Consider the following 288358-nt stretch of genomic DNA (forward strand, 5'->3'; position numbering starts at 1 on the left):
TATTAGGGGGATGTGTGGTATTGCAATATCTGGTACGATCACATCCAGTGTACTGAGTAGTCATTGACTTATGTGTTCTATCTGTGTAGTTAGGCTATTGCAGTCAATTTATTTTGGGAAACACATATGTTGTGGGCTGTCATTTTCCCCACTTTGGGATATGACATATACTTATACATGGGCATGTTGTTTGCATATCTGTATTTTAAGTGTTTTTAACTGTTTTCTTTTGTGTTGTTGTTCTTTGTGTGCACATGTGTGCAGATCTTGGGGTTTTTTGCCGATTTAATAATAAAAATGATTTCTCATATTACATAATGCATTGAGGTGTTCCTACTTATGTGGGCATGATCTTTTTTCTCTACTGGTTCATGGCCAAAAAAGTTTGGCAAAACCAAAACCATTTTTCGGACAGCGTGGCCATCCGGTTAAAGTAGCACAGTGTGCAATGCCTGAAAAGGTATTCAATAGTAGGAAGAGTGCAGTCTGGCAATTTTTTAACCAAGATCCAAATGATCAGTGCAAAGTGATCTGTAAGAAATGATCAAGGACATTTAGCAGAGGTCAGAATGTCAAAAGTTTAAATACAACTTGCATGCGTCGACATTTAACCACCATGCACTTGCAAGCCTGGACTAGCTACCAAACGTCCCGTAACGTTGTTGCACCCGCTCACAATGAAGCTAGTCAGCAATGCTACATTCCTTCCCTCACTGTAAGCCCACCGGTTAGAACAACAATAGCAGCAAATGTGGAGGTGTCGTCACTAGGGCAAAGCAGTCAGGGAATCACAAGTTTATTGGTAGGAAACACAGCATGTAGGCCTACATCGAGAATACCATCACCAACCCTCTCTCAATCCGCCATGTCCACCACCACCACCGCAAGTCCCACCATATGCACCTCGCCAGTCCAGCTCACCCTCCAAGAGACTCTCATTAGGAAAAGAAAGTACTCACCCTCTCATCCGCGTACACAGGGTTTGAACGCCCACATTGCTAGACTTACATAGTTAGAGATGATGCCCTACCGCTTGGTTGAAAGCGAAGCTTTCAAAGCCTTGATGGCCTACGCAGTACCACGCTATGAGCTACCCAGTCGACACTTCTTTTCGAGAAAAGCCATCCCAGCCCTCCACCAGCATGTCAAAGACCGCATTCTCCATGCACTGAGGCAATCAGTCAGTAGAAAGGTGCACCTCACAACTGATGCATGGACCAGTAGGCATGGTCAGGGACATTACGTGTCCATCACGGCACACTGGGTTAATGTGGTGGATGCAGGGTCCACAGGGGACAGCCGCAGTGGGACAGTTGTGCCTAGCCCACGGTCTAGGAAACAGTTGGCTGTAGGCATTTGCCACCCCTCCTCCTCCTCCTCCTCTTCCAGCCAAAGCGAAAGCTCATCCACAGAGCACAGTCGCACGACCACTCCATCCGCAGCTGCCTGTGTTGCACACGAGGTGTCCCATTATGGAACAGCTAGTGGTAAGCATCAGCAGGCTGTGTTGGAAATGAAGTGCTTGGGCAACAACAGACACACCGCGGAAGTTCTGGCCGAGTTCTTGCAGCAAGAAACTCAGTCATGGCTGGGCAGTGTACATCTTGAGGCAGGCAAGGTAGTCAGTGATAACGGGAGGAATTTATGGCTGCCATAGCCCTTTCAGAACTGAAACACATACCTTGCCTGGCTCACACCTTGAACCTGGTGGAGCAGTGCTTCCTGAAAAGTTATCCGGGGTTACCAGCCCTGCTCCTCAAGGTGCGACGACTTTGCTCTCACATCCGCCGTTCGCCCGTACACTCCAGCCATATGCAGAACCATCAGCGAACGTTGAAGCCTCCCCAGCACCGCCTAATAATCGACGTTGCAACAAGGTGGAACTCTACACTGCACATGCTTCAGAGGCTGTGCGAACAGAGGCGTGCTGTCAAGTATTTGTGGGAGGATACACATACACGGGCAGGCAGTTGGATGGCAGACATGGAGCTGTCTGCTGTGCAGTGGTCGAAGCTCCAAGACCTCTGTCAAGTCCTTCAGTGTTTTGAGGAATGCACACGGCTGGTCAGTGCGGACGACTCCATCATAAGCATGAGCATTCCACTAATGCGTCTGCTGATGCAATGTTTGACGCACATTAAGGAGCAGGCGTCTGCAGCCGAGGACGAGGGAAGCCTTGATGACAGTCAGCCATTGTGCGCTCAGGGAAGTCTCGGGGTCGAGGTTGCGGACGAAGAGGAGGAGGAGGAGGAGGAAGATGGGGATGATTATTTATGGGAGGAGGAAGCATCTCAGGGGGGAATAGAAAGTGTTGGTGGTGCAAGGTCAGGTACAGGTTTTTTGCGGGAGACAAGTGATGTGGATTTGCCAGAAAGTGCTCCTCAACCCAGCACAAGCATTGATTTGACACCTGGAACATTGGCCCACATGGCTGATTATGCCTTGCGTATCCTAAAAAGGGACCCCCGCATTCTCAAAATGATGACCGATGACAATTACTGGTTGGCCTGCCTCCTGGATCCACGCTATAAAGGGAAATTGCAAAATATCATGCCACATGAGAACCTTGAGCAAATATTGGCTACCAAACAAGCAACTCTTGTAGATCGTTTGGTTCAGGCATTCCCAGCACACAGCGGCGGTGATGGTTCTCACACGAGCTGCAGGGGGCAACATGCAAGAGGTGTTAGAGGGGCACAAATCAGAAGTGGCGTTGGACAGAGGGGTTTTATGACCAGGTTGTGGAGTGATTTCGCAATGACCGCAGACACGACAGGTACTGCAGCATTGATTCAAAGTGACAGGAGACAACATTTGTCCAGTATGGTTACTATTTTTCCTCCCTTATCGATGTTCTCCCTCACACGTCATTCCCCTTTGATTACTGGGCATCTAAAATAGACACCTGGCCTTAATTGGCAGAATATGCATTACAGGAGCTCGCTTGCCCAGCTGCTAGTGTGCTATCAGAAAGAGTATTCAGTGCTGCTGGTTCAATACTGACCGAAAAAAGGACTCGTCTGGCTACCCAAAATGTTGATGATCTAACCTTCATTAAAATGAACCAATCATGGATTTCTAATTATTTTGCCCCACCTTTCCCTGCTGACACCTAGCTTTCCTGTAAAAAGGTCTTGCTTTTGGACTCGTCTTACTGACTGCTCCAATTTCTCCATTTGCAACTGCTGTATGTCCACCATAGGCCTTTTTTACACCTCCCTAAATGGGCTGACTTCATCCACGGGGCCGTGGTCACCACTTGGCGCAAGCACCCGTGCGAGTGCTGTTTGGCTAAACAGGTGGGTGTGCCCACTTTTGGGCGACGGCACTGGCACAGGGTCCCTCATAGTACAATGAAGTGTCTCTGGCGGTGGTGGTGCACACCCAACGTCAGACACACTGTCGTAACATGAGGGGCCCTGGGCCAGTACCGCCACCCACGAGAGAGTGTTCCCCCACCCCAGCTCAAACAGTGCTCTACCACTTGCAAAATTACCTCTCACTGCTCCACCACTGTTTAGTCTGTGCTGTTAAATCCTTCAATGGCACTGCCAATACCAATTTGTTGACATGATTGTTGATAGTAAAAATATTCAGGGGCCCTGCCCTACATTTACACCAGTTAATACTTTGCGCCAACTACCACTGTCTGCAAGTCAGCAGAGGAGCCCACCCCTGTACCTAGGTATGCCACCTGTTTATTTGTGAATTTTTTGGGGGGCCAGACATTAACCTCACTTTATTATTTTGGCCTACTAACTGTGTCAGACACTCCTTACAGTTGTCCTCCACTGAACAAAGCTAGGCCGCCTGCGTACTCCTGTAACCTATTTTTAACTGCATTTTGCCTATTACTTTTTTGGCCCTACTAACTGTGTCTGCCCCTCGGTGCAATCGTCCTCCGCTGACCACACCAATGCTGCCTGTGTACCCCTGTAACCTATTTAAACCTGCATAGAGCCTGCTTTTTTATTTTAGGCCTAGTAAGTCTGTCTGCTGTCCCCCCTTGCAATCGTCCTATGCTGACCACACCAATGCTGCCTGTGTACCCCTGTAGCCTAATGTAAACTGCATAGAGCCTGCTTTTTTATTTTAGGCCTAGGAAGTCTGTCTGCGGTCCGTCCTTGCAATCGTCCTCCGCTGACCACACCAATGCTGGCTGTGTACCCCTGTAGCCTAATTTAAACTGCATAGAGCCTGCTTTTTTATTTTAGGCCTAGGAAGTCTGTCTGCGGTCCGTCCTTGCAATCGTCCTCCGCTGACCACACCAATGCTGCCTGTGTACCCCTGTAGCCTAATTTAAACTGCATAGAGCCTGCTTTTTTATTTTAGGCCTAGGAAGTCTGTCTGCGGTCCGTCCTTGCAATCGTCCTCCGCTGACCACACCAATGCTGCCTGTGTAACCCTGTAACCTATTTAAACCTGCATAGAGCCTACTTTTTTATTTTAGGCCTAGTAAGTCTGTCTGCGGTCCCTCCTTGCAAACGTCCTCCGCTGACCACACCAATGCTGCCTGTGTAAGGCCGGGGTCACACATGCGTGTTTTACGTACGTAAGAGCGCAAAAACTACGTACGTAAAACTCGCATTACATACGGCACAATGCTTCTCAATGGGGCTGCTCCTATTAGCCGTATAATACGGTTCAGTATTATACGGCTTTCTACGGCCGTACAAAATCGCAGCATGCTGCGTTTGTCAGCGTATTGCGCAAAAAAATCGCTAATGAAAGTCTATGGGGGCGAGAAAAATACGGATTCCACACGGACCTGCAGTGTGACTTGCGAGAAATACGCAGCGCTGTTAGTGAAAAGTCGGTAATTCAATTGCCGGCTTTTCATTTCTCCTGCACAAACCCGACAGGATATGAGACATGGTTTACATACAATAAACCATCTCATATCCCCTTTTTTTTTGCATATTCCACACTACTAATGTTAGTAGTGTGTATGTGCAAAATTTCAGCGCTGTAGCTGCTGAAATAAAGGGTTAAATGGCGGAAAAAATTGGCGTGGGCTCCCGCGCAATTTTCTCCGCCAGAATGGTAAAGCCAGTGACTGAGGGCAGATATTAATAGCCAGGAGAGGGTCCATGGTTATTGGCCCCCCCGTGGCTACAAACATCTGCCCCCAGCCACTCCAGAAAAGGCACATCTGGAAGATGCGCCTATTCTGGCACTTGGCCACTCTCTTCCCACTCCCGTGTAGCGGTGGGATATGGGGTAATGAAGGGTTAATGCCACCTTGCTATTGTAAGGTGACATTAAGCCAGATTAATAATGAAGAAGCGTCAATTATGACACCTATCCATTATTAATCCAATTGTTGGAAAGGGTTAAAAAACACACACACACATGATTTAAAAGTAGTTTAATGAAATAAACACAGCGGTTGTTGTAATAATTTATTGTTCTCTCAATCCATCAGGAACACCCTCGCTTGGAAAAATAATAAACGCACAAGATACATACCTTCTGGTGAACCGTCTCGTCCCACGAAGTAATCCATCTGAAGGGGTTAACTAATATTACAGGCACGAGCTGCGATAAACCACTCGCTCCTACCTGTAATCCCGGGGTGCTGAAAGGAAAGCAGGATCTGTACTTACATTCAGTCGCGGTGAGGCGCCCTCTGGTGGATGTTCTCATGAACTGCAGCCTGGGAACTTTTTCCCACGCTCCAGGTCATATGAGGACATCCACCAGGGGGCGCATCACCGCGACTGAAGGAAATGTAGGTCAATGACCTACATTTCATTCATTCGCCGGGGAATTACAAGCACGAGCACCGCTGCATTTAGCAGGGCTCGTGCATGTAATATTAGTTAACCCCTTCAGATGGATTACTTCGTGGGACGAGACGGTTCACCAGAAGGTATGTATCTTGTGCGTTTATTATTTTTCCAATCTAGGGTGTTCCTGATGGATTGAGAGAACAATAAATTATTACAACAACCGCTGTGTTTATTTCATTAAACTACTTTTAAATCATGTGTGTGTGTGTGTTTTTTAACCCTTTCCAACAATTGGATTAATAATGGATAGGTGTCATAATTGACGCTTCTCCATTATTAATCTGGCTTAATGTCACCTTACAATAGCAAGGTGGCATTAACCGTTCATTACCCCATATCCCACCGCTACAGGGAGTGGGAAGAGAGTGGCCAAGTGCCAGAATAGGCGCATCTTCCAGATGTGCCTTTTCTGGGGTGGCTGGGGGCAGATGTTTTTAGCCACGGGGGGGCCAATAACCATGGACCCTCTCCTGGCTATTAATATCTGCCCTCAGTCACTGGCTTTACCACTCTGGCGGAGAAAATTGCGCAGGAGCCCACGCCAATTTTTTCCGCCATTTAACCCTTTATTTTAGCAGCTACAGCGCTGAAATTTTGCACATACACACTACTAACATTAGTAGTGTGGAATATGCAAAAAAAAAGGGGATATGAGATGGTTTACTGTATGTAAACCATGTCTCATATCCTGTCGGGTTTGTGCAGGAGAAATGAAAAGCCGGCAATTGAATTACCGGCTGTTCACAGATATCGCGCTGAATGAAATCTAAATACAGAATATATATATATGTGTCTCAATGACATATATATATATATATACTGTATATATGTTTTCCCGAACATTTGAGCACATAAATCCATTAGATGTCGGTTTTGCAAGCCTGCGCGAAAATCTCGCAGTACGGATGCCATACGGATTACATACGGAGGATGCCATGCGCAAAATACGCTGACACACCCTGACTACGGAGCAATATTTTGGGAACATTTCTCCGTATTACGGCCGTAGTACGGACGTATAATACGTGGCGTATTGTCTTACGCCAAGTGTGACTCCAGCCTAACCCTGTAACCTATTTAAACTTGCATTGAGCCAACTTTCTGTTTAGGCCTAGTAAGTCTGTCTGCGGTCCCTCCTTGCAATCGTCCTCCGCTGACCACACCAATGCTGCCTGTGTAACCCTGTAACCTATTTAAACTTGCATAGAGCCTACTTTTTTATTTTAGGCCTACTAAGTCTGTCTGCGGTCCCTCCTTGCAATCGTCCTCCGCTGACCACACCAATGCTGCCTGTGTAACCCTGTAACCTATTTAAACCTGCATAGAGCCTACTTTTTATTTTAGGCCTAGTAAGTCTGTCTGCGGTCCCTCCTTGCAATCGTCCTCCGCTGACCACACCAATGCTGCCTGTGTAACCCTGTAACCTATTTAAACCTGAATAGAGCCTACTTTTTAATTTTAGGCCTAGTAAGTCTGTCTGCGGTCCCTCCTTGCAATCGTCCTCCACTGACCACACCAATGCTGCCTGTGTAACCCTGTAACCTATTTAAACCTGCATAGAGCCTACTTTTTTATTTTAGGCCTAGTAAGTCTGTCTGCAGTCCTCCTTGCAATCGTCCTCCGCTGACCACACCAATGCTGCCTGTGTAACCCTGTAAACTATTTAAACCTGCATAGAGCCTACTTTTTTATTTTAGGCCTAGTAAGTCTGTCTGCAGTCCCTCCTTGCAATCGTCCTCCGCTGACCACACCAATGCTGCCTGTGTAACCCTGTAACCTATTTAACCTGCATAGAGCCTACTTTTTTATTTTAGGCCTAGTAAGTCTGTCTGCGGTCCCTCCTTGCAATCGTCCTCCGCTGACCACACCAATGCTGCCTGTGTAACCATGTAACCTATTTAAACCTGCATTGAGCCAACTTTTTTGTTTTAGGCCTAGTAAGTCTGTCTGCGGTCCCTCCTTGCAATCGTCCTCCGCTGACCACACCAATGCTGCCTGTGTAACCCTGTAACCTATTTAAACCTGCATAGAGCCTACTTTTTTATTTTAGGCCTAGTAAGTCTGTCTGCGGTCCCTCCTTGCAATCGTCCTCCACTGACCACACCAATGCTGCCTGTGTAAACCTGTAACCTATTTAAACCTGCATAGAGCCTACTTTTTTATTTTAGGCCTAGTAAGTCTGCGCCACTCCTTGCAATCGTCCTCCGCTGACCACACCAATGCTGCCTGTGTAACCCTGTAACCTATTTAAACCTGCATAGAGCCTACTTTTTTATTTTAGGCCTAGTAAGTCTGTCTGCGGTCCCTCCTTGCAATCGTCCTCTGCTGACCACACCAATGCTGCCTGTGTAACCCTGTAACCTATTTAAACCTGCATTGAGCCAACTTTTTTGTTTTAGGCCTAGTAAGTCTGTCTGCGGTCCCTCCTTGCAATCGTCCTCCACTGACCACACCAATGCTGCCTGTGTAACCCTGTAACCTATTTAAACCTGCATAGAGCCTACTTTTTTATTTTAGGCCTAGTAATTCTGTCTGTGGTCCCTCCTTGCAATCGTCCTCCGCTGACCACACCAATGCTGCCTGTGTAGCCCTGTAACCTATTTAAACCTGCATAGAGCCTACTTTTTTATTTTAGGCCTAGTAAGTCTGCGCCACTCCTTCCAATTGTCCTCCGCTGACCACACCAATGCTGCCTGTGTACGCCTGTAACCTTTTTTAAACTGCATTGAGCCAACTTTTTTGTTTAAGGCCTACTACCTGTGTCTGTCTGTGCCACTCAATACAGCTGTCCTCCTCTGAAAAAATCTGAGCTTCAATTGTCAGGTTTTCAACCTATAGGAATTTGAAAACTGCATTGGGCCTACTAGTTTGGTTGGGGTCTACTAACGGTGTCTGCCGCTCCTTGGTGTTCTCCTGGTTTTTTTTCCTGAGCTTCAATCTTCAGGCTTTCGGCCTATATTTGAAATATGAAACTGCATTTGGGATACTAGTTGGGTTGGGCCTACTAACGGTGTCTGCCGCTCCCTGGTGTTGTCCTCCACTGAACAAAGCTGAGCTTCAATCTTCAGGCTCTCATTAAGTTGTAAATATACCACGGCATTAGGCCTACTAGTTTGGTTGGGGCCTACTAATGGTGTCTGCCGCTCCAAGGTGTTCTCCAGGTTTACTTGCCTGAGCTTCAATCTTCAGGCTCTCATTAAGTAGTTGTTAATATAACACGGCATTAGGCCTACTAGTTTGGTTGGGGCCTACTAACGGTGTCTGCCGCTCCAAGGTGTTCTCCAGGTTTACTTGCCTGAGCTTCAATCTTCAGGCTCTCATTAAGTAGTTGTTAACATAACACTGCAGTTGGCCTGCTAGTTTGGTTGGGGCCTACTAACGGTGTCTGCCGCTCCAAGGTGTTATCCAGGTTTACTTGCCTGAGCTTGAATCTTCAGGCTTTCATTAAGTAGTTGTTAATATAACACTGCAGTTGGCCTACTAGTTTGGTTGGGGCCTACTAACGGTGTCTGCCGCTCCAAGGTGTTCTCCAGGTTTACTTGCCTGAGCTTCAATCTTCAGGCTCTTATTAAGTTGTTGTTAATATAACACGGCATTAGGCCTACTAGTTTGGTTGGGGCCTACTGACGGTGTCTGCCGCTCCAAGGTGTTCTCCAGGTTTACTTGCCTGAGCTTCAATCTTCAGGCTCTCATTAAGCTGTTGTAAATATAACACGGCATTAGGCCTACTAGTTTGGTTGGGGCCTACTAATGGTGTCTGTCGCTCCAAGGTGTTCTCCAGGTTTACTTGCCTGAGCTTCAATCTTCAGGCTCTTATTAAGTTGTTGTTAATATAACACGGCATTAGGCCTACTAGTTTGGTTGGGGCCTACTGACGGTGTCTGCCGCTCCAAGGTGTTCTCCAGGTTTACTTGCCTGAGCTTCAATCTTCAGGCTCTCATTAAGCTGTTGTAAATATAACACGGCATTAGGCCTACTAGTTTGGTTGGGGCCTACTAATGGTGTCTGTCGCTCCAAGGTGTTCTCCAGGTTTACTTGCCTGAGCTTCAATCTTCAGGCTCTCATTAAGTAGTTGTTAATATAACACGGCATTAGGCCTACTAGTTTGGTTGGGGCCTACTAACGGTGTCTACCGCTCCAAGGTGTTCTCCAGGTTTACTTGCTTGAGCTTCAATCTTCAGGCTCTCATTAAGTTGTTGTAAATATAACACGGCATTAGGCCTACTAGTTTGGTTGGGGCCTACTAACGGTGTCTGCCACTCCAAGGTGTTCTCCAGGTTTACTTGCCTGAGCTTCAATCTTCAGGCTCTCATTAAGTAGTTGTTAATATAACACTGCAGTTGGCCTACTAGTTTGGTTGGGGCCTACTAACGGTGTCTGCCGCTCCAAGGTGTTATCCAGGTTTACTTGCCTGAGCTTAAATCTTCAGGATTTCATTAAGTAGTTGTTAATATAACACTGCAGTTGGCCTACTAGTTTGGTTGGGGCCTACCAATGGTGTCTGCCGCTCCAAGGTGTTCTCCAGGTTTACTTGCCTGAGCTTCAATTGTCAGGCTCTCATTAAGTTGTTGTAAATATAACACGGCATTAGGCCTACTAGTTTGGTTGGGGCCTACTAACGGTGTCTGCCACTCCAAGGTGTTCTCCAGGTTTACTTGCCTGAGCTTCAATCTTCAGGCTCTCATTAAGTAGTTGTTAATATAACACTGCAGTTGGCCTACTAGTTTGGTTGGGGCCTACTAACGGTGTCTGCCGCTCCAAGGTGTTCTCCACTAAACAAAGCAGTGCCGCCTGTTTACTCCTGTTACCAATTTTGAACTTTATTTTGCCCACTTTATTATTTGTGCCTACTGACTGTGTCTGCCTCTCATTACAGTTGTCCTCCACTGAACTAAGCAATGCCGCCTGGTTAGTCCTGTTACCAATTTTGAACTGCATTTAGCCCACTTTATTATTTGGGCCTATATCTGTGTTTCCTCCGCATCCTGCCCATTGCCCAGCCAGTGCTAGATGACTCTTGTGGTACATTGACCCAGACCACTACATTCCCCTTGCACGCTACACAGCCACAATCTGACCCTGCTGAAAGTCAGGTTCCCCTTCCCGCATACTATACCACCTTACACAACGACAAAGAGGAAGGTGCAGATGAAAGTGCAGGTTCCTTCATCAGGTGGGGGGCATACTCATTGGCGACGTCACTGGCACAGGGCCCCTCATAGTACGCAAAAGTGTCGCTGCCGGTGGGAGGCGCCCCCGCCGTGCAAACACACCGCCGTACTTTGAGGGGCCCTGTGCCAGTGCCAATGCGAACGAGTGGGCCCCCCCTGCTTGCTCAGGATCACAGCACTTGCAAAGTTGAAATACTTACCTCTCACTGCTCCACCGCCGTGACGTAGTCCACGTTTCCTGGGCCCACTAAAAACTTGAACCAGCCCTACCCCCCACAACTTTAGCCAAATGACCCCCAATATCCAAAGCCTAACTATTATTATAAAGTAAATTAAGATTGACAAGCTTCAGTAACAAGAATGGATGTTTTTGCCATTAAAATGGGCACTGTAGGTGTTTTCCTGGCCTCCACTCACTGCCGACTATGCTTCCCCATTTGACTTGCATTGGGTTTCGTGTTTCGGTCGATCCCCGACTTTTGGCGATAATCGGACGATTTCACTCGACTCGACTTTTGACAAAGTCGGGTTTCGCGAAACCAGACTCGATCCTAAAAAAGTGAAAGTCGCTCAACCCTACTCAAAACTTCTGAGACAAGGTAATTTGGAGTGATGAGACTACAATTTAACTTTTTGGCCTCAACCATAAACGTTACATTTGGAGAGAGGTCAAGAAGGCCTATGATGAAAGGAACACCATTCCTACTGTAAAGCATGGAGGTGGATCCGATGTTTTGGGAATGTGTGCACTGGGAAGGCACAGGGAACTTGGTCAAAGTTTAAGGAAAGATGAATGCATCACATTATCAGCAAATACTGGGGGCAAATTTGCACTCAATAGACTGGAAGCTGCGCATGGGATGTGCTTGGACATTCCAAGATGACAATGATCCAAAACACAAGGCCAAGTCGACCTGTCATTGGCTACAGCAAAACAAAGTGAAGGTTCTGGAGTGGTCATCTTAGTCTCATTACCTCTATAACATTGAGCCACTCTGGGGAGATCTCAAGCGCGCAGTTCATGCTAGACAGCCCAGGAATTTACAGGAACTGTAGGGCAGCTTTACCATATGACAAAATAAAGAACCTCATCCACAACCACCACAAAAGACTTCAAGCTGTCATTGATGTTAGAGGGGGAAATACACGGTATTAAGAAATAGGGTATGTAAACTTTTGATCAGGGTCATTTGGATGTTTTGGGTTCTCATTATGATTTAAAAAGAGAAAACACAGTAGTTTGACAAAAAATGACTTCATCCAACCACTAACCATGAGTGGAGAAAAAGTTGTGGTGTTATCATTCATATTCTCTATAAAAAGGCCAAGAAAGCAAAAATTCTGCTGGGGCATGTAAACTTTTGAGCACAGCTGTAGTTGACCATATATGTTCGATAGCTGTTGGCTGAATTAAAGCTGCCCAATCTTTCTCTCCTCCAGCATTAAAGTCTAGTTTAGCTTTACTGGGTAACAGTAACCCTAAGTTTTTACTTCTTTTTTGGCTTATTATATTCTTTAAAATGTTGTATTGTACATTTCACAATACTTACAAATTAAAATTCTGCACATTTTTTTTTAGAAAAAATTAAAGAAAGCTTGTTGGAGTAAGGTCCACCTTGATGCTCCTCCAGCTATGGGCTGGAGTAGATTTCTGCTATAAATTACACAACTTTCTATTGTATTGTAAATTATCGTGAATTTGTTGGGCAGTTACTGACCATGTCTCCTTTCTCTAAGCCTCACCCACTTTTCGATAAAGTGATGGCGCTGGTGCAAACACAAAAAAATTACAGTTTTATCTAAGCATTTCATGGAATTTAGAGACTTTTATACACCAGATGACTGGCGTAAATTTTTTGAGAAAATAATCCCAGTACTTTCCAACATATGACTACCTAGCTTAAAGAAGTCAAGAAGGGACACAAGGCATATGCTGGTAATTAGGATACTGGTAAAAAAAAAATCGATGGTCCTGCAAAAAGAAAAGACATGTCTGAGTTAGGGCTTATTTGTGGACCAAACTCAACAACTACTTGTTGCATTCGTCTGCTGTCTGTTTAAAACACAGATATGTGCATGAGGCCTTTGATCTTTTTCATTAGCCTAGAAAACATTTTTCACACTTGACTGTTCGTTACTGAGTCCTATTATTGACTTAGGGTATGTTCATATTCTTAACTGATACCACTGTATAACATTTCCCAACAGTGGCTAACAGTTATATTTTTTAACCTATAATGTGGTCCATCAAGTATGAGTGGTTACCTTCATCCAGACTTCCACGATCGCACTGCATGCCATTCTTACTGTGCCTATACATGTCAGACTAATGTCATCCAAACCCACTGCTTTTAATGGTACTAGTTAACTATAAAATATATGAGTGCGTCTTATGAGATCCCAGGGGAAACAAGGATTGAGGGTGTCCTGACAATTTCCCAATAGCAGATGTCAGGGAAAAGTTACATAGTTACATAGTTATTAGTTATTAAGGTTGAAGGAAGACTGTAAGTCCATCTAGTTCAACCCATAGCCTAACCTAACATGCCCTAAAAGAAGTATTGTGTCTATAGACAAGCCATTATCAGTGATCTCAGGCAGCGAATTGACTTATTTCCTTCTTCTTATTGATAACGCATGCTCTGCCTAGCAGACTTATTGTATTTTTTAGAGTTTGGGATGAATTGCTCTACTGTGAATTGAGGCTCTTATCCTCTAAATGCAATGTGAAAAAAGGTGAATTGAGCTGAATTAGAAGAGGATATCAAAGAACAAAAAAAACTCATCCTTTTCAAAAACATATAGTGCATGGTCATGGGAATTGAATGGAGTGAGGGATCATGAAAAACTAGAAAAAAAATAAAAAAATAAAAACAGGTTGCATAATGGATTGCTAGTGATGCTGACAAACAGCTAAAGGAAACAAGCAAATGAGAAGCAGATAATAAAAGCGCTATATTTTTTTCTATCTATCTAGTTGTTTCAATACCTGAAAAATGTGCTGTCTAACCAGAGTGAGGCCGGGTGCCCACAATTCAGAGCTAGCAGCACTTTGGATGCAGTGCTTGTTCGCTGCGTCCAAAGCGCTGTCGTTTATTGAACGCAGGTGAATCAGCAGGTGTGCATTGAATCGTCAAGATTCACCGCATCCAATACATTCTATTGATTAAATTTATCTTGCGGAGACTAGCGTCTGTGCTAGAGAATTTGTCATGCTGCAGTCTGGAAAGATGCGCCCCATGTCCGTCTCCACGGGTGATCCACGGGTGTGTCTGGGCGCATAGTGAACATGGGATTTTTTTAAATACCATCCACTATGCTGAAACATCTGGCCGCTGCTGGTTTGACATTGCACAAGTACACAGCATCCAACCCGCAGCAACTCTGGATCGCAGGCACATACCCTGAATGGCCATTTACCTTTTTTGCAAATCATTTAATAATACTGTTGGATTTTCCACCAGTCACAACTCCCCTGGGTGTAAGAATTGAGTGCTGGGGGGGTTGGCAATCTCCAGGCCAGCTTCTATTTAAAATGAACTTACAAGGAATTCAATATTCTGGATATAATTTCCTCTTGATAGTATAATAAAAGTTTACCCACTCTGTTTTCATGAATTACCAAAGGCCACTACTTTTTTCAGTGTATGTAGAAATCGCCTACATTTTGTTTATCTATGAACATGGATAAGTGTGTGTGAATGTACAATGCAAGATAAAGGATAAAAACATTTTAATGAAGTGCTTCGTGGATTCTCATACACCAAAGAAATGTGCAAATAAACAATAACATTTTTCACAAAGAAAAGCAAATACAACTACAATGATGGAAAGCACAGAAACTAAGGCAAAGTGACTTTTTTGTGCACTCTATGGTTAATCAGAGGCAAGGGATTGTGACGCAGAATTTTACAGCCATGACATTTAACCGAAGTTTGGTCACAAATTAAGTGCATGACCACCCTCTGTAAAACATGCATCTCCAATGTTTGACATATTGAAAATTACTTAGAAATATAATGGAATATTTTAAATTACCAACACATTGAAGGAATCACTAAAAGGAGATTTGTTATACATGAACAGTATGTGCCATGATTTACATAAGTTGGTAGTATTTCTGAAGTCACTTTGCCTTCACAGCACCACCAGGTTGCCAACCGTCATAAATTGTAGAACAGTCTATAGGGGATTTTTTTTCCAATGGTGCAAAAAAAAAGTAGAAGAGTTCGTAATTTTCATAGGAGCTATAAAATGTTGTACATAATTATAATTATCATCATTTTTCAATTAATGATTCTAACATATTCGTATCAGTATTCTGGGCTGTAGATATATATCACTTACAGAAATGAACAGATATTTTGAAATTCATATTTGCCGACTTTGCTGAAGTTTCCCACAAAATTTGAGTCATGGCAAATAATGTGCTCAAATCTCAATACTTGAATCACAAAGTCACACTGGTGCTTAAACTAAATGCAGTGCTGTTGGAAAGCCGCTGGTACCTTGGCAAGTGGTGTCAAGTAATTGATATTTTTCAAATCTCAATACTTGAAAGATTGTAATTGCTCGGAAAATACATGTTGGGAGGGAGGAGAAAACACCGCTGTCCACAAAGCTTACACTTTACAGGCAAGAAAGAGGACTCAACTGACTACACTCTACAGGACAGAGAAAGTAAAGACCCTGCTGACCATAGGAGTTTACACTCTACAGGAGAAAGAAAGTGAAGACCCACCATTAACCATAAGAGCTTAAACTCTAAAAGAGAGACAAAGGACCCTGTTGAGCATAAGAGCTTAGACTCTACAGGAAAAAGAAAGAGAGGACCCTGTTAACTATCAGCGCTTACACTCTATAAAAGAGAGACTTATCTAGTAACTCTGGAGATGGAAGACGACTCTGCCATATAATCTGCGCTCCAATGGAACCTGGTGATCTGTGATGGCCCAGGTACTAACCCCCTCCATACAAAGTAAGATGTCATAGCTTCAAAGCATTATGGGAAGGGGCATGTGGCAATGCAAATTTACGTTAGCCTCCTCTCTGATGCTCCAACAGTGTAGGAAATGGCATCCCGCAAGTCTTTCCTTTGAAAAGCGTGAATTGAGTCTCAAAATGTTAGAATTTGCGTGAAACTGCGAATTTCAGGAAATTCTACTTAAACTCAGTCCTCTGCAGATCAATCGGCAGTCATCTCTAATAATATAATTTATAATCTATTATCATTTTCCAGTTTCATCATAACATTTTTTGCTACCTATGATTTTTTGATTAGTTGCCCAGAAAAAGATAATAATCAGGTTGGCAACCCTGAGCACCACTCAAAATGTTGTAGCAAAATGGGCTTATTTAGAACACTTTGTGTAGCTATGGTGAGGCACCAATGAAAAATACTTCAAACCCTGAAATAAAATGTTTTCTATATCATTCCAAAATCTCTGACAAGCAAAAATTAGGTTCTAAAATACAAGTTATAATTTGTCAATAATTCTTGCAGACCACATTTTATGATTCTAACAGACAATCATGCCCCAAAATGGAGCCTAAATGAGAAGACATTACTTTGTGGCTCTGTTGGGTAGGTAAAAAATGTTTTACCTTTTAGACTTGAACAAATGTCACATTTGTAACTTTATTCTTAATCTATCCAATTTAAAAAAAAACTTTTCCAAAGACAAATAACACATGACAAAAAAACCAAACATTTTCCTTAGAGAGTAAAATACAATGAACTTGAAAGTTTTGTGGCTCCAATGCAACATAAGTTACAGGACCCTCCACCTACCGTGAGCCACTTTATTTCAGTTGTCCTCATATTACAGAGAGGCATTTGACCTGAGGGTTACTGCTACCTCTGAATAAAATACTTTTTGGTTTACTCTTTAATCGATTATATAGACCTTAGTTCATCTTCTAGGAGATTTTCAGTTGAAATATATGTCCTACAAGGCTGGTACTATTAGGTGTTGGTACATATGGTGTTGAGCCAAAAATGGGAATTTAAGGGGAAAACATCTTTTAAAGATCTAACATAGTTAACTTAGCATTAACAGATAATTAGCTTTGACCTTTTTGTCAAGTTTATTTAACATTATGACACTCCTGGCACTATTAGGCCATAAGAGTTGAGTATTTAGAGGTACCACCATTTTGGGAGGTACAATGTGGCTCACAACTTAGGCTGGAGGGCACTGCTTTGATGTAATGAAAAGTCCTGTAGAGGAGGCTATTCTAGAACTCCCTCTAGAACTCCATTAAAGCCAAATACCTCATATTCAATGAAATAGAGAGCAGGTTGGCACTTCGGAACCATGAAACAGAAGACCCAACATGTGCAGTGGTTGCTTAGCCTATATATACGGAGTGTAACCTGTAGCTATCTAACTTCTCTTATATACAGATTGTACTGTACATCAATACTAAACGCAACTTTTGTTCTAATGACATGCTTGCACTTGTATTTCATCAAAACTTTCTGCTCTCTATTTTCGGTGTCTTTTTTCCCAGTGTATGAAGTGATCAGGAGCCATTTAGCTACTTGCTATCTGTTATAATTGGTGGTAGTAGCTGTTACTGCCACATACACTGCATTCCTATATCTATGGCTGTCATGGGCACTGATGACAGAAGTTATTGACTTCCAGGGAGAATGAAGCATCCAAACTTACAGAAGGGACAATCCGAATGTAGAATGCCACCTCTGGCACAATATCTTATGTTATTAGAAACTTAGTTTTGCTAGTGCAGTTAGGCTTCCGTTACACCAAATGCTCAGTTTCGTGCAAAGTGAGTAGCAAGTGAGTAGTTGGTGTGTTTGCCATCTCCCGACTTCTTTTGGGCTCAGTTGTCACAGAATTGTCATAACGAATATACTTAACTCATTTTCTGAATTTCTGAAATACATTCATTAGCTAGAAAGTGCTGTGATCACTCTGGAGACACCAAAAATAACCAAAACTAGTCCAACGGTTCAGGATTTAGTCAAGCATCCTATGATGTTACTGCTACCAGAATATGATGCTTTTTAGGTCCATAAGGAATTCTCTTGTGCAGTACTCTAAATTTCAAGAATAACCACATAATTTTGAATCCCAATTAAATAGAGCCTAAAAGACTTGTCCAATAATTGACATTGGAAGAAACACCCTGAGATTTAACAAACTATATGCCAGTGCAAAAAAATGACCACACTATCTCCTGAGAATATCGTTATCGTGCAGTGAGGCACAAGGAGCAACAGTTCAGGATACATTGGTTGTAATAATTAGATGGCTTCCCCGATCTAGTACCATTGTGGCAGCTTGGAAATTTCCACTTGAGACACTGAAATTTGCTGGGTAAACTTCAGTACATGTCCTACTGCCTGGACTAAAAATCACTTTTGCGTCATTCCTGATGTGCTATGAAACAGAACAAGAAGATGATATAGTCAATCTGAGTCATGAAGTAATAAGAAAATACTCTGGATTTCGTACAATTGTGCTCTTTATCCATTAGTCGCACATGATGGTTGCAGAGGAGGTGCATTTAAACTTGTGATTACAGATCAAATCTTTGGAGAGATTTGTAGTCCACATTCATTTTTTACACTGTATGTTACAATTGTAGTTTTGACTTGAAACACCATGCTCTCTTAGCAGTAGTGTAGCAAATATAGCTAACCTCTTTATAGCACATAGTCTTTGTTTCAAGAGTAAATGCACCTTTATTGCTCACCTTCCATTTCAGATTCACCCCACACAGGTTAGGCTGTCCACAGCCACTCTGTTATGGTATGTAAAACAGAGAAGAACGTTAGTGCATCCCATACGTCTGCTTAGTCTAGTCATTAAAATAGCAGTTGCCGTCAAGTCCAGGAATAGCATGTCGCAAAATGGGATATTTTCAGAGTTTATTGTGATTTTGGAACTGTTAACCCCTCACTTCCTTTGTTTTTGGGAACTAATTGTGGGTCACCTGCATCTATGGCTTTTCGGGTGGCTTTAGGGCTGACACCACCTTTTCTTGCAGTTTGCGGACTTGACATAGCTTTCTTTTGTATCTGGGGGCTTGACTGAGCAGAACCAGTTTTCCTTCCCATCTGTGGACTCCTTGAGCCCTTTGGCTTGGGGGGAGGTTGCAGACCTTCGGTTGCTTTTAAGGACTTGAGATCTAGCATTTCACAATAACTATTGCATTGGTGAAGTGTAGAAAATTCCTCCAGGGCTTCAGGATAGCAGCTCTCTTTTACTCCTTGATATCTGCAAAAGATACAAACACTTAATAGTGTGAAAATAAAGTTTTTGTGTTATCCAGATCAAAAGTTATTAAGAAAAATAACTACTGTAGTTATGACATATGAAAATATAAAATAAATCAGAACTTCACCAAAATAAAAAAATCTATCAAAAAGTTAAAAAAGTATATATTACAGTTCCTGTCTCATTTACTTATACAGTATATTATTTACATATATAATGATTATATAAACACGTGGTCAAAAGTTCATATTTAATAGATGGTATTCAGTAAATTTATAGGTTCCCAGTCGCAAGCATAGTGGTATACATGCCAATTCCTGGACTAGCGGTGGATACTGCGTCCGTCACCCACAAACTCTTACGACGTTGCGTCACCCCCGGCATATCCGGAGACATTTTTCTCGTTTACCATGGGGAATCGTATTCCTTATAATATGACCCCTATACTCAGAAGTATTTAAGTGAGGTACATTGATAAAGGTCTAAACAGACCGAAACGTCTACTGTATGTACTTTACCTCATTAAACCTTCACTGCATTTACGTTTTGTGTGTGCCAAGTGTATCGTTAACGTTGGGCGCCTACTTGAGCACCACATATTTAGTAGTGCCTACGATATTTGATTCTTGAGCAAAATATAACACCTGAGCATGCTCTGATAAGGCGTTATCGTTATCCAAGCACGTTTGCTCATCACTAATTGTATCCTTACATTAGCACTTCAAACACCTTATTAGAGTACAGGAATTGGCATTTATATCTCTATACTAGTGGCTGGGAACAGTCAGTGAACCTGAAAGGTTCCTTTTAAGGTCTGAGGCTGCAATATTGAGTCTGATGACATTTCCTGTTCTGATTACTATAGGTTGCAGCCGCATCATCATGAAGTTTTTGTGTGCCTTCAAATCACCATTCTCATTTATTGTGTTTTGTTATTTAAAATTGTTATTAAAAAAAGTACAGGATGGCTGGTAGTTTGGTTGATTTCTTGAAAATTAAGCAACATCAATTTTTATGAAAAAACAGTGCCCAGGAGCTCCAATGATCTTAGAGGTCATCTGATGTCTTCTCTTCCTCTATTTAATGTATATGTTCAACAGACAAGAAGGTGCCATCAAAGCTCATTAAAGTAATATGAAAGTAACCCACTTACCAGCTATTCTTCATTTGGCACAAAACGCTTATGTAAAGAATACAGGAAAATACAGGAAAAATATATCAATATATTTTTGTACTGTATGAGCCATATTGATAATTCTGCTTTGTGCCACTTGTTTTACTTAGTTCACTATTCCTGTGTCCTGTTGTGTATAACTATATGACTCTTTAGATTTTGTGTTATACTGAGCCTGATGGAGAGACCTGAAGAGTCTCGATAGATCTTTGTTACCATCTTTTGCCCCTGAGGACTCTCAAATTGTAATGCTTTTCTATATAAAGAATGTATTTTACATCATTTTAAAACATATATGATGAGAAGCCTATTACATTCTCTTTACTCACCCTTTGGATTTTGTGGCAATTCCTATATTGGTTAGTTTCCACCCCACACCTGGAAAAGCAAATATTCATATAAATGCATGCATTCATAAAAAATGTAAAAAAAACCCCAAAAACTTGTTTTGCCTCAGCTCTTCCTTTTCACCTTCTAAAGTGGTAGCAAGGAAATTCCCATTTGTCCACTGATACACCCAGTGCTGAAAAGTGCAGCATTTCTGCTCAATTTCTGTGCTGTTTTTCATGTGTAATTTTCCTGAAAGATCTCGGATGCAGTACTTCTCAAATCTGCCTTCCAGGTCCTCTTCTATGGTAGCATAGGGGACATTGTTGGCAGGTCGATAAATCAAGTTCAGAGGTAAGATCCTGGAAGAAATGCAAACCAGTACGGTAAGTGACACATAACTGGAGTCAGGATCTATTCACCTACATCATGCTGCTCCAATGGGGTACCAAAAAATCTGGTGACAGATTCCTTTTAGCAATAGAAATTAGCTTAAATCTGTTCAATTTGAGTTGCATATGTAATAAACAGCACAAATGCCTATGCAGTTTGTTCCTGGCACCCTGTGACCTATTGACAGGGTTCTGTCACCAAGTAATATGAGACACCTTTGAACTGGTAAAAATAGGTAAGTGATATACGATCCCTATAAAAATAAGTCTAAATTTTAAAACGGTTTATTGCTTAATAGTTTATTATTAGCAAATCTGCTCCCACCAAATAGATATCAAATAAGGAGAATAATGATCAATGAGCATGTTTATATTATACCATACTTACTCTGGAAACTTTCCAAAGTTGGGGACCCCTCTGCATTCAGCAGCAAATATCTTGCAATATTCCCTGGTTGTGTTCTGAATTTTACATTCCTGGAAGATAAACATGAAATGTAATGGTACAATTGTGTAGAGGAAAGACTATTTATGATAAAGGAACACATATATTCTAGTGGCAGTGTGTAGAACCAACAAAGCAGGAGCTATCTTTATCTCTGAAATGATTATTCTAATTATTACTATTTATCTGAGTTAATTTAAAAAATCCAGTTATCAGAATATCATATTTGGCTGGACTAATAAAATACAAGGAGAACCTCTAGAGGACCCAGGCTCTGATAAAGTAATAAGATCAAGTAGAAGGCTGCCCTATTCAAAGCTAACTTTCTATCCAAGAAGGTTATGTTTCCTATGAATTGATACACAAATTACCTATTAAAGGGAATCTATCAGCAGGTTTTGCTATGTTTTCTGAGGTCAGCATGGGTAGGGTTAAAAGACTGAATTCAAGGATGTGCCACTTAGTAGGCTGTGTGGTGCTGTTTACTTACAATGAAGATTTTATCACTATGTGCCAAATTATCAGACTGCACCCCCTCCTGTGATAAGCAGCGAACTGTCAATAAAAAATGTACATAGAGTGCCAGGTGTACAGGGCCAACATCAGGGCATTACTGACATTACTGTTGTATGGGGCCCGGTGAGCAGAACCAAAGAGGTTTGGAAGAATTTACTTTATAGTTTGTGTCTTCCCTTATATCCTAACATAATAAATAAACAGAAACTGTTTTTCTAATAGTCTGACACGTCCAGAAGAGATCACTATTCAGCAGTCACCTCATTATTGTAACAAGCTGGATTACAATGAGAGATAACAGAGTCCACCATTCGCAGCAGGTGGTATCACAGCTCACCTCTTCCCCCTTCCTGAGCAGTGACAACTGCATGTCAATAAACATGAGAATATGTATAGAAAACTCTCCCAAGGAAGAGAATCCCCTATAATGTCTTATGATTTATATACATGCATATGCCCAATGTCCATATCTCCAAACAGGCAAGAGAGCAGCTTCCATAAATGTGCAGAAAATAGAATACAATAATCTGCAATCAGAAATACAGATTATAAAAATATTATAACAATCTGGTTGTAATTAGTTTAAAAAAAATGTTTGCAACAGATTCACAAATAAAGAAAAATATACCTAAAAAAAGTATTGGATATCTTAAGAAATCTTTAATAGGTTAAAAGCTTTAAAAGTTGCTGGCTATGTATGTTCAATGGGATTTTTTCATGTGTGGTGAGGATGTGGTGCAGAAGTGGATTTTTTCCAAGAATGAACAGTGAGACTGCGGAAGGTGCTGGGGTGCAGCCTGGATGGAGTCTTGATAATTTTGCCAGTACGGCCCCGAAATTCCTGGTTGCAAACCTGCTGGTGTGGGCGTGGTTAGCTTTCTCAGCTCTGCTGCATTCTACATCTACAACCGCTGCACCCCGTAAACTAAGTGATACATTGCATGAATCAGAGTCTCTTTTCCTACATTATGCTGCTCTTAGATGAGGTAGCAAAACCCTGGTGACAGATTCCCTTTAATTTAGACGAGTGTATATAAAAAATCAAAAGATATTCATCCCGAAATCTAGGACTATTTTCACCCGTTTTGTCATTCAAACATGTGCCATCTGTTTGTCTGTAGTTTGTGTCCATGTAACATCCATATTTATAAGTCAACATTTTAAAGTGTAAATGATCAAATACAGTTTCTTAATATAATAATGGCAATTTATCCACAAAAATCAAATGCAATACTGATGTTCCATAAAGGATCCATTTTTTTTGCGCAGCCATAGATGTGAATGAGCGACTCTCGTCCAAGGCGCGGATGAGAAAAGTGCATGTTGCGATTTTTTTCATGCGGACATTCGGTCTGGGTGAAAAACCCTTCATAACAGCCCTATTGATTTACTTTGGTAAGCGGGCGGTCCGATTTCATCTCAGACAGCACACGTCCATATTATACACTTGTCTGAATGAGCCCTAAAGGTAAAAGTGGATGCTCAAAATCTTTTCCTTTGACTGGCTTTAGAGTCTCAAGTGCACATTGGAAATGGCAAAACATTACTAAAACAAACAATTGACGACCATTTGAAATACAAGCTCTTTTCATGTAATTTTATAAAAAGTCTTCTTTTTATGTCTATTTTTGAGAAAGTTTTGTCTCTCCACAGTTTTTCTCTCGTTTTCTGACACTTACCTGAATTGTGATGTCATAATTCTTCTCCACTAAGGTGCTTTCATTTTTGGTCCCAAAAGTGATAAGGTTTTGGATTTTGATAATGCAGGTTTTTCCTGACTCAAAGATTGGTTCCAACCCATAAATCACCTTCACCCTGCAGGACTTCCTCAGAAATCCCTTTCCAGCATGCGGATCTTCCATAACTATCCTTCCAAAAAACTTGTCTCCCCAGTAGCCTGAGTCAGCTAGACCTTTTGCAAAAACCATTGGTGTCATCTCAATTTCTTCTCCAACTGAGAAAATAAATGAAAGTGAAATTCATTGAAGCAGTGAAGAAAGTATATAACTATATAGCTTGTCCTGCTGTATCTACAGAAAACACACATTTTGGGGGCTTTCTTCACAATTGGGTTAGGATCACTAAAATGAGCCTATGTTACATATTCCATCTTTTTGTATAATCAAAATGATTAACACCAGGTGAAAACGAACTGACCTCCATTACAAGTCAGTAGGGTCCGTCATATTCTGCTGGTAGCCATGGAACGACAAATTATTCACGTAGCAATGAGCAAAGCCCAAAATGTTTGTACAACAGTGTAAAAAAAGATATTTCTAAAAGTCAACTGAAATAATACTGAAAGCACGCAAACGAATGCGAGTAGTATCCAGCAAATAACATCAAATGGTGGCAGTATACTATATATCACATAAATAAAAAACAAAAATCCTCATATTTATTTACTTTCTCCAGACATAGTTTTGCTTCCTTTGGTTAAATACTGCAGCTCTCATATATTACCTTCAACTTCCTCTTTAGAAATGAATCCAGCCAAAACTGTAATATAAGCAAAAACACTAATTAACATATTAATAAATGAATGAAAGGCTTTGAATCAAAGTTACCATTGCAAATAAACCATTCTGAAAATAGTTGCACTGAATGAATATACAAGCCACAGCTTTACATGTACAGCTATATTTTAAGACCTTTCATATTTTTTTATTAATCTATATATCAGCATCTAGATTTGCCTTTTGCTTATGCGGAAAATAGAAAGATGCCGGAGTGATTTTTATTTGATTCAAAGCTGTTTCCACAATTCTCCAAGCCACGGCCATAGGAAGAATACCTAATACTTAATTTTCTATAAAAACGGAAGACAAAATTTCCGTCATATTCACATTTTAGGAAACACTTGCCGTTATTTTCTGGACTGCCTTTCCATTGCTGCTGATCGACCAGAAATATCCAATGCAAAAAAGAAGTGGACAGACACATCCAATAATAAAAAAATCTTCAAGCTTTATTCCAAATACATATCTTTAAAAATCCATACAAGGATGATGTGGTACAGGAACTGCTCTGACGCGTTTCTGGCACCTGCTGCTCTATAACTAAGGGCACAGAAGGCGCCAGAAACTAGTCGGAGCGGTTCCTGTGTCACATCATCGTTATATGGATTTTTAAAGATATGTATTTACAATAAAGCTTCAAGATATTTTTATTTGTGGATGTGCCTGTCCACCTCTTTTTTTACATTTAATACTTAATTTTATATATTTGAATGATATTATATATGCAAGAAACAAATGGGAAATTAATGTGTTTTACATATATAAATGCAATGTAAAATAAGTGGTAAGTAGTTGGATGCTTTAAATTATTCCTTGTTATATTTTCTACCTTATATATGTCTCTAAAATGTTTGTCTTCTTTTAACATCTTACACCATCTTACATTACTGATTAAATTTGCTGATGACACAAAGCTAGGAGGGATAGCAAATACTACAGAAGAGAGAGAGGATTCAAAAAGATATAAATAAACTGGAGCAGTGGGCAGCAACTAACAAAATGGTTTTTAACAGGGAAAAATGCAAAGTGCTACATCTGGGCAATAAAAATGAAAAAATCATATACAGAATGGGAGGAATAGGGCTAAGCAACAACACATGTGAAAAAGACTGGGGTATAATAATAGATCACAGACTGAACATGAGTCAACAGTGTGATGCAGCAGCAAAAAAGGTAACTACAATTCTGGGATGTATTAACATAAGCATACAGTCTAGATCACATGAAGTCATTATCCCTCTCTACTCCTCTTTGGTCAGTCCTTATCTGGAATACTGTGTCCAGTTTTGGGCACCACATTTTAAAAAAGACATCAACAAACTGGAGCAAGTTCAGAGAAGAGCGACCAGAATTGTGACTGGTCTGCAAACCATCAAATGTAAAGAAAAGCGAGCAGCATCCAGTCCAGGTGAAAAAATGTATAGCTTCTTTATTTTGCCATCAAAATCATACAAGGTTTCGACCAAACATGGTCTTTGTCAAGCATATACTTGACAAAGACCATGTTTGGTCGAAACGTTGTATGATTTTGATGGCAAAATAAAGAAGCTATACTTTTTTCACCTGGACTGGATGCTGCTTGCTTTGTTTTACTTGTGAGCACTTATCCAATTGGGTCAATGGATCTTTGAGCGTGCATCCTGATCATCTGATGTGCTGTCAGTTGCGGTTTTCTATACATTACCCGGTCTGCAAACCATGTCTTATGAGGAACGTTTACAGGATTTGGGAATGTTTAGCTTACAAAAAAGAAGACTTAATAGCTGTCTGCAAATATCTCAATGTAAAAGAAGTTTACATTTTAAATTGAGTTTTGGAAGTGATGGACTCCCTTTAAGGGCTCATTCAGATGTCAGTTTTTTTACATACAAGTTCAAATTTGCATATTCAAGTCTATAGGTCCATGAAGAAATCAGACAGCATTCGTATGCCATCTGTGTGTTGTCTGTTTTTCACGGACTGTTTGATATGAGAAGCTTGAGAAACATTGAGCATTTTTATTTTTACATCTGAAAAAAAAACTCTGATCAAACTCTGATAGTAAAAACTAACATAGTGACTAAACTCTGCTGAAACTCAAATAAGAAAGTCACTGACATCTGAATGAGTCCTGAGGCCTGTGGTTTATTGATTCTTTTCCTGGCACCCTTCATTTAGGGTATATGGCCATCTCTAGAGAGTCCCCTCCCCAATAAAGCCACACTATTGAACTGCAAAGTGAAGAAATGTCTCTAAAGGTGTGTGTTAATCAGAGCAACAGCACATTCCTAGGACATAATATGGTAGTGTTACTAAAATGGTCTTAGATTTAGACAATGTGAACGTAGACTTCACAGTCCGAAAATGAACCAAATTTATCACAATGGTTCATACTGTTTGATAAATTTGTGCATCTTTAGTCCATTCTACATTTACAAGTCCTATTATTTGGGTTACTTTGTGCCAAAAATTTGTGATAAAATTTTGTGCTCCTTTTGCCTATGCAGCACCCCCACTGCCGCAGGGCCGAGGGGTACCCGGTACCGGGCCTCTGAGTCTCTGCTCTGGGGTTGTCACGGTGGCTAGACCCGGTCCGTGACCCTGCTGAGGGGCGCCCAATAATAGGTGTGCGTGATGGTGATGATGTTGTGGTGGTGCGATGCAGGTTGCAGTAAATAACGAGGACACTAGGTTGCAGTCTCTTTACCTCTTTACTGAAGGCTTCAGGATCCTCAATCCGGAATACGGTTAACCGGGCTGCGCAAGCCTGGCCGGTTCGATGGCACATCCGGAGCTCCCTTTTGCAGGTGGAAATCTGTGCCTACCTTCTAGCGCTTGTGTGTTGTGGTCCTCCCCTGCTGTGCTCACGGGGTAGTCCCCACAACTGTTGTGTCTGTTTCTCGTGTTCCCTCACAACTCGATTCTGATGTTCTTCAACGTCCCCCAGATCTTATGGTTAGGACGCACCCGTATGACGGGGAGGCTCAGAACTCTTCCGGGACTCTAGCGTCGCCCCACTCCTGTTGTTACCCCCCCTGTGTCTTCCTAGGTCAATTGGGTGAGACAGGCCGCCTATAACTGACTGTCCTGCCGTAGGTTTGAAGTTTGGCCTGGAGCTCTATACTTCCTCGGCGTTCCGGCCACCGGTTACGCGCCTCAGTAGGATGTTGCCTCGTCTTACAGAACGACTCCTACTGGTATTCTCCTTGTTGCGTTGATCTCGTTTCTCACTCAGCACAATATACCTTGCTTCTTGTCCTTTCTTGGGGTACCGCCGCTATATCGTGCAGGCGCGGTCCCGTAACGTTCTCTCTGGTTGCTAGGCCTCTGTCAGGATCCCACCCCTGACAGGGACCCCTCTGAATCTTCCCCTACAACACCCTCTGCCACAAGGTGTTGCCTGGTTCCAACCCAGTCAGCTTTCTGTCTAACTTTCTGCCTAACCCCCAGTTTTACCAGATTGTGAGGAGTGGCCTAATACATAGTACCCTTATCTCCCCCTGGAGGCCAGACTGTGAAGTGTATTGGTGTCTGTGATACCTGGTCAGATGAACTCCTTCAGTGCCATCAGACGTACCATAGCCCCCCTTAGCGGCGGAGCACCAGTACTGCAACGACCAGGACTCTGGGGCGCTGCACTCCCCCCCGGTTAAATCCAGTACTCCTGGACTGGGAAGAAAACAACAATACATGTCAGCAAAAAGACATACAATTTTGAAAATGCAAGTACAAGTAAACTTTTTAACAGAGCTTCCCTTTATGGGAGGTGAGGACACTTGAACGTTACAAACATGGTTAAATACTTTAAATAACATACTATAAATAACTTTTCTTACCCAACCGGGTATTCTACTAAGTGCAAAATTTTTGAACAATAATTTAACATTGCCTTTAAGGACGTACTCGCTGAATCCACTAAAGACCTTCTTATAAAACATTATAAGGCTAATCAACTTTTCTGCATTCTCCTTCTTTACATCTGCAGGACCGCCTGTCCTATCTGCTCCAGGCCTACTGCCTCTCCTTTCTGTTACAGGACCGCCCCTTTCTGCCCGGGCCTACTGCCTTTCCACTACTATACACAGTATAGAACTTATCATCCATCTTTCAGTTCAGGATTACTGAGCCATCTCTGTATGGCTCCTAGGAGGACTCACTAACTAACCCCGTACGGGTTCACTTTCTGTCCTCATTCTTTTATCAACATCATTAAACATTTCTCACAATCAACTAGTTAGCTACATTTAACTTCTTCTTTCAAGACATTATTTCCATTTAACCATCTTAAGGCAACACTGTTCATAAGTGCAATATGTGAACATTCCCTTTAAGAGGGGACCAAGTCCCCTATGAGGTAGTGCAACTTCTCAAGCTACAAGTCTGTTCGCAGCAAGGACTCCGGTGCTGGTTCCAAGACCAGTGTCTTCGCAAAGAGTCCTTTCCTTGTGTAAAACCAGTAGAGAGCACCTTTAAGAAGGTGCAAACTATGTACAAAAAGTTTGTAATCATGCATTGTTCATGATTCAGCAGTTCTTTCAATGATGAATAAACAGGAAACAAAAACAAAAAGCAAAAGAAGGGATCCCGGGTAAACAAAGGGATCCCTTTAAGAGTTAACCCTGATCGGGTTGTAGCAGCAAAACATCAGAAGGACAAACAGTCATTTATTTACATTTGCAGAGTGTTAGGATGTTTACTTGAACCACTCAGGAGGCAGCACCGGTGGAGGCAACCCCCTAGGATATTGCGTGCCGCCTGGTACTGCGTAAGGGGGAGTGTTGTCCCATCTGGGGGTCTGCGTACCCATTGTCTTCAGTTCTGGAGCAGCAGGGACACTGCCCACCTGAGGAGGCGCCTCCTTGGCCACGAGGGTGGTTGAGGTGACGATGCTGCAGGTCGTGGTCTTGACCATAGTGCACGTTGGAGTGGCCACGGTGGTCTTAATGATGACCGTGGGCTGATCACAAGGGAGCACCTTGGCTATGGGGGACAGCTTCTCCGACACCTTAGTCGAGGGTGTCACGGGGCTGCGCTTCTTGTGGACATTCAGGGCGAACCACCCTTTTTCCCCAAAATGCCGGGTGTAAGTGACTTCATCCCCCGGGTAGAGATCCCGGTCTGGGTGGCCCTCTCTGAGATGCGACTCCACATCCCGCCGGTTGACAAAGACTTCAGCGTATAGGCCCAGCTCTTTTATAAAGCCCCAGCCTCCGCGGAGCTTGAAGGCGACAATGGTGCCCTGCTTGCGCGGGGCCTGGTGAGCGGTGGGGTCCTTGCGGGCCCGGTCCTTGATCGCCAGGTCTTTTTGATGGTGGGTCTCCAGCCCGGCCTGGTGCGCCTTTTCCTTCTCCTCCCACTGCTGTTCCAGCTGGGTCTGGTATTCCTCCCAGCTCAGGGCCTGCACCATCTGCCCTTCCCGTGTCTTCACCCCGGGGAACCCCATGAGGTCGGATCCTGGGTTCACCCAGCGGCATACCGTGCGCTCCGCATGGGCCTCACACAGCAGGGTAGTTGGTGGAATCGGGGCTTTCAGGAAGTGTTCCATGCCCGTTGTCTCCTCCCATGGTAACAGGCGCTGGAGTCTATGGGTCCCAGGGAGAGGGGGTGCCGCAACGGGGCCTACTAACAAGCCCTCTGCCAGCGGGACGGGGTCGGCGGACTCACCAGCCGATGCAGGCTCCTCCTCCGCGGCGGGTTCCGCTGGCTGTGTCGGCGAGGGTCTCAGCAGCAACTCTGGTAGCGGTACAGGATCCGATGCCAGAGGACTTCCTTCCGGCGCCACCTGGTGCGGAGCCTGGGCCTTCACGTTCAGCCGAAGGAGCTGGTGGATCAAGGCCCCCATCTCAACCTGCAAGAGATCAGCGCTGTCCGTGGAGAATTGGCTGCGGTGCTCATCCGGGTAGTTGGGGGAGACTTCTGCTTCAACCCCACATTCGGGTCCCGAGCTGCTGGCCATGGCGTCCTCCACGTGGGTCGCTTCCTGATCCTTTTCCCGCTCTCTCCTTCGTGGGCGGTTCCATTTTCTCTGTCTCCGCCCACCATTGAGAATCAGAAGGCGGATCTCGGCTGCTGACGGACACGTCCTCACGGTGCAGAAATATTTAGACTGGGTGGCCATTGTCTTTCGCGCTCTTCAGCTGGTCCATGCCTACTCCACGCCCGTCTTCTTCTCCTGCGCTCTCTTCTGGGCGTTGTAATGGCAGATTTTGGCGGTAAATGGCAATACACAGTCCTTGCAATAAAACTCAGTCCAAGCACAGTAAATCACAGTTCCAAGGCACACATGACCTAATTCTTCAGGCTTAAGTAGATCCTGTTCGTGACGCCAAGTTTGCAGCGCCCCCACTGCCGCAGGGCCGAGGGGTACCCGGTACCGGGCCTCTGAGTCTCTGCTCTGGGGTTGTCACGGTGGCTAGACCCGGTCCGTGACCCTGCTGAGGGGCGCCCAATAATAGGTGTGCATGATGGTGATGATGTTGTGGTGGTGCGATGCAGGTTGCAGTAAATAACGAGGACACTAGGTTGCAGTCTCTTTACCTCTTTACTGAAGGCTTCAGGATCCTCAATCCAGAATACGGTTAACCGGGCTGCGCAAGCCTGGCCGGTCCGATGGCACATCCGGAGCTCCCTTTTGCAGGTGGAAATCTGTGCCTACCTTCTAGCACTTGTGTGTTGTGGTCCTCCCCTGCTGTGCTCACGGGGTAGTCCCCACAACTGTTGTGTCTGTTTCTCGTGTTCCCTCACAACTCGATTCTGATGTTCTTCCACGTCCCCCAGATCTTATGGTTAGGATGCACCCGTATGACGGGGAGGCTCGGAGCTCTTCCGGGACTCTAGCGTCGCCCCACTCCTGTTGTTACCCCCCCTGTGTCTTCCTAGGTCAGTTGGGTGAGACAGCCCGCCTATAACTGACTGTCCTGCCGTAGGTTTGAAGCTTGGCCTGGAGCTCTATACTTCCTCGGCGTTCCGGCCACCGGTTACGCGCCTCAGTAGGATGTTGCCTCGTCTTACAGCACAACTCCTACTGGTATTCTCCTTGTTGCGTTGATCTCATTTCTCACTCAGCACAATATACCTCGCTTCTTGTCCTTTCTTGGGGTACCGCCGCTATATCGTGCAGGCGCGGTCCCGTAACGTTCTCTCTGGTTGCTAGGCCTCTGTCAGGATCCCACCCCTGACAGGGACCCCTCTGAATCTTCCCCTACAACACCCTCTGCCACAAGGTGTTGCCTGGTTCCAACCCAGTCAGCTTTCTGTCTAACTTTCTGCCTAACCCCCAGTTTTACCAGATTGTGAGGAGTGGCCTAATACATAGTACCCTTATCTCCCCCTGGAGGCCAGACTGTGAAGTGTATTGGTGTCTGTGATACCTGGTCAGATGAACTCCTTCAGTGCCATCAGACGTACCATAGCCCCCCTTAGCGGCGGAGCACCAGTACTGCAACGACCAGGACTCTGGAGCGCTGCACCTACAGCCTCACATAATGTGGAAAGTCTTGCCCTTTTTCACAAAGTCATGTCCCACTCACTGTTGAGCAACACACTGTCTAACACAGTGTTCCCCAACTCCGGTCCTCAAGAGCCACCAACAGGTCATGTTTTCAGGATTTCCTTAGTATTGCACAGGTGATTGAATTGTTGCCTGTCCAGGTGATGCAATTATCACCTGTGCAATACTAAGGAAATCCTGAAAACATGACCTGTTGGTGGCTCTTGAGGACCGGAGTGGGGGAACACTGGTCTAACACATAATAAATGTGGCGCAAGGTTTGTAAGACAGAATCCTGTCATATTTAGAATATTCTCCTGGTTTCACTTGTTTACCAGTCGGAATCCAACTACAGTACAGTCGTCCTGATTTTACCTCCTGGACAGGTGGGGCGCTGTTCGTAGAAAGGTTCTAAAGGAGCCTTGGTGTCTCATTTCATTCTAGAATCAATGTATATAATGGCAACTGTCGTATGTACCTCGAAAAGATAGCGAGTAGGGTGGTGAAACTTGAGTTCTGTGTAGAAGAAGAATCTATGTTTTTTTATGTGATGTGTACATTTTAAAGATACTTTGTAAGTATAATAAATAGTATATTTTCTGCACATAATAGAAATGCTCCATAATTAGTAATAAGTTGTTTTCTATTTTAAATATACTGTGTGCTTATAGAATCCAATAGAGAATTTTATTTGTTATGTTTTTTTCTGGATCAGAATAGCAATAAAATTCAATTTGATGAGTTGGACATAGCAATGATTGTTTTCAGCCTGCTGAGTAAAACACATATTGGAAATCCATCAAAATGGTTTGTGCCCAGTAGATGTCACTTCTGCTTCATATTTCTTTCCAATGTGATAATTTATCTACAAGACACACATTTGTAACTATATGGATGACTCTTATACTATATATGTTTTTTCTTTTCCATTTTTTAGTAAAGCAAGTCGCTCTAATATCTGGAACAGATGGGTTACACTGGTTAATGTACTTAACGTTTATATGAGATGATAGAAATCATTTTTACCAGTTTCTACCTGAAATTGGGACCATCTTATTGTTTATAGGGGTGACTTTACATAATTTTGAATGATGAGATTATTATATATTCCCCTGTATTATTGATTTATGCAATGTATGTTGAAAGACATTTGCCATTTAACAGTGAATCTGTCAGTGACCTTGTCTAAAAAATAGGTTTCAAGCCCTTATTACCCTTTTTAGAACCAGGGGCGTATCTGAGGCATGGGGCGGGGTATGCCAGACATTTGCCGTCCAAGGTGTCTTTCTCTGGGAGTCAAGTGGGAGTCAGACATTTTCTGAGCCGGCTATTAAGCTGACAGCCAGCTTAGAAAAAATGTAACACACCATCTCCCAGCTTTCAATTATACTCGCTTATTAGGGTATGTGCACACATATAATTATGGTCCACTGCAAATTTTTCCGCAGTGGATTTGATAATCTGCAGGGCAAAAACACTGCGTTTTTGCTGCAGATTTATCGCGGATTTACCGCCATTTTTCTGCGGATTTCACTGCGGTTTTACAACTGCGGTTTTCTATAGGAGCAGCTGTAAAACCGCTGCGGAATCCGCAGAAAGAAGTGACATGCTGCGCAATGTAAACCGCTGCATTTCCGCGCGTTTTTTTCAGCAGCATGTGCACAGCGTTTTTTGTTTCCCATAGGTTTACATTGGAATGTAAACTCATGGGAAACTGCTGCGGATCCGCAGTGTTTTCCGCATCGTGTGCACATACCTTTAAAGCACAAGTATAATCGAGGCCCAGACCTCCGGCACTTCAAGGTTGGGGAGATATCAGCAGCATGATCATGCCAACTGATCAAGCTGCTGACGTCGCAGCTCTGCTGTGTAACAGGCAGACAACTGCAAGGAAAGAATTCAAATGGAGCAAAAGACAGGAGTTCTATTGGAGGGAATGTGAGGAGACAACAGTATAAGTAGGAGAGGGGGTAGATGTGTGAGGAGACAACACTAGTGGGTATATGTGTGAGTAGACAACAGTATGGAAGGGAGTGGGTTAATCTGTCAGGAAATGACAATATGTGGGGGAGTGGGTAAATGTGAGAGGAGACAACAGTATGGGTGGAAGTGGGTAAATGTTAGGAGACAACAGTATCAGGAGAATGTGTAAATGTGAGGGGAGATGACGGCATGGGGGATGAGTAAATGTGTAAGGAGATGACAATGTGGAGGGAATGGGTAAACATGTGAGGAGACAACAGTATGGGGAGTAGTAGGTAAATGTGTGATGAGAGTGGGTAAATGTGTAAGGAGACAGTCAATATCCTTTGCCGCATAGCTGACAAAAGTTGGTATGGTAAGCACTCCAATGGAGGTGAAGAAAAAAAAGTTTTAATGGGGAATCTTGAGAGGGAAAGTACATAGGGGAGGAGTTTGAGAAGGTAGTATGAAGAGGGTAAAATGCATGAGGAGACTGTATGGTGGGAGGGGAGAATGTGTGAAGAAACTGTAGCTGGAGCAGAGGGGAATGTGTACAAAGACTGTATGGGGACAGGGGAAAATGTGAGGAGACAGTATGGACAGTAGAGAGAATGGGCACTTTGGGGGGCAGTATAGATAGGTGGACGCATAGGTGGACAATGTGTGAGGGGACAGTGTGAAGAAGGGACCCAGTATGGAAAGAAAAGTGTGGACCATAAGAGGGGGTCATATTTTATGCAGGGAGCACAGCAAGTGGCTATTATTTATGGGAATAGTGTATGGCAGAAATGTCTATTCAGGCGCATTGCAATACAATACAGTTGTTTATGAGGCTGAGCTGAAATTATAATTGATCACTGAACAAAGCTAGGTAATGTATTCATGTACTGATGGTGGTTCTGGTGCTGCATTCTTGTACTGATGGTAGTTCTGGTGATGTATTGGTGGTGTATTGATGATGTATTCATGTACTGATAGTGATTCTGGTGATATATTTCTGTACTAATGGTGGTTCTGCTGTATTCATACACTGATGTAGCTCTGGTGATACAGTATATTCCTGTACTGATGGGGGTTGTGATGCTGTATTCCTATACTGATGGTGGCTTTGGTGATGTATTTCTGTACTGATGGTGGTTCTTGTGATTAATTCCTGTACAGTTGGTGGCTCTGGTTCTGTATTTTTGTACTGCTGGTGGTCTTGGCTATGTATTTGTGCACTTATGGTGGTTCTGGTGCTGTTTTCCTGTGCTGTTATAAGTTTTGGTTCTATACACATGTAACAATCCATAAATTGTAAGATTACATGATACATGGCCAAGTTAATAAAGTATTGTGCTATTTGACAAGTTAAGAGTTACAACATTTGTATTTATGTTATGAGCATTAAAGTGGATGTCCAGGTTTGTGATCAAAGTCTGCAGTCACTCTATGTGACTGCAGACTTCTTAATCCTCTCAGAGTGCGCACTGCACGCTCTTAAGATTCTCTGGTTCCTGCAGTGAGAGCAAGAATCATTTAGATCAGGTATTCAATTTACAGATATGTGGTTGGAAGTATGCAAATCGTAAATTAACGGTGATATAACAACTGCTCAAACTGCTTAAGCTGTGTATAGGTAGGTCGGCAAACTGAACTTTTGCCCTGGGTTCCTGGAAAACCTACATCTACCGCTGCTTAGAAGCGTATTATGAGATTCAGCATCAGTTTAATTGGGCATTTTGTAACAGTAGCACAATATGCTAAGTTTACATGAGCAAAATAAAAAAAAACAATTTTCATCCACAAAAAAATCTATATTGTCAACCGTTTGCAATCGTTATGGTATCCATATGGCACCTGTGTTTATACATCAGCAGTTATTAAAATTGACAAGACTAAATACAGTTTCCTATGTTAAAGAATTGCAATGTGTAAGTAAAATTCAGATACTATATGGGTGATCTTTAAGGAATCTGTTTGTTTTTATGCCATCCATAGATTTGAATAGGCAAGTCTCATCTGAAATGTGAAAAGGACTAGTAAATGCTGTGCTTTTTTTTTTTATAAACAAACATTTGATTCAAGTGAAAAATTGGTCATTTAAACAGACCTATTGAATTATGCTGGGCCAAGTACTGTAAGTTTTTTTAGCCAAATATATATTACTATGAACAATCATAGCCTTCAATTGAGAAGAGTTAGGGTATGTGCACACGTTGCGGATTTGTCTGCGAATCCTCAGCGGATTGGACGCTGCGGATTCGCAGCAGTTTTCCATACGTTGTACAGTACCATGTAAACCTATGGAAAACAAAATCCGCAGTGCACATGCTGCAAAAAATACCGCATGTAAATGCTGTGGTTTATTTTCCGCAGCATGTCAATTCTTTGGGCGGATTCCAGCTCCTCAATAGGAATCCGCAGGGGTTAAAACATAGGTGAAATCCGCACAAAAAATGCTGGAAATCTGTGGTATATCTGCGAGATTTTTCAAAATCTGTGTGGGAAAAATCCGCACACGAATCTGCAACGTGGGCACATAGACTCAGGTTATGTGCACACTTTACGGATTTTGATGCGTTTCTGCATTTTGGACGTGCAGAATCGCATCAAATCCGCAGTGTAGTGCACAGCCAATGTTAGTCAATGTGAAATTGACATTTGTTGTGCACATGCTGCGGAAAAAAACGCGCTGACTTCCATTGAGTCAGGCACATCTGCAGCAAACCCGCAGATGTAAAAAAGATCTGCGGTTTTGCTGCAGATGAAACGCTGCAGATCAGGAGGAGGGAGTATGTGAGCGGAGTGTGAGCGGTGACTATGTGTGTGTATATAGTGTGCGCGGTGGTCTGCGTGTATGTGTGTGTGCGTGTGTCCCTGTGTGTGTGCGTGTCTGTGTAGGCATCCATTGTCTGATGGGACTCCTGCTTCCATCTGGCAATGAATGCTCACAATGACAGCATTGCCGAAGATCGGAAAGTAGTCCCATCAGACAATGGCTGTGTTCAGTAGTAAAAAAACAAAACATACAGAACATACAACATATAACACACAGAACATACAGCATATAACATACAGTGCATACACATAACATACAACACATAACATACAGTACATACTTACCAAACACCTAGTCCCTGAAGCCCTCGATGAACTGTAATAAAAATAACATAATAAACCAACTTATACTTACCTTTCCACCGTAGTCCAGTTAATAACGAGTGTCCCACGACGATCTCCCATGTAGAACAGTGACATCGGGCGATGTCAGCGCTCTACAGGGGTGCCGCAATGAACTGACAGCGGGGGTAATCCTCCATGATGTAAATCTGTCTGCCGTTGCCAGGAGAGAGGTCACTTAATTCTCTCATCAGCAACGCTGTGTGAGAAAATTCCCACGCAACATTGCCGTAAAGCGAGAGAATGAACTCAGGTAACCTCTTCAATGATGCACTGCAGGAGCCATTGTCTCATGTCAGTGTGTCACTGGAGGCCCTATGGAGCAGTGACATCTTCTGATGTCACTGTTCTATAGGGGAAATCGTCGTGGGACACTGGTTATTAATTAGACTGCATCGGACAGGGAGCTTACGGTTGGTTTATTATTTTTTTATTTTTTGCAGGAGATCGAAGGCTTCGGGGAATTAGGTGTGGTTGTAAGTATGGTGAAATTAAAAATATTAAAACACTTTTTAATAGCTGTGTCTTTTTTTAACTCTTTCACTACTATAGGATTAGTAATGGATAGGTGTCTTCATTGCTAACCGGGCTTGATGTCACCTTACAATACAAAAGTGACATTAACCCCTTATTACCTCATATGCCACTGCTACAGGGCAGTGGGAAGAGAGAGGCTAAGTGCCAGAATTGGCGCATCTTAGAGATGCACCATTTCTGGGGCGGCTGTGTGCTAGTGTTTGTAGCCGGGGGAGTCAATATCCATAGCCCCTTCATAGGCTGTGAATATCAGTCCGCAGCTGTCTGCATAGCCTTTCTGGCTATTAATTATAGGGGGACCCACATCATTTTTTTTGGGCCCCCCCCCTATTTTAATAGCCAGTAAAGGCTATGCAGACAGCTGCAGGCTGATATTCATAGCCTGGGAAGATCCATGGGTATTAACCCCTTCCTAGGCTATAAACATCAGCCCCCGGTCACTGGCTTTCCCACTCTGGACTTGAAAATTGCGCTGGAGCCCACGCAATTTTTTTTTCCATTTTTTTAAAAATGAAACAGATATTGCATTTAAGACCGGGGATCTCACTTGCGAGAAACTCGCATGAGTCTCGCACCCAGTGGCGTAACTACAAAGTTATGGGCCCCGGTGCGAACTTCCAAATGGGGCCCCCCCCTACCCCCCCCCCCCTACCCCCCCCCACCTTCCCCCGCCCCCACAACCCCCCCACCTTCCCCCGCCCCGCTTCCCCTAGATACGCCTCGGACTGTTGCAGGAATCTCCTGCACTGCAACATGGTGTTGGGTGCCAGCACAGCCCACACAGTGGTATATCCAGCACAGCCCGCACAGTGGTATATCCAGCACAGCCCGCACAGTGGTATATCCAGCACAGACCGCACAGTGGTATATCCAGCACAGACCGCACAGTGGTATATCCAGCACAGCCCGCACAGTGGTATATCCAGCACAGCCCGCACAGTGGTATATACAGCACAGCCCGCACAGTGGTATATACAGCAGAGCCCGCACAGTGGTATATACAGCACAGCCCGCACAGTGGTATATAGAGCACAGCCCGCAGTGGTATATAGAGCACAGCCCGCACAGTGGTATATAGAGCACAGCCTGCACAGTGGTATATAGAGCACAGCCCGCACAGTGGTATATACAGCAGAGCCCGCACAGGGATATATACAGCAGAGCCTGCACAGTGGTATATAGAGCACAGCCCGCACAGTGGTATATACAGCAGAGCCCGCACAGGGATATATAGAGCACAGCCCGCACAGTGGTATATCCAGCAGAGCCCGCACAGTGGTATATACAGCACAGCCCGCACAGTGGTATATACAGCACAGCCCGCACAGTGGTATATACAGCACAGCCCGCACAGTGGTATATACAGCAGAGCCCGCACAGTGGTATATACAGCACAGACCGCACAGTGGTATATAGAGCACAGCCCGCAGTGGTATATAGAGCACAGCCCGCACAGTGGTATATAGAGCACAGCCCGCACAGTGGTATATACAGCAGAGCCCGCACAGGGATATATACAGCAGAGCCTGCACAGTGGTATATAGAGCACAGCCCGCACAGTGGTATATACAGCAGAGCCCGCACAGGGATATATAGAGCACAGCCCGCACAGTGGTATATCCAGCAGAGCCCGCACAGTGGTATATACAGCACAGCCCGCACAGTGGTATATACAGCACAGCCCGCACAGTGGTATATACAGCACAGCCCGCACAGTGGTATATACAGCAGAGCCCGCACAGTGGTATATACAGCACAGACCGCACAGTGGTATATAGAGCACAGCCCGCAGTGGTATATAGAGCACAGCCCGCACAGTGGTATATAGAGCACAGCCCGCACAGTGGTATATAGAGCACAGCCCGCACAGTGGTATATAGAGCACAGCCCGCACAGTGTTATATACAGCAGAGCCTGCACAGTGGTATATAGAGCACAGCCCGCACAGTGGTATATACAGCACAGCCCGCACAGTGTTATATACAGCAGAGCCCGCACAGTGGTATATAGAGCACAGCCCGCACAGTGTTATATACAGCAGAGCCCGCACAGTGGTATATACAGCACAGCCCGCACAGTGTTATATACAGCAGAGCCCGCACAGTGGTATATACAGCACAGCCCGCACAGTGGTATATACAGCTCAGCCCGCACAGTGGTATATAGAGCACAGCCCGCACAGTGTTATATACAGCAGAGCCCGCACAGTGGTATATACAGCAGAGCCCGCACAGTGGTATATACAGCAGAGCCCGCACAGTGGTATATACAGCAGAGCCCGCACAGGGATATATACAGCAGAGCCCGCACAGGGATATATAGAGCACAGCCCACATCTCATCTCATCCCCCCCCCCCCCCGATAATGGCCCCACAGTCCGGTTAAAAAGAAAAAAAAAAAAAAAACTCTCCTCACCTTTCCTTTTGCCCGCGCTGCTCCTGGCGGCTGAAGTCTGCCCAGGACACTGCAGGTGCGCGATGATATGACGTCATCGCGCACCCGCAGTGTACTGTCAGAGGCAGAGCGGGGAATGATGGGAGAGGAAGCGTCAGGTGACGCTCTCTCCTCCCATCATTGCATTGAACTATACCGGTGTCATAGACGCCGGTATAGTTAAATGCGGCGGCGGCGGCGGCACTGGGGGGGGTTCCGGGGGAGGAACAGTGCAGCGGCCCACTACTGGCATCGGCTCTTCTGGCATTTGCCAGAAGTGCCCGATGGCCAGCCTGGCCCTGCTCAGACCTGCCGGCCCGGGGCCCCTGACCTGCGGGGCCCGGTCGCAATGGCGACCGCTGCGACCGCGGTAGTTACGCCCCTGCTCGCACCTCAATACCAGCTACTGCCACCGGCACTTGGGACCGGAGTGTGCAGCTGCATGTATTTCTATGCAGCCGCACGCTCTGGTCCCGAGTGCTGGCGGCAGTGCCGGGTATGAGGTGCGATACTCATGCGAGTTTCTCGCGAGTGTGACCCCAGCCAACGCAGATTTTGTGTTTGTCTTTATTTAACTCTTTATGTACCATTTTATTATGTTTATTACTAAACATCGGGTTTGGTATTATCTATCTATCTATAGATCTATCTATCTATAAATAGATATATCTATAGATAGATAGAGCTATAGATAGATGGATAGTTATATCTATAGATAGAAAGATAGATAGATCTATAGATAGATAATAGATAGATCTATCTATAGATCTATATATCAATCTATCTGTTATTTATCTATAGATCCATCTATCTTTCTATCTATCTATCTTTCTATAGAGTAAAAAAAAGGAAAACAGCACAAAAGAAGTATGAAAAAAAGTGGACTTTATTGTCCAAATGGCGTTGCAACGTTTTGGATGTGATATCTTTTCTCAAGCTATCTATCTATCTATCTATCTATCTATCTATCTATCTATCTATCTATCTATCTATCTATCTATCTATCTATCTATCTATCTCTGTGGGTGTAAACATTCTTCAATGGAGTATGTAAATGAAGCGGTTGGACAAAAATTGACATCACAATTCTTTTTTTTTGTTCAATAATAGATCTTTATTTAGCTTTCAAAAACGCATACCATTCTGCATGAAAAAAACGCATGAAAATCTGCACCAAAAACGCACGGATTTTTACCTGCGTTTTCTGCCAAGAGATGCAGAATCTGCACAGAAAATTCTACAGGCAAATCCGCAATGTGTGCACATACCCTAAGGGTATGTCTCCACGGTACGGATGGGCGGCGGTATCGCCGCAGCGGCGAAGCCGCTCGGCGCTAAGCCCCGCCCCCTTAATGGGACGCGATCATGCCGGATGTGTTAACTCTTCACATCCGGGATCATCGCTCTCTCCCATAGCGCCCTGTGATATGCCTTGCGGGGACGCTGCGTCCCCGCAAGGTGTACGGGCATGCTGCGATCTGAAAAGACGCGCAGCATGTCCGTAGTCGCAGGGCCGCCGCATGCGGGTTTCCACGCATAGTGGAGACAGGATTTCATCAAATCCCCTCCACTATGCTGGAACATCTGGACGCTGCTTGTTTGACGCTGCAGCGCTGCGCAGCGTCAAACAAGCAGCGTTTCCTGAACGTGGAAACATACCCTTACAATCCCCACTTAAAAGAAGCTTCCATTTTTGTTGAGTCGCAGTTGTCAATAAAAGGCTATGTTCACATGTAGCCTTTTTGTAGCATTTTTTATGCAAATTAAAAGCTTTTTAAAGTACTAGCAAGAGGTATGAGATTTCAGAAATCTTATACACACCCTTGTTTTTTTTCCCGATTGAATTTGAGAACTGTAGTGTTTGTGGAATTTACAGCATGTCAATTCTTTCAACATTATTGCACTGTTTTTTCACCCATAGAAAGCAATGAGAAAGCGAGAAGAAGATGTAACAAATTCAACAAATATTTTTGCAGTGTTCTTGCAGTGGTTTTGGTGTATTAAATTAACTTTATTATATGTGCTGTAAATAAATCACACATGTAATCCACACCCAAAAATGCTGCAAAGCAATGTGACAAAAATGATGTGAAAAACACTACAAAAACACCACAAAATGGGCACTTTCTACACAGCATATTTACTGCCAATAGAACAGGATTTGGCTACAAAATAAAATGCAGAAAAAACTCTGCATGTGAACGTAGCCTAACAATTATATTTTCAGTAACTTTTCCCTGCATTCTTTACACTTGTTCTACTTGTTCACTGCTTGAAGAAATAATTGCTAACACAACCAGCATAGACTGATGATCATAGAATCATAGAATGTAGAGTTGGAAGGGACCTCATGGGTTATCTGGTCCATCCCCCTGCTCAATGCAGGATTTACTAAACCATCCCAGACAGATGTCTATCCAGCCTCTGTTTGAAGACTTCCATTGAAGGAGAACTCACCACCTCTCGTGGCAGCCTGTTCCACTCATTGATCACCCCAACTGTCAAAAAGTTTTTTCTAATATCTCGTGATGAGGCATTAAATAAATGCAGAAAATTAAATAAATTCTGTAAAAAGCAAATCAAGGCAGCAAAGATTGAGACAGAGAGACTCATTGCCAGAGAAAGTAAAAATAATCCCAAAATATTCTTTAACTACATAAATAGTAAGAAACTAAAAAATGATAGTGTTGCTCCCCTTAAAATAGTCTGGGTCAAATGGTGGATGAGGATGAGGAAAAAGCCAATATGCTAAATGACTTTTTTCAACAGTATTTACACAAGAAAATCCCATGGCAGACAATATGATCAATGATAACAAAAATTCCCCATTAAATGTCACCTGCTTAACCCAGCAGAAAGTACGTTGGCGTCTAAAATTCACTAAAGTTGACAAATCTCCGGGCCCAGATGGGATACACCCCCGAGTACTGCAGGAATTAAGTACAGTCATTGATAGACCATTATTTTTAATCTTTAAAGATTCCATAATAACAGGGTCTGTACCACAGGACTGGCGTATAGCAAATGTGGTGCCAATATTCAAAAAGGGGACAAAAACTGAACTCGGAAATTATAGGCCAGTAAGCTTAACCTCTACTGTGGGTAAAATCCTGGAGGGTTTTCTAAGGGATACTATGCTGGAGTATCTGAAGAGGAATAACCTCATGACCCAGTATCAGCACAGGTTTACTAGGGACCGTTCATGTCAGACTAATCTGATCAGCTTCTATGAAGAGGTTAGTTCTGGACTGGACCAAGGACACGCAGTGGATGTGGTGTATATGGACTTTTCACAAAAGGTTGATACATAAAATGAGAACAATGGGAATAGGGGAAAATATGTGTAAGTGGGTTAAGAGCTGGCTCAGGGATAGGAAACAAAGGGTGGTAATTAATGGAGCACACTCGGACTGGGTCGCAGTTAGCAGTGGGGTACCACAGGGGTCAGTATTAGGCCCGCTTCTTTTGAACGTTTTTAGTAATGACCTTGTAGGGGGCATACAGAGTAGAATTTCAGTTTTTGCAGATGACACTAAACTCTGCAGGGTAATCAATACAGGGGAGGACAATTTTATATTACAGGAGGATTTATGTAAACTAGAAGCTTGGGCTGATAAATGGCAAATGAGCTTTAATGGGGATAAATGTAAGGTCATGCACTTGGTCAACAGAAATAAGATATATAATTATGTGCTTAATTGTAAAACACTGGGCAAAACTGTCACTGAAAAAGACCTGGTGGTATGAGTGGATGACAAACTCACATTTAGTGGACAGTGTCAGGCAGCAGCTGCAAAGGCAAATAAAATAATGGGATGCATTAAACATAATTTTACCTTTATACAAGTCACTAGTTCGACCACACTTAGAATACTGTGCACAGTTCTGGTCTCCGGTGTATAAGAAAGACATAGCTGAATTAGAGAAGGTGCAGAGAAGAGCGACCAAGGTTATTGGAGTACTGGGGGGTCTGCAATACCAAGACAGGTTATTACACTTGGGGTTATTTAGTTTGGAAAAATGAAGGCTAAGGGGTGAGGTTATTTACACTATATACCTTGATAGGGCATTGATCCAGGGAACTACTGTATTTTCCGGTGTATAAGATGACTTTTTAACCTCTGAAAATCTTCTCAAAAGTCGGGGGTCGTCTTATACGTCGGGTACAGCATGTGTGGAGCTCTGAGGTCACCGAATATGGTGCAGGGAGCGGTCCCGGATGGTTCCCAGGGTCTAGAGGAGACTCTCCTTCAGGCCCTGGGATCCATATTCGTGTAAAAAAAGAATAAAAATAAAAAATATGGATATACTTACCTTCCGCAGGCCGCCGGCGTTCTACCGGTTCTCAGCGGTGCATGCGGCGGCTTCCGTTCCAAGGGATGCATTGTGCACCGCGAAGGACCTTTGTGACATCGCGGTCACGCAACACCCGGTGATGACACCCGGTGTATAAGATGACCCCCGAAAAGTTGGGGGTCGTCTTATATGCCCAGTCGTCTTATACGCCGAAAAATACGGTAGTCTGATTGCCGAATGTGGAGTCGGGAAGGAATTTTTTTCCCCAATGTGGAGCTTACTGTTTGCCACATGGGTTTTTTTGCCTTCCTCTAGATCAACATGTTAGGGCAAGCTGGTAAGGATATGGGTTGAACTAGAGGAATTTAAAGTCTTCCTTCAACCTTAAAAGCTATGTTACTATGTAATCTGTGTTCTTATTCAGTTTAATTCCATTGCTTCTTATCTTTCCTTGTGAAAATGAGAATAAGGCTGATCCCTCTACAGTGTGACAGCCCTTGAGATATTTGTAGCTATTAAGTCTCTTCTTAGTCTTCTCTTTTGCAAGCTAAAAATTCCCAAATCCTCTAACCGTTCCTCATAGGACATTGATTGCAGGCCGGTCACCACCATTCTAGTCACTCTTCTCTGAACTTACTCCAGTTTGTTCATGTCTTTTTTTAAATGTGGTGCTCAGAATTGGACACAATATTCCAGATTAGGCCTGACCAGTAAGGAGAATAGGGGGCTAATTACTTAACCTTACGTTATCTAGACTGTATGCTTCTGTTAATGCAACTCAGAATTGTGTTTGCTTTTTTTGCTGCTGCATCACACTGTTGACTCATTTTAAGTCTGTGATCTAATAGTATACCCAAGTCTTTTTCACATGTGCTGTTGCTTAGTTTACCTATACCTCCCATTCTGTATATGTTTTTTATTTTTCTTGCAGATATGTAGGATTTTGCATTTCTCCCTGTTAAAAACCATTCTGTTAGTTGCTGCCCACAGTTCCAGTTTGTAGATCTTTTTGAATCCTCTCTTTCTTCTCTAGCATTAGCTATCCTAATGTTTAATATTAAAAAAATTAATATTTTAATTGGGTAGACAAAGTATCTTCAAGAAATTTATTTAGAATTTCAAAACACTCAAATAATATAAAAAGTACAATGTACTTACTTTCTGCACTTAGCAGGCAGTCTGTTGAATCAGATCCATATTCATTCTCTATAGTGCACTGATAGACACCACAATCCTTCACCGATGCTTGTACAATGGCAAGTGCTACCTGTCCTTCATCTCCAGAACTACAGAATAAAAAGTTAAATTTAACCAAAAAAAGTAAAATTAGACAAAAAAATCTACTATCAATATTTATAACCATGTTTATAGCTTTATTTAAGTAATTTTCCCTATTTCTCATGATGAATGGTTTCTTTCCTCTTTAAACTCATAATGATCAAGCGCTAAAAAATTAACAGCGCTTGGTCATGGGCTGTAATCTCGTGCCATAGTATAGTTAGGGCACTGGAGTAAAGCTCTTCCTCCTGCAATCTAGCAGGAGCAGGTTGGTGTTCCAGCTGGCAGACACATCTGGGGAGCAAGAGGAAAAGACAAAAGTGGTTTATTACTGCTTTTGTTTTCTCTTTTGCTGTTTACTTGTTTCTAAATGAGCGATATTTGTCAAAAAGAAACAGAAGCAGTGCCAATGCTTCTATTGGACCCAGTGATTGTCTGCCCTTCATAGCAGAGCAGATTGCCAGTTTTCAGCTATGCCAGGGAATTGTGTCATGGCAATAGTTTGTTTTCCCCTGTAAATGGGAGTCATATATGGATACCTTAGTTACAGTGCTAAAAAATACACAGTAAGTTGATAAAAATTTATCCCCTGGGACAAATAAAAATATGTGATAAAAAAAATGAAAAAAAACCATCAACGATAATTTTTTTGTATGTTAAATATAATTTATTATATGGTAGTATAAACAAATCGTACATGAGTTAGGCTACTTTCACACTTGCGTCGGTACCGGTCCGTCACTATGCGTCGGGCCGACGTACCGATGCACGTTGTGAAATTTGTGCACGATGTGGGCAGCAGATGTAGTTTTTCAACGCATCCGCTGCCCATTCTAAAGTCCAGGGAGGAGGGGGTGGAGTTTCGGCCGCACATGCGCATGCGCGGTAGAAAATGGCAGACGCGATGGACAAAGAAACATTACACGACAGATCTGTCGCACGATGGACGCGACGTGTGGCCATCCGTCGCGATCCGTCGCTAATACAAGTATGTGGGCAAAATGCATCCTGCGAGCACATTTGCAGGATCCGTTTTTTGCCCAAAACGACGGATTGCAACGGATTGCTAAAAACGCAAGTGTGAAAGTAGCTTTAGTCAGCCATACATTTGTAATAACATGAAAAATTCTTCCATTCTTCATTTAGTGTGAAACCTCATCTTGAAAACAAATTCAAAAAATTACTTTTTACTCTATAGTTAAGTACCAAAAAATGTATATAAATTAAAGATGAATTTACAGACTGCACTGAAAAAAATATCACAATTTTTCCACATAAAACAAGGATTCATATACCGTAGTTACATCGGTGAAAAAAAAAAAGAAAAACAGCTATCGCTGCTGAAATGTAGAGAGGCAAAAAGTAAACAAAAATTTAAATAAATGGCTGACCATTATGACCCTTTCAAGCTTAGTCATTTAAAGGTAACCCCTCTACCCCCAAAGGTGGTTTGCACGCTAATGACCAGGCCAATTTTTACAATTCTGACCACAGTCTCTTTATGAGGTTATAACTCTGGAATGCTTCAACAGATCCCGGTGATTCTGACAATGTTTTCTCGTGACATATTGTACTTCATGATAGTGGTAAAATTTCTTTGATATTACCTGCGTTTATTTATGAAAAAAATGGAAATTTGAAGAAAATTTTGAAAATTTCACAATTTTCCAAATTTTAATTTTAATTCCCTTAAATCATAGAGATACAGTACAGACCAAAGGTCTGGACACACCTTCTCATTTAAAGATTTTTCTGTACTTTCATGACTATGAAAATTGTACATTCACATTGAAGGCATCAAAACTATGAATTAACACATGTGGAATTATATACTTAACAAAAAAGTGTGAAACAACTGAAATTATGTCTTATATTCTAGGTTCTTCAAAGTAGCCACTTTTTGCTTTGATGACTGCTTTGCACACTCTTGGCATTCTCTTGATGAGCTTCAAGAGGTAGTCCCGGGAATGGTTTTCACTTCACAGGTATGCCCTGTCAGGTTTAATAAGTGGGATTTCTTGCCTTACAAATGGTGTTGGGACCATCAGTTGTGTTGTGCAGAAGTCTGGTGGATACACAGCTGATAGTCCTACTGAATAGACTGTTAGAATTTGTATTATGGCAAGAAAAAACTATTCATTGTGTCCATTCCTTGTGTTCTTTAGCCCAAATAAGTATCTTCTGCTTGTTGCCTGTCCTTAGCAGTGGTTTCCTAGCAGCTATTTTACCATGAAGGCCTGCTGCACAAAGTCTCCTCTTAACAGTTGTTGTAGAGATGTGTCGGCTGCTAGAACTCTGTGTGGCATTGACTTGGTCTCTAATCTGAGCTGCTGTTAACCTGCGATTTTTGAGGCTGGTGACTCGGATAAACTTATCCTCAGAAGCAGAGGTGACTCTTGGTCTTCCTTTCCTTGGGCAGTCCTCATGTGAGCCAGTTTCTTTGTAGCGCTTGATGGTTTTTGCCACTGCACTTGGGGACACTTTCAAAGTTTTCCCAATTTTTTGGACTGACTGACCTTCATTTCTTAAAGTAATGATGGCCACTCGTTTTTCATTACTTAGCTGCTTTTTTTCTTGCCATAATACAAATTCTAGCAGCCTATTAAGTAGGACTATCAGCTGTGTATCCACCAGACTTCTGCACAACACAACTGATGGTCCCAACACCATTCATAAGGCAAGAAATCCCACTTATTAAACCTGACAGGGCACACCTGTGAAGTGAAAACCATTCCCGGTGACTACCTCTTGAAGCTCATCAAGAGATTGCCAAGAGTGTGCAAAGCAGTCATCAAAGCAAAAGGTGGCTACTTTGAAGAACCTAGAATATAAGACATAATTTCAGTTGTTTCACACTTTTTTGTTAAGTATTTAATTCCACATGTGTTAATTCATAGTTGTGATGTCTTCAGTGTGAATATACAATTTTCATAGTCATGAAAATACAGAAAAATCTTTAAATGAGAAGGTGTGTCCAAACTTTTGGTCTGTACTGTATGTTACACAAAATACTTAATAATAGTGTTGAGCATTCCGATACCGCAAGTATCGGGTATCGGCCGATACTTGTGGTATCGGAATTCCGATACCGAGTTCCGATACTTTTGTGGTATCGGGAATCGGTATCGGAACCATATTGATGTGTAAAATAAAGAATTAAAATAAAAAATATGGATATACTCACCTCTCCGGTGGCCCCTGGATCTTACCGCTGTAACCGGGAGCCTTTGTTCCTAAGAATGAGCGCGTGAAGGGCCTTCGATGAAGTCACGGCTTCTGATTGGTCGCGTGACCGCTCATGTGACCGCTCACGCGACCAATCAGAAGCCGCGATGTCAGCCGCGACGTCATCGAAGGTCCTTCATGGGCTCATTCTTAGGAACGGAGGCTCCCGGTTACAGCGGTAAGGTCCAGGGGCCGCCGGAGAGGTGAGTATATGGGTATATATGGATATACACACCTCTTCGGTGGCCCCTGGATCTTACCGCTGTAACCAGGAGCCTCCGTTCCTAAGAATGAGCCCGTGAAGGACCTTCGATGATGTCGCGGCTAACGTCGCGGCTTCTGATTGGTCGCGTGAGCAGTCACATGAGTGGTCACGCGACCAATCAGAAGCCGCGACGTCATCGAAGGCCCTTCTGTTATGATCCGGTGACCTTGGAGCCGCATGAGACTTTCTCAGGAGTACGTGGAACCTGTACTGCCGGCAAACCCTAAACTGTCACCGCAACTAGAAGTAGCCATGGGGTGTACCTAACACATCCTAGACACCTCGACACAGCCAGAGGACTAAATACCCCTATAGATGGAAATGGGAATTCTATCTTGCCTCAGAGCAGAACCCCAAAGGATAGGAAGCCCCCCACAAATATTGACTGTGAGTATTAGAGGAAAGACACACGCAGGCAGAAATCAGGATTTAGCAAAAGAGGCCACGCTAGCTAAATAGGAAAGGATAGGACAGAATACTAAGCGGTCAGTATTAAAACCCTAAAAATATCCACAGCAGATAATACAAAAATTCCACCATCTAACTAAAGACATGGAATGTATATCTGCATCTCCTGAGAATCCAACTTGACTGAAATATCCAAACACAGTCTAAGCTGGACAAGAAAAAACATTGAATAGTACTGAATTGTAAAGCACACAGAATGTGTGCTGCAGAAACAAAACCAGGCACTTATCTTAGCTGATTTGGCAGCAGGGCAGGAGGAACCAGACAGAGATGCAAAACCTCCAAGAACAATGGAAAACTGGCAAGGGCTAATGAATCCTGCACACCTAAATATCCAAGTCAGAGCTGCAATCAGCAGGGACACCTGCCCAGGATTGCAACCCAGGGACAACTGCATTACTACCAACAACCACCGGAGGGAACCCAAGAGCAGAACTCACAACAGTACCCCCCCTTGAGGAGGGGTCACCGAACTCTCACCAGAGCCCCCAGGCCGATCAGGACGAGCCAGATGAAAGGCACGGACCAAATCAGCAGCATGGACATCAGAGGCAAAAACCCAAGAATTATCCTCCTGGCCATAACCCTTCAATTTGACAAGGTACTGAAGCCTCCGCCTCAAAAAGCGAGAATCCAAAATCTTCTCAACCACATACTCCAACTCCCCATCAACCAACACAGGGGCCGGAGGATCAACAGAGGGAACAACGGGCACCACATATTTCCGCAATAAAGATCTATGTAAGACACTATGGATAGCAAAAGAAGCCGGAAGGGCCAATCGAAAAGACACCAGATTAATAATCTCAGAAATCCTATAAGGACCAATAAAGCGAGGCTTAAACTTAGGGGAAGAAACCTTCATAGGAACATGACGGGAAGACAACCAGACCAGATCCCCAACCCGAAGCCGGGAACCAACACACCGACGACGGTTAGCAAAACGTTGAGCCTCCTCCTGAGACAATACCAAATTGTCCACCACATGAGCCCAAATCTGCTGCAACCTGTCAACCACAGAATCCACACCAGGACAGTCAGAAGGCTCAACCTGCCCCGAAGAAAAATGAGGATGAAAACCAAAATTACAAAAGAAGGGCGAAACCAAGGTAGCCGAACTAGCCCGATTATTAAGGGCAAACTCGGCCAATGGCAAGAAAGCCACCCAATCATCCTGATCAGCAGACACAAAGCATCTCAGATAAGTTTCTAAAGTCTGATTAGTTCGCTCGGTCTGGCCATTTGTCTGAGGATGAAATGCGGAAGAAAAAGACAAATCAATGCCCAGCTTAGCACAAAAGGCCCGCCAAAACCGAGAAACAAACTGGGAACCTCTGTCGGACACAATATTCTCCGGAATACCATGCAAACGAACCACATGCTGAAAAAACAACGGAACCAAATCAGAAGAGGAAGGCAATTTAGGCAAAGGCACCAAATGGACCATCTTAGAGAACCGGTCACAAACAACCCAGATGACAGACATCTTATGGGAAACCAGAAGATCAGAAATAAAATCCATAGAAATATGCGTCCAGGGCCTCTCAGGGACCGGCAAAGGCAAAAGCAACCCACTAGCATGGGAACAACAAGGCTTGGCCCGCGCACAAGTCCCACAGGACTGCACAAAAGAACGCACATCATGTGACAAAGAAGGCCACCAAAAGGACCTACCAACCAAATCTCTGGTACCAAAAATACCAGGATGGCCAGCCAACACAGAACAATGAACCTCAGAAATCACTCTACTAGTCCATCTATCAGGAACAAACAGTTTCCCCACTGGACAGCGGTCAGGTTTGTCAGCCTGAAATTCCTGAAGAACCCGTCGTAAATCAGGAAAGATGGCGGAAAGGACCACCCCTTCTTTCAGAATGCCGACCGGTTCAAGGACCTCAGGAGAATCAGGCAAAAAACTCCTAGAGAGGGCATCAGCCTTAATGTTCTTAGAACCCGGAAGATACGAGACCACGAAATCAAAACGGGAAAAAAACAAGGACCATCGAGCCTGTCTAGGATTCAGCCGCCTGGCAGACTCGAGGTAAATCAGATTTTTATGATTGGTCAAGACCACAATACGGTGCTTAGCTCCCTCGAGCCAATGTCGCCACTCCTCAAACGCCCACTTCATAGCCAACAACTCCTGATTGCCGACATCATAATTGCGTTCAGCGGGCGAAAACTTACGGGAAAAGAAGGCACACGGTTTCATCAAGGAACCAACAGGATCCCTCTGAGACAAAACGGCCCCTGCCCCAATGTCAGAAGCGTCAACCTCAACCTGAAACGGAAGAGAAACATCCGGTTGACGCAACACCGGGGCAGAAATAAATCGGCGTTTAAGCTCCTGAAAGGCAGAGACAGCCGCAGAGGACCAATTCGTCACATCAGCGCCTTTCTTCGTCAAATTGGTCAGGGGTTTAACCACACTGGAGAAGTTAGCAATGAAACGGCGATAAAAATTAGCAAAGCCCAAAAATTTCTGAAGGCTCTTCACAGATGTGGGTTGAATCCAATCATGAATGGCCTGAACCTTAACCGGATCCATCTCTATAGATGAGGGAGAAAAAATGAAGCCCAAAAAAGAAACCTTCTGCACTCCAAAGAGACACTTAGACCCTTTCACAAACAAAGCATTATCACGAAGGATCTGAAATACCATCCTGACCTGTTTTACATGAGACTCCCAATCATCGGAAAAAATTAAAATGTCATCCAAATATACAATCATGAATTTATCAAGATAAGTCCGGAAGATATCGGGCATGAAGGACTGAAAAACAGATGGAGCATTAGAGAGCCCGAATGGCATCACAAGGTATTCAAAATGGCCTTCGGGCGTATTAAACGCAGTTTTCCATTCATCACCCTGCTTAATACGAACAAGATTATATGCCCCCCGAAGGTCAATCTTCGTAAACCAACTAGCCCCCTTAATCCTAGCAAACAAATTGGAAAGCAGAGGTAAAGGGTATTGAAACTTGACCGTGATCTTATTCAAGAGGCAATAATCAATACAGGGTCTCAAGGAGCCATCCTTCTTAGCAACAAAAAAAATCCCGCTCCCAACGGTGAAGAAGATGGCCGAATATGTCCTTTCTCCAAAGACTCCTTAACATAACTCCGCATGGCGGTATGTTCAGGCACAGACAGGTTGAAAAGTCGGCCCTTAGGAAACTTACAGCCTGGAATCAAGTCAATCGCACAATCACAGTCCCTATGCGGTGGAAGGGAACTGGACTTGGGCTCATCGAATACATCCTGAAAATCAGACAAAAACTCTGGAATTTCAGAAGTGGAAGAAGAGGAGATTGACATCAAAGGAACGTCATTATGAACCCCCTGACATCCCCAACTAGTCACAGACATAGACTTCCAATCCAACACAGGATTATGTGCCTGCAACCACGGAAAACCCAGTACGATAGCATCATATAAATTATGCAACACCAGAAATCGACAATCTTCCTGATGGGCTGGCACCATGCACATGGTCACCTGTGTCCAGAACTGGGGCTTATTTTTAGCCAAAGGTGTAGCATCAATGCCCCTTAAAGGAATAGGGTTCTGCAAAGACTGCAAGGGAAAACCACAATGCCTGGCAAACTCAAAGTCCATTAAGTTCAAGGCGGCGCCTGAATCCACAAACGCCATGACAGAAAATGATGACAATGAGCAGATCAAGGACACAGATAATAAAAATTTAGGTTGTACAGTACTGATGGTAAATGAACTAGCGATCCTCTTTGTACGCTTAGGGCAGACTGAAATGACATGAGAAGCATCGCCACAATAAAAACACAACCTATTCTGACGTCTGAATCCCTGTTGTTCCATTCTAGACAGAATCCTATCACACTGCATTGACTCAGGCATCTGCTCTGAGGACAACGCCACAGCGCGCACAGTTCTGCGCTCCCGCAAACGCCGATCAATCTGAATGGCCAGAGACATAGAATCACTCAAACCGAAAGGCGTGGGAAACCCCACCATAACATCTTTAATGGATTCAGAAAGACCCTTTCTGAAAATTGCCGCCAAAGCATCATCATTCCATTTAGTCAACACAGACCATTTTCTAAATTTCTGACAATACAATTCTGCCGCTTCTTGACCCTGAGACAGGACCAACAAGGTCTACTCCGCTTGATCCACAGAATTTGGTTCATCATATAATAATCCTAAAGCCTGAAAAAAGGCGTCTACATTAAGCAAGGCCGGGTTCCCCGATTCCAGGGAAAATGCCCAATCCTGAGGATCACCACGCAGCAGGGAGATGACAATTTTAACCTGCTGAATGGAATCACCAGAGGATCGAGGTCTCAGAGCAAAAAACAGTTTACAGTTGTTTTTAAAACTCAAAAATGTGGACCTGTCCCCAAAAAACAAATCAGGAGTAGGAATCTTAGGCTCTAAAACTGGAGTCTGAACAATATAATCAGAAATACCCTGTACCCTAGCAGCAAGCTGGTCTACACGAGAAGCTAATCCCTGAACATCCATGCTAGCACAAGACTCCTCAGCCACCCAGAGAAAAAGAGGGAAGAAAAGACAAAGCAGGCTACAGAAAAAAAAAGGCTCTTTCTTCCCTTGTTCGGAGATGCATTTAACTCATTGTTGGCCAGTTGTACTGTTATGATCCGGTGACCTTGGAGCCGCATGAGACTTTCTCAGGAGTAGGTGGAACCTGTACTGACCGCAAACCCTAATCTGTCACCGCAACTAGAAGTAGCCGTGGGGTGTACCTAACACATCCTAGACACCTCGACACAGCCGGAGGACTAAATACCCCTATAGATGGAAATGGGAATTCTATCTTGCCTCAGAGCAGAACCCCAAAGGATAGGAAGCCCCCCACAAATATTGACTGTGAGTATTAGAGGAAAGACACATGCAGGCAGAAATCAGGATTTAGCAAAAGAGGCCACGCTAGCTAAATAGGAAAGGATAGGACAGAATAATAAGCGGTCAGTATTAAAACCCTAAAAATATCCACAGCAGATAATACAAAAATTCCACCATCTAACTAAAGACATGGAATGTATATCTGCATCTCCTGAGAATCCAACTTGACTGAAATATCCAAACACAGTCTAAGCTGGACAAGAAAAAACATTGAATAGTACTGAATTGTAAAGCACACAGAATGTGTGCTGCAGAAACAAAACCAGACACTTATCTTAGCTGATTTGGCAGCAGGGCAGGAGGAACCAGACAGAGATGCAAAACCCCAAGAACAATGGACAACTGGCAAGGGCTAATGAATCCTGCACACCTAAATATCCCAGTCAGAGCTGCAATCAGCAGGGACACCTGCCCAGGATTGCAACCCAGGGACAACTGCATTACTACCAACAACCACCGGGGAACCCAAGAGCAGAACTCACAACACCCTTCACGCGCTCATTCTTAGGAACAAAGGCTCCCGGTTACAGCGGTAAGATCCAGGGGCCACCGGAGAGGTGAGTATATCCATATTTTTTATTTTAATTCTTTATTTTACACATGAATGTGGATCCCAGGGCCTGAAGGAGAGTTTCCTCTCCTTCAGACCCTGGGAACCATTCCGATACTTTGCGTCCCATTGAAATGCATTGGTATCGGGTATCGGTATCGGCGATATCCGATATTTTTCGGGTATCGGCCGATACTATCCGATACCGATCCTTTCAAGTATCGGACGGTATCGCTCAACACTACTTAATAAGTAACATTTCCCACATGTCTACTTTGCAGCAGCACAATTTTTTTAAAAATTTTTTTTTGTTAGGGAGTTATAAGGGTTAAAAGTTGACCAGCGATTTCTCATTTCTACAACACCGGTTTTTTTTAGGGACCACATCACATTTGAAGTCACTTTGAGGGGTCTATATGATATAAAATACCCAAGTGGGACAGCATTCTAAAAACTGCACCCCTCAAGGTGCTCAAAACCACATTAAGAAGTTTATTAAACCTTCAGGTGCTTCACAGGAATTTTTGGAATGTTTTAAAAAAACCTAACTTTTTTTCACAAAAAATGACTTCAGATTCAATTTGTTTTATTTTCCCAAGGGTAACAGGAGAAATTGGACCCCAAAAGTTGTTGTGCAATTTGTGCTGAGTACGCTGATACCCCATATGTGGAAGCAGGGGCGGACATACCGCATGTGCAGCCGGTGCGGCTGCACAGGGGCCCGGAGGTGGAGGGGGGCCCCGGCAGGATGGCTAATAATGATGGCAATCTGGCCAGTTTATCTGGCTCCGAGGCTCCGGAGGGCCCCTGGCCAGATTGCCCTCATGTGCTGCGGGCAGGGAGCCATCCATTCCTGCGCGTCCTGTCTCTCACACTGCAGCGTGTCCAGGCGCTGCTGGGCCAGAGAGGAAGCTGCCGGTGACTGTGATCCAAGGAGAGATAGGCGTGTGTGTGTCATTGTATCCGCGGAGTGCAGGGGGGCTTGACTTCATGATTCTGCAGACTTCTTCCTGTACAACTTCACTTCAACTCAGACAATACTCCTGCTCTGCAATGCATGTGCTGAAGCCAATCAAAGGACGGTGAAGTCCCATTAGTCCCAGGAGAATGTGCTGGGGGAGGTCAGGAGAAAAGGGGGCTCCTCCCTCTGCATTCACTTACTGAGCGTGCCATAAAAAAGAACGGCAAAATTGCTGCCATACAAAAACTTTACATCCAAAGCTTTGTAGCAGTCATATCCAGCACGGCCAGGCTTTTTTTAGGAGGCGCAGCAGCTGTGGAGGAGGCTGGCAGCAGGTCCTCAAGGAGAGCTGTGTGCAGGGTCTCCAGTGCTATAGGTGCAGGGGGTCGTCCACTGTAGAGCGTCCCCCTCTGCGACCTGCTGCACTCATGGCAGCAAAGGACCCAGAGAATAAGATGCAAAATAAATGGGATTTTACTATCTGTTCATATATCTGTCTGTCTGTATCTATCTATAATCTATATATTATCTATTATATATCATCTATCTATCTATCTATCTATCTATCTATCTATCTATCTATCTATCTATCTATCTATCATCTGTTATCTACTTATTATCTGTCTATATATTATCTACTTATTATTTATCTATTATCTATATATTTATCTATTATCTACCTATTATCTATCTACTAGCTATTATCTATCATCTATCTATCTATTATCTATCTAAATATTATCTATCTATCCATCTATCTACCCCCAACAATGACAGCTCCTGGTGTATTTGGGATTTTGGACAATGGAGACTCACTGGACCAGCTATGAGACTCACACTAAGGCCGGGGTCACACATGCGAGAAACACGTCCGTGTCTCGCATGTGAAACCAAGCTCTGGTGCCGGCACTTTGGAGCGGAGCTGTGCAGCTCCATGTGTTCCTATGCGGCCGCATGCTCCGCTCCACAGTGCCGGCGCCACAGCTTGGGTTTCACATGCGAGACACGGACGAGTTTCTCACATGTGTGACCCCGGCCTTAGGGCTCATTTCCACATGCGAGTCACACGTCCGTATCCCGCATGTGGAAACCAAGCTCTGGTGCCGGCACTTTGGAGCGGAGCTGTGCAGCTCCATGTGTTCCTATGCGGCCGCACACTCCGCTCTGGAGTGCCGGCTCCACAGCTTGGTTTCCACATGCGAGATACGGACGTGTGACTCGCATGTGGAAATGAGCCCTAAAGGCCTCTGTGCACATTAGAGAGAAGTCAACACAATTTGATCATTTTTGCAGGTCTAAGAGAGCAATAAATGTATAACCGGACCTCCCGAATCTCCCCAGAGGTGGAGAAAAGGATCAGGCTCTTTGAACGTCAACTACTGATCCTCTTTCTCTCCTGTGAGATAATCCACTATCAGTGTTGGTAATGACTAAAGGTACCTTCACACTAAACAACTTGACAACGATATCGCTAGCGATCCGTGACGTTGCAGCGTCCTGGATAGCGATATCGTTGTGTTTGACACGCAGCAGCGATCAGGATCCTGCTGTGATATCGCTGGTCGGAGCTAGAAGGCCAGCACCTTATTTCGTCGCTGGATCTCCCGCAGACATCGCTGAGTCGGTGTGTGTGACACCGATCCAGCGATGTGTTCACTTGTAACCAGGGTAAACATCAGGTTACTAAGCGCAGGGCCGCGCTTAGTAACCCGATGTTTACCCTGGTTACCATTGTAAATGTAAAAAAAAACAAACAGTACATACTTACATTCCGGTGTCTGTCCCCTCGCTGTCAGCTTCCCGCACTGACTGTGAGCGCCGGCCGGCCGTAAAGCACAGCAGTGACGTCACCGCTCTGCTTTACGGCTGGCCGGCGCTGAGACAGTGCAGGGAAGCTGAGGCCGGGGGACAGACACCGGAATGTAAGTATGTACTGGTTTACATTTACATGGTTTACATGGTAACCAGGGTAAACATCGGGTTACTAAGCGCGGCCCTGCCGATGTTTACCCTGGTTACCCGGGGACCTCGGCATCGTTGGTCGCTGGAGAGCCGTTCGTGTGACAGCTCTCCAGCGACCACACAGCGACGAAACAGCGACGCTGCAGCGATCGGCATCGTTGCCTATATCGCTGCAGCGTTGCTTAATGTGACGGTACCTTAACTCCCCACTCCTATTGGAAGCCCGTACGTTCCTAGGCCAGCTGAGTGTTCGTATATATTAGAGAAACAAATGTTTGACTGATGGTAACTTAAAGGGGTATTCCAATCTCCAACATCCTATCCTAATATGTATTCCGTATAATATCAGTAGAATATAATATATTTTTTCTGATTCTCTATGTAGCTTACCCCATGTGCAGGGCATTGCAGTAGATTAGGTATCCATGGTTATGCCCACTAAACACTAACTAACTGGTATTATATGAGTAATTGTAACCATAGATATCTAAGCTACTGCAATGCCCTGCACATGGGGTAAACAACGTAGCAAAACAGAAGAACTATATTTCTAATTGGAGGTATTTGCTAATATTATTATATTACACCTACTTCTTATTGGGATAGAATCTTGGAGATTTATTCACATTTTATTAGATATAACCTGACACCTCACTTTATTTAAAAACTGAAATGAAGTCGATGCATCATCTTATCCCATGTACTAGTGGACATACCTATATCATTAATAAAACATATGATAAAGAAATCTTGTCGTCAGATTCATCCTGTACAAACCATGAACGGCAGGAATCAAACACTGGCTGAGCGATTGCAGCCAAGTATTTATTACTCTGGAATGCTGCAGCTTTTAAGAGCAAACATAGTCCAAAAAGCCAGCTGGGAACTATGCGAATAGTCCGAGGAAGTCACTGGCCGGCCTCTCTGCTAGCCCCCCTCCCGTGCCAGTTAAAAGCCAAATCTCTACCTATGGAGAAATCATAGCGAAAGAACTGTCAGTTAAAGTGATCAGCGCTGGGAATAGCCGGCAAGGGAGCACATCAGACCAATCAGCCAAGAAAGTAGTTTCTGGCTGGCTTTTTAAAGCAGTTTTACTCTCAAATATCGCAGCATTTCAAGGTATAGCTTCCAGGTTGCAATCATACAGTGTCTGACTCATGCTGCCCCTGGGCCGCATGCATTTAACATCTGGATCCCTTTAACAGAATGTCCTTTCTGCATATACAGTATTTCACAGATGGTGGGGAAAAGGCAATGATAGTGGTGGTGGAAAGGACAATGATGGTCGTGGTGGAAAGGGCAATAATGGGGGTGGTGGAGGAGGAAATGATGGACGTGGTGGAAAGAGCAATGATGAGGGTGGTAGTGGAAAGGACAATCATGGTGGAAAGAGCAATAATGGGGGTGGTGGGGAGGAGGAAATGGTTGAGGTGGTAGAATGGGCAATGATTGGGGTGGTGGAATGGGCAATGATGGGGTGGTGGGGGAGAAAGCAATGATGGGGGTGGTGGGGAAGAGGACAATAATGGGATGTGGGGGGAGCAGGACAATGAGGGGTGACTGGGATTGAGATGGGAGGAAAGGGGATTTATAATGAATTTAGGAACAGGGGGAAGTGGAGGAAGATGTTATTATCGCTTATTATGTACCCAGCCCATTAGTATATAGTGTACTCACTTATATATAGCACAGTCCCTTAGTATAGTGTACTTGCTTATTATGTATAGTGCCATCCCCCAGTATATAGTGTAGTCACTTTTTATGATGCTGTCCCTGATTATATAGCTTTTTCTGCTGTTATGTACAGTGCTGTCTCTTACATAGTGTATTCTTGTTATTCACAGTTCCCTCTTTTATTACATAGTCCCCTCTTTTTGGATATAAAATGACTGCTGATGGAGGAGCCGGTGACCAGACGATCACTCCATCAGCTCCTCCATTAGAAAGGTAGCTTTCCCATGCTCTATCAGCCATCATTGCATTATAGAGCTAGCAAGACAGGACGGTATGTAATAAAAAACAGGGCTCTATATAATCCTATATGTAAGGGACGGTGCTGTACATAACAAGAGAGGGCACTGTATAATAAGGGACGGCAATAAACAATCAAGAAGACTGTAATATATGTTTGCGTGTGGCTATCTATATATATATATATATATATATATATATACTGTGTATATGTATATATATATATATACACTCACTGGCCACTTTATTAGGTACACCTGTCCAACTTCTTGTTAACACTTAATTTCTAATCAGCCAATCACATGGCGGCAACTCAGTGCATTTAGGCATGTAGACATGGTCAAGACAATCTCCTGCAGTTCAAACCGAGCATCAGTATGGGGAAGAAAGGTGATTTAAGTGCCTTTGAACGTGGCATGGTTGTTGGTGCCAGAAGGGCTGGTCTGAGTATTTCAGAAACTGCTGATCTACTGGGATTTTCACGCACAACCATCTCTAGGGTTTACAGAGAATGGTCCGAAAAAGAAAAAAAATCCAGTGAGCGGCAGTTCTGTGGGCGGAAATGCCTTGTTGATGCCAGAGGTCAGAGGAGAATGGGCAGACTGGTTCGAGCTAATAGAAAGGCAACAGTGACTCAAATCGCCACCCGTTACAACCAAGGTAGGCCTAAGAGCATCTCTGAACGCACAGTGCGTCGAACTTTGAGGCAGATGGGCTACAGCAGCAGAAGACCACACCGGGTACCACTCCTTTCAGCTAAGAACAGGAAACTGAGGCTACAATTTGTACAAGCTCATCGAAATTGGACAGTAGAAGATTGGAAAAACGTTGCTTGGTCTGATGAGTCTCGATTTCTGCTGCGACATTCGGATGGTAGGGTCAGAATTTGGCGTAAACAACATGAAAGCATGGATCCATCCTGCCTTGTATCAACGGTTCAGGCTGGTGGTGGTGGTGTCATGGTGTGGGGAATATTTTCTTGGCACTCTTTGGGCCCCTTGGTACCAATTGAGCATCGTTGCAACGCCACAGCCTACCTGAGTATTGTTGCTGACCATGTCCATCCCTTTATGACCACAATGTACCCAACATCTGATGGCTACTTTCAGCAGGATAATGCGCCATGTCATAAAGCTAAAATCATCTCAGATTGGTTTCTTGAACATGACAATGAGTTCACTGTACTCAAATGGCCTCCTCAGTCACCAGATCTCAATCCAGTGGAGCATCTTTGGGATGTGGTGGAACGGGAGATTCGCATCAGGGATGTGCAGCCGACAAATCTGCGGCAACTGTGTGATGCCATCATGTCAATATGGACCAAAATCTCTGAGGAATGCTTCCAGCACCTTGTTGAATCTATGCCACGAAGAATTGAGGCAGTTCTGAAGGCAAAAGGGGGTCCAACCCGTTACTAGCATGGTGTACCTAATAAAGTGGCCAGTGAGTGTATATATATATATATATATATATATATATATATATATATATATATATATATATATATATATATATATATATATATATATATATATATATATATATATATATATATATATATATACGATGTAGCTTTGTCGCCATAGAAGTTGAGGGGCCCAGACACATTTCTTGCACAGGGGCCCCAAGCTGTCCGTGTCCGCCCCTGTGTGGAAGTAAACCACTGTTTGGGCGCAGGGCAGAGCTTGGAAGGAAAGGAGCGTCGTTTGACTTGTTCAACGCAGAATTGGCTGGAATTGAGATCAGACGCCATGTCGCGTTTGGAGAGCCCCTGATGTGCCTAAACAGTGGAAACCCCCCACAAGTGACCCATTTTGGAAACTAGACCACCTAAGGAACTTATCTAGATGTGTGGTGTGCACTTTGAACCCCCAATTGTTTCACTAAAGTTTATAATGTAGAGCCGTGAAAACTAAAAACTCTTTTAAAAAAAAAAAATAAAAAAATAAAAAAATGATCTTTTAGCCCCCAATTTCATATTTTCCAAAGGGTATTTGGAGAATTTGGACCCCCAAAGTTGTTATGCAATCTGTCCTGAGTACAGTGATGCCCCATATATGGGAGAAAACTACTGTTTGGGCTCAGAAGGGAAGAAGTGGCGTTTTGGAATGCAGACTTTGCTGGAATGGTCTGTGGGCGTCACATTGCATTTGTAGAGCCCCTGATGTACCTAAACAGCAGAAACCCCCCTCAGGTGACCCCATATTGGAAACGACCCCACAAGGAACTTATCTAGATGTGTTATGAGAACTTTGAACCCCCAAGTGTTTTACTAAAGTTTATAACGCTGAGCCGTGAAAGCAAAAAAATCATTTTTTTCCCATAAAAATGATTTTTTAGCCCCAAAATTTTTATTTTCCCAAGGGTAACAGGAGAAATTGGACCACAAAAGCTGTTGTCCAATTTGTCCTGAGTACGCTGATACCCCAAATGTGGGGGTAAACCAATGTTTGGGCACACAGCAGAGCTCGGAAGGCAAGGAGCACTGTTTTACTTTTTCAATGCAGAATTGGATGGAATTGATGTCGGACGTCATGTTGCGTTTTTTCAGAGCCCCTGATGTGCCTAAACAGTGGAAACCGCCAATTCTAACTCCAACCCTAACCTCAACACACCCTAACCCTAATCCCAACCCTAACCGCAACCCTAACCACACCCCTAACCCAAACACACCCCTAAGCCTAATCCCAACCATAGCCCTAACCACACCCCTACCCCAAACACACCCCTAACCCTAATCCCAACCCTAACCATAACCCTAACCCCACCTCTAACCCGAACACACCCCAAACCCTAATCCCAACCCTAACCATAACCCTAACCACACCCCTAACCTGGACACACCCCTAACCCTAATCCCAAACCTAACCATAACCATAACCACACCCCTAACCCCAACACACTGATAACCCTAATCCCAAACCCAAAACATGCAGCTCCCCATAGTCCTGCTCATTGCAGTAATCTTGTTCTTCCACCAGGGGGAGTGATATTATGTCTGAAGGTAATAAAGGATATCTCTTCGCCAGGTAAATACAATGCATGCAACATGTTCACACTCCAGACCAGCAGGGGGAGCTCTAAGCCTGTTTAAGGTGAACTCCCCTATATAACATCCTGATCTGGAGGGAAAAGGGTTGAGAGTTCAGGTCCTGTCAGGAAGACAGAGGGAGAGGAGCTCTGCTGGCATGAAGTGCTGCAACTCCTGGAAAAAGACACTAAAAAGTGAGCCTGTTGCAGAAAGTGTGCAGGAAAGCAGAGCACAGGAGAGGAATATCAGAGAGAGATCAGCCAGGAACAAGCTGCTCCTTTCGGAGGCGCAGAAGCTGGTAGCCAGGATACCGAGGGAGCAAAAACACCTAATGGAAACTATGCCAGTCAATAGTATCATATCACAAACCCAATCCTAGATTAATAATCAATTATTAAGGAGACTGGATAGGACCAGGATACCGAGGGAGTAATAGTCTCTACGCTTTACTTCAGAGACTGGCAGGACAGTTAATTCCACGTTGGCTGCCCGACCATATACCCAGGAGGCATGGTGGCAACTTGTGGGGGCTGGGGCGTCTCTAGGGTCCCTATAAAAAGCCTCAGGCCATCAGTCATACGGATTTGTCCTATCCATACCATCTGGGGGACAGAGAGGAAGACATAACATCTAGAACATCTACAACAGTTGTGAGGACCTTACCGAGAAGCTCAGCAGGAAGGTACTACAACACACAGGCGCTAGAGGAAGGCTACTGATTTCCACCTGGATAAGGAGACTCTGGATTTGCCTTTAAACCGGCTGGACTCTATCTGCCCTGTGATCTGGTGCCCTGGACTGTGGACACTGAAGTCTTCAGTAAAAGGTAAAGAGACTGCAACCTTGTGTCCTCGTTATTCACTGCGCCTTACATCAACCACCATCACCATCTACACTCTGGGAAGCCCTGGGGATACACTTCACCTGTGGGAAGGTATACCATCTAGCTGCCATCACATCACACCAGCGGACCCCTAAGCAGTGTCGTTCACCCTGACCGAATACCACAGGTGGCGTCACGAACACTATTTCAAACTACTCCTTTTATTGGACGTCCCTCAAGGGGCCACGGACTGGGTCGGGCCACCGTGACATCCCCTGAACCTAAGGACCCGGTACCGAGTACCCCATTGCCCTTACGTGGGGGCAATCCACACACCCCTAACCTTTATCCCAACCCTAACCATAACCGTGACCACACCCTTAACCCTGACACACCCCTAATCCAACCGTAAACGTAATCCAAACCCTAACCCCTAACCCCAACTCTAGCCCCAATCATAACCCTAACTTTAGCCCCAAACCCACACCCTAACTTTAGCCCCAACCCTAACCCTAACCCTAATGGGAAAATGGAAATAAATACTTTTTAAATTTTATTATTTTTCCCTAACTAAGGCGGTGATAAAGGGGGGTTTGATTTACTATTTATAGCGCGGTTTTTATGTTTGGCAGCTGTCACACACTAAAAGACACTTTTCATTGCAAAAAATAGTTTTTGCATCACCACATTTTGAGAGCTATAATTTTTCCATATTTTTGTCCACAGTCATGTGAGGTCTTGTTTTTTACGGGACAAGTTGATGTTTTTTATTGGTACCATTTTCGGGCTCATGACGTTTTTTGATCGCTTTTAATTCAGATTTTTGTTAGGTAGAATGAACAAAAACCAGCAATTCATGAATTTCTTTTGGGGGGCGTTTATACCGTTCCGCGTGTGGTAAAATTGATAAAGCAGTTTTATTCTTCAGGTTAGTACAATTACAGCAATACCTCATTTATATTTTTTTATGTTTTGGCGCTTTTATACAATAAAATGTATTTTAGTTTTTTGCGGGACAAGATGACATTTTCAGCGGTACCATGTTTATTTATATCCGTCTTTTTGATCACGTGTTATTCCACTTTTTGTTTGGCGGTATGAAAATAAAACATTGTTTTTTGATCCTTTTTTTTTTTTTTTACGGTGTTCACTGAAGGGGTTATCTAGTGGGACAGTTTAATAGGTCGGGTTGTTACGGACGCGGCGATACTAAAAATGTGTACTTTTTTTTTTTTATTTACATAAAGAAATGTATTTATTGGAACAATATTTATTTATTTATTTTTCTTTATTTAGTAATTTTTAAAAAATATTTTTATACAGTGTAACTTTTTTACATTGTCCCAGGGTGGGACATCACTATATAAAGTCAGATCGCTGATCTGACACTTTGCAGAGCACTGTGTCAGATCAGTGATCTGACAGGCAGTGCTGGAGGCTTGCCAGCGCCTACTCTCAGCAGGCATTGACAAGTCGCCTCCCTGCAGAACCCGGAAGGACCCTGTGGCCATCTTGGATCCGGGGGCCTGCAGGAAGGAGACGCTTGGAACATCGCGTTGTTCTGAGGGTCTCAGGGAAGCACTCAGGGAGCCCCCTCCCTGAGCGAAGCTGACACCCAGCCGCGATCACATATGACGTACTATACCGTTGATGGTCATACGGGCCCAGGTCTCCTCGATGGGATAGTACATCTAATGTCAGAAAGGGGTTAATAAAACATAAAAAGTTACCAGGACATGAGGCACATTGATGATAATCCATCAATGTGTGACATTAACCTGTATTTCAGCCTATATTATTGTGTGTGCATCTGTACTGGGAAATTCCTCTTGTGTACATCAAATTAACCTATGTTGCTTTTCGTTACTAAAGAACAGCACTTCTCTTCACCTTCTGAAGGGTTTCACTTACATGAAGTTGTCTGTGGCTGGATTCAAGTAAACTATGCCATAGACAATGGAATACAGGAAAAACATAAGTATCAATACATAATTTGGTGTATGCAACCAGAAACCGTATACCATACATTGATATCTCTGAGATTAAAAAGTAATCTCTGAGATTAAAAAGTACAACATAAAAGATGTATACATAAAAAAGTATAAAAGTTCAATATGTAGTTAAATCGCATTTCAACTTCTAGCCTTTTCCCAGCAAACTAAGGATGGATTCAAACTTTAGTATTTCGCAGATCAAATACAAGTGCTTCTCACAAAAGTAGAATATCATTAAATAGATAATTTATTTCAGTTCTTCAATACAAAAAGTGAAACTCATATTATAGAGTCTAGTGATGAGCAAGTATACTCGTTGCTAGGGTTTTCCCGAGCATGCTCGGGTGGTCCCCGAGTATTTCGGCGTGCTCAGGGATTTAGTTTATGTCGACGCAGCTGCGTGATTTGTGCCTGCTAGACAGTTTGAATACATGTGGGGATTGCCTAACAAACAGGCAATCCCCACATGTATTCAACCTGTGTAGCAGCCGCAAATCATGCAGCTGCGTCGACATAAACTAAATCCCCGAGCACACCGAAATACTCAGAGACCACCCCAGCATGCTCGGGAAAACCCTAGCAACGAGTATACTCGCTCATCACTAATAGAGTCATTACATCAGAGTGATCTATTTTAAGTGTTTATTTCTGTTAATGTTGTCGATTATGGCTTACAGTCAATGAAAACCCAAAACTCATTATCTCAGTAAATTATAATACTTTACAACATCAGCTTGAAAAATAATTTTAAAATCCGAAATGTTGGCCTACTGAAATGTATGTTCAGTAAATGCACTCAGTACTTGGTCAGGGTTCCTTTTGCATCAATTACTGCATCAATGAGGTGTGGCATGGAGGTGATCAGTCTGTGGCACTGCTGAAGTGTTATGGAAGCCCAGGTTGCTTTGATAGCATCCTTCAGCTCGTCTGCATTGTTGGGTCTGGTGTCTCTAGTCTTCCTCTTGACAATACCCCATAGATTCTGTATGGGGTTAAGGTCAGGTGAGTTTGCTGGCCAATCAAGCACAGTGATACTGTTGTTTTAAACCAGGTATTGGTACTTTTGGCAGTGTGGACAAGTGCCAAGTCCTGCTGGAGAAATTTCCATCTCCAAAAAGCTTGTTGGCAGAGGGAAACATGAAGTGCTCTTAAATTACCTGCGCTGACTTTGGTCTTGATAAAGCACAGTGGACCTACACCTGCAGATGACATGGCTCCCCAAACCATCACTGATTGTGGAAACTTCACACTAGACCTCAAGCAGCTTGGATTGTGTGCCTCTCCACTCTTCCTCCAGACATTATGAGATTCCCTTTTTGTCATGAAGAACTGAAATAAATTAACTTTGATGATATTCTAATTTAGTGAAAAGCACTTGTAAGCACCATGATGCGTTGATCATCTGATCCAAGCTCAATAGTGTCATAGGTATATATAATGATACCAGTCTTTCATATAGGCATATACGTGGCAGTAAAACTTGGGTCAGGAGACCTGCAATTGTTCTGCACATTGTCTCATCTTATGCATTGCTTATATAGCGCTAACATATTCCACAGCACTTTACATACATTATCTTCACTGTCACCAATGGGGTTAAAAATCTAAAATTCCATATTCATTTTTCTCACTTATATGTTACCATTAATTCCATAGCACTCTAGATTCCCAATTAGTATGTCTTTGGAGTGTGGAAGGACACAGAATACCCAGAAGAAATCCGCATATAACATACAAGGCTCTTTGCAGATGTTGTCCTTGGTGGGATTTGAACCAATGACCCTAGTGCTACAAAGCAGCATTGCTAACCACTGAGCCACCCTGCTGCCAATTGAGGTTTGTACTCAAACTGTGAAACATGGATGTATGAATCAACCTAAACATTATTCTGGCGGTAATTCCCGACAGAGTTATTCACATGAATAAAGCTGACTAAGTTACTATGGTCACCTTCCTGGAAGTATTGGTTTTGAGCAGCAAAATTCACTTCCCATATTTGCAAAAAATAAAAGCAACTATTGACTTCTTTTACATAATTTATAAAGCATATCATATAACTACAGTTGCAGCAGAGGGAGGATATATCCCGGGGGGGTGGTGGGATTAGGAAGAGAGGGAATATTTCTCTTATATCAGTAACCACCTCATAGATAAGCTTACATGAGCACAACTTTATTTTTTATATCTATTTACAATTTTATCTATGTTTTGCTTGTTACATAGTATATGATTTGTAGTGTTGAGCATTCCGATACTGCAAGTATCGGGTATCGGCCGATATTTGCGGTATCGGAATTCCGATACCGAGATCCGATACTTTTGTTGTATCGGGAATCGGTATCAGGATCGATATAATGTGTAAAATAAAGAATTAAAATAAAAAATATTGATATACTCACCTCTCCGACGCAGCCTGCACCTTACTGAGGGAACCGGCAGCCTTCTTTGCTTAAAATGCGCGCGTTTACTGCCTTCCGTGACGTCACGGCTTCTGATTGGTCGCGTGCCGCCCATGTGACCGCGACGCGACCAATCACAAGCCGTGACGTAATTTTCAGGTCCTGAATGCCTAATTCTAGGCATTCAGGACCTGAAAATTACGTCACGGCTTGTGATTGGTCGCGTGCCGCCCATGTGACCGCGACGCGACCAATCACAAGCCGTGACGTAATTTTCAGGTCCTGAATGCCTAATTCTAGGCATTCAGGACCTGAAAATTACGTCACGGCTTGTGATTGGTCGCGTCGAGGTCACATGGGCGGCACGCGACCAATCAGAAACCGTGACGTCACGGAAGGCAGTAAACGCACGCATTTTAAGCAAAGAAGGCTGCCGGTTCCCTCGGTTAGGTGCAGGCTGCGTCGGAAAGGTGAGTATATCAATATTTTTTATTTTAATTCTTTATTTTACACATTAATATGGATCCCAGGGCCTGAAGGAGAGTTTCCTCTCCTTCAGACCCTGGGAACCATCAGGGATACCGTCCGATACTTGAGTCCCATTGACTTGTATTGGTATCGGGTATCGGTATCGGATTAGATCCGATACTTTGCCGGTATCGGCCGATACTTTCCGATACCGATACTTTCAAGTATCGGACGGCATCGCTCAACACTAATGATTTGTAGTTGCTCAGTTCGTGAATGGAAGATCATGATGCCATAGAGATAACCAAATGATAAATATTACCTTCTCTTTATTTTTGTCATCTGAATTTCATCTTTGTACCAGGTTATGTTTGAATCACTTAAAATATTGAAGAACTGACACCAGAGTTTTAAATTCCCAGAGGCATCAGAAAATTGCTCTGCCCGGATCTTCCGAATCACCTGTGGAGCTAAAGAAGAATATTGAGAAGATTATATAATACTTTTGAAATATATTCATCTGAACATTTAAGCTGGCCATACACAAATTAATAAAGTCTGCTTAACCTTCTGAATTTGCGCATCAGCTGACGTTCTGTAAGGGCCTACTAACTCTACCCTGGATTTCAATTACAATATATGCAGTGAGTATGGAAACTATTCAGACCCCTTTAAATTTTTCACTCTTTGTTTCATTGCAGCCATTTGGTAAATTCTAAAAGTTCATTTTTTTCACATTAATGTATACTCTGCACCCCATCTTGACTGAAAAAACCCCCAGAAATGTAGAAATTTTTGCAAATTTAATAAAAAAGAAAAACTGAAATATCACATGGTCATAAGTATTCAGACCCTTTGCTCAGACACTCATAATTAAGTCACATGCTGTCCATTTCCTTGTGATCCTCCTTGAGATGGTTCCACTCCTTCATTGGAATTCAGCTGTGTTTAATTAAACTGATAGGACTTGATTTGGAAAGGCACACTGCTGTCTATGTAAGACCTCACAGCTCACAGTGCATATCAGACCAAATTAGAATCATGAGGTCAAAGGAACTGGCCAAGGAGCTCAGAGACAGAATTGTGGCAAGGCACAGATCTGGCCAAGGTTACAACAGAATTTCTGCAATACTGAAGGTTCCTAAAAGCGCAGTAGACTACATAATCTTTAAATGGAAGAAGTTTGGGTCCACCAGAAGTCTTCCTAGACCTGGCCGTCAAGCCAAACTGAGCAATCATGGGGGAAGAGCCTTGGTGAGAAAGGTAAAGAAGAACCCCAAGATCACTGTGGCTGAGCTCCAGAGATGCAGTAGGGAGATGGGAGAAAGTTCTACAAAGTAAACGATCACTGCTAAAAAACACATGAAGGACTCCCAGACTATGAGAAATAAGATTCTCTGGTCTGATGAGACAAAGATAGACCTTTTTGGTGATAATTCTAAGCGGTATGTGTGGAGAAAACCAGACACTGCTCATCAAGTGCCCAATACAATCCCAACAGTGAAACATGGTGGTGGCAGCATAATGCTTTGGGGGTGTTTTTTTGCAATCAAACAAAGAGTGAAAAATTTAAAGGGGTCGAAATACTTCCCATACCTACTGTATACTGTACGTGATTTTATTCAGTTACATAACTATGCAATGAATTACATTCTTTTGAAATCAATGTCAGAAGATATTGGTCTTTATAATTAAAGGGTTGGTCCGGTAACTAAAATGTCCTTTCAAAATAATTATCTTTACACCCTAACCACCTTGGTAATTATCTTTATTACACAACCATATTACCATACACTTCTCCTTATCTATCTAATCCATAAATGTTTTTTTTTACTTCACTTCGTTTCCCATCAATGTGAATATTGTGAAACCTATAAGGTTAAATTCCCTTCTTTTTGATCCCCAAATCAGTAGCTCTATCAGAGCTTACTTCTGAAGATCTGTAAAATGAGATTCATTCGGGAGTATGTGCTGACGGGGCCATTGACTGAAATTATGCAGATGAAGTTACAGTGTGCACTGTCGGACAGAATTTTCAGCCACATCCATTTATTTGAAGCAGGCATCAAAACACAATCGACCACGCCTTGGTGCCTACTTAATTTAGGCAGATACAGCTGATAATGATATCCGATAGAGCACACCAGTGTCAGACTGAAGAACATTGGGTCCACCAGATGACTTGATTCTGAGGGCCCACCTTTCATGTATACAAAACCAATGCATTATCATTAAAGTGGCTTTTCGGACCTAGACTGCTTTCTATCAGGCACTGTATCAAGTGGTATAGCCATAAGATACAGAATGCTAGGATTCGGCACTACTTGCTGATTCGATTGGTTATCACGTGATTGCTCAGATACTGCTGAAAACCAGATGGTGGAGCTTGGTTGTCCCCCACTCCAGAGCCCCATAGCAGCTGCAAGGTTTGCACTATAAACTCTCCTGAAGTAGAAGCCATGGCCCTCCGGAGGATTCTCAGGTTCTCTGGTGGGCCAGTCCAATCCTGGAGCAAAGACAGACTCTGAATGCATTTTGACAGTTAATGGCACCTGTTAGCACATGCGCGCCAATCCCATTTTCCAGGGTTTTAACATAACCCTTGACAGAGTCACAAACATGGGGATCAAGTGCAATGTGAACGAGGCCTTAGACTTACACACTTTTGCACCTATATTGTGCTTGGCCACAAACAAATACTTATCCCAAAAGGAGATTTCAATACCCTGTGTGACAAGTTTCTACATGATTTGAAATTTAATTCAGTTCCTGAAAATTCTGAACATGTCTATTTATAATGGTCAGATAGTACACTACACCCTGAGAACATACTTTATTAAGCAGTATGACAAAAAAAAGCACGAGGCCAGTAAATTAACTGAAAGGTATGTGTATTTACGTCATATGGTTAGTACTCCAACTTCTCTTATTTCATCAGGTGACCACTTCCCTTATTCTTATGGGATTGTATGTGTTCCATTTGTGAACATAGCATTATACAGTTCCTATATGGACTATGCTTAGAGGGTGTTACATTACTGTTATGGATTCATGCAATTGTTTTTAAATGTTTTTAACGTTTGTAGTGTGCTTTTTGGTGTTCTAATAAACTGTTAGGGCTAGCGGAACGCACCGAGTAAATATAGATGTTATTATTGGTGCGTTCGCAGCCCGGGGTCCACTGTGCAGGAGGAACCTGCTGCTAGCAAATGACGGCACTATATGGCGGTTTAAGCGACCTGTGTTACTTCACAGAGTCGCATGGAAACAAGACCCTGTGCCCTGTTAACCCCACAGGAGTTCACAGCTAACTGCCGAGCTGAAGGCAGTCTGTGGTCACACACACATACAATCTCCTCACCGGAGAAGCCGGTTGTCTAGGGGCTTATTTCAGCTGGGGCCCTAGATCCACACACACAATCTCCTCGCCGGAGGTGCCGACATTCTAGGGGCTTATTTCAGCCGAGTCCCTGAACACACACATAAATGTGACCACACTGGCGCATGCACAAAACTGATTCAATACTAGCGCATGGCCGTGCAGCCATGAGAACCTTAAATAGCTGCAGCAAGAACAGGACATTCCTAGAAGTACCAATGAGAGGCTGCTACAGAGCCTGAGCACCTTCAGGACCTTCCTGGAGGACCAATGGCCTTAGCTGCAGTATCTGAACATGTGACCCTCGATCTCCACTGAGAGATCTTACTCTGGGCATGCTCAGAATGAGAAAAGCAGGACTTAGTCCCAGAAGCGTCTGCTCGCCGCTGCCCAGTACTGGCTTTAATGGCAGAAGCTGGAAAAGCAGCAGTAACCCTTTGGACAGAGTAAGACTGAGCAAGACGCTGGGACTGACGTCTCTGCTGAGCAGGCTCCACTGCGGCTGGAGAAGGATGGGAGACCGCAGCGGAGATGGCTCGAGATTCCCCCTGTGCAGAGGCGGGATCTCGACCCCTAACATTACCCCCCTCCTAGGACCCCCCCCCCTTGGACCTCACTACGTTCAAAGGCAGCAATGAGCTGCAGAGCTCGAATATGCTCAGCAGGCTCCCAGGACCTGTCCTCTGGGCCATAACCCCTCCAATCCACCAAATAACATTTTTTGCCACGTACCACCTTGCACCCCAAGATAGCGTTCACCTCGTAATCATCCGAAGACGAACCCGATGTCCCAGCAGATGACTCGGAAAACCGGGACATGAATACGGGCTTCAAGAGGGACACATGAAAGGTGTCGGTGATACCCAGGCGTGGCGGAAGGGCCAAACGGTAGACCACAGGGTTAACCTGTTCGAGGACCTTGAAAGGACCCAAGTAGCGAGGTGCAAACTTAGTGGACTCAACTCGCAGCCTGATGTTACGGGCGGAGAGCCACACTAAATCGCCAGGAGCAAAGGTCGGAGCGGGGCGCCGATGTGTATCGGCGGAGGACCTCATTCTCTCCTTGGAGGCCCGAATGGCATCCTGAGTGCGGTCCCAAATGTCCCGTGCCTCCGCAGCCCAGTCTGCCACCCTGGAGTTGGCGGAAGACACGGGCATGGGCACAGGTACCCGCGGATGCTGACCATAGTTAAGGAGGAATGGAGTCTGTCCAGTGGAGTCAGCTACAGCATTGTTCAGTGCAAACTCTGCCCATGATAGCAAATATGCCCAGTCATCCTGCCTGGCTGAGACAAAATGTCGCAGATATGTGACCAAGGTCTGGTTGGCCCTCTCTACCAACCCATTCGTCTCGGGATGATACGCAGAAGAGAGATTCAACTCAATACTGAGAAGATGACAAAGCTCTCTCCAGAACCGAGACGCAAACTGGGGACTCCGGTCACTGACAATTTTGTCCGGCATACCGTGTAGACGGAAGATGTGCTTTATAAACAACGCTGCCAAGGCCCGTGCAGAAGGTAGCCGGGGAAGCGGCACCAAGTGCACCATCTTAGAAAAATGATCGGTGATAACCCAAATGATGGTACAGCCACGAGACTTGGGCAAACCCACCACAAAGTCCATCCCGACCATCTCCTAGGGCCTGTCTGCAGGGGATATAATAACCCAGCTGGCCGTTGTCGAGAAGACTTATTTTTGGCGCAGGAGACACACGTCCGAATATAGTCTCCGACGGCACGGACCATATGTGGCCACCAGTACGTTCTCGCCAGCAGCTTAGATAGATGTCCTTTTAGTCCCAAAGTGCCCAGCCACTCTGGACGAATGATCCCAAGAGAAAACCTCCAGTCGCAAATTTGCTGGCTCAAAAGTCCTACCCGGGGGCACAGACTCAAGCGAAACCGGAGCCACGGTCCTCAGACTCTCAGAAGGGAAAATAAGCCGAGGTTCCTCCTCCTCCGCTGATGACACTACGGAGCGGGAGAGAGCATCGACACGAATGTTCTTCTCCCCGGAGAGAAAATGGAGGGTGAAATGGAACCGGGAGAAGAACAGGGACCATCTGGCCTGGCGAGAATTTAACCGCTGGGCAGTCTGAATATAGACCAAATTCTTGTGGTCGGTGAAAACTTGGAAAGGAAAACGAGCCCCCTCCAAGAGATGTCTCCACTCCGAGAAGGCCAACTTCATAGCTAGCAACTCCCTGTCCCTGATGGAATAATTCCTCTCTGCCGATGTGAAGGTCTTAGAGAAAAAGAAGCAGGGATGCTTCTGACCTTGAGCATCCTTTTGGAATAGGACTGCTCCAGCACCGACAGATGAGGCATCCACCTCCATTATGAAAGGTTTATCTACATCGGGGCGATGTAGAATGGGAGCGCTAGCAAAGTGGGACTTAATAGAGAGGAAGGCCTTGGAGACCTCTTCTGACCACAATTTGGGATTTGCTCCCTTTTTGGTGAGGGCAACCAAAGGAGCTACCAAAGTTGAGAAGTGGGGAATGAACTGGCGATAGTAGTTTTAATGAACCCCATAAAGCGCTGCACCGCTTTGAGAGAATGGGGTTCCTGCCAGTCCATCACAGCCTGTAGCTTGGCAGGATCCATAGCCAATCCTTGGGCCGAGATGATATAGCCCAGGAAAGGCAAAGACTCCTGCTCAAACACACTTCTCCAACTTGGCATAGAGGGAATTTGCCTGTAGGAGGTTGAAGACTTTGCACACATCTCTCCGGTGGGAGTCTATATCTGGAGAGTAGATGAGAATATCATCCAGGTAGACTACCACCGAGGTGGAGAGCATATCCCAGAAGATATCGTTTACAAAGTCTTGGAAAACGGCTGGGGCATTACAGAGCCCAAAGGGCATCACCAGATACTCATAGTGCCCATCCCTGGTGTTAAAAGCCGTCTTCCATTCGTCCCCCTCACGGATGCGAATCAGGTTGTAAGCACCCCGTAGATCTAGTTTAGTAAACACTCTTGCTCCCCGAAGCCTGACAAAAAGCTCAGATATCAGGGGCAGAGGGTACTTGTTCTTAACGGTGATGGCGTTAAGACCCCTGAAATCAATGCATGGACGTAAAACCAAGATAGTCAGGAGTAATCAGAATAGCACTGAATACATCGACAGCCGGCAACAAGTGGAGGTAAAGCAGAGCTAAATAGGAACCTCCCTAGAGAATAACGAGGCAGCTGATCCTACCACAGCCTCGCAAGATAACAAACAAAGCCACCAGGGGGAGCCCAAAAATAAAACTCACGCAATACCACCTGTGACCACAAGAGAGAGCCCGAAAACAGAGTTCACAACAGTACCCCCCCCTTGAGGAGGGGTCACCGAACCCTCATCAAAACCCCCAGGGCGATCAGGGTGAGCCCCATGGAAGGCACGAACCAAATCGGCCGCATGAACATCAGAGGCGACAACCCAGGAATTATCCTCCTGACCATAGCCCTTCCACTTAACCAAATACTGAAGCCTCCGTCTAGAAACACGAGAATCCAAGATCTTCTCCACCACGTATTCCAATTCACCCTCAACCAGCACAGGGGCAGGAGGCTCAATCGAAGGAACCACAGGCACCACATACCTCCGCAACAATGACCGATGGAACACATTATGAATAGCAAACGATGCTGGGAGGTCCAGGCGAAATGACACAGGGTTAAGGACTTCCAAAATCTTATAAGGACCGATAAACCGAGGCTTGAACTTAGGAGAGGAGACCTTCATAGGAACAAAGCGAGAAGACAACCACACCAAGTCCCCAACGCGAAGTCGGGGACCCACACAGCGACGGCGGTTGGCAAAGCGCTGAGCCTTCTCTTGTGACAGCTTCAAATTGTCCACCACATGATCCCAAATCTGATGCAACCTATCCACCACAATATCCACTCCAGGACAGTCAGAAGGCTCCACCTGACCCGAGGAAAAACGAGGATGAAACCCCGAATTACAAAAAAAAGGAGAAACCAAAGTAGCAGAACTAGCCCGATTATTAAGGGCAAACTCGGCCAATGGCAAAAAAGTGACCCAGTCGTCCTGATCAGCAGAAACAAAACATCTTATATAAGTTTCCAAGGTCTGATTAGTTCGCTCGGTTTGGCCATTCGTCTGAGGATGGAAGGCCGACGAAAAAGACAAATCAATGCCCATCTTAGCACAAAAGGTCCGCCAAAATCTAGACACAAACTGGGATCCTCTGTCGGAAACAATATTTTCAGGGATCCCGTGCAAACGAACCACATTTTGAAAAAACAGTGGAACCAACTCGGAGGAGGAAGGCAATTTAGGCAAGGGCACCAAATGGACCATCTTAGAAAAATGATCACACACCACCCAGATGACAGACATTCTCTGAGAGACAGGGAGATCTGAAATAAAATCCATGGAAATGTGCGTCCAAGGCCTCTTCGGGACAGGCAAAGGTAACAACAAACCACTGGCACGAGAACAGCAAGGCTTAGCCCGAGCACAAATTCCACAAGACTGCACAAAGGAACGCACATCCCGCGACAAGGAAGGCCACCAAAAGGACCTGGCCACCAAATCTCTGGTACCAAATATTCCAGGATGGCCCGCCAACACCGAAGAATGAACCTCGGAAATTACTCTACTGGTCCATCTATCTGGGACAAACAGTCTATCCGGTGGACAACGATCAGGTCTATCCGCCTGAAACTTCTGCAACACTCGTCGCAAATCTGGGGAGATGGCGGACAAAATCACCCCTTCTCTGAGGATACAAACCGGCTCTGAATCTCCAGGAGAGTCAGGCACAAAACTCCTAGACAGAGCATCAGCCTTCACATTCTTCGAACCAGGCAGGTACGAGACCATAAAATCAAAACGAGAGAAAAACAACGACCAACGAGCCTGTCTAGGATTCAGCCGCTTGGCCGACTCGAGATAAATCAGATTTTTGTGATCAGTCAAGACCACCACACGATGCTTAGCTCCCTCGAGCCAATGTCGCCACTCCTCAAATGCCCACTTCATAGCCAACAACTCCCGATTACCGACATCATAATTCCGCTCGGCAGGCGAAAACTTTCTTGAAAAGAAAGCACATGGCTTCATCACAGAGCCATCAGAGCTTCTCTGCGACAAAACAGCCCCCGCTCCAATCTCAGAAGCATCAACCTCGACCTGGAAAGGAAGAGAGACATCTGGCTGACATAAGACCGGAGCAGAAGAAAACCAGTGCTTCAGCTCCCGAAAGGCCTCCACAGCCGCAGGAGACCAATTAGTAACATCAGAACCCTTCTTGGTCAAATCCGTCAAAGGCTTAACAACACCAGAAAAATTAGCGATGAAGCGACGGTAAAAATTAGCAAAACCCAAGAACTTCTGAAGACTCTTAACAGATGTAGGCTGAGTCCAGTCATGAATAGCCTGAACCTTGACTGGGTCCATCTCAATAGTAGAAGGAGAAAAAATGAAACCCAAAAAAGAAACCTTCTGGACTCCAAAAAGACATTTTGAGCCCTTCACAAATAAAGCATTGGCACGCAGGACCTGAAACACCATCCTGACCTGCTTAACATGGGACTCCCAATCATCAGAAAAAAACAGAATATCATCCAGATACACAATCATAAATTTATCCAGATACTCGCGGAAGATGTCGTGCATGAAGGACTGAAAGACAGAAGGAGCGTTAGAAAGTCCAAAAGGCATCACCAAGTACTCAAAGTGGCCTTCAGGCGTATTAAATGCAGTTTTCCATTCATCCCCTGCTTAATACGCACAAGGTTATAAGCACCACGAAGATCTATCTTGGTGAACCAACTAGACCACCTAATGCGAGCAAACAGATCAGATAACAATGGCAAAGGATACTGAAATTTGACCGTGATCTTATTTAGAAGGCGATAATCAATACAAGGTCTCAGGGAACAATCCTTCTTAGCCACAAAAAAGAACACCGCACCAAGAGGGGAGGAGGAGGGGCAAATAAGTCCTTTCTCCAAAGACTCCTTTATATAACTCCGCATAGCAGCATGCTCCGGCACTGACAAATTGAAGAGTCGTCCCTTAGGAAACTTACTACCAGGAATCAAATTTATAGCACAATCACAATCCCTATGAGGAGGTAGAGAACTGAGTTTGGGCTCATCAAATACATCCTGGTAGTCCGACAAAAACGCAGGGACTTCAGAAGGAGTGGATGAAGCAATTGACACCACAGGAGCGTCGCCATGAATTCCCTGGCAACCCCAACTTGACACAGACATTGCTTTCCAATCCAGGACTGGATTATGAGTCTGCAACCATGGCAGACCCAACACGACGACATCATGCAAATTATGCAGTGCAAGAAAGCGAATCACCTCCTGATGAACAGGAGTCATGCACATGGTCACTTGCGTCCAGTACTGAGGTTTATTCATAGCCAATGGTGTAGCATCAATTCCCCTTAGTGGAATAGGGAATTTTACAGGCTCCAAAACAAAACCACAGCACCTGGCAAATGACAAATCCATCAGACTCAGGGCAGCACCTGAATCCACAAAAGCCATAACCGGGTAAGATGACAGGGAACAAATCAGGGTAACGGACAAAATGAACTTAGGCTGTAAAGTACCGATGGTGACAGACTTATCAATCTTTTTTGTGCGCTTAGAGCATGCTGAGATAACATGAGCTGAGTCACCACAGTAAAAGCACAACCCATTTTGCCGTCTATAATTTTGCCGTTCACTTCTGGTCAGAATTCTATCACATTGCATAGACTCAGGTGTCTGTTCAGAAGACACTGCCAAATGGTGCGCAGGTTTGCGCTCCCGCAAACGCCGATCAATCTGAATGGCCAGAGTCATTGACTCATTCAGACCTGCAGGCGTAGGGAACCCCACCATGACATTCTTAATGGCTTCAGAAAGACCTTTTCTGAAATTTGCAGCCAGGGCACACTCATTCCATTGAGAAAGCACCGACCATTTCCGAAATTTCTGGCAATACACCTCTGCTTCATCTTGCCCCTGAGAGAGGGCCAACAAAGCTTTTTCAGCCTGGTTCTCAAGATTAGGTTCCTCATAGAGCAATCCAAGGGCCAGAAAAAAGGCATCCACACTGAGCAATGCAGGATCCCTTGGCGCCAATGCGAAGGCCCAATCTTGAGGGTCGCCGCGCAAGAAAGAAATAATAATCTTAACTTGCTGAACGGAATCACCAGAGGAACGAGGTTTCAAAAAAAGAAACAACTTGCAATTGTTCTTAAAATTCAGGAACCTAGATCTATCTCCAAAAAACAACTCCGGAATAGGTATTCTAGGCTCTGACATAGGACTGTGAACAACAAAATCCTGAATACTTTGTACCCTTGCAGCAAGATGATCTACACTGGAGGCCAAACTCTGGATATCCATGTCAGCAGCTGAACTCAGAGCCACACCAAGATTAAGAGGAGGAGAGAGGCTAGACACACAGCAGCTAGACACACAGAAACAAAAAAAAAAACAACTCAAGGCTTCTCTTCTCCTGCTTCTGCCATGCAACTAACACTTTATAGGCCGGCTGTACTGTTATGATCCTAGTGGCAAGGATCGCAAATCTGACTAGCTAAGAAACTGAACCGACGACTAGCTCTGGGGAAGTGGTAACTGAATTGACCGCAACCTGATCCTATCCGCAAACAACTATAAGTAGCCGTGGAACGTTACCTGGAAATCCTAGACGTCTCGTCACGGCCTGAGAAACTGACTATTCCTAGAGAGAAAGTAAGTCCTCACTTGCCTCAGAGAAATGACCCCCAAAGATATAGAAAAGCCCCCCACAAATATTAACGGTGAGTTAAGGGGAAAGCACATACGCAGAGATGAAATAGATTTAGCAAATGAGGCCCACTAACACTAGATAGCAGAAAATAGGAAGAGAACTGTGCGGTCAATGAAAAACCCTATTCAAAATATCCACGCAGAGATTGCTCGAGACCCCGCACCAACTAACAGTGCGGGGGAAGCAACTCCGTACCCCAGAGCTTACCAGCAGCAAGAAATCACATATTAGCAAGCTGGACTAAACTCATCATAAACAGAAATCATATTGCAGACAGATGAGCAAAAAATAATCAAACAGAACTTAGCTTCTCATGAAGAGACAGAAAACCAAGATAGTCAGGAGTAATCAGAATAGCACTGAATACATCGACAGCCGGCAACAAGTGGAGGTAAAGCAGAGCTAAATAGGAACCTCCCTAGAGAATAACGAGGCAGCTGATCCTACCACAGACCCGCAAGATAACAAACAAAGCCACCAGGGGGAGCCAAAAAATAAAACTCACGCAATACCACCTGTGACCACAAGAGGGAGCCCGAAAACAGAGTTCACAACAGATGAGGGCTTTATCCGACCACTCCAGCTCAGATGCTAAGGTGCGGAAGTGGACGGCAAAAGGACGAGCCCTGAGTCAATGCCAACAGTTGGAGCGCTGTATCATGGGTGACTCGAGGTCCTAAAAAGACCTGTTTCAGAGTGCTCAGAAACAGCGGAGCACTCTGCACCACATGATCACCACGCTCCCACAGCGGCGTAGCCCACTCCAACGCCCTGTCCGACAGGAGGGACATAATGAATCCCACCTTTGCCCGCTCTGTAGGGAAACGTGCAGCCAGAAGCTCGAGGTGTATTGAGCACTGACTCACGAAACCCCTACAAGATTTGCCATCACCAGAGAATTTTTCTGGCAGCGGGAGGCGAGATAGGGTCGGAACAGGAGTGGCAGTGGACAAAGTTGCTGCAGCCACGCTAGCAGCCTGAACAGCTACTGCAGTAACATCCACAGCTGAGGTTGTGCGCTCGAGAGCTGCCAACCTACCCTCCAGCTGCTGGATGTACCGCAAAGATTGCTGTTTGTCCGCCATTGCTAGCCAGACCCTGGCGCTAGTATTATGTTAGGGCTAGCGGAACGCACCGAGTAAATATAGATGTTATTATTGGTGCGTTCACAGCCCGGGGTCCACCGTGCAGGAGGAACCTGCTGCTAGCAAATGACGGCACTATATGGCGGTTTAAGCGACCTCTGTTACTTCACAGAGTCGCACGGAAACAAGACGCTGTGCCCTGTTAACCCCACAGGAGTTCACAGCTAACTGCCGAGCTGAAGGCAGTGTGTGGTCACACACACATACAATCTCCTCACCGGAGAAGCCAGTTGTCTAGGGGCTTATTTCAGCCAGGGCCCTAGATCCACACACACAATCTCCTCGCCGGAGGTGCCAGCATTCTAGGGGCTTATTTCAGCTGAGTCCCTGAACACACACATAAATGTGACCACACTGGCGCATGCACAAAACTGATTCAATACTAGCGCATGGCCGTGCGGTAATGAGAACCGTAAAAAGCTGCAGCAAGAACAGGACCTTCCTAGAAGGACCAATGAGAGGCTGCTGCAGAACCTGAGAACCTTCAGGACCTTCCTGGAGGACCAATGGATTTAGCTGCAGTATCTGAACATGTGACCCTCAATCTCCACTGAGAGATCTTACTCTGGGCATGCTCAGAACGAGAAAAGCAGGACTTAGTCCCAGAAGCGTCTGCTCGCCACTGCCCAGTACTGGCTTTAATGGCAGAAGCTGGAAAAGCAGCAGTAACCCTTTGGACAGAGTAAGACTGAGCAAGACGCTGGGACCAACGTCTCCGCTGAGCAGGCTCCACTGCAGCTGGAGAAGGATGGGAGACCGCAGCAGAGATGGCTTGAGATTCCCCTTGTGCAGAGGCGGGATCTCGACCCCTAACATAAACTTTTTCTATATTTTGACTATTTGTCAGGTGTAGTGTTGAGCGATACCGTCCGATACTTGAAAGTATCGGTATCGGAAAGTATCGGCCGATACCGGCAAAGTATCGGATCTAATCCGATACCGATACCCGATACCAATACAAATCAATGGGACTCAAGTATCGGACGGTATTCCTGATGGTTCCCAGGGTCTGAAGGAGAGGAAACTCTCCTTCAGGCCCTGGGATCCATATTAATGTGTAAAATAAAGAATTAAAATAAAAAATATTGCTATACTCACCTCTCCGACGCAGCCTGGACCTCACCGAGGGAACCGGCAGCGTTCTTTGCTTAAAATGCGTGCTTTTACTTCCTTCCGTGACGTCACGGCTTGTGATTGGTCGCGTGCCGCCCATGTGGCCGCGACGCGACCAACCACAGCAAGCCGTGACGTAATTTTCAGGTCCTCAATGCCTAATTCTAGGCATTCAGGAATTTAAAATTACGTTCCGGCTTGTGATTGGTCGCGTCGCGGTCACATGGGCGACGCGACCAATCACAAGCCGTGACGTCACGGGAGGCAGGAGACGCGCGCATTTTTTAAATTACGTCACGGCTTGTGATTGGTTGCGTGCCACCCATGTGACCGCGACGCGACCAATCACAGCAAGCTGTGACGTAATTTCAGGTCCTGATGCCTATTTCTGCATTGAGGACCTGAAATTACGTCACGGCTTGCTGTGATTGGTCGCGTCGCGGTCACATGGGCGGCACGCAACCAATCACAAGCCGTGACGTAATTTTAAAAATGCGCGCATCTCCTGCCTCCCGTGACGTCACGGCTTGTGATTGGTCGCGTCGCCCATGTGACCGCGACGCGACCAATCACAAGCCGGAACGTAATTTTAAATTCCTGAATGCCTAGAATTAGGCATTGAGGACCTGAAAATTACGTCACGGCTTGCTGTGATTGGTCGCGTCGCGGCCACATGGGCGGCACGCGACCAATCACAAGCCGTGACGTCACGGAAGGAAGTAAAAGCGCGCATTTTAAGCAAAGAACGCTGCCGGTTCCCTCGGTGAGGTCCAGGCTGCGTCGGAGAGGTGAGTATAGCAATATTTTTTATTTTAATTCTTAATTTTACACATTAATGTTGTTTCGATACCGATACCCGATACCACAAAAGTATCGGATCTCGGTATCGGAATTCCGATACCCCCAAGTATCGTCCGATACCCGATACTTGCGGTATCGGAATGCTCAACACTAGTCAGGTGTGCACACCATCATTTGTTTGGTCTTATCTCGTCTTTACATTGTTCCAGTTATCCAAACAAGGTTTTGCACCCTATCAACAACATTTTTTTATTACATGTTCCCTTGAGAGATTAAGGTGAAGGTGCGCCCTATTTCTTTCTAGTTATTATATACATGAAGTAAGTGACATAGTGAATCTGAAGAACTATACTACATTTGTAATTTGTAGGTATTTACTAACATTATAAATATTATACCTACTACATATTGGGATAAGATCTTGGAGATGGGAATACCCCTTTGATCATAACTCCTTAAAGGGAAGCTGTTAACACCAACAGGTTTCATTTGATATATAATGTATATATATTTGTATTGCACATAAATCTGGTTCCTGAAACATCAAATAGTCAATAACATTTTTTGTATAAGTTTCCTATTTTGTCCAAAAAGTCAATGGAACCGTCAATATAGAAGAAGTGGAGCAAGGTGCATGTGATGCACAATCCCTCACAATTAATCATCAATTAAGAATGTGTTACCACCATTTTTGCTAACATGCCACACAAAAATGTGCATTTTTATCTTATTTAAAAAAGTTTTAAATTTCTCTAGATACAAAATTACAGTTTTTATATAAGATGTGCTGTGAAATTCATGGTTTAAAATACACTCACCGGCCACTTTATTAGGTACACCTGTCCAACTTCTTGTTAACACTTAATTTCTAATCAGCCAATCACATGGCGGCAACTCAGTGCATTTAGGCATGTAGACATGGTCAAGACAATCTCCTGCAGTTCAAACCGAGCATCAGTATGGGGAAGAAAGGTGATTTGAGTGCCTTTGAACGTGGCATGGTTGTTGGTGCCAGAAGGGCTGGTCTGAGTATTTCAGAAACTGCTGATCTACTGGGATTTTCACGCACAACCATCTCTAGGGTTTACAGAGAATGGTCCGAAAAAGAAAAAAAATCCAGTGAGCGGCAGTTCTGTGGGCGGAAATGCCTTGTTGATGCCAGAGGTCAGAGGAGAATGGGCAGACTGGTTCGAGCTGATAGAAAGGCAACAGTGACTCAAATCGCCACCCGTTACAACCAAGGTAGGCCTAAGAGCATCTCTGAACGCACAGTGCGTCGAACTTTGAGGCAGATGGGCTACAGCAGCAGAAGACCACACCGGGTACCACTCCTTTCAGCTAAGAACAGGAAACTGAGGCTACAATTTGTACAAGCTCATCGAAATTGGACAGTAGAAGATTGGAAAAACGTTGCTTGGTCTGATGAGTCTCGATTTCTGCTGCGACATTCGTATGGTAGGGTCAGAATTTGGCGTAAACAACATGAAAGCATGGATCCATCCTGCCTTGTATGGAGCATCTTTGGGATGTGCAGCTGACAAATCTGCGGCAACTGTGTGATGCCATCATGTCAATATGGACCAAAATCTCTGAGGAATGCGTCCAGCACCTTGTTGAATCTATGCCACGAAGAATTGAGGCAGTTCTGAAGGCAAAAGGGGGTCCAACCCGTTACTAGCATGGTGTACCTAATAAAGTGGCCGGTGAGTGTATATCCCTTAAAATAGTAAATTCTCTAACCTACATTGTTAATGCCATTGAAAAACAAATAGGAAACGAGTTTCAATGAACTCACCTTTATAGGGATCATTGACCTTTTTGGTTTCCATAGGCTGTGTCTCATCTTTGGATGTATGACTCATAACTTTTGATTCCTGAGAAGTAGAATTTGTCTTTTCTTTATCTATATCTTCTTCGTATATCTTGGGAACTTCCAACATTGCCATTCTTCTTATTGTCCCAGGGGAACGTTTTTCAACAGGGGGAGACTGAGTGCTCAAGAGAGAACTGTTCCTTCTAGATAGTCCAGGAGACACATTGGGGCTCTCTTTTCTAGAAGGAGGTGTAAGGGAACTTGTATTTCCAGTCTCTTCGTTATCCAGTTGTCTAGCCTTGTTGAGATATATTTTACGACGTGCACCAGAAGCCAGTTCCTCTGGTGTAGCCGAGGGAATCAGACATAAATTTTCAGTAGACCTCCATTTGCGGCTACTATCTCTCTGAGGCTCAGAAAGCATACTTCCTAGGGTTTTTTCTGCTGGTAGACTTCCAACAACAATGGAAGGAACAGTTAATGCAACTGTAGGATCTGTACCTGAAGCTATTTTAGCTGCTATTCTCCTTGATGTTGCTGGACTAAAACTTAGATCTTCTTTGCTTAAAATAGTCTTCTCTGGCAAGCCTTTTGAACTCCGTCTAGGGGCTATTGGACTTTGTGGTGCACTCTCAACTTGGTGTATAATGTCTTCTCTTTTTGATAGTTCACTAATTCGTCTAGGAATGGTTGGACTGGTTTGCAAGGAATCCACATTCTGTACCATATCTTCTTCTGAGGCTGGAGTCATTTTACCTGATGTGGAATTGGAATGCATACTCTCAGTACTTTTTGGTGAGTCACTATCTTTGCCATATTCATACATCTTTCTGGGGCTTGGTGGACTTAAGCTCATCTGGGGTGAATGCATTTCTACGGGTGAACCTGGCTGAATATCACCCACATTTCTTTGACTTTTTTCATCTATCTTATCTACTTCTGCAGTTTTTAAATGTAATAACATTAGCAGTGAGTTCTTAAGTGTTGTAACCAAACCATGATCTTGCTTTTCTTTCTGTTTAGACACATTATCATGTTCAACTTTCTGACTGTCTTGATGGGAAGTAGTGATAAGTGGACTGATAGGTATATGTACCTCAGGTCCTGCCTCTTTTTGGGATGAGGTTGTGGTTTCTGGTACCTCTGGCACCACTAAATCTTGGATGATTTTGTGTTCTTTTTGTGGTATAATTTGGATTCTTTCTACTTCATACTCTCCCTCTGCCTGGGGTGAAGTCATTGGAGACTTCTCAGAATTAGGGTCTACAGAACTACCAACATTACTTGCTACTCCAACCTCCAGAGCTTTTTTCACATCACGAAGAAGTGTTACTACAGACTGATCAGCTTGCTCTTTTGGTTGCAACTGTGAACTTGGTAGCAACTGTGAACTTTCACCAGAAATATCAATATGTAGGCTCTTATTAGGGATTTGTGAAATATTTACTTCTTTTTGAATCTCTCCCATTACTGTATTAGTTAAAGTTGTATTGTTTTCCGTTTTAACAGAGTTTAGATTTTCTGACTCCTTTGCTGCTTCACTGAAAGAGCCAACAGGTTGTCCAACTACAATTGATTCAGCCACTCCTTCTGTGGTTCTCTTTGTAACCTCTACCTTCACATCCTCCAACATTTCCACTTCACTGGTATGTGCAATATGTTCTGTCAACCGGTCATCAGAGATTTCCTTGCCCACACATGAAACGTTTTCACTTACAACATCTCTAATCTCCCTTAAAACTTCTACAGATTCAGTCACTGGTTTCATAACATCCATTTGTTGGATGTCAGCTAAACGTCCATCTTTAACATTTGATCTTTCCTCTAAACTACATTCCATGAAAGAGTCTAAGGACTTATCCTCAATTGTTTGTGACTGTCCATTATGTTCAGTATTATTTAAATCTGGTGTTACTTCTAATTCTGTAGACAGGTCTGTCTCCATATACACTGGAACTGGTGAACTTGAACTTTTCAATACACTGATCTCTTTCTCAGATTTTTCTTGTATTTCTACATTCTTCACGTCATCGGTGTCTCCATCTGAGAGTTTACTTATCTAAAAGTAATACATTTATATATCAATATCACATGAAAGTTATATGAAACTTCCACATTTATATATGGATACTAAAACAACAACAATAAAAAAATAAATGTTATCCTACACAAGTGGTCAAAATTGTTGGTGCCCCTCATTTAATGACAGAAAAACCCACAATGGTCACAGAAATAACTTGAATCTGACAAAAGTAATAATAAATTAAAAATCTGTGAAAATGAACAAATGAAAGTCAAAAATTGCTTTTCAACCATGCTTGCACAGATTTAAAAAAAAAATAAAACTCATGAAATAGGCCTGGACAGCAATGATAGTACCCTTAACTTAATATTTCGTTGCACAACCTTTTGAGGCAATCACTGCAATCAAACGATTCCTGTAACTGTCAATGAGACTTCTGCACCTCTCGACAGGTATTTTGTCCCACTCCTCAAGAGCAAACTGCTCCAGTTGTCTCGTGTTTGAAGGTTGCCTTTTCCAGACGGCATGTTTCAGCTCTTTCTAAAGATGCTCAATAGGATTTAGGTCAGGGCTCAAAGAAGGTACTTCAGAATAGTCCAGTGTTTTCCTCTTAGCCATTCTTGGGTGTTTTTAGCTGTGTGTTTTGGGTCATTATTAGTGTTGAGCATTCCGATACCGCAAGTATCGGGTATCGGCCGATACTTGCGGTATCGGAATTCCGATACCGAGATCCGATACTTTTGTGGTATCGGGAATCGGTATCGGATCCATATTACTGTGTAAAATAAAGAATTAAAATAAAAAATATTGATAAACTCACCTCTCCGGAGGCCCCTGGACATCACCGCTGGTAACCGGCAGCCTTCTTTGCTTAAAATGAGCGCATTTAGGGCCTTCCATGATGTCACGGCTTCTGATTGGTCGCGTGCCGCTCATGTGACCGCCACGCGACCAATCACAAGCCGTGACGTCATTCTCAGGCCCTAAACTCCTCATTCTAGGAATTTAGGACCTGAGAATGATGTCGCGGCTTGTGATTGGTCGCGTGGCGGTCACATGAGCGTCATGGAAGGCCCTAAACGCGCTCATTTTAAGCAAAGAAGGCTGCCGTTACCAGCGGTGATGTCCAGGGGCCTCCGGAGAGGTGAGTATATCAATATTTTTTATTTTAATTCTTTATTTTACACAGTAATATGGATCCCAGGGCCTGAAGGAGAGTTTCCTCTCCTTCAGACCCTGGGAACCATCAGGATACCTTCCGATACTTGGTGTCCCATTGACTTGTATTGGTATCGGGTATCGGTATCGGCGATATCCGATACTTTTCTGGTATCGGCCGATACTATCTGATACCGATACTTTCAAGTATCGGACGGTATCGATCAACACTAGTCATTATCCTGTTACAAGACCCATGACCTGCAACTGAAACCAAGCTTTCTGACACTGGGCAGCACATTTCTCTCTAGAATCCCTTGATTGTGCTGAGATTTCATTGTACCTTGCACAGATTCTAGACACCCTGTGTCAGAAGCAACAAAGCAGCCCCAGAACATAACAGAGCCTCCTCCATGTTTCACAGTAGGGACAGTGTTCTTTTCTTGATATGCTTAATTTTTCCATCTGTGAACATAGAGCTGATGTGCCTTGCCAAAAAGTCCCACTTTTGTTTCATCTGTCCATAGGCTATTCTCCCAGAAGCTTTGTGGCTTGTCAACATGAAGTTTGGCAAGTTCCTGTATGGCTCTTTTATGATTTTTTTCAACAATAATGTCCTCCTTGGTAGTCTTCCATGAAGTCTATTTTGGCTCCGACAACTACAGATGGTGCAATCTGACACTGATGTTCCTTGAGCTTGAAGTTCACCTTTAAACTGTTTAGATTTTTTTCTGGGGTCTTTTGTTACCATTCGTATTATCTCTCTCTTTGATTTGTCATCAATTTTCCTCCTGCGTCCACGTCCAAGGCTACAGTCCCATGGATCTTAAATTTCTGAATAATATGTGCAACTGTAGTCACAGGAACATCAAGCTGCTTGGAGATGGTCTTATAACTAGTGTTGAGCGATACCGTCCGATACTTGAAAGTATCGGTATCGGAAACTATCGGCCGATACCGGCAAAGTATCGGATCCAATCCGATACCGATACCCGATACCAATACAAGTCAATGGGACTCAGGTATCGGACGGTATTCCTGATGGTTCCCAGGGTCTGAAGGAGAGGAAACTCTCCTTCAGGCCCTGGGAACCATATTAATGTGTAAAAGAAAGAATTAAAATAAAAAATATCGCTATACTCACCTGTCCGACGCAGCCTGAACCTCAGCGAGGGAACCGGCAGCGTTGTTTGTTTAAAATTCGCGCTTTTACTTGGTTACGTGAGGTCCCGGCTTGTGATTGGTCAGGGCGGCCATGTTGCCGGGACGCGGACCAATCACAGCAAGCCGTGACGAAATTACGTCACGGCTTGCTGTGATTGGTCCGCGTCCCGGCAACATGGCCGCCATTAACCAATCACAAGCCGTGACGTCACGGGAGGCTGGACATGCGTGTATTTTGAAAAGCGCGCGTGTCCAGCCTCCAGTGACGTCCCGGCTTGTGATTGGTTAATGGCGGCCATGTTGCCGGGACGTCACTGGAGGCTGGACACGCACGCTTTTCAAAATACGCGCATGTCCAGCCTCCCGTGACGTCACGGCTTGTGATTGGTTAATGGCGGCCATGTTGCCGGGACGCGGACCAATCACAGCAAGCCGTGACGTAATTTCGTCACGGCTTGCTGTGATTGGTCCGCGTCCCGGCAACATGGCCGCCCTGACCAATCACAAGCCGGGACTTCACGTAACCAAGTAAAAGCGCGAAATTTAAACAAACAACGCTGCCGGTTCCCTCGCTGAGGTCCAGGCTGCGTCGGACAGGTGAGTATAGCGATATTTTTTATTTTAATTCTCTTTTTTACACATTATTACATTAATGTTGTTGCGATACCCGATACCCGATACCACAAAAGTATCGGATCTCGGTATCGGAAATTCCGATACAGCAAGTATCGGCCGATACCCGATACTTGCAGTATCGGAATGCTCAACACTACTTATAACCCTTAGGGTACCGTCACACATTGAAATTTTCATCGCTGCGACGGCACGATTCGTGACGTCGCAGCGTCGTATAATCATCGCTCCAGCGTCGTAGACTGTGGTCACACGTTGCAATCACGGCGCTGGAGCGATGCCGAAGTCCCCGGGTAACCAGGGTAAACATCGGGTAACTAAGCGCAGGGCCGCGCTTAGTAACCCGATGTTTACCCTGGTTACCAGCGTAAACGTAAAAAAACAAACAGTACATACTCACCCGTCGGTGTCCTTCAGGTCCCTTGCCGTCTGCTTCCTGCTCTGAGTGCAGCCGTACAGTGAGAGCAGAGCGCAGCACCGCTGTGATCTGCTCTCACTTTCCGGCCGGCACTCAGAGCAGGAAGCAGACGGCAAGGGACCTGAAGGACACCGATGGGTGAGTATGTACTGTTTGTTTTTTTACGTTTACGCTTGTAACCAGGGTAAACATCGGGTTACTAAGCGCGGCCCTGCGCTTAGTTACCCGATGTTTACCCTGGTTACAAGCGAAGACATCGCTGGATCGCTGTCACACACAACGATCCAGCAATGTCAGCGGGTGATCAAGCGACGAAAGAAAGTTCCAAACGATCTGCTACGACGTACGATTCTCAGCAGGGTGTCTGATCGCAGTAGCGTGTCAGACACAGCGATATCGTAACGATATCGCTAGAACGTCACGAATCGTAACGTCGTAGCGATGGAAATTTCAATGTGTGACGGTACCCTTACCTTTAACATGTACAGGAACAACCAGCTGCTTGGAGATGGTCTTATAACATTTACCTTTAACATGTTTATCTATAATTTTCTTTCTAATCTCCCGAGACAACTTTTCCTTCGCTTTCTCTGGTCCATGTTGGGTGTGATATACACCATGTCCCGAAACAGCACAATGAGTATCGTTAGCCCTATATACAGGCCCACTCACTGATTCCAAGATTGTAGACACCTGTGATGCTAGTTAGTGGACACACTGTGATTTAACAAGTCCCTTTTGTCACATTATTTTCAGAGTTACCATCATTACTGTCCAGGCCTATTTCATGAGTTTTATTTTTTTTTTTTTAAATTCTGTGGAAGCATGGTTGAAAAGCAATATCTGACTTTCATTTGTTCATTTTCATAGATTTTTAATTTATTATTACTTTTGTCAGATTCAAGTTATTTCTCTGACCATTGTGGGCTTTTCTGTCATTAAATGAGGGGCACCAACAATTTTGACCAACTTAAATATATAACAAGCACACTGATGGATTTTCAGTTAGAGGCTTGCCACTTTCTCTTGTTAGATCAGCTTTCCTCACATACTGCCCAGCACTTTTGTCCATACAATGGCTACTGATGGAGTAGCATGTCAGCAGACCAGTTCATTAACCTTCTCCAATTGTAAAATACCTTACAGGGAAATCTGCTTTTTTATTCCACCAGCAGAGATTTTTATGGACAGAAGTGCTGGTTAGTGTGTGATGACAGCTGCACTAACAACCAGGACCTACCTCTATCATTCTATGATGCCATCAGCACCGCCATGACACGATAGCATAGCACCGATGGGTTGCTGTTATAGCCAGTAGTATGTTGAATATCGTAATTTTTGTTATATGCAACAATACTGTGGTATTGCTGTATGTAACACAAGCAGTCGGACAATCACAGTTTCAAGTCCCCTACAGGAAACAATGCATACAGTGAAAATAAAAAAAAAGTTTTACAAGCATGAAAAAAAATCTTAAAATCACCCTTTTTTCCAGCAAAATTAAAACCGCCAAAATTGCATATTTTTTTTTTGGTCACCAGAAAATGCTAGTAAAAGCTATCAAAATATCATATCTATCTCAAACTGGTATGAATAAAAGTGTTGTCTCACCATGCAAAAAACAAGCCATCACACAGTTGAAAAATGAAAATCTTATGAGTCTCAGAAAATGGCAAAACAATCAAAACCATTTTTTTTTTTTACAAATTTCAGTTTTTTATTTCACCACTAAAATAATTAAAAAAACTGGACAAGTTTAGTATCGCCAAAGTGATGAAGATAACCATATTACCAGGTTATTTTTTACCACACAAGGTACACTGTAAAAACAATTCCCAAAAACCAGAGTCAGAATTGTGGGTCGCAATTTCACCGCACTTAGAATTTCTTTCCTGCTTTCCAGTGCACTAAGTGGTAAAATGAATGCTGTTATTCAAAAGTACAACCCATCCCACAAAAAAATAGCCCTAGCCCTCATATGTCTATGTGGAAAGGAAAATAAAAAAGGTTATGGGTCTTGAAATAAGGGAGGAAAAAAACAAAAACACAAAATTGGAAATTGGCCATATCAGGAAGGATTTAACCCCTTCACGTCGCATCCCATTTTCATTTTTGCTTTTCTGTTTTTTGCTCCCCTTCTTCCAGGAGCCATTACTTTTTTATCTTTGTGGGACGAGTTGTACCTTTGAACGATACCACTGCTTTTAACATATATTGTACAGGATAACGGGAAAAAAATTGCAAGTGCCTTGAAATTGCAAAAAAAAGTGTAATTCCACAATAGTTTTTTGGATTTTTTTTTAACCATATTCACCAAAAGCTAAAACTGACCTGCCATTATGATTTTCCAGGTCACCAATCGGATTCCTTATTTTTATATATTAATAGATCAGGTTATTCTGAAATGTGTTGTTGTATTGTTTAATTGTTTTATTTTGAATGTTGCGAATGGGGGTGATTTATTTTTATTTTTTTATATTTTTAAAAACATTTTTATTTTACTTTTCACTTGCTTCAATAGTATCCATGGGAGACTAGAAGGTGCAATCATCCGATCATCTGTTCCACACACAGCAGGGCTTCAGCCCTGCTCTGTGCAGCAGAAATGCTCACTTGCTATGAGCGCCCACTGCTACGTGACACAGGGGCCGATAGGTGGGATTAGTGACATGCTTCCGATGCGATCATGTTAAATGCCACTGTCAGAGATTGACAGCAGTGTTAAGCAGGTTAACATCCGCGATTCCACCAGCGGCTATTATGAGCACATGTCAAGTGTTCAAATCAGCTGACATGTGCCAGAAATGATGTGGGCTCAGCGCCGGAGCCCATATCAAAGGGGGAAACCAGACATGCGCCGTACATGTACGGCGCATGTCGCTAAAGGGTTAAAGAGTAACTGTTGTTTTAATTATTATTTAAGAAATCAATAGTATACATGAAATAAGCAACTCTGTAGTATATATTATCAGAAAAATCAACTTTTTTTCCTTAAGGTACCGTCACACTCAGCGACGCTGCAGCGATATAGACATCGAGCCGATCGCTGCAGCATCGCTGTTTAGGTCGCTGGGGAGCTGTCACACAGACAGCTCTCTCCAGCGACCAATGATCAGGGGAACGACTTCGGCATCGTTGAAACTGTCTTCAACGATGCCGAAGTCCCCCTGCAGCACCCGGGTAACCAGGGTAAACATCGGGTTAGTAAGCGCAGGGCCGCGCTTAGTAACCCGATATTTACCCTGGTTACCATTGTAAAAGTAAAAAAAAAACACTGCATACTCACCTTCTGATGTCTGTCACGTCCCCCGCCGGCAGCTTCCCTGCACTGAATGTGTCAGCGCCGGCCGGCCGTAAAGCAGAGCACAGCGGTGACGTCCGGCCGGCCGGCGCTGACACATTCAGTGCAGGGAAGCCGCCGGCGGGGGACGTGACAGACATCAGAAGGTGACTATGTAGTGTTTTTTTTTACTTTTACAATGGTAACTAGGGTAAATATCGGGTTACTAAGCGCAGCCCTGCGCTTAGTAACCCGATATTTACCCTGGTTACAAGTGAACACATCGCTGGATCGGTGTCACACACACCGATCCAGCGATGACAGCGGGTGATCAGCGACGAAATAAAGTTCTGGACTTCTAGCTCCGACCAGCAATATCACAGCGGGATCCAGATCGCTGCTGCGTGTCAAACACAACGAGATCGCTATCCAGGACGCTGCAATGTCACGGATCGTCGTTGTTCTCACTGCAAAGTCGCTTAGTGTGAAGGTACCTTTAGACTGATGATTCATTGTCAATTCTTAGGTAAAATCTACATTCAGTGAAGACACTCTCCCTTTACTGAGATAGAAGATGGTGGTTACTACTGATAAGATTCTATGAGAAGGGAAGAGGAAGAGGAAGGAGCTCTGCCTCTAGCTCCTCCTCCCCTCTCCACAGAATCTCATCAGTAGCAGCCATCATCTCTTATCTTAGTAATGTGAAAATGTCTTCCCTGAGTACAGATTTTACCTCAGGATGAAGAATTTTAACGATATCAATAAGATCAGGAGGAGAAATATGCAGATTTCTCTGATAAGATATATTACAAATACAGTTTCTTATTTTCACGTGTACTATTGATTTATGAAATACAAATAAAAACGATGGTTCCTTTAAAACGAATGTAAAAAGTATGTAATTTCTAATAGTGTATTGATTGAAATTGTTATACATCACCTTTTGTTCTTGTTCTGCCTTCTGGCTGAGCTCAAGTTGTTTCTGCAGAAGGGCATAAGCTTTCTGTAGTGCCATGTATTCAATTTCTAAATTCTCCAACTTCTTTAGTGTTTCTGTTCTTGTTTTTTCCTGTAAAATTTTAAGTTAAAATGTCAGATGACAATCAGTTCGGATGGTGTATATAGTACAAATCTATGGTGGACATTAGGGTAAACAATTCTGTAGTTTTTGCTTTACATTAATCTTTAGCAGTGGCAGTGGTTTTTCTATACCTTCACCAAGTCGTCTAGAACCATTCTGCACCTTTCTGTATGACAGCAATCAAGCAAAAGTTCAACTCAGTAATTACCAGATCAGAGAAGCAATATCCTCTAGGACAAGGGTCTCAAACTAAAATGAGGTTCAGGGATGCTAAAAAAATCCTGCTAGGGAACGGGCCACATTGTTATATTTAGGCTGCGTCTACATTGTGACGTTGGCAGCAACAGAGACAAAGTCCCCGACATTTCGCCCTTAAATAAAGAATTACTCAATGCCCGGAGGTGCACTGCCATAGTGCCAAAAAAACTAACAGGAGTCCAAAGCCTATGGCCCCTTCTTATAATCTGTCCCTGGTTATGAGCCATAAAAAAATGGCTTTAAGGGCTGAGTTTTTGAGACCCCCCACTCTAACAGGATATTAGGTATAAAATCTGCATGTTACATGTTAAGAGCTAAACAAAAGATAGGGTCAGTAAAACACAAGAAAAAGTAGACTGTAAAGTCATATTTTAATATTGCATTTATGCTATTTAGTAATTTGGACATGCCTGTAACTTTGCAGTGCATTTTTTCCTGTGTTGTATTGGTATGGACGTTTTGCACTTTGTATTTAGCATTATACAATAATTATGTCATGCCCACCTTATTTTGATATTAGTGGACACAACAGATGGGGAAGGCTGTGGATTTTAAAATCTGCTGCATAAACACAAATACATGCTGGTTTTCGCTCTTATATACAAATCATGATTTCTAAAACCCAATTCACATAATTGAACCTTACTTTGTAAAGATTTCAGTGAGGGATCTGTTATGATCTGGTGGCCTAGGAGCGGCATGAGACATACTCTGGAGAATGTGGTAACTGTAGTGACCGCAGACCCTGGACTTAACACCGCAACTAGAAGTAGCCGTGGGATGTACCTACCAATCCTAGACACCTCGACACAGCCGGAGGACTAATTAACCTTATAGATAGAAAAGGGAAAACTATCTTGCCTCAGAGAAAATTCCCAAAGGATAGGCAGCCCCCCACAAATATTGACTGTGAGAGGCAAGGAAAAAACATACACAGGCTGAAAACAGAATTTAGCAAAGGAGGCCAATCTAGCTAGATAGAAAAGATAGGACAGAGAACTATGCGGTCAGTATTAAAATACTATGAAATGTCCACCACAGATAATACAAAAACTCCACATCTAACTAAAGACACGGAGGGTAAATCTGCCTCTCCAGAGATTCCAGCTTGGCTGCATAAATTCTTACACAGATAAAGCTGGACAAGAAAAAACATGCAATGCACTGAACAATGAGGCCCACAACATGTGGGCAGAAAAACAAGCAGAACTTATCTTGTAGAAATGAACTGCAAGCAGGAGCGACCAGGAAGGGATGTGAATCCTCCAGAAACAATGAACAACTGGCACTCACTAAAGGGTGAAGCCAGACTAAATAGCCCCGTCCGAAGTGGACGCACTTGATGACTGCTGTGAAGGACAAACAGCAGCACTACCACTTATAACCACTGGAGGGAGCCCAAGAGCAGAACCCACAACAGAATTCACAACAGGGATCCTTGCTTTAATCTGCGATATGTGTGAGTGACCTGTTTACTTTTTGCAAATTTTTAATACGTGAAGGTTTTGCAGAGGGATATTCATTTCTGCAAATGAATTTTTTGTCTACACATGGTAATGGCTTAAATGAATTGTCCAGTGAAGACAAGTTAACACCACCATTCCACAAAATAGGTAATAACTTTTAGAATGATGGGGTCTGAGCACTGGGAACATCAGAATGGGGGACTCCCCATTAAAATGGAGTGGCAGTGCACATGCTTGACTGCTGTTGTATTCATTCTCTATGGGGCTAGAGAAAAAGCCAAGCTAACTGTTTGGCAGCCCCATTGGGAATAAACCGGCTTGTGCATTGCTACTCCATATTAACGGGAATAAAATTGCCAATTGAGGATAATCATTTCCTGTTCTGCCAATTGGTGCATTCCCAGCTGTCAGACATATGTTATCACTTATCCTGTGGATAAAAGATAACATCTTTACTGGAGAATCCCTTTAAACATTTAGTTGACAAGAAGATGTCTATTAAGTAGTGATGAGCAAATACATTTGGCACTATTCGTTACTCGCACGGATAGTACTATATTTGGGCTATTCGTTACTCAGTGCGTAACTTGCTATTTGCCTCAGTATATTCGAGTGACCCACCCAGCATGTTTGGGTCTTTATTTTCAGCCAATGAACATGCTGAAATTGCTTGACAATCACAGTAACGCTGGTGCTATAATGCTGGCATCACAATTTACCAGTGTCAATGATTTTCCTTACTCTGATGTTGACGTGTAATAAAGTCGATATAAAAAAAAACCTTTTCTAGTGGTTAAATAAATAGCGTATATTTATCTAGCAGTTGTGCGACTTCTACAAAGCCTGCAGAGATACGCAAATGTCACAATTTAGCAGTGGCAACAATTTTCCTTACTCTGCTGTTGCCTTGTTTCAGAAAGGCGATATAAAAAGTACAAATTTTCTATTGGTTAAATCAATAGCGTATTTTTATCTAGCAGTTGGGCGACTTACGCAAAGTCTGCAGAGATAAGCAAACATCACTGTTTACCCATAATTTTCCTGAGTCTGCTGTTGGCGTGTGTCATAAAGGTGCTAAAAAGAAATAACATTTGACTCTTTGTAGTCTGCCACACATGGCACAGCTCATGTCCACATGCCTTTCCCAAGACCCTCGTGTGAAACACATTTTGTCCACCATGAAATACTGGCTGTGCACCTTTCTTGACCCATGGTACAAGGAGAAATTTCCTTCTCTCATGTCGGAGGCAGAAGTGCCATTTTCATTGCATGCATGCCAGAAGGCTTTTGTGAAAGACTTGCTGAAAAGATTACCCTCAGACAATGCTGCTGGCAGAGGGACCAGCTTTTTACACCCAAAAGGATTACAGGGGAAGGACATGCATGCCAGGTTCAACTCAGGGGGCGGAAGGTCCACCAACTGGACTATTTTCATTAAACTGTCAAGTCAGCAAGGGCTATCTGTGGGTGTAAATATGACAAGGAGGGAAATGTTGATTAAGATGGTGAAGGAGTACTTAAGTGATCATACCAATGTCGTTCCTGATTCATCATTGCCCTTTAACTGTTGGTTGTCCAATCTGCACACTTGGCCCAACCTCTCCTTGTATGCCTTGGAGGTGCTGCCATGCCCTGCCGCAAGTGTGTTGTCTGAGCTGGTGCAATCATAAAGGATAGGTGCACATGCCTGTCAATGGAAAATTCAGACAGGCTGACTCTTCTAAAATTGAGCAAGTGTTGGATTTCCTCTGACTTTGTAAGCCCTACGGATGACAGTAACCCAAAGTAAATGCAGCCCAAATGTTCTGTGTTGGAAGTTGTCTTAACGTCTACGCCATACCATCCAAACCCATTTTGTTCAGGAAATCACATCCTACTCCTCTTGCTGCAACAAGTACTTATTGGTCACATAAGTTAGCCCGTGGGTAATGTTTTTAATTTTTTTTAACTTTTGCAAACATACAGCAGTCCCTAACCACGTCCAGTTTGTTGTCCTAGCGCAGTGCTCAGTTGTCCCGTGTCAGCATATATGTCTCTTCCCAAGTTATTAGTTAGATAGGACATACATATTCGTTAGCACTTTACATTGTCCGGTGCTGGTCTAAGACCATTCCTGGCTTTTCCAGGCTCCTAAATGAGATTTGTGTCTCTTTATTAAATTGTCGCTTCCCTTAAGTTCTCTAAATTTTGGTAAAAAAAACTCAAAACGGTGGTGGGGTATTGTAGGCAGATATGCAACGGATACAGACTTATTTGTGTGCAGGAGGAGTTTACACTTTTCTGACAGTAGATGGCAATGTTTGGTACTGTTATATGCTTAGTTGAGTGTAATGCATAAGTGCAGCGCCCCAGAGTCCTGGTCGTTGCAGTACTGTGGCTCCGCCACTATGGGGAGCTACGGTGCGTCCGATGGCACTGAAGGAGTTCATCTGATCAGGTATCACAGACACCAATACATTTCACAGCCGGGCCTCCGGGGGGAGCTAAGGGTGCTATTCATTAGGCCACTCCCCACCATAGTGGGTAAACTGGGGGTCAGGCAGGAAGTTAGATCAGAAAGCTGACTGGATTGGACGAAGCAACACCTAGTGGCAGAGGGTGTTGTGGAGGAAGAGACAGTAGGGTCTCTGTCAGGGGTGGGATCCTGACAGAGGCTTGGCATTGAAAAGAACGTAACGGGTCCGCGCCAGCTCCGGGAAGCGGCGGGACCCAAGAAAGGACTAGAAGCGAGATAGATTGTGCTGAGTGAGAAACGAGATCAAGCAATAGGAGAATACCAGTAGGGGTCGTGCTGTAAGACCGGAGCAACATCCTACTGAGGCGCACTACCGGTGGCCGGAACGCCGAGGGAGTATTACAATAACCAGCTTCAAGCAATACTCTAAACAGCGGCAGGACAGTCAGTTTAAGGCGGGCTGTCTAACACATATCACCTATGAAGTCTTGGGAGGCAATTGCGGGAGAGGGGCGTCTCTAGGGTCCCGGAAGAACTCCAGGCCTATCCGACAAACGGGTGCCGTTCTAACTGTAACATCAGGAAGGGACGGAAGATTAGAAGAACATCATTTAATCGAGTTGTGAGGGAACTTAAGAAACAGACACAACGGTTGTGGGGTACTTTCCGTAAGCATAGCAGGGAAGGACTACAACACATAGCGCTAAGAAGGAAGGCACCGATTCCCACCTGTGAAGTGAACTCTGAAGGTGCCATTGGACCGGCCGGACTTGCGCAGCCTGGTGAACCATATTCCGGACTGAGGACTCAGAGATCTCCAGTAAAGAGGTAAAGAGACTGCAACCTGGTGTCCTCGTTATTTACCGTGACCTGCACCCCACAACTGCACCACCAACATCCACACCTATTATTCACTGTGCGCCCCACGGCAGGGTCACGGACCGGGGCCTAGCCGCCGTGACAACCCCCAGAAGCAGAGACTCGTAGGCCCGGTACCGGGTACCCCTCGGCCCTGCGGCGGTGGGGTCGCTACAACTTGGCGTCACGAACAGGATCTACTAAAGCCTGAAGAATCAGGTCATGTGTGCCTAGGAACTGTGATTTGTTGTGCTTGGACTGTACTTTATTGCGAAGACTGTGTTGCGCCATTTACTGCCAAAAGTTCCCGCCAAAAATCCGCCGCCATTACAGCGCTGAAGAGAGTGTAAGAAGAGAAGAGGGGCGTGAAGTGGGCGTAGACGAGCTGGAGAGCGCGAACAGCGATGGCCGCCCAGTCTAAGTATTTCTGTGTCCTGAGGACGTGCCGGTCAACAGCCGAGGTCCGCCTCCTGATCTTGGTTGGAGGGTGGAGACCATGGGGACGGGGCCGCCCACGAAAGAGACCGCGGGAAGAAGACATTGGAAGAAAGGCAAAGATGGCGACACCAGGAGCACCATGTGGGGCCGACCCAGCCCGGCCGGAGGCTGTGCAACCTGACATAGCCCCAGAAGCGCCAACGCTGCGGGGTCTGACCCTCACAGGGCCATCAATGGGCCGACCCCCTTTGCCACTGTCGGAGGAATGTGTGGCTGCAGCCGAGGCCCGACAGCTAGCCCGCCGGCTGGAGGCCGATGCCCGCGCGCTCACTCGGCTAGGCCAGCCCACGGAGATCCGTCTGGCCCCAGTGTCCCCTGTTCCCTCCCACCTGGCCGCGGCTGGAAGTACGCTACCGACGCCGGGCCTCAAGATCATGCCGGACGCCGAGCATCTACGGCGTCTGATGGCAGCGTGGCGGAGCCGAACCCAGCCTGCAACGCAGATTGATCTGGTCAGAGCCCCGGAGATCCCGCCATCACACTGGGGTGTGGTAATCTCATTCAACCCCCGATATGGACGCGGGGTTATCCAGGAAATTGGGGAGCCACTGCAAATCCACGTGGAACGGGAAGAAGTGGAGCCCTGCAGCGGAAGATTCCCCCGCGACCTGGAGCCAGGTGATGCGGTGACGTACACCCGATGGAGGAGGGCTACGGGAGAAGCTGGCTGGATGGCGCGAGGCGTACAGCGGTGTACTGCCTTCCAGGCTGCTGCCGGAACACCGGAAGAGGGTGACCCCGTGGGGAAAGCAGCGGAGCCCGGCCCCACGGAACCACGAGAAGCCCGGCCTCGCCGTGCCCCGGAGGGACGTGTGCGCCTGCCAGTAAGAAGGGCCTCCCGGCGAGGGATTTTATCGCTGCTGGGACCGGAACCGCGTCCTGGCTCGCCAGTGCGACCCGTTGGTCTGGTGAGCCCGGATAGGAGACCACCTTCCGCTTCACCACAGTAAGATTTTACTGTACTTTCTTACTTGTAAATAGTTACTGTTTTATTGCTTTTATGTTGCTGCTAAACCCGTTCAGGGTTAACTCTAAAGGGGATCCTTCTATGGACCTGGGATCCCTATTGTTTTGTTTGTCTTTCAAGTTTTTGCACAAAGTTTACAGAACTGCTGAAATCATGAACAGTGCATGATCCGAACTTCTTGTATATAGTTGCACCTTATTAAAGGCGCTCCCTACTGGTTTTACTTAAAGAAGGACTCTTTGCGAAGATACGCTACCTCACAGAGACTTGGTCCTCTCTTAAAGGGGATGTTCATTTGTTGCGCTTAAACAGTAATATTGCTTAAGATGAGTAGCAATAATGTCTTGACCAAAGGAAATGATGATAATGTTTATATGAGAAAAGTTATATGTGTTTAACTGGTTAAATGTGAAGAAATATTGATAATGTGCTCTGAGAAGAAAAAGGTGAAAGATAGAAGAAGGATGCAGTGGACCCGTAGAGATAGACGTGGTGTCCAGCATGCATAGTAGACAGAAAGATAATGAGAAGGCTAATGTTCGATAGAAAATGTTTTTGATAATGCTGATGGATAGTTAATGGGGATAGAAGGTAAACCCTGAGTTCTCATAGGAGTCAAGAAGAGATGGCTCAGTGCTCTAAAACTGAAAGTAATGTTATGTTCTATACTGTGTATAGTAGTTGAAAAGGCAGTAGGCCCTGGCTGAACGGGGCGGTCCTGTAACTGCAAGGAGAGGCAGTAGGTCTGGTGCCGATAGGACAGGCGGTCCTGCAGATTTAAAGAAGGAGAATGAAAAAGTTAAAATACCTTATAATGTGATTATAGGAAGGTCTTTAGTGGATTCAGAGTGTATGTCCTTAAAGGCAAAGTTAAATTATTGTTCAACAATTTTTGCACTTAGTAGAATACCCGGTTGGGTAAGAAAAGTTAATTATAGCATGTTGCTATGATATTTTACCATGTTTGTAACGTTCAAGTGTCCTCACCTCCCATAAAGGGAAGCTCTGTTCAAATATGCTTATTGTTATTGCACTCAACAAAACTGTATGTCTTTTTGCTAACTTGTATTGTTGTTTTCTTCCCAGTCCCGGAGTACTGTGTTTAACCAGGGGGGAGTGCAGCGCCCCAGAGTCCTGGTCGTTGCAGTACTGTGGCTCCGCCACTATGGGGAGCTACGGTGCGTCCGATGGCACTGAAGGAGTTCATCTCATCAGGTATCACGGACACCAATACATTTCACAGCCGGGCCTCCGGGGGGAGCTAAGGGTGCTATTCATTAGGCCACTCCCCACCATAGTGGGTAAACTGGGGGTCAGGCAGGAAGTTAGATCAGAAAGCTGACTGGATTGGACGAAGCAACACCTAGTGGCAGAGGGTGTTGTGGAGGAAGAGACAGTAGGGTCTCTGTCAGGGGTGGGATCCTGACAGAGGCTTGGCATTGAAAAGAACGTAACGGGTCCGCGCCAGCTCCGGGAAGCGGCGGGACCCAAGAAAGGACTAGAAGCGAGATAGATTGTGCTGAGTGAGAAACGAGATCAAGCAATAGGAGAATACCAGTAGGGGTCGTGCTGTAAGACCGGAGCAACATCCTACTGAGGCGCACTACCGGTGGCCGGAACGCCGAGGGAGTATTACAATAACCAGCTTCAAGCAATACTCTAAACAGCGGCAGGACAGTCAGTTTAAGGCGGGCTGTCTAACACATATCACCTATGAAGTCTTGGGAGGCAATTGCGGGAGAGGGGCGTCTCTAGGGTCCCGGAAGAACTCCAGGCCTATCCGACAAACGGGTGCCGTTCTAACTGTAACATCAGGAAGGGACGGAAGATTAGAAGAACATCATTTAATCGAGTTGTGAGGGAACTTAAGAAACAGACACAACGGTTGTGGAGTACTTTCCGTAAGCATAGCAGGGAAGGACTACAACACATAGCGCTAAGAAGGAAGGCACCGATTCCCACCTGTGAAGTGAACTCTGAAGGTGCCATTGGACCGGCCGGACTTGCGCAGCCTGGTGAACCATATTCCGGACTGAGGACTCAGAGATCTCCAGTAAAGAGGTAAAGAGACTGCAACCTGGTGTCCTCGTTATTTACCGCGACCTGCACCCCACAACTGCACCACCAACATCCACACCTATTATTCACTGTGCGCCCCACGGCAGGGTCACGGACCGGGGCCTAGCCGCCGTGACAACCCCCAGAAGCAGAGACTCGTAGGCCCGGTACCGGGTACCCCTCGGCCCTGCGGCGGTGGGGTCGCTACATATACTTGTTGTACTTTGGTTTCATTCTCTATCTGGTAAAAGGTCCTTGCAGATTTCCTGTTATGCTGTATTAAGAAGTTGATGCAGGGACCTCATGTTCTGAGAAGATAAAGTTGAATTACCCCATGTATTCTACTCTAAAGGTACCTTCACACTGAACAACTTAACAACGATAACGATAGCGATCCGTGACGTTGCAGCGTCCTGGATAGCGATATCGTTGTGTTTGACATGCAGCAGCGATCAGGATCCTGCTGTGATATCGTTGGTTGGAGCTAGAAGGCCAGCACCTTATTTCGTCGCTGGATCACCCGCTGACATCGCTGGATCGGTGTGTGTGCCACCCATCCAGCGATGTCTTCACTGGTAACCAGGGTAAACATCGGGTTACTAAGCGCAGGGCCGCGCTTAGTAACCCGATATTTACCCTGGTTACCATTGTAAATGTAAAGAAAAACAAACACTACATACTCACCTCCTGATGTCTGTCTCGTCCCCCGGCGTCCGCTTCCCTGCACTGTGTCAGCGCCGGCCGGCCGTAAAGCAGAGCACAGCGGTGATGTCACCGCTCTGCTTTAGGGCCGGCGCTTACACAGTGCAGGGAAGCGGACGCCGGGGGACGCGACAGACACCGGAATGTAAGTATGTAGTGTTTGATTTTTTTTACATTTACACTGGTAACCAGGGTAAACATCGGGTTACTAAGCGCGGCCCTGCGCTTACTAACCCGATGTTTACCCTGGTCAGGGCCGGACTGGCCATAGGGCACTTCTGGCAAATGCCAGAAGGGCCGGTGCCAGTGGTGGGCCGCTCAATCCGCCGCCCCCGCCGTCGCATTCAACTATACCGGCGTATAGACGCCGGTACAGTTGAATGCAATGATGGAGGAGAGAGCGTCTACAGACGCTCCTCTCCCATCATTCCCCGCTCTGCCTCTGACACTGCGGGTGCGCGATGATGTCATATCATCGCGCACCTGCTGTGTCCCGGGCAGACTGCAGCTGCTGAGACAGGAGCAGGAACCAGGAAGCAACGCTGGGCACGAGGAGAGGTGAGGAGAGTTTTTTTTTTTTCTGGACTGTGGGGCCATTCTCGGAGGAGGTGAGGGGAGGAAGAGAAGAGATGTGGGCTGTATATAGTTCTCTGTGGGCTGTGCTCTGTGCTGTATACTGCTGTGGGCTGTATATAGTTCTCTGTGGGCTGTGCTCTGTGCTGTATACTGCTGTGGGCTGTATATAGTTCTCTGTGGGCTGTGCTCTGTGCTGTATACTGCTGTGGGCTGTATATAGTTCTCTGTGGGCTGTGCTCTGTGCTGTATACTACTGTGGGCTGTATATAGTTCTCTGTGGGCTGTGCTCTGTGCTCTATACTGCTGTGGGCTGTATATAGCTCTCTGTGGGCTGTGCTCTGTGCTGTATACTACTGTGTGCTCTGTGCTATATATAGTTCTCTGTGGGCTGTGCTCTGTGCTGTATACTGCTGTGGGCTGTATATAGCTCTCTGTGGGCTGTGCTCTGTGCTGTATACTACTGTGTGCTCTGTGCTATATATAGTTCTCTGTGGGCTGTGCTCTGTGCTGTATACTGCTGTGGGCTGTATATAGTACTCTGTGGGCTGTGCTCTGTGCTGTATACTGCTGTGGGCTGTATATAGTTCTCTGTGGGCTGTGCTCTGTGCTGCATACTACTGTGGGCTGTATATAGCTCTCTGTGGGCTGTGCTCTGTGCTGTATACTACTGTGGACTGTATATAGTTATCTGTGGGCTGTGCTCTGTGCTGTATGCTACTGTGGGCTGTATATAGTTCTCTGTGGGCTGTGCTCTGTGCTGTATATAGTTCTCTGTGGGCTGTGCTCTGTGCTGTATACTACTGTGGGCTGTATATAGTTATCTGTGGGCTGTGCTCTGTGCTGTATGCTACTGTGGGCTGTATATAGTTCTCTGTGGGCTGTGCTCTGTGCTGTATATAGTTCTCTGTGGGCTGTGCTCTGTGCTGTATACTACTGTGGGCTGTATATAGTTATCTGTGGGCTGTGCTGTATACTACTGTGTGCTGTATATAGTTCTCTGTGGGCTGTGCTGTATATAGTACTCTGTGAGCTGTGCTGTATATAGTACTCTGTGGGCTGTGCTGTATATAGTACTCTGTGGGCTGTGCTGTATATAGTACTCTGTGGGCTGTGCTGTGTATAGTACTCTGTGGGCTGTGCTGTATATAGTACTCTCTGGGCTGTGCTGTATATAGTACTCTCTGGGCTGTGCTGTATATAGTACTCTCTGGGCTGTGCTTTATATAGTACTCTGGGCTGTGCTGTATATAGTACTCTGGGCTGTGCTTTATATAGTTCTCTGTGGGCTGTGCTGTATATAGTTCTCTGTGGGCTGTGCTGTATATATTACTTTGTGGGCTGTGCTGTATATATTACTTTATGGGCTGTGCTGTATATATTACTCTGTGGGCTGTGCTGTATACTACTGTGTGGACTGTGCTGTATACTTCTACGTGGGCTGTGCTGTATACTACTGTGTGGTCTGTGCTGTATACTACTGTGTGGTCTGTGCTGAATACTGCTGTGTGGGCTGTGTTATCTACTACGCGAGCTGTGCTATAGTATGCAGGCTGTGCTGTATACTATGCGGTTTGTGCTATATAATATGCGGGCTTTGCTATATACTATGGGGAGTATATTATATTCTATGGGGGAGGCCATGTTATGTACTATGTGGCTGTGTTATATACTATTGTGGGGGTATATTATATTCTATGGGGGAGGCTGCGTTATATACTATGGGGGGCTGCATTATATTCTATGGGGGGCTACATTATATATTATGGGGAGGTGGGCTGTATTATATTCTATGGGGGTTACATACTCTGGGGTGGCTGCATTATACTCTGTGGGGTGGCTGCATTATACTCTGGGGTGGCTGCATTATACTCTGGGGTGGCTGCATTATACTATATGTGGGCTGCATTATACTGTATCGAGGACTATGGGGAATACGTTATACTATATGAAGAACTATGGGGTGCATTATACTATGGGAAGTGAATTGTACTACATGGATGACTGTGGCGGTGCATTATACTATATGGAGCACTATGAGGATTGTATTATGCTATATGGAGGACTATGAGTATTGTATTATGCTATATGGAGGACTATGAGGAGTGTATTATACTATGTGGAGGACTGAGCAGTGTATTTTAATATATGGAGGACTATAGGGAGTGTATTATACTATATGGAGGACTATGGAGCACATTATAATATATGGGGGACTATGGGGTGTATTTTACTAAACAAGTAAAATGCTGCATATTCGGATTGTTTTTGCTGGAACAAAAAGCCTTGTTGTCAGCAGCACATTGCCAGTGTAAACTGTAGATGTGCTGCTGAAAACATGATACTGTATGGTGATCTATTAGTGATCGTTCTGTCTCATCATTATTCCTCAGCTGGTGGAAAGAGGCCGGGAAACAAGCGTTGAACAACTTCAGTATTGTCGATCAAACTCGTTTAGCGGCCTGAACTCAGCGCACGTAAATACAACAGAAAGGCTTTTGTGTGATGTGCAATATGTTAGCATTTGGGGACCCATTTTAAACTTTGCCTAGGGCCCCACTTTGCCTAAAACCGGCCCTGCCTACAAGTGTACAAAGATATTATACAGTCACCATGTGACTAGTGGGCCTGTGTAACTTCAAATGCCAGGGCTGAATTTTAGTCCCAGTCCGGCCCTGACCCTGGTTACCCAGGGACTTCGGCATAGTTGGTCGCTGGAGAGCTGTCTGTGTGACAGCTCTACAGCGACCACACAACGACGAAACAGCGACGCTGCAGCGATCGGCATCGTTGTCTATATCGCTGCAGTGTCGCTTAATGTGACGGTACCTATACAAGTTTCTTCTGCAACCAAACTATGCAACAGGTTATGGGCCCAGCAGAGAAGACAAAAAGGACTTGGTGAATGCAAAATAAAACTTCAGAGCAATTCTCTCCAAACAAGTAAGGCAAATAAGTTAAAGATGAGCAGCAGTTCAGAGCTGAGTCTCACAGTAGCTAAGCTGAACAATGAGAACTATCAGTTATGGAAGTTCAAAGTGAAGATGTTATTGTCTAAAGATGATTTATGGGAGGTAATCACTACAGACAGGCCCAATGATAATAATCAGACATGGGATAGCAAAAACAAACAAGCAAGAGCTACTATCAGCTTATTAGTGGTGGGTGATCAGTTAACCACATAAGGAATGAGAATACAGCAAATGGAATGAGGGAAGCATTGAGAAAGCTACATGAAAGATGCAGCTTAAATCACAAACTATTCCTGCTAAGAAAACTTTAAAAGATGAGACTGAGTGCAAAGAAAGACATGCAGGAGCATATAAACTCCATGATGGAGGTGGTAACACAACTGAGATCAGTCGGTGAAGACATTAAGGAAAGCCATATAGCAGCAATATTATTGTGCAGTTTACCAGATTCATACACTGCTCTGATAAATGCAATAGAGACAAAACCTGAAGCAGACATTACACTAGAGGTTGTAAAAGACCATAAAGACCAGACTCATAGATGAATATCATAGAAGGAAAGAGCAAACAAACGATTCCACTGAAAGGGATAGTGAAAATGCTCTTAAAGCGACAGACAAGAAGCCCCATAATACAGAGACAGGAGAATGTTTCAGATGTAAGAAAAAGGGACATTTAAAGAAAGACTGTACTATATAGAAAGCAGAACAAGAGAAATTACACGAAAAGGAGAATAAACAGAAAGTAAAATGCACAATTTCTAACCCACATGCAGATCACCGGAATGGTACATCTAAAGTAACGGATAAAGAGTCATCGTCAGGCTGGTTTATTGACTCAGGAGCAACAAGTCACATCACTAGTGATCAAAGCTTCTTTACTGAACTTGATGAAAATAAGAAGGGAGCATTTTATCTTGCAGATGGAAGTAAAATAACCGCAGAAGGTATTGGACAAGGAATGCTAATCTTTTCTGATAGATTTGGGCATAATTCAAAATGACTAGTAAAGGATGTGTTATATGTTCCATGACTAGAAGGAGGATTGGTATCCGTAAAGCGTCTGACAACCAAAGGACTTACTGTAAAATTCAAAGATGATAATTGTACAATCCTAGCATGAGATAAGGTAATAATTATTGTCAAAGCAGGTGAACAATTATATCATGTAGACACATTACAGGAACAGATGAAGTTATGTACACATGATCACAAGAATTATATTCACGTGTGGCATATACATCTAGGACACAGACATTCTGAGAGTAGAATGGCGTTACAAAAGAAGATATCTGTTCAATTACCGTAAAATGTGAATGTTGCATAAAATCTAAAGCTACTAAAGTAGCTATACCTAAAGAGAGTGAGACTAAAAGCGCAAGACCACTTGCCTTGGTACATACTGGTGTATGTGGACTCACGAAAGTGACCACATCAGGAGGTAATAGATATATGTGACCTTCATAGATGACTACTCAAGATACACAGTCACGTACTTGATAAAAAACAAAAGTGAAGTTTTTGAAAAATTAGAAGACTGTGACAAAGTCAAATAACAAGTGTTGTGAATTCTGCTCTTGGGCTGCCTCCGGTGGTTGTTGGTGGTAGTGCAGTTGTCTTGGGGTTGTAATCCGGGCAGGTGTTTCTGCTGATTGCAGCTCTATTAGGTATTTAGGTGTGCAGGATCCATGAGTCCATGCCAGTTGTCCATTGTACTTGGAGGGATTGCATCTCTCTCTGGCTCCTCATGCCCTGCTGCCAATTCAGCTAAGATAAGTGTCTGTTTTTTTGTCTCTGTGCACACATGCAGTGTGCTTTGCAAATCAGTGCAATTCATTGTGTTTTTGTCCAGCTTAGACTTTGTTTAAATTTTTCAGTCATGCTGGATTCTCAGGAGATGCAGATATACTTTCTATGTCTTTAGTTAGATGTTGAATATTGGTATTATCTGCTGTGGATATTTTTAGGATTTTAATACTGACCGCTTAGAATTCTGTCCTATCCTTTTCTATTTAGCTAGAAGTGCCTCTTTTGCTAAATCCTGTTTTTCTGCCTGCGTGTGTTTTTCCTCTTATACTCACAGTCAATATTTGTGGGGGGCTGCCTATCCTTTGGGGTTCTGCTCTGAGGCAAGATAGAATTCCCATTTCCATCTATAGGGGTATTTAGTCCTCCGGCTGTGTCGAGGTGTCTAGGACATGTTAGGTACATCCCACGGCTACTTCAAGTTGCGGTGTTAGTTTAGGGGTTGCGGTCAGTACAGGTACCACCTACTCCTGAGAAAGTCTCTCATGCGGCTCCAAGGTCACCGGATCATAACAGTACAACTGGCAAACAATGAGTTAAATGCATCTCAGAAGAAGGGAAGAAAGAGCCATTTTTTTTTCTGTAGCCTGCTTTGTCTTTTCTTCCCTCTTTTCCTCTGGGTGACTGAGGAGTCTTGTGCTAACATGGATGTTCAGGGATTAGTTTCTCGTATAGACCAGCTTGCTGCTAAGGTACAGGGTATTTCTGATTATATTGTTCAGACTCCGCTTTTAGAACCTAGGATTCCTACTCCTGATTTGTTTTTTGGGGACAGGTCCAATTTTTTGAGTTTTAAAAACAATTGTAAACTGTTTTTTGCTCTGAAGCCTCGTTCCTCTGGTGATCCCATTCAGCAGGTTAAAATTCTCATCTCCCTGCTGCGTGGCGACTCTCAGGATTGGGCATTTTCCCTGGAATCTGGGAATCCGGCCTTGCTTAATGTAGATGCCTTTTTTCAGGCTCTAGGATTATTATATGATGAACCACATTCTGTGGATCAAGCGGAGAAGTGTTATGATCCCAATGGCAGAGGATCTCTAATATTCCGGCAAGATAGCAAAAATATAAATACTGCTCTAGGGAGGTGGAAACTGGACTAACCGCATACCTGATCCTGACACAAACAACTAAAAGTAGCCGGTGAACGTGCCTACGTTGGTTCTAGACGTCTCGAGCCAGCCGGAGAACTGACTACCCCTAGAGGGAAAAAATAAGACCTCGCTTGCCTCCAGAGAAATTGAACCCCAAAGATATAGAAAGCCCCCAACAAATAATAACGGTGAGGCAAGAGGAAAACACAAACGTAGAGATGAACTAGATTCAGCAAAGTGAGGCCCAATAGTCTAGATAGCAGAAAATAGATAGTGGACTATGCGGTTAGCAGAAAACCCTACAAAACATCCACGCTGAACATTCAAGAACCCCCACACCGACTGACGGTGTGGAGGGAGAATATCAGCCCCCTAGAGCTTCCAGCGAGTCAAAAAATCAAATGTAAAGCAAGCTGGACAAAAACACTGAATAATGCAAACGATCCAAATTGTACAAAACAGACTTAGCTTTTCTTGCATGAGGCAGACTGAAAGGAATCCGGAGGAGACCAAATAGGTCTGGATACAACGATGCCAGGCAAGAGACTGAGTCCAGAGGAGACTCAAATAGGAAACACCCGCTGCTTAACGACACAGCTGGAGCTCAGGCCTGCAACAAGACATACCTAACACAATACCATTAGTGACCACCAGAGGGAGCCCAGAAACACAGTTCACAACAGAGAAGACCTTGTTGGCCCTGTCTCAGGGTCAAGAAGCGGCAGAATTGTATTGTCAGAAATTTAGAAAATGGTCTGTGCTGACTAAATGGAATGAGGATGCTTTGGCGGCAATTTTCAGAAAGTGTCTTTCTGAATCTGTTAAAGATGTTATGGTGGGGTTTCCCACGCCTGTTGGTCTGAGTGATTCTATTTACATTATGAATAGCAAAAGACGCTGGAAGGTCCAAGCGAAAAGACACCGGGTTAAGGATTTCCAAAATCTTATAAGGACCGATAAAGTGAGGCTTGAACTTAGGAGAGGAGACTTTCAAAGGAACATGCCGAGAAGACAACCAAACCAAATCCCCAACACGAAGTCGGGGACCCACACAGCGGCGGCGGTTGGCAAACCGCTGGGCCTTGTCTTGTGACAATTTCAAATTGTCCACCACATGGTTCCAAATCCGCTGTAACCTATCCACCACAGAATCAACCCCAGGACAGTCAGAAGATTCAACCTGACCCGAGGAGAAACGAGGATGAAAACCAGAGTTGCAGAAAAAGGGTGAAACCAAGGTGGCCGAACTAGCCCGATTATTAAGGGCAAACTCGGCCAGTGGCAAAAAGGTAACCCAGTCGTCCTGATCAGCAGAAACAAAACATCTCAAATAAGTCTCTAATGTCTGATTAGTTCGCTCGGTCTGGCCATTAGTCTGAGGATGAAAAGCCGACGAAAAAGACAAATCAATACCCATCTTAGCACAAAAGGATCGCCAGAATCCGGACACAAACTGGGATCCTCTGTCAGACACAATATTCTCAGGGATGCCATGCAAACGAACCACATTCTGAAAGAACAAAGGAACCAAATCAGAGGAGGAAGGCAACTTAGGCAAGGGCACCAAATGGACCATTTTAGAAAAACGATCGCACACCACCCAGATGACAGACATCTTCCGAGACACCGGAAGATCCGAAATGAAATCCATGGAAATGTGCGTCCATGGCCTCTTTGGGATAGGCAAGGGCAAAAGCAACCCGCTGGCACGAGAACAGCAAGGCTTAGCCCGAGCACAAATCCCACAGGACTGCACAAAAGAACGCACATCCCGCGACAAGGAAGGCCACCAAAAGGACCTGGCCACCAAATCTCTGGTACCAAAAATCCCAGGATGTCCCGCCAACACCAAAGAATGAACCTCAGAAATAACTCTGTTGGTCCATCCATCAGGGACAAACAATCTCTCTGGTGGACAACGATCAGGCCTATCAGCCTGAAACTTTTGCAGCCCTCGTCGCAAATCTGGGGAAATGGCAGACAAAATTACTCCCTCTCTGAGAATACCAGCCGGCTCAGAGACTCCCGGAGAATCAGGCACAAAACTCCTAGAAAGTGCATCAGCCTTCACATTCTTCGAACCAGGCAGGTACGAGACCACAAAGTCAAAACGGGAGAAAAACAACGACCAACGGGCCTGTCTAGGATTCAGGCGCTTGGCAGACTCGAGGTAAATCAGATTTTTATGATCAGTCAAGACCACCACACGATGTCTAGCTCCCTCGAGCCAATATCGCCACTCCTCAAATGCCCACTTCATGGCCAACAACTCCCGATTACCAACATCGTAGTTCCGCTCAGCAGGCGAAAATTTCCTTGAAAAGAAGGCGCATGGCTTCATCACGGAGCCATCAGAACTTTTTTGCGACAAAACAGCCCCTGCACCAATTTCAGAAGCATCAACTTCAACCTGGAAGGGAAGAGAGACATCCGGCTGGCACAAGACTGGCGCTGAAGTAAACCGACGCTTCAGCTCCCGAAAGGCCTCCATGGCCGCAGGAGACCAATTCACAACATCAGAACCCTTCTTGGTCATATCCGTCAAAGGTTTAACCACGCTGGAGAAATTAGCGATAAAACGACGGTAAAAATTAGCAAAGCCCAAGAACTTCTGCAGGCTCTTAACAGACGTGGGCTGAGTCCAGTCATGAATGGCACGGACCTTAACTGGGTCCATCTCCACAGTAGAAGGGGAAAAAATAAAACCCAAAAAAGAAACCTTCTGTACCCCAAAGATACATTTTGAACCCTTCACAAATAGAGCATTCTCCCACAAAACCTGAAACACCATCCTGACCTGGTTCACATGGGACTCCCAATCATCAGAAAAAACCAAAATATCATCTAGATAAATAATCATAAATTTATCCAGATATTTCCGGAAGATGTCATGCATGAAGGACTGAAACACAGAAGGAGCAATAGATAATCCGAAAGGCATCACCAGGTACTCAAAATGACCCTCAGGCGTATTAAATGCCGTTTTCCATTCATCTCCCTGCTTTATGCGCACAAGGTTATACGCACCACGAAGATCTATCTTGGTGAACCAACTGGATCCCTTAATCCGAGCAAACAAATCAGACAACAATGGCAAAGGATACTGAAATTTAACAGTGATCTTATTCAGAAGACGATAATCAATACAAGGTCTCAGAGACCCGTCTTTCTTGCCCACAAAAAAGAATCCTGCACCAAGAGGGGATGAGGATGGGCAAATATGTCCCTTCTCCAAAGACTCCTTTATATAACTCCGCATCGCGGCATGCTCTGGCACAGATAAATTAAAGAGTCGTCCCTTAGGAAACTTACTACCAGGAATCAAATCTATAGCACAATCACAGTCCCTATGAGGAGGAAGGGCACTGGACCTGGCCTCATTAAATACATCCTGAAAGTCTGACAAAAACTCAGGGATCTCAGAAGGAGTAGAAGAAGCAATAGACACCAATGGAGAATCGCCATGAATCCCCTGACACCCCCAACTAGACACAGTCATAGCTTTCCAATCTAAAACTGGATTATGGGCCTGTAACCATGGCAGACCCAAAACGACAACATCATGCATTTTATGCAGTACCAAAAAACGAATCACCTCCTGATGTACAGGAGTCATGCACATGGTCACCTGCGTCCAATACTGAGGTTTATTCTCTGCCAATGGCGTAGAATCAATTCCTCTAAGAGGAATAGGATTTTCCAAAGGCTCCAGGACAAAACCGCAGCGCCTGGCAAACGACAAATCCATCAGACTTAAAGCAGCACCAGAATCCACAAAAGCCATAACTGAGTAAGAAGATAATGAACAAATTAAAGTCACAGACAAAATAAACTTAGGCTGAAAAGTACCAATGGCGACAGGATTAACTTTTTTCTTTAAACGTTTAGAGCATGCTGAGATAACATGTGTTGAATCACCACAGTAGAAACACAACCCATTTTGACGTCTATGATTTTGTCGCTCGGCTCTGGTCAGAATTCTGTCACATTGCATAGAATCAGGTGACCGTTCAGACAGCACCGCCAAAGGATTATCAGATTTGCGCTCCCGCAAACGTCGATCAATTTGAATGGCTAGAGCCATTGAATCATTTAGACCTGTAGGGATAGGAAACCCCACCATCACATCTTTAATGGCTTCAGAAAGACCATTTCTGAAATTTGCGGCCAGTGCACACTCATTCCATTGAGTAAGCACGGACCATTTCCGAAATTTTTGGCAATATACCTCAGCTTTGTCCTGACCCTGAGAGATAACCAGCAACATTTTTTCAGCCTGATTTTCAAGATTAGGCTCCTCATAAAGCAAACCAAGTGCCAGAAAAAACGCATCAACATTCACCAATGCAGGATCTCCTGGCGCCAGAGAGAAGGCCCAATCCTGAGGGTCGCCGCGCAAGAAGGAAATAACAATCTCAACTTTCTGAGCGGAATCACCAGAGGAACGAGGTTTCAGAGACAGAAACAATTTACAATTATTCCTAAAATTCAGGAATTTAGATCTATCTCCAAAAAACGGCTCAGGAATAGGTATTTTTGGTTCAGACATAGGGTTATGGATAACAAAATCCTGAATGCTTTGCACCCTAGCAGCAAGCTGATCCACACTAGAAGTCAGAGTCTGGACATTCATATCTGCAGCAGAGTTTCAGCCACTCAGAGAAAAAGGGGATGGAAGAAGCTAGGCAAACTGCAGCAAAAAACCCCAAAAAACTCAGAACTTCTTTTTAATCCTGCTTCTGCGATGCATTAAACATTTTCTTTTGGGCCTGGCATTCTGTTATGTTCCCAATGGCAGAGGATCTCTAATATTCCGGCAAGATAGCAAAAATATAAATACTGCTCTAGGGAGGTGGAAACTGGACTAACCGCATACCTGATCCTGACACAAACAACTAAAAGTAGCCGGTGAACGTGCCTACGTTGGTTCTAGACGTCTCGAGCCAGCCGGAGAACTGACTACCCCTAGAGGGAAAAAATAAGACCTCGCTTGCCTCCAGAGAAATTGAACCCCAAAGATATAGAAAGCCCCCAACAAATAATAACGGTGAGGCAAGAGGAAAACACAAACGTAGAGATGAACTAGATTCAGCAAAGTGAGGCCCAATAGTCTAGATAGCAGAAAATAGATAGTGGACTATGCGGTTAGCAGAAAACCCTACAAAACATCCACGCTGAACATTCAAGAACCCCCACACCGACTGACGGTGTGGAGGGAGAATATCAGCCCCCTAGAGCTTCCAGCGAGTCAAAAAATCAAATGTAAAGCAAGCTGGACAAAAACACTGAATAATGCAAACGATCCAAATTGTACAAAACAGACTTAGCTTTTCTTGCATGAGGCAGACTGAAAGGAATCCGGAGGAGACCAAATAGGTCTGGATACAACGATGCCAGGCAAGAGACTGAGTCCAGAGGAGACTCAAATAGGAAACACCCGCTGCTTAACGACACAGCTGGAGCTCAGGCCTGCAACAAGACATACCTAACACAATACCATTAGTGACCACCAGAGGGAGCCCAGAAACACAGTTCACAACAGAGAAGACCTTGTTGGCCCTGTCTCAGGGTCAAGAAGCGGCAGAATTGTATTGTCAGAAATTTAGAAAATGGTCTGTGCTGACTAAATGGAATGAGGATGCTTTGGCGGCAATTTTCAGAAAGTGTCTTTCTGAATCTGTTAAAGATGTTATGGTGGGGTTTCCCACGCCTGTTGGTCTGAGTGATTCTATGTCTCTGGCCATTCAGATTGATCGGCGCTTGCGGGAGCGCAGAACTGTACGCGTTGTGGCGTTGTCCTCAGAGCAGATGCCTGAGCCTATGCAGTGTGATAGGATTCTGTCTAGAACGGAACAACAAGGATTCAGACGTCAGAATAGGTTGTGTTTTTATTGTGGTGATGCTTCTCATGTCATTTCAGTCTGCCCAAAGCGTACAAAGAGAATCGCAAGTTTAGTTACCATCGGAACTGTACAACCTCAATTTCTGTTATCTGTGACCTTGATCTGCTCATTGTCGTCATTTTCTGTCATGGCGTTTGTGGATTCAGGCGCCGCTTTGAACTTAATGGACTTTGAATTTGCCAGGCGTTGTGGTTTCCCCTTGCAGTCTTTGCAGAACCCTATTCCTTTAAGGGGCATTGATGCAACACCTTTGGCTAAAAATAAACCCCAGTTTTGGACACAGGTGACCATGTGCATGGCGCCAGCCCATCAGGAAGATTGTCAATTTCTGGTGTTGCATAATTTGCATGATGCTATTGTGCTGGGTTGCAGATACATAATCCTGTGTTGGATTGGAAGTCTATGTCTGTGACTAGTTGGGGTTGTCAGGGGGTTCATAATGATGTTCCTGTGATGTCAATCTCCTCTTCCTCCTCTACTGAAGTTCCAGAGTTTTTGTCTGATTTTCAGGATGTATTCGATGAGCCCAAGTCCAGCTCCCTTCCACCGCATAGGGACTGTGATTGTGCTATTGACTTGATTCCAGGCTGTAAGTTTCCTAAGGGACGACTTTTCAACCTGTCTGTGCCGGAACATACCGCCATGCGGAGTTATGTTAAGGAGTCTTTGGAGAAAGGGCATATTTGGCCATCTTCTTCACCGTTGGGAGCGGGATTCTTTTTTGTTGCTAAGAAGGATGGCTCCTTGAGACCCTGTATTGATTATCACCTCTTGAATAAGATCACGGTCAAGTTTCAATACCCTTTACCTTTGCTTTCCGATTTGTTTGCCAGGATTAAGGGGGCTAGTTGGATTACTAAAATTGACCTTCGGGGGGCATATAATCTTGTTCGTATTAAGCAGGGTGATGAATGGAAAACTGCGTTTAATATGCCCGAAGGCCATTTTGAATACCTTGTGATGCCATTCGGGCTTTCTAATGCTCCATCTGTTTTTCAGTCCTTCATGCATGATATCTTCCGGAATTATCTTGATAAATTCACGATTGTGTATTTGGATGACATCTTAATTTTTTCCGTTGATTGGGAGTCTCATGTGAAACAGGTCAGGATGGTATTTCCAATCCTTCGTGATAATACTTTGTTTGTGAAGGGGTCTAAGTGTCTCTTTGGAGTGCAGAAGGTTTCTTTTTTGGGCTTTATTTTTTCTCCCTCATCTATAGAGATGGATCCGGTTAAAGTTCAGGCCATTCATGATTGGATTCAACCCACATCTGTGAAGAGCCTTCAGAAATTTTTGGGCTTTGCTAATTTTTATCGCCGTTTCATTGCTAACTTCTCCAGTGTGGTTAAACCCCTGACCGATTTGACGAAGAAAGGCGCTGATGTAACGAAATGGTCCCATGTGGCTGTCTCTGCCTTTCAGGAGCTTAAACGCCGATTTACTTCTGCCCCGGAGTTGCATCAGCCAGATGTTTCCCTTCCGTTTCAGGTTGAGGTTGACGCTTCTGAGATTGGGGCAGGGGCCGTTTTGTCTCAGAGGAATTCTGATGGTTCCTTGATGAAACCGTGTGCCTTCTTTTCCCATAAGTTTTCGCCTGCTGAACGCAATTATGATGTCGGCAATCAGGAGTTGTTGGCTATGAAGTGGGCGTTTGAGGAATGGCGACATTGGCTTGAGGGAGCCAAGCACCGTATTGTGGACTTGACCAATCATAAAAATCTGATTTACCTCGAATCTGCCAAGTGGCTGAATCTTAGACAGGCTCGATGGTCCCTGTTTTTCTCCCATTTTGATTTCGTGGTCTCGTATCTTCCAGGTTCTAAGAATGTTAAGGCTGATGCCCTCTCTAGGAGTTTTTTGCCTGATTCTCCTGAGGTATTTGAGCCGGTCAGCATTCTGAAGGAAGGGGTGGTCCTTTCTGCCATTTCCCCTGATTTGTGACGGGTTCTGCAGGAATTTCAGGCTAACAAACCTGACCGCTGTCCTGTGGAAAAACTGTTTGTTCCTGATAGATGGACTAGTAGAGTGATTTCTGAGGTTCACTGTTCTGTGTTGGCTGCTCATCCTGGTATTTTTGGTACCAGAGATTTGGTTGGTAGGTCCTTTTGGTGGCCATCTTTGTCGCGTGATGTGCGTTCTTTTGTGCAGTCCTGTGGGACTTGTGCGCGGGCCAAGCCTTGTTGTTCCCGTGCTAGTGGGTTGCTTTTGCCTTTGCTGGTCCCTGAGAGGCCCTGGACGCATATTTCTATGGATTTTATTTCAGATCTTCCGGTTTCCCAGAGGATGTCAGTTATCTGGGTGGTTTGTGACCGGTTTTCTAAGATGGTTCATTTGGTGCCTTTGCCTAAATTGCCTTCCTCTTCTGATTTGGTTCCGTTGTTTTTTCAGCATGTGGTTCGTTTGCATGGTATTCCGGAGAATATTGTGTCCGACAGAGGTTCCCAGTTTGTTTCTAGGTTTTGGCGGGCCTTTTGTGCTAGGCTGGGCATTGATTTGTCTTTTTCTTCCGCATTTCATCCTCAGACAAATGGCCAGACTGTTGTGAAATTGGATTTTGGGCTCCCCCGGTGGCCACTGGTGGAATTGAACTGGTGTGCATCATCCTCTCTGTTCACCTGTTTCCATCAGGATGTGGGAGTCGCTATTTAGCCTTGCTCCTCTGTCACTTCCATGCCGGTCAACATTGTAATCAGAAGCCTTTCTGTGCATGTTCCTGCTGCTAGACAACTCCCAGCTAAGTTGGACTTAGTCCTTGTTTGTTTTTGCATTTTGTTCCAGTTCACAGCTGTAGTTTCGTTTCTGTGTCTGGAAAGCTCTTGTGATCTGAAATTGCCACTCTGATGTTATGAGTTAATACTAGAGTCTTAAAGTAATTTCAGGATGGTATTTTGATAGGGTTTGCAGCTGACCATGAAAGTGCCCTTTCTGTCTTCCTGCTATCTAGTAAGCGGACCTCAATTTTGCTTAACCTATTTTCATACTACGTTTGTCATTTCATCTAAAATCACCGCCAATATTTGTGGGGGCCTCTGTCTGCCTTTCGGGGAAATTTCTCTAGAGGTGAGCCAGGACTATATTTTCCTCTGCCAGGATTAGTTAGTCCTCCGGCCGGCGCTGGGCGTCTAGGGATAAAACGCAGGCTACGCTACCCGGCTACTGTTAGTTGTGCGGCAGGTTTAGTTCATGGTCAGTTTAGTTTCCATCCTTCCAAGAGCTAGTTTTTATGTTTGCTGGGCTATGTTCTCTTGCCATTGAGAACCATAATAGTTTGACCGGCCGCAAAGGGTTAAATTAATTGACAGAGAAAGGAGAGAAAAGAGAAGTCTGCTGAAGATTTTTTTTTTTTTCTCAGTTCAGAGTGTGCTTGTAATTGAATCTCTTGCAAGTCTGCCTATATTGCAGCCTTTCTCTCTCTCTCTCCTTCTAATCCTGGAATGGCTCTGTGTTCACCTGTTTAAAATGGATATTCAGAGTTTAGCTGCAGGTTTGAATAATCTCACCACGAAAGTTCAAAACTTACAAGATTTTGTTGTTCATGTTCCTATATCTGAACCTAGAATTCCTTTGCCTGAATTTTTCTCGGGGAATAGATCTTGCTTTCAAAATTTCAAAAATAATTGCAAGTTGTTTTTGTCCCTGAAATCTCGCTCTGCTGGAGATCCTGCTCAGCAGGTCAGGATTGTGATTTCTTTGCTCCGGGGCGACCCTCAGGATTGGGCTTTTGCATTGGCTCCAGGGGATCCTGCGTTGCTCAATGTGGATGCGTTTTTTCTGGCCTTGGGGTTGCTTTATGAGGAACCTCAGTTAGAACTTCAGGCGGAAAAGGCCTTGATGTCCCTATCTCAGGGGCAAGACGAAGCTGAAATATACTGCCAGAAATTCCGTAAATGGGCTGTGCTTACTCAGTGGAATGAGTGCGCCCTGGCGGCGAATTTCAGAGAGGGTCTCTCTGATGCCATTAAGGATGTTATGGTGGGGTTCCCTGTGCCTGCGGGTCTGAATGAGTCCATGACAATGGCTATCCAGATCGATAGGCGTCTGCGGGAGCGCAAACCTGTGCACCATTTGGCGGTGTCTACTGAGAAGACGCCAGAGAATATGCAATGTGATAGAATTCTGTCCAGAAGTGAACGGCAGAATTTTAGACGAAAAAATGGGTTGTGCTTCTATTGCGGTGATTCAACTCATGTTATATCAGCATGCTCTAAGCGTACTAAGAAGCTTGATAAGTCTGTTTCAATTGGCACTTTACAGTCTAAGTTTATTCTATCTGTGACCCTGATTTGTTCTTTATCATCTATTACCGCGGATGCCTATGTCGACTCTGGCGCCGCTTTGAGTCTTATGGATTGGTCCTTTGCCAAACGCTGTGGGTATGATTTGGAGCCTCTTGAAACTCCTATACCCCTGAAGGGGATTGACTCCACCCCATTGGCTAGCAATAAACCACAATACTGGACACAAGTAACTATGCAGATTAATCCGGATCACCAGGAGATTATTCGCTTTCTTGTGCTGTATAACCTACATGATGTGTTGGTGCTTGGATTGCCATGGCTGCAATCTCATAACCCAGTCCTTGACTGGAAAGCTATGTCTGTGTTAAGCTGGGGATGTAAGGGGACGCATGGGGATGTACCTGTGGTTTCCATTTCATCATCTATTCCCTCTGAGATTCCTGAATTCTTGACTGAATATCGTGACGTTTTTGAAGAACCTAAGCTTGGTTCATTACCTCCGCACCGGGAGTGCGATTGTGCCATAGATTTGATTCCGGGTAGTAAATACCCTAAGGGTCGTTTATTTAATCTGTCTGTGCCTGAACATGCTGCTATGCGAGAATATATAAAGGAGTCCTTGGAAAAGGGACATATTCGTCCTTCGTCATCTCCCTTAGGAGCCGGTTTTTTCTTTGTGGCTAAGAAAGATGGCTCTTTGAGGCCGTGCATTGATTATCGGCTTTTGAATAAAATCACGGTTAAATATCAATATCCGTTGCCACTGCTGACTGATTTGTTTGCTCGCATAAAGGGGGCCAAGTGGTTCTCTAAGATAGATCTTCGTGGGGCGTATAATTTGGTGCGAATTAAGCAGGGGGATGAGTGGAAAACCGCATTTAATACGCCCGAGGGCCACTTTGAGTATTTGGTGATGCCTTTTGGTCTTTCAAATGCCCCTTCAGTCTTTCAGTCCTTTATGCATGACATTTTCTGTGATTATTTGGATAAATTTATGATTGTGTATCTGGATGATATTTTGATTTTTTCGGATGACTGGGACTCTCATGTCCAGCAGGTCAGGAGGGTTTTTCAGGTTTTGCGGTCTAATTCCTTGTGTGTGAAGGGTTCTAAGTGCGTTTTTGGGGTTCAAAAGATTTCCTTTTTGGGATATATTTTTTCCCCCTCTTCCATCGAGATGGATCCTGTCAAGGTTCAGGCTATTTGTGATTGGACGCAACCCTCTTCTCTTAAGAGTCTTCAGAAATTTTTGGGCTTTGCTAACTTTTATCGTCGATTTATTGCTGGTTTTTCTGATGTTGTTAAACCATTGACTGATTTGACTAAGAAGGGTGCTGATGTTGCTGATTGGTCCCCTGCTGCTGTGGAGGCCTTTCGGGAGCTTAAGCGCCGCTTTTCTTCCGCCCCTGTGTTGCGTCAGCCTGATGTTGCTCTTCCTTTTCAGGTTGAGGTCGACGCTTCTGAAATCGGAGCTGGGGCGGTTTTGTCGCAGAGAAGTTCCGATTGCTCCGTGATGAGACCTTGTGCTTTTTTCTCGCGTAAATTTTCACCCGCCGAGCGGAATTATGATGTTGGAAATCGGGAGCTTTTGGCCATGAAGTGGGCTTTTGAGGAGTGGCGTCATTGGCTTGAGGGGGCTAGACATCAGGTGGTGGTATTGACGGACCACAAAAATCTAATTTATCTTGAGTCCGCCAGACGCCTGAATCCTAGACAGGCGCGCTGGTCGTTGTTTTTCTCTCGGTTTAATTTTGTGGTGTCCTACCTGCCGGGTTCTAAGAATGTTAAGGCGGATGCCCTTTCTAGGAGTTTTGAGCCTGACTCCCCTGGTAATTCTGAACCTACAGGTATCCTTAAGGATGGAGTGATATTGTCTGCCGTTTCTCCAGACCTGCGGCGGGCCTTGCAGGAGTTTCAGGCGGATAGACCTGATCGTTGCCCACCTGGTAGACTGTTTGTTCCTGATGATTGGACCAGTAAAGTCATTTCTGAGGTTCATTCTTCTGCGTTGGCAGGTCATCCTGGAATCTTTGGTACCAGGGATTTGGTGGCAAGGTCCTTCTGGTGGCCTTCCCTGTCTCGAGATGTGCGAGGCTTCGTGCAGTCTTGTGACGTTTGTGCTCGGGCCAAGCCTTGTTGTTCTCGGGCTAGTGGATTGTTGTTGCCCTTGCCTATCCCGAAGAGGCCCTGGACGCACATCTCGATGGATTTTATTTCGGATCTTCCTGTTTCTCAGAAGATGTCTGTCATCTGGGTGGTGTGTGATCGTTTCTCTAAGATGGTCCATTTGGTTCCCCTGCCTAAGTTGCCTTCTTCTTCCGAGTTGGTTCCTCTGTTTTTTCAAAATGTGGTCCGTTTGCATGGTATTCCGGAGAATATCGTTTCTGACAGAGGTACCCAATTCGTGTCTAGATTTTGGCGAGCATTCTGTGCTAGGATGGGCATAGATTTGTCTTTCTCGTCTGCTTTCCATCCTCAGACTAATGGCCAGACCGAGCGGACGAATCAGACCTTGGAGACATATTTGAGGTGTTTTGTGTCTGCAGATCAGGATGATTGGGTTGCTTTTTTGCCTTTAGCGGAGTTTGCCCTCAATAATCGGGCCAGTTCTGCCACCTTGGTGTCTCCCTTTTTCTGTAATTCGGGGTTTCATCCTCGATTTTCTTCTGGTCAGGTGGAATCTTCGGATTGTCCTGAAGTGGATGCTGTGGTGGAGAGGTTGCATCAGATTTGGGGGCAGGTAGTGGACAATTTGAAGTTGTCCCAGGAGAAGACTCAGCTTTTTGCCAACCGCCGGCGTCGGGTTGGTCCTCGGCTTTGTGTTGGGGACTTGGTGTGGTTGTCTTCTCGTTTTGTCCCTATGAGGGTTTCTTCTCCCAAGTTTAAGCCTCGGTTCATCGGCCCGTACAAGATATTGGAGATTCTTAACCCTGTGTCCTTCCGTTTGGACCTCCCTGCATCTTTTTCTATTCATAATGTTTTTCATCGGTCATTATTGCGCAGGTATGAGGTACCGGTTGTGCCTTCCGTTGAGCCTCCTGCTCCGGTGTTGGTTGAGGGCGAGTTGGAGTATGTTGTGGAAAAAATCTTGGACTCCCGTGTTTCCAGACGGAAACTCCAGTATCTGGTCAAATGGAAGGGATACGGTCAGGAGGATAATTCTTGGGTGACTGCCTCTGATGTTCATGCCTCCGATTTGGTCCGTGCCTTTCATAGGGCTCATCCTGATCGCCCTGGTGGTTCTGGTGAGGGTTCGGTGCCCCCTCCTTGAGGGGGGGGTACTGTTGTGAAATTGGATTTTGGGCTCCCCCGGTGGCCACTGGTGGAATTGAACTGGTGTGCATCATCCTCTCTGTTCACCTGTTTCCATCAGGATGTGGGAGTCGCTATTTAGCCTTGCTCCTCTGTCACTTCCATGCCGGTCAACATTGTAATCAGAAGCCTTTCTGTGCATGTTCCTGCTGCTAGACAACTCCCAGCTAAGTTGGACTTAGTCCTTGTTTGTTTTTGCATTTTGTTCCAGTTCACAGCTGTAGTTTCGTTTCTGTGTCTGGAAAGCTCTTGTGATCTGAAATTGCCACTCTGATGTTATGAGTTAATACTAGAGTCTTAAAGTAATTTCAGGATGGTATTTTGATAGGGTTTTCAGCTGACCATGAAAGTGCCCTTTCTGTCTTCCTGCTATCTAGTAAGCGGACCTCAATTTTGCTTAACCTATTTTCATACTACGTTTGTCATTTCATCTAAAATCACCGCCAATATTTGTGGGGGCCTCTGTCTGCCTTTCGGGGAAATTTCTCTAGAGGTGAGCCAGGACTATATTTTCCTCTGCCAGGATTAGTTAGTCCTCCGGCCGGCGCTGGGCGTCTAGGGATAAAACGCAGGCTACGCTACCCGGCTACTGTTAGTTGTGCGGCAGGTTTAGTTCATGGTCAGTTTAGTTTCCATCCTTCCAAGAGCTAGTTTTTATGTTTGCTGGGCTATGTTCTCTTGCCATTGAGAACCATAACACCAGACCGAGCGAACTAATCAGACTTTGGAAACTTATTTGAGATGCTTTGTGTCTGCTGATCAGGATGATTGGGTGGCTTTCTTGCCATTGACCGAGTTTGCCCTCAATAATCAGGCTAGTTCGGCTACCTTGGTTTCGCCCTTCTTTTGTAATTTTGGTTTTCATCCTCGTTTTTCTTCGGGGCAAGTTGAACCTTCTGATTTTCCTGGTGTGGATTCTGTGGTTGACAGGTTGCAGCAGATTTGGGCTCATGTGGTGGACAATTTGGTGTTGTCTCAGGAAGAGGCTCAGCGTTTTGCTTACCGTCGTCGGTGTGTTGGTTCCCGGCTTCGGGTTGGGGATTTGGTCTGGTTGTCTTCCCGTCATGTTCCTATGAAGGTTTCTTCCCCTAAGTTTAAGCCTCAGTTTATTGGTCCTTATAGGTTTTCTGAGATTATCAATCCGGTGTCTTTTCGTTTGGCCCTTCCGGCCTCTTTTGCCATCCATAATGTTTTCCATAGATCTTTATTGCGGAAATGTGTGGTGCCCGTTGTTCCCTCGGTTGATCCTCCTGCTCCTGTGTTGGTTGATGGGGAGTTGGAGTATGTGGTTGAGAAGATTTTGGATTCTCGCTTTTCGAGGCAGAGGCTTCAGTACCTTGTCAAATGGAAGGGTTATGGCCAGGAGGATAATTCTTGGGTTTTTGCCTCTGATGTCCATGCTGCTGATTTGGTCCGTGCCTTTCATCTGGCTCGTCCTGATCGGCCTGGGGGCTCTGGTGAGGGTTCGGTGACCCCTCTTCAAGGGGGGGTACTGTTGTGAATTCTGCTCTTTGGCTCCCTCCGGTGGTTGTTGGTGGTAGTGCAGTTGTCTTGGGGTTGTAATCCGGGCAGGTGTTTCTGCTGATTGCAGCTCTATTAGGTATTTAGGTGTGCAGGATCCATGAGTCCATGCCAGTTGTCCATTGTACTTGGAGGGATTGCATCTCTCTCTGGCTCCTCATGCCCTGCTGCCAATTCAGCTAAGATAAGTGTCTGTTTTTTTGTCTCTGTGCACACATGCAGTGTGCTTTGCAATTCAGTGCAATTCATTGTGTTTTTGTCCAGCTTAGACTTTGTTTGGATTTTTCAGTCATGCTGGATTCTCAGGAGATGCAGATATACTTTCTATGTCTTTAGTTAGATGTTGAATATTGGTATTATCTGCTGTGGATATTTTTAGGATTTTAATACTGACCGCTTAGAATTCTGTCCTATCCTTTTCTATTTAGCTAGAAGTGCCTCTTTTGCTAAATCCTGTTTTTCTGCCTGCGTGTGTTTTTCCTCTTATACTCACAGTCAATATTTGTGGGGGGCTGCCTATCCTTTGGGGTTCTGCTCTGAGGCAAGATAGAATTCCCATTTCCATCTATAGGGGTATTTCGTCCTCCGGCTGTGTCGAGGTGTCTAGGACGTGTTAGGTACATCCCACGGCTACTTCTAGTTGTGGTGTTAGTTTAGGGGTTGCGGTCAGTACAGGTACCACCTACTCCTGAGAAAGTCTCTCATGCGGCTCCAAGGTCACCGGATCATAACAAACAAGTTTCAGAGGAAGCCAATCATCATCAGAAGTGATAATGGAGGTGAATTTACAGGACACCAAATAGAAAACTACTTAAGACAGAATGAAAGAGAGCATCAAAAGACTGTTCCATACAAACCTGAACAGAGCGGGGTAGCAGAAAGAAAAAACAGCACTCTGACTGAAATGATAAGATGTATGCTAAAAGACTCCAAACTACCAGAGAAATACTGGGGTGAAGCAGCAATGACAGCTACTTATCTGCAAAACAGACTTTTTTCAAGAAAACTGAGAAAAAACAATATGAACTGTGGCAAGGTAAGAAATCAAGTTTGGATCATTTAAGAGTTTTTGGTTGCAAAGTTTTTGTGTTTATTCCAGAAGGAAAATGCTCCAAACTTCAAAACAGAGCCATTGAAGGAATATTTGTAGGATATAGTGACAATTGCAAAGGATACAGAATCCTAGATCCCAAGACAGACAGAATCACAGTGAGAAACAGTGTCATATTCATTCAAGATCTAAATGATGACATAATTACATCACTGGAAATGAAAAATGAGGGAAACGACAGTGATATAACTGCAGAAACATCTGATGAGAAAGAAGTGGAAATCGATGAAAATAAAAAACTGAAAGTCAAGAGATACAGCTCCATACAGACACAGAACCAAGATGCTCAATAATAGAAAACAAGGGAAGACCACCTCAACGTCTTTCATAGAAGGCAAGTACAAATAAAATTTATGAACCTACATTTTGGGAGGACATATCTCAACTTTCAGAAAAAGAGGCCATGGATAAAGGCTGCAGAAACAGAAATAAAATCCATGCATGATTCAAAGGCATGGACACTGACAGAACTACCAATATACAGATCATGCCTCCTCCTCCTCTAGCAATCGCCGGGCAAGAAGCAACTTTGGAAACTTGACTGCTAGCTGGGTAAAGATCACCCCCAATTTATTATCAGATCAAGACCCTAAATAACACACCTAGACACAACACACACCACCTAGCAGGCAAGTTTCCAAAGTTGCTTCTTGCCCGGCGATTGCTAGAGGAGGAGAAGGCACGATCTGTATATTGTATCCAGAAGCAGTAAGGCGGGGGACCGGGCTGACAGGATGCAACACGCTGTGTGCATGCCCAGGAATACCAGCCCCGCACTGTGCATAATGCATAACACAGTGCGGGGCGGGGATTCCAAAGGTGGGGGCCGCACTGCCCACGCAGGCGCAGTGTGAAAGCCTGGCTTGGACGGCAGACGGCCAGAGCTTACTGCGTCTGCGCAGAACAGTACTACACAGCGCAGGCGCCGGTTTGAAAACGTAAACAGCGCTGAGGGGGCGGCGCAGAAAGACCAAGAAGATGTGAGTGACGGCAGAGGAGCGTTTCGAGCTGGGGAGGGAGGACCAGCCTACGTGGCTAGAGACACCAATTATGGCTAAGTATCAAATCGCGTTTTTGGGGGTATACTTGAACCTAAAACTAAAAGAGCCACCTTGTTAGAATGCAGCATTACTGCTGCACAAGGTGGCTCTTTTAGTTTATAACGGCTGGAGGGGGGTGACAGTGGCCCTTTAATATATGAAACATTGACTTGTATATATATTGTTTCCTTGATATTGTTAAATTACATATTATGGTAATTCCCTTTATATTGGATGCACACAGTACTTTGACAATTTTTTGTTTGTTTTTTATTATTTGTAGTTCTGATGAAGGCCTATTTGTGTGACCGAAATGTTATGACAGTGGCTTCATTGTACACACTAGGAGGAGAAGAAGACCAATACAAAAAATGGTGTGCACACCCGATATAATGCAATCAAAATTCATACAACTTTATTGATAACATGGAGAAACAACTGATTAAAAACAACTAAAAACATGGAAGCATGATACAATAACCTACCACCACCCCTGAATATTGCATCAAATATATGGGTGAAATGGACATGCCACAGGGAGCACTAGTGAGGCAACATAGCTGTTAGTAGCACCAACTAATATATAAACAACCCCAATGAAAAATAATAACATTGCATGGTATAAGGGTCACAATGAGGCAAATTAGCTGAGATTGGAGATGAATTAAAAACAGAAGGGCAAATGGTAAGCAGGAAAACAACAATAATGCTTAAATAATGGCAGCAAGTGAAGGGGAATGTAGAAAATATGCAAAGCGTTTACCACAGATGCTACCTCACATGCATAGAAAATGCTCCTAGAACGCCAAGATGCAATGCTAAGCAAAAAAACACAGAAGCCAGGGGTGTGGGGAGAGAACCCCGCTTGTATCACTGTTAAACAACAGCTTCATAATCAAGTTGAGTGGCTGCATTGGGATCCGGTGGCCAAAATGAACTGTGGAGCTCAAAAAACTTTCACGGCACCTGCTGGCCCTCTGAAAATGTCAAGCGAGGGCCGCATAATGACATGGAGGTGAACGTCAGGTGGTGGTGGATGAAGTCCAAAATTCAAATGGCCATGTTTTAGCTGGCATTGTAAAGTGATGGGGAATATGTATTCCACTATCTAGCTAACAATTTGGAATGAGGTAGGGACCTCCCAAATGTAGGAGTGAGAGCCCTAACAAATGTTAAAGGAAAACTAAAGCCAAAACGCTACGTGTGAACATAAGCTAAAGGGGAGGTATAATTTTTTTGTTTGTTTTATTTTGCATTATATACATGTTATTATGAAGGAAAACGTTTCTTAGCATTTTTTCCCTTTAAAAAAAAAAAGATTTGGTAGGTCTTCTTATAAATCTGTAAACTGGCACAATAGTCTGACAACATTATTCCCAGACAGGGCCGTTTCTTCAACAGGGCGGGCAGGGCGGCCACACGGGGCGCCGTGGGGCCGGGGGGCGCAGGAGAGGCCTCGGGCCCCGGTGGTCCCCTGCCCGCTGCTGCTGCTGTTTAAGGGCTGTCAGGGGCGCGGATGCCGCGCTCAGTGCTGGGCGCGCCCTGCCCGAACTCAGCTGCAAATCTGACAGCTGAGCGGTCAGATCATCGCCTCGCGTCGCCGCGCCCCCCCCCCCGCACCGCACACACCACAGTCTCACAACCTGCACTCCCACACTGATAGTATTATTTTCGGTGCCGGGGGGGGGGGGGTGGGGGGGGGGGGTTGGGGGGGGGGGGGGGGGGGAGAAATTTCCTACTCTCGCCCTGTGTCATTTTTGGGCTAGAAACTGCCCTGTTCCCAGATGCCATATGTGAGTCAGAACGGTATGCAGGCATCTTCTCCATGCTGTTCCAATTTAGTTTTAGCTTTTTCCCGTACACTTCAGCTTTTTTCCCCATGCCTCCAGACCTGTTTGTTGCGTTCAGCAGAAAAATATTCGGCTTTCCCACTGACTTGCATTGGATTTGTTATTCGGAACGAATACACGGATATTTGAAATTATTCGTACCGATTTTCCCGAATTAGAATTTTTTACTATTCGCTCTTCACAATTATTAAGACAAATAGAAAAACTGCTTAAATTTCTGCAAAAATCTTCAGCTTGTCAACATAGATAAAATCATAGAATGTTAGAGTTGCAAAGGACCTCCATGGTCATTGTGTCCAACCTCTGGTCAATGCAGCGCAGGAATCGCTAAACCATTTTAGAAAGATGTCTGTCCAGCCTCTGTTTGAAGACTTCCATTGAAGGAGAACTCACTACCTCTCGTGGCAACCTGTTCCACTCATTGACCACCCTCACTGTCAAAACATTTTTCCAATAACATGCTCCAACCCAGACAGCTCTGTAGAGAAATGTTTTTGTACTAGATTGTGGAATCTCAAGAAATCACGTATCTTATGAAGATCAAATTAATAAACACAAAAATCTGACTAATTTCTGATATTTGCATAAAATTTCCTAGAAAAGAAAAGTCATAAATACATATCTTTTTTATGTCATTGACACGAGGTTGCGTTGACGTACAATGATATCTTGTTTTATGACTTGTTCCTTCTATTCCTGCCAGATTTCCATGCATGCTCACTGTTTTTCTTCTCTAAAACATGATGAAATCACTTGCTGCTTTTAGTGTGTGTGCGTTTTGTAAAGTAATATTTGCAAGTCCAAAAATGGGAATGACTAATCAGTGTCAACATTCTGCACAGCTGAGAATGAGGTCACCTTCTGTATATAGAGCCAGCAGAGTACCAAGGCTTTTCAACTTTACTGTCACGCTCTGCTTAGATTTACTCATCATTTGGAAATAATCTCTGTATAAGTAAGAATGTAAAATGTTTTGTTCACTGGTTACTTAATGTATTAAATTGTATAAACACCATGAAGATAAGGTTTCAGTACTAGAAGTATGATTCTATCTGACCTGATCCTATTTATCTAATTGGGACTCAAATGTCTGCCAATGTGCACAAATCAATGATTAGTTAAGTATCAAACCAGTGGAGCGGAATTATAAGGTTATTTATCTATCTACAATAACAAGGCCACGAGTGAGCAAAAATAAAGTCAATTATTAACTTTTTCACACTGGCTCATTTTGGTCAGTATTTTGCATCAATATCTATAATCCAAAATGGGTGTAAAACATAGAAGAGCTGGAAATCTTTCTCTTGAATTGACATATGAAAGTGACCTAAGGGTATAGATTCTTTGGGGAATGTTACATAAGCTGTTTAAATACCCTCAGCAAGAACCTGCTAAATATATATACAGTTATATGAAAAAGTTTGGGCACCCCTATTAATCTTAAGCTTAAAGGGAACCTATCACCCCGTTTTTTTCGGTATGAGATAAAAATACTGTTAAATAGGGCCTGAGCTGTGCATTACAATAGTGTAGTTTGTGGACCCCGATTCCCCACCTATGCTGCCGAAATACGTTACCAAAGTAGTCATTTTCGCCTGTCAATCAGGCTGGTCAGGTCGGATGGGCGTGGCTTCTTCCCCCAGATATTGCGTAGTTTTCCGTTGGTGGCGTAGTGGTGTGCGCATGTCCAAGGTCCCCAATCCTGCACGGGGGGGTGAAAATAGCAGCGATGTCCGTTATTCCATTGGTGGTCGGTGGGCGCGGCCATCTTCCTTTGGCCGCGCGTGCGCAGAAGCGGCGCTCTGCTGGCCGCGGCTTCAGGAAAATGGCCGCGGGATGCCGCGCGTGCGCAGATGGAGATCGCGGCGGCCATTTTCCTGAAGCCGCGGCCAGCAGAGCGCCGCTTCTGCGCACGCGCAGCCAAAGGAAGATGGCCGCGCCCACCGACCACCAATGGAATAACGGACATCGCTGCTATTTTCACCCCCCCGTGCAGGATTGGGGACGTTGGACATGCGCACACCACTACGCCACCAACGGAAAACTACGCAATATCTGGGGGAAGAAGCCACGCCCATCCGACCTGACCAGCCTGATTGACAGGCGAAAATGACTACTTTGGTAACGTATTTCGGCAGCATAGGTGGGGAATCGGGGTCCACAAACTACACTATTGTAATGCACAGCTCAGGCCATATTTAACAGTATTTTTATCTCATACTGAAAAAAACGGGGTGATAGGTTCCCTTTAATGTTTTATAAAAATAGTTTTTTTTGCAACAGCTATTTCAGTTTCATATATCTAATAACTGTTGGACACAGTAATGTTTCTGCCTTGAAATGAGGTTTATTGTACTAACAGAAAATGTGCAATCTGCATTCAAACAAAATTTGACAGGTGCATAAGTATAGGCACCCTTATCATTTTCTTGTTTTAAATACTCCTACCTACTTTTTACTGACTTACTAAAGCACTTTTTTTGGTTTTGTAACCTCATTGAGCTTTGAACTTCATAGCCAGGTGTATGCAATCATGAGAAAAGCTAATTAAAGTGACCACTTGAAAGTTGTTCTCCTGTTTGAATCTCCTCTGAAGAGTGGCATCATGGGCTCCTCAAAACAACTGTCAAATGATCTGAAAACAAACATTATTCAACATAGTTGTTCAGGGGAAGGATACAAAAAGCTGTCTCAGAGATTTAACCTGTCAATTTCCACTGTGAGGAACATAGTAAGGAAATGGAAGAACACAGGTACAGTTCTTGTTAAGGCCAGAAGTGGCAGGCCAAGAAAAACATCAGAAAGGCAGAGAAGAAGAATGGTGAGATCAGTCAAGGACAATCCTCAGACCTCTTCCAGAGAGCTGCAGCATCAACTTGCTGCAGATGGTGTCACTGTGCATCGGTCAACTATACAACGCACTTTGCACAAGGAGAAGCTGTATGGGAGAGTGATGCGAAAGAAGCCGTTTCTGCAAGCACGCCACAAACAGAGTCGGCTGAGGTATACAAAAGTACATTTGGAGAAGCCAATTTCTATTTGGAAGCAGGTCCTGTGGACTGATGAAACCAAGATTGAGTTGTTTGGTCATACAAAAAGGCGTTATGCATGGCGGCAAAAAAACACAGTGCATTGTATAGTTGACCAATGCACAGTGATGCACAGAGCCTGAACTGTGCCCAACATCTGTGGCCCTTTTGTGGTGACTTAAAGGTAGTTGCCATCTTACATGGTCTCCAGGGTGGATACACAAAGTACTGCTGCTTTCTGAATGAGGCCGATTTCACATTAGCGTTTGGAGGAGCTGCGTAGGGCTGCGGACTTCCTCCGTGAAACCCCGCCTTCGGCCGCATCTCTGCCGATAGCTTCGCCTACTTCTGCATGCGGCCGGCATGCGGCAGGCATACCTATCTTTAACATTAGGTACGCAGGTTGTGCCGCTGTATGCGGATGCTTCCGCATGCGTCATTTTGACGATGCGGCGACCAGTGTAGGACGCAGCTTGTAGCAAATTCTTTTTTTCCGCATCGTCAAAATGACACATGAGGAAGCATCCGCATACAGCCACACGACCTGCGTACCTAATGTTAAAGATAGGTAGGCAGGCCGCATGCCGGCCGCATGCAGAAGTAGGTGGAGCTAGCGGTGGAGCTGCAGCCGAGGGCGGGGCTTCACGGAGGAAGTCCGCAGCCCTCCGCAGCTCATCAAAATGCTAGTGTGAAACTAGTCTGAGTGGGATAGTAGTGAAAGGGATTATCACTACAATAAGAGACTGGCTTCTCCAACATTCACTTCAGTCAGGGAGTAAAAATGTCCCACATCCAGCACTTGTTGACCCACATAAGATTCTGTTACCACCATTGTATCTCAAGTTGGGCCTAATGAAGAACTTTGTAAAGGCAATGGATAAAAATGCAAAGGCATTCAAGTATCTCATTGAAAAATTTCCAAGATAAAGGAAGGACTTCAGATTTGTAAGCTTCTTCAAGATAAGGAGTTTCTCTGTATGCTGCACAGAAATGAAAAGCTGCATGGGTAGCATTCGCATTAGTGGAAACTAATTTTTTGGGAAACTCAACACCAGATAACTATGAAAAGTTGGAGGAAAATCTCCCCCAAACATATAAGGATTTTGGATGTAACATGTCCACAAAGAGGGTATCTGGGACTTTACAAAAAGCAAAAAATGTATCTAAGTACTAGTCAGCAGGTAATTGCAACTTACCTACCTGTTGTGCATAGCGCCGTTCTTCTCCCATAACAGAGCGGTCACAGGGATTCAGTTCTCTTTGCTGACGCGACAGGGTGGGACGTCTGAGGACTGATTGACAGTTAAGCAGCGGGGATCTGGCTGTCAATCAGAATGACCTCAGAAGTCCTGCCCCGTCGACAGAGCAAACTGGAAAAGAAGCCTTTGCTCTGTAGACGTGACGTCAGTAGAGACTTTAGAATTCCTGGCAGGAGCAGTCTGTGACCGCTCTGTACCGGGGGAGAATGGTGCCGTGCACAACAGGCAGGTAAGCTGCAACTACCTGCCTGTTAGTGCTTAGATAAATTTTTTGTTTTTTGTAAAGTTCCGAATGTACCCTTTAAAATTTACTTCTTACATTCGCATCTAGACTTTTTTCCACCAAACAGTGGAGCAGCGAGCGACAAGCACAGTGAGAGATTTCAAAAGGAGATTGCGGCTATGGAGAAAAGATATCGAGGAAAATGGAATCCATCAATGCTTGCAGATTACTTTTGAACAATTATAAGAGATGATCTGATGCAGGAGTACAGGAAACAAGCAAAAAAGAGATGTCACTGCATAAGGACCAAATTTTGTAGTGCAATTTCTTTAATTGTTTATAATTCGCAATATTGTTTAGACATGTTTTAGTTATTAGAATTGCTGCTAAGCTTCCTCTAAATAAATATCCAAAAATTGGCATAACAAAATATTCAGCATCTTTATATTTGCAAAAATAGTTATGTTTCAAAGTACTAACACTTGCATTAATTATGCAGTAAAATGAAAACTCTTCGAGATCTTAGAAACAAGAGCCAACTAAAAATTGTCATTGTCGGATTCCAGTCTGACAATAAAAATTTTCAGGAGGTCAAAATCATTAAGAAATAACTTATTTCATAACTGAATCTGAGAACTTTTGGAAATATGTAAAACAATGTTATTTTTTCGCTGCACTTGTAGTCTCTATTTTCTCAAGAATATTCTTTAGGAGTAAGGGTACCATCTCACTATACGATTTACCAACGATCACGACCTGCGATACGACCTGGCCGTGATCGTTGGAAAGTCGTTGTGTGGTCGCTGGGGAGCTGTCACACAGACAGCTCTCCAGCGACCAACGATGCCGAGGTTCGCTGGTAACCAGGGTAAACATCGGGTTACTAAGCGCAGGGCCGTGCTTAGTAACCCGATGTTTACCGTGGTTACCAGCGTAAAAGTAAAAAAAAAAAAAACCGTACATACTCACCATCTGATGTCCGTCAGGTCCCTTGCCGTCTGCTTCCCGCTCTGACTGAGTGCCGCCGTACAGTGAGAGCAGAGTGCAGCGGTGACGTCACTGCTGTGATCTGCTCTCACTTTCCGGCCGGCAGTCAGTCAGAGCGGGAAGCAGACGGCAAGGGACCTGACGGACATCAGATGGTGAGTATGTACGGTTTTTTTTTTTTTACTTTTATGCTGGTAACCACGGTAAACATCAGGTTACTAAGCGCAGCCCTGCGCTTAGTAACCCGATGTTTACCCTGGTTACCAGCGAACGCATCGCTGGATCGCTGTCACACACAACGATCCAGCGATGACAGCGGGAGATCCAGCGACGAAAGAAAGTTTCAAACGATCTGCTACGACGTACGATTCTCAGCAGGGTCCCTGATCGCTGCTGCGTGTCAGACACTGCGAGATCGTAACTATATCGCTAGAACGTCACGAATCGTGCCGTCGTAGCAATGAAAATGCCACTGTGTGACGGTACCCTTAGAGAAAGAAGTGACTACTGCTTTACAAATATTTGTTTCTCCCAATGATATCTTGTTGGGAATCTGAGCTGTATTTCTCAGCAATGGCCATCAAACAGAGTTTGGTGCTATGCTATTCTACTAGATTGCACTGTTTACATCCGACTGCAGCCAGAACTGATAACAACTAATCAGTGGGGGTGCCAGGTGTTGGATCTCCAAAGATCTACTGATAATCTATCCTAAGAATAGTTAATCAATACCAAAGTAGAGGAAAACTCCTTGAAGCTTGTTATGTAGAGATATTTCCATATTTACAAGTTATCTCCTAACCACAGGCTAGGTGCTAAGTTGCTAATCAGTGTGCCACCTCAATGGATCCCAAGAACAGGGTTATGAAATACCCCATTGGAATGCAGAGATTTCTGTGCATGCTCTATGACACTGCCAGAGATGACCGAGCTTTATGCTCGGCTAACTCCAGCAGTTTCATTGGCAATTAATGGAGTGGTGCCAGCCGCCACTGTATTTCAACTGGGCATGTCAGTCCTGCTTTCAAGATGCCTGTGCATAGAATAGGAACAAGAGAGTGACTCTGCATCATTCCTGCCCAGGTTGATAATACCATAAAAAGAGTTCCTGGATGGCATCTTGCAAGAGGAGCAGGTGTCAGTCAGAAAGGGCTATTTATTTGGTGCCCTAGTTAGTTCATTCAATAGTGAATGCTGCTCCTGTAAGTAAGAAATGGCTACAGAAGTCACAGAAGTGTAAATAGTAAAGTTACTGCAAGTTGAACTGTTAGGATAGTTTCACACTAGCGTCGGGAACAACCCGTCGCTGTGCGTCGGGCCGACGTTCCCGACGCTAGGGTGGTCTCCGCCGCACAACGGGGGCAGCGGATGCATTTTTCCAACGCATCCGCTGCCCCATTGTGAGGTGCGGGGAAGTGCGGGGAGGTGGGGGCGGAGTTCCGGCCGCGCATGCGCGGTCGGAAAAAGTGGACCGTCGGGAGCAAAAAACGTTTTTTTCTCCCGACGGTCCGCTACCACACGCCCAAGCGTCGCAAAACGGACGCGACGTTTGGCAATGCGTCGCAAATGCGTCGCAAATGCGTCGCAAATGCGTCGCTAATGTTAGTCTATGACGAAAAAACGTATCCAGCAAGAACTTTTGCTGGATGCGTATTTTCGGCAAAACGACGCATTTGCGACGTATTGCAGTTAACGCTAGTGTGAAACTAGCCTTAATTGAGGGTAAGTGATGCTATCAAAGATGCGGTATCCAATATGATTGACCGTGGACTTAAACAGTGTTAAAGAGGAAACCACTCTGATAATTTCAAGTGTGATTGGCTTGCATGCTACCTACACAAACTAGGTGGTTAGTGGATACTTTGGAAACAGGTGGTGGCCTAGCAGTCACAGAGACCCCTAGAGGAGATTTGGACATCATTATGCAATAAGCTGCTGAAACCCCATGAAGAAATGCCAGATGGTGCATGTAGGGGTAGGGGGTAACCTCCCTTAGGGTGGTCAAACAAGACAGAACATTCAAAAAAGAGCTGTCAGCTATCGTGGATGCAACCAGACCACAAGGCTTCAGAAATACACTTTTATTTTGCTGCCACTGTCCTATACTGTTCAACATCATTTGTCCACAAAGTGTGAGTATAGCCATTAAACTTTTACCTTTTATATAACCTCACTCAGATTAATAGAATTTATTTTCAATTGTAGATTTTCCCTTTCAGGCACACGCCGAAAATTGACCTGATACAGCTTACACTTGGATTGAAACTCATTAGTGTATCAGAGCTGAGTGTTGTAACGAGCCGTACTACTGTGTCAAGTTATAAATGATCAGGGGTTACCATCATGTGAGAAAACATTGAGGGTGTAATAATTATAGGGAATAACTCGGGAGACTCTTTGCGTGGAACAAGACAACTACAGGACACAGTTTTATAAGTGGTAAAGTCTATATTATCACACTGTGATTCAAACAGGTGCAGAGAGAAACTCAAGTCCACAATACTTGGAGTAAATATTAAATGCAGCTTAGCAGTCTATAGGAAATTTCAGAGGAAAATGCAATCACGCAGAAAGTCTATGAAGCACAGTTATTCTTGAGGATACTTGACACGAATAAGTCCTTGCTTAGTCCAAAACACAGATAGATATGCTTATAAGGCAGTTCAAATAATATCTTAGCTCAACCAGGGAGGCCTGGGTAATAGTCTCAGGTTCTTGCAGAGCAGCAACAGCTTACATGTCCAGCAAATGCAGATGGTAGTAAACACGAGCAGCAGATGAAGGAGGATTACTGGAACTGGTGTATGCAGCAGGAACTCAGAGCAGAGTAGCAGGATAACCCCACAGGTTCACAGGAGCAGGTATATATCCAGGGAATAACCAGAGGTCAGGAGCTGGATGCAAGGCAGAATACTCTAGCACAGACTGAAGGCTGGGGTGGAGTTTTATAGCAGGAAGACACAGTGCACATGAGACCAAAGACACCATCTTGGAAAAGGGCAGTAATGCACAAAAGGTAATAAAAAATGTTCAGAGTCCTGACATTACTCCCTCCTTAGAAGCGGCCTCAGGACGATCCTGGACCTGGTTTCTCAGGGAATCTCTGATGAAAATGAGAAATCTTCTGTTGGGCATTGATGTTTTCCACAGGTTCCCAAGAGTCTTCCTCAGGGGGACAGCCCTGCCATCTTATCAGATATTGGAGCCGATTCCTGCGAATCATGGAATCAACAATTTCCTCCACCACAATTTGTTCTTGCCCATCAATCACCACAGGCTGAGGAGGTGGCACAACATGTCCCTGGAAGGTATTAGAAGATACAGGCTTTAGTAAAGATACATGAAAAACTGGGTGTACCTTCATTGTCCTAGGCAGTTTCAGCTGGCAGGCCACAGAGCTCACAATACCGTTGATCTTGAAATGGCCAATGAATTTCTGTCCAAGTTTTTGTGAAGGAACATTTAACTTCAGATTCTTAGTTGCTAACGACACAGAATCTCCTACCTTGAACATGGGTGCAGGTTTACGGAATCTATCAGCCGATCTCTTATAACGTTCTTGAGCTGTGGTCAGAGATTCCTTCAGAACCTCCAGATTTTGCCTCATCGCAGTCAGCCTTTCCTCCACTGCCGGAACCGGAGAATTAATTGGAGACCTAGGTAAGATACACGAATGATAACCCAGATTGGCAAAGAAAGGTGTAAATTTAGTGGAGGCGCTCTGAGAATTGTTATATAAAAATTCGGCTAACGGCAGCAACTCCAACCAATCATCTTGGAGATGGCTGACATAGCATCTTAGATATTGTTCCAGCGTCTGGTTGGTACGCTCAGTCTGACCATTTGTCCAGGGATGGTAAGTGGAAGAGAGACAGTCATTAATATTGAGTGCAGAGCAAAACCCCTTCCAGAATCTTGAAGTGAACTGCACTCCACGGTCAGAGATGATCTCATCCGGAACCCCATGCAACCGTAAGACATTTTGTATAACCAAGTTCACTGTATCTTTAGCTGAGGGGAGGCCGGTGCACGGAACAAAATGAGCAGCTTTAGTCAGGCGATCAACTACCACCATGATTGTATTCATGCCCCCCCATGTAGGCAGCTCCACAATAAAATCCACTGATATAGACCCCCAAGGGCGGGACAGAACAGGTAATGGTTGTAGAAGACCCATAGGTGCCACATGAGGAGTCTTGTAACGAGCACATACCTCGCAAGAGAGAACATAGTCCTTGGTATCCTTCAGGCAAGTTGGCCACCAGAAGAATCGGCTCAGGAACTCTTGTGTCTTCTGTACCCCCCTGTGACCAGCCAACTTGGAGTCATGTACCAACTTGAGGATCTGCAGATGGACGACCTCAGGGACATAGATACGTCGATCTCTGAACCACATGCCACCCTTAAAGACAAGATTAATATCCACAGATGGGTTGGCCAGAAATACATCACCGTCATAGGCCTCCCTGCACTCCTTCCACAAGTCCTGATCGTGGATAACTCCGATGAAATTGGCATCAGATAGAATGGTCTTGGACGGGGCTCCAGGTACGGAATCCTCAGCATGGATTCGGGATAAAGCATCAGCCTTCCCATTACGAGAACCTGGACGGTACGAGATAAAGTTAAATTGATTTAAAAATAAGTTCCAACGAGCCTGACGAGGAGAAAGACATCTAGCAGATCTAAGGAACTCTAAATTGCGATGGTCAGTTAGCACTATGATCTGTTGTGCAGCTCCTTGCAGATGATGCCTCCATTCTTTGAAAGCTGCAATAATAGCCAGCAATTCCTTGTCTCCCACGTCATAATTCTTCTCTGCTGAGGTTAGTCTATGGGAAAAGAAAGCACAAGGATGTAGCAGACCCTTATCTCCAGTTCTTTGGGAGAGAATAGCCCCCAAAGCATTATCAGAAGCATCCACCTCCACAATGAAAGAAAGTGTTGGATCTGCGTGTATCAACAGCAGTGCTGATGTGAAACAGATCTTAAGCCGATCAAAAGCTTCTTGAGCCTGTGATGACCACTTAAAGGGCTTTTCCTTCTTTGTCAAGGAAGTAATGGGACGGACAATATCAGAAAAATTTCGAATGAAGCGTCTGTAGAAATTTGCAAAACCAATAAAACGTCGGACCTCCTTAACGTTCTTGGGTACCGGCCAGTCAAGGATAGCCTGAATCTTACCAGACTCCATGTTCAGCCCCTGGGGAGAGATGATATAACCTAAGAACTGTATCCCAGAACGATGGAACTCGCATTTCTCCAGCTTAATATACAGATGGTTCTCTTTCAGATGTCTTAAAACAGTTTTCAGATGTTCTTCATGTTCCTGTAGAAAGTCAGAAAAGATTAGTATATCGTCCAAATAGATCACTACAAACTGGTCCAACAAATCTCTGAAAATGTCATTAGCAAGGTGTTGAAACTTTGCAGGGGCGTTACAAAGCCCGAAGGGCATCACAAGAGATTCAAAGTGTCCATACCGCCATCTGAATGCTGTCTTCCACTCATCCCCTGGACGAATATGCACCAAATTATAAGCCCCACGAAGATCCAGTTTAGAGAACACCTTAGCTTGGTGGACTCTTTCCAGTAATTCGGGAATCAGAGGCAAAGGGTAACGGTTTCGTACAGTTACCTTATTGAGCTCCCGATAGTCAACATAGGGTCTCAGGGTCCCATCCTTCTTCTTTACAAAAAAGATAGGTGCCCTTGCTGGTGAGGAAGAAGGACGTATGAAGCCTTTAGCCAGATTTTCATCAATATACTCCTTTAAGGCTTGAAGCTCAGGTGCAGCCAAAGGGTATACGTTACCAAAAGGAATAGCTGCCCCAGGAAGCAACTCAATGGGACAGTCATAATGCCTGTGTGGAGGAAGCTGATCTGCATTCTTCTTGTCACAGATGTCAGAGAACTCTTTATATGCTGGAGGTAAAGAAAATACCTGTACATGTGGTTCCGTAGCCGTGGACTCAGGGACAGCTTCTGTTAACGCTGAGTTGCTCCTTGTTGGAAAAATAATCTCCTTGGTCTCCCAGTTGATAATTGGGTTCTGAGAACGCAACCAAGGAATGCCTAAAATCACAGGAAAATGAGAAGTAATTAGCAAGTAAGAAAGTTGCTCCTGATGATTAGGCTCCAACAAAATTTCAAGGGGTACGGTCTCCTGATCCACAGGCCCAGAGATTAAAGGTGACCCATCCACTGTTTCCTTGGTAATTGGAGAGGCTCTTTGCTGAATTTCAATACCATGTTCCTTGGCAAATGCGATATCCATGAAATTGCCACCTGCACCAGAGTCAATCATAGCTGCACTGGAAATCCACTGTCCTGAACACAGGATCTTAATAGGGAGAGAACAGTGAGAGTTCTTTTCCTTAAGCTCCTTGGGGGGTGAAGTCATAGAAAGTGAATGGAATACAGCGTTTAAAGGCAGGCTACATTCAGAGATGTCAGATTCATCATCCTAGTTGTCATACTCCCCTACTGCTGCTAGCACCTTGTTAGGCCGTCTAGGACACTTAGGACAATTGATCAAGAAGTGGTCAGACTGGCCGCAGTAGAAACATAGACTTTCACGAAGGCGATGCTCCCAGCGCTTATTGATCTCGTGCCTCTGAATGGAATCAATTTGCATGGGCACCTCCTCCCCTCCTGACATGTTTTACCTGCAGGCTCTTTGGAAGGAAGGGAAAAGTTAGAAATACGGTTACATGCAGCAAACTTCTCCTGCCTACGCTCAGTAAGGCGAATGTAAATGGGCACATAATGCTGTATAAATGTCTCTAGCTCTTGTGGTGACTCAGAGCGAGCTAGTTCATCTTTTACAATACTAGACAGACCTCTTTTAAAAATAGGCAATTGTGCATAACTGTCCCAATTGGTATCTACCGCTAATCTCCTGAATTCAGTAGCATACTCAATAACAGAACGTTTTGCTTGGCATAAAGACAATATAGTAGATTCAGCAGTTGCACAGCGATTAGGATCATCAAACATTAATGCCATAGCGGCCAAGAAATCATCCAAGTTATTTAACCGTGGGTCACGAGACTTAATCATCGGATTCGCCCAGGCGAGCGCTCGTGTGGTCAGCAGCATTATTACACACAATACTTTGGATCTATCATTAGGAAAACGGTCAGCATGCACATCAAAATATAGCATACATTGATTCACAAAGCCACGAAATTTGTCACGATCACCATTAAATCTGAATGGGGGCAACTTAGGTAGGCTAGCTGGTGGCGGCTGCCCAGAGGAAAAAGTCGCTTGTGCAGCTATTTGCTTGTTTATGTCCTGAAAAGCCCGTCCATACTGGGACTTTATGCCAGCAAGTTGGTTTTCCTGGGCTGCCATGCGGGTGCTTAAGTCCTGCAAAGTCTGTCCAAACACTTGTTGATTGTGTCCAAAGCTTCCAAACGTCTTTTGCAGACCTCCCACATCTTTCTGCAGTGATCTAATTATGGAAAACACCTGCTCTAGTCTGCTTTCTGCAGTCATTGTTCCAGCAGTCTCCTTTTTTTTTAGGCTAGAGTATCCTGTAATAATTATAGGGGATAACTCAGGAGACTCTTTGCGTGGAACAAGACAACTACAGGACACAGTTTTATAAGTGGTAAAGTCTATATTATCACACGGTGATTAAAACAGGTGCAGAGAGAAACTCAAGTCCACAACACTTGGAGTAAATATTAAATGCAGCTTAGCAGTCTATAGGAAATTTCAGAGGAAAATGCAATCACGCAGAAAGTCTATGAAGCACAGTTATTCTTGAGGATACTTGACACGAATAAGTCCTTGCTTAGTCCAAAACACAGATAGATATGCTTATAAGGCAGTTCAAATAATATCTTAGCTCAACCAGGGAGGCCTGGGTAATAGTCTCAGGTTCTTGCAGAGCAGCAACAGCTTACATGTCCAGCAAATGCAGATGGTAGTAAACACGAGCAGCAGATGAAGGAGGATTACTGGAACTGGTGTATGCAGCAGGAACTCAGAGCAGAGTAGCAGGATAACCCCACAGGTTCACAGGAGCAGGTATATATCCAGGGAATAACCAGAGGTCAGGAGCTGGATGCAAGGCAGAATACTCTAGCACAGACTGAAGGCTGGGGTGGAGTTTTATAGCAGGAAGACACAGTGCACATGAGACCAAACACACCATCTTGGAAAAGGGCAGTAATGCACAAAAGGTAATAAAAAATGTTCCTGACAGAGGGTGACTGATATAGTAGCTGTAACACTGTCCTCCAGAGTGCTGGCTGGCATGGCGCATAAGTGGCTACTGCAGCCAAGTGTTATAAACAATGCTATTGTCTAGGGGCACAGTTAGTAGCCATGTTTATCACACTTGGTTGCAGTCATATCACCAAAAAGCAAAAATCACAGCAACATCTCAGAATGAACAGAATATATGAATAAGACCTTGATTTGGTTGATTCAGAAATAACCTACTAAAATGTATTCATTGTATATCATGCATGGGTAATGTTAACAACAATGTTTATGAAGCCATCAAAAGTGCATGCATACTTGTTGTATATGGGTGATTGAACCCTGGAGTTATTCCTTATAATTGGCCCACTATGACAACAGGGGTATCTTATAAAATTCCAACTAAGCATATGTATTAGAAACCCCCCCAGGAAGAAGCTGCACACGAAACATGCGTCGGGGAGCTGCATTGGCTGATCTGGTTGTACACCCTGCACTTTCTTCTGCACACATGTAGTATTTTTTATCTCTTTTTTGATTACACTGATTACTATTCCACTTGCCGCTATACTTTAGGCGGGTGCCTTCTTGAGACACGTGTAAATGGTATCTCTTTCAATATTATTGTAGTCTTTATGACACATTATATATACCAGTACAATGCACTTTATTGATTCTTTTGAAGACATACATCTTTATTTACATGTTTAACAACTAGAGATCCCCTACAGTTGTGATTTGCATAAGTAATTTAAGTCTTGGATATATACTGGCCTCTATACATTTGATCTCTTTGCTACATTCACTGGCTGCTGCTATATCTGATACGTTTACTCTTTTGAGACATGCAATTGGCGTTTTTTCACTATTGTTGTAGTCTTTATGACACATTATATATACCAGCACAATGCACTTTATCTAATTAATCCTTTTGAGGCATATCTTCATTTGCATGTCTAGGATCTCCTACAGTTGTAATTTGTATAAGTAATTGGCGTTTTGTATTACACATATACTGGCTTTTTGAGTAATAAGTGCATAAATATGCTGCCTCTATGTAATTTGCTACCCAGATTTTGTTAGCCTAATTTTATGTCCTCTATCTGTAGTTGAACCTTTCTGCAAGGCCTTTGTGTTTGAGATTACTTTTTTGGCAGTGATATGGTAATTTGAGTTTATGGATAAGCTCTATATGATGACATTAGTCCAGTCAGACTTCGGTATATTACCTTATTAGACTTTAGTCTAATTGTTGTATTTGTATCTCCATTTTTTAATTCAATTCTATTTTAGATTTCTGTTAATAAAGATTATTTAATTTAACTTTTTTGGCTAAATGCTTCCATGTTCAGTTGGGATTTATTGCTAATTTGGGAAGTGCCTTTCTCTAAGCCATTTGTGTGTAGGTTTACTTGAGTATATGTATTAGGGCTCCTTTTTACTTGCGAGAAATACGTCCGAGTCTCGCAGATTAAAACCCTCCTCAGGCGCCGGCACTCCAGAGTGGAACGTGCGGCCGCACAGCAACACATGGAGCTGCACGTTCCGCTCCCAAGTGCAGGCGCCAGAGGAGGGTTTTAACCTGCAAGACTCGGATGTATTTCTCGCAAGTGAAAAGGAGCCCTTAGGTCGATATCAGAAATCCATGTATCACAGCCAAAATAAAGACTACAGTGCTCCAACTGGCCATGGGTCTCCTGACCAAAACTTGACAGCCAGTCCATGCATTACAGTAAATACTCGGACCATGATATATAGACATCTGAACTTAATCTGTGCATTTATTCTTATTGAGGTAGGGATTATTTGGGTAATCTGTAAACTTTATCATTTGCATTACAATCAAAGCCTCCAATTCATCAAGAAGGGGAAAAAAATTTCTGCTACTTGGAGTTGTGTCTTTTTGGCGCTTTATTGCCAGTTTTTCCCAGCTACACCAAAATAGACAGATCTGGGTGTAACACCACATCTCATTTATTTCATGGCGAGCTGTGGCATTTCTTATGCACGGAAGTGCACACCACTTGTCAGATGCTGCTGATTAATTAAGAGGTGTGAGACTGAAGCCAACATTACCCTTCATCAAGAGTCTGGATGAATCAAGGCTATTGAGCTCATATAAACTTATAAAAAGAATAATTTTAGATGTCTGTGTATCATTGACTGAGTAGACTGAGGTGGACGTGGGTCTTCTGACGTCAAGTTTATAGCCTCATATATGCCTATGAGTAAGAATGAACATATCACTGGTGCAACCTGTGTATCTGCACCCTGGCCCAAGAGATAAGGGGACCCACTTCTGATACCAAAGCAGGTGGAAATATGCATTGTGACAAACTATTGAACAAAAATAAAGGCCCATATACTGTTCTTGCACAGGGGCCTTTTTCTGTCTGCGTCTGCCAGTGCCTGTGAGGCTGTCCCATTTAAGTAATCAGGAGACCCATGGTCAGTCCATGCATCGCAGTCTGTACTCGGACCAAGATACATGAACATCTGAATTCAACCTTGCAATGTGTGACACATTTTAAGGTCGTCAACATGCACACCCATTGCAAGTTAAGTTTATTAGCAAAATCTACAACTTTTTTGCGTTTACACTAAAACAATCAATTGAGAACTATTTAAATGCCTCAACACAACTAATATAACAAGTGGGTTCTCCAAATTTAGCATAAAATGTAACTTTTAATAACTGCAGAATTATTCAACCCCTTGAATAGAATCCTTCATAAAAGTTCACATTTGCAAATCAGATATTGTCTCAAGCTGACCTGATGGTAACTAATCAAGGGATTCATTAGTTGCGTCAACTGTGCTTGTGATAAACCTCATCAAAAACTTGCACTGTGAAGATCATTTGATTGCATTTTTTAAATATGACAATCAAGAGAATGGTCCAAAAAGCTAATAGACTACTGCTTTGCACAAATAAAGAAAATAATACAAAAATATAGCAAGGAAAATGAATGTTCCTAGAGAAACATTAGGATACATTGTTCAGAAGTTCAAAGTTAAAAAAATACTGGCTACACTACCTAGATGTGGCAGAAGAGCAACATATCACCAGCTGCCACCAGATTCCTGAGAAGGCTGGTGGTCAAAGTTTCAGTTTGCAAAATAAGTCACATACTAAACACTGAAAGTCTCAATACCTCCAAGATTTACACCTCTACAGACCCAAAGCCCAAGAAAAATTGGCTACTATATAATCAATTCTCTTTTATGGAGCAAAGAAACTGGAACTTTTGGGGCCTATGGATCAACATTATGTTTGGAGGAGAAAGAATGAACCCATATACTGAACAGAACACCCTGCCTACAGTGAAGCATGCCGGTGCTTTGGTGATGTTCTGGGGCTTCTTTGTTCTGGCACTTGAAATCTGCAGAGCATGGAGTGCAAGATGGATTCAATTAAGTATTAGGAAATATCAGGAGAAAATGTCATGCCTCTTATGAGGTAGCTGAAGCTTGGGAGTCATTTGACCTTGCAAGAGATCAAAAATCTCAAACATACCTCAAAGTCCACCAATACTGGGTATCAGACAAAAGTCATGGAAGATTTTGCAAAGATTTGAGCCCCATAGAAACTTTTTTTATTGGAGAAGGCAGTTGCCCTAATTCCAGGATTACCAGTGAACTTGAGGCCACTGCATACAAAGAAAGGATTAGCATTCCCCAGGAACGCTGCCAGAAGCTGGTGTTCTGCTCTGCATCACCTTTGCAACAGGTAATTGCAGCAAAATCATCTTTACTAAATACTAAGGATGCTTGTTATTAAGGAATTGAATAATACTGAGACTGGAATCTTTAAACAAACCACATTTTTTTAAAACTTTTTTTAAAATCAGGAAATATTCTTCTTAAAAACGGCTTCTTAGTTGCCTATGTCATAATTCCTTAATACATTCAGATCTGTAATTAGACTAATTTCCTAAAAGTGCAATAATGAAATAACAGTTCATCAACACAATTCTACCACCCTCAAAATGATGTAGGAAAAAGTCTATAATGGGAAAAACGTTATTCTACGATTCATACTGGAGCTTTGGACATTGCTCAAGTCCTCTGCACCAAAAGTAGACCCGCGGTATAATTTATAGGTGCCCTACACAAATGGAAGATACAGTATCTTCTTGACCTTGGACATGTTTATGGAAAATGTTGAAGGACACAAGTGAAACTATTGCAGCAGAAAGCAAAATGAAGTATGGTACCACCTGCTCTGCTTGAAATGCATTTATGTTTTATTTGGTATGAGCATAGCAATCACTCCAAGAGATAGATAGCCTCCACTTTCAAGACTTTAGTTGTCTGGCATTTCAAAATATTGCTGGGAATTAACCCACAGGCTACTATACTTCATAATTATTAGTTAATCTTATGTAGTGTAGTTCAGAAAATGATGTGTAAAATATTAGTATGGATGTTCTACCTTATAATCCAAATATTGCATACATCCTATTAAGAAATTCGGAGTGGTTTTTCATCTTTAATTTTTTTTTATTCCTTAGACTTGAACTGAGTAAATATAACAAAATTGTCATTGCTTACCCCACACTGCTTCATTGATGCGTCTTTGCTACTGGTCCTAGTCTTTGTTGATATGCCTGCATTGGTGATATCAAAACTTCAGCATGAGACTGCTGTAGTCAATCACTGGACTCAACAGTCTTATGCATTCTACACTCCTTTGACTACTGAGCTCAGTGATTGGTTGCAGTATGATTGGGGGTTCTGAAGTCACCGCTGCAGCCATGTGAACAAAGCTCAAGGGGTAGCAGCACAGTGGCAGCGTTGGAGCGGCAGGGTGTAAGTAATAGATTGTGCTCTGTCCTATAAAGGACACCTCTTATTCTGTGGTATCCAGCAACCAATCCCAAAGACAGCCTATCAATTTTTCTGGGAAACGTGTAATGCTTAAATTTCCCTGCAGTGGCACTACTGAGAAATTTGCAGCTGGGAATATGGTGGATTACTTGGTGTTAGTAGAGAGGTGCCCTATGATTATCCTTTTGTCTGAGGGTCCTTTCAACAAAAGTTGAAAACTTCATAAAACATTGAAACAAGGCAGGATGGGTGAATGGATGCATGGCAGGGGCGTAACTATCACGGTTGCAAAGGTTGCAACTGGGTCCATGCGAGTGGGGGGCCCGCCGACACCAGCGCAAACTTCAACTGGATGTGCGTCCTCAGAAGTGTATTGCTGCACAGAAACCCGCCAGGTCCATGCACTGCAATGCACGCTGCTGGCCAATCGGTGGTTAACAACTGATGCAGGCGTGCACATGACTGGGGGCGAATGGCAGTGCCGTCATTAGCTCCCTTCTCTTTCACGCTGAAATTAGCTTCCGGCTTCATAAGAGGATGCTGTGCGGCAGAGGAGTGGATGGAAGGGGACTATAATAATTTATTTTTTCTATACATTAAAGAACAGTGGCACAATGGAGGACATATAGCCAGGACCAGGATGATGGACATATATTCGAGGATGGGGAACATATATACCAGGATTGGCCCAGGATTGGGAATATGTACTGTATACCAGAATGGGGCACAGGATAAGAGACATATATATGAGGATGGGGAATATACATACAAGGATGAGGCCCAGGATAATGGACATATATACCAGGATTGGCATCAAATATACCAGGATAGGATCCAGGATAAGGAACATATATACCAGGATGGGGGATATTTATACCAGGTTGGGGAACATATATGCAAGGATGGGGAACATATATTCATGTATTCCCACAAAGACTCAATGATTGGGGATCTGCAGGGCCATATCATCACTTCCAAAACTTCTTCTTCTTAACGCTGAAGAAAGATTTTAATGACATTGGCTATATGTTTGGAGTTGTTGTTTTGCTTCATGATAAATTTGTAATCAATGAGACACCTACTTGATGGTATCGCATAATACATAAATATCTGCCTGTATTTCTCAGCATTGAGGACACCAATAATCTTCAGCAAATTTTCAACTCTATTTGATGAAAAGCAGCCCCGAAACTTGCAAGAGATCTCAAACATGCTTCTCTTTTGCCATCAGTCATTCATTTAATTATTGTAGCCTCCTCCAGCCTTTAGGCCAAAAATCTGCCTTTTGGTACAGCCAAATATGTAAAATTTTGACTCATCAATTTAGTGCACCTGCTGCCATTTTCTTGCTCCTTATGTCCTATGTTTTTGTGCTTAGTTGAGCCACTTGATCTTGATTCCATGTCGAAAGTATGCTTTTGGACTTAATTCTTCCACAAAGACAACTTTCGGCCAGACTTCTCTGAACAGTAGATAGTTATGGCTAGCAGTGTCTGTTCTAAACCGATGACAATTCTTGACATCTTATGCATTTTGAAGAAAAGTAAGCATGAAATGATATTCATTTGCTGAACTAAGTTTCCTTGGCCAAATACACAATCTACAATCTTCAACATTGCCCATTACTTCATGCTTCTTCAAAAAATGTTATCAAGGTGACAGAAAGAGAAGGGTGACACAAAGAGAAGTCAGCCAACTAACAGGAATACAGAAGGATTAACCCCTTCCCGACCTTTGACGCCACGTAGGCGTCATGAAAGTCGGTGCCAATCCGACCCATGACGCCTATGTGGCGTCATGGAATGATCGCGTCCCTGCAGATCGGGTGAAAGGGTTAACTCCTATTTTACCCGATCTGCAGGGAGAGGGGGAGTTGTACTTCAGCCCAGGGGGGGTGGCTTTGCCCCCAGGTGGCTACGATCACTCTGATTGGCTGTTGAAAGTGCAACAGCCAATCAGAGCAATTTGCAATATTTCACCTATGAAAATGGTGAAATATTGCAATCCAGCCATGGCCGATGCTGCAATAGCATCTGCCATGGCTGGAAATCATGTTCTGCCCCCCCCACCACCCCTGATCTCCTCCCCAGTCCTCCGTTCTGTCCGGTACCCCCCTCCGTCCCCCTGTCCGCTCCCCCGTGCTCCTGTCCGCTCCCCCGTGCTCCTGTCCGCTCCCCCGGTCCTCCGATCCCCCCCCCCCTGTGCTCCGATCCACCCCCCCACCACCCCCTCATACTTACCGAGCCTCCCGAAGTCGGTCCGTCTTCTCCCTGGGCGCCGCCATCTTCCAAAATGGTCGGACGCATGCGCAGTGCGCCCGCCGAATCTGCCGGCCGGCAAAGTACATTTTGATCGCTGTGGTAGGTTCTATCACAGCGATCAAAATAAAAAAATAATAAATAAACCCCCCCCTTTATCACCCCCATAGGTAGGGACAATAATAAAATAAAGAAAATATATATATATTTTTTTTCCACTAGGGTTAGGGTTAGAACTAGGGTTAGAACTAGAACTAGGGGTAGGGTTAGGGGTAGGGTTAGGGTTATGGCATGTGCAAACAGTGTGGATTTGGCCGCGGATCCGCAGCGGATTGGCCGCGGATCCGCAGCGGATTGGCCGCGGATCAGCAGCGGATTGGCCGCGGATCCGCAGCGGATTGGCCGTGGATCCGCAGCGGATCCGCAGCGGATTGGCCACTGCGAATTCGTAGCAGTTTTCCATCAGGTTTACAGTACCATGTACACCTATGGAAAACCAAATCCGCTGTGCCCATGGTGCGGAAAATTCCGTGCAGAAACGCTGCGTTGTATTTTCCGCAGCATGTCAATTCTTTGTGCGGATTCCGCAGCGTTTTACACCTGTTCCTCAATAGGTATCCGCAGGTGAAATCCGCACAAAAAAACACTGGAAATCCGCTGTAAATCCGCAGGTAAAACGCAGTGCCTTTTACCTGCAGATTTTTCAAAAATCGTGCGGAAAAATCTCACACGAATCCGCAACGTGGGCACATAGCCTTAGGGTTAGGGTTGGAATTAGAGTTAGGGTTGGAATTAGGGCTAGGGTTGGAAATAGGGTTAAGATTAGGCTTGTGGTTAGGGTTACGGATAGGGTTAGGGGTGTGTTGGGGTTACAGTTGTGGTTAGGGTTGGGATTAGGGTTAGGGTTGGGATTAGGGTTAGGGTTAGGGTTGGAATTAGGGTTACGGGTGTGTTGGGGTTAGGGTTGTGGTTAGGGGTGTGTTGGGGTTAGGGTTGTGATTAGGGTTATGGCTACAGTTGGGATTAGGATTAGGGGTGTGTTGGGGTTAGTGTTGAAGTTAGAATTGAGGGGTTTCCACTATTTAGGCACATCAGGGGTCTCCAAACGCAACATGGCGCCACCATTGATTCCAGTCAATCTTGCGTTCAAAAAGTCAAATGGTGCTCCCTCCCTTCTAAGCCCCGACGTGCGCCCAAACAGTGGTGTACCCCCACATTTGAGGTACCAGCGTACTCAGGACAAACTGGGCAACAACTGTTGGGGTCCAATTTCTCCTGTTACCCTTGCAAAAATAAAAAATTACTTGCTAAAACATAATTTTTCAGGAAAGAACAATTATTTTTTATTTTCACGGCTCTGCGTTATTAACTTCTGTGAAGCACTTGGGGGTTCAAAGTGCTCACCACACATCTAGATAAGTTCCTTCGGGGGTCTAGTTTCCAAAATGGGGTCACTTGTGGGGTGTTTGTACTATTTAGGCACATCAGGGGCTCTGCAAATGCAACGTGATGCCCGCAGATCATTCCATCAAAGTCTGCATTTCAAATGTCACTACTTCCCTTCCGAGCCCTGACGTGTGCCCAAACAGTGGTTTACCCCCACATATGGGGTATCAGCGTACTCACAACAAACTGGGCAACAAATATTGGGGTCCAATTTCTCCTGTTACCCTTGTGAAAATAAAACTTTATTTATTTATAACCTGGGGGTTATAAGTGCTCACTATGCATCTAGATAAGTTCCTTGGGGGGTCTAGTTTCCAAAATGGGGTCACTTGTAGGGGAGCTCCAATGTTTAGGCACACAGGAGCTCTCCAAACGCGACATGGTGTCCGCTAACGATTGGAGCTAATTTTCCATTCAAAAAGTCAAATGGCACGCCTCCCCTTCCGAGCCTTGCCGTGCACCCAAACAGTGGTTTACCCCCACATATGAGGTATCGGCGTACTCAGGAGAAATTGCCCAACAAATTTTAGGATCCATTTTATCCTGTTGCCCATGTGAAAATGAAAGAATTGAGGCTAAAAAAATTTTGTGTGAAAAAAAAGTACTTTTTCATTTTTTGCGGATCAATTTGTGAAGCACCTGAGGGTTTAAAGTGCTCACTATGCCTCTAGATAAGTTCCTTGGGGGGTCTAGTTTCCAAAATGGGGTCACTTGTGGAGGCGCTCCAATGTTTAGGCACACAGGGGCTTTCCAAACGCGACATGGTGTCCGCTAACGATGAAGATAATTTTTCATTCAAAAAGTCAAATGGCGCTCCTTCCCTTCCGAGCCTTACCATGTGCCCAAACAGTGGTTTACCCCCACATGTGAGGTATTGGTGTACTCAGGAGAAATTGCCCAACAAAATTTAGGATCCATTTTATCCTGTTGCCCATGTGAAAATGAAAAAATTGAGGCTAAAATAATTTTTTTGTGAAAAAAAAGTACTTTTTCATTTTTACAGATCAATTTGTGAAGCACCTGGGGGTTTAAAGTGCTCACTATGCTTCTAGATAAGTTCCTTGGGGGGTCTAGTTTCCAAAATGTGGTCACTTGTTGGGGAGCTCCAATTTTTAGGCACACGGGGGCTCTCCAAACGCGACATGGTGTCCGCTAAAGATTGGAGCCAATTTTTCATTGAAAAAGTCAAATGGCGCTCCTTCCCTTCCGAGCCCTGCCGTGCGCCCAAACAGTGGTTTACCCCCACATATGAGGTATCAGCGTACTCAGGACAAATTGGACAACAACGACCATGGTCCAGTTTCTCCTTTTACCCTTGGGAAAATAAAAAATTGTTACTAAAAGATCATTTTTGTGACTAAAAAGTTAAATGTTCATTTTTTACTTCCATGTTGCTTCTGCTGCTGTGAAACACCTGAAGGGTTAATAAACTTCTTGAATGTGGTTTTGAGCACCTTGAGGGGTGCAGTTTTTAGAATGGTGTCACTTTTGGGTATTTTCAGCCATATAGAACCCTCAAACTGACTTCAAATGTGAGGTGGTCCCTAAAAAAAATGGTTTTGTAAATTTTGTTGTAAAAATGAGAAATCACTGGTCAAATTTTAACCCTTATAACTTCCTAGCAAAAAAAAAATTTGTTTCCAAAATTGTGCTGATGTAAAGTAGACATGTGGGAAATGTTATTTATTAACTATTTTGTGTCACATAACTCTCTGGTTTAACAGAAAAAATATTCAAAATGTGAAAATTGCGAAATTTTCAAAATTTTTGCCAAATTTCCATTTTTTTTCACAAATAAACTCAGAAATTATCGACCTAAATTTACCACTAACATGAAGCCCAATATGTCACGAAAAAACAATCTCAGAATCGCTAGGATCCGTTGAAGCATTCCTGAGTTATTACCTCATAAAGGGACACTGGTCAGAATTGCAAAAAACGGCAAGGTCATTAAGGCCAAAATAGGCTGGGTCATGAAGGGGTTAAAGTCCAAGCTGGACAAGTACAAAGGCCTGACCCCAACTGAAGCCCTAGAGACTGCTAAACAAAGGCTCACAGCACTCACTGCAAGACTAGGGAGATAAATTAGAGAACCTGAGGCAAAGTAGGTAAATGCCCTGTTCTCCAAAGAACCATCCAAGGTGTACTCCCAAATACAGAGTAACAGCACAAAGGTAGAAACTCCACCAATAGCAGAGACTGAACAATAGCAGAGGAACATTTGGGAGAAGAAAAAAAACACACAACACCAGTGCAATGTGGCTACAAGATCTGAGAATGAAAAACAGCAACCACCTACAGCAAGTTGTGCCTTGTTTTTGCTCATGTTTAATGTATTTGTCTATATTTGCCCCCTTTTCAAATGTAAAGCACCATGGAATAAATGGCGCCATAAAAATGTATAATAATAATAATAATAAAAGATTGGAAGCACCATCAGCCACCTCCTCTATGTGGATGACATCAAGCTGTATGGGGAAAATGAAGGAGACATCAATTCACTGATCCACCTGACAAGGATCTACAGCAAAGACATCGGGATGTCCTTCGGACTAGAGAAGTGCGGCCGGTTGGTAATAAAGAGAGGCAAGGTAGTCAAGACTGATGGAGTGGAATTACCAGCAGGGCACATAGTAGATGTACAGACGTGCTACAAGTACCTCGGCATCCTACAGAGGTACAGTAACCATGATGATGAGGCAAGGAAAGCAGCAACATCCAAATACCATCAAAGGGTAAGACAGGTTCTGAATAGCCAACTCAAAGGGAAGAATAAAATCCACGCCATCAATACATATGCCCTATCAGATAACCTGCTGGCATAGTGTGCTAGCCAAAAGAAGAGAAGGAAGCTGCAGATGTGAAGACACGAAAGCTCATCACAATTCATGGAGGTCTCCACCCTAAGTCTAACATCCAAAGATTGTATACCAAGAGAAAGGAGGGTGGTCGAGGCTTGAAAAGCATTCAAGCCACCATCACGGATGAAACAAGGAGTATCCAGGAATACATCAGAAAAATGGCACCAAAAGATGAGATGCTGAGGGAAAGCCTAAGGCAGCAACAACAACAGATCTGGAAGGAAAAACAGAAACATGAAGAGCCATAGCAAGACAAGCACAGGACGTACCATCGATAGATAATGAAGGTGGATGACATGGAGAAATCCTACCAATGGCTGGAGAAAGCTGGACTCTGAGACAGCACAGAGGCACAGATCATTATTATTATTTTTTATTATTATTATTATTATTATACATTTTTATAGCGCCATTTATTCCATGGCGCTTTACATGTGAACGGGGCAAATATAGACAAGTACAATAAACATGAGTAAAACAAGGCACGCACAAGTACAGGAGGAGAGAGAACCCTACCCGCGAGGGCTTACGGTCTACAGGTCATGTAGCGGTTCAGTAGACTGGGGATCACTGAAGGTTGTAGGCTTGTCGGAAGAGGTGGTTCTTCAGGTTCCTTTTGAAGGTTTCCGTGGTAGGTGAGAGCCTGATGTGTTGGGGTAGAGAGTTCCAGAGTATAGGGGAAGCACGGGAGAAGTCTTGGATGCGATGGTGGGAGTAAGAGAAAAGAGAGGAGTAGAGAAGGAGATCATGAGACGATCGACGGTTGCGTGTAGGTAGGTACCGGGAGACCATGTCACAGATGTATGGAGGAGTCAGGTTGTGAATGGCTTTGTATGTCATTGTTAGTGTTTTGATCTGTAGCCTCTGGGCAATAGGAAGCCAGTGAAGGGCCTGGCAGAGAGGAGAGGCTGGGGAGTAGCGGGGAGACAGGTGGATTAGTCGGGCAGCAGAGTTTAAGATGGATTGGAGTGGTGCCAGAGTGCAAGAGGGGAGGCCAGAGAGCAGGAGGTTGCAGTAGTCCTGGCTAGAGATGATAAGGCATGTACTAGAGTTTTTGTGGCTTCATGGTCAAGGAATGCACATATCCGGGAAATGTTTTTGAGTTGGAATCGGCAAGAGTAGGCAAGGGCATGGATATGTGGCTTGAAAGAGAGGGTAGAGTCAAGGATCACCCTGAGGCACTGAGCCTGCAGGACCGGGGAAAGTGAGCAGCCATTGACATTGATGGATAGGTCGGTGTTATGATCCTAGTAGCTGAGGATCACAAAACGGACTAGCTAAGTTTATGAACATAGACACGAGCTCTAGGGAGGTGGTAACTGGACTGACCGCAAAACCTGATCCTAACCAAACACACTAAAGGTTGCCGGTGAACGTGCCTAAATTCCTAGACGTCTCGACGCAGCCTGAGAAACTAGCTACCCCTAGAGAGAAAGAAAGTAAGACCTCACTTGCCTCAGAGAAATAACCCCAAAGATATAGAAAGCCCCCAACAAATAATAACGGTGAGGTAAGGGGAAAATACAAACGTAGAAATGAAACAGATTCAGCAAATGAGGCCCGCTAATACTAGATAGCAGAAGACAGATAGGAAACTGTGCGGTCAGTAGAAAACCCTATACAAAATATCCACGCTGAGAATTCAAGAACCCCCACACCAACTAACGGTGTGAGGGGAGAAACTCAGCCCCCTAGAGCTACCAGCAAGCGAGGAAATCACATATTAGCAAGCTGGACAAGGACAGATAATAAACCAAGAAACATATTGAACACTGATGATCAAAAAATGAACAAACAGAAACTTAGCTTCTCTTGAAGAGACTGATAACGAAGGACTGCAGGAGAGCTCCAAAATAGCACTGAAGATATTGACAGCAGGCAACAACTGAGAGTCCAGGTGAACTAAATAGGAAACCAGCTAACAGATAACGAGACAGCTGATCAAGCCTCAGACCTGCAGAATGACACAAAGAGCCACCAGAGGGAGCCCAAAGACAGCACTCACACAGTACCAGTTGTGACCACAAGAGGGAGCCCAAAAACAGAGTTCACAACAGTACCCCCCCCCTTGAGGAGGGGTCACCGAACCCTCATCAAAACCCCCAGGGCGATCAGGATGAGCCACATGGAAGGCATGAACCAAATCGGCCGCATGAACATCAGAGGCGACAACCCAGGATTTATCCTCCTCCTGACCATAGCCCTTCCACTTAACCAAATACTGAAGCCTCCGTCTAGAAATACGAGAATCCAAGATCTTCTCCACCACGTACTCCAATTCGCCCTCAACCAGCACCGGGGCAGGGGGTTCAACAGAAGGAACCACAGGCACCACATACCTCCGCAACAAAGACCTATGGAACACGTTATGAATGGCAAACGACGCTGGGAGGTCCAAACGAAATGACACCGGGTTAAGGATTTCCAAAATCTTACAAGGACCGATGAAGCGAGGCTTGAATTTAGGAGAGGAAACCTTCATAGGAACATACCGAGAAGACAGCCATACCAAATCCCCAACAAGAAGTCGGGGACCCACACCGCGACGGCGGTTGGCAAAGCGCTGAGCCTTCTCCTGTGACAACTTCAAATTGTCCACCACATGGTTCCAAATCTGTTGCAACCTATCCACCACAGAATCCACCCCAGGACAGTCAAAAGGCTCAACCTGACCCGAGGAAAAACGAGGATGAAAACCAGAATTGCAGAAAAAAGGCGAAACCAAAGTAGCAGAACTAGCCCGATTATTAAGGGCAAACTCGGCCAATGGCAAAAAAGTCACCCAATCATAGTGATCAGCAGAAAATAAACATCTTAAATAAGTTTCCAAGGTCTGATTAGTTCGCTCGGTTTGGCCATTCGTCTGAGGATGGAAGGCCGACGAAAAAGACAAATCAATGCCCATCTTAGCACAAAAGATCCGCCAAAATCTGGACACAAACTGGGATCCTCTGTCAGACACAATATTTTCAGGGATGCCGTGCAAGCGAACCACATTCTGAAAAAATAGAGGAACCAAATCGGAGGAGGAAGGCAACTTAGGCAAGGGCACCAAATGAACCATTTTGGAAAAACGATCACACACCACCCAGATGACAGACATTCTCTGAGAGACTGGAAGATCCGAAATAAAATCCATGGAAATGTGCATCCAAGGCCTCTTCGGGACAGGCAAAAGCAAACCTCTGGCACGAGAACAGCAAGGCTTAGCCACAGGACTGCACAAAGGAACGCACATCCCGCGACAAGGAAGGCCACCAGAAGGACCTAGCCACCAAATCTCTGGTACCAAAAATCCCAGGATGGCCTGCCAACACCGTAGAATGAACCTCGGAAATAACTCTGCTGGTCCATCTATCTGGGACAAACAGTCTCTCTGGTGGGCAACGGTCAGGTCTATCCGCCTGAAATTTCTGCAGCACTCGTCGCAAATCTGGGGAAATGGCAGACAAAATCACTCCCTCTCTGAGGATACCAGCCGGCTCTGAAACTCCAGGAGAGTCAGGCACAAAACTCCTAGAAAGAGCATCAGCCTTCACGTTCTTCGAACCAGGCAGGTACGAGACCACGAAATCAAAACGGGAGAAAAACAACGACCAACGAGCCTGTCTAGGATTCAGCCGCTTGGCAGACTCGAGATAAATCAGATTTTTGTGATCAGTTAAGACCACTACACGATGCTTAGCTCCCTCGAGCCAATGTCGCCACTCCTCAAATGCCCACTTCTTAGCCAACAACTCCCGATTACCAACATCATAATTCCGCTCGGCAGGTGAAAACTTTCTTGAAAAGAAAGCACAAGGCTTCATCACAGAGCAATCAGAGCTTCTCTGCGACAAAACAGCCCCTGCTCCAATCTCAGAAGCATCAACCTCGACCTGAAAAGGAAGAGAGACATCAGGCTGACACAAAACTGGAGCCGAAGAAAACCGGCGCTTCAGCTCCCGAAAGGCTTCCACGGCCGCAGGAGACCCATTAGTCACATCAGAACCCTTCTTGGTCAAATCCGTCAAGGGTTTAACCACGCCAGAAAAATTAGCAATGAAGCGACGGTAAAAATTAGCAAAACCCAAGAACTTCTGAAGACTCTTAACAGATGTAGGCTGAGTCCAGTCATGAATAGCCTGGACCTTGACTGGGTCCATCTCAATAGTAGAAGGAGAAAAAATAAAACCCAAAAAGGAAACCTTCTGTACTCCGAAGAGACATTTTGAGCCCTTCACAAATAAGGCATTAGCACGCAGGACCTGAAATACCATCCTGACCTGCTTCACATGGGACTCCCAGTCCTCAGAAAAGACCAAAATGTCATCCAGATACACAATCATAAATTCATCCAGATATTCTCGGAAGATGTCATGCATGAAGGACTGGAACACAGAAGGAGCATTAGAGAGTCCAAAAGGCATCACCAAGTACTCAAAATGGCCTTCGGGCATATTAAATGCTGTTTTCCATTCATCCCCCTGCTTAATGCGCACAAGGTTATACGCACCACGAAGATCTATCTTGGTGAACCAACTGGACCCCTTAATCCGAGCAAACAGATCAGACAACAATGGCAAAGGATACTGAAATTTGACCGTGATTTTATTTAGAAGACTATAATCTATACAAGGTCTCAGAGAACCATCCTTCTTGGCCACAAAAAAGAATCCTGCACCAAGAGGGGAGGAGGACGAGCGAATATGTCCCTTCTCTAAAGACTCCTTTATATAGCTCCGCATTGCGGCATGTTCTGGTACAGACAAATTAAAAAGTCGTCCCTTAGGGAACTTACTACCAGGAATCAAATTTATAGCACAATCACAATCCCTGTTAGGAGGCAGGGCACCGGATCTAGGCTCATCAAATACATCCTGGTAGTCCGACAAAAACTCAGGGACCTCAGAAGGAGTGGAAGAAGCAATTGATACCAAAGGAGCATCGCCATGAATCCCCTGGCAACCCCAACTTGACACAGACATAGCTTTCCAATCCAGAACTGGATTATGGGCCTGCAGCCATGGCAGACCCAACATGACAACATCATGCAAATTATGCAGCACAAGAAAGCGAATCACCTCCTGATGCACAGGAGTCATGCACATGGTCACTTGAGTCCAATATTGAGGCTTATTCTCAGCCAATGGTGTAGCATCAATTCCCCTCAGTGGAATAGGGAATTCCAAAGGCTCCAGGACAAAACCACAGCACCTGGCAAACAACAAATCCATCAGATTCAGGGCAGCACCTGAATCCACAAAAGCCATAACCGAGTAGGATGACAAAGAACAAATTAAAGTAACAGACAAAATGAATTTAGGCTGTATAGTACCAATGGTGACAGGTTTAGCGATTTTTTTAATGCGCTTAGAGCATGCTGAGATAACATGAGTTGAATCACCACAGTAAAAGCACAACCCATTTTGACGTCTATGATTTTGCCGCTCAATTCTGGTCAGAACTCGGTCACATTGCATAGACTCAGGTCTCTGTTCAGAAAACACCGCCAGATGGTGCGCAGATTTGCGCTCCCGCAAACGCCGGTCAATCTGAATGGCCAAAGCCATTGAGTCATTCAGACTTGCAGGCGTGGGGAACCCCACCATAACATTCTTAATGGCTTCAGAAAGATCTTCTCTGAAATTTGCAGCCAGGGCACACTCATTCCATTGAGTAAGCACCGACCATTTCCGAAATTTTTGACAATACACCTCAGCTTCATCCTGGCCCTGAGAAAGAGCCAGCAAGGCCTTTTCTGCCTGGTTCTCAAGATCAGGTTCCTCATAAAGCAGTCCAAGCGCCAGAAAAAACGCATCCACATTCAGCAATGCAGGATCTCCTGACACCAGAGAGAAAGCCCAATCTTGAGGGTCGCCACGTAACAAGGAGATAACAATTTTAACTTGCTGAGCGGAATCACCAGAGGAACGAGGTCTCAAAGATAGAAATAATTTACAATTATTCTTAAAATTCAGAAACCTAGATCTATCTCCAGAAAACAACTCAGGAATAGGTATTTTAGGCTCTGACATAGGGCTATGAACAACAAAATCCTGAATGCTTTGCACCCTTGCAGCAAGATGATCCACACTAGAAGTCAGACTCTGAATATCCATGTCTGCAGCTGAACACAAAACCACCCAGAGATTAAGGGGATGAGAGAAGCTGGACAGACTGCAGCAAAGATAGAGAGGAAAAAAAAAAATTGTACTCAGGGCTTCTCTTATCCCACTTCTGCGATGCATTAAACACTTTTCGGCCTGCTGTACTGTTATGATCCTAGTAGCTGAGGATCACAAAACGGACTAGCTAAGTTTATGAACATAGACACGAGCTCTAGGGAGGTGGTAACTGGGCTGACCGCAAAACCTGATCCTAACCAAACACACTAAAGGTAGCCGGTGAACGTGCCTAAATTCCTAGACGTCTCGACGCAGCCTGAGAAACTAGCTACCCCTAGAGAGAAAGAAAGACCTCACTTGCCTCAGAGAAATAACCCCAAAGATATAGAAAGCCCCCAACAAATAATAACGGTGAGGTAAGGGGAAAATACAAACGTAGAAATGAAACAGATTCAGCAAATGAGGCCTGCTAATACTAGATAGCAGAAGACAGATAGGAAACTGTGCGGTCAGTAGAAAACCCTATACAAAATATCCACGCTGAGAATTCAAGAACCCCCACACCAACTAACGGTGTGAGGGGAGAAACTCAGCCCCCTAGAGCTACCAGCAAGCGAGGAAATCACATATTAGCAAGCTGGACAACGACAGATAATAAACCAAGAAACATATTGAACACTGATGATCAAAAAATGAACAAACAGAAACTTAGCTTCTCTTGAAGAGACTGATAACGAAGGACTGCAGGAGAGCTCCAAAATAGCACTGAAGACATTGACAGCAGGCAACAACTGAGAGTCCAGGTGAACTAAATAGGAAACCAGCTAACAGATAACGAGACAGCTGATCAAGCCTCAGACCTGCAGAATGACACAAAGAGCCACCAGAGGGAGCCCAAAGACAGCATTCACACAGTACCAGTTGTGACCACAAGAGGGAGCCCAAAAACAGAGTTCACAACAGGTCGGGTGGAGGGGTTGAGTGAGGTGGGGGAAAGATGATGAATTCTGTTTTGTCCATGTTCATTTTTAGAAAATGAGCAGAAAAGAAGGATGAAATAGCAGACAGATATTGTGGGATTTTGGTCAGTAAGGAAGTGAGGTCGGGTCCAGATAGGTAGATCTGCGTGTCATCAGCGTAGAGATGATATCGTAAACCGTAGGATTCTATGAGCTGTCCCAGGCCGAAGGTGTAGATGGAGAAGAGTAGGGGTCCTAGAACTGAGCCTTGGGGAACACCAACAGACAGGAAGCGAGATGAGGAGGTGGTGTGGGAGAGGGAGACACTGAATGTCCAGTCTGTGAGATATGATGAGAACCAGGATAGGGCCAAGTCAGTGATGCCAAGAGATTAGAGAATCTGTAACAGGAGGGAGTGGTCCACAGAGTCAAAGGCAGAAGACAGGTCCAGGAGGAGGAGGACAGAGTAGTGTCGCTTGCTCTTGGCAGTTAGTAGGTCATTGGTCACTTTAGTTAGGGCAGTTTCAGTTGAGTGATGTGGTGGGAAGCCAGATTGTAACCGATTAAAGAGGGAGCAGGAGGAGAGGTGGGAGGACAGTTCAAGATGGACATGCTGTTCCAGTAGTTTTGAGGCATAAGGGAGAAGGGATATCAGGCGATAGCTGGACACAGAGGATGGGTTGAGGGAGGGTTTTTTGAGGAAAGGTGAGATTGATGCGTGTATGAAGGATGAGGGGAAGACATCGTTTGTAAGTGAGAGGTTAAAGAGTTGTGTTAGGGTTGGGATGAAGACTTTTTTTGCGAGGTTAGGGATGAGGTGGGACAGGAGCGGGTCAAGCGTGCAAGTGGTGAGATGTGATCTAGACAGAAGGATGGAGAGCCAATCGTCTGTCATGGTGGAGAAGCTGGCTTTGGAACAAGGCTGAGAAGTCAAGAGTAGGGGCATTGGGGGCTGCGGGCCAAAGCTTTGTCTGATGTTATCGATCTTCTGCTTAAAGAAAGAGGCAAATTCTTCAGCAGAAATGAGAGGGGAGGGAGGAGATCCTGGGGGAAGAAGTAGAGAATTGAAAGTGTTGAAGAGCTGTTTAGGGTTGTGAGTCAGAGAGGATATGAGAGATGAGAAATAAGTTTGTTTTGTGGCAGTGAGCGTGGACTTGAAGCTGGTGAGGGACTGCTTGTATGCAGTGAAGTGCTCAGCAGAACGAGATCTCTTCCATCTCCGTTCAGCGACCCTGGAAGCCCATCTCAGTTCTTTGGTCAGGCTGGTTAGCCAGGGCTGCCTGTTGATTCTACGAGTTTTGCTATGCATGAGCGGGGCTGCCGAATCGAGTGTTGCTGTTATTGTGGTGTTATAAAAAGTGGCAGCAGCATCTGTATCCTGGAAGGAAGCTATGTCTGTAAGAGGGAGAAGGGACTCAGAGAGTGAGTGTAAATTGAGGTGTTTTAGATTTCTGCAAGGGTGAGTGAGTTTGTGGAGTGGAGGTTGCACACTAGGAGGGGAGAGGGAAGAAAATGTCAGTAGGTTGTGGTCAGACAGGGGGAGGGGTGAGTTAGTGAGATTAGTAAGGGAACAGAGGCGGGTAAAGATGAGGTCCAATGTGTGGCCATCTTTATGGGTGGCTGAGGATGACCATTGAGTGAGACCAAAGGAGACAGTGAGCGATAAAAGTTTAGAGGCGGCTGAGGTGGAAGTGTCAATGGGGATATAGAAGTCACCCATGATGATAGTGGGGATGTTGGCTGAGAGGAAATGAAGTAGCCAGGTAGTGAAGTGGTCAAGAAAGGTGGAGATGGCTAGTTCTCTGGGGTGGTAGATGACAGCCAGCTGGAGGTTGGAGGGAAGTAGATGCGGACGGAGTGCACCTCAAATGAGGGAAGAGTAGCGGAGGGTGGTACTGAAATTGGGGTAAAGGAGCAGGTATCGGACAGGAGCAAGCCAACTCCTCCACCACATTTGTTGCTGGGGCGAGGGGTGTGAGAGAGGTGGAATCCACCATAGGAATGCGCGGCTGGAGAGGCTGTCAGAGGGGGTGAGCCAGGTTTCAGTGATGCCGAGGAAGGAGAGTTTGTTGTTGATAAAGAGGTCGTGGATAAATTACAGTTTATCATAGCGGCACAAGAGCAAACACTAAGTACCATATATATAGAAGCTGGAATCTACCACACAAGACAAGACCCAAGGTGCAGACTATGCAAAGAAACCTCAGAAACAGTCCAACACACAGTGGCAGGATGAAAAATGCAAGCAGGAACAGGGTATACCGAACACCACAACCAAGTAGCGGAAATTGTATACAGGAACGTCTGCACAGCATATGGGCCAAGTCCCCTTAAGTCCAGGTGAGAGACCCCAGAAAAAGTGGTGGAGAATGAAAGGGCTAAAATCCTGTCGTACTTCAAGATCCAGACGGATAAGCAGGTGTTGGCTAACCACCCAGGCATTGTCATGATGGACAAGGTTCAGAAGACAGCAATGATAAAAGATGTGGCAGTGCCAAGTGACAACAACATCAGAAAGAAGGAATATGAGAAGCTGGAGAAATACCAGGGCCTCAAAGGAGAACTGGAGAAGATGTGGAAGATGAAGGCAATAGTGATTCAAGTAGTGATAGGAGCACTTGGAGCAATGACCCCTAAGTTGGGAAAATGGCTTCAACAGATCTCAGGAGCAACATCTGAACTTTCTGTCCAGAAAAGCACAATGCTGGGAACAACTAAGATCCTGCATGAAACCCTAAAACTCCCAGGCCTCTTGTAGAGGACCTGAGAATGAGAAAGGACAAAAAGACCACCCCCATTTGGGGGTGAGAAGCAAGTTTTTTATATATACAATATATACAGCAGGTGAAATAAATATTGGACACGTCACCAATTTTCTAAATAACTATATTTCTAAAGGTGCTATTGACGTGAAATCCTCACAAAGAAAAAAGTATTGAACTCATGAAGAAAGAAAGGTGCAAAAAGCCATGGAAAATCATGACATCAGCTAAAATCTATCAGTAATTAGAAAGCAATCCTGCCACATAGTGAAAAATAATATCAGCTGATCCAACTGATGGCCTATAAAAGGGTTTCTCATTACCAAGGTGCCACACAAGAAACATCTCATGATAGGTAAAACCATGAGCTGTCTTAAGACTTTTACAACCTTATTGTTACAAAACATACTGATGACTGGTTCCTGTGAGCACTGTTTGGGTCATAATCTGCTAGTGAATGCTATTTCACCATAAACATGCCAAAATCAGGTACTCCAGCAAAATTTCAAACAAAGCAGTGAAAATAATTATCAGAAGAGTTGTCCAAGAGCCAAGGACCACCTGTAGAGAGCTACAGAAAGACGTGGAATCAACAGGTAAAATTGTTTCAAAGAAAACAATAAGTATACAGTTTAGAATATAGTCTGATCAGATGAGACCAAAATTTAACTGTTTGAACAGCATAATAGACACCACGTTTGAATGTGAAAAGGTACTGCACAGTAGCGTTGCTACCGGGGTGCAGAGGGTGCGAGTGCCCCAGGCCCAGAGCTCAGAGGGGGCCCACCCGGAGCTACGCTACTGTAACTGTATTGGCACGTGCAGTGCACCGATACAGTGACATTCTGCGGCAGAGCAGAGGGAGAATCGCTCTCCCTGCTCTGCAGCCCGGCCGCTATGGCGCCCCTGAGCAGGCTGGGGGGCCCAGTGCCAGTAGTGGGCCCCCCGCCCATCACCGCAAGGTCAGCTGTATTGGCATTTAGCCAATACAGCTGACCGCATTGATGAGGGAAGGAGCGCAATCAGCGCTCCTTCTCCGATCACCCCCCTATCAGCGTCTGACGTCACTGACGCCGACACTGACAGTGGGAGCAGTGACATCACCACCCGGCATCCGCTGTCAGGAGATGAGCGGGAGCTCGGAGCACCGCTGAAACAAGGAGGAGGAGAGGTGAGTATTTATTTGTGTTGATAAAGAATGTAAATCACCGCACTGCAATGCAGAAACATAAATCTGCGGCGTACCTGGGGTGTATATATAATAACCACAAGACTTACTTGGGTGAACTTAAAAGGGTATGTTGCCCCGATGGCGTGGATAGTGGGCGCGTGGAGAGGCCAAAGTGTGGGGAGCATCCTTTCGTGGTGGTGGCTCTCTCAAGCCCGGGGTCCGGAGGGGGAAGGTGCACGTGTACCACATCCGAGAAAGCTTGCGGAGAGCTCCGGCCGGAAGCGCCACCGCAGTAAAGCAAGTTTGGCAGTTGCCGAGGGAAAATGACATCACGTGCCGTTTCCAGGTCCCAACATACTGCAGACCAATCACATTAGCAGATCATTAGCCACCAGCTGCACAAATGTGCCAACACCCACTATATAAGGACGGCCCTGAGACAGCAGCCATAACCCTGACGAAGAAGGACAGCAGTCCTTTGAAACATGTTGGTTGACTGCTGTCTCCTCCATGCACCCGTCCTTACCTCACGTGACGTCACATTCCCTCAGCAACCGGCAGACTGGTTTTACTGCGGCTGCGCCTGCCGCAAGCTTTCTCTGACCTGGTACACGTGCACCTTCCCCCTCTGGACCTTGGGCTTGAGAGAGCCACCACCACAGGAGGACGCTCTCCACACTTTGGCCTCTCCACACGCCCACTATCCACGCCATCGGGACAACACACCAGGATCCTTTCAAGTTTACCCAAGTAAGTCCTGTGGTTATTATATATACAACCCAGGTATGCCGTAGATTTATATTTCTGCATTGCAGCGCGGTGATTTACATTCTTTTTCAACGCAAGTACACTATCATACAGGTTGTGCACAGAACCTGTTTTTTTTCACCAGCAGCATAGCTAGAACCTTGTCTGTACCTCAGTGTACCCTCATTTTTTAATCACTCTTTAGGCACGCCTGTGTGTTTGTGTATTTTAGTATTTATTTATTGTTTTTTCTGAGGGCTGCCTTATACTACAGGATCTGCCTATGGGGGTGCTGTCTTATACTACAGGATCTGCCTATGGGGGTGCTGTCTTACAGGGTCTGCCTATGCGGTGCCGCCTTATACTACACGGTCTGCCTATGGGGGTGCTGTCTTATTCTCCAGGGTCTGCCTTTGGGGGTCCTCCCTTATAATACAGGGTCTGCCTATGGGGTGCTGCCTTATACTACAGGGTCTGCCTATGGGGTGCTGTCTTATAATACAGGGTCTGCCTGTGGGGTGCTGCCTTATACTACAGGGTTTTCCTATGGGGTGCTGTCTTATAATTCAGGGTCTGCCTATGGGTTGCTGTCTTATACTACAGAGTCTGCCCCTGGGGTGCTGTCTTATACTACAGGGTCTACCTATGGGGTGCTGCCTTGTACTATAGAGTCTGCATATGGGTGCTGCCTTGTGCTATAGAGTCTACCTATGGGGAGTGCATTATACTATATTGAGGACTATCTGGTGCATTATACTATATGGAGGCCATCTAGTAGGCCATCGTACAGTGTGGGGATTACAGTGAGGGGGCCATCGTACAGTGTGGGGATTACAGTGAAGGGCCATCATACAGTGCTGGAGCCATCAAACAGTTTGGGGGCTATTAAGGGGTCAGTATACTGTGTGGGGGTGCATTACAGTGAGGAGGCATCATGGTATGCATAAGAGAGCATCATACTGTGTATAGGGAAGCTGTACAGGGGGACAGACTCGGGACATTATTCAATGTGAAGTGGGTACTTATTGTTATAGGGGAACTCAGGATACTGTGACTATTAAAGGGGTACATAGGGCAATATTACTTTCTAGGGGGCAAAATGTGAGCACTGTTTTCTAGGGCACATGCACCCGGCATTACTATATTATAGATGGGTGCTTTAGAATTTAGATGGCACAGAGAATCACACAGCAGGTGCAGTAATAGGGACACATAGGGCAGGAGCACCTCAGTATTTGGGGTGTCAGCAGGATGAGGAGTTTGTGCAGGTTGGGAATAGTTGGTGATGGGGCTGGAATATGAGATGTGAAATATGTCTTTGTTGTATTCTCTGCAGGTGAGTCGTTGCTGGAAGAAGTTGTCAGGTTGGTCTGGGCCAGATGGAAAAGACAGGAAAAGTGAACGATTCCATCAGAAAGGTAAGTCGTTATCTGTAACTGTGCAGTGATCTCTTATATGTTCTGTAGGGCTGGTATCTACCACTGACCATATGGTGGTAATATCTATGTTGGTCTTTATATAGAGATTATCTTCAGTAATAGCACGGTTATCTGCTGAGGTTCTCCACTATTAGGGTGTGTCACCCAGATGTAATCAAGGTTACCTGGTTAGGGGCCCACTCAGAAGCTTCACCCCCCCTGAACCAAAACTCTAGCTATGCCTCTGGTACTGCATATCACCCGAAAAATACCAAACCAACAGTAAAGTTTGGAGGTGGGAACATCATGGTGTGGGGCTGTTTTTCAGCATACGGCTCTGGCAAACTTCATATGATTGAAGAAAGGATGAGTGGACAAATGTACAGAGACATTCTTGATAAAAATCTGCTGCCACCTACCAGGATGATGAAGTTGAAATGAGGGTGGACATTTCAGCAAGGCAATGATCCCAAACACATAGCCAAGGAAACTCTCATCTGCTTTCAGAGAAATAAAATAAAGCTGCTAGAATGGTCCAGCCAATCACCTGACCTGAATCCCATAGAAAATTTATGGAAGGAACGAAAGCTCAGAGTTCATAGAAGGAGCCCACATGACCTTCAGGATTTGAAGAGTGTTTACGTGGACAAACGGGTCCAAAATCACAACTGAGCAATGCATGTGACTAGTCCCTCCATACAGGAGGCACCAGTCATCACCAGCAAAGGCTTTTGTACAAAGTATTAATTACATTTCAGTAAATGTGTTCAATACTTTTTCCCTGTGTCATTTCTCATTATTACACATAACTTAATTTATGGACATCTATAGTTTGATTGCTTGGGTTTATTGGTTGGTTTGTTACCGACATCTGGTGAGAATTTCATGTCAATAGCACCTCTCTATTTACTTAGAAAATTGGTGACGTGTTCAATACTTATTTCACCCGCTGTATATATGGTTGGTTGGTTTTCATGATGTGCCATAATATAGTATTTAGCAACTGCAGTAACAAAAAACTAAACAATAAACGGAGCCGTCACTGCAAATAACCACCATATTAGCAATCACGTGTTCTTAGTATATCAGTTTTAAAATAAGCCTATTTTAGTAAAAGTAAATTAATTGTGATTGAAAATAAAAAGGTTATAGAAAAACAAAAGAAATGGATTCAAAGCTTCAGCATCAGAGAGTGAGAGCGACATTTCAAATGTCTTTGAAGTCGTATCTGTGTCATGGAATGAAGCCTGTAGATATTTCCATCCAAGAGCAGAAGCTTTATAGTATCTTCGCTGATGACATGATATATGGCAAACGTTGTACCTACCGTAACCGATTTAGAAGAAGTAATAAAACTTGTTTAAATGTATTAGAGAGTGCAGAGGGATCTGTCATCAGTTTTTACCACCTTCAAGCAGTTCTACCATGCTCTAGGTCATGTGAAGATATTTCTATATGTGTGCCTCTTCCTAAAATGTCCTGTGTCATATGTAAAGTGTCTGCTGGGAGTAGACTTAGCTCAGAAGTCTCAAACATTTTCATTTGTAGTCTAACCCCTCTTTCCCTGATTACGGTAGATGACCTTTCCTTCATCATCTAGTTGTTTTCAAGATCAGGATTGGAGCATGAGCATTAGGTACTCTGTTGTGGTTCGAGACATCACAAACCTTCAGCGCTCGTGTAGGGCTAGATTAGAAGTGGCAAAGAGGATGGTGCAGAAGGAAAATCGGTTGAATTAGAGTTAAAAATGTCAGACATTTCTAGGTATACAATTGATCTTCACATCATCTATAGCATGAAGGGGCCGCTTTAATGCAGTAAAAACTTATAAAAAATTCCCTTTAAAATAAGAACTGTACCTAAATTTTTTGGGGATTGTAATGCGACTAAATTTCTTTTCTTATAATAGGATAGTGGCAACCATTCAATGTAATACATGCGGTATACTCACACATAGAGTTAGACCTATCAATCTACGTAAGCAGGGAGAGGAGAAGCTGGTGGGGATATACCTTTGTGACTATTCATGCTAGTAACCTCATCCTCTTCATGCATTTTAAAATATGCTTTCTATGAAACACCCCAACATTTCTGAGTATATGTCTGCAATAATAAAGCCAGTGTCTGATTCATGCTACTTGTGGTTCGAGCAGTATGAACCAGCAGACAAATTTAAGGATATGCGCACTCAACATTTTTTTAAGTGTCTGTTGCATATGCCCGCTCTGTAAAATACCCCAAAAAGCACTTAGAAAACACTTGAAAAACTCTTACGATTCATTTCTATTGAAGAATAACTTTGCTCTTCAAATTTACACGTTTTTAATCATTTTAATTGCATTCAGTTTTAAAAACAGCCAAGCAGTTAAAAGAAGTGAGCTGACCACAATTAACTTTTTTTGTGCTTTGTAATTGTCTTCATTTTATTCATTGCTTAGTAGATAAAAATGAGAGAAAATGCCCCATCCCTAAAAAAAAAAAAAAATGGGCAAAAAATGATTGAAAAAAAAAAACAAGAAAAATGTTAACAAAATGCTTCAGGTAATGTTGACACAATGATAACGCTTAGAGGGAACCTGTCACCCCCCCTCCCCCCCAGGCATTTGAAACTAAAAGAGCCACCTTGTGCAGCAGTAATGCTGCATTCTGACAAGGTGGCTCTTTTAGTTCTTGGTGCTGTAACTGCAGAAATAATCAATTTTGTAATTAGTCAGAAAATACCTTTCTTCAGTCCTGGAGGCAGGCGTTTCCCCCCTGCTTCAGACGCCACACACCCGTCACTCAAGTCTTCTTGGCGCCGGGCGCCTCCTCTTCAGCGCTGTTTTGAAATGAGCCGGCGCCTGCTCTCTTTTCTCCTGCCTTGGGCAGGCGCAGTGAGCTCTGCCCGTCTTTCCTCATATGCAGTCTCGGTGACTGCGCCTGTGCGGCCGCCTTGCCTGTGAATCCCAGCCCCGCAGTGTCTTCTGATTTATTCACATTGCGGGGCTGGGATTCACAGGCAGGGCGTCCGCACAGGCGCAGTCAGCTGGACTGCATATGAGGACAGACGGGCAGCACTCAATGCGCCTGCCCAAGGCAGGAGAAAAGAGCGCAGGCGCCGGATCATTTCAAAACAGCGGTGAGGAGGCGGCGCCCGGCTCCAAGAAGACTTGAGTGAAGGCTGTGTGGCGCCTGCAGCAGGGGGGGAAAGGCCTGCCTCCAGGACTGAAGACAAGGTATTTAGGACAAATTACAGCACCAAGAACTAAAAGAGCCACCTTGTCAGAATGCAGCATTACCGCTGCACAAGGTGGCTCTTTTAGTTTCAAACACCTGGGGGAAGGGGGGGGTGACAGGTTCCCTTTAAGGGCAGAAAAAATGCCAGTGTTTCCTGAAGCTGTTTCTCCTTGAAAATCATTTGAGTTAACATACCCTAACTACACAACCAATGTAGATTGAATACATTTAAGGTTCCACTTTCGCCTTCGCATTCAACCTTTTTAGTAGTGCAATACATTTAAAATGATGTAACTTTGATAAGTAGCATTTTACTTATTTATGTCTATAGGACCTACTATGTCTACCTGTCTGTATGACTGACCCAGTTTTTTAAAATAAAAGTATTATCATTTAGCATCACCACTTCCACAATGACTCGCATTATAAAATAATTATGTTGTTTATCCCACATGATGAACACCATAATAAAAATCCTGAAAATCAATTAAATTATTGCAATTTTTGTTCTAACTTCCCCTCAAAAAGTGGAATAAAAAGGTATCAAAAATGAAGAATTGGTTAATGATATGGCGATAAGGTCTTGTTACTATTAAACAGTTGGACACTATTTTTAGTTATTATACAGAATGTAAAATACCAGTTTTAATAACATTAATAAAAGTGAAGTAGTATTATGTATATTGTTGTATGGTTAAAGCTTGGCTATTATTGCTGTCCTACAGACTTTTTGCTTCCTTTGACTGTATGCCATATCATCATATTTAGGTTCATTATTTTTATTTTTATGTACCCCAAAATGGCCACAACAGAAAATTCAACTCATCTTGCAAAAACAAGTCCCATGCAGCTATCTGGAAAGAAAAGTAAAAAAACAAACAAACAAAAAACATTATAGAACTTGGAATTTGACAGTGAAAGTTCTAGAAAAAAAATAGCTTGGTTCTGAAGGTCTAAAATAGGCCAGAGCCAAAGGGGTTAATATTCAATATCGTCAAAGCAAATATGAGCGTGCTAATGGTGGTGAGAAGTAAGTCTTCCATCAAATGTATGTAAATAAATCATGTGAGGTGGATACTTCAGGACCTCGTGACATGACACTTGAGATGAGACGTGATTTTTTTTACAAAGGAACATGGGCAGTGGAATGATAGTATTTGGAACAGACAGAAAACATGTCATGATGGGATGGCTTTAGGATTATGTCCAAACATGAGTGTCTCATCTATAATTAGGTGCTGTCTGCAATATTAGTCAAGATGGAAACAATTTTAGTTATGATGCAAGCAAACAAGAAAATAAACTTACTTCATTAGGGTCTTCTGAGGATATCCTGTTCTTCTCCGAGCCTTGAAATTCTAGTTTTTCTCCTGAACTAGTACTTTCATCTGCACTAGCCTTTTGTGATGTGACCTCAGAAGATAAATTACAAGAAGGGACCAGCACTTCTGATTCTATCTTCTTCATATTTTTATGAGCTATACCACAGATTTTTCCAGGTGCAAGTGTAGCAGAACCTGTTAGATTATCTACAACAGGTTTTGGTGGTTCACTCTTTGACGTGGGTTCAGTTGCGCTTTGATTAAGGTTTGAAACTGGTTTAGTTGAATGTAATTCATTTTTTGCGCTTGTTGATGGTGAAGCTTTGCATCCAGCAGATAGTTCTCTTTGCTCTTTTGAACGCCTTGGTGCTACTTTTGGTACTTTTATTTGTCCTTGAACTGATAGATTTGCTGGACTCAAGATATCTGGCTGAACTTCAGCTTTTGTCTTCTTGACTTGGTCAAGAGATGAAACAACTTCCTGTTGTGATTGAGAGTCATCAAAATACATATCCCTCAAAGAAAAATTGATCTCATCCTTATTTTGCAGATGACCTGGTTTTGGAATGGAAGAATCATCTGCTTTTTTACTGGGCACAATGGCATCCTTTACTTTTTTTAGATCTTTTGTTACAGCAGTTTTTACTGACTTATTAGAAAAGGTGGAAGGTGCAAATCTTTTATTCACTGAAATTGGGGATGTCTGAACTTCCATCTTTTCTTCCACTGGTGTCTTGGTGACATCTTTACTAAATCGGGATCTTCTAGGAGCAGTACTTATACCTTCTGGTTTCTTGGCAATTCCCTGTTTTGTATCATCTTTTGCTAAGTCTGTTGTACTTAAAGGAGGCTCTTCCTCTTTTTTCTTCTTCTTTGCGTAAGACTCCTTTGGTGTAGACTTTTTTGTTATGACTTCCACTGTTTCATAGACATATGCAAGGAATTCTTTACCATTTTCCTCTATGTTTTCAGGTACATTGTAACCATTGGTGGTTATCTCTTCACTCTGCTGTGTTTCCATAACATGAAAACCATTGACCACATTGTGAGGTTGTTCATTTGTGTTTGTCACTTCATTTTGAAGTCTAGAGCTTGGATCTGGAACATGAACCTTAACAGATTCCTCATTTTCTAATGATTCTGTTGCAGTATCTGTATTTTCTGATGAGAATCTCCTCTTTCTTTGAATCCTTTCAGGACTCAATGCCCTCAGTCTTTCACTTTCATCCAAATTTTCTTTAGCTTTTTTTCTACTCTGCTCAATTTCACGCATTTTGGCTTCTGCCTTTCTCTTCAGTTTTGCAAACCACCTTTGGTGAATTTTGTATTCAGTCATGGTTCCAACCTCTAAAACTCCAGAACAGGACACAATACCTTTGGTATTTCTGGCTGATGCTTGATAAATTGCAGCATCTTCTTCACTGCAACTGAAAAATAAAAAAAATAGAGAATTATTTGTACTATATTTATATTGTTTAGTAATTGTAAATTTACATTTAAATCTGAAACGCACTTATAAATCAATAACGTGTGCCGCTTTCCATTTCGTAAAATTTCATATTTAGGTAAACCACAATATCGATCCATTTCTTCATCATCTTTGTACCATGTAACCTCAGGTTCTGGATATCCTGCAAGTAAACCAATAAAATAATCAATCAATTAATGTTAAATTCTCATGTTTCATAAGCAAATGTTTACTTTTCAAAGCGAATTATATAATGTAATGCTATAAATATTATTTTAATGTTTTGAACTACAACTACAATGTATTTAGGCTTTCTTTTATCCATGGCAATGATGCAGATTGCTGCACTAGCTTTGTATCAAAATACACTGACCAAAGCACAAAGGTTTGTTGGCTTCACCCATATGCATGTTCTTACACTTGCCATGCCAGCCAGCTCACCCACCAACCTACCCTTTGGATATGTTTACACAGTCCTTTTTAGCAACTTCTTTTTTCTACATGAAAAAAGTAGAGTGTTGGAAGGATAAACCCTGTGTACATTAAATGTGCTTTTTAATACTTTTTTATGTGTTTTTTAAGCATTTTTAGTGAATTCAATTATATGTATAAAAAAAACGCCGCAAAAATGCTGAAAGAACTAACATGCTGTATTTAGAAAAAAACGTAAAAAAAAATGCTGAAAAAAATGGTATCGGAGATATCCGTGTCTGTGTGTCCGTGTGTATACTACGGTGTATACTACGTGTGGCCCATGTGTGGCAACCGTGTGCCGCATCTGTACCACAGGGACAGCCACCGGGGATGAAGCGCTACAGTAAGTGCTGTTCCCCAGCGGCTGGTGCTGAAGACGGCTGTAATAATTCTCCCCTGCTTTACTGCGAGCAAAGGAGAATTATGAGCGTTATATTAAAGTCCAGACGACAGCAGGTGGTGGATTTTGGGACTGTTACCCCATCATCAGACACCTGCTGCCGCTTATAACAGTGACAGTAGATGCGGATGATCGGGATATTTCACAGCTGCGATCGTTTGGAAATAAATGAATGAAAAACCCGATGTGGGTTCCCCCTTATTTTATTGAACCAACCAGACAAAACTCACAGCTAGGGGTTGCAACCCCCATCTGTCAGCTTCTGCAAGGTTGGCTATCAAGAATAGAGGGGACCCAACTCTGTTTTTTTTAATTATTTGAATAAATAATTTAAAAAAAACAGCCTTGCTAAAGCTCACAGCCGGGGGCTGCTATTCTCAGACTGGCAAGCAGCCATTGCTATAGGTCTCTCTCAGCCTAAAAACAGCAGCCCACAGCTGCCCAGAGAAGGGGTATCTATTAGATGCTTCTTTTCTGGTGCTTTGCCGAGCTCTTCCCACTTGCCCTGTAGCGGTGGTAAGTGGGGGAATATTTGTGGGGTTGATGTTACCTTTCAAGTGACATCAAGCCAATGGCTTAGTAATGGAGAGGTGTGTATAAGACACCTATCCATTACTAATCCTACAGTTGCAATGTTAAATAAAGACACTGCCAGAATAAAGTCCTTTATTTGAAAAAATTTCATAGACTCCTTTAATGTTCTAAATTAAACCATACAGTACTTACTGCAACACCTAATTCCCCGATGCCCTCGATCTCCTGTAATAAAAGTAAAATAATAAACCAACAATATACCATACCTATCCGTCGTTGTGTTCCATGCTGTAATTTATGTCTGGGGGATATATAGTTTTCAACCAGGATGGTGCCAAAATGCGACTGTCCAGGGTGAAAACCACTGGTGAATGAGCTGCTGAGAGCGCAGCATCATTCACCAGCGGTGACATTATCGAGACTAGGCTGAACTGAAGTGACCTCTGGACCGTGGTAAAAAGCCGGTGATGATGTCACCGCTGGTGAATGATGCTGCGCTTACAGCATCTCATTCACAAGTGGTTTTCAGCCGGGACAGTCGCATCTTGGCGCCGTCCTGGTTGAAAACTATTTAGCCCCCAGACATGGATTACAGAGTGGGACACAACGACGGACAGGTATGGTATATTGTTGGTGTATTATTTTACTTTTATTACAGGAGATCAAGGGCGTTGGGGAATTAGGTGTTGCAGTAAGTATGGTTTAATGGAGTCTGTAATTTTTTCAAATAAAAGACTTTATTCTGGCAGTGTCTTGTAGCATTACAACTATAGGATTAGTAATGGATAAGTGTCTTATAGACACCTCTTCATTACTAAGCTGTTATGATCTGGTAACCTTGGAGCCGCATGAGAGACTTTCTCAGGAGAGGTGGAACCTGTACTGACTGCAAACCCTAAACTAACACCGCAACTAGAAGTAGCCGTGGGATGTACCTAACACGTCCTAGACATCTCGACACAGCCGGAGGACTAAATACCCCTATAGATGGAATTGGGAATTCTATCTTGCCTCAGAGCAGAACCCCAAAGGATAGGCAGCCCCCCACAAATATTGACTGTGAGTATAAGAGGAAGGACACACGCAGGCAGAAAAACAGGATTTAGCAAAAGAGGCACTTCTAGCTAAATAGAAAAGGATAGGACAGAATTCTAAGCGGTCAGTATTAAAATCCTAAAAATATCCACAGCAGATAATACAAATATTCCACATCTAACTAAAGACATAGAAAGTATATCTGCATCTCCTGAGAATCCAGCATCACTGAAAAATCCAAACAAAGTCTAAGCTGGACAAAAACACAATAAATTGCACTGAATTGCAAAGCACACTGCATGTGTGCACAGAGACAAAAACCAGACACTTATCTTAGCTGAATTTGGCAGCAAGGCATGAGGAGCCAGAGAGAGATGCAATCCCTCCAAGTACAATGGACAACTGGCACAGACTCATGGATCCTGCACACCTAAATACCTAATAGAGCTGCAATCAGCAGAAACACCTGCCCGGATTACAACCCCAAGACAACTGCACTACCACCAACAACCACCGGAGGGAGCCCAAGAGCAGAATTCACAACACTAAGCCGTGTGCTTGATGTCACCTGAAAGGTGACATCAACCCCACAAACATTACCTCACTTTCCATCGCTACAGGGCAAGTGGAAAGAATCGGGCAAAGTGCCATAAAAGGCGCATCTAATAGATGCGCCTTTTCTGGGAAGCTGCTGGCTGCTGTTTTTAGGCTGGAGCCCTATATCAATAGCCCCTTACCAGTCTGAGAATAGCAGCCAACAGCTGAGACCTTTAGCAAGGTTTGTTGTCAAAAATGGGGGGGACCCCACGCCTTTTTTTTTAAATTATTTATTTAAATAAGAAAACAGCATTGGGACCCCTCTATTCTTGATAACCAACCTTGCAGAAGCTGACAGCTGGAGGTTGCAGCCTCCAGCTGTAAGTTTTGTCTGGTTGGTTCAATAAAATAGGGGGGAACCCACGTCAGGTTTTTCATTAATTTATTTCCAAACGATCACAGACGGCAGCTGTGGAATATACCGATCATCCGCACCTACTATCACTGTTATTAGCGGCAGCAGGGTCGGATGATGGGGTAACAGTCCCAAAAGCCAACACCTGCGGTCGTTCAAACTTTAATATAACACTCATTGTTCTCCTTTGCTCGCTGGCAGAGCAGGGGAGAATGATCACAGCCGGCTTCAGCACCAGCCGCCGGGGATCAGCGCTTACTGTAGCGATTCTTCCCCGGTGCCGATGTGTGTCACACAAGGGACATCAATGTGTGTTCTCCGTGTGCACTTGTGTGGGATGTTTTGCCATCCGTGCTGACGGCAAAAAGCGGACAGGTCAGCGTGTTTTGCTGACGGACACCTGGAAACACACTGACCTATTCATTTGAATGGGTCTACGTGTGTACGTGTTTTCGGTACATATGAAAACTGTCACAACACATTCCGGAGGCTCGGACGTGTGAAAGGGGCTTGAATAAGGTTTTGCTGCTACTGTGAAATGCTCATAAAAAACTCAGAAAAAATGCTGTGTGTGAACATACTCTAAAGGGTTATTTTTATCTGAGAATTATATGGTAAAGCCACAGTATAAATGAGGTTCTAGATATTCTGTAAATATCTGAAATGCGATTACTCCTTTAAAAGGGTCGTACGGGACTTTAATATTGATGGTCTATCCTTAGGACAGATCATCTATATTTGATTGGTAGGGGAGTGACACCCACCGATCAACGGTTCCTGGTGCCAGCAGCCGGATTTGCTCAGATACAGAGCTGCACAGCTCCGTCAACTGTATAGTGGCTACAGCCAGGTACTGTAAATTTGCCCACTAACTGAATCAATATGGGGCAGTATGCAGCAGTAGCCACTATATAGTTGACAGAGCTGTGTAGTTCAGCTCTGCGATTTAGCACATCTGCATGGCGGTACCAGGAATAGTTGATCGCCAGGGATGCTGGGTGTTGCACCCCCAATGATCTGGTATTAATTATCTATCCTAAAGATAGGCCATCGACATAAGAGTTGTGGACATGCCCTTTAAGTTGTTAAGTCATTTTAATAAAAAAAGACAGGAAATTGTATACAAATTGTTATGGAATTTACAGTACTTGGGTTCTTCACTTCTACTATCCTTTGCATATATTTTGCCTTACTTTTTGTGTGATAGTAAAGACAAAATATTACTTCTATAACTTGTAGGTATATTATTCTTTACCAAATCATATGCTTTCAAATTAAATTTGTGCAAACACCAATAGCTAATAATAATTTTATTTATATAGTGCCAACAAATAGCTCAGAGTAGATCAAAGATGCTAAAGTTTGAATGGAATCTGTCACCAGATTTTTGCTACCCCATCTAAGAGCAGCATTATATAGGGGTTGAGACCCTGATTCCAGCGATATATCACTTACGGTGCTGCTTTTTGATAAAATTATGGTTTTATCTGCTGAAGATCTAGCAGTTCTCTGAATGCTAAGCTATGTATAACTCTGCCTACACCACTATTTGGCAGCTTTCTGTGTACACTGTGCATAGGCAGAAAAGCTGCCATTCAGTGGTGTGAGCGGGTGTATACAGGAGGTCATGTATATAGAGGACTACATGGCAGCACGTTTACCAGTCATCTAGCGATAATCTCCTGCTGATAAAACTGTGATTTTATCAAAGCTGTAACAATCAACCCAATAAATGAAACATTGTTGGAATCAGGGTCTCTGTCTTTACATTATGCTACTTTTACATTAGGTGGCAACAATCTGGTGACAGATTCCCTTTAGGGATGTGTTTGCCTTTAAATACCACTTTGGAATTTACAATGTATATAGAAATAATGCACATAATGGAGTAGTAACTTTGTAGATAAATTACACTACTTAAATTGTACTGATAATAATGAATTACAGCTTATATTGGGGTATAATTACAAGAAAGGCTACTTTCACACTAGCGTCGTGCACTGCACATCGCTATGCGTCGTTTTGCAGAAAAAACGCATCCTGCAAAAGTGCTTGCAGGATGCGTTTTTTCTTCATAGACTTTTATTAGCGACGCAGTGCGACGCATTGCCACACATCGCAACCGTCATGCGACGGTTGCGTCGGACCGTCGCCAACAAAAAACATTGCTTGTAACGTTTTTCGGTGCGTCGTCTGCAGCATTTCCGACCTCGCATGCGCGGCCGGAACTCCGCCCCCTCCTCCCCGCACCTCACAATGGGGCAGCGGATGCGTTGGAAAACTGCATCCGCTGCCCCCGTTGTGCGGCGCATTCACAGCTAGCGTCGGTACGCCACAACGTCGCATAGCGACGTGCAGTGCAGGACGCTAGTGTGAAAGTAGCCTAACACATTTCTTATAGGAATTTCTGTAAAGGTACCGTCACACTAAACGATATCGCTAGCGATCCGTGACGTTGCAGCGTCCTGGATAGCGATATCGTTGTGTTTGACACGCAGCAGCGATCAGGATCCTGCTGTGATATCGCTGGTCGTTGATTAAAGTTCAGAACTGTGCCTTGTGCAGGCATGTACTACGGAGGACAGAGAATGAACTTCAATCCCATATTGCAGCCAGCATGCAGCCAGCGGGTAAGGAAAGAGTGAATCAAACACCCGAAAACCCCGCCTCTATGGCTAAAGATTGTTCCCTCCAAATTCAGGTGACAGTGTCCCTTTAAGAATGCAGTATTTTTTTTTTTTGCCTCACTGCATTCTGGTAGCTATATACTGCTCTGTTGATTGACATATCTCTTTGATATATGTACAAGGGAGAGACCTGTCAATGCACAGAGCTGTGTGGAGGAATAGAGGGGCAATGCTGGACTAGGCTCATCCACGCCTTGGGTCTCTGGCCTGATCTTTAAGGCTACGTGCACACGTTGCGGAAAGTCCTGCTGATTTTTCCAGACTGATTTTGGTAAAGCCGCAGGTAAACCGCACTGCAGATTACCTGCGGAATTACAGCAGATTTACCGCGGTTTTTTTGCTGATTTCACATGCGGTTTTAACACCTGCGGATTCCTATTATGGAGCAGGTGTAAACCGCTGCGGAATCCACCCTAAGAATGAACATGCTGTACGCAGCGTCCAATCCGCATCAAATCCTGATATAATACGCCCAGTGGAAACATACCCTAAGTCTCAATGGTGATGGTGCAGGTTTAACCCCTTCCCGACCTGTGACACAGCGTATGCGTCATGAAAGTCGGTGCCAATCCGACCTGTGACGCATATGCTGTGTCACAGAATGATCGTGTCCCTGCAGATCGGGTGAAGGGGTTAACTCCCATTTTACCCGATCTGCAGAGACAGGGGGAGTGGTACTTTAGCCCAGGGGGGGTGGCTTCACCCCCCGTGGCTACGATCGCTCTGATTGGCTGTTGAAAGTGAAACTGCCAATCAGAGCGATTTGTAATATTTCACCTATCAAAATGGTGAAATATTACAATCCAGCCATGGCCGATGCTGCAATAGCATCTGCCATGGCTGGAGACCCCGATCTGCCCCCACCCCACCCCACCGATCGCCCCCCCCAGTCGTCCTTTTTGCCCCGATCTCCGTTCCGCTCCCCTCCTCCCTCCTGTCGGCTCCCCCGGTCCTCCTGTCCGCTCCCCAGGTCCTCCGATCCCCCCCCCGTGTTCCGGTCCCACCCCCCCATACTTACCTAGCTCCGATGTCCCTCCCGGTGTCCGGCCGTCTGCTTCATGGGCGCCGCCATCTTGGAAAATGCCGGCAGATTCGTTCCTGCACATTTTGGTCGCTGTGATAAGTTCTATCACAGCGATCAAAATAAAAAAAATAGTAAATAAATCACCCCCTTTATCACCCCCATAGGTAGGGACAATAATAAAATACAGAAAATATAATTATTTTTGTTTTTCCATTAGGGTTAGGGTTAGGGGTAGGGTTAGGGGTACGGTTAGGGGTAGGGTTAGGGGTAGGGTTAGGGGTAGGGTTGCACTTAGGGTTGCACTTAGGGTTGCACTTAGGGCTAGGGTTGCACTTAGGGCTAGGGTTGCACTTAGGGCTAGGGTTGCACTTAGGGTTGCACTTAGGGTTGCACTTAGGGCTAGGGTTGCACTTAGGGTTGCACTTAGGGTTGCACTTAGGGCTAGGGTTGCACTTAGGGCTAGGGTTGCACTTAGGGTTGCACTTAGGGTTGCACTTAGGGCTAGGGTTGCACTTAGGGTTGCACTTAGGGTTGCACTTAGGGCTAGGGTTGCACTTAGGGTTGCACTTAGGGTTGCACTTAGGGCTAGGGTTGCACTTAGGGCTAGGGTTGCACTTAGGGCTAGGGTTGCACTTAGGGTTAGAATTAGGATTAGAATTAGGGTTAGAATTAGGCTATGTGCACACGGTGCGGATTTGGCTGCGGATCCGCAGCGGATTGGTCGCTGCGGATTCGTATCAGTTTTCCATCACGTTTACAGTACCACGTAAATCTATGGAAAACCAAATCCGCTGTGCCCATGGTGCGGAAAATACAGCGCGGAAACGCTGCGTTGTATTTTCTGCAGCATGTCAATTCTTTGTGCAATTCCGCAGCGTTTTACACCTGCTCCATAATAGGAATCCGCAAGTGAAATCCACACAAAAAACACTGGAAATCCGCGGTAAATCCGCAGGTAAAGCGCAGTGCGTTTTACCTGCAGATTTTTCAAAAACTGCGGAAAAATCCACACAAATCCGCAACGTGAGCACATAGCCTTAGGGTTGGAATTAGGGGTAAGACTAGGGTTAGGGGTGTGTTGGGGTTAGGGTTGTGGTTAGGGTTGGGATTAGAGTTAGGGGTGTGTTGGGGTTAGTGTTGGAGTTAGAATTGAGGGGTTTCCACTTTTTAAGCACATCAGGGGGTCTCCAAACGCGACACGGCGCCACCATTGATTCCAGCCAATCTTGCGTTGAAAAAGTAAAATGGTGCTCTCTCCCTTCCGAGCCCCGACGTGTGCCCAAACAGTGCTTTACCCCCACATATGGGGTACCAGCGTACTCAGGAGAAACTGATCAACAACTTTTGTGGTCCAATTTCTCCTGTAACCCTTGGGAAAATAAAAAATTGCGGGCTAAAAAATTATTTTTGAGGAAAGAAAAATGATTTTTTATTTTCACGGCTCTGCGTTATAAACTTCTGTGAAGCACTTGGGGGTTCAAAGTGCTCACCACACATCTAGATAAGTTCCCTTGGGGGTTTAGTTTCCAAAATGGGGTCACTTGTGGGGAGTTTCTACTGTTTAGGCACATCAGGGGCTCTGCAAACGCAACGTGATGCCCGCAGAGCATTCCATCAAAGTCTGCATTTCAAAACGTCACTACTTCACTTCCGAGCTCCGGCATGTGCCCAAACAGTGGTTTACCCCCACATATGGGGTATCACCGTACTCAGGAGAAACTGGACAACAACTCTTGGGGTCAAATTTCTCCTGTTACCCTTGGGAAAATAAAAAAATCAGGGCTAAAAAAAAATTTTTGAGGAAAGAAAACGTATTTATTATTTTCACGGCTCTGCGTTATAAACTTCTGTGAAGCACTTAGGGGTTCAAAGTGCTCACCACTAGTGTTGAGCGATACCGTCCGATACTTGAAAGTATCGGTATCGGAAAGTATCGGCCGATACCGGCAAAGTATCGGATCCAATCCGATACCGATACCCGATACCAATACAAGTCAATGGGACTCAAGTATCGGACGGTATTCCTGATGGTTCCCAGGGTCTGAAGGAGAGGAAACTCTCCTTCAGGCCCTGGGATCCATATTAATGTGTAAAAGAAAGAATTAAAATAAAAAATATTGCTATACTCACCTGTCCGACGCAGCCTGGACCTCAGCGAGGGAACCGGCAGCGTTGTTTGTTTAAAATTTGCGCTTTTACTTGGTTACGTGAAGTCCCGGCTTGTGATTGGTCAGGGCGGCCATGTTGCCGGGACGCGGACCAATCACAGCAAGCCGTGACGAAATTACGTCACGGCTTGCTGTGATTGGTCCGCGTCCCGGCAACATGGCCGCCATTAACCAATCACAAGCCGTGACGTCACGGGAGGCTGGACACGCGCGCTTTTTAAAATGGGCGCGTGTCCAGCCTCCCGTGACGTCCCGGCTTGTGATTGGTTGCGCCGCGGTCAACCAATCACAAGCCGGGAGGCTGGACACGCGCGCATTTTAAAATTTTAAAATGGGCGCGTGTCCAGCCTCCCGTGACGTCCCGGCTTGTGATTGGTTGCGCCGCGGTCAACCAATCACAAGCCGGGAGGCTGGACACGCGCGCATTTTAAAATTTTAAAATGCGCGCGTGTCCAGCCTCCCGGCTTGTGATTGGTTGACCGCGGCGCAACCAATCACAAGCCGGGATGTCACGGGAGGCTGGACACGCGCCCATTTTAAAATGCGCGCGTGTCCAGCCTCCCGTGACGTCACGGCTTGTGATTGGTTGCGTCTCCCATGTGACTGCGACGCAACCAATCACAAAGCCGGGACGTAATTTTAAAATCCTTAAGGACCTGAAATTACGTCACGGCTTGCTGTGATTGGTTGCGTCGCCCATGTGACTGCGACGCAACCAATCACAACGCCGGAACGTAATTTTAAAATCCTGAAGGACCTGAAATTACGTCACGGCTTGCTGTGATTGGTTGCGTCCCGGTCACATGGGCGGCACGCAACCAATCACAAGCCGGGACTCACGGAAAGGAAAGAAAAGCGCGAATTTTAAACAAAGAACGCTGCCGCTTCCCTCGGTAAGGTGCAGGCTGCGTCGGAGAGGTGAATATAGCAATATTTTTTATTTTAATTCTCTCTTTTACACATTTTTACATTAATGTTGTTTCGATACCGATACCCGATATCACAAAAATATCGGATCTCGGTATCGGAATTCCGATACAGCAAGTATCGGCCGATACCCGATACTTGCAGTATCGGAATGCTCAACACTACTCACCACACATCTGGATAAGTTCCCTTGGGGGTTTAGTTTCCAAAATGGGGTCACTTGTGGGGGGTTTCTACTGTTTAGGCACATCAGGGGCTCTGCAAACGCAACGTGACGCCAGCAGAGCATTCCATCAAAGTCTGCATTTCAAAACGTCACTACTTCCCTTCCGAACCCTGACGTGTGCCCAAGCAGTGGTTTACCCCCACATATGGGGTATCAGCGTACTCAGGAGAAACTGGACAACAACTATTGGGGTCAAATTTCCCCTGTTACCCTTGGGAAAATAAAAAATTCAGGGCTAAAAAAATTTTTTTGAGAAAAGAAAAATTATTTTTTATTTTCATGGCTCTGCGTTATAAACTTCTGTGAAGCACTTGGGGGTTCAAAGTGCTCACCACACATCTAGATTAGTTGCTTGGGAGGTCTAGTTTCCAAAATGGGGTCACTTATGGGGAAGCTCCAATGTTTAGGCACACAGGGGCTCTCCAAACGCGACATGGTGTCCGCTAATGATTGGAGCTAATTTTCCATTCAAAAAGCCAAATGGCGTGCCTTCCCTTCCAAGCCCTGCCGTGCACCCAAACAGTGGTTTACCCCCACATATGGGGTATCATCGTACTCAGGACAAACTGAACAACAACATTTGGGGTCCAATTTTTCCTGTTACCCTTGGGAAAATAAAAATTTCTGGGCTAAAAATCATTTTTGAGGAAAGAAAAATTATTTTTTATTTTCACGGCTCTGCGTTATAAACTTCTGTGAAGCACTTGTTGGTTTAAAGTGCTCACTATGCATCTAGATAAGTTCCTTGGGGGGTCTAGTTTCCAAAATGGGGTCACTTGTGGGGGAGCTCCAATGTTTAGGCACACAGGGGCTCTCCAAACGCGACATGGTGTCCGCTAACAATTGGAGCTACTTTTCCATTCAAAAAGTCAAATGGCGCGCCTTCCCTTCCGAGCCTTGCCATGCGCCCAAACAGTGGTTTACCCCCACATATGAGGTATCGGCGTACTCAGGAGAAATTGCCCAACAAATTTTAGGATCCATTTTATCCTGTCGTCCATGTGAAAATTAAAAAATTGAGGCTAAAAGAATTTTTTTGTGAAAAAAAAGTACTTTTTCATTATTACGGATCAATTTGTGAAGCACCTGAGGGTTTAAAGTGCTCACTATGCATCTAGATAAGTTCCTTGGGGGGTCTCCTTTCCAAAATGGGGTCACTTGTGGGGAAGCTCCAATGTTTAGTCACACAGGGGCTCTCCAAACGCGACATGGTGTCCGCTAACGATGGAGATAATTTTTCATTCAAAAAGTCAAATGGCGCTCCTTCCCTTCCGAGACTTACTATGTGCCCAAACAGTGGTTTACCCCCACATGTGAGGTATCAGTGTACTCAGGAGAAATTGCCCAACAAATTTTAGGATCCATTTTATCCTGTTGCCCATGTGAAAATTAAAAAATTGAGGCTAAAATAATTTTTTTGTGAAAAAAAAGTACTTTTTCATTTTTACGGATCAATTTGTGAAGCACCTGGGGGTTTAAAGTGCTCACTATGCATCTAGATAAGTTCCTTGGGGTGTCTAATTTCCAAAATGGGGTCACTTGTGGGGGAGCTCCAATGTTTAGGCACACGGGGGCTCTCCAAACGCGACATGGTGTCCGCTAAAGATTGGAGCCAATTTTTCATTCAAAAAGTCAAATGGCGCTCCTTCCCTTCCGAGTTCTGCCGTGCGCCCAAACAGTGGTTTACCCCCACATATGAGGTATCAGCGTACTCAGAACAAATTGGACAACAACTTTCGTGGTCCAGTTTCACCTTTTACCCTTGGGAAAATAAAAAAATTGTTGCTAAAAGATCATTTTTGTGACTAAAAAGTTAAATGTTCATTTTTTCCTTCCATGTTGCTTCTGCTGCTGTGAAACACCTGAAGGGTTAATAAACTTCTTGAATGTGGTTTTGAGCACCTTGAGGGGTGCAGTTTTTAGAATGGTGTCACTTTTGGGTATTTTCAGCCATATAGAACCCTCAAATTGACTTCAAATGTGAGGTGGTCCCTAAAAAAAATGGTTTTGTAAATTTTGTTGTAAAAATGAGAAATCACTGGTCAAATTTTAACCCTTATAACTTCCTAGCAAAAAAAAATGTTGTTTCCAAAATTGTGCTGATGTAAAGTAGACATGTGGGATAAGTTATTTATTAACTATTTTGTGTCACATAACTCTCTGGTTTAACAGAATAAAAATTCAAAATGTGAAAATTGCAAAATTTTCAAAATTTTCGCCAAATTTCCATTTTTTTCACAAATAAACGCAGAAATTATCGACCTAAATTTACCACTAACATGAAGCCCAATATGTCACGAAAGAACTGTCTCAGAATCGCTAGGATCCGTTGAAGCATTCCCGAGTTATTACCTCATAAAGGGACACTGGTCAGAATTGCAAAAAACGGCAAGGTCATTAAGGCCAAAATAGGCTGGGTCATGAAGGGGTTAAAGCCGATGACCAAGTGCCATACATATACGGCGTATGGCCATTAACAGGTTAAACATATTTTTATTGTGTAATAGTGCAGATATGTAAAAAACGACACCTATTTGCACTAGCACAACTTTAGATTTCTTTTCCCTCATTGAACACAGGCGGAATCACCACATCCTATACATAGACATGCTGCGGACTATAAAGATGCGCCACATGTCCAGTTATGCAGTAATGGCCGGAGCAAGGCCGCCCAACCCCCTCACCCAAGGCCTGGGCGGAGGCCAGCATGACAATGGGTTGGAGGTGGGTATTTAGGGTAATTGGGAGGAGGGGTTAGGGATGGGGGGTATTATAGGGTTAGTAGAGGGTGGGGCCTGTTAGTTCCCGCTCTCCAAAGCCCCTGAGCATCCCGCCCTCCCGCCCTCTTTTTTCTTCATATTTTGTGGGTTCAGTTTTTTCTGGTTTGGATGATTACTTGCCTTGACGGGTCATTGCGGCTGCGGCTGGGGGGAGTCCTTGGAGTTGGTGGAAATTGGTTCTGGGGATCCATTGGCATATGGGTCCCCTGTTTTCGGAGTTTAACAGGTTTGGATCTGGCGAATTGTGGTGGGGACTTTCGGCTGGGGTGGCCGAATCCAAGTGAAGTTTTCGTGAACAGTTAAACCTTTGGGTTTATCGGTGCTCCCGAGCCAGGGTTGTAACGGCTGGGAGTAATTATGTGTTTACTGTTATGTTCACAGTTATGTTTTGGGTATTCGCCAGATTCTTTGTAGCTTCAAGGACTCCTCCTAGTACAAGAGTAATATTTATATTGTGTGTAATTGTTATTTATTTTATGTGTTAAATAAAAGGCTGCTGTGGCCAAGTTATTCCAAAAGTATTTCTTGTCATGTGTTTTCTGTGTGAATGGGAGAGTGGAGGGTGTAACGGGGGAAGGGGGAGGTGACCATGGTGGGTTATGGGGTAAAAGGTGTTCACCCGGTATACCCAGGGTCTCGACAATGCCAGTGTCAAGGTCTGCCACCTGTGTGCTTGTACGCATAGTGGAGATGGGATTTCATAAAATCCCATCCACTATGCTGTAACATCTGGATGCTGCAGATTGTACGCAGTGTCCAATCCGAAGCAAAAACTCAAGCAATACGCCCCGTGGAAAAATACCCCAAGATTGTTTGCACATTGGAAGCAGAGGCATACACAAACATTTCTATGTACCACTACAATATGTCTGTAAAAAAAGAAGAATACAATTTAGATCTTAAGACAGAGAAAATCCACTTACAATAATAGTGCACTGGTAGAGTTTCTGCATTCTAGGTAACAAACTGGTTACAAGATAACTATTTTTTTAAATCATCTAGTGGGCACTTTCTACAGGGGAAGATGATGAACACTATATAGTTACTCAGAATATGTACTGTGTTTGACATGATCCTGTCTAAGCATTGGCACATGTCAGTATCACTTTGCCTCTGTGCAATTGATTGGTATGTCTACCCCTGATTGGGAGTCCTAGTTGTGCAACAGTTAGAAAACCCTGGATTAGGATTGACCACTGGCCCATAGTAATGACATGACCTGGTTTTGTGACAATGGCCCAATTTCTGATGCAGCTGGAAATTGGTATTGAAGACTAGCACTTCATTCTCAGTGAAGATAAGCTGACAGCATTACTAGTTACATGAAAACTAAAAAGAGATGTGTATAACTCTCTAACATCGAACATAGTAACTGATAACATAAAAAGCTATGACCCAAATAGGTTGGTGTGTTTGTCAGTACAGGCAGCAGGTGCCAAGCTGCTCCCGTGGATAGTTTATCTTTGGACGTCAGTGTTTGAAATGTGATCTACTACCTCTTCACACCAGCTTTAAAATCCCTTCTTTACCCCTTGTATCCAGCAGCACCCTTCTATTGCATCACTGCATTCTTCAAAGATTCATTTCATTGTTTCGATCCATATAATCTTTGCTAAGCAGTTATTATCTTACAGGGAAGTATTGGAATCATCTATGTATGATTAAAAACAAGCTTTGGTCATGTGCTAGCGCTTTCCGGGTGGCGAATGATCTGATGGTATTCTAGTAAAGTTTTTGTTTACTGCTTATACTGTGTAAGTATTTTTAAATGTTTTTTTTTTAAGTGATGAGCAGTGTCAAGTATTGGTCCACCACCAAATGGTTTATGCTTTATATACAAAATATATTTGACTTAAAGGACAAAAGATCAAACTCTTTTGAATGATTTCAGCATTTATATTCCAAAAATATCCAACATCCACAACATCACCCAAGTGATGCGCTGTTACACTTATAACTGGTTACCCCATCTTTTCCATAATCTGCTGTCAGTCTCTCGAATTACTGCTGAGGAATTTTAATCCACTACAGAACCGCTTTCAGACACACACATAGGTTTGAGGTCCTGCCACAGCATCTCTGTTGGGTTCAAGTCAGGACTTTGACTAGACAGATCCAAAATGCTAAAGCGGTTCTCCGATAAAAACAAGTTATCACCTACCAAGGGATAGGTGATAACATAATGAGTGGTGGAGGTCCAACCACTGGGACACTCACCAATCAGCAGAATGGGGAACTTTTAACCCCATTACAAAGAACCGGCAATGCTACTTCTTTTCAATGTAGATAAAACTGCCACTTTAGAGATAAAAGTTCCATGTTCTGCTGATATTTTGGGGTCCCAGTTATCAGACACCTGACGATCACCAATTCATAGAACCATTCTTATTCTTTGAAATTGCTTCAAAATAATCTATCAAGTACTCAAAAACATCAATGTCTGCCTTGATAAAGGCAGTTAGTGGCCAAAAATGCAGTTTTTTATGCCTAATTGATGACTTTGAGAGCAGAATACATTTCTTGGGGAGCAACTCTGGTGCCTTGGATTGTCATTGAGTGTGTATTTAAGCAGGCAATTTTGTGGGAAGGCGCCCCAAGAAAGCACAGAGATCTGAGAGTTTGGTAGGAGAAATTTCTAACTTTGGATTAATTCTTTATCCTCTCATATGTAGAGTTGATTTTGTGTTTTGGATCATTGTCTTGATACAAAAAAATAATTACAGATCATCTGAGCAGATAACTGGACATTTTTTGCTCTGCTTATGGCTTTCTGGGAGTTTTGTATTGATGATGAACCTTACAATAGGTCATCAATATCAGAACATCTCCCTGCATCCCAACCAATCAGCTGATTGAAGGACTCTGTATCACCTCCATATTTACCATGCACAGCGATGTACATGCCTGATATTGTAGCTCACTTGTCCTGGGAGATCTGGGGTTAGAAATTCACTACGTATTATAAATCACACATCTTCCATTTATCCTGGGCGTTTCATATTAAATGGATTTTGTTTCCTTTGGTGCTGAAGAGGTTAACAACCCTTTTTATGCTGGCTAGATAGTTGCCACTCCATCTCACAACTATTCTTGACCTGGTCATTTTCTCTCCCCATAAAATCTGGCCAGACATTCTCTGTTTTGCCATTGAAAGTTTTCGTTCCTACCTTCTTGAAGTAGCTGTGCTGAGTTGGAGATCGTTGTTGCTGCTGGAGATTGTTGTGTGCTGTTTTTGGGTAAATGCTTTCCTCATTGTTCTATTCCCATTTGGTTTGTAAATTACTACCCTTCCCTATAGACCTCTCTACCTTTGGTGAGTATTTTGTATGTTAGTTGCTTTTTAGTATCCCTGTTTGTCTTACGTGTTTATACATTAGTATTCTTGTCCTAGGCCTCCTGGGGATTGGGAGGGGACAGCTTAGGGTATAACAGGAGAACAGTAAGGCTGTGGCCCAAACCTCTTCACCTTTAGAGGTACCTTTGGGAGCAGGGATAGTGAAGGTCCTATCCCTAGGGACAGTGCAGGGCCTGTTTCCCTATTTATGTACAGTCACAGAGTAACATCACTGCTGCTTAGACAGATTCAAGTGAAAAGGACAAGACAGAGTAACATCACTGCTGCTTAGACAGATTCAAGTGAAAAGGACAAGGCTGTAATACCACGTACATCAATTAATGATGGTGAAATCAATAAAATCAGTAAAAGTGCCAGGAAGTCCAATAAATTATGGTTCAATCCTTTTAGGATCTGAATGTTGTTTGAGTTGTTGAGGAATGATGAAAGAAATGCAGCCATAAGTTGAAGCCCCTGGGCATCATTGCAAAATCAGGTGAGCAGGAATGTTCTAATGGCTTGAAGATGTGGTGAATTGTATTATCCTCAACACCAGTGTTTATCTCATTATGTTGTAGAATATATTATTTTTTAGTTTCTTTATCTTCGATTCAGTCAAAGAAATTGTGAGGCAGTTGAGAAATTTATCATCAATGTCTCTACAAAAATATTGGATTAATCAATGAATCTTTTCTTTTAAGAAAGTTTTTATCCTCTTATAATATTGCAATCATCATATTATGTAACCCTGTGTAGTTACAATTGCTCATTTTGCCTTTCTTCTCAGTTAATTCTTCTCTTTTCTCTGCTCCATGTAGAAACAGGAAGTCTCCTGTCCCTGCATTTATCACCCCCCTCTTCAACTCCTGACCCAGCTGCTCTGCTCCTCCCCCTTGCCAGGGATTTTTGCAGTGTCTTATGACTCATACAAGGAAAACTGACCTCCTTAGAAGGATTCAGTTAGTCAGTTTTTAATCAGGCGCTGTCATAGACCTAATGGGAAAGAGAAGAATTACCGTATATACTCCCTTATAAGCTGACCCGAGTATAAGCCGACCCCCTAATTTTGCCACAAAAAACTGGGAAAACTTAATGACTCGAGTATAAGCCTAGGGTGAAAAATGCAGCAGCTACCGGTAAATTTCAAAAGTAAAAATAGATACCAATAAAAGTAAAATTAATTGAGACATCAGTAGTTTAAGTGTTTTTGAATCCATATTGAATCAGGAGCCCCATATAATGCTCCATAAAGTTTGATGGGCCCCATTAGATGCTCCATATTAAAATATGCCCCATATAATCCTGCATAAAGGGTAATAATGGCCCCATAAGATGCTCCATAGAGATATTTGCCCTATATAGTGCTGCACAAGCGTTATGGCCCCATACAGATGCTCTGCACAGCCACTTGCCCCATATAGTGCTGCACAAGTGTTATGGCCCCATACAGATGCTCCATACAGCCACTTGCCCCTTATAGTGCTGAACAAGTGTTATGGCCCCATACAGATGCTCCGCGCAGCCACTTGCCCCTTATAGTACTGCACAAGTGTTATGGCCCCATACAGATGCTCCGCACAGCCACTTGCCCCTTATAGTGCTGCACAAGTTGTATGTCCCCATACAGATGCTCCGCACAGCCACTAGCCCCTTATAGTGCTGCACAAGTGTTATGGCCCCATAAGACGCTCCGCACAGTCACTTGCCCCATATAGTGCTGCACAAGTGTTATGGCCCTATACAGATGCTCCGCACAGCCACTTGCCCCATTTGCTTTTGCTGCCATAAAAAAAAAAATCACATACTCACCTCTCCATCGCTCAGGACCCCGGCACTTTTACCTGCTCCTCGTGCGGCTCCGTCTTCGGCACTGACGTTCAGCAGAGGGCGCGCACTGACTACGTCACCGCGCCCTCTGACCTGAGCGTCACTGCCAGAGGACGATGAAGACAGAGCCGCACTGGAACTAGGAGGGGAAAATATCGCGCTGCGCTGCGCTGCGCTCTCCCTCCCCGTATACTTACCTGCTCCTGGCGCTGTGCAGTCCCTGCTTCTTCCCCGGCGTTGCATCTTCTTCCGGTATTGAGCAGTCACCGTTACCGCTCATACATTAATGAATATGCGGCTCCACCTCTATGGGAGGTGGAGCCGCATATTCATTTCTGTAATGAGCGGGACCATGTGACCGCTCAGTACAGGAAGAAGCTGCAGCGCTGGAAGAAGCAGGGACGTCCAGGGACCGCGCCGGGAGCTGTTAAGTATAATTACACAGCCCCCGCCCTCCCTCACCTGCCAACCAACGGGTATGACTCGAGTATAAGCCGAGAGGGGAACTTTCAGCCCAAAAAAATGGGCTGAAAATCTCGGCTTATACTCGAGTATATACGGTAGCTTGGCAGAGCAATGTAAGTACACAGTGCCATATAATATGAAGGCTGCAAAACGTTGATATGAGTGTTTCTTTAATTTAAACAGTCACTAGACTTCGATTTTATTTTAGCTGGAAATCTCATGGTTGGGAGGTCCATAGACTAGATATGGTGTAGAGATGCATGCACTTGGGTAGCACATCTATGCATCTGTTTTCTCTATGGAGGCAAAATAGGATAATTAACCAGTTTAAAATATTTATCCAAGTTACATTTATAGCTTAAGTGTAAGTTCATACTAGGCGTTTTTTCAGTGCTTTTCTTCTGCAGCAAAACTTGATCTCTTGACAGAAAAGAAGATGCAGAAAAAAAAGTATGTTTTCCTTGTTTGTTTTTTTTTGCAGTGTTTTTCGCAGCATTTTTTTTAGGTGGTTTTGGCATGCTAGATTTGTCTCTTATGCATGCTGATAAAGTTTAGAATTGAAAAAAAAATGTTGTAATGCAAAGAATGAGGTTTTGGCACAAAAAACCCTGCAAAAAATGATACCTGCATTTTTGGTGCGTTTTTTCAGCGTTGTTTCCCCACCCATTCAGGTCAATGGGTGAAAAACGCTGAAAAAAAGCTGAAAGAAGTGATGTGCTCTATGTCCAAAAAATCATGCAGAGCACAAAATACTGATGACGAAAAAAAAATGTGTGTGCATGAGATTGCTGAAATCTCATAGGCTTTGCTGGTGCTGCAAAACGCAACTGAAAATTAGCTGAAAAAAAAAATGCAGCAAAAATGCCAGTGTGAACTTAGCCTTAGGCCTCTTTCAGACGTCCTGATATTTACGGTACAGGAAAAAACGGTACAGGAGATATCCGTGTCTGTGTGTGTAATACTTGCGGCACATGTGTGTCATCCGTGTGCTGCATCAGTACCACACGGACGGCTGGCAGGGAAGCGCTACAGTAAGCGCTGTTCCCTGGTGGCGGGTGCTGAAGACGGCTCTCATCATTCTCCCCTGCTCTGCCTGCGATCGGCGCGAGCAGCGGAGAATGATGAGAGTTATATTAAAGTCAGAACGATGACAGCAGGTGGGGGCTTTTGGAACTATTACTCCCATCAACCTACACCTGCTGCCGCTAAGAACAGTGACAGCAGGAGTGGATGATGGAGGTATTCCTCACCCGCCGCCTGCCCTATAACTAAATAAATGAATCAAAAACCTGATGTGGGTTCCTCGCCTATTTTTGATAACAAGCCAGGCAAAACTCACAGCTGGGGGCTGCAACCTTCAACTGTCAGCTTCAGCAAGGTTGGTTATCAAGAATATAGGGGTCCCCACGCTGTTTTTTAATTATTTAAATAAATAATAAAAAAATGGCATGGGGTCCCCTTCATTTTTGACAACCAGCCTTGCTATAGCTCACAGCTGGGGGCTGCTATTCTCAGGCTGGTAAGGGGTCATTGATCTTGGCCCCCCCAGCCTAAAAATAGCAGCCCACAACTGCCCAGAAAAGGTACATCTATTAGATGCACCAATTCTGGCGCTTTGCCCGGCTCTTCCCACTTGCCCTGTAGCTGTGGCAAGTGGGGTTCATATTTGTGGGGTTCATGTCACCTTTGTATTGTCAGGTGACATCAAGCCCCGGGGTTAGTAATGGAGAGGCGTCAATAAGACGCCCCCATTATTAACCCCATAGTCACATAAAGTCTTTTAATTTAAAAAATGACACAGACTCCTTTAATAATCTCAATTAAACCATACTTACGACCTCACCTAATTCCACCGAAGCCGTTGTTCTCCTGTAATAAAACTAAAAAAAACAAAACAATAATATACCATACCTGTTGGTCGCTCTGTCCCATGCCGTAATCCATGTCTGGATGTAAGTTTACTTACTCTTTATTAAGTACTGTATATGAAAAAATTGACGGACATATCCAATATTTTCTTACCTGTTACCATGCAGATAAGCTTAGCATCTGATCCCTCTGACACAGCTCTGGGTTTCAAAGTTGTTTCAAAACTTGGCTGAGTCTCTTCAGTCAGTTGGGATATTATGCTGCAGAATGTTGTCCTGGTAATAAAAATGCATATATTAAAAAAAGTTCAATAACAAACATAGTAACACAGTGTGACACATTCAAAAGTCATTATGGAGCACAAGATGGCCGTAATTGAGAACTATAAAAATATATTCAAGAATGCACATTATAATTGTTACTGTAGCTCTGATTCTCAGAGCTTTCAGCTTAAATGGGTTTTCCAGGTTCAGAACAAACCTGTAGTAGGTTGTAGTTTGTACTAATAAAAACAAGCTGTGTTTTCCCCACTTTCTCCGTGTCCACTATTGAGTCTCTGATGCTGCTCCTGACGGCTGTTATTGCCTGCAGCGCTGACGTCACATCGACACAGCCAACAAATTATCTCTGTTGGAATTGATGGTACAAGCCGCTCAGAGCCACTGACATCACTGATTGGCTGCAGCACTGTCTGCATCAGGGCTACAGACAGTCACAGACACCGGGAGCAGTGGTAGAGACTCAGTACTGAGCCTGGAGATGGTGAATAAAGTTTATTTTTTAAAGGAAAGCCCATTTAAAGTGTTTTTATATGGATTATTATATTGATGGCCTATTTTTAATACAGGCCAAGAACTTAAAAACAATTTAACTCCCAGCACCACAGCTGGTTAGGCTAGTTTCACACTTGCGTTTTTGTCTGCATGCGTTTTTTAAAAAAAACGCATGTGTGAAAAACGCATGTAAACGCGGTAAAACGCATGCGTTTTTAGACGCATGCGTTTTTATAGAAAAACACAAGAAAACACAAGAAAACACAAGAAAAAACAAGAAAACCCTAACCCTAACCCTAACCCTAAACGTGACTGAAATACGTGGCACTGAAATACATGCAACTGAAATACGTGGTACTTAAATACGTGGCACTTTAATACGTGGCACGTGGCACTGAAATACGTGGCACGTGGCACTTAAATACGTGGCACGTGGCACTTAAATACGTGGCACGTGGCACTTTAATACGTGGCACGTGGCACTTTAATACGTGGCACGTGGCACTTATATATGTGGCACGTGGCACTTATATATGTGGCACGTGGCACTTAAATACGTGGCACGTGGCATACGTGGCACTGAAATACGTGATACGTGGCACTTAAATACGTGGCAATATGACTGTCAGAAAATGTTCATTAAACGGTTAGGGGTGAGGTTAGGGGTAGAGTTAGGGTTAGGGTTTGGATCCCTTTATCACCTTGATGGTGGTGGGTGACTTTTTAGTGTGTTTTCTGGTTTTTTTCTATAAAAACGCATGCGTTTTTAGCGCAAACAAACGCATGTGCTTAAAAACGCATGCGTTTACATAGACAGCAATGCATTTTTTTGCCGCGAAAAAACGCATGCGTTTTTTCGCGGCAAAAAAAAACGCGCAAGAAAATACTGCAGGTAGCATTTTTGAAAATGAACGCATGCAGTCAAAAAACGCATGCGTTTGAAAACGCGACCAAACGCATGTGCAAAAAAACGCATGCGTTTTCAATGTTAAATATAGGGAAAAAAAACGCTGCAGACAAAAACGCAAGTGTGAAAGCAGCCTTAGCTGACTGACGCTTTAAAAACATAAAAATGTTGGTTATGTTGGTTATGTTTTTGTGATTTTAATATAATGACTAATAATGCTTAATGTTTTAAAGGGGATATTACAATGTTAGAGCAAATGGACTACCAAAGCATAAACCGTCAATGGTGTAGTTCCTCAAAACAAACATTAATAATTAATTTTTTTGCAAAATTGTTATTCCTGGTCTGTTTAGGTGTACCCATATTCCACAATTAGCCTCTCATCATGCAACATTTTTTATGCTTTTTATGCTTTACAAACGTTACCACCCTGCCAAGCAAATTCATGTACAGTGGCATAACGCTGAAGTTAGAAGCATTTGTATGAAGTGACAATGACTAAATAAAAGCTTTAATACTAATTAATGCTGTACCACAGCTTATCTACCTCCATTAAAATCCAAATGCTAATGCACATAATAATTCTATGTGTGTGTTACCCCTATGACAGCAAGCATTGTTACTTCATGCAGTCGCATAGACGGCCATCGATGCCACGATTCTCAAAGAATTTTGGATATATATATATATATATATATATATACTGTATATACAGTATATATATGTGTCTTAAAATTCTAGGGATGATGTGTTATGAATCCACATAGGCATTAAGAGGGGATTCATAATTTAATTTACCTTGCTTTTCTGTTGTATAAAAGTGGCCCCTTGGTTTGCAGGTACCATGGATTAAAGGGAACTTGTCACCCCCCCAGGGAGTTTTTTAAGTAAAAGAGCCACCTTCAGCAGCACTGATGCTGCATTCTGTGAAGGTGGCTCTTATGTTTCTGTTCCCTAGTAACACTGAAATATTGACCTTTATAAATTGCGCCCCATACCTGTATTGAGACTCAGAGGTATGGTGTTTCCCCCTGTTTCAGCCGCCTCCCAGCCATCCATCATCCCCCTCTTGCATCTGTGCGCCGCCTCCTGTGTTGCGGTTACATGCCCCGGCGCCTGCGCTGTGCCAACAGTTCTCGGGCATGCGCTGTGCATGCTGCCCGGGAACTGATATCGCGCCTGCATGATGCGGAGGCCCCAGATCCCGTCTCACAGTGTGGTTTGATGTATTCACACTGTGGGGCTAGGAATCTGGCTCCTGCCCAGTGGAGTGAGTCACCGTGCTCCATTGAAGATAGTGTCGAAGTCTCATGAGATTTGTGAAGTCTCGTGAGACTTCTGCACTATCTTGAATGGAGCACGGTGACCCGCTCCAATGCACAGGCGCCAGATTCCCAGCCCTGCAGTGTGAATACATCATAACACTCTGCGGGGCAGGATCTGGTGCCTCCGCATCACGCAGGCACGATAACCTGATGTCAGTTCCCAGGCAGCGCGCACTGCACATGCCTGAGAACTGTTGGCACAGCGCAGGCGCCAGGCATGTAACCGCAACACAGGAGGCAACGCATAGACGCAAGAGGGGAATGATGGACGGCTGGGAGGTGGCTGAAACAAGGGGAGACACCATACCTCTGGGACTCAATACAGGTATGGGGCGCAATTTATAAAAGTCAAAATTTCAGTGTTACTAGGGATCAGAAACATAAGAGCCACCTTCACAGAATGCAGCCTTAATGCTGCTGAAGGTGGCTCTTTTACTTAAAAACACCCTGGGGGGGTGACAGGTTCCCTTTAAATATTAGGGAACTGCCTATGCACAGCACATTTCCAGTGCTAGAGTGACAAGGGATTTTTCAAGGTAGTAAATGTTTTATGTTTTATTTTGTTTCTTAATGGCATTTACTGCATTTCAGCAAATTTTCACTGGTCCTTGTTTTAGTATTTAAGACCCACTGTATAATATTCAATAAGACTCGTCAAGAATAGTGATAGCATGAAGGCATGAATATAACATATAGCCATCCTTATTTCTCATCATCAGAAATACTAGGCATACTAATAAATGCCATTTATTTTACATACAAAATTCAGATTTTCTAAACTTGAGCCCATGTATATCATATATAATACATTCTACGACAGCATTACCTTGCAGGTGTGTAATGAGAATACCGACTGACACTGGATCGGCTGCAGCAAGCGAAAACCGTCACATTTAGGAGACATTTAAGCAGAGCAGCATTAGTGGATGAATAACAACCATATGAATGCAATTTAGTAAATTAGACATCTGCTGGCTCTCAAGCACAAATGACAGAATTTACATTGTAGATGTGACATCATGAAATCAACGATGTATCAGATTTAAATATAGTATTGAAGGTGGAAGAGCAAATCAGAACATGAACAGTGAGGTTTACACAATTTGCCGTCATATTCTTTTGATGGATCTACAGGGTAAGGGTGCAGGCAGATGGCCATATAAATTGAAGCAAGATCAGAACATAGTACATGGACTGACCGGCGGCTCTCCTGACCCATGCGTGACGGCTGCATAGAAATACATGAAGCTGTCATGCTCAGGTTGGGAGAGCCGCCGGCCAGTTCGTGCACTGCCTTCCGATCTCGGAACGATTTATATGGCCGTCTCACTGTGCCCTAATAACAGGAATCTTAAAGGGGTGGGACTTTGGACTATCATTTTTCTGAGAAGGGTATTTGCTCGGACCTGTGATGTCAACTGTTATTTGTGTTGGAATGGCAGTACCATATCCATCACAATCAGCATCGCCCAAATGATGACGTTGACTGTCATAGTACAAAGCATTATAAAGCACAAAATAGCAAAGCATGCCCCAATATTTTGTCCATTTTTTATAGCAGAGACTACAAAGCGTCTACAATACAGATGTGAGCATAGCCTTAAACTGTCAAAAAACTATATTTCAAGACTGGAGTAGTATTTTGATAGCCTACTATATGGAATATCTGCAATAGTTGGCAGAGGGAATTAATTTATTTGCTCTTTTGGATCTTTTTGAAAAAAAATTAACTTAGTTTCCCCCCACCCCAAAAAAAAAAAAAAAATAATTAATGCCCATTGTAGACTTTTAAAAATAATGTACAAACATGTTGTGAACCTAACTCAACTTGTTTAGGTATTTTTTCATTCCACTACAAGTCTTTTCAAATTGTTAATTTTGATTCCATATTAGCCAAGAGGGTGGGCTCTTCCCAATGAATCAGATAACTGCCCGATCTCTTGCTGCAGAAGATGGTAGGGGAAACATACAGCTGAATTTCCTTTCTCCCAGTGTTAAATTTTCGATTACACTAGTCAGTTTTTTGAGCACTAAAAAACAGTTTCTGAATATTTACAGTGTCCGTCCTGGAAGAGTAGAACTATAGGCTGCTGGATCATATGGAAAAAGCTATTTTCCCATCTAGGATATGTCACAAAGTTTGACGTATTTAAATGTTCTACCCCTTAAAGGGGTTATCCAGGACTATTTCTTTTACTATCAGCCAAAAAAATAACAGGCAGATAGTTGCTAACTAGCTAGAAACTACCTGCCTGTTCTATTCTTACTCAGAGCAAAGGAAGAGGGAGAGCTAGGGAGCACTACCAATGGGCGAGGAGCCAATTGCGACCTATAAGGTAAGTATAATAAGGGGTGCAGCTCAATGCATAGCAGCAGCATATACCAAACAAACAAGAAAATAGATTGTGCATATAGGGCGCACACCCAGAATACAATTAAGTTGAAAAAATAAAAAAAATTATTTATTGATGTGGGAGACAGAAAACACCAAGAAAAACATATTAAAATACAACCAACACACCAATGGTCCTATACAGAGGAAATATATGGAGACAGCTAAAGATACAATAATATATGGTGAGTCACGCCACCAACACACTACTGGTACTTTCGTAAATGCAAGATACAAAGATGTAGCATAAATAGCACAACACATATGCACAAACGGTGACTTATGTGCACAGAGCAAGGTAGCAGGTAAACTCTGGGCGTCCCCAGAGTACCATATAGTGCAGGAGTGCCCCTATATAAATGAAAAGGCTAATGCTAGCAAGGGGGCCTCAATAAGCCTACTAAATTGCAGCAAGAGGAGATAAGTGTAAATCCCCTCAAAAAAAAAAAAAAAAAGATTTGGGAGTTTAAATACCAAAAATAGTCCCTATAAAAGGCAACGCTACCAGTATCACAAAGGGACGAGCCTGTTAAAGTGATATAGGGAGCGTATAAGATAAACTCGCCAACTCAAACCATCACAGTGGAAGGAAAAAGGGCAGACCAATGTCAGAGAAATAAGCCAAAAGACTAAATATGAGGGAACATCACCGTATCAGGCAGTCCAGAGTGTGGCGTCAGCCGTCATACAGTCAGAAGAGAATGGTCCCAGGACCCAAGTAGTGTGGGGAAAGCCCCACGCATATCGCTGCAGGATGCAGCTTCATCGGGGGAAGTCTGGGTGTGCGCCCTATATGCATAATCTCTTTTCTTGTTTGTTTGGTATATGCTTACTCAGAGCAGTCACTGACCGTTCCTGCCAGTGATTCAGCTGCTCCATGTCAACAGCGCAGCTTTTCTTCCAGGCTGCTCTATTAATGGGGCGTGACTGACAACATCATGCTGATTGACATCTAGCTTCCCGTGATTAAGCAGCGAGGCTAGCTATCAATCAGCATGACTTCAGCAATCACCCCTTGTCAACAGAGCAGAGCGAAAGAGAACTGGAAGCTTCTGAATCGCCAACAAGAGCGGTCAGTGAGCACTGGGCAGAACAGGCAGTTAGTTAGCAACTACCTGCCTGTCATTTCTTAGGACCATACTAAAAAACAGTCCTGGATAACCCCTTTAAATCAATCATTCACTATTTATTGATAGATTGACAGTCAGCTTTCACATAGCAATCTAATAGTGACAGAAGGTAGAATAACATTCTCACTTCATCAGTATGATTTATATTAAAGTGCACTGATGTCTCAAGAAGAGAATTTGGAGAGGTAAGGAGAGCCGCTAACCTAGGAAGGACATATAGCAATGAAAGTGAAGTGTGGAGACTTTCTCCGGGACTTGGACTGAATTTGCAGTGTAACCTAGCCCCTTTTCCTGGCTCTGTTGCAAGTTTGTTCTCTTCCCTTTTAGCTGCCAGACCTGACAGAACATTTGCTATTTCTAAATCTTTCACCTCAAGTAACCAAAGACACTGTTAACTTTACCAAAGGCCACCGCGGTATAAAGAAAGGCTAATATATCTGAAACACTGACTTTATACTGTATATAAAGTGTACATCTTATTATTGGCTTTTAGTCTGATTCTACTAGATGCTGTATTACCCCGGACAAATTGAATAGATCACACAAATTGAATCTGGCAAGGTTAGTAACAGCTATTAGAAAATTGCAAGATCTGTCTAAACACATGCATAAGGCTTTTTATCCACATATATCAGAATATTCACTGGGGCAAGTAGATATTTCACAGCAAGCACTGCGCACATTGACAGTCCATCTCGTGGTCAGACGTATCCTCTATCCTCTAGGCCAGAAGCAGTTGTTCCTATGTGGCAGTCAATACATATTTGTAATCTGTCTGTCACTGTAATCAACACATGTAATTATAGGAATCAGCATATGATTACTAAGAACTAGTATGACTATATGATAATTATAGCTTTTAGTTATTGTAAGGATGGAATGTATGTACATATATCTACAAGTCTTTGTGCATTCATAGATGTTTGCATCCTTCAAGCTCTTGCAAATGTTTTAACTTTACAATAGAGTTATCAATAGCTCCCAAATTGGGCTATGAATTAAAGAAAGTCAATTATATATTTAATAGGCTAACGAATTATTAATGCCACAACAGACTTATATTAGCAGTTAAAACATTTTTTGCGTAAATAAAGCTGAAAGGGGTTATACAAAGTTTGCAACTTATCAACTATCCAACTGATTGGTGTTAAGCTGCTGAGCACTGAAGATTGCACCAGCTATCCATATCAGTACCATAGACTTGGAATAAAGAGGCACTGTGAATGCTCAGGTATCATTGTATTCAAACGGAGGACTCAGAAGGGGACTATTGTTCTTACGAATAGTTCGGTTCTCAGTGGTGGATCCACCAACAATCATTAATAATAATAATCTTTATTTTTATATAGCGCTAACATATCCTACAGCCCTTTACAGTTTGCCCACATTATCTTTGCTGTCTCCGATGGGGGTCACAATCTAAATTCCCTGTCAATATGTCTTTGGAATGTGGGAGGAAACTGGAGCACCCAGAGGAAACCCACGCAAACACGGGGCGAACATACAAACTCCTTGCAGATGTTGTCCTTGGTGGGATTTGAACCCAGGACTCCAGCGCTGCGATGCTAACCACTGAGCCACAGTGCTAACTTCACACCAATTTTGTGAACAGATGATGAACTGCAATCTTGTTAAAAAACCCTTTACAGAGTTTTCTGAAACAATCATATTGAAGTCCAACCCATTGAAGTGTATAGTATCATGTTGCCGAACCGGACACAGACACAAGATTAAAGGAGAAGTGGTGCACCCTGGTGCAAATGATTGGCAGTGGTGAGGAGCATCTTAGATATTGATGAAATACCCTAAGGATTGCCCATCATTATTAAAATTTCAGAAAACCACTTTGAATAATATATCCTGAAAAGCTCTACACCTTTCTGATATTCTTAGCGCCACTACATTATTATTATTAGGATATCTAGTTTTTCATTAGTGAATGAAACTCTTTGAATATTCCATCAGCTGACAGAACATAGGAGTGTACAGGTTTTCATGTGTCTCCAATCATCACCCAAAAGCAACCATAGAAAGTACACAAATGGATATTATCTTGGCTGTATGCAAATTGCTGTCTCTGCCACTTTATCACCTCCAACGCTTCTGTGATCTTGCTGTAAAAAGTGCAAAACACAATAGTGCAGCACAGTCACTATTATCAGTCATTATCCTACTCATGAGAATAGATTAAAAACAATCTTTCACAGACATGCTCTGCCATCCACCAGACCCAGCTTTGTCACTTATGATTGGCTTCTTCCAATGGAGTAGAGTGAAATGATGACTGGAGACACCTGAAAACCTGTGTACACCAAGGGTTTATGTGTGTTGCAGCCCACCAAATATTCTATGGCTCACTCCTTATTTACGGTATGTGTGGCGCCTCAGAAATAGCAGAATTGTGCCAATCAGGCAATTATAATGAAACACCCTTAATTGCATCCAATGGCTTCAATATCTACATAGCAAGACAAACAATTTACTTACCTGTTCTCTGGCCTCATATTGAGGAGGTAGCTTCTGCTGTCTGCCCGGGGAGTGTAGACTGAACCATTACTGTCTTCACTGTCACTTGTACTCCCATTACTACTTCCATGGGAGTCATAGAACCTTCCATTCCCAGAGGGTATGCGGTTCATTGGTCTCCTTGTGCCCATCATGAATACTCCTTTTCTCGGCGAATTATATTAGCCACCTGCAACCTCCTAGAAAGATGGTTCAAGACTTCCTCCGGAGACTAGAACCTGAGAGAGAATGTAAAATGTTTAGAATTTTTATCTTAAGAATATACCGATGTGGCTGTAATCACATCTCAGCTGCCTGAACCAAAAGTATAGAAAATGAGTGCTAAACAAACTCATATTGAACTATGGAAGCCCTTTCAAAGTAATAATTAATAAACCTAACATATTAAGCTAGGTATTCACTATTGATTTTGATGACATATAAGGCTAAATAAGTCAATTTTCTGCCTCCTGTTGGTGCCATTTCATGACACAAACAAATATGACAGTCATATAACTTTGGAAAGTTATATGTGATCTTTCAGCCATTGTTGGGTCTGTAGACTTTCTAGGAATGTACACTGCTCAAAAAAATAAAGGGAACACTTAAACAACAGAATATAACTCCAAGTAAATCAAACTTCTGTGAAATCAAACTGTCCACTTAGGAAGCACCACTGTTTGACAATCAATTTCACATGCTGTTGTGCCAGTGGAATAGACAACAGATGGAAATTATTGTCAATTATCAAGACACACTCAATAAAGGAGTGGTTCTGCAAGTGGGGAATACAGACCACATCTCAGTACCAATGTTTTCTGGCTGATGTTTTGGTCACTTTTAAATGATGGTTGTGCTTTCACACTCGTGGTAGCATGAGACAGACTCTACAACCCACACAAATGGCTCAGGTAGTGCAGCTCATCCAGGATGGCACATCAATGTGAGCTGTGGCAAGATGGTTTGCTTTGTCTGTCAGCGTAGTGTTCAGAGGCTGGAGGCGCTACCAGGAGACAGGCCAGTACACCAGGAGATGTGGAGGGGGCCGTAGGAGGGCAACAACCCAGCAGCAGGACCACTACCTCAGCCTTTGTGCAAGGAGGAACAGGAGGAGCACAGTGTTGTGATCCGCTTTTTGGCTCCCCTGGTGGTGGCTGGTGGTACTGGAGACTTGTGTGTGCTTTTCTGCCTCAGCTCACCTGCTTCCATCAGTTTTGGGAGTTCCCTATTTAGCCTTGCTCTCCAGTCACTTCCTTGCCGGTCATCATTGTAACCTGAGTCTTTCAGTTGCATGTTCCTGCTACTAGTCTGCTGATCAGCTAAGTGGACTCTTGTCCTTATTGTTTTGTTTTTCTTGTCCAGTTTACAGTTTTGTCATTTCCTGTTACTGGAAGCTCTTGTGGACTGAAATTGCCACTCCTGTGTCATGAGTTGACACAGGAGTCTTAAAGTAATTTCAGGATGGGTTTTTGAAAGGGTTTTTCAGCTGACCGTGAAGTCCTCTTTTGTATCCTTCCTCTATCTAGTAAGTGGACCTCGCTTTGCTAAATCTACCTTCATACTGTGTATGTCTTTTCCTCTGAACTCACCGTTAATATACGTGGGGGCTACTATCATCTTTGGGGAATTTCTCTAGAGGTAAGCCAGGTCTGTTCCTTCCTCTTCCAGGCGTAGTTAGTTCTCCGGCTGGCGCATGGCATCTAGGCAGCCGTAGGAATGCTTCCTGGCTACTGTTAGTTGTGTGGTAGATTTAGGTCACAGTCAGCTTGAGTTTCCATCACCCGAGAGCTAGTCTGTTATTTTTGTGTTTCTGATGTTCCCATGCCATTGGGGAATCATGACAGTATGACCGGCCGCTGTTAAAGTAATTGGCAGAAGAAAGGAGAGTAAAAGAAGTCTGTAGATTTTTTTTTTTTTTTTCTCATGTTTGCTACTTAGTTGGCTCAGTTGTATTTCTGCTCTATTTACAGCCTTGCCTTTCTCTCCTTCTAATCCTTGAATGGCTCTGATCTCTCAGGTTTAAGGATGGACCCTCAGAGTTTGGCTGCAGGTTTAAATAATCTTGCTACGAAGGTTCAGAATTTACAAGATTATGTTATACGTACTCCTATTTCTGAACCTAAGATTCCTACACCAGAGGTATTTTCCGGAGATAGATCTCGGTTTCTGAATTTCAAATGTAATTGTAAATTATTCCTTTCTCTCAGACCTCACTCCTCTGGAGATCCTGTTCAGCAGGTTAAGATTGTGATTTCTTTGCTGCGAGGTGACCCTCAAAATTGGGCATTTTCATTGACACCAGGGGATCCTGCGTTGCTCAATGTGGATGCGTTTTTTCTGGCTTTAGGGTTGCTGTATGAGGAACCTAATTTGGAGATTCAAGCTGAAAAAGCTTTAATAGACCTGTCTCAAGGGCAAGATGAAGCTGAGATATACTGCCAAAAATTTCGTAAATGGTCTGTGCTTACTCAGTGGAATGAGTGTGCCCTAGCGGCAAATTTCAGAGAGGGCCTTTCTGATGCCGTTAAGGATGTCATGGTGGGGTTTCCTACGCCCACAGGTCTGAATGAGTCCATGACAATGGCGATTCAGATTGATCGGCGTTTGCGGGAGCGCAAACCCGTGCACCATTTGGCGGTATCTTCTGAAGGGACGCCAGAGAAAATGCAATGTGACAGAATTCTGTCAAGAAGTGAGCGGCAGAATTATAGGCGCAAAAATGGCTTGTGCTTCTACTGTGGTGATTCCGCGCATGTTATATCAGCATGCTCTAAACGTACTAGGAAGGTTGACAAGTCTGTTTCTATTGGCACTTTACAGTCTAAATTTCTTCTGTCTGTAACTCTGATTTGTTCATTATCAGTTATTACCGTGGATGCCTATGTGGACTCTGGCGCCGCTCTGAGTCTCATGGATTGGTCCTTCGCCAGGCGCTGTGGGTTTGATTTGGAGCCTCTGGAAGTCCCTATACCTCTGAAGGGTATTGATTCTACACCTCTGGCTTGTAATAGACCACAGTTCTGGACGCAAGTGACTATGCGTATGACTCCAGACCATCAGGAGATGATTCGCTTCCTCGTGTTGTATAATTTACATGATGTTTTAGTGCTTGGATTACCATGGTTACAATCTCATAACCCAGTACTGGACTGGAAAACTATGTCTGTGTTAAGCTGGGGATGTCGGGGGGCTCATGGGGACATACCTTTGGTTCCTATCTCGTCATCTATTCCCTCTGAGATTCCTGCATTTTTGTCGGATTTTGGGGATATTTTTGAAGAGCCTAAAATTGGTTCTCTCCCTCCCCACAGAGAGTGTGATTGCGCCATAGATCTGATTCCAGGCAGTAAATTTCCAAAGGGTCGTTTGTTTAACCTATCTGTACCTGAGCATGCTGCCATGCGAGAATATGTTAAGGAGTCCCTGGAAAAGGGACATATTCGTCCTTCTTCATCACCTTTAGGAGCTGGGTTTTTCTTTGTCTCTAAAAAGGATGGCTCGCTGAGGCCTTGTATTGATTATCGACTCCTGAATAAAATTACTGTCAAATATCAGTATCCGTTGCTGCTGCTTACTGATTTGTTTGCTCGCATAAGGGGGGCTAAGTGGTTCTCCAAGATTGATCTCCGTGGGGCGTATAATTTGGTGCGAATTAAGCAAGGGGATGAGTGGAAAACCGCATTTAATACGCCTGAGGGCCACTTAGAGTATTTAGTAATGCCTTTCGGCCTTTCTAATGCGCCTTCAGTTTTTCAGTCCTTTATGCATGATATTTTCCGTGAATATCTGGATAAATTTATGATTGTGTATTTGGACGATATTTTGATTTTTTCTGAGGACTGGGAGTCTCATGTTCAGCAGGTCAGGAGGGTTTTTCAGGTCTTGCGGGAGAATTCTCTGTGTGTAAAGGGTTCTAAGTGTGTTTTTGGGGTTCAAAAGATTTCCTTTTTGGGGTACATTTTTTCCCCTTCTTCTGTTGAGATGGACCCTGTCAAGGTTCGGGCTATTTGTGACTGGACGCAGCCTACTTCTCTAAAGGGTCCTCAGAAGTTCTTGGGCTTTGCTAATTTTTATCGTCGATTTATAACTGGTTTTTCTGGTGTTGCTAAGCCTCTTACGGATTTGACTAAGAAGGGTGCTGATGTTGCCAATTGGTCCTCTGCCGCTGTGGAGGCCTTTCGGGAACTTAAGCGCCGCTTTTCGTCTGCCCCTGTGTTGCGCCAGCCCGATGTCTCTCTCCCCTTTCAGGTTGAGGTCGATGCTTCCGAGATCGGAGCGGGGGCGGTTTTGTCGCAGAAAAGTTCCGATTGCTCAGTGATGAGACCTTGTGCGTTCTTTTCTCGAAAATTTTCTGCCGCCGAAAGAAATTATGATGTCGGTAATCGGGAGCTTTTGGCCATGAAGTGGGCATTTGAGGAGTGGCGTCATTGGCTTGAGGGTGCTAGACATCAGGTGGTGGTTTTGACTGATCACAAGAATCTGATTTATCTTGAGTCTGCCAGGCGCCTGAATCCTAGACAGGCGCGCTGGTCGTTGTTTTTCTCTCGGTTTAATTTTGTGGTCTCATATCTACCAGGTTCTAAGAATGTGAAGGCGGATGCCCTTTCTAGGAGTTTTGAGCCTGATTCCCCTGGTGATTCGGAACCTACAGGTATCCTTAAGGATGGGGTGATATTATCCGCTATTTCCCCAGATCTGCGACGTGCTTTGCAAGAGTTTCAGGCGGATAGACCTGATCGCTGTCCACCTGGTAGACTGTTTGTTCTTGATGATTGGACCAGTAGAGTCATCTCGGAGGTTCATTCTTCTACGCTGGCGGGTCATCCTGGAATTTTTGGTACCAGGGATTTGGTGGCTAGATCCTTCTGGTGGCCATCTCTGTCTCGTGATGTGCGTGTTTTTGTGCAGTCTTGTGATGTGTGTGCTCGGGCCAAGCCTTGTTGTTCTAGGGCTAGCGGGTTGTTGTTGCCCTTGCCTATTCCGAAGAGGCCTTGGACGCACATCTCGATGGACTTTATTTCTGATCTTCCTGTCTCTCAGAGGATGTCTGTTATCTGGGTGGTGTGTGACCGTTTTTTCTAAGATGGTTCATTTGGTGCCTTTGCCGAAGTTGCCTTCCTCGTCTGAGTTGGTTCCTTTGTTTTTTCAAAATGTGGTTCGCTTGCATGGTATTCCTGAAAATATCGTTTCTGATAGGGGTACCCAGTTCGTTTCTAGATTTTGGCGGGCATTCTGTGCCAGGTTGGGCATTGATTTGTCTTTTTCGTCTGCCTTCCATCCTCAGACTAATGGCAAGACGGAGCGAACTAATCAAACTTTGGAGACGTATTTGAGGTGTTTTGTGTCTGCGGATCAGGATGATTGGGTTGCCTTTTTGCCGTTGGCGGAGTTTGCTCTTAATAATCGGGCCAGTTCTGCCACTTTGGTTTCCCCTTTCTTTTGCAATTCGGGGTTTCATCCCCGTTTTTCTTCTGGTCAGGTGGAGTCTTCGGATTGTCCTGGAGTAGATGCTGTGGTGGATCGGTTGTATCGGATTTGGGAACAAGTGGTGGACAATTTGAATTTGTCCCAGGAGAGGACTCAGCGGTTTGCTAACCGCCAGCGTCGGGTTGGTCCTCGCCTTCGTGTTGGGGACTTGGTGTGGTTGTCTTCCCGTTTTGTCCCAATGAGGGTTTCTTCTCCTAAATTTAAGCCTCGGTTCATCGGTCCCTATAGGATTTTGGAGATTATTAACCCTGTTTCCTTTCGTTTGGACCTTCCGGCATCTTTCGCTATCCATAATGTGTTCCATCGGTCGTTGTTGCGGAGATACGAGGTGCCGGTGGTTCCTTCTGCTGGGCCTCCTGCTCCTGTGCTGGTTGAGGGTGAATTGGAGTACGTTATAGAGAAGATCTTGGACTCCCGTATTTCCAGGCGGAGACTCCAGTACCTGGTTAAATGGAAGGGCTATGGTCAGGAAGATAATTCTTGGGTAACTGCCTCTGATGTTCATGCCTCGGATTTGGTTCGTGCCTTTCATAGGGCTCATCCAGGTCGCCCTGGCGGTTCTTGTGAGGGTTCGGTGCCCCCTCCTTAAGGGGGGGTACTGTTGTGATCCGCTTTTTGGCTCCCCTGGTGGTGGCTGGTGGTACTGGAGACTTGTGTGTGCTTTTCTGCCTCAGCTCACCTGCTTCCATCAGTTTTGGGAGTTCCCTATTTAGCCTTGCTCTCCAGTCACTTCCTTGCCGGTCATCATTGTAACCTGAGTCATTCAGTTGCATGTTCCTGCTACTAGTCTGCTGATCAGCTAAGTGGACTCTTGTCCTTATTGTTTTGTTTTTCTTGTCCAGTTTACAGTTTTGTCATTTCCTGTTACTGGAAGCTCTTGTGGACTGAAATTGCCACTCCTGTGTCATGAGTTGACACAGGAGTCTTAAAGTAATTTCAGGATGGGTTTTTGAAAGGGTTTTTCAGCTGACCGTGAAGTCCTCTTTTGTATCCTTCCTCTATCTAGTAAGTGGACCTCGCTTTGCTAAATCTACCTTCATACTGTGTATGTCTTTTCCTCTGAACTCACCGTTAATATACGTGGGGGCTACTATCATCTTTGGGGAATTTCTCTAGAGGTAAGCCAGGTCTGTTCCTTCCTCTTCCAGGCGTAGTTAGTTCTCCGGCTGGCGCATGGCATCTAGGCAGCCGTAGGAATGCTTCCTGGCTACTGTTAGTTGTGTGGTAGATTTAGGTCACGGTCAGCTTGAGTTTCCATCACCCGAGAGCTAGTCTGTTATTTTTGTGTTTCTGATGTTCCCATGCCATTGGGGAATCATGACAGCACAGCCAGAGCCCTACAATATGTCCTCCAGCAGGCCACAAATAGGCATTTGTGTCTGCACAAACGGTTAGAAACCGACTCCATGAGGATGGTCTGAGTGCTCGACATCCACAGATGGGAATTGTGCTCACAGCCCAACACCATGCAGTACGCTTGATATTTGCCACAGAACATCAGGATTGGCAAATTCGCCACTGGCGCCCTGTGGTCTTCACAGATGAAATTAGGTTCACACTGAGCACATGTGACAGACGTGGCAGAGTCTGGAGATGCCATGGAGAGCGATCTGCTGCCTGCAACATTCTTCAGCATGACCGGATTGGCAGTGCTCCAGTAATGGGTGGGGTGGCATTTCTTTGGAGGGCCGCACAGCCCACCATGTGCTCACCAGAGGTAGCCTGACTGCCATTAGGAACTGAGATGAGATCCTCAGACCCCTTGTGAGACATTATGCTGGTGCGTTTGGCCCTGGGTTCCTCCTAATGCAGGACAATGCCAGACCTCATATGGCTGGAGAGTGCCAGCAGTTCCTGCAAGATGAAGGCATTGAAGCTATGGACTGGCCCGCCCGTTCCCCAGACCTGCATCTGATTGAACACATCTGGGACATCATGTCTTGCACCATCCACCAATGTCACGTTGCACCACAGACTGTCCAGAAGTTGGCGGATGCTTTAGTCCAAGTCTGAGAGGAGATCCCTCAGGAGACCATCTGCCGCCTCATCAGTAGCATGCACAGCCATTGTAGGGAGGTCATACAGGCACGTGGAGACCACACACACTACTGAGCATCATTTCCTTGTATTGAGGCATTTCCACTGAAGTTGGATCAGCCTGTAACTTCATTTTCCACCTTGATATTGAGCATCATTCCAACTCCAGACCTCCGTGGGATATTAGTTGTGATTTACGCTAATTTTTAGGTTTTATTGTTCTCAACACATTCCACTATGTAATGAACAAAGATTTACAACTGGAATATTTAATTCAGTGATATCTAGGATGTGGGATTTTAGTGGCCCCTTTTTTTTTTTTGAGCAGTGTATATACTGTTTACTCCGCTCTCTGATCAGAAATGTAGGCGCCTAGTAGTTAGAGTTAAGCTAAGCGACTCTGATATGTCATTATGACATTGAAATAACTCCTTAAACAGTACCTATGGTTTAATTTTTTTAAATCATAGGTACTACCTATGTGCAGCAGATTGTTGGGGGTTGAGTTTCCGGGACCCCCAATGATTGCTCAGAAAGCTGTTCTGCAGCACTCTGCTCAGCAGGATGAAGCCCATAGTTTTCCCTGCGTATGCACAGATAGCGGTGTATGGGCTCAATAGAAAGTCTACAACCCTGTACACAGAGTGGATTACCGGCTCATAGACTTTCTATTGAGCCCAAACACCATTTAGTGCATGCAATCAGACACAAGCTAGGCACTTGTTGCTTCTGAGCACAGCAGTTTTTTGAGTGAGCATGGGGTCTTATAACCCAAACTCATACCGATCTGATGCACATGTTAAGTAAAATCTATTATTTTAAAATAAAATGTTTAAATGATAGTTGCTCTTTAAGTTTGATCAAGTTTAATTTACCTTAGGTCATTTAAGTTTTTAACTCAATCCAACTAAACATTCTTACATAAACCTAAACTTGGTGCCAACTGGAAGTGTAAAAATTCCCAACAATTATGATGCAACAACGCAAGTAAAAATACCATATTAATCGCTTATAGCAGTTGCCTTTCATTGCTGCCTAGTCTGTGCCTTCCAAGAACTGTACCAGATTTGAACTCTGGAAAGTTTATGCTCTCTGCACCTGTTCCTGCTCTTTACATGTTTTTTTACAATGACACTATGAAAAAGTTCTTACAACTTTTATACAGTGCAGAGACCTCAAACTTAACCAACAGGAATGATGTGTTCAGCCAGAATCACCAAAAAGAAAAACAATAATATAAAGTGTAATGGACAACATCTAAGGCTGGGTTCACATCAGTACAATGCATTCTGCTGGACATATGTACCTGAATTACAAAAAAACTGTTTTCTGCAGGAATATGGTAGTGTATCCTTAGACCATAATAGGCAAGACATAGTACAAAAAATGTTCTTTTGACTAAGTTTTGTCAAGTTTGTTGCATAAAAAATGAAGATCACTACATTTTTTGGTACCCAAAAAACCGTATGAAAGGCATATACTTTTTTCTCCATTATTCTCAATGGGAGACGTATCAAAACGTATATTGTCCATTTCAATATATGTCTTACTTGTATATATACTTTGTCTTCCTATCTGTACCATTTAAAGCTAGCTGCAAAAAGAATTTTAAAAAAGAAAGCGCACAAACATAAATGGATGTTTACAGCACAAATCAGACAAATGTAGTCCGATATATGGCACAGACTTGCATACGTTTTGGACATAAATGTCCTACGCATATGTCTGCAGACTTACAAATTTATCATTTATTTAGATTGGGAAATAAAATATATGAACTGCCTAAAACTGTAAAACTTGCCATTGCCAAACACTGGCATAAAATATGAATATTCCAGTAAAGCAATGGCAGATAAAATGATAAAATCAATGAATTTAATGAAAAAATGTGTTACATGATTACTCAGTCCTCTTTGGGATTTGTTTGAGTTTTGTAGGGAAAGAACACAGGCAACAACAAAATGCATATTGGTTCGGTGATGGAAGTGATTTTGGGACATGTTGGCGCTATGTAAGCAGTAGAAACAAATACATGAATAAATACATTTGGGCGACAAAAGATGAAAACAAGAATGAGAAGGTGTAGAACAACAAAAAATTTTTTCTAAAAGACAGCAACGCGTTTCAAAATTGATCTGATTTCTTCCTCAGGGATGATAGCCTGAGGAAGAAGTCAGAAATAAATACCACTTTACTCCTACTCACATCCAACTTGTGCCTGACCTGGACACTCCACCAGTTCAGCAGATTCCATCTACTCTGCCCTGTTTCTTATCACCAGTACTTCACCATGGACCACTCCTATTTTGTCTTGCAGAAGTACAAGCAAGTACATACAGTCTGCATCAAGCAATGCCATCATAGAGACATCTGATTGGCTCCAAATTTATTCTGCAGAAGAATAACAACCTCAAGTATACATCCAATATCATAAAGGACTATCTTCAGTCTAAAGAACAAGGAGTACTGAAAGTGATGATATTGCCCCCGCAGAGCCATCATCTCAACATCATCAAGTCTGTCTACATTACATGAAGAGACAGAAGGATTGCGCAAGCCTACAGCTACAGATCTGTGGTTAGTTCCCCATAATGCTTGGACCAACCTCCCTGTCGAGTACTTTCAAAATTTTTTTGCAAGTGTTCCTAGAAGAATTAATGCAATTTTGAAGGCAAATGTGGTCACAGCAAATATTGATCTAATTTCGATTTCTCTTTTGTTCGTTCATTTTGCATTTTGTTAAAGGGAATCTGTCACCAGGTTCTTCTATTTCATCTGAGAGCAGCATGATGTAGGGACAGAGACCCTGATTCCAGAGATGTATCACTTAGTTTACTGGGTGCAGCAGTTGTGCAGCAATAAGAGTTTTCTTTGCTGTAAAGGTAACAGTGCTCAGAAAGCTGTCCCCATCCACGCCACTGATTAGCAGCTTTCTCTGTACATTGTATATTGATAGTCAGCTGCTAATCGGTGCAGGGGACATGGCTGGTCCAGGAGGAACGCAGACACTAATAATCTCCCACTGATAAAACACTGATAGTATTGAAACAACAGCACAAAGCCTAGTAAGTGGCACATCACTGAAATCAGTATCTCAGCCCCTACCTCATGCTGCTGTGATATTACATAGCAAAAACCTGCTGACAGATTCCCTTTAATTGACAGACATATTGTTAACACTTCTATTTTTTTAAGCCGTTTTACTTTTCAGCATTTTTCCATGCCTGCCTAAAACTTTTGCACAGCCCTTTTTAAAAATAGCTACTGAATTTAATTTGCGATTCTATAGTATTCCAAAATGTGTCTTTCTCTAAGTCGAAAGATCCATTTTCTGTATTTTTTTATTAAACTGTTTTAAAGAAAACCTGTCACCAGGTCAAAGTGGTCTGTTTTTGCCCTTATTTTGTTTCAGCTGCTCCCTGAATATTCCATTTTGTTGTTTGTGTTTCAAATTGGTTCCATAGATAGCGGCTTTTTTTAATTAGTGCTAATTGTTATGGTTTTTACCACAGTTTCATGTCTGTAGGCTGCGCTGCATAATTACCATGTGAGCAACCCCCTTTGTAAAATTCATAAAAATTGTCATCAAATGTAAAAATAACTCCAAATGAACAGTAATTGATCTATTGTGTAATTGCTAGAATTAATAAATGAAGGATGACTCTTTGTAATGTGCTTGCAAATATTTAGATGCATACACCTTATAGCTGTTGGCTGAATGTTTGTTTGCTAAACAACTATTAATCCTGACTTCCTTATATTTAAACACACCTGGCTCGCCCTAGAAAAATAGTAATATGATCAGTTGCTACAATCACTTTATATCTCTGATTTTTTCTTACTGCTCTACCTTAAAGAAGTTATCCACTACTTGGACGACTTCTCATACCCCTCGCTTGGCCCCAATAAAATAATAAAGCTTTTACTCACCTCCCATGCTGGCACCGTTCTCGTGGTATCGGCACTCGCTCTCGTTGGGGCTCTCGTGCAGTGAAGGTGAGTATAAATTTTATGATTTTACGGGGGCCAAACATTTTGATCAACAAGGAGTTATCCTAGTAGTGGATAACCCCTTTAACATTATTCTAGTATTGAAAACGTTATTTTCATGGTTAAACAAATGCTGCTTTGGTTTTCCATCTAATGTATTATGCCTTTCTAGCTGGCCTTAAAGGGAACCTGTCAGGTCTAATAACACTATTATCCTGCAGATATAAGGTTAATCTGCAAGCTAATAGCATTTTGGAGGTGCCCGGTTGCAATGTGAAGCACCTGAGAAAAAATGAACTTCATTTCTCCTGTGAGCCGCTGGCTTTCAGGAGTACAGGTATGCCCTAAGCAGTTGTAGTCACTGCTCACCACAATAAAAGTGGCGGCTATACGCCCGCTGTCAGTCAGGGCTGAGAGTGGTGATTGTAATTGCTCCGGGTATGCCTGCATGACTGAAAGTTGGCAGCTCCTGGGAGAAATAAAGTAAATTTTCTCCCTGGTGCCGCATTTTCAGCACTGTGGCAAGGCACCTCCATTATGCTATTAACTTGCAGGTTAATATCATTATCGGCCCTGACTTGTTCACTTTAATTCTAGGGCAAAACAGTAACCTTAGATTGCACAACAGCAAGTTGACTGAAAAGATTTTTACAATATGACTCCGACTTGTTGTCAACCAACAAGTCTAGAATTGTGATTTGGAATTAAAAAAATGACAGCTAAATCATCTGACAGTACTAACACCAACATCAGAATTAATGTTTTTGGGTTCGTTCTGTCAGAGGTCGGGGAAAGGGAAGGAAACGTGTCTAAGACTTTCTACTAGCACTTTGTACTGCAAAGTTTGAGACAGCAGTGGCCAATTAATGAAGTAGTGGGCTCTGGAATGAAGGAACTATGGCAGACAGTGTCATGATAAGGGCACCATAGCGGTCCAATGTATAACCAAATTTTAAATTTTGACTGGAGAGTCACTTTAACCACACAGTCTGTGCTTTGTTGAGGTAATAAGATCCTTCCCTGACACAGCCACCATGGCTATATGAGAAGCAAGAAGGGACAGCTGAATTACTGACAGGAAATATTTGGGTGTGGTCTTTTTAATGATATCGCTTCTTTAGTGATTATCACCATGAGGGACACCAAAACCTGTATACAAAATAATCAAACATAAGTGTTGCAGTTAGAGTCCTATAGCTACCTGTGTATAATATAGTGGATGTGAAACAGGAAATAGTGCACAGGGCCACAAAATCACTTTGGGGGGAAATCATCCTGACTGCATTTCATATACCATTTTATATGCCAGAAGTCTGCCATTAAAAGTCACACGGTTCTAAATAAAATTTGTCAGATCTTTTCGGCCTGCCCATGCATCAAATTCAGCTACAATTTATGCCACAACATTTGTGACTTTTATACTCTAGTTTTTAAAAATAATTTTCAAGCATAATTGACTAAAATTAGTTTATAACAGTTTAAAAGTGGAGAAATTGCTCAAACCAACCAATCTGCTCATTACTTTCATTTTAGTAAAAGCCGCTGAAGTGAAAGCTGTAACCTGAAGAGTTGCTATGGGCAACAATTTATTTCTGTTTTTGCGCTAGACAAATCAAGATATAATTCCTAGATATAAGGGGGACATCACACTCTTTGTGAAGCCATACCCCCTCAAGGCACTGAATTAAAAAAAATGTACATTTGCGATAAATCCTTTAAAGCATCACTCAAGCATTTAGATTTTTTCAGTGCTGAAATGATGCTTCTAATCTAAGGTCGCTGCCCGCGATCTCATATTTAGTCATCACTGTCTTCACCTTTTATCAGCGCCACTCCAGTCCTTAGCTGCCATCTTCTGACTGCAACTGCTTACTGACCGGAAGTCAGAAATACCAGTCACAAACTGTTGTGAATTCCGCTCTTGGGCTCCCTCCGGTGGTTGTAAGTGGCACTTTTGTGAATTCTGCTCTTGGGCTCCCTCTGGTGGTTTTAAGTGGTACTGCTGCTCCTTGGATTTAGCAGTCAGCAGCTGCTTCCACTGATTGTCTTTCTGGCTCGGCTATTTAACCTGGTTCTATCCTTCAGCCTGTGCCAGTTGTCAATGTTTCCTGCTTGGATTCACATCTCTGCTTGGATTTCCCTGATATTCTGACCTGTTCAGCAAAGATAAGTCCTTGCTTTGTTCTTTTGCAGTTCACTTGTTGTGGACTTAATCGTTCTGCACTTTCTATGTTTTTTCTTGTCCAGCTTGTCAGTATGGATTTATTCAGTTAAGCTGGAAGCTCTGGGAAGCAGATTTACCCTCCACACCTTTAGTCAGGTGTGGAGATTTTTGTAAACTCTGTGGTGGATTTTTCTAGTTTTTAATACTGACCGCACAGTATTCCGTCCTGTTCTATCTATCTAGCTAGACTGGCCTCCTTTGCTACATCCTGGTTTCATTCTGCGTATGTCATTTCCCTCTCCACTCACAGTCAATATTTGTGGGGGGCTGCCTATCCTTTGGGAATTTTCTCTGAAGCAAGATAGCTTTCCTGTTTCTATCTCTAGGGGTAGTTAGTCCTCCGGCTGTGACGAGGTGTCTAGGGAGTGACAGGAACATCCCACGGCTACTTCTAGTGTTGTGCTAAGCTCAGGAACTGCGGTCAGTACAGGTACCACCTCCTCCAGAGCACGTCCCATGTTGCTCCTAAACCACCAGTTCATAACACAAGCTCTCAATGCAAGTCTATGAAAGCCAGAATGAGGCTCTCACAGACTTACATTGAAAAGCGATCTCCGGCTCACTCCAGCAAACACCGACAGGTCACATCCTGCTGAAGACTGACCGGAGCGGTGCTGATAGAAGCTGAAGGCGGTGCCTGATAAGTATAAGACTAGGTGGAGGGGACTTAAATTAAAATGCTGGAGTGGTGCTTTAAGTCAAACTAAAAACTCACTATAAAAGCAGGACCATGAATTAATACAGATTTAAGGCTCTGGGGAATTTCGGTTACAGTCTTTCCTATTGCAAATCTGTCAGCAGAACATAAGCTGGCATTCGAGTGTACCTGTCCTGAAATTGACATCCAACTACTACTTTGTGTATATCCTATACTTCACCTATTCTCAGGATTTGTGAGGTAAAATTGGTTGAACCTACACAGACGACTGATGTTTTAAGTCTTATTGACAAGATATAAAGCAATAGCTTATATAATTGGTGGAGAAAGGTTGACCTTCCTAGGCCTATGTCTATTTTCAACCTATGTAACTATGTAATTATGTTACACTGTGGCCATGGTAGTTGCAATTGCTGCATGCTAGACAACATATACATTCACTACTTAGTTATTTCTAATTATTTTATACCCAGTAGTCTAGAAAACATGGGATTGTGGCATTCCAATTTTCTTTTCAAATTTAATAAAACTCAACATTTTTGTAGACAATTGTTTCACTTTTTTTGTTAAAAGAAGCACTATTTGTCACAAAAATTATTTTGTATGGCCCGGGAAATTAAGAAATTACTACTATACCTACACAATCGCTGAAAAGAGTCTAAATATTTGGAGAAAAAAGATTGGTTGTTATGGGTTAAATGATAGAATCATAGAATATTAGAGTTGGAAGGCACCTCAAGGATCATCGTGTCCAACCCTCTGCATAATGCAGGATTCATTAAACCATCTCAGACAGATGTCTGTCCTACTTCTATTTGAAGACTTCCATTAAAGGAGAACTCGCCACCTCTCTTGGCAGCCCGTTCCACTCATTGATAACCCTCAGTGTCAAAAAGTTTTTTCTAATATCTAATCTGTATTCTCTCCTTCTCAGTTTGATTCCACCGCTTCTTGTGTTTCCATGTGCAAATGAGAATAACAATAATCCCTCTACACTATGACATCCCTTCAGATGTTTGGAAACAGCTATTAAGACTCTTCTTAGTCTTCTTTTTTGCCAGCTAAACATTCCCAGATCCTTTAATCATTCCTTGTAGGGCATACTTTGCAGTCCGCTCACCATCCTGGTAGCTCTTCTCTGAACTTGCTTCAGTTTTTCAATGTCTTTTTTAAAATGCGGTGCCCAGAACTGTACACAGTATTCCAGATGGGGCCTGACCAAGGAGTAGAGGGCGATAATTCACGTGATCTAGACTATGCTTTTCTTAATACATCCTAAAACTGTATTTGCCTTTTTGTGCTGTTCCATCACACTGTTGACTCATGTGCAGTCTGTGATCTATTAGTATACCCAAGTCTTTTTCACAAGTGCTGTTGCTTAGTTCTATTCTCCCCATTCTATAGATGTAATTTTAATTTTTCTTGCCCAGATGTAGAATCTTGCATTTCTCCATTTTATTAGTCTCTGCCCATTGTTCAAGCTTCTCTAGATCCTTCTGAATCCTTTCTCTGTCTTCTCTAGTGTTAGCTATCCCTCCTAGCTTTGCATCGTCTGCAAATTTGATTAGTTAACCTTCATTTCCCTTATCCAGATCATTTATAAAAAAATGTTGAACAACACAAATCGTGAGACTATGGCCTAATAAAATGACATAATTTGTGACATTCTTAAAGATGCCCTCACATGAATTAATTTTTTCATGTGAGCACATCATTCACATGAGTATGCAGTGTAGTGTGTGTATGTTAATATACTCAACTACCTCCGCCTAGTGCAGTATTCTGCTCCTTTTCTCAGTAACGTCACAAATCTTCAGAGTCTCCGGCTCATGCTGTGCTCTGTATGACCCGGAAGAGTCTTTTACAATATAGACATATGGAGCGTTAAAACAAGGCTTCGTAGGCTTGCATTGTAAAAGAGACTTCCAGCTCACACATACAGCATAAAGTGAGTAGTCTGAAGTATGTCCCTGGGAAGAGGTACAGAATGGAGTTGGATTCCAGATAAGGCGGCAATAAGTGAGCATATTAACACACTCACACTACACTACAAGCATATATACACTGATTTAATGGAAAAAACCCCCAAAACTTCATAGCAGTGCTTCTATAATGTCATACGTAATCAACAGCTCAAAACAAGTTAATTAAATAGTCCCATTATATTACACACTGTATTTCGTTATTCTCAATTTGTATATTGTACTATAGCCATATGCAGTCACATACAGTTGTGCTCAAAAGTTTACATACCCGGCAGAATTTTTGGTTTCTTGGCCTTTTTTCAGAGAATATGAATGATAACACCAAAACTTTTTCTCCACTCATGGTTAGTGGTTGGGTGAAGCCATTTATTGTCAAACTACTGTGTTTACTCTTTTTAAATCATTATGACAACCCAAAATAGTCAAATAACCCTGATCAAAAGTTCACATACCCCATTTCTTAATACCTTGTATTGCCCCCTCTAACATCAATGACAGCTTGAAGTCTTTGTGGTAGTTGTGGATGAGGTTATTTATTTTCTCAGATGGTAAAGCTGCCCACTCTTCTTGGCAAAAAGCCTCCAGTTCCTGTAAATTCCTGGGCTGTCTAGTATGAACTGTGCGCTTGAGATCTCCCCAGAGTGGCTCAATGATATTGAGGTCAGAAGACTGAAATGGCCACTCCAGAACCTTCACTTTGTTCTTCTGTAGTCAATGACTGGTCGAATTGGCCTTGTGTTTTGGATTGCTGTCATGTTGGAATGTCCAAATACGTCCCATGCGCAGCTTCCAGGCTGATGAGTGCAAATTTGCCTCCAGTATTTGCTGATAACGTGCTGCATTTATCTTTCTTTCAAATTTAACCAAGTTTCCTGTGCCTTTGCAGCTCACACATCCCCAAAACATCAGTGATCCACCTCTGTGCTTTACAGTAGGAATGGTGTTCCTTTCATCATAGGCCTTGTTGACCTCTCTCCAAATGTAACGCTTATGGTTGTGGCCCAAAAGTTTAATTTTGGTCTCATCACTCCAAATTACCTTGTTCCAGAAGTTTTGAGGCTTGTCTTTATGCTGATTTGCATATTGTCGGCAAGATACTTTGTGATATTTGCGCAGTAATGGCTTTCTTCTGGTGACTCGACCATGCAGCCCATTTTTCTTCAAGTGCCTCCTTATTGTGCATATTGAAACAGTCACACCACTAGTTTTCAGAGAGTCCTGTATTTCAGCTGATGTTATTTGTGGATTTTTCTTGGCATCTTGAACAATTTTCATGGCAGTTGTGGACGACATTTTTATTGGTCTACCTGACCGTGGTTTTGTTTTTACAGAGCCCCTGATTTTCCATTTGTTAATCACAGTTTGAACGCTGCTGACTGGCATTATCAATTCCTTGGATATCTTTTTGTATACTTTTCCTGTTTTATATAGTTCAACTACCTTTTCCCGTAGATCTGTTGACAGTTCTTCTGCTTCCTCGATGACTCACAATACAGAAACGTCAGTGGCTGGATGAAAGATGCAAGAGTCTGTCTGGATTCCTGAAACTCACTCAGCTTTTATGCACACACTGATTACAAGTAAACAGGTCACAGGTGAGGATGTTACCTTTAGTAGCTATTCAAACCCATTTGTGTCAACTTCTGTGCATGTTATCAGGCCAAAATCATCAGGATATGTTTACTTTTGATCAGGGTCATTTGGATGTTTTGGGTTGTCATTATGATTTAGAAAGAGAAAACACAGTAGTTTGACAATAAATGGCTTCACCCAAACATGAGTGGAGAAAAAGTTTTGATGTTATCATTCATATTCTCTGTAAATAGGCCAAAACAGCAAAAATTATGCCGGGGTATGTAAACTTTTGAGCACAACTGTATGAAGCAAGAAAAGGGGACAGCTGAAAAAATAAGTAACTCATAATGACCAGACCACTGACTGCTCTATTCTTGATACACTCTTGTGCACTGGCAGGACTATATTTCAGTCAAGGTATGTAAAGACTGCCTTAAGGACTGTTTTGAGAACCTCTAGGTTAAAACTATGAATCATCAATGCATGGCCTATGAGGTTGGACATTCCAAGAGTTAATTATATCAAGGGCCTTGAAGGGTCAAATCAATTAAGTAATTTTGATTAATGCTGAACACTATCCTAACCTATGAAAAATTAAAAGTGAAGTCTGATTTAAATGGACAAGGAGAATGAAATAATATCCTGTGTATAATGGTATTCTTGCTACAAAGCAAGGTATCCTTCTTGGGCAAACAAGTGGTCCTGCTAAAAAGTAGGAGGCAATGCTACAATAAAAAATTATGGCTCTCCATCATGTCTTTCCAATTAAATCTAACAGACTTAGTACCCATCAAGATAGCCTAAAATAATAATTTATTTACTGATGAGTGATTTTCTAGAGAGCCAGGAATCAGCAGTTTCATAGCTAGCACTCCACCAATGTAAAATTAGATGTTGGGAATTGCAGAAACACTCTATTTTTCTATCTTATTATTTCCGTAATGAAGTTCATAATTTTAGAGTGGGGCAAAAAAGTATTTAGTCATTCAGCAATAGTGCAAGTTCCACCACTTAAAAAGATGAGAGGCGTCTGTAATTTACATCATAGGTAGACCTCAACTATGGGAGACAAACTGAGAAAAAAAAATCCAGAAAATCACATTGTCTGTTTTTTTAACATTTTATTTGCATATTATGGTGGAAAATAAGTATTTGGTCAGAAACAAAATTTCATCTCAATACTTTGTAATATATCCTTTGTTGGCAATGACAGAGGTCAAACGTTTTCTGTAAGTCTTCACAAGGTTGCCACACACTGTTGTTGGTATGTTGGCCCATTCCTCCATGCAGATCTCCTCTAGAGCAGTGATGTTTTTGGCTTTTCGCTTGGCAACACGGACTTTCAACTCCCTCCAAAGGTTTTCTATAGGGTTGAGATCTGGAGACTGGCTAGGTCACTCCAGGACCTTGAAATGCTTTTAACGAAGCCACTCCTTCGTTGCCCTGGCAGTGTGCTTTGGATCATTGTCATGTTGAAAGACCCAGCCACGTTTCATCTTCAATGCCCTTGCTGATGGAAGGAGGTTTGCACTCAAAATCTCACGATACATGGCCCCATTCATTCTTTCATGTACCCGGATCAGTCGTCCTGGCCCCTTTGCAGAGAAACAGCCCCAAAGCATGATGTTTCCACCACCATGCTTTACAGTAGGTATGGTGTTTGATGGATGCAACTCAGTATTCTTTTTCCTCCAAACACAACAAGTTGTGTTTCTACCAAACAGTTCCAGTTTGGTTTCATCAGACCATAGGACATTCTCCCAAAACTCTTCTGGATCATCCAAATGCTCTCTAGCAAACTTCAGACGGGCCCGGACATGTACTGGCTTAAGCAGTGGGACACGTCTGGCACTGCAGGATCTGAGTCCATGGTGGCGTAGTGTGTTACTTATGGTAGGCCTTGTTACATTGGTCCCAGCTCTCTGCAGTTCATTCACTAGGTCCCCCCGTGTGGTTCTGGGATTTTTGCTCACCGTTCTTGTGATCATTCTGACCCCACGGGGTGGGATTTTGCATGGAGCCCCAGATCGAGGGAGATTATCAGTGGTCTTGAATGTCTTCCATTTTCTAATTATTGCTCCCACTGTTGATTTCTTCACTCCAAGCTGGTTGGCTATTGCAGATTCAGTCTTCCCAGCCTGGTGCAGGGCTACAATTTTGTTTCTGGTGTCCTTTGACAGCTCTTTGGTCTTCACCATAGTGGAGTTTGGAGTCAGACTGTTTGAGGGTGTGCACAGGTGTCTTTTTATACTGATAACAAGTTTAAACAGGTGCCATTACTACAGGTAATGAGTGGAGGAAAGAGGAGACTCTTAAAGAAGAAGTTACAGGTCTGTGAGAGCCAGAAATCTTGATTGTTTGTTTCTGACCAAATACTTATTTTCCACCATAATATGCAAATAAAATGATAAAAAAACAGACAATGTGATTTTCTGGATTTTTTATTCTCAGTTTGTCTCCCATAGTTGAGGTCTACCTATGATGTAAATTACAGACGCCTCTCATCTTTTTAAGTGGTGGAACTTGCACTATTGCTGACTGACTAAATACTTTTTTGCCCCACTGTATATTCTTATCTGATGCACACACTTACACTCTAGGGACAATTTTAAAGGAAGTCTGCCATTATGAAATTTTGCCTTCAAGCTAATGACATAGGGAGAGGTGGAGCAACAATAAAATAATTTTTTTTTGTTTAAAATTCGTTTCTCCATTGCCCCAAAACACAACTTTATTGTTATATGTGAATAATTGTGCTCAGTACACCATCTTCATAGATAAATGCCTAGGTGCACCATTTAATCCATTTATTTAGATTACTGCCGCTCCTTCAATGCCCAGAACCAGCTCTGCCAGATGATAAGCCTGCGTTATGTGTAGGAGAAAGCCACAAATCACTACTCGCTGATGACATTGCTTGGGTATAGCTGTGTAGCGATGTCAGCTGCAAGGATATAGAAATGTCTGTGCTGTCTCCTAACCAGAAGTAAGGAAAGTCAGCACACTGCAGATAGAAGGGTTCATGCTTGAGGAAAGGATGATAGCCCTGTAGTACTGTGGCATAAACCTTAGCACCGGAAAGCAAAGTGTAGAAATTCTAGCTGCAACAGTGATTCATTGTGATCCAGCACTAGAGAAGAGACAGACGTTTGTCCAACTTTTCGACCAACTAATGGTCTTTTTCAAGGACATCTGTACAGGTACCGCCTATGTGTATGAAGGCCATATGGCTGCTCACGTACTCCATACACTCCACACACCCGGCGTGTACCTGTACAGATGTCTTTGAGAAAGACCATTAGTTGGTCGAAACGTTGAACAAAGGTCTGTCTCTTGTTTGGTGCCAGATCACAATAAATCACTTTTGCAGCAAGAATTTCTATGTTTTTATTTTCGGTGCTGAGGTTTACGCCACTGTCTCCTAACCATAAACATTGCACACATATTTTTCTTCAGACAGCGCTGACTAAGGGTATAAAAGGAGTGACAGTAATTTAAATAAGTGGATAGAACAGTGAACCAACATGTTTATCCATGCCAAACGTGCACTAAGCATCCTCATTTGATACATTACAATAAGGATGTTTTGGGGACAATGGAAGAACGGATTCAGAAACAAAAATTATATTTTTTGAATTGTTGCTTTTATATAGTTAGTCTGATGTGTAAATTTGGGGTTACAAACTCCTTTTTAAAAAAGCCTATTAACCTCCAAGTATTATTGTTAGTGTGGGATGAAACTGGAACTCCCGAGTAACATGTGAAGAATACATAAACTTTATGTATGTAAATGCAGAGTGCAGTTCTCGAAAGCAGCAATGCTAACCAAAAAGTTGCATCCCAAGTAAGTTTCAATCAGAATTGTTCTGATTTTACAGCTAGCTCTGTTCCTTGAAAGTCTCATTATTTCAGGTAGATTGATACTAGGTGAGTAATTATCTTGACAGCATGGAATGTGATGGTGATTGATATGATTAACATCCTCCTGTCTCTAAATTAGATATCAAGGAACACATATACTGTTTAAATGGACCCTTTATTTTTGGTATCAGCCCTTAAAATTATTCACACCCTGCAGATTGGGTGTAGTATTTTTGTTTTTTTCTTATGCCAAATACAGGATTTGATCCTAAAGAGAAGTATTTTCTTTATAGTTTTCATATTCCCACTTCTACCTCTTTCAATTGCAGCAATGCTAAAAGAAGAAAACTTTTACATTGGTCCCAACCACTGTTTTTCTTCTGGTATTACAAGTACACAAGGCATGTTCAAATAAGCACAGACACACATTTCTTTGTAACAATTCAAGATCTGCTCAGAAATGTCCAGATACTGACATTTATTCTCATTTGCACAAGGAAAGACTAGAAGCAATGCGATGAAACTGAATGAGAGGAGACACAGATTAGATATTAGAAAAAACTTTTTGACAGGTAGGGTGATCAATGAGTGGAACAGGCTGCCACGAGAGGTGGTGAGTTCCCCTTCCATGGAAGTCTTCAAACAGAGGCTGGACAGACATCTGTCTGGGATGATTTAGTGAATCCTGCATTGAGCAGGGGGATGGAGCAGATGCCCCAGGAGGTCCCTTCCAACTCTACCATTCTATGATTCTATGACACCACTAAGTCATTAAAGCTTTAAATTAAACAAATTTAAAAAGTAAAAAAAAATTGGCTGTGCCAAAATTTGGCGATTTTTGGCATTTTCACTCCGACAAAGTGGGTGAAACTTGACTGGGACGGGGGCATGATGGGATGTGGTGACCTCCGCTTATTATTAGCAGTGGTGTACCTTATCCCACAAATCTTACTGACATAGATTTTAATTCTGCTATATAAAATATTACTCCTAATAGGGCTTTATGTATTATGCTCTATTAGCAGTAGTGTTTTATATAGCAGAATAAAAAAGCCTATCTTTTAGTAGGTTGCTTTATCAGATTTTATTTAAAGATCTAAATTCCTACAGGTGCTAAATATTGTGAAACTTTCTTCTTTTTGGAGTCATCACAGGTCGTATCTTGCATCAGTTCCACTTTGCCACATTATACTTATTTTTATCCAGACTAGTAAAATAAATGTATGAACTACGATTGAAATCTAAAGCAATGTTTCATCTATACCTTCTTAACATCTTCTACTGGTTCTACATATCCAGTTATTGTTGTTGATGAAGCATAATTCTACATAAAATGAGACTGCCATAAATTTTGTTGTGATATGGCAATCATATGCCCATTTGGTCATCTGTAAGGATCATTCACACGTCCAAACAGCAATGCACAGACTGTCCATGAGTGTCATCACTAAAGAGTGACAGCCTGATAGAAATATATGGAGCTGTCACACTCAGGTCGGGAGAGTTATGGCAAATACGTGGTCAGACTGATTGACATGGATGTCTGAATGAACCCTTAGGAATCCTACAAAGACATGCCTGGGGGAAACTTATGCTTCAACCATAGAATTGGACGTAAAGTGTTTTAATAGCAATTCCATGGTCTACTGTTAAAAAACCTCACAATGATCCTTCTCAGGATAATCGATACTGACATTAATAAATTCCAATATTCTGAATGTAATGGTCTAATATAAAGTTATGTTTGTAATGTATAGAACGAAAATTATGTTTGTGTTGCTCTTACAGAAGTACCAGAACTACAAATTCCTTAGACAACCTGCGGAATAGAACAAATGCTGGAATTTTCACTTCTTAGGCCCGTGGATAGTTCATTGTTGCCTCACTTCAGTAACCTATTGTGCCCTATATAGAAAACATTTGGTGATAAGGGCTCAGGAACACATATCAGCTGATGTCTGACTTTACTGACTACAGGAATGTATCACATCATGTAATCAGTATTAGATTTCAGGAACTGTTCTACAATCGTATGATGCTTACACGTTTTACTTTTATAATATTTGTATATGTTTATTTCATACTTTCATAATCATTATTTCAATTTGTGAATAACCTTATGTACCGTGAATAGCACAGATATTGGACAGTACATACTGCCGGTATCTCTCAATCAAAGCAGATATTGCTAGTGAACAATATTAAAGAAACCATAATAAAAAAACCTTGGTATGATCAGAAATATTATTTAGGCTATAATAGCAAGATTAATAATTAAGAAATATTGGTACAGTCATTTAAGCATATAAATTATTTGTCTACGAACAATTTAGAACCAAACACAATAGCAAGGCCAATTAAAATTCTTTCCTCATGCAACAAGAAAATGTCGTCATGTATTTTCAGGTTCAAGCTGTCATAAGCTGCTAATATGGTGCAGTTACAAACATGAAATTAAAACTTCTAAATGAGTCCTGACAAAGCTGACAGTTTCTGAAGCAAATTACCAGTATGGCATATTCATAAAGTTTTTTTTAAAGTTTTTACAACATGAAAACAACTTAAGAAAGGAAATAGCCATTATCAAGTACAACGTGACGTTTTGCATACAGTATCTTGTACACTTTTTTTTACATGGCCTTCTAGATTTCTTTTGCAACGTTAAAGATCTGATACGAGCACGGAATTCCAGCTTTTTCGGTATTTAGCAACCCAGATCATATTTCCAGCTATTATTCATTAACATGACTACCGGCAGCCTCAAAATCTGAGGTTTTCTTGTTCTTCTCCGGCCACTTGTGCTATCACAATCTGTTTCAAATAAGATTCCAGCAGGGTGTCCTTAAAGGGACAGGGATAAAAGTAACCGCTCTACTGTATTCAATAGGCTAAAAATAGGTATTTATTATAACATATACATTTACAAACCACTATTGCAATCATTCTATAGATCAGACAATTTGGCTGTGGTTCTAAATAACATCATAGTAAATGTAACGATATTCTCAGTGCAATGAAAGTACGTCATACTGAATTACTACATCAGATTAAACTGAAATATAAGAATATAATCAGCTCAGCTCAGTCTATATTACATTAGAACAGTCTAAAATCCCATACCGAATAATATTAATAATAAATGAAGGAGGACCTTTAAGTCAGAGCTGCCTAATGTAATACAATGACTATCTTGGAAGGCCTAAAAAAAGTTTCTTTCTCCATGTTCCTCAATATTGTAATACGGGAGGATTGTGAATCCATTTGCAAAATCCCAGATACAAGAAGACCACATTTGCACAAGGTGACTACCAAATGAACTTTGACTTATCTATTTCACCGTTAGTTAAGAAATAGAAATCAGAACTTACCGTTCAGAGATTAGAGCATTAGCTCTTCAGACAAGATGAGCAGAGGAATTCCAGAGGAAGCAGGTAAATATTGTGCCTTTGCTAAATCGCAACCCTGAAATGATTCTTTCCTACCCCTGGCCAAATCCCCAGCAGCAGCTGTCACTCATGACATGTGCTGCCCACCTTCTATTTATAGACATTCAAGCAAAGGGACGGTCACATTTTCCAGGAGGTCTCAGTAGCTTGGGAAGTGACTGGATATTACTGGGGGAGGGTAAATGCATAGAAGACGCTCCCATACGTAACATGTTTTGGTACATGACTTATGTTTACTGTGTGGAGTAATGGGCACCTCAATTTACTTGACATAATGCATAATGTGATATATTTTGCAATATTGTTGTTTGCACACTTTCCTTGGGAAGTGGAAAGGATGACAACTACAAACTATCAACACTTAGGTCCCATTGACTTCAAAATCACCCAAACAAACTGATTTTTCTTTTGAAGGTCCCATTGACTTCAAAATCACCCAAACAAACTGATTTTTCTTTTGAGTAGGAGTTTATCTGCAGTAGACTACGCTGCAGTGTTCAGGTTCTGCCCCTTATCAGCTGATGTGGGGGTGCCAGGTACATCACTTCACTAGTTTAACTTTCCTCAGTGTCTTTCTTTCAACATTTTACCTCAGAACAAAGTCCATGTTTTTCAAAAGTAGTCTCCATACTCCATGCACTCATTAGCACAACATACCTTCACTTACACAGATACTGGCTCGTGACTGGTTTACGCAGCTTTACACGTATGCAGAGGTGGATTAAGGGTAGCCAGGGCCCCGGGCTGTTCAGACTCTGTGGGCCCCCCCACAGAGCCAAAATGTTCGTGGCCCCCTTGAGACTCCGCCCAGGCTCCACCTCAGCCCCGCCTCTACCCCTCAAACTGTCCACAGTCCCACCACTCTCTCTTGGAAAAACTCCACTTCTCACCTATCACACATTAACAGTTCCCATCACCAGATCCCACATGTAGCCGGCAGCTTTTGTTTTGGCCAAAAGATTTTTTTAAGCCGCCACCATAACACGGTAGAAACTTTTGGCCGGGCCCTACTCTACTGTAACCTATTAAATATTTGTTAAAATATGCAGTACAATTTAGGTATATATTTTTTTTTCAACTTTTAAAATGACCAATAATATCACATACAAGGAACAAATACAGCTACACCATGTCCAGACAACATATTACCACCACAGTGATCGAATAATGTCACATACAAGGAACAAATACCACAACACCATGACCAGACCACGTATTACCACCAGTGACCGAATAATATCACATACAAGGAACAAATACCACCGCATCATGACCAGACCACATATTACCACTAGGGTTGAGCGACTTTTGCTTTTTTAGGATCGAGTTGGGTTTTGTGAAACCCGACCTTCTCGAAAGTCGGATCGCGTGAAATCGGCCGATTCTACAGTAAAGTCAGGTTCCGGACCGGAACACGAAACCCAATGCAAGTCAATGTGGATTCTCTCTCTCTCTCTCTCTCTCTCTCTCTCTCCCCTCCGTGCAAAGCATATGTTGTGTTTGACTGCGGAAATCACTGCAGCCCAAACGGTAATATGGCTCTATGACGCCGCAGAAACCAGGCCGGAACCTATGTCATCACGCTGCCCACACTCCTTAATTGGCTGAAAAAATGGCGGGGAAGGTGTCATACAAAACGCGACTTTGGCGCCAAGATCGCCGACCACGTGGCCGATCCCACGCTGGAGTCGGGTCGGGTTTCACGAAACCCGACTTTGCCAAAAGTCGGCGACTTTTGAAAATGAACGATCCGTTTCGCTCAACCCTAATTACCACCACAAAGTGACCAAATAGCACATACAAGGGCCAAATACCGTAACACCATGTCCAGATCACATATTACCACCACATAGTGACTGAATACTACAATACTGATCAGTAATAAAAAAAAAACACAATACTATCACCATAAGTGCCATTATACACAGGAGATTGGTACTTATTATGCTGTGTCTGTGTACAGGTAATACAGTGATCACTAGTGATATTATACACAGGAGCGCTGTATATAATGTATAGGTAATAGAGTGATCACTGCTGGCATTATATGAAGGAGGCAAGAAAAGAAACCGTGCATATAGGGCGCACACCCAAAGGGAATACAATATCAATAACAAAATATGACAATCGTTTATTAGAAAAAGAGACAACTGCACAATAATAAAAACATGTTAAAATACAACAGACACACCACTGGTCCCATAGTAAATCGAATACAGACGATAAATAACAGAGGCAAAAATACACCACCGATATAATGTTGGAATGAAAAAAATCAGACAATGTATAAGAATGACCTAAAGTATAAAGGATGAAATACCATATATCCTATATGTCTATAAGCACGGTATGACCCCCTACTTGAATAACCAATATATAACAGTATATAAATATATATATGGATAGGCACATCGAGTCTGGGCGTCCCCAGACAACCATATGATAAATATAATGCCCTTATATAGATGGAAATACTAGAGCCACCAATACGGCCCCAATAAGCCAATTGGAAGAAAATAACAAATAGATAAATAATCAAACAGGGAGTGGCCCAATAGGGGAACAATACCACCTCAGCGGTATAGAAGTGCCAAAGAGGTAAAAACCTGTGGCACAAAGATGAGCAGATAAAGAGGGGTAAAGGATAAGTCACCCAGTTAGGTCATCCAGTAAGTGGCGTAGGCCGTCGGGCGTCAGAAGTCAGCAGTAGGGGAAGGTGATCCCGGGATCCAGGGGGTGTGGGAGAAGCCCCACGCGTATCGCTGCTAGCCGCAGCTTCGTCAGGGGAAGTGCTGGGGAACAAGTCAGGGAATCTTAAATAGCGGTAGGTTAATAAGAAAGAATTACCAACAGGTGGGCAAGGAGCGCCTGGGTACATACCATAATCAGCGTCAACGTGAGCGATATACGCAGGCACCTGCACAAGGATAAGTAATCGCAGGTGAAATGAAAGTGAAAGTACGCGCACACGCACAACACCTAGTCCCGGGCATAAGGATGGCGTGTGCATACTGCACACCGCTCAAGATAAAACTAGTGTGACGTAGGTAAGGCTGAATCAGCCCACAAAGAGGAACACAAATGGCGCATGCGCGGAGCGCCACTTCCAGCACCATAATCTGAAGCCGAGAACATAGGACACAGTGCCCTGGTGTAGCACTGGCAGCAAAAAAAGGGGGGAGAGACATACTGACATTATACACAGGACCTCTGTATATAGTTTACAGTGTATAGTGTCAGTGTATAGGTAACACAGTACTCACCAGTGACGTCTCTAGGTGAAGTCTTCATCTTTGTTTTTCATCTTTCATCCAGCACAGATCGCCATCATTTCTTCCAGCCAGGGCTCATTTCTGCAGGAAATAACAGTTATCTCGAGCTCCGCTTGCAGAACACATTACTTAATTTTTCCCCACTTCTACATTACACCACATGAAGAAAAAAAGACGACATAGTATCACTCTACACAGTAACAGGACCGCCCCCCATTTAAAAAAGTATACTCAAAAAATAAAATAAATACATCACTGTAGTAATAATATCCTTAATTAGCCCCTATTGTAATAATATTCCCCATCCTAGCCCCCGTGTGTCTCATTCCTGGCTTCAGCCATATGTTCTCCCATCCTGCCCTCATGAGTTTACATTTTGCCCCATATGATCTCCCCATCCTGCCCCATCTGTCTCCATCGTATCCATCCTGCCCCATGATCCTGCATGATCTGTCTCCAAACCTGCCCCCAGTGTCTCCAATCATGCCCCATGTCTTTCATCCTGCCCGGTGTCTCCAATCCTGCCTTGTATCTCCATTCTGCCCTGTGTCTCCAATCATGCCCATATATCCATTCTGCCCCTATGTCTCCAATCATGCCCCCATGTCTGCAATCCTGCCCCGTGTCTCCAATCATGCCCCCTGTGTCTCCATTCAGCCCCATCTGTCTCCAATCCTGCCCCCAGTGTCTCCAGTCATGCCCCCAGTGTCTCCAGTCATGCCCCCATGTTTTTCATCCTGCCCCCTGTGTCTCCAATCATGCCCCGTATCTCCATTCTGCCCCCTGTGTCTCGCATTCTGCATCCATGTCCAGCATTCTGCTCCAATGTCCAGCATTCTGCCCCCGTATCCAGCATTCTGCCCCCATGTCCAGCATTTGCAGCGCCCCAGGGTCCTGGTCATTGCAGTAATATCATTCTCCTCTAGGAGATCTCTTCACCAGGTTAACACAATGCATGCAACATGTTCACACTCCAGACCAGAAGGGGGAGCTCTAAGCCTGTTTAAGGTGAACTCCCCTTTAAGAACATCCTGATCTGGAGGGAAAGGGTTCAGTTCCTGTCAGGGAGACAGGGGGAGAGGAAGCATAGGAGCCCTGTGGCATGAACTGCTGCAGCTCCTGGAAGAAGAAACTAAAGCGAACATATTGCAGAGTGTGCAGGAAAGCAGAGCAAATGAGAGGATATCAGAGGAAGATCAGCCAGGAGCAGGCTGCTTCCTTCTGAGGCGCATAAATCCGGTATCCAGAATACCAAGGGAGTAAGGATCTCTACGGTTTACTTCAGAGACTGGCAGGACAGCTAATTGCAAGTTACCTATCCGCCCTATACCCAGGAGGCACAGTGGCAACTTGTGGAGGCCGGGGCGTGCTAGAGTCCCTGTAAAAAGCCTCAGGCCACCAGTCATACGAGTTTGTCCTATCCATCTGGGGGACAGAGAGAGACATAACATCTGGAACATCCACAACAGTTGTGAGCACCTTATGAGAGGCTCAGCAATAAGGTACTACAACACCCAGGCGCTAGAGAAAGGCTACTGATTTCCACCTGGATAAGGGGACTCTGGATTTGCCTCCAAACCGGCCGGACTCTGCCTGCCCTGTGATCTGGTGCTCTGGACTGTGGATGTTGAAGCCTTCAGTAAAAAGGTAAAGAGACTGCAACCTTGTGTCCTCGTTCTTCACTGCGCCTCACACCATCCACCATCTACACACTGGGAAGCCCTGCAGACACACTTCACCTGTGGGAAGGTATACCATCTAGCTGCCATAACATCACCCCAGCGGACCCCTTAGCAGCATCGGTCACCCTGACCGAATACCACATGTGGCGTCACGAACATTATCCCTTTAAAGACCTTTCCCTTTTACAACGGACCTCCCGAGGGCCACGGACTGGGTCAGCCACCGTGACATCCCCCTTGAGAACTGAAGGACCCGGTACCGAGTACCCCACTGCCCTACAGGGGCGATCCAACTTTTGGCGTCACAAACAGGATCTACTTAAGCCTGAAAATTGGGTCATGTGCGCCTAAGAATTGTGCCAGAATTGTGCTTGAACTGTTATTTGCTAAAAGACTGTGCATTGCGAATTGCCGCCAAAATCCGCCATTGCCGCGCCGCGTGGAGTGCGAAGGGAAGGATACGTACCTTCGTGGGCGGAGCTAGCCAAAAAGAGCGTGAAGCAGGAAAGACGGGTGCCGCGCTGCTGCCTGGAACGCCGGAAGTAAAGACGCCGTGCAGCAGAGCCGCAAAGAGAGACGCGGGCTTCTATCAGGTTAGCGATGGGGAAAAACAATGTCTAACCCGGGAAGGGAGTTGGCGGCGGTTGCAGCCCCAGGCCTAATAACACCCCCAGGCCTCGCTGCGGACATGCCCGCAGACCCACCGATAGATGCAGCCGCAGGCCTTGTACCGCCGCCAGGTCCCGCAGAGCCCACCGCTCCCATCAGCCAGCCGGGCACCGCCACAGCTACAACGGCAATCATGCCCCTCTCCATGCCGTACATACCTGGAGCAGCCTGGCTCCCGCAATATTTTGGAGAATCGCATACCTTAGATGACTTTAAAGAAAGACTCTGCAGCCTGCTTGAAGTTTATCCTCTGACAGAGTATCAGAAAGTTCACATTGTAACGGGCCAACTGTTTGGAGCGGCCCAGAGGGAGGTGAAATCCTGGCCAGCTGCAGATAAAGAGACTGTGCAGTGAGTCTTTGCTAAGCTTAAAACCACCTTTGACACCCGCACCGCTACAGAAATCAAATTGAAGTTTTATGTGTGCAAGCAGAGGCCGCAAGATAGTCTACGGGATTATGCCTTAAATCTCCAGGAGGAATTGCGGGCAATCGGGCAGGTTGACCCTAACAGTGTGCCAGATGAGGACAAACTCTTAAAGGAGCAGTTCATTGATGGACTCCTGTGCAGTAACCAAAGGGCCCAACTGCACCTCCTGGCCATGCAGAATCCTGACTTGGCCTTTGCGCAGTTCAAAGAAAAGGCCATCCAGGTGCTACAGGAACGGCAGCTCAACTGTGCAGTTCCCCCTAGGCATCCAGCCCTCACATACCACCAAGAGGTGGCACCCTATCCTCAAGTCTCTGCTGAGGCCGATGCCCAGATCCTTGAAGATGATTCTCCCGCCAGACTGCACCTCCAGCTATAGGAGCTGACCAAGAACGTTGCTGCATTAGCCCGGACCATGCAGTCCCCTACAGGAGGCCCCCAAGGAGAAGATCAAGCTGGCTTCCAGACCGGAGGTTGTTCCCTGGCGACGACAGAAGAGGATCCCGCCGACCAGAGGCAGAGACAACGATCGCTATCATCAGGACGGAAGACCCATCTGCTGCCGCTGCAATCAGGCAGGCCACATTGCAAGGTACTGTCATTTACACGAGCGACCCCTGGGGCAGAGGGCCAATCCTCAGGAGTAGGACGACCAGGCCCGCAAAACTGGAGAGGCAAGTACGTTGGAGGATGACCTGTTCTCCCCATTGTGATCGACGGTATCCCCATGAACGCTCTGTTGGACACCGGTTCTCAGGTGACAACTATGCCTTACATCCTTTATAAACGTTATTGGGAAGACATTGACATTACTCGTGGCCCTGACGACGATTTCACCATAGTCACAAGTAACGGTCAGCCATTACAAGTGGGATACAAAGAGGTCACCATTAAAGTGGGGCAGGTAGAGTTAAAATCCCAAGGGATCGTGATTGTTGATATTGATCGCCGCAAATGTAACCCTATGATGACCATTGGTACTAATGTCATAGAAAATTGCCTTGCAGAGGTTATTGTCTTGTTACAGCAAGTGGCAGAAACAGCTGGTTCCAGTGAGCAATGTGTCCTGCAGAAAGAAATCAAAGCTCTAGTACAGAGACAGCAGGTAGATCTGGTGCATACTATCTGGTGGAGAAATTGGCCGTGCCACAGTGAGTGATTCAATCACCATTGCAATACCCCCCAGGAGTGAAATGTTAATATGGTGTCGGGCAGCAATAGGCCTCAGAGGTAAAGACTACCAGGCCCTGCTAGAACCTGTGTATTCAGACAGTAGGCCCACAATCCTGACAGCCAGAGAGGTGGTTGAAGTCCGCAAGGGGAGGGTACCAGTGCGTGTCCTTAACTGTGGAGAGGAAGAAGTCCACCTAACCAAATATGCCATGCTTGCCAAACTGTTTACTGTTGATAATAATGTGATACAGGCAACAGAACCCTTGGTCCCATCCAACCAGGCAGAGGACAATGGCTCTGCAGGACAAATGGAAGATTGGTGTCAGAAATTACACATGGGCACTGACTCTACCCCATCACACAAAAAACAAGGGGCTTACAGGGTGGTTCATGAGTATGAGCGGGTATTCAGAAAGCACCCACTAGATTTTGGGCAGATAAAAGGGATTCAACATCATATCCCCACGGGAGATCATCTGCCCATTAAAGAGAGATACCGTTCTGTACCTCCAGCTCATTATCAGTGTGCCAAAGACATGTTGTGAGAGATGAAGGAGACTGGGGTAGTTAGAGATAGTTGTAGCCCCTGGGCAGTTCCACTGGTCCTCGTCAGGAAGAAGGATGGCACGATGAGGATGTGTGTTGATTATAGGCAGATAAGCCGCATTACACACAAGGATGCATACCCCTTGCCTAGAATAGAAGAATCATTAGCTGCTTTAAAATCTGTTAACTACTTCGCTACCTTGGATCGCACCAGTGGGTACTGGCAGGTTCCCGTAGCAGAGGCGGACAGAGAAAATAAGGCCTTCACCACACCGATGGGTCTCTGTGAATTCAACTACATGCCATTCGGACTGTGCAATGCCCCAGGAACATTTCAGAGGATGATGGAGTGCTGTCTTGGACACAAGAACTTTGAAACCGTCTTACTGTATCTGGACGATGTAATTGTCTTCTCCAAGACCTATGAGGACCATCTGGAGCACCTGGCCAAGGTGTTTGAAGCCCTGTCCAACTTTGGCCTAAAGGTAAAACCATCCAAATGCCATCTGTTAAAGCCCAAAGTGCAGTACCTGGGCCATGTAGTGAGTGCCGAAGGAGTGGCCCCAGACCCTGACAAGGTCACTGTGATCATAGACTGGCTGAAGCCCAGCAACCTCCATGAAGTCTGGCAGTTCCTCGGGTTGGTAGGCTATTACTGAAGATTTATCAGACTTCACAAAGAAAGCCGCACCACTACAAGACCTGTTAGTGGGCCAATCCAAGAAAACCAAGGGTAAGAATACCCATTTGACTGGAATGACGGACTGGAGAGATTCTTCACTTGTTTGAAGTCGGCTCTGATGGGAGAAGAGGTACTAGCTTACCCTGAATATGACCAACCGTTTGTGCTGTATATGGATGCCAGCAACATGGGACTGGGAGCCGTGTTATCCCAGGTCCAGGAAGGCAAAGAAAGGGTAATTGCTTACGCCAGCAGGAAACTTCATCCCACTGAAAGGAACCCTGAAAACTACAGTTACTTTAAGCTGGAGTTCCTCACCATCGTCTGGGCAGTGACAGAGAGATTCAAGCACTACCTGGCCTCAGCAAAATTCACCGTCTTCACGGACAACAATCCACTGACACACTTGGACACAGCAAAACTTGGTGCCTTAGAGCAGCGGTGGATGGCCCGGTTGTCCAATTATGATTTCACTATCAAGTACCAGGCAGGGCACAAGAATGCGAATGCCGATGCATTGTCCAGAATGCCCAACTTGCCAGAAACAGGAGAAGACTCAGAAACACTCGAAGAAATAGAGTTGCCAGCTTTCCATCGCCACTCAGTATTCCCATCATGTGAGGAACAGGCGCAAGAACAAGCAGGACGCCACGCTGCACATTCTGTCCCCGTGTCCAGCATTGTGCCCCCTGTGTCCAGCATTCTGTCTTCATCTCCAGCATTCTGCCTCCTGTGTCCAGCATTCTGCCCCCCTTGTCCAGCATTCTGTCCCCATGTCCAGCATTCTGCCCCCCGTGTCCAGCATTCTGCCCCCGTGTCCTGCACTGTGCCCCCTGTGTCCAGCATTCTGTCTTCATGTCCAGCATTCTGCCTCCTGTGTCCAGCATTCTGCCCCCCTTGTCCAGCATTCTGTCCCCGTGTCCAGCATTCTGTCCCCATGTCCAGCATTCTGCCCCCGTGTCCAGCATTCTGCCCCCTGTGTCCAGTATTCTGCCCCCTGTGTCCAGTATTCTGTCTTCATGTCCAGCATTCTGCCTCCCGTGTCCAGCATTCTGCCCACCCTTGTCCAGCATTCTGTCCCCATGTCCAGCATTCTGCCCCAGTGTCTCACAGTCTGTCCCGGGCCCCCCGGATCGCCGCTCTCAATAATAAAAAAAAAACAACAAAAAACAAGTTCTTCTTACCTGGCCATGCTCCTGCGGAGAAGTTCCCTCCACACAGCTGAAGCGTGTACTTGCCGGCAACTGACAATGACATCAGACCCTGGCGATGTGCACGCTGCGGCTGATGTCAGCTGCTAGTCTCTGATTGGCTGGCGGCTGTTAACTATTGACATGCGGGCCCGCACCCACACTTCAATAGCGTTAAACTGCCGCAGCGCCGCTAAGGGCCCAGTTTAGTCTGCCAGTCGATTGCCCAGTGAGCAGATGCGGGCCCCCTCTGCCCACCAGGCCCCATAGCCTGTCAGGGCAGTAATGCCCTGATGGCGGCCCTGTGGTGGGCCCCCTGCTACCGCCCAGATTGACCTCATTATAATCCGCCACTGCATGTATGACCATATTATATTGATGGCTTGGTCAAACACTGCAAGCACTTTTCACTTTTTGTGTCATCCCTTTTTCCTCACAGATTATAAGCTTGCAAGCAGGGCCCACACTCCTCTTGTCCACTGTAGAATTATGTGTTACTCTGTAATGTCTTATATTGCTTATATATGTACCATCTGAGTTGTAAAATGCTGCAAAATATGTTGGTGATATAGAAATAAAGATTATTGTTTTCTTCATATACCCTCCTAAACAACTTGGTTCAATTTGGTCCAGCAAACTGTGGCGATATCAAAACACACTTAGCACTCAGACTGATCGTAACCTCACTTTTTTAACAGCAAAACAGACTTCACATTCTGCAATTTCTTGACAATGGTGTGGCTTAGTTAACCCAGTTCACATCATTGACTTTATTGATGGTACTTGCATGGCTCAGAAAATAAGAGTTTTTTAGGTCAGTACATGTTCAAATGGTAGAAATGTCAGCCAACTGATCAGTTGGCTGGGATGATTTAGTGAATCCTGCTTTGAGCAGGGGGTTGGACCAGATGACCCAGGAGGTCCCTCCCAACTCTACCATTCTATGATTCTATACTTCAGTCAAGGGATACAATGTCACAATCAATCTTTAATGTGACCCTCCACCCTGGGAATGATTTGTGACTATACATATCTCATATACACTGTGTGTACAATTATTAGGCAATTTGTAGTTTTGATGACTAATTTTATTATTGAAAAACTACAGTGCTGTCGGTCAATACAAAAGGTTAATAATAATAAGCCTAAATATTTAGGAAAGTAAAAGTGAGATTTTGTCTTTCTTAAAGGGAACCTGTCACCACGTTTTTGGAAGATGGGATAAAAATAGCGTTAAATAGGGGCAGAGGTGGGCGTTACATTAGTGTGTGTGTTATGCGTTTATTACCCACCTAAGTTGCCGAAATAACTTTGCAAAGTCTCCGTTTTCGCCTGTCAATCAGGCTGGTCAGGTCACATGGGCGTGGTGTCTTCACCCAGATTTGGCGTAGTTTTCCGTTGGTGGCGTAGTGGTGTGCGCATGCCCAAAGTCCGGAATCCTCTTCCAGGGGATTTAAAATAGCGCGGTGTTCGTTATTGCATTGGTGATCGGTGGGCGCGGCCATCTTCCTTTGGCCGCGCGTGCGCAGAAGCGGCGCTCTGCTGGCCGCGGCTTCAGGAAAATGGCCGCGGGATGCCGCGCGTGCGCAGATGGATATCGCGGCGGCCATTTTCCTGAAGCCGCGGCCAGCAGAGCGCCGCTTCTGCGCACGCGCGGCCAAAGGAAGATGGCCGCGCCCACCGATCACCAATGCAATAACGAACACCGCGCTATTTTAAATCCCCTGGAAGAGGATTCCGGACTTTGGGCATGCGCACACCACTACGCCACCAACGGAAAACTACGCCAAATCTGGGGGAAGACAACGCCCATGCGACCTGACCAGCCTGATTGACAGGCGAAAACGGAGACTTTGCAAAGTTATTTCGGCAACTTAGGTGGGTAATAAACGCATAACACACACACTAATGTAACGCCCACCTCTGCCCCTATTTAACGCTATTTTTATCCCATCTTCCAAAAACGTGGTGACAGGTTCCCTTTAAGAGAATATCTCTGTGTGTAGAAATATTTGGCAACTATTAATGTGCAGAATTATTAGGCAACACAATGAAAAACTTAAACTTTTCCATCTCAGTTGTTTATTTCTTCTGATAAAGTGACAATAATAACCAAACAACTCAAAATGTTCAAAATAGATTTCTAACACTTCAGAAAAAATAAAAAATAAAAAATAGCAGTGTTCAATACACCTACCCGTCTTTTCAATATCAATTATAAAGAAAAAAAGGAGCAATAAGTCCAATTATATAAAAAGGTATAAATTATTGATGACAAAAATTACAAATTTCAATCAATGATTTTTACAATAACAGACTAGGATCAGGTAATAAGGCTGAACAACGTCCTGACACACACAGCTGTAATTTTATATGGGTAAAGTGCTTAAGTGCAAAAAAATCCACCCAAATGAGGGGAAAATGTCACATAAAGATCAGTATAAACCAACGATTATCGTAAGTACGCGCTAAATCATTGGAACCTGGATCCCCTCAATGCTATAGGTGCTTACCCTTGTCGTACGGAGTCAGGTCACGTGCCACACCGCCACCGACGCTCGTTTCGCTTCTCTTTATCAAGGTGCGGTGGTGTATTATGTGCAGGGCCATGGTTAAATACCCATTCCTCCAGCTGTCAATAATTGCGGCGCATGTATCCGGAATTGCGTGCTGGTGATTGCATTACTTCCGGCAGAGCATAATGACGATACGTGTCAGCAAACCATCGCAATGACATCAGTGACACACATACGTCATCACTCAGCGCCATCAGAAATGCTCTGGATCAACGCAGACCACAGACATGGGCACATGGGACTTAAAAAGATAACGGAGGAGGTACTATATTGACTGGCTGTGAGAACAAACTTACATCCAATGTGCTGACATAAATAACAAACAATACCAACACAATTCAAGCTTATTAAGTATAAAGAGCACTGGTGCAGTGAAACAACTAAATTAGAATATATAATTGATACCAAAATATATTAAACAAACATACTAACGTAAAATACCATAATAAATATAATAGCATATGACAATAGTGTATATGGATATGTGAAAATATATAATATATAATAATATAAAAACATTATCCATAGGTGTTTCACTATAGTTAATTAAATTTGATGTAAGAAGCATCACTTCCAATGTGAATGGCCCGCATAGATCTTTATCACTTCACACATCAGGATTGTATATAGTACTTGATCACATAAGAACTAAAATGACTAAAATAAAAATAAAATTAGTTAAGAGCAACAAAGATACAAAAACATATAAAACAGATAGAAAAACCAAGGATACTGAATTATAAATATGAACTAAAACTCAACTGCTCATTGAGACCTGCCGGTGCCATAGTATTAAGTACCGCAATCCACCGGCATTCCCTCTGAGCAAGCACACTCTTTGTGTCACCCCCCTTATGCCAGCACGAATTCTGTCAATCCCCCAAGCACGGAGGCCACCCGGATTGCATTTATGCTTGAGGCGGAAATGTTTTGGAATTGGTTTCAAGTATTTACATCCTCCACATCGCGAGCGGCCTCAATGTCTCTCACGTGTTCATGAATACGAACCCGTAATTTGCATGATGTTAATCCTGCACACAATACACGTCTCTTGATAAAAAGAAGCGAAACGCGCGTCAGTGGCGACGTGGCACGTGTCCTGACTTCGTACGACATGGGTAAGCACCTGTAGCATTGAGGGAATCCAGGTTCCAATGATTTAGCGCGCACTTATGATAATTGTTGGTTTATACTGATCTTTATGTGACATTTTCCCCTCATTTGGGTGGATATTTTGGCACTTAAGCACTTTACCCATATAAAATTACAGCTGTGTGTGTCAGGACATTGTTCAGCCTTATTACCTGATCCTAGTCTGTTATTGTAAAAATCATTGATTTAAATTAGTAATTTTTGTCATCAATAAATGTATACCTTTTATATAATTGGACTTATTGCTCCTTTTTTTCTTTATGATTGATATCATGATCGGGAGCGTCCTTTAGGTGTACCTTGGAGACAGCCACAAAGGGCTTTGGTCTCTCTGGCACCCCTATAGTAATGTTGCCCTGTATGGTTCATGTTTATCCGTCTTTTCAATAACAGTCATTAGTCTTCCATCAAACGGAAACTGTCAATTTCTTAATTTGTTGACGATCAACATTTTTGAGCACCACCAACCACAGCCTCCCAGACACAACTCGAAGAGGTGACTCTTTTCCTTAACTGTAAAGCTCACATTTAAGAAAGGCCCACACATCTTTAATGAGGCCTAGGTGAGGTGAGAAAGGGGATCATGTCATTATTCTTTCATCTTTAAAACCTTCACTGGTTAGCCATGCTGTGAAGTATTAAGATGCATACGAAGGAGCTTTGTCCTGCATGAAAATCATGGTTGTCTTGAAAGATGCAGACATTTTTATGTTCCACAGTTTAAAGAAAGGGTCTATTAAAAACTGATAGTAGGTTTGGGAATTGATTTTGAGTCCACATTTAACTCGAAAAGGTCCAACTAGCTCATCTTAGCAGTAATCTACCTCCGTGCCTGAGTCGAGGTGGAGTCTGTGCCCATTCTTGATCCTGCCATGGACCCATTCATCTGGTCCTTCAAGAATCTCTTTCATCTCATCACCAGTCCATAAAACCTTTGAAAAATCTGTCCTCAAATATTTCCTGGCCAGTCTTGACGTTTCCACTTTTTTGTCTTGTTTAGTAGTGATCGTGTACCTTGACCATGTCTCTGAGCACTGAACACCTTGTACTTCTGGGCACGGAAGGGAGGTTGCAGTCCTGGATTACGTCAGTACTGGAGGATAATGGCTTCCTAGTCTCTTCATGTTTGATTCTTCTCAAATATTTCGCAGTTAATGTGCGTCTTTTTTTTATCGCTACTAGTGATGAGCGAGCACTAAAATGCTCTGGTGCTCATTGCTTGGGTCGAGTACCCAAGTATCCAATTTGCTCGACATGAGCAATGAGCACCAGAGCCCAATATAAGTCTATGGGAAACCCGAGTATTTTTACCGCGATCCCCCCTGGGGGTCCTTTTAAGGTCTAAAAATGTCTGAAAATGATGGAAACACTGCTCAAATGACACAGGAACATCATGGGGATCACCCCTGGAAGCATTTCTGACTCCTAGGTCCCAGCTGTAAGCAATATTGTCAGAGTTAACTGAACTACAACACTGTAAACATTTTTTTGTTTTAACCAAGATAGTGTATAGACCTAGGGTATTAGACAGACCAAAAAGTGGAATGTATGAATGAAAAAAAAACTATTTTTAGACCACACATAAAATAGCCGTCGGATGGAAATAACAGACTGTTTCAATATGTGGCCTGTATTTTTTAAAATGTTCAAACCACAAAATACTGTATACACCAACGGTAGCAAACCAAAAAATGGAATGTATGTCTGAAAAGACAAAATTTGAAGACCACTGATAGACCAGACGTGTGACTCAGATAACAGACTGTTTCAAGATGTGGGATGTATTTTTTTAAATTTTAACCCCTTTACCCCCAAGTATGGTTTGCATGTTAATGACCGGGCCAATTTTTACAATTCTGACCACTGTCCCTTTATGAGGTTATAACTCTGGAACGCTTCAACAGATCCCAGTGATTTTGACATTGTTTTCTAAAGACATATTGTACTTCATGTTAGTGGTAAAATTTCCTTGACATTACTTGAGTTTACTTGTTAAAAAAATGGAAATTTAGCGAAAATTTTGAAAATTTCGCAATTTTTCAAATTTTAATTTTCATGCCCTTAAATCACAGAGATGTCACACAAAATACTTAATACGTAACATTTCCCATATGCCTACTTTACATCAGCACAATATTGGAACCAAAAATTTTTTTTGTTAGGGAGTTATAAGGGTTAAAAGTTGACCGGCAATTTCTCATTTTTACAACACCATTTTTTTTAGGGACCACATCACATTTGAAGTCACTTTGAGGGGTCTATTTGATAGAAAATACCCAAGTGTGACATCATTCTAAAAACGGCACCCCTCAAGGTGCTCAAAACCACATTCAAGAAGTTTATTAACCCTTCAGGTGTTTCACAGGAATTTTTGGAATGTTTAAAAAAAATGAACATTTAACTTTTTTTCACAAAAAAATTACTTCTGATCCAATTTGTTTTATTTTACCAAGGGTAACAGGAGAAATTGGACCCCAAAAGTTGTTGTTCAATTTGTCATGAGTACGCCGATACCCCATATGTGGGGGTAAACCACTGTTTGGGCGCATGGCAGAGCTCGGAAGGGAAGGAGCGCCATTTGACTTTTCAATGCAAAATTAGCTGGAAATGAGATAGGACGCCATGTCGCTTTTGGAGAGCCCTTGATGTGCCTAAACAGTGGAAACCCCCCAAAAAGTGACCCCATTTTGGAAAGTAGACCCCCTAAGGAACTTATCTATATGTGTGGTGAGCACTTTGAACCCCCAAGTGCTTCACAGAAATTTATAATGTAGAGCCGTAAAAATAAAAAAATCATATTTTTTTCACAAAAATGATTTTTCACCCCCAATTTTTTATTTTCCCAAGGGTAGCAAGAGAAATTGGACCCCAAAAGGTGATCAATTTGTCATGACTACGCTGATACCCCATAGGAAGGGGTTAACCACTGTTTGGGCGCATGGCAGAGCTCAGAAGGGAAGAAGCGCCATTTGACTTTTCAATGCAAAATTGGCTGGAATTGAGATGGGACACCATGTCTCGTTTGGAGAGCCCCTGATATGCCTAAACAGTGGAAACCCCCCAAAAGTGACACCATTTTGGAAAGTAGACCCCCTAAGGAACTTATCTAGATGTGTGGTGAGCACTTTGAACCCCAAGTGCTTCACAGAAGTTTATAATGTAGAGCCGTAAAAAAAAAAAATCATATTTTTTTCACAAAAATGATTTTTTATCCCCAATTTTTTATTTTCCCAAGGGTAGCAAGAGAAATTGGACCCCAAAAGATATTGTACAATTTGTCCTAAGTACGCTGATACCCCATATGTAGGGGTTAACCACTGTTTGGGCGCATGGCAGAGCTCAGAAGGGAAGAAGCGCCATTTGACTTTTCAATGCAAAATTGGCTGGAATTGAGATGGGATGCCATGTCTCATTTGGAGAGCCCATGATGTGCCTAAACAGTGGAGACCCTTAAAAGTGACACCATTTTGGAAAGTAGACCCCCTAAGGAACTTATCTAGATGTGTGGTGAGCACTTTGAACCCCCAAGTGCTTCACAGAAGTTTATAATTTCGTGAAAATGAAAAAATCTTTTTTTTTCCTCAAAAATGATCTTTTAGTCCCCAGTTTTATATTTTCCCCATGGGTAAAAAGAGAAATTGGACCCCAAAAGTTGTTGTACAATTTGTTCTGAGAACGCTGATACCCCATATGTGGGAGAAAACTACTGTTTGGGTGCATGGCAAAGCTCAGAAGGAATGAAGTGGCGTCTTGGAATGCAGACTTTGATGGAATGGTCTGCGGGCGTCACGTTACGTTTGCAGAGCCCCTGATGTACCTAAACAGTAGAAACCCCCTACAAGTGACCCCATTTTGGAAACTAGACCCCCCGAGGAACTTATCTAGATATGTGGTGAGCACTTTGAACCCCCAAGTGTTTCACTAAAGTTTATAACGCGGAGCCGTGAAAATAAAAAATCTTTTTTCCACAAAAATTATTTTTTAGCCCCCAGTTTTGTATTTTCCCAAGGGTAACAGGAGAATTTGGACCACTTATTAACATTTATTGTCCAATTTGTCCTGAGTACGCTGATACCTCAGTGGGAGTAAAGCACTGTTTGGGCACACGGCAGAGCTCGGAAGGGAAGGAGCACTGTTTTACTTTTTCAACGCAGAATTGTATGGCTTGAAATCGGACGTCATGTTGCATTTGCAGAGCCCCTGGTGTGCCTAAACAGTGGAAACCTCCCAATTCTAACTCCAACCCTAAACCCAACACACCCCTAACCCTAATCCCAACCCTAACCACACCCCTAACCCCAACCATAACCACACTCCTAACCCGAACACACCCCTAACCTTAATCCCAACCCCCACACACCCCCTAACCCCAACACACCCCTAACCCTAATCCCAACCCAAACCACATCCCTAACCCTGACACACCCGTAACCTAACCGTTAACGTAATCCAAACCCTAGCCCCAACTCTAGCCCCAACCCTAACTTTAGCCCCAACCCTAACCCTAACTTTAGCCCCAACCCTAACCCTGACTTTAGCCCCAACCCTAACCCTAATGGGAAAAGAGAAATAAATACATTTTTTTATTTTATTATTTTTCCCTAACTAAGGCAGTGATAATGGGGGGTTTGACTTACTATTTATAGCAGGTTTTTATAGCGGGTTTTTATGTTTGCCAGCTGTCACACACTAAAAGACGCTTTTTATTGCAAAAAATAATTTTTTGCGTTACCACATTTTGAGAGCTATAATTTTTCCATATTTTGGTCCACAGAGTCATGTGAGGTCTTGTTTTTTCCGGGACGAGTTGGTGTTTTTATTGGTACAATTTTGAGGCACATGACATTTTTTGATTGCTTTTTATTCCGATTTTTGTTAGGCAGAATGAACAAAACCAGCAATTCGTGAATTACTTTGGGGGGGCGTTTATACCGTTCCGCGTTTGGTAAAATTGATAAAGCAGTTTTATTCTTCGGGTCAGTATGATTACAGTGATACCTCATGTATATCATTTTTTTATGTTTTGGCGCTTTTATACAATAAAAACTATTTTATAGAAAAAATAATTATTTTTGCATCGCATTATTCTGAGGGCTATAACTTTTTAATTTTTTTGGGGAGACAAGATGACGTTTCAGTGGTATAATGTTCATTTATATCCGTCTTTTTGATCGCGTGTTATTCCACTTTTCGTTCGGCGGTATGATGATAAAGCATTGCTTTTTGTCTACTTTTTTTTTTTACGGTGTTCACTGAAGGGGTTAACTAGTGGGACAGTTTTATAGGTCGGGTCATTGTGGACGCAGCGATACTAAATATGTGAACTTTTATTGTTTTATTATTTACATAAAGAACTGTATTTATTGGAACAATATATATATTTTTCTTTATTTATTTGAGATTTATTTTTTCCACATGTACATCTCTAGGCGTCTGGCAGAGACGCGAATCCGTGCTCAAGATTTCCTGTACTCTAAGGAAATTCATCTAAAGGGTGAGCTGAATATACCTTTTTTTTTCTGAAAATTGTACATGCATTGAAAACATAATGTAACTACCCGGAGCCCTCCATTTGCAACTTCTTGCCTCCTCTGCTAAGATCGATGTTCTGTTCCTCTTGCCTCCAAGATGGCAACCATAGTTCCACATGAAGGGCATCCTAAACGACCATCCTCTGTCTTTTCTGTGCTGTAGGATATGAGAAGCAGCAAAGCACGGTATCACCTTATCACTGCCGTTGTCATGCCACTGTTGCAACCATTTTCTAAACAGGAGGAACAACATCTTCTGTGAATGAATGTCATATCTCCACCAGAACTTGTTTCTGGGACTTCTGCTTTCGTCGCTAAGCCCCAACATATTCATCCTGCGAATGGCGCTGGTGATAGAGATGTAACAACCAGAAGCTCTGTACGACATGCTCTGTCCAGCCATTAAGGTTAGAGATGCTGGGACCTGTAGTGCAATCCGGTCTGGCAGTATGAGTGTGTGTGCTGTCCAGCTGAAGTTATCAGCTCCCTGTTCCAGCCAATTGGTGAGCACCACACCCCACTTAAAGGGCCACTGTCACCCCCCTCCAGCCGTTATAAACTAAAAGAGCCACCTTGTGCAGCAGTAATGCTGCATTCTAACAAGGTTGCTCTTTTAGTTTTAGGTTCAAGTATACCCCAAATAAAGCCACCTTTGGAATCCAAGGAAAACGTCTTCTTATCAGTATATATTTATGTTTCACCTATACAGAATATTCTGCGGTGACATCACTGCCATGTTATTGCCCTAATCACATGGCAGTGACGTCATCGCAGGTCCTACAGCTATTTGCTGTGCAGCAGATCCATCCTGGTGTTCTGTGGATGTCTTTTGTTCTCTGGTATCAGCCATTACACGGAATATTCTGTATAGGTGAAACATAAATATATACTGATAAGAAGACGTTTTCCGGGGATTCCAAAGGTGTTCTGTGGATGTCTTTTGTTCTCTGGTATCAGCCATTACACAGAATATTCTGTATAGGTGGAACCTTTGCAATCCCCGCCCCGCACTGTGCATAATGTATAACACAGTGCGGGGCGGGGATTCCAAAGGTGGCTGGCCGCAATGCCCGCGCAGGCGCAGTGTGCAAGCCTGGCAGGGACGTCAGACGGCCAGAGCTTACTGCGTCTGCGCAGGACATCAGTCCAGTACACAGCGCAGGTGCCGGTTTTGAAACGTAAACAGCACTGAGGGGGCGGCGCCGAAAGCGCAGGAAGATGTGAGTGCCGGCAGAGGAGCTGGCCAAGCTGGGGAGTGAGGACCCGCCTACCTGGCTAGAGACAGGAATTGTGGCTAAGTATAAAAACGCTTTATTTGGGGTATACTTGAACCTAAAACTAAAAGAGCCACCTTGTTAGAATGCAGCATTACTGCTGCACAAGGTGGCTCTTTTAGTTTATAACGGCTGGAGGGGGGTGACAGTGGCCCTTTAAGCTTCCAGCTTGCTGCTGGAAGCTGCCAGATATAAATTAGTGTTTCCTTGGCTTGCTTCTGACTATTCTTACAAATCCTGATTTTATCCTTGACATGACCTCTCGGCTCTAACCTTGCTTGGCAACCATTTCTACCTCTGGATGGCAGCCCTTCCATGGTATCCTTCCACTGGGTCTTGTTATAAAACCAGATCAATGTACTGGAGATAAAGGGTCTTGGGATTTCACTGGAGTCAGACAAACGGAGTGGCTTGTGCCAAGTATGTCTGAGGGAACCTTTTGAGCCCACGGCTTCAGGGGAGACATTACATTATATCTGGCCCAAACAAATCATGAACCCTCTCCAAACGGTGATGGATCTGTGGCACCCCAGGAGTTCAGGTACCACAATAGTGCTGCCTTCCTCTCGGGGAGTGCTATGCCTGGAAAAAAGAGGGATCTCTTTGGCAGGTAATTCTCACACACAACACCTTCTGAATCCAGGCCAGGAGGGGGAGCTAAAAACCCTGTTTTAGGGCAGCTTCCCTGAATAAAGCTCCTGGTCTGGAGGAGGAGTTAAGTCAGTCGAGTTCATTGTAGTCGGAGAGTGGACAGAGGCAGGAGAGGAGCACAGTGAGAAGGAAGAAAAGCTCAGAGGGGAACTGCTACTGGGCACCCTCAGAGCCAGAGCACAGAGCCCGGGCACCGTGAGCCCGAGGTCGTGGGAGACTATAAGTCGCACGACAGACCTGGAGGGCATAGGACTATACGTAAATTGCCGTATTAAGCCAGTGGTACAGCAGCATTCTGGAGCCTGGAGTCACCGTGCAGAGACCCCAGAAGGAAAGGCTCAAGCTGCCTACCAAACAGGTACTGTCCCAGGACAGGAAAAGACCGAGGACCTTGTTAGAATACTTGAGGCAGCAAGGGACTAATATTGAGCGCAAAGTGGAAGGCTCCCAACCTGCCCTGCCAAGGGGACTTCTTGTTTCCGGGTTGCTTGGACTCCTTCTCTACCTGTTGCCGGTGCCCTGGACTGTGGCCTGCTACCAACAGTAAACCAGGTAAAGACTGCATCCCTGAGTCCTCTGTCATTTACCGGCAACACATCATCCCTGACATATACCTTGGGAGCCCTGGGGACCCCGTTTCACCTGTGGGAAGCATCACCATCCAGCTGCCATACCATCACCCCAGAGGACCCCTTTAAGCAGCGTCGGTCCCTACAGACCGAGAACCACAGGTGGCATCACGAAAATAGACTTTCACAATACCCCTTAAAAGACAGTTCCCCTTTAATTGAGTCCCAGGGCCACGGACCGGGTCGCAGCCACCGAGACATCCCCTTTAAGAGCAACCAGACCTGGTACCGAGTACCCCACTACCCTGGTGGGCGACTCATTTCTTGGCGTCACAAATAGGATTTCGTGCCCTGGCATCGCCAGGTACTGTGTGCCAGAGACTGTGACAGTTTGTTTGCAAACCACCATTGCCAGGCTGCATGGAGTGCAAGGGTAAGAAGGAGGCATACCTTCATGGGCGGAGCCAGCCAAAAAGAGCATGAAGAAGGGGCCCTGGACGGAGAACCGGGAAAAGTACCCGACTGCACAAGAGGAACCGCTGCAGGCTGCACACCGGAGGAACTGCTACAGACTCCGGAGGAGAGACACCGGCCTCTACCAGGTTAGCATGGGGGAGAAGCTATGTCTGACCCCGGAGGAGAATTGGTGGCAGTCGCAGCACCAGGCCCCATGATGCCCTCAGACCCTGCGGTGGTCGCAGCCGCAGGCCCCATGATGCCCCCAGACCACATGGTGGTCGCAGCTGCAGGCCCCATGGTACCACCAGGCCCCGCAGTGCCCGCAGCTCCTATAAGCCGGCCGAACCCTGTCGCAGCTACAGCGCCCATAAGGCCACTATCCATGCCCTATATACCTGGAGCCGCCTGGCTTCCACAATATTCCGGGGAGTCCCATACCCTCAGTGACTTTAAGGAAAGGTTCTGCAGCCTATTTGAGGTATATCCCCTGACCGAGCATCAAAAGGTCAGCATCTTAACTGGCCAACTGATTGACGCGGCCCTAAGAGAGGTAAAATCCTGGCCAGATGTAGAAAAAGGGACTGTGCAGCAGATATTTAGCAAACTTAAAATCACTTTTGACACCCGCACCGCTGCAGAAATCAAAATGAAGGTTTTCAGGTGCAAGCAAAGAACACAGGATAGCATATGGGACTATGCCCTTAATCTGCAAGAGGCACTGCGGGCCATCAAACAGGTTGACCCTAACAGGGTACAGGATGGGGATAAGCTCTTAAAGGAACAGTTCATTGAGGGACTCTTGTCCAGCACCTACAGGTCACAGCTGCGAATCCTGGCATTGCAAAACCCTGACCTGCACTTTGCACAATTTAAAGACAGGGCTGTCCGGGTGCTGCATGAACCTCAGCCCAGCCACACAGTGCCCTCTAGGCATCCAGCCCTCACATACCACCAGGAGGTGGCATCATATCCTCAGGTCCCCTTTGAGGCCGACGCACAGATCCTGGATGAAGACCCCTCCACAGGACTACGCCTCCAGGTGCAGGAATTAACTAAAAGTGTAGGAATCCCCAAAGGAGAAGATCAAGCTAGCTTCCAGACCGGAGGATGTCCCCTGGCGATGACAGAAGAGGATCCCGCCAACCAGAGGAAGAGACGATGACCGCTATCATCTCTATCATCTGGATGGACGACCCATCTGTCGCCACTGCAACCAGGCAAGCCATATTGCAAGGTAGTGTCATTTAAGCAAGCGACCCCCTGGGGCAGAGGGCCAACCCCAAGGAATAGGACGACCAGGCCCACAAAATTGGAGAGCCAAGTATGTCAAAGGACGATCAGTCCTCCCTATTGTGATCGACGGTATCCTGATGAATGCTTTGTTGGACACTGGTTCTCAGGTGACGACTATGCCTTACATTCTCTATAAACGCTATTGGCCTGACATAGACATTACCCGTGGCCCAGAAAGTGATTTGACAATAGTAGCCAGTAATGGTCAGCCTTTGCCACAGGTGGGGTACAAGGAGGTCACCATTAAGGTGGGGCGGGTAGAATCGAAGGCTCAAGGAATGGTGATTGTTGATATTGACTGATGTGAATGTAACCCTATGATGACCATTGGTACTTATGTAATTGAAAATTGTCTTGCCGAGGTTATTGTCTTGTTAAAACAGGTGGCCGAAACTGTTGGTTCCAGTGAGCAACGTGTCCTGCAAAAAGAAATCAGAGCCCTGGTGCAGAGACAACAGGTAGAACTGTCTGGTGGAGAAATTGGGCGTGTCACAGTGAGTGATCCGATTCCCATTGCAATACCCCCCAGGAGTGAAATGTTAATATGGTGTCGGGCAGCAATAGGCCTCAGAGATAAAGACTACCAGGCCCTGGTAGAACCTGTGTATTCAGATTGTAGGCCCACAATCCTGACAGCCAGAGGGGTGGTTGAAGTCCGCAAGAGGAGGGTACCAGTACGTGTCCTTAACTGTGGAGAGAAAGAGGTCCACCTAACCAGATTTGCCATACTTGCCAAGCTGTTTACTGTTAATAAGAATGCAATACAGGCAACAGAACCCTTGGTCCCGTCCAACCGTGCGGAGGACAATGGCTCTGCAGGACAAATGGAGGATTGGTGTCAGAAATTACACGTGGGCACTGACTCTACCCCATCACACCAAAAACAGGGGGCTTACCAGGTGGTCCATGAGTATGAGTGGGTATTCAGCAAACACCCACTAGATTTTGGGCAGGTAAAAGGGGTTCAACATCATATCCCCACGGGAAATCATCCACCCATTAAAGAGAGGTACTGGCCAGTATCACCAGCTAACTACTAGTGTGCCAAAAGTATGTTATGAGAGATGAAGGAGGCTGGGGTAATCAGAGATAGTTGTAGCCCCTGGGCCGCTCCACTAGTCCTCGTCAGGAGAAAGGATGGCACAATGAGAATGTGTGTTGATTATAGGCAGTTAAACCGCATTACACATAAGGATGCATACCCATTGCCCAGAATCGACGAGTCATTAGCTGCTTTAAAATCTGCTAACTACTTTTCCACCTTGGATCTCACCAGTGGGTACTGGCAGGATCCCGTGGCAGAGGCGGATAAGGAAAAGACGGCCTTCACAACACCGATGGGTCTCTGAATTCAACTACATGCCATTAGGACTGTGCAACACACCAGGAACATTTCAGAGGATGATGGAGTGCTGTCTCGGGCACAAGAATTTTGAAACCGTCTTGTTGTACCTGGACGATGTCATCGTCTTCTCCAAGACTTATGAGGACCACCTGAAGCACTTGGCCGAGGTGTTCAAAGCTCTGTCCAACTTTGGCCTGAAGGTAAAACCATCCAAATGCCATCTGTTAAAGCCTAAAGTGCAGTACCTGGGCCATGTGGTAAGCACCGAAGGAGTGGCACCAGACCCTGACAAGGTTACTGTGATCAGGGACTGGCCGAAACCCAGCAACATCCACGAAATCCGACAGTTCCTCAGGTTGGTAGGCTACTACAGAAGATTTATCAAAGACTTCACTAGGATAGCCGCACCACTGCAAGACCTGTTAGTGGGCCAATCCAAGAAAACCAAGGGTAAAAATACCCCCTTTGAGTGGAACAACAGGCTGAAAGGATCCTTCACTCGGTTGAAGTTGGCTGTCACAAGAGTTGAGGTACTGGCCTACCATGATTATGACAAACCGTTTGTGCTGTACATGGATGCCAGCAACATGGGATTGGGAGCAGTGTTGTTCCAGGTGCAGAAAGGCAAAGAAAGAGTAATTGTCTACGCCAGCAGTAAGCTTCGTCTCATGGAAAGGAACCCTGAAAACTACAGTTCCTTCAAGCTGGATTTCCTCGCCATAGTCTGGCAGGTAACAGAGTGCTTCAAACACTACCTGGCCTCAGCAAAATTCACAGTTTTCATGGACAACAATCCGCTGACACACCTTAAGACGGCAAAACTAGGTGCCTTGGAGCAGCGATGGATGGCCTGGTTGTCCAGCTATGAATTCACCATCAAGTACTGTGCAGGGCACAAGAATGCGAATGGCGATGCGCTGTCCAGGATTCCCAACTTACCAGAGGTGGAAGAAGATCCAGAAGCACTTGAAGAGACAGACTTACCAGCTTTCCATCACCCCGGGCCGACTCAGTATTCCCATTATGTGAGAAACAGGCATAATGACAAGCAAGAAGCTACGTTGAACCCATTGCCCCACCATGGATGGACAGAGATGCAGGACAGTGACCCCGCGTTCCGTCTGGTCGAAGAGCTACTGACGCAAGCAAATTCACACCCTGGTCCAGATGCTCCACAAGAGACTCAACAGCTGTGGAAGGAGAAGGGCAAATTGTTTATCTATGATGGTAAGCTGTGCCAGAGGATTATCGACCCACGCACTCACGAGTTGGTCTGGCAGATAGTGGTCCCAAGACAAGATGCGCCAATGGTTATAGAAGGGTACCACGATGGAGCAGGACACTTCGGATGGAAGAAGTTAGAGATCCTACTCCGCGGAAGGTTCTACTGGATTGGCATGAGAAAATCCATTGAAAAGTGGTGCCGAGAGTGTGGCCCATGCAACCTGCGCAGAAAGGACCGTGACAGCCAGAGGGCTTCCCTACAGCCCATAGTCACCAAACAGCCACTGGAACTGGTGGCATTAGACCACGTGAAGCTAGTCAGGCTATGTCTATGCTTTGACCATTGCGGACCATTACTCCAGATTCCTGGTAGTAGTACCTGTCACGGACCAGACAGTGAAGATGGCAGCCAAAGCCTTCCAACAACACTTTTGTTGAGCACACAGACACCCTGATAAGGTACTCACCGATCAAGGCCCAGCCTTTGAAGCAGAAGTGTTTCAAGAGTTCTGCAACCTGTATGGATGTAAGAAGACAAAATCACCCACAAACCAACCAATTATCGTTTCCTTGCCCCTTTCTCTTCTTTGTTCCTCCTTTTTAGCTCTCCGTACACAGTAGATTGCATAGGCATACACTCTGGCGGTTTTTCCGCTCTCAGCATAGTATTAACATAGAAAAATATTTGAGCAATGCCATCTAAACAATATGTATGTTCAGCATAATGTTGGAGGACACACAGGAGCAATAGGGAGACATATCACTACTAAGCAAGTATTGCAGCTAATTCCGGAATACAATGTGTTAACAGGGTTTGAGACTTTGTTCAGCTAGCCTATATCTTGTGAGTGACAGGATGGGGCGGTATCCCTGATGAAGAAGGACGCGATCCTTCGAAACGCGTTGGTTGTTTTTTTGGCCCCAGTGAGGCTCCTTACCCTTTTGACGTCACACGCTGCCGAACACTGTCGGCCATTTTTTTCCCGAGCATCCAGCGACGACGCCGGCCAGGCGCCTCTGGCTCTGCACGGTTTCATGTATCTTTTGGACAGACACCTGAGTGTCAAGTACTATCACCTGCTAACCACCTGTATTCTTGGGAGGATTTGTGATGACCGGATATCTAGGAAGCGAAAGCTAGGTAAGAATCCGGTCTTCTTTACAATAGCTGGCTAACAGTCTCACAACATACCAACGCTAGCATTGTGACTAAGTGCATTTAGTTTCTGCAATATATTAAAAGCATTAACAGCAGGATATAGTGGAAATACCACCCACATATACCAGACTGGTAGCACCTACCGGTAACGGTCTTATTATCTAATGGTATCATTGTATTACTGTGCCACAAGCAAGCAGTATAATTGAGACATATATTCAAGTGTGGTTTATTGCACAACAACTGTTTTAGTATTGGCCGTTACCTTTAGCGCGATATCTATGTTTTTTCATTAAAATTTTTATATCCTTGACAGAGTTGGCACAGTGCTTGTCTTGATATCAGTGGCTTCAGGGCTCTTCTTAGCGCCAGTGTGTTTCTTATTCTCTTTTTTTCAACAAGAGATGAGCGAATATTTAAATGTTTGGTTCAGATTACGATCGCTGAATTTGCAATAAGCCAATTAATTCGTCAAATATTCGCCGAACATAGCCGAATACCGTTCAGGTCAATGGGAGGCAAAAGCAAATGCATGCAAAATACCTTATAACTGCCCAAAATGCTGGCAAAATACATCAAATGAGGGACAGACACCAAAAAGTGGCCTCAATTCACCCACAGTACAAATTTTTAGCATGGAACTGCAGCAATAAGCCAGGTATGAGGTATCGGGGTCTGGGACAGCATTTACAGCTTTCATTTGAACATCACAGTAAGACAAGGTGGGGGATTTGTGTAGGACCCCTTTGCTGGAGCCCCGATACCACATGCAACACCTCTACCTGCTTTCCTGCTGTGCCATACTCAGGTGGCACAAATATCAGTTTTGTAGATTACTATTGTCAAAAAAATTTAATAGTCACACGGGTAGTTTAGTCCAAGGAAGTAGAGGCCTGACGGTCACAGAGGCCTACTGCTACACGCAACACGCATGAAGGAAACCCAACCAGGAGTGTTCACATTTCCAAAAATTATTGGCAAACACTACAAAAGTGGAATCAATTTCATGAGAGTAGAAATAGTATATTAGGGACCGACAGGTCTTCCACGACACCCAATACAGCAGATGGACACCCAACCAGGAGTGTTCACATTTCAAAAAATTACAGGCAGACACAACAAAAGTGGAATCAATTTCACCACAGTAGAAATAGTATAATAGGGACCAACATGTCTTCCACTACACCCAATCCAGCAGATGGACACCCAACTAGGAGTGTTCACATTTAAACAAATGAGGGCCTTACACCAAAGAAGTGGCATCAATTTCATGAGAGTAGAAATAGTATAATAGGGACCGACAGGTCTTCCACTACACCCAATCCAACAGATGGACACCCAACCAGGACTGTGCACATTTAAACAAATGAGGGTCTTACACCACAGAAGTGGCATCAATTTCACAAGAGTAGATATTGTATAACTAGATGGTGGCCCGATTCTAATGCATCGGGTATTCTAGAATATGCATGTCCACATAGTATATAGCACAGCCCACGTAGTATATTGCCCAACCACGTGGTATATTGCCCAGCCACGTAGTATATTGCCCAGTTAGGTAGTATATTGCCCAGTGATGTAGTATACAGCACAGAGCCATGTAGTGTATTGCACAGCGACGTAGTATACAGCACAGAGCCACGTAGTATATTGCACAGCGACGTAGTATACAGCACAGAGCCACGTAGTATATTGCCCAGTGACATAGTATACAGCACAGAGCCACGTAGTATATTGCCCAGTGACGTAGTATACAGCACAGAGCCACGTAGTATATTGTACAGCGACGTAGTATACAGCACAGAGCCACGTAGTATATTGCCCAGCCACATACTATATTGGCCAGTCACGTAGTATATTGCCCAGCTACGTAGTATATTGCCCAGCCACGTATGTCACAGGTTAAAAAATTAAAAATAAACATATACTCACCTTCCAAGGGCCCCTTGTAGTTCTGTCGCCTGTGTGCGGTGCAGGCAGCAGCTTCCGGTCCCAGGGTGTGATGACGTCGCGGTCACATGACCGTGACGCCATGGCAGGTCCTTCTTGCGCAGGCGCGCAGGACCTGTGATGACATCGCGGTCACATGACCGTGACGTCATGGAAGGTCCTTCTTGTCATGGAAGATCCTTGCCACCGGAACCTGCCGCTTGCATGAAGCGGTCACCGGAGCGTCGCGAGGAGCGGGAAAGGCGGCGTAGGTGAGTATATAATGATTTTTTATTTTTGTTATTATTTTTAACATTAGATCTTTTTACTATTGACGCTGCATTGGCAGCATCAATAGTAAAAACTTGGTGACACTGGGTTAATAGCGGCGGTAACGGAGTGAGTTACCCGTGGCATAACGCGGTCCGTTACCGCTGGCATTAACCCTGTGTGAGCGGTGACTGCGGGGAGTATGGAGCGGGCGCCGGGCACTGACTGCAGGGGAATAGGGTGGGACTAATCGGACTGTGGCCATCGCTGATTGGTCGCGGCAGCCATGACAGGCAGCTGGCGAGACCAATCAGCGACTTGGATTCCAAGAGAGACAGAGGCCGCGACCAATGAATATCCGTGACAGACAGAAAGAAAGAAAGACAGACAGACAGAAGGACAGACAGAAAGACTGAAGTGACCCATAGACAATTATATAGTAGATAGGGACCTACAGGTCTTCCACTGCACCCAAAATAGCAAATGGACACCCAACCAGGAGTGTTCACATTTAAAAAATTACTGGCAGACACCACCAAAGTGGCATCAATTTCACCACAGTAGAAATAGTATAATAGGGACCTATAGGTCTTCCACTAAACCCAATTCAGAAGATGGACACCCAACCAGGAGTGTTCACATTTAAACAAATGAGGGAGGGCCTTACACCACAGAAGTGGCATAAATTTCATGAGAGTAGAAATAGTATAATAGGGACCGACAGGTCTTCCACTACACCCAATCCAACAGATGGACACCCAACCAGGACTGTGCACATTTAAACAAATGAGGGTCTTACACCACAGAAGTGGCATCAATTTCACAAGAGTAGATATTGTATAACTAGATGGTGGCCCGATTCTAACGCATCGGGTATTCTCGAATATGCATGTCCACATAGTATATAGCACAGCCCACGTAGTATATTGCCCAACCACGTGGTATATTGCCCAGCCACGTAGTATATTGCCCAGTGATGTAGTATACAGCACAGAGCCATGTAGTGTATTGCACAGCGACGTAGTATACAGCACAGAGCCACGTAGTATATTGCACAGCGACGTAGTATACAGCACAGAGCCACGTAGTATATTGCCCAGTGACATAGTATACAGCACAGAGCCACGTAGTATATTGCCCAGTGACGTAGTATACAGCACAGAGCCACGTAGTATATTGTACAGCGACGTAGTATACAGCACAGAGCCACGTAGTATATTGCCCAGCCACATACTATATTGGCCAGTCACGTAGTATATTGCCCAGCTACGTAGTATATTGCCCAGCCACGTATGTCACAGGTTAAAAAATTAAAAATAAACATATACTCACCTTCCAAGGGCCCCTTGTAGTTCTGTCGCCTGTGTGCGGTGCAGGCAGCAGCTTCCGGTCCCAGGGTGTGATGACGTCGCGGTCACATGACCGTGACGCCATGGCAGGTCCTTCTCACGCAGGCGCGCAGGACCTGTGATGACATCGCGGTCACATGACCGTGACGTCATGGAAGGTCCTTCTCGTCATGGAAGATCCTTGCCACCGGAACCTGCCGCTTGCATGAAGCGGTCACCGGAGCGTCGCGAGGAGCGGGAAAGGCGGCGTAGGTGAGTATATAATGATTTTTTATTTTTGTTATTATTTTTAACATTAGATCTTTTTACTATTGACGCTGCATTGGCAGCATCAATAGTAAAAACTTGGTGACACTGGGTTAATAGCGGCGGTAACGGAGTGAGTTACCCGTGGCATAACGCGGTCCGTTACCGCTGGCATTAACCCTGTGTGAGCGGTGACTGCGGGGAGTATGGAGCGGGCGCCGGGCACTGACTGCAGGGGAATAGGGTGGGACTAATCGGACTGTGGCCATCGCTGATTGGTCGCGGCAGCCATGACAGGCAGCTGGCGAGACCAATCAGCGACTTGGATTCCAAGAGAGACAGAGGCCGCGACCAATGAATATCCGTGACAGACAGAAAGAAAGAAAGACAGACAGACAGAAGGACAGACAGAAAGACGGAAGCGACCCATAGACAATTATATAGTAGATAGGGACCTACAGGTCTTCCACTGCACCCAAAATAGCAAATGGACACCCAACCAGGAGTGTTCACATTTAAAAAATTACTGGCAGACACCACCAAAGTGGCATCAATTTCACCACAGTAAAAATAGTATAATAGGGACCTATAGGTCTTCCACTAAACCCAATTCAGAAGATGGACACCCAACCAGGAGTGTTCACATTTAAACAAATGAGGGAGGGCCTTACACCACAGAAGTGGCATAAATTTCATGAGAGTAGAAATAGTATAACAGAGACCGACAGGTCTTCCACTATACCCAATCCAACAGATGGACACCCAACCAGGACAGTTCACATTTAAACAAATGAGGGCCTTACACCACAGAAGTGGCATCAATTTCACGAGAGTAGATATTGTATAATAGGGACCAAAAAGTCTTCCACTGCAACCAAAAAAGCAGATGGACACCCAACCAGGAGTGTTCACATTTCCAAAAATTACTGGCAGACACCACAAAAGTGGCATCAATTTCACCAGAGTAGAAATAGTATAATATGGACCGATAGGTCTTCCACTAAACCCAATCCAGCAGATGGACACCCAACCATGTTGCAGATAGTGCAGCAAGAAGGCACTCATGGCTCTACCATGAGGTCCAAGCCCATGCTGTAATGGTGGCTGGGTAACAATGAGGCTCATTTCCTCCATCCCCTCCTGCCAACCATGAACAACAGAGAGGGGAGGATTATTCTCTTCATCTGACAGTTGCTCGCTCATCACCTCTTCCTTCTCCATTTGTTCCTTGGATCTTGCACCTTCGTTAACAGTTTGTCTGTTATCACCAGCCCCCCTCGATCGCAGTAATCCACTCTCCCTTGGCACCCACATGTGTGATGACATTCTTGAACTTAGAGACAATGTTATCCCTTCTGCATTCTTTTCTGCTTCCTCCTCTTCTTCTGGGACCACCATCTCCTCCCGCAGGCTATTCAAAGTCTGCTCCAGCATATAGATGACCGAAATAGTGATGCTGACGATGGCGTTGTCAGCGCTAACCATCTAAGGCTGGTTTCACATTTGCGGATGGAGGACTGTGTACGTCTCTGTGAAGCTCCGCCCACCACCGCACCTCCTCCGATCAGCTCTGCCTACGTCGGCATGCGGCGTGCGTACCCTATCTTTACAATTAGGTAAGCAGGCCATGCGGATGTATGCGGATGCCTCCGCATATGTCATTTTTGACGGTGAGGCAACCTGCGCCGAAAGCAATGAGTTGCAATTTGGTGCGTTCGCCACATCGTCAAAACGACACATGCGGAGGCATCCGCATACATCTGCATGGCCTGCATGCCCAATGTTAAAGATAGGGTATGCAGGACGCATTCAGCCATAGGCGGAGCTGAATGAAGAGGCGCAGCAATGGGTGGGGCTTGACGGAGGAAGTCCACAGCCCTCCGCAGCCCTGATGAACGCTAGTGTGAAACTAGCCTTAGTAGCCATTCTGAAACTGTGCCGAAGGGTGCAGAAGTCCTTAATCTGTGCCTACTCTGTAAACGAGATATGCGCCACGTCCATACTGTGTTGGCCCAGGCTATACAACATGACATACTGCGTCAGGGCTTGTTGCTGCTGCTACAGTCACTGCAACATGTGCAGAGTGGAAATCCACCATGCCGACACATCGCTCTGTATCGATGTCGATGCAAGTCGATGACCAGAGGGGTGAGAACGGCGGAAATGAGCACACAGCTTACGTGCTTTCTGTAGCAGCTCACCCAGGCTAGGATAGTGGCAAAAAAACACTGTATCACCAGGTTGAGGACGTGATCCATGCAAGGCACATGTGTGAGCTTGCCATGCTGTAGGGCCACCACCAGGTTCGCACCATTATCAGACATGGCCTTCACTGGATGCTGGTTCAGCGGAGACAGCCATTGATTAAACTGAGCCTGGAGAGCTGTCCACAACTCTTCAACTCTATGACTGCGATCTCCAAGGCATATCAATTTTAATACTGCTTGATTGCGGTGAGCCCTGGCTGCACAGTACGGAGGTGGTGGGGATTTTCTCTGCACTGTTGAAACACATGTCTCGTTAAGGCAGGGGTTGAGGGTGCAGGTGGAGGCCCTAGAGGTGATAGAGGAGGAGGCAGAAGCAGTGGAGGAAGTGTTAAATGTAGAGGTTTGTCCTGCAAGCCTTGGGGATTCCAAGAGTTGTGGAGCAGCGCCTGTCCCAACAGCCACCAGAGTCACCCAGTGCCCAGTCAGCGAGATGTAACGCCCTTGGCCATGCTTACTCGTCCAAGTGTCTGTGGTGAAATGCACCCTGGCAGACAGAGATTTAGTCAATGAATGGGTGATGTTGTCTGCGACATGCTGGTGTAGCGCAGGCACAGTTTTCTTAGAAAAGTAATGGCGACTGGGCAATTGGTACTGGGGGACTGCGATGGCCATCAGCTTTCAGAAACCATCTGTATCTACCAAGCGGAAAGGCAGCATTTCTGTGGCCAACAGATTGGAGATGGTGGAGTTCAACCTCTTAGCTTTGTCATGCATAGGAGGAAACAATCTTTTATGTGACGACAACTGCGGAACCGTGGGCTGGCTGCAGTGCTGAGAGAGGGCGGAGTATGGTGAACCGGACAACCTGCTGGACCGTGAGAGATGTGCAGGTGGAGATGTTACAGTGGATTGACAAACTTGTGGTATGCTCGTTCTCTGAGATCAGTCAAAAACAGCAGCCATGTCCGCTTTCATTACAGCTGACGGCAGGCTCTCAGTAACGTGACTGGAGCGTGACTGGAGTGGTCTCATTAGTTGGCACGTTAACAGAGGCAGAAGAATAAGTAGCAGATGCTATTGATGGGGCAGCTGATGGTTGTTGAGGTCCACTGGTCCGCATTTTTGTGCAGTGGATTCCCACAGTAAAGCATGTTGATTTCGCATGTGAAGCATCATACACGTAGTAGTCAAATTATTGCACTTTTTAACTTGACTTTTTACCTTACACCTCATCATCATCATCATCCTCTGTGTTATCAAATTCCTCGCCCTTCAAGTCACGCTCCTCCTCTTCCTGCCCTGACAGCACAGTACAGTCCGCGTGAGCCTTAGATATCTGACTCTCATTAGGATCACCTCCCCCCACAGGGGTTATCATCTGATGACGGGGTCAGGATGCTATTCGGACCTTGCTTTGTCCTGCCTTGGATCCAAGCTAAAAAAATTTTTGGCATCGGTGCAGATTTCCTCTTCTTGACTCTGTGAAGATTTTGAGTACACTTCAGATGACCATGGCATAGAATGTGTGAACAGCTCTTCAGACTCCCTCATCTGTGGTTCCGATCAGTCAGTTGTATGGTTAGAGAGATGGGATGAGGGGGAATCAAGGGAAATTTGGGTGCCACCTCTGTGGACTGTACTAGGTGTGATGTTGAGGTGGAGTAAGAAGTGGAGAGGCCACTTGAAGCTGAGCTTGCCATCCGCAAGAGCACATGCTCTTCTGGGCATCATTGACAAGGTGTACCACTGTGCGTCTGCCAAAGAAAGGTAGTGGAGTAGCCTGTCCAATAACAGAAGTTGTCAGTTGTCTTTACACAGGGCCGGTTTTAGGCAAAGTGGGGCCCTAGGCAAAGTTTAAAATGGGGCCCCAAATGCTAACATATTGCACATCACACAAAAGCATTTCGGTTGTATTTACATGCGCTGATCTCAGGCCGCTAAATGAGTTTGATCGACAATACTGAAGCTGTTCAACACTTGTTTCCCGGCCTCTTTCCACCGTCTGAGAAAGAATGATGGGACAGAACGATCACTAACAGATTACTAACCGATCCCCATACAGTATCATGTTATCAGCAGCACATCTACAGTTTACAGCGGCGATGTGCTGCTGAGAACAATGACTTCTATTTCGGCATAAACAATCCAATCACTCGATGAATATGCAGCTTTTTGCTTGTTTAGTAAAATACACCCCATAGTCCTGCATATATTATAATGTGCACCACAGTCCTCCATATAGTATAATACACTCCCTATAGTCCTCCATATATTAAAATACACTACTTAGTCCTCCATATAGTATAATACACTCCTCAGTCCTCCATATAGCATAATACACTCCTCATAGTGCTCCATATAGTATAATGCACCGCCATAGTTCTCCATGTAGTACAATTCACTTCCCATGGTGTAATGCACCCCATAGTTCTTCATATAGTATAACGTATTCCCCATAGTCCTCAATACAGTACAATGCAGCCCACATATAGTATAATGCAGCCACCACCCCACAGAGTATAATGCAGCCAACCCAGAGTATAATGCAGCCACCGCATAGAATAGAATGCAGCCCCCCTCATAGTTTAATGCAGCACCCTCATAGAGTATAATGCAATCACCCATCAAAGAATATAAATATAATACAGCCCCCATAGAATATAATGTGGCCCCGAATAGAATATAATGCAGCCCACCTCCCCTCAGAATATAATGCAGCCCCATCAAAGAGTATAATGCAATCATCCCTCAAAAAATCTAATACAGACCCCTATAGAATATAATACAGCTCACCTCCCCATAATATATAATGTAGCTTCCATAGAATAGAATGCAGCCCCCCATAGTATATAACACAGCCTCCCCATAGAATATAATATACCCCCCATAGTATATAACACAGCCTCCCCCATAGAATATAATAATAATAATAATTTTATTTATATAGCGCCAACATATTCCGCAGCGCTTTACAACTTAACCTCCACAATAGTGTATAACACAGCCACATAGTATATAATACGGCCTCCCCCATAGAATATAATATACCCCCATAGTATATAGCAAAGCCCGCATAGTATATAGCACAACCCGCATAGTATATAGCAAAACCCGCATAGTATATAGCAAAACCCGCATAGTATATAGCACAACCCACATAGTATATAGCACAATCCGCATAGTATATAGCACAACCCGCATAGTATATAGCAAAGCCTGCATAGTATATAGCAAAGCCCGCCTAGTTTATAGCACAACCCGCATAGCATATAGTACAACCCGCATAGTAGTATACAGCACAGCCTGCATCTCTCCTCCCCCCCGAGAATGGCCCCACAGTCCAGTAAAAAAAACAACCCACACTCCTCACCTCTCCTTGTGCCCGCGTTGCTCCCTGCGCCTGTCTCGGCGGCTGCCGCTGCACTGCCTGGCACATAGTGAGTGTGCGCACACCCGCAGTGTCAGAGGCTGAGCAGGGAATGATGGGAGAGGGAGCGTCAGCGGACGCTCTCTCCTCCATCATTGTATTCAACTGTACCGGCGTCATAGACACCAGTATAGTTGAATGCGGTGGCAAAACGCTGGTGGGGGGTGAGTCGGCACGCAGCAGCCCGCTACTGGCACAGGCCCTTCTGGCATTTGCCAGAACTGCTCGATGGCCAGTCTGGCCCTGGTTACAAGAGACCCTCAGGGGTTTTCTTCTCCGAGGATGCTCTATACTTTACAAGTCAGTGGCTTAGAAGACACCCTGACATCTTTTTGAGCATTTTTTTCTTAAGAAACCTTAGCAGTTTCTTTACTGCTGAAAAATACCAAGTACAAAAGACACACAAAATGCTAAAGAAACAAAAAAATGAGGTGGTGTGGCCAGTGTGTGACTGGTGTGGTAGTGCAGTTGAAAAAAACTCACCAGTAAGCAGTGAAGTCTCCATATGGGAAAACTCCTGGGTGGCAGCACAGCTCCTGTACTGTGTCCTGACAGGGGCTGCTGTGCAGCGTCAGGACAACGTCAGTGGTCAGGTGTGACATAGGAAGGTCCTGCCGCTGAACAGCAGCTGCCAGCCCAGGACACAGTATAAATTATAACCCTGAAGCCTGCTGCAGAGTGAGGATCGACGGCCATAGCAGAAGAAGAGGAGAACATGCAGAGCGCAGGTCAGGTCAGTATAACATGCCTGACTGCTTCTGCCTGGGGGATTGCAGCCGACGTTACAATAGATAACACGAGGCAGTGCAGCGCCGTCAGGAAACGCTCGCATTGCAGAACAGATAAGACAGATACACTTATGTCTGCCTCTTCTGCAAAGTGAAGCACTGCCTTGTGCTATTTTAATTTTAAGCAAGCTCCATTGTGGAACCAGCAGGGGGCCCTTGGAGGAGCGGGGGCCCCAGGCAGCTGCCTGGTCTGCCTGTGCTTAACGCCGGCCCTGTCTTTACATAGGACGTGACATTGGTTCACTAGTGCTTTCACAAACATTACCACCTACCCCATGTACACCTTGAAAACCAAGCCTAATTCCCCTTCCACCACGGCCTCACTTTTTCCCAGTCACGTTGCTCAGATAGTGTGGTAGGAGAACAGTATTAGCAACAAAAAATGAGACTTTAAACTCTGCACCACCTCTGCAAACAGATGAATTTCGGCGACAGTAAATTCCAAGTTTAAATACGATGTCCTGTATCGAGTTAGTCACAGAAAAAAAGAATTGTCTGAGTGTGAATGAGGCCTGTATGACAACGAAGATATCCTACAAACAATTGAAAGTCAGGTCCCCTACTGTATGACACTAGGAGCAGAAGAATTTTTTGTGGCCTATGAATCAGGCCTCTATAACACACTAGATTCTACAAACTATTTGAATGTGAGATGTCCACTACTGTATGACACTAGGAACAGAATAATTGTTTTTGTGGCCTATGGATGAGGCCTCTATAACAAACTAGATGCTACAAAATATTTGAATGTGAGATGTCCCCTACTGTATGATACTAGGAACATAAGAATTTTTTGTGGCCACTGTATCAGGCCTCTATAACACACTAGGTGCTACAAACTATTTGAAAGTCAGGTCCCCTACTGTTCATGAAAAAATATTATTTAGAATGCTATATTCGTGCATGGAGCACAATAGAAGCAGTGCACAACACACTTGTAGGACAAGTGCCCTGCTGGCTTTGTCTGTGGACCTCAGTAATGGCCAAAAAAAGTGCTAGAAGGTAAATTTAACAGCCACACTGGACACTAGCTTGCTACACTATCTGACTGATATACAACCACCTAGCTAACTATCGTATTTTCCGGCGTATAAGATGACTTTTTAACCCCTCAAAATCTTCTCAAAAGTCAGGAGCCGTCTTATACGCCGGGTGCGGAGCTCTGAAGTCGCCGCATATGGTGCAGGAAGCAGTCCCGGATGGTTCCCAGGTTCTAGAGGAGACTCTCCTTCAGGCCCTGGGATCCATATTTGTGTTATAAAAGAATAAAAATAAAAAATATGGATATACTTACCTTCCGACGGCCCCCGGAGTTCTCCCGGCTCTCCGCGATGCATGCAGCAGCTTCTGTTCCCAAGGATGCATTGCACGCCACGAAGGACCTTTGTGACGTCGCGTGAAATGCGGTCGCATACTGTACAAGAACACCGCGCCTCTGAGCTCTGCAAATCCCTCCCCTCATCAAACAAGTGCCAAACACTCATAGTAAACCATCATTATCGTTGCTAAAGTGCTGAAAATACTTTTGTGGTAACACAAATATTTTCCAGCACTTTTTACCGAATATTATTGATTTTTTCCGATTTTATAAATTTTGCTTGTGTTTCCGATCACAAATCCAAATGTGCCATATTCGTGGCAATTTTATGTTTGGCATTCATTTTCCAAAACAAATTCGCTCATCACTAATCAAAACCCGCTCGGACTTATCCTTTGCATCTGCCTGAAAATACTGTACATTCTGCCATGCACAAAGTAAAAGTTTGTTTTTTGTTAACCTGGTGTCCCCTGGATTGATTGCTGTCCTGGTTCCAGAAGAAGGATTCCTGGAGTCAGAAGAGGCCTGCAGGCCAGAATTAAGCTGGAAGTACCACACACACAGCAGCACTCCGGGACTGGGACATATCTTGCCTGTAGGATGCCAGAGCGAGTGGGGACCGAAGCACGCCCATGACTACCTCGTTTGGGCATCTTACACCTGTGGTCTGCACAGATCCACCCCATAGTTTCCTATGCTTCCACAATGTCTCCTCACTTCTAATCTAGCTCTTTTGCCACTCTCTCACCCCCTTCTCTGCACATCTTTTTTTTTCTGTCCACATCCTTCTGCTTTATCTTTGTTTCCACAGACAGACCTGAAAGTGGATTTGATAAATGCAAAAGGCCTACATGGTCCAGGAAAGAGATCTATTTTAAAGAATATTTTGAAGAAAGGTCACATACAAGTTGCCTTTGTGCAGGAGATTCATCTTTGCCTAGATAAACAATTTAAACTCTCTAGCCATTGATTCACGTCAATATATTAAATTTAAAACTAATCATGAGATACTAAATCCCAGGGTAATTTCCCAAACATTGCCATAGGGATATATTTAATCTCACAGTCATGGTGTGGGTAGGATGCTTCTATTTAAGGGCTGGATTGCATCCCAACGGTTTACCTTTACATTTTTATACTTACCAAATTACTGCCCTATCTAATTTCTAGGAGCTTGTGGATAAGTTCTTGAAGGGTACCTTGTATTGGGGGGGGGGCTTTATATGGCTTTTGACCCCTCTCATGACACTTCAATGGGTTAATTATCTCTATCTTTAGTGGGCATATGTAAATTTAGACAGATACTCCATGACCACCAAATATTAGATTCCTGGCTGTTGCTCCATCGAGGGGATAAAGACTTCTCATTATTCTTACCAGTTCATAACTTCTATTCCAGGCTTGACTATTTTTTTTATCAAACACCAAGATCTCTCCCGTTTACAACACGCAGGTATTGATTCTATCATTTTCTCAGACCAGTCTTTAATTACAATGCCCATCTCTCTCATCCTTTATACCCCATCAATAGCAGTGTAATCTTAATACTTCCTTTCTAGGTGATCCCATGTTATCCCAGAGACTCCATAAACCCTGTTTGATTATTTCACTTTAAATTCTACTTCTTACACATCAGCCACCACAATTTGGGAATCATATAAATATAATCAGAGATATTTTTATAAAACATGTGGTCAGACTGAAAAAACAGAGATGGAGACTTAAATGCACCACTAGTGTTGATCTGAAAAACTTGGTTCTTAGAGTTCAAGAGGCATTACATGCCCTTCTTAACAAAAAAAGCAAAAGGGTTTCTTGCCAGATGTAAAAGACACTACTATGAACATGACAAGAAATGTAGTAGATCACTAGTAAGAGCACTGAGAATACAAAAAGCAAAAACATGCATCTTAGAGATTACTACTTCCTCCTCTACATGTGTATGATTATCTACTGAAATTGCCTCTTCCTTCGAAATCTACGGTTTCTATCTATAACACTAATAATAAAAAATACTCTCTCTCTCCTTATTTTCGCTAAAGTATCAGAAGCTACATCAAAGTCTCGATTCTCGATACTTTTGATCTAAAGATATTAGTATCCTTTAAGATGATATCTCAGATAAAGAAGTTGCTTTTGCAATCTCTGGTTACAAAACAGGTAAAGCACCAGGGCCGGATGGCCTTTATTTACTCTAGTATAAAAAACTACCGGAAAACTTAATTCCTCATCTAGTGTCCTCATTCATCTCTCTCTCGAAAGATTCTCCACACCCAAGTGATACTCTTAGGACCCATATTTCTGTAATTCACGTAACTGGAAATGACCTACCTCAGTGCTCTAGTTACCATCCCATCTCCCTTTTAAATGTGGATATTAAACACTTTGCTAAAATTCTCACTTTCAGATTATCCCCTTTGCTGCAGAATGTCTTTCCCCCTCTTCAGGCTGGTTTCATGACATTGAAGCTAGTGATAATACCACCAAAACAATATACCGTATATACTCAAGTATAAGCCGTCCCGAGTATAAGCCGAGACCCCTAATCTTGCAACAAAAAACTGGGAAAACTTAATGACTAGTGTTGAGCATTCCGATACCGCAAGTATCGGGTATCGGCCGATACTTGCGGGTATCAGAATTCCGATACCGAGATCCGATACTTTTGTGATATCGGGAATCGGTATCGGGATTAATATCAATGTGTAAAATAAAGAATTAAAATAAAAAATAGGGATATACTCACCTCTCCGACGCAGCCTGGACTTTACCGCCGTAACCGGGAGCCGTTGTACCTAAGAATGCGCGCTTGAAGGGCCTTAGATGAGGTCACTGCGCTCTGATTGGTCCGTAGCGGTCGCGTGACCGCTACGCGACCAATCAGAAAGCAGTGACGTCACCTAAGGTCTTTCAAGTGCTTGAAATACCTTAGAAGACGTCTGCAGCTTCTGATTGGTGGCGTAGCGGTCGCGTGACCGCTACGCGACCAATCACAAAGCCGTGACGTCTTCTAAGGTATTTCAAGCGCTTGAAAGACCTTAGGTGACGTCACTGCTTTGTGATTGGTCGCGTAGCGGTCACGCGACCACTACGGACCAATCAGAGCGCAGTGACCTCATCTAAGGCCCTTCAAGCGCGCATTCTTAGGTACAACGGCTCCCGGTTACGGCGGTAAAGTCCAGGCTGCGTCAGAGGGTGAGTATATCCCTATTTTTTATTTTAATTCTTTCTTTTACACATTGATATGGATCCCAGGGCCTGAAGGAGAGTTTCCTCTCCTTCAGACCCTGGGAATCATACAGGATACCGTCCGATACTTGGTGTCCCATTGACTTGTATGGGTATCGGGTATCGGTATCGGATTAGATCCGATACTTTGCCGGTATCGGCCGATACTTTCCGATACCGATACTTTCAAGTATCGGACGGTATCGCTCAACACTATTAATGACTCGAGTATAAGCCTAGGGTGGAAAATGTAGCAGCTACCGGTAAATATCAAAAATACAAATAGATACCAATAAAAGTAAAATTAATTGAGATATCAGTAGGTTAACTGTTTTTGAATATCCATATTGAATCAGGAGCCTCATATAATGCTCCATACAGTTCATGATGGGCCCCATAAGATGCTCCATATTAAAATATGCCCCATATAATGCTGCACAAATGTGGATTATGGCCACATAAGATGCTCCATACAGACATTTGCCCCATATAATGCTGCGCAAACGTTGATTATGGCCCCATAAGATGCTCCATAAAGACATTTGCCCCATATAAAGCTGCACAAACATTGATTATGACCCATAAGATGCTCCATGTAGACATTTGCCCCATATGCTGTTGCTGCAATAAAAAAAATCACATACTCACCTCTCGTCGCTCAGGCCCCCGGCACTTGCTATATTCACCTGCTCCCCGATCCACCGTCGCCGGCCGCCGCTGCGTCTTCCCCGTCCTCTGACTGACTGTTCAGGCAGAGGGCGGCGCGCACACTAATCGCGTCATCGCGCCCTCTGACCTGAGCAACAGTGGGGAAGACGCAGCGGCGGCTGGCAGCAGTGAAATGGGGAGCAGGTGAATATTGCGCACTGCGTTATACTCACCTGCTCCTGCGCGGTCCCTGCTTCCCCGGCGCCGGCAGCTTCTTCCTGTATTGAGCGGTCACATGGTACCGCTCATTACAGTAATGAATATGCGGCTCCACCCCTATGTGCGTGGAGTGGGGTCCATATTTATTACTGTAATGAGCGGTACCATGTGACCGCTCACTACAGGAAGAAGCTGCTGACGCCGGGGAACCAGGGACTGCGCCAGGAGCAGGTGAGTATGATTACACAGCTACTAAGCTCCACCTCCCCTGCCGACCCCTGGGTATGACTCTAGTATAAGCCGAGAGGGGCAATTTCAGCCTAAAAAAATGGGCTGAAATTCTTGGCTTATACTCGAGTATATACGGTATCTAATTTATAAAGATAAGTCATCCAATATACCTCTCATGCTTTTGTCCTCAAATGCTGAGAAAGTATTTTATAGGATTAATTGGATATTCCTAAAGGAAACATTAACACATTTAGGGTCTGTGCACACGTTTCTGATTTGGCTGCGGATTCGCAGCGGATTTGACGCTGTTTTCCATGCGTTGTACAGTACCATGTAAACCTATGGAAAACCAAATCCGCAGTGCACATGCTGTGGAAAATACCGTGCGGAAACGCTGCGGTTTATTTTCCACAGCATGTCAATTCTTTGTGCGGATTCTGCAGCGTTTTACACCTATTCCATAATTGGAATCCGCAGGTGTGAAAACGCATGTGAAATCTGGACAAAAAACGTGTTAAATCTGCAGGATTTTTCAGAATCTGCACTGAAAAATCCGCACACGAATCCGCAACGTGTGCACATACCCTTAGGCTTTAAAAAATAGATGCTTCAATGGATTTTGTCTCTATATTTATCCCCTTCAGCTAGGGTCTAGATGAAAGGCGTCATGTCGTACTCTTTCAATATTGGTAAGGGTATCGGTCAAGGTTAACCTCTCTCACCCCTGATTTTCATTTTGAATATTGATCCCTTCCTCAGGCATGTAAGGGCTAATAAAGACATTAATGGTATTAAAATTCACTTTTCTACACAGAAAATTGACACCTACACAGATGGTCTGCTGTGCTTTGTAACAAAACCAAAGATTTATCTGTCTAATCTCATGTGTTAATTTAAGATATACTCTCAATTTTCTAACTTCAACATTAACCTCTCTAAGTCGAAAGCTTTAAATGTCAAACTTCAACCCTCTCTTGTAGCTGATCTGAATGGCTCTTTTAGTTTCAGATGATCTTCTCATGTTTTAAATTATTTAGTAATACGTTTCTCACGGAACTTGCATTCCTTATATCAATGCAACTTCCCGAAGCTTATTAACTCTTTCAATGCAGATTGCCATGTCTACAAAATGAGTATCCTTCCGAGAAGCCACTACCTTTGCAATCTCTTAATATTACAATCCCCCACCTTCTTTAATCCCTTCACGACCTATGACGTATATAGATGTCATTGGTCGTGTCCGGTCACTCCAAATCAGTTGACAGGTGCCTCTAACAGCCACATGTGGAATCGCAATCCACCCACATCTGTTAACATGTTAAATTACACTGTCAGTCTCCAATGGGGAGCCGAAGGGTTGGTATGATGACTGCGGGTCTGCAGGAGACGCCTGTGGTTGTCATTGCCGATCTGCTGTGGTCGGTGCTCATAACAGATGATCATTTTAGCTACACATAGCAGGGTTGAAGTCCTGCTATGTGTAGCACAGGCGACTGAATGATCGCAGCTTCTAATCTCCCTTGGAGACAATTGAAGCAAGTGAGAAGTAAAAAAAATGTTTTTTAAAATATTAAAATATAAAAGTTTAAATCACCCTCATTTCACCCCATTCAATATAGAACAATTAAAAAAATGAACAAACACATATTTGGTATCACTGTGTTCAGAAACGCCCGATTTATCAAAACACTAAAAGAATGAATCCAGTCAGTAAACAATGAACATGGGAGAAACTGTAAGGCTAAGTTCACACTGCGTTAGCAGCAGCCCGTTCAGCACATACGCTAACGGGCTGCTGCTAGCGCAAGTGCCGGCGTTTGCATCCCGCTAGCGCAGATAGAGCTCTGCTAGCTCTATCTGCGCTAGCAGTGACGGACCCGGAAACGCTGCAGCCCGCGTCTCAGGGTCTGTCACTCAATGACGGCACATCGCTAGCGCATGCCCATTGTGGGCGTGTGCTGGCAATGCGTCCACCATTGCGCTATGCCACGGTGTAACGTAGTCCGTTAAACGGGTCACACTAACGCAGTGTGAACCCAGCCTAACCATTTTAACATCCTTGAACAAAACCTGTTGTGAACTCTGTTTTTGGGCTCCCTCTTGTGATCACAAGTGGTACTGTGTGAGTGCTGTCTTTGGGCTCCCTCTGGTGGCTCTTTGTGTCATTCTGCAGGTCTGAGGCTGGTTCAGCTGTCTCGTTATCTGTTAGCTGGTTTCCTATTTAGCTCACCTGGACTTTCAGTGGTTGCCTGCTGGCGATGTATTCAGTGCTATTTTGATCTCTCCTGAATCCCTTCGTTATCAGTCTCGCCAAGAGAAGCTAAGTTTCTGTTTGGTTATTTTTTGCTCATCGGTGTTCAACATTTTTCTTGATTATTTATTTGTCCTTGTCCAGCTTGCTAATATGTGATTTCCTTGCTTGCTGGTAGCTCTAGGGGGCTGAGTTTCTCCCCTCACACTGTTAGTTGGTGTGGGGGTTCTTGTATTCTCAGCGTGGATATTTTGTATAGGGTTTTTTACTGACCGCACAGTTCCCTGCCTGTCTTCTGCTATCTAGTATTAGTGGGCCTCATTTGCTGAATCTGTTTTCATTTCTACGTTTTGTATTTTCCCCTTACCTCACCGTTATTATTTGTTGGGGGCTTCCTATATCTTTGGGGTCATTTCTCTGAGGCAAGTGAGGTCTTACTTTCTCTATAGGGGTAGCAAGTTTCTCAGGCTGTGTCGAGACATCCAGGAATTTAGGCATGTTCACCGGCTACCTTTAGTGTGTTTGTTAGGATCAGGTTTTGCGGTCAGTCCAGTTACCACCTCTCTAGAGCTTGTTCTATGTTCAGTAACTTAGCTAGACCATTCTGTGATCCTCAGCCACTAAGGATCATAACAGTACAGCAGGCCAAAAAAGTGTTTAATGCATCGCAGAAGTGGGATAAGAGAAGTCCTGAGTACAATTTTTTTTTTTCCCTCTCCTTTTGCTGCAGTCTGTCCAGCTTCTCTCATCCCCTTAATCTCTGGGTGGCTTCGAGTTCAGCTGTAGACATGGATATTCAGAGTCTGACTTCTAGTGTGGATCATCTTGCTGCAAGGGTGCAAAGCATTCAGGATTTTGTTGTTCACAGTCCTATGTCTGAGCCTAAAGTACCTATTCCTGAGTTGTTTTCTGGAGATAGATCTAGGTTTCTAAATTTTAAGAATAATTGTAAATTATTTCTTTCTTTGAGACCTCGTTCCTCTGGTGATTCCACTCAGCAAGTTAGAATTGTTATCTCCCTGTTACGTGGCGACCCTCAAGATTGGGCTTTCTCCCTGGCGCCAGGAGATCCTGCATTGCTGAATGTGGATGCGTTTTTTCTGGCGCTTGGATTGCTTTATGAGGAACCTAATCTTGAGAACCAGGCAGAAAAGGCCTTGCTGGCTCTCTCTCAGGGCCAGGATGAAGCTGAGGTGTATTGTCAAAAATTTCGGAAATGGTCGGTGCTTACTCAATGGAATGAGTGTGCCCTGGCTGCAAATTTCAGTGAAGGTCTTTCTGAAGCCATTAAGAATGTTATGGTTCCCCACGCCTGCAAGTCTGAATGACTCAATGGCTTTGGCCATTCAGATTGATCGGCGTTTGCGGGAGCGCAAATCTGCGCACCATCTGGCGGTGTTTTCTGAACAGAGACCTGAGTCTATGCAATGTGACCGAATTCTGACCAGAATTGAGCGGCAAGATCATAGACGTCAAAATGGGTTGTGCTTTTACTGTGGTGATTCAACTCATGTTATCTCAGCATGCTCTAAGCGCGTAAAAAAAATTGCTAAATCTGTCACCGTTGGTACTATACAGCCTAAATTCATTTTGTCTGTTACTTTAATTTGTTCTTTGTCTTCCTATTCGGTTATGGCTTTTGTGGATTCAGGTGCTGCCCTGAACCTGATGGATTTGTCGTTTGCCAGGCGCTGTGGTTTGGTCCTGGAGCCTTTGGAATTCCCTATTCCACTGAGGGGAATTGATGCTACACCATTGGCTGAGAATAAGCCTCAGTATTGGACTCAAGTGACCATGTGCATGACTCCTGTACATCAGGAGGTGATTCGCTTTCTTGTGCTGCATAATTTGCATGATGTTGTCGTTTTGGGTCTGCCATGGCTGCAGGCTCATAATCCAGTTTTGGATTGGAAAGCTATGTCTGTTTCAAGTTGGGGTTGCCAGGGGATTCATGGCGATGCTCCTGTGGTGTCAATTGCTTCTTCCACTCCTTCTGAGGTCCCTGAGTTTTTGTCGCACTACCAGGATGTATTTGATGAGCCCAGATCCGGTGCCCTGCCTCCTCACAGGGATTGTGATTGTGCTATAAATTTGATTCCTGGTAGTAAGTTCCCTAAGGGACGACTTTTTAATTTGTCTGTACCAGAACATGCCGCGATGCGGAGTTATATAAAGGAGTCTTTAGAGAAGGGACATATTCGCCCATCCTCCTCCCCTCTTGGTGCAGGATTCTTTTTTGTGGCCAAGAAGGATGGTTCTCTGAGACCTTGTATAGATTATCGTCTTCTAAATAAAATCACGGTCAAATTTCAGTATCCTTTGCCATTATTATCTGATCTGTTTGCTCGGATTAAGGGGTCCAGTTGGTTCACCAAGATAGATCTTCGTGGTGCGTATAACCTTGTGCGTATTAAGCAGGGGGATGAATGGAAAACAGCATTTAATACGCCCGAAGGCCATTTTGAGTACTTGGTGATGCCTTTTGGACTCTCTAATGCTCCTTCTGTGTTCCAGTCCTTCATGCATGACATCTTCCGAGAATATCTGGATAAATTTATGATTGTGTATCTGGATGACATTTTGGTCTTTTCTGAGGACCGGGAGTCCCATGTGAAGCAGGTCAGGATGGTATTTCAGGTCCTGCGTGCTAATGCCTTATTTGTGAAGGGCTCAAAATGTCTCTTCGGAGTACAGAAGGTTTCCTTTTTGGGTTTTATTTTTTCTCCTTCTACTATTGAGATGGACCCAGTCAAGGTCCAGGCTATTCATGACTGGACTCAGCCTACATCTGTTAAGAGTCTTCAGAAGTTCTTGGGTTTTGCTAATTTTTACCGTCGCTTCATTGCTAATTTTTCTGGCGTGGTTAAACCCTTGACGGATTTGACCAAGAAGGGTTCTGATGTGACTAATTGGTCTCCTGCGGCCGTGGAAGCTTTTCGGGAGCTGAAGCGCCGGTTTTCTTCGGCTCCAGTTTTGTGTCAGCCTGATGTCTCTCTTCCTTTTCAGGTCGAGGTTGATGCTTCTGAGATTGGAGCAGGGGCTGTTTTGTCGCAGAGAAGCTCTGATTGCTCTGTGATGAAACCTTGTGCTTTCTTTTCAAGAAAGTTTTCGCCTGCCGAGCGGAATTATGATGTTGGTAATCGGGAGTTGTTGGCTATGAAGTGGGCATTTGAGGAGTGGCGACATTGGCTCGAGGGAGCTAAGCATCGTGTGGTGGTCTTGACTGATCACAAAAATCTGATTTATCTCGAGTCTGCCAAGCGGCTGAATCCTAGACAGGCTCGTTGGTCGTTGTTTTTCTCCCATTTCGATTTTGTGGTCTCGTACCTGCCTGGTTCGAAGAACGTGAAGGCTGATGCTCTTTCTAGGAGTTTTGTGCCTGACTCTCCTGGAGATTCAGAGCCGGCTGGTATTCTTAGAGAAGGGGTGATTTTGTGTGCCATCTCCCCAGATTTGCGACGTGTGCTGCAAGAGTTTCAGGCGGATAGACCTGATCGCTGTCCACCGGAGAGACTGTTTGTCCCGGATAGATGGACCAACAGAGTCATCTCCGAGGTTCATTCTTCGGTGTTGGCGGGCCATCCTGGAATATTTGGTACCAGAGATTTGGTGGCTAGGTCCTTCTGGTGGCCTTCCTTGTCGCGGGATGTGCGTTCCTTTGTGCAGTCCTGTGGGATTTGTGCTCGGGCTAAGCCTTGCTGTTCTCGTGCCAGCGGTTTGCTTTTGCCTTTGCCTGTCCCGAAGAGGCCTTGGATGCACATTTCCATGGATTTTATTTCGGATCTTCCAGTCTCTCGGAGAATGTCTCATCTGGGTGGTGTGTGATCGTTTTTCCAAAATGGTCCATTTGGTGCCCTTGCCTAAGTTGCCTTCCTCCTCCGATTTGGTTCCTCTATTTTTTCAGAATGTGGTTCGCTTGCATGGCATCCCTGAAAATATTGTGTCTGACAGAGGATCCCAGTTTGTGTCCAGATTTTGGCGGATTTTTTGTGCTAAGATGGGCATTGATTTGTCTTTTTCGTCGGCCTTCCATCCTCAGACGAATGGCCAAACCGAGCGAACTAATCAGACCTTGGAAACTTATTTAAGATGTTTTGTTTCTGCTGATCAGGATGATTGGGTGACTTTTTTGCCATTGGCCGAGTTTGCCCTTAATAATCGGGCTAGTTCTGCTACTTTGGTTTCTGTTGTGATCCGCTTTTTGGCTCCTCTGGTGGTGGCTGGTGGTACTGGAGACTTGTGTGTGCTTTTCTGCCTCAGCTCACCTGCTTCCATCAGTTTTGGGAGTTCCCTATTTAGCCTTGCTCTCCAGTCACTTCCTTGCCGGTCATCATTGTAACCTGAGTCATTCAGTTGCATGTTCCTGCTACTAGTCTGCTGATCAGCTAAGTGGACTCTTGTCCTTATTGTTTTGTTTTTCTTGTCCAGTTTACAGTTTTGTCATTTCCTGTTACTGGAAGCTCTTGTGGACTGAAATTGCCACTCCTGTGTCATGAGTTGACACAGGAGTCTTAAAGTAATTTCAGGATGGGTTTTTGAAAGGGTTTTTCAGCTGACCGTGAAGTCCTCTTTTGTATCCTTCCTCTATCTAGTAAGTGGACCTCGCTTTGCTAAATCTACCTTCATACTGTGTATGTCTTTTCCTCTGAACTCACCGTTAATATACGTGGGGGCTACTATCATCTTTGGGGAATTTCTCTAGAGGTAAGCCAGGTCTGTTCCTTCCTCTTCCAGGCGTAGTTAGTTCTCCGGCTGGCGCATGGCATCTAGGCAGCCGTAGGAATGCCTCCTGGCTATTGTTAGTTGTGTGGTAGATTTAGGTCACGGTCAGCTTGAGTTTCCATCACCCGAGAGCTAGTCTGTTATTTTTGTGTTTCTGATGTTCCCATGCCATTGGGGAATCATGACAGGTTTCGCCTTTTTTCTGCAATTCTGGTTTTCATCCTCGTTTCTCCTCGGGTCAGGTCGAGCCTTCTGACTGTCCTGGGGTGGATTCTGTGGTGGATAGGTTGCAGCAGATTTGGAACCATGTGGTGGACAATTTGAAGTTGTCACAGGAGAAGGCTCAGCGCTTTGCCAACCGCCGTCGCGGTGTGGGTCCCCGACTTCGTGTTGGGGATTTGGTATGGCTGTCTTCTCGGTATGTTCCTATGAAGGTCTCCTCTCCTAAATTCAAGCCTCGCTTCATCGGTCCTTATAAGATTTTGGAAATCCTTAACCCGGTGTCATTTCGTTTGGACCTCCCAGCGTCGTTTGCCATTCATAACGTGTTCCATAGGTCTTTGTTGCGGAGGTATGTGGTGCCTGTGGTTCCTTCTGTTGAGCCCCCTGCCCCGGTGCTGGTTGAGGGCGAATTGGAGTACGTGGTGGAGAAGATCTTGGATTCTCATGTTTCTAGACGGAGGCTTCAGTATTTGGTTAAGTGGAAGGGCTGTGGTCAGGAGGATAATTCCTGGGTTGTCGCCTCTGATGTTCATGCGGCCGATTTGGTTCGTGCCTTCCATGTGGCTCATCCTGATCGCCCTGGGGGTTTTGATGAGGGTTCGGTGACCCCTCCTCAAGGGGGGGGTACTGTTGTGAACTCTGTTTTTGGGCTCCCTCTTGTGGTCACAAGTGGCACTGTGTGAGTGCTGTCTTTGGGCTCCCTCTGGTGGCTCTTTGTGTCATTCTGCAGGTCTGAGGCTGGTTCAGCTGTCTCGTTAACTGTTAGCTGGTTTCCTATTTAGCTCACCTGAACTTTCAGTGGTTGCCTGCTGGCGATGTATTCAGTGCTATTTCGATCTCTCCTGAATCCCTTCGTTATCAGTCTCGCCAAGAGAAGCTAAGTTTCTGTTTGGTTATTTTTTGCTCATCGGTGTTCAATATTTTTCTTGGTTATTTATTTGTCCTTGTCCAGCTTGCTAATATGTGATTTCCTTGCTTGCTGGTAGCTCTAGGGGGCTGAGTTTCTCCCCTCACACCGTTAGTTGGTGTGGGGGTTCTTGTATTCTCAGCGTGGATATTTTGTATAGGGTTTTTTACTGACCGCACAGTTCCCTGCCTGTCTTCTGCTATCTAGTATTAGTGGGCCTCATTTGCTGAATCTGTTTTCATTTCTACGTTTTGTATTTTCCCCTTACCTCACCGTTATTATTTGTTGGGGGCTTCCTATATCTTCGGGGTCATTTCTCTGAGGCAAGTGAGTTCTTACTTTCTCTATAGGGGTAGCAAGTTTCTCAGGCTGCGTCGAGACGTCCAGGAATTTAGGCACGTTCACCGGCTACCTTTAGTGTGTTTGTTAGGATCAGGTTTTGCGGTCAGTCCAGTTACCACCTCCCTAGAGCTTGTTCTATGTTCAGTAACTTAGCTAGTCCATTCTGTGATCCTCAGCCACTAAGGATCATAACAAAAACCATAACTGGTGTTGTCATGGCAGGGGTCATGGCATCGACATTTCGTTGGGTTAATGATTGACAATGCATTTCCATGTAGCTATAACATAGTGGAGAAATGCCTAGTAATAGACCACATCTGGCACTTGAAATGAGTAAGACATTCTCCCAAAAAAAAACAACTAAGCATGCATGAGGCTGACATGCAAGGTCTTGGAGGATGACATTCACCCTAGAGGAGAATCTTAGTTTATAGTCAGCTCATATAATATAGTGCACATCTGTACAGAAACATAACAACCAAATACCAGTACGTGCTCTTAATATTTATCTATGAACAACATACAGCTCTGGCAAAAATTAAGAGGCCACTGCAAAATGTTCAGTTTGTCTGATTTTTCTCTTTATATGTAAATTTTTTAGTAAAATGTAAATTGTTCATCTACTGTATAATTGTCTAAGGGGTACTTCCATCTGTCTGTCTGTCCTTCTGTCTGTCACGGATATTCATTGGTCGCGGCCTCTGTCTGTCATGCAATCCAAGTCGCTGATTGGTCTCGCCAGCTGCCTGTCATGGCTGCCGCGACCAATCAGCGACGGCCACTGTCCGATTAGTCCCTCCCTACTCCCCTGCAGTCAGTGCCCGGTGCCCGCTCCATACTCCCCGCAGTCACCGCTCATACAGGGTTAATGCCAGCGGTAACAGACCGCGTTATGCCGCGGGTAACTCACTCCGTTACCGCCGCTATTAACCCTGTGTCATCAAGTTTTTACTATTGATGCTGCCTATGCAGCGTCAATAGTAAAAAGATCTGTTAAAAATAATAAAAAAAATAAAAAATCATTATATACTTACCTTCCACCGCCTTTCCCGCTCCTCGCAACGCTCCGGTGACCCGTCCATGCAAGCGGCACGTTCCGGTGGCAAGGATGGTATGCGAGAAGGACCTTCCATGATGTCACGGTCATGTGACCGCAACGTCATTACCTGTCCTGCGCGCCTGCGCGAGAAGGACCTCCCATGACGTCAAGGTCATGTGACCGTGACGTCATCACACCCTGGGACCGGAAGCTGCCGCCTGCACCGAACACAGGCGACAGAACTACAAGGGTACCCTCGGAAGGTGAGTATATGTTTATTTTTTAACTTGTGACATACGTGGCTGGGCAATATACTACGTAGCTGGGCAATATACTACTTGACTGGCCAATATACTATGTGGCTGGGAAATATACTACGTGGCTCTGTGCTGTATACTAGGTCGTTGTGCAATATACTACGTGGCTCTGTGCTGTATACTACGTCGCTGTACAATATACTACGTGGCTTTGTGCTGTATACTACGTCGCTGTGCAATATACTACGTGGCTCTGTGCTGTATACTACGTCACTGGGCAATATACTACGTAACTGGGCAATATACTACGTGGCTGGGCAATATACTACGTGGCTGGGCAATATACTACGTGGCTAGGCAATATACTACGTGGTTGGGCAATATACTGTGTGGCTGGGCAATATACTACGTGGGCTGTGCAATATACTACATGGACATGCATATTCTAGAATACCCGATGCGTTAGAATCGGGCCACCATCTAGTTTATTCTATAAACTTCTGACAACTTGTCTCCGAATTCCCAAGCAATAAATTTTATATTTTTTTTCTGACAAAGAAAAATGGTCAAAATAAAAAAACAGTGCTTTCAGGCCTCAAATAATGCAAAGAAAACAAGTTCATAATCATTTAGAAACAACAATACTAATGTTTTAACTCAGGAAAAGTTCAGAAATCAATATTTTGTGGAATAACCATGATTTTTAATCACAGCTTTCATGCGTCTTGGCATGCTTTCCTTCAGTTTTTCACACTGCTCCTGGCACTTCTTTGTTTGATTTTTGTGACTATCCATCATCCTCTTGATAACATTGCAGAGATTTTCAATGGGGTTCAGGTCTGGAGATTGGGCTGCCCATGACAGGGTTTGGATGTGGTGATCTATTAATTTTTGCCAGAGCTGTTTGTGTGATATTTTATACAAACACAACTGAACAGGCATGCTTTTAGTAAAGTGTATACTAAAACAACTGGGTGAATGCACACACAACACAAGTATGTGGATCAGAGGAGTCAATTGGTGAACTGACATCTCTACAGAGTGATTTTTTCTCAATTGTGCAGAAATTCTAATCTAAAAAATACTGTCCATATAAATGACACTTCTGATATTACTAAATTATTTCTTGAAAAATATTTAGAATTGAGAGTCCTCAGTGGTTGATACCTTTTAATGGCTAACTGAAATGGCTAACACGGTACCAAGATATATATCTTTCCTGTATCTAAATTATTTCTTATAATTTAAATTTGGATTAAAAAGTTTTTCTTTTACATAATAAAACATTTTGCAGCGTGTACGACAAGAAATATTCTGATGACAACTTGCAAACGTCAATGACGGTGCATTTCAGGCATTTCTCCTTCACAGTCTTATGGCAACAGACCATACCAAATGTGTTTGATAGCAACTGAGTGTAAATGTCTGCTAGACACATATCATGGTGTGACCTTGGCTTGTTTTAATCACTGAACTTTCCTGCACCTTTACACTTTCCTGTTTGCATCAGCTTAACAGCTTCTCTGTGCAGACACTGATGCAAGCGGTGTTGGTTTCATTTTATCTACATCACATGGCAGCAGCTTCTCTTGATTTGATGCCCTAGAATATTTTCTAGATTGTAAACGCCAATTCAGAGGAACAAAACGTTTCCAAATGTTGCACTAAGCTATCGGTTTACATATTCAATGCTCAATACTACCCCTCCTGAACTAGTAAACAATGTATTTTTATTATTATTATACATTTATACAGCGCCATGTATTCCATGGCGCTTTACGGGTATGTACACACGCTGCGGATTTTGCTGCGGATCCGCAGCGGATTGGCCGCTGCGGATTCGCAGCAGTTTTCCATGAGTTTACAGTACCATGTAAACCTATGGAAAACAAAATCCGCAGTGCACATGCTGCGGAAAAAAATGCGCAGAAACGCAACGTTGTTAATTCTGCAGCATGTCAATTCTTTGTACGGATTCCGGTTTACACCTGCTCCTCAATAGTAATCCACACGTGTAAAACCGCAGGTGGAATCTGCACAAAAACCACACAAAAACTTTGGTAAATCTGCGTTAATTACGCAGTAAATCCGCGGTGCGGATTTCCTACGGATTTACCAAAATCAGTGGGGAAAAATCAGCACACCATTCCGCTACGTGTGCACATACCCTACATGTGAAAGGGGCAAATATAGACAAGCACAATAAACATGAGCAAAACAAGGCACACACAAGTACAGAAGGAGAAAGGACCCTGCCCACGAGGGATCACCGTCTACAGGGGATGGGAGAGGATACACTAGGAGAGGGTAGAGCTGGTCGTGCAGCGGTTCAGCAGACTAAGGATCACTGCAGGTTGTAGGCTTGTCAGAAGAAGTGGGTCTTCAGGCTCTTTTTGAAGGTTTCCATGGTAGGCAAGAGTCTGATATGTTGGGGTAGAGAGTTCCAGAGTATGGGGGAAGCATGGAAAAAGTTTGTATGCGGTTGTGCGAAGAAGAGATAAGAGGGGAGTAGAGAAGGAGATCTTGAGAGGAGCGAAGGTTGCGTGTGGGTAAGTACCGGGTGACACAGATGTATGGAGGAGACAGGTTGTGGATGGCTTTATATGTCATAGTTAGGGTTTTGAACTGGAGCCTCTGGACAAGTGAGCACCGATTATTCCTGTGATTATATGCCGGGAGCTTGGGTCTCCACCCTGCAATTCTGGCGCTCTTTAGAGCGCCAATGACAATGCAGGGATTGTCTGCCATACACTGTAATGCTGCAACCATCTTTGTTGTGGTATTACAGTGATTGGCTGGCCGCACAGCGTCATCAGGTCTATAAGAGACCTGGCACCACCCTGCTCGCCACATTCTGCTCTGGACTTAGGACGGTTTCACACGTCAATGCCTCCGGTATGTGCAGTGACAGTTTTCTCACGTACCAGAGACACTGACACAAGTAGACCCATTCAAATGAATGGGTCTATGCACATGTCAGCGTGTTTTCACGGACCGTGTGTCCGTGTGCAAAACACGTAGACATGTCCTCTTTTTACCGGCAGCACGTACCGCAATGCGTCCCGCACATGTGCACACGGAGAACAGTGCACACTCTTCTCTGTGCGCACGGATGGCCACGGGAGAAACAGTGCTACTGTGAGCCCTGTTCCCCCGCGAGTGGTGCTGAAGCTGGCTGTCATCCGCTCTCCCCTGCTCTGCCGAAAGCAGTGCAAGTAGGGGAGAAGGGATGAAAGAAAACCCAATTCTGGAGCTTTGCCTGGTTCTTCCCACTGCCCTGTGGCATTGGCATATGGGGTAATAAGGGGTTAATGTCACCTTGCTATTGTAAGGTGACATTAAGCCAGCTTAGTAATGGAGAGGTGTCAATAAGACACCTATCCATTACTAATCCCACAATTGTGAAAGAATTAAAATAAAACACACACACACTAATAAAAAAATATTTTAATGAAATAAATAAACACACAGGTTTTAACATCTTTATTGCACGCTCAATCCAAGCGAAGCCCTCGTTCTCCTGTGAAAAATTCCAAAGTAAGAAAGCAACAATATCCCATACCTGTCAGCCATACAGTCAAGTCCCACGCAGTAATCCATATCTGGGGGCATTTACATTTACAAACGGGAGCGCTGCTAATGCGACCACTTCCGGCTGTAAACAACTGGGGAGTGAATGAAATGCAGGGGGCGGAGCTTCGGTGATTAGCGGTGCCGTTACCAAAGCTACACCCCCTGGTGGCATGAACTCATATGAACTCTGTAGTGTGGGAAAATATTCAGAAACTTTCCCACGCTACAGAGTTCATATGAGTTCATGCCACCAGGGGGGCGCAGCTTCGGTGACAGCACCGCTAGTCACCGAAGCTGCGCCCCCTGCATTTCATTCATTCTTCAGTTATTTACAGCCGGGAGTGGTCGCATTAGCAGCGCTCCTGGTTGTAAATGTAAATGCCCCCAGATATGGATTACTGCGTGGGACTTGACTGAACGGAGGAGAGGTATGGGATATTGTTGCTTTTTTATTTTGGAATTTTTTACAGGATAACGAGGGCTTCGCTTGGAATGAGCGTGCAATAAAGATGTTAAAACCTGTATATTTATTTCATTAAAATACTTTTTTCTTAGTGTGTGTGTTTTATTAACTTTTTCACAACTGTGGGATTAGTAATGGATAGGTGTCTTATTGACATCTTTCCATTACTAAGCCAGCTAAATGTCACCTTCAATAGCAAGGTGACATTAACCCCTTATTACCCCATATGCCAATGCCACAGGGCAGTGGGAAGAACCGGGCAAAGCTCCAGAAATGGCGCATCTAATAGATGCTGCTTTTCTGGGCAGCTGCGGGCTGTTTTTTTAAGTCTGGGGGGCCCATAGCCATGGCCCCTTAACAGGCTGAGAATAGCAGCCCGCACCTGTGAGTTTTGCAGGGTTGGTTGGAAAATATAGGGGGAGACCGCACGTCGGGTTTTCTTTCATCCCTTCTCCCCTGCTCACGCTGCTTTCAGACGAGCAGGGGAGAAGGGATGACAGCCGATTTCAGCACCACATGCAGGGGACAGCAGCTTACTGTAGTGCTGCTTTCCGGCAGCCGTCTGTGTGGTACTGATGCGGCACACGGCTGCCACACGTGTGCCACAAAGATGTAGCACGTGAGCACATGGACACGAATATCTCCGGTACCAATTTTTCCTGGTACCGGAAATATCTGGATGTGTGAAACCGCCCTTAAGTAGTGTAGGCAGGGGAGTCTATGTGCACATATCCACATCAGTGCAAGGCCTGCAGGCACTGTATGTGAGTACATAGATCTCACTGCATATCTCAATTAGCTCCATTACTGTCTGCTGCTGCTTATTTCATATATATATATATATATACCTAACTGCAGTTATCTGTGGACTTTTTTTTGCAGTTTATACCTGCTCATTTTATTCTAAAGGAATCCATAGCCCCCTTTTATCTACATTTATTTGCTTGGTCACGCTGCAGATTACAGCCAGGTCATTGTAATAGAAGAGCGTGCAAATCTAAGAATTTCAATTTTTTTTTTGTCCCAGGCATCAGATGTGAGTGCGCCAAAAAATCTGTCCTTTTTTTTGTACTATCTAATATTTGTAACAATTTTGGACACCATTTTGCTGCCCAAAAAATCTTTAGCTGGCCCAAAAATAATTAGCTACAGTTCTTAGATTTATCACTGTGAGGTTTACGCCACACACATCGCATATCTTACAAGTTTAGTACTCCTTTTTGTTTGAGTCATAGCCAACTTGTTGACACAATTTTGGTGTGCCCCAAAAAATCAAGGCCACATTTAGATCAGTTTGTTATCTCATGCTGACGGCTGGTGTATCTGTGGTCAAAAAATATTTTGTTCACAGGCATGGTTCTATCTGCTAGCCTTGTTCCACTCATTTTTTATTGTTTTCCAAAATTCACAAAAAACATTAAAAAAAATGTATGCAGTCTGTTCTCAGGCTAAGGCCTGGTGTATCTGTGGTGGAAAAATCTTTTGTTCGCAGGCATACTGATCACATATAATTTTTCTCCAAATAAATCCATTTGTATTGAGCTTTTCAAATATTTCAGTAGTCCATTTAAAATGGGCAAGGGACAAGGGACGAGGAAGTGGACGTGATGCTGACGGTGCATGCAGAGGACGAGGCCATGGCCAATCTGAAAGTGGGCCATAGCAAAGACCCACATCTTCTTGCTCAACCTTCCTGTCCTAGTTTCTAGGGGACCGCAGCACACCTCTATTGAAGCCAGAGCAGTATGAAATGGTTGTTGGCTGGATAGCGGAAAAAGCTTCCAGTCACTGAGCCACCACCAGCATGTCTTTCACACGGTCAAGTCTGAGTAGCCGTGCTTGTGGACCGGATATTACTCACCCTGATCCTCCTTCCTCCCACCATGCCGATTACCCTGAGACAACTTATCCCACAATTGGACACAATTGGAGCTGTTCAGTTTTCCCTGGCAGGAGGACATGCAGAGCGAGGACAGCAGCACACATGGGGAAGGAGGCATATCACCCCAACAGGCAGGAAGAAGCAGTGTGGAGGCTGTAGACAGAAGGTGTGCATCCATTCCCCGTAACACAAACATGACGGAAGTTGCCATTCCAACCGTTAGATCTTCCCGACTATGGTTATTTTTTAAAGACTCTGCCAATAACCACAAACAGGCCATTTGCAGCACTTGCCATGCCCGCATCAGCAGGAATAGAAAAATTACCAGCCTGACCACGACCAGCATGATTAGGAACATGGCAGCAAAGCACCCGACTTTGTGGGCCGAACCCCAGGCTCCAGGAACACTGTCTGCAGGTGACAACACTGCTTCTTCCACTGTTTTGCGTAGAAGCCAATCCCCAGTTCACCGTGCCTGTGAAGGTGCCTCGGGCTCTGCAACTGTTGTTGCCTACAGTCAACCAGCACCATCATCAAGCCCATCCACGTCCTTGACCAAGCACAGCCTTCAGTTCAATTGTCTATACCCCAGTCATTGGAGCGCAAGCAGAAATACCCAGCCAATGCCCCACAGTCCATAGTACTTAATTCACACATTTCTTGTCTGCTTGCACTCAAAATGTTGCCTTTTAGGCTCATTGAGAAGGAAGCATTCCGCAACCTGATGGTGGTGGCCGTCCCAAGGTACTCAGTCCCCAGTCGCCACTAGTTCTGTACCGGCATTACACCAGCATAGTGGCTGTGACCCAGTCCGTGGCCCTGGGGAATTGTGATAAAGTCTGTTGTGATGCCACCTGTGGTGTTCGGTCAATGGGGGGACCGACGCTGCTTTAAAGGGGTCCTCTGGGGGATGTTGTTGCAGCAATGATGGTGACACTTCCCACAGGTCACCATCCCTCTTCTCAGCATTCTGAAAACCTCTCTGCTCACAATTAAAGAGGATGCATTGCAGGCAGAGCACGAGGACATGGAGCAAGGAACCATACAGGAGGATAACACTCAGCCTAGCCTCATGTCTTCTAATCGTGGATTGGTAGTCAATGAGGAGGAGGAGGTAGAACAGGAGCTACTTTCATGCGCTATGGACGATACTATAAACACAGCTGTTATACCATCTGTTCAGCGGGGATGGCCTGAGGAGAGGGAGGAGGAGGAGGACAGCATGGTCAGTCGCCCTGTTGGCGAGGATACGGAAGTCTTGCCTGTTAGCAGTCTGGCACGCATGACTGACTTTATGTTGCTCTGCGTTTCCCGTGAGCCTCGCATTATTAAAATTTTCAGTGACACTCTTTACTGGTTGGTGACACTTCTAGACCCACGCTACAAGGAGAACTTTCAATCTCTTCTTCCAGAGAAATAAAGGTGTACAAAAATGTTGCTGTATCAGAGGGCCCTTGTAGCAGAATTACTGAA

At 44.2% G+C, this 288358-nt stretch overlaps 1 protein-coding gene across 1 annotated transcript; it reads right to left on the reverse strand.

The window, feature by feature from the left end:
* Positions 1-14913: 14913 nt before the first annotated feature.
* ALPK3 (alpha kinase 3) lies at positions 14914-228518 on the reverse strand. The gene is made up of 15 exons (XM_077264220.1): positions 228414-228518; positions 203211-203467; positions 194350-194471; positions 173540-173657; positions 172013-173453; positions 94393-94521; positions 84759-86835; positions 69063-69210; positions 45599-45726; positions 24527-24562; positions 23743-24017; positions 21491-21579; positions 20855-21072; positions 20713-20761; positions 14914-19209 (listed from the first exon to the last, which is right to left on the reverse strand). Exons 2-15 carry the CDS (start codon positions 203381-203383, stop codon positions 18861-18863), a joined length of 5352 nt encoding a protein of 1783 aa, XP_077120335.1. The 5' UTR covers positions 203384-203467; positions 228414-228518; the 3' UTR covers positions 14914-18860.
* Between the last annotated feature and the right edge of the window lie 59840 nt (positions 228519-288358).

Source organism: Ranitomeya variabilis, chromosome 5 (assembly GCF_051348905.1).
Source record: "Ranitomeya variabilis isolate aRanVar5 chromosome 5, aRanVar5.hap1, whole genome shotgun sequence".
NCBI lineage: Eukaryota > Metazoa > Chordata > Amphibia > Anura > Dendrobatidae > Ranitomeya > Ranitomeya variabilis.

Bases quoted from the DNA above. Each gene is read 5' to 3' on its own strand.
- ALPK3 (XM_077264220.1), bottom strand. From the start codon at position 203,383: ATGATGGGCACAAGGAGACCAATGAACCGCATACCCTCTGGGAATGGA. The intron at 173,454-173,539 runs GTGCGTTTCAGA...TTTATTTTTCAG, and splicing joins CACACGTTATTGATTTATAA to TTGCAGTGAAGAAGATGCTG. The intron at 21,073-21,490 runs GTAAGTATGGTA...CATTTCTTCCAG, and splicing joins AACTTTGGAAAGTTTCCAGA to GATCTTACCTCTGAACTTGA.